Raw genomic sequence first — 288,358 nt, forward strand, 5'->3', positions numbered from 1 at the left:
TCCCAAAGTGCTGGGATTATAGGTGTGAGGCACTGTGCCCAGCCTACTACAGTTAATTGTATGCAGTTGTGATTTAATACTGCATCCTTACATTTGTTTGCATTTATTTCCACTGTGAATGATGCAAGTGTTTTTAAGTGTATTTATGTGTAAGTTTTTATTAAAAAAAATTTTTTTTTGAGATAGTCTTGCTCTGTCGCCCAGGCTGGAGTGCAATGGCATGATCTCGACTCACTGCAATCTCTACCTTCTGGGTTCAAGCAATTCTCCTGCCTCAGCCTCCCAAGTAGCTGGGATTACAGGCGTGTGCCACCACGCCCGGCTAATTTTTTGTATTTTTAGGGTTTCACCATGTTGTCCAGGCTGGTCCCAAACTCCTGACCTCAGGTGATCCACCTGCCTTGGCCTCCCAAAGTGCCAAGATTATAGGTGTGAGACACCGTGCCTGGCCTCTGATAAATTTTAACTTTTTGTAACGAATTTATGTATCTTTTATGGCAGTAAATAATAAAGTACACTAGTATCTACATATATTTTATGCATTTATGACACACTCAACTTTTTCTTCTTTTTTTTTTTTTTGAGATGGAGTCTTGCTCTGTCGCCCAGGCTGGAGTGCAGTGGCATGATCTCGGCTTACTGCAAGCTCCACCTCCCGGGTTCACGCCATTCTCCTGCCTCAGCCTCCCAAGTAGCTGGGACTACAGGTGCCCGCCACCATGCCCGGCTAATTTTTTGTATTTTTCTTTTTTAGTAGAGAAGGGGTTTCACCGTGTTAGCCAGGATGGTCTCAATCTGCTGACCTCATGATCCACCTGCCTTGGTCTCCCAAAGTGCTGGGATTACAGGCGTGAGCCACTGTGCCCAGCCCAACTTTTTCTTAATTTAAAAAATATTTCTAGGCCGGGCGTCATGGCTCACGCCTGTAATCCTAGCACTTTGGGAAGTCAAGAAGGGCGGATCACCTGAGGTCAGGAGTTCAAGACCAGCCTGGCCAACATGGCAAAACCCCACCTCTACTGAAAATACAAAATTAGCTGGGCATCGTGGCGCATGCCTGTAATCCCAGCACTTTGGGAGGCCGAGGTGGGTGGATCACCTGAGGTCAGGAGTTCAAGAGCAGCCTGACCAACATGGAGAAGCCCTGTCTCTACTAAAAATACAAAATTTGCTGGGCATGGTGGCGCATGCCTGTAATCCCAGCTACTCAGGAGGCTGAGGCAGGAGAATCGCTTGAACCCAAGAGGCGGAGGTTGCGGTGAGCCAAGATCATGCCACTGCACTCCAGCCTGGGTGACAGAATGAGACTCTATCTCAAAAAAAAGAAAAAATCTGAGCATAAGTGGACCTGTGCAGTTCAAACCCATGTTGTTCAAGGGTCAACTGCACATTTCTCTTGCAAGAGTAACTTTCCAAAGCTACTGCTATGTCTGCAATTTCTCAAAATAACCAGCTGGAAATAATCAATATGCCAAAAAGGCATGTTTTGGGGTGGCATATTTTGGTATCCTACAGTCATACTTAAAGGTGGTGTCTCCTGAGTCCCAGCACCCTTGGGAGTCCATAGTCTGACTGGATACAAAGACTAACAAGCAAATATATAGTAAGAGCAAATAAACCAAAATGTAGTAAAAGCATGGAGATAGCAGAAAACTCTCAAGGGCATTAGAGGAATGGGAACATCCTGAAAGAAGGGAGTGAACTGAGATTTGAAGGGTGAATGTGAGTTCATCAAGGAGACCAAAGAGCAAATGCTTGAGAGGGAATCTTTTGAGTCGTGGGGTATGAAAAAATAGTGGGTAATGCTGAAATATAAAGTGCAGTCCTGGATGAGAGGCCCCTCTCTGTTCTTTTATAGCACCTGGCACTTCAGACCACTTTGAGCATTTATCACTACTTCTCAACCAAAAGGGTGACCAAATGGGATTATTTGTTTCACAAACCCCTGTAAGAACTGTCAGCAGGGAGTGCTTTCCCTTCTAAATCCCCTCATGGCAGGGAAGAATACTGGATAGGAGTAGGGGTAGATTTCCCTCTGGAAGGTCACCACCACACCAGAAAAGCCCCAGGAGTCCAGAGTTTGGTTTTCTCATATGGAACAGTCTGTTTGGCTCTGGCAGCTAAGAGGCTAGCCGTTCTACTGTGCCAGGCTATCGAAGATGAATGAAATGAGCAGAAACCACAAAAAGGCCAAGAAGACCAATTAGTGAGCATATGAAATCCACCCTAGAGACTCCAGAAGGACTCAGAAGATCACTGAGAGGGTTATAGGTTGTGTAAATCTGGTGGGGTAAGGAACAAAGAGCACTACTTGGTTACTGCTACCATGACCCAGTTTCTCCCTCTGGGCAGGTGTGGCTGGGAGAAACACAGTTAACATGGAGATCATCAGGGCTGTCAGTAGTGGTTAGGGTAGGTCTGTAAATACTTTCCAAGGGGTACAGGGCAGTGGTTAGTTTCAAATAAATCAATTTCTAGATCCTCAATTTGATGCACCCCAGAGGACATCTGCAGCCCTGATTTTCTTTTCCCATCTCATTTTCTCAATTGCCCTCTTCTCACTTTATCAAAAAATGTTTATCTCTTACTCTTCCCTAATCCTGACAAATGATGCATTACTCTGGGGTGAAAAAAACGTGTAAGGTATCAAAGGGAGAATTCCAAATTTTTTTTTTTTTATGAGACTGAGTCTCGCTCTATTGCTTAGGCTGCAGTGCAGTGGCATGATCTCAGCTCACTGCAACCTCCGCCTCCTGGGTTCAAGTGATTCTCATGCCTCAGCCTTCTGAGCTGGGACTATAGGCGCCTGCCACCAAGCCCACCTAATTGTTGTATTTTTCGTAGAGATGTGGTTTCACCATGTTGGCCAGGATGGTCTCAAACTCTTGACCTCAAGTGATCTGCCTGCCTCGGCCTCTCAAAGTGCTGGGATTACAGGCGTGAGCCACTGCGCCTGGCACACAATTTTTTTTTTTTTTTAGACAGAGTCTCACACTGTCACCCAGGCTGCAGTGCAATGACACTATCTTGGCTCATTACAACCTCTGCCTCCCAGGCTCAAGCAATTCTCCTGCTGGGATTACAGGCGTGAGCCACTGCGCCTGGCACACAATTTTTTTTTTTTTTTTAGACAGAGTCTCACACTGTCACCCAGGCTGCAGTGCAATGACACTATCTTGGCTCATTACAACCTCTGCCTCCCAGGCTCAAGCAATTCTCCTGCCTCAGCCTCTCGAGTAGCTGGGATTACAGGCACGTGCCACCACACCCGGCTAATTTTTGTATTTTTAGTAGAGATGGGGTTTCACCATGTTGGCCAGGCTGGTCTCGAACTCTTGACCTCGTGATCCACCCACCTCGGCCTCTCAATGTTCTGGGGCTACAGGCATGAGCCACCGTGCCCAACCAATTTTTTTTTTTTTTTTTTAGAGACAGGGTCTTACTCTGTTGCCCATGCTGATGCACAGTGGCACAAACGTGGCTCACTGTAGTCTTGACCTTCCAGACTCAAGTGATCCTCTCACCTTAGCTTCCTGAGTAGCTGGGACCACAGGTGCATGCCACCATGCCCAGCTAATTTCTTTTTGTTGTTGTTGCTGTTGTTGTTTTTGTAGAAACAGGGTCTCACTATGTTGCGCAGGCTGGTCTCAAACCTCTGGGTTCAGGGGATCCTCTTGCCTTGGTCTTCCAAAGTGCTGGGATTACAGGCATTAGCCACCGTGCTTGGCCATGGACAATTATTTTAATCAAGGAATCAATGCTGGGCGCGGTGGCTCAAGCCTGTAATCCCAGCACTTTGGGAGGCCGAGATGGGCGGATCACGAGGTCAGGGGTTCGAGACCATCCTGGCTAACACGGTGAAACCCCGTCTCTACTAAAAAATACAAAAAACTAGCCGGGCGAGGTGGTGGGCGCCTGTAGTCCCGGCTACTCGGGAGGCTGAGGCAGGAGAATGGCGTAAAAACCCGGGAGGCAGAGCTTGCAGTGAGCTGAGATCCGGCCACTGCACTCCAGCCTGGGCGACACAGCGAGACTCCGTCTCAAAAAAAAAAAAAAAAAAAAAAAAAAAAAAGGAATCATTAAGAACCTCCCCACTTTTATCTCCTTAAGAGACAAATTTCCAATAAAATTTTACCTCTTAAGAAAACACTGGGCTGGGCACAGTGGCTCACGCCTGTAATCCCAGCCCTTTGGGAGGCTGAGGTGGGCGGATCACGAAGTCAAGAGGTCCAAACCATCCTGCACAACACGCTGAAACCCCGTCTCCACTAAAAACACAAAAATTAGCCTGGTGTGGTAATGCATGCCTGTAGTCCCAGCTACTCGTGAGGCTGAGGCAGGAGAATCACTTGAACCCAGGAGGCAGAGGTTGCAGTGAGCCGGGATTATGCCACTGCACTCCAGCCTGGGCAACAGAGCAAGACTCTGTCTCAAAAAAACAAAAAAGAAAGAAAAAACATTATTTACTAATATAAAAACTGGTAATATCTGTTGTTTTGATAAATACTACTAGTTACAGTAATTTTTCTTTTTTTGAAAAGATTGCAATGGTGCAATCTCGGCTCACTGCAACCTCCACCTCCCAGGTTCAAGCCTCCCGAGTAGCTGGGACTACAGATGTGTGCCACCACATCTGGCTAATTTTTGTATTTTTTAGTAAAGATGGGGTTTCACCATGTTGGTCATGCTGGTCTCAAACCCCTGACCTCCTGATTCGCCTGCCTCGGCCTCCCAAAGTGCTAGGATTATAGGTGTGAGCTACTGCACCTGTCCAATTTTTTAAAACAATTTGAGCTTTATGGCCACTGGAGATTTAAAAAAATCAATTTCAATTTATATATTTTTGTTGCAGAAAAATATATTTAAGAGGGAATCAATAAAAAAATTTTTTTTTTTAGACGGAGTTTCACTGTTGTTGCCCAGGCTGGAGTGCAGAGCTGTGATCTTCGCTTACCACAACCTCCATCTCCCAGGTTCAAGCCATTCTCCTGTCTCAGCCTCCTGAGTAGCTGGGATTACAGGCATGCGCCACCAAGCCCGGCTAATTTTGTATTTTTAGTAGAGATGGGGTTTCTCCATGTTGGTCAGGTTGGTCTCAAACTCCTGACCTCAGGTGGTTTGCCTGCCTCAGCCTCTCAAAGTGTTGGGATTACAGGCATGAGTCACTGTGCCTGGCCATAAAATGTTTTTAATCACTGAATTATATTAGTACAAGATTACATAGAAATGGATTCAAAATATGATTTCCAAAAAAAAAAAGAAATAATGTAAAGTTAAAGATTGTAGTCATGAGAGGCGGGAGGATGCCCAGAAGTTCGAGACTGCAGTGAGCTGTGATGCGCCACTCTCTAGCCTGGACAACAGAGCAAGACCTTGTCTCAAAAAATATAAATAAAGATAAAAATTGGCCGGGCGTGGTGGTTCACGCCTGTAATCCCAGCACTTTGGGAGGCCGAGGCGGGTGGATCACCTGAGATCAGAAGTTCGAGACCAGCCTGATCAACGTGGAGAAACCTCGTCTCTACTAAAAATACAAAATTAGCCGGGCGTGGTGGCGCATGCCTGTAATCCTAGCTACTCAGGAAGCTGAGACAGGAGAATCGCTTGAACCTGGGAGGCGGAGGTTGCGGTGAGCCGAGATTGTGCCATTGCACTCCAGCCTGGGCAACAGAGCAAGACTTCGTCTCAAAAAAAAAAAAAAGATAAAAATTAAAAAAAAAAAAACAAAAAAGAGGCCGGGCGCGGTGGCTCAAGCCTGTAATCCCAGCACTTTGGGAGGCCGAGACGGGGGGATCACGAGGTCAGGAGATCGAGACCATCCTGGCTAACACGGTGAAACCGTGAAACCCCGTCTCTACTAAAAAATACAAAAAACTAGCCGGGCGAGGTGGCGGGCGTCTGTAGTCCCAGCTACTCGGGAGGCTGAGGCAGGAGAATGGCGTAAACCCGGGAGGCGGAGCTTGCAGTGAGCTGAGATCCGGTCACTGCACTCCAGCCTGGGCGACAGAGCGAGACTCCGTCTCAAAAAAAAAAAAAAAAAAAAAAAAGAGTGTGGTCATGAATTTTCAAAATTGATGGTAATATCGAAATACTATATTTATATTCCTGTAAATTCCTTTAAAAGGGTGCTTTCGGCTGGGCTCAGTGACTCACGCCTGTAATCCCAGCTCTTTGGGAGGTCCAGGCGGGCAGATCGCCTGAGGTCAGGAATTCAAGACCAGCCTGGCCAGCCGGGTGAAACCCCGTCTCTACTAAAAATACAAAAATTAGCTGGGAAGCTGAGGCAGGAGAATCGCTTGAACCCGGGAGGTGGAGGTTGCAGTGAGCTGAGATCATGCCATTGCACTCCAGCCTGGGCAACAGAGTGAGACTCCTTCTCCAAAAAAACAAAACAAAACAGGGTGCTTTCATAGTTTTATTATATTAATCACAAAAAGCCAGTAATTCTCTTACAACTCTTTAAACTTACAATGAAAGATGTTAGTTGCTAGCTTTAAAACATACAAGGGGGTACGTGGTTTTTCAAATCTCTTATAAAATATAAGAGCAAAAACATTTGAAGACTATGGTTTTAGGCCAACGTCATTTCTGGAAGGGGAAACCTAGAACAGCCTAAATTTGCCTTTTCTATTCAGCACCATTCCATGATTCCCCCAGGGCAGGGTGAGAATGGTCTTCAGCTTCCTTTACAAACCCTTCCAGCCCATGCCCAGTAACTGGCATAGGTTACTCACCTTGGAGTCACACAGCCTGACTCAGTCTTGTACATGAATACGTGGGCATTCTTGGGCAAGGTATTGAATCTCTCTGTGCCTCAGTTTTCTTTTCTTTTTCTCCTTTTTCTTTTTCTTTTTCCGAATAGCTGGGACTACAGGTGCGCGTGATATCACACCCAGCTAGTTTTTGTATTTTTAGTAGAAACTAAAAATAGTTTAGTCAGGCTGGTCTTGAACTCCTGACCTTGTGATCCACCCACCTCAGCCTCCCAAGGTGTTGGGATTACAAGCATAAGCCACCGCACCTGGCCTCAGTTTCTAATTTATAAAATGATTTATAAAATAATTTTTTTTTTTTTTATTGAGACGGAGTCTGGCTCTGCTGCCCAGGCTGGAGTGCAGTGGCCGGATCTCAGCTCACTGCAAGCTCCGCCTCCTGGGTTTACGCCATTCTCCTGCCTCAGCCTCCCAAGTAGCTGGGACTACAGGCACCCACCACCTCGCCCGGCTAGTTTTTGTATTTTTTTAGTAGAGACGGGGTTTCACCGGGTTAGCCAGGATGGTCTCGATCTCCTGACCTCGTGATCCGCCCGTCTCGGCCTCCCAAAGTGCTGGGATTACAGGCTTGAGCCACCACCGTGCCCGGCCGAGAATAATGTTTTATAAATTAAAATATTCTTTTTTTACTAATACTACTTTTTAAATTTATGTAAATTTTCTTAAAAAGTGCCTGGCTATGGAAGCTATTATTGTTTCATTTTGTCTTTTTTTTTTTTTTGAGACAGGGTCTTGCTCTATCACCCAGGCTGGAGTGCAGAGGCGCAATCTTGGCTCACTGCAGCCTCTGCCTTCTAGGTTCAAGCGATTCTCCTGACTTAGCCTCCCGAGTACCTGGAATTACAGGCATGTGCCACCATGCCCAGCTAATTTTTGTATTTTTAGTAAAGATGAGGTTTCACCATGTTGGCCAGGCTGATCTCGAACTCCTGACCTCAGGTGATCTGCCCGCCTCGGCCTCCCAGAGTGCTGGGATTACAGGCATGAGCCACCACGCCTGGCCCTATTATTGTTGATTTGAGTACTCATTTAACAAAAAAGGAAGAAGAAGAAACAGAGAGGTCAGGCCAGATGTCAAAGGTGGTTTTAGCCAGGCACAGTGGCTCACACCTGTAATCCCAGCACTTTGGGAGGCTGAGGTGGGTGGATCACGAGGTCATGAGATCCTGGCCAACATGGTGAAACCCCGTCTCTACTAAAAATATAAAAATTATCTGGGCGTCATGGTGTGCCTGTAGTCCCAGTTACTCAGGAGGCTGGGGCAAGAGAATCGCTTGAACCAGGGAGGCAGAGGTTGCAGTGATCCAAGATTGTACCACTGCACTCCAACCTGGTGACAGAGCTGGACTCCATTTAAAAAAAAGAAAAGAACCCCGTTTCTACTAAAAATACAAAAATTAACCGGGCGTGATGGCAGACGCCTGTTAATCCCAGCTACTCCAGAGGCTGAGGCACAAGATTGCTTGAACCTGGGAGGCAGAGGTTGCAGTGAGCCGAGATTGCGCCAAGATCGCGCCACTGCACTCCAGCCTGGGTGACAGAGTGAGACTCCGTCTCAAAAAAAAAAAAAAAAGGTAATTTTGTTGGTCAGTGGTAAAGACTGAAAACCTGGAATCCTTGCATTTGGCCCACTTACACTTACTTACCTTTTGGTTTCTGGGCAGGGACTCAGAGCTTGTCCAGGAAACTGGAGGGATGGCTTGTAACATCTTTTCTTCCACAGGCCTTGAGTACAGTCTGTCCTTTCATGGGCTTCCACTTAGCACTGTTCAGAAGCATCCACAGCCAGAGTCAGGGTCCTAGGCTTATAGAGTAGTGTCTCATGTCCTAAGGCTGGGCTCCACCATAGCAGAACAGAATTATCTGCTAAAATCTCCTATCACTTCTCATTTGTTTATTAAATCCTTTTTTTTTTTTTTTTTTTGAGAGGGAGTCTCCTTCAGTCACCGAGGCTGGAGTGCAGTGGCATGATCACCAGTCACTGCAACCTCTGCCTCCTGGGTTCAAGTGATTCTCCTGCATCAGCCTCCCAAGTAGCTGAGATTACAGGTGCACGCCACCATGCCCAGCTAATTTTTTTTTTTTTTTTTTTTTTTTTTTGAGAGGGAGTCTGGCTCTGTCACCCAGGCTGGAGTGCTGTGGCCGGATCTCAGCTCACTGCAAGCTCCGCCTCCCAGGTTCACGCCATTCTCCTGCCTCAGCCTCCCAAGTAGCTGGGACTACAGGCGCCCGCCACCTCGCCCGGCTAGTTTTTTTTTTTTTGTATTTTTTAGTAGAGACGGGGTTTCACCGTGTTAGCCAGGATGGTCTCGATCTCCTGACCTCGTGATCCGCCCGTCTCGGCCTCCCAAAGTGCTGGGATTACAGGCTTGAGCCACCGCGCCCGGCTGCCCAGCTAATTTTTGTATTTTTAGTAGAAATGGGATTTCATTATGTTGGCCAGGCTGGTCTCCAACTCCCGAACTCAGGTGATCCACCTGCCTCAGCCTCCCAAAAGCATGAGCTACCATGCCCAGCCTGTGTTTGCTTTTCTTTTCTTTCCTTTTCTTTCTTTTTTTTTTCTTTTTCTTTTCTTTTTTTTTTTTTTTTGTTGAGACAGAGTCTCGCTTTGTCGCCCAGGCTGGAGTCCAATGGTGCGATCTCAGCTCACTGCAGCCACCATCTCCCAGGTTCAAGTGATTCTCTCATCTCAGCCTCCCAAGTAGCTGGGAGTACAGGCACCCAATGTCATGCCCAGTTAATTTTTGTATTTTAGTAGAAACGGGGTTCATGGATGGCCATGCTTGTCTGGAACTCCTGATCTCATGATCCGCCCACTTCGGCCTCCCAAAGTTCTGGGATTACAGGCATGAGCTACCAGCCGAAGTGTTTTTTTAAACATATTCTAGTTCATAGCTATTAATATTTCTTGGATTGTTACATATGAGATAGAATATGTTAAAAAAAAAAAAAGAGGACGGGCGTGGTTGTTCACACCTGTAATCCCAGCACCTTGAGAGGCTGAGGTGGGTGGATCACCTGAGGTCAGGGGTTTCAGACCAGCCTGGCCAACATGGTGAAACTCCATCTCTACTAAAAATACAAAAAATTGGCTGGGCATGGCGGCAGGTGCCTGTAATGCCAGTTACTTGGGAGGTTGAGGCAGGAGAATCGCTTGAACCCACGAGGCAGAGGTTGCAGTGAGCCAAGATCACACCATTGCACTCCAGCCTGGGTGACAAGAACAAAACTCTGTCTCAAAAAAAGAAAAAAAAAAATCCTAGTTATTAATAGGAAAATACCAGGCAGTCAAGCATTCTAACAGAAAAGGTCAGAACAGGGATTTCTTTTTTTCTTTTTTTTGAGACGGAGTCTCGCTCTGTTGCCCAGGCTTGGAGTGCAGTGGCCAGATCTCAGCTCACTGCAAGCTCCGCCTCCCGAGTTCACGCCATTCTCCTGCCTCAGCCTCCCAAGTAGCTGGGACTACAGGCGCCCGCCACCTCGCCCGGCTAGTTTTTTGTATTTTTTTAGTAGAGACGGGGTTTCACCGTGTTAGCCAGGATAGTCTCGATCTCCTGACCTCATGATCCGCCTGTCTCGGCCTCCCAAAGTGCTGGGATTACAGGCTTGAGCCACCGCGCCCGTCCCCAGAACAGGGATTTCTAATGTGAGTCCTGACCTAGTACCACTATCCTGGAGGCTCCATGGAGGTGTTAATGAAGGTGTCAGAGTTGTTTTCTCCTTTTGAAAGAAGCCTAATAGAAATGATTAATTATATTTATGCTACCCAAATTCCTTTGTTTTTTTTTTTTTTTTTGTCCAGAAACCCATCAAGGTAGTGTGGAAGACCTGGCTGTCTTAAGGGAAAAAGGATTAATTAATTAATGATATTTGTCTGGCAGGCTAAAATCTTTCAAAGCTTTGAGATCCACTCCTAGAAGCTACTTAGTATTGAGAAGGTTAGGGATCTGCAATTTAATCTTTGGGAACAAAGTCTTTTTTTTTTTTTTTTTTTTTGAGACGGGGTCTCGCTCTGTCACCCAGGCTGGAGTGCAGTGGCCGGATCTCAGCTCACTGCAAGCTCCACCTCCTGGGTTTACGCCATTCTCCTGCCTCAGCCTCCCAAGTAGCTGGGACTACAGGCGCCTGCCACCTCGCCCGGCTAGTTTTTTGTATTTTTTAGTAGAGATGGGGTTTCACCGGGTTCGCCAGGATGGTCTCGATCTCCTGACCTTGTGATCCGCCCGTCTCGGCCTCCCAAAGTGCTGGGATTACAGGCGTGAGCCACCGCGCCCGGCCCAAAGTCTTAAACCAAAAAAATAAACTCCTTCAACAACCACTCAGGCAACAGTACTGTTGCATCTCACAAGGGTATGGATTAAAGAATTGAAGATACACTGGTCTTGATATCTAGGTCCCTAATGTAGAATCAGTAGTCTACAGTGGTTAAAATAATGGACTTTTTTTTTTTTTTTTTTTGAGACGGAGTCTTACTGTGTCATCCAGGCTGGAGTGCAGTGGCTCGATCTTGGCTCACTGCAACATCTGCCTCCCAAGTTCAAGCGATTCTCCTGCTTCATCCTCCCGAGTAGCTGGGACTACAGGCACATGCCACCATGCCCAGCTAGTTTTTGTATTTTTAGCAGAGATGGGGTTTCACCATGTTGGCCAGGCTGGTCTCGAACTCCCGACCTCATGTAATCTTCCCACCTCCGCCTCCCAAAGTGCTGAGATTATAGGCATGAGTCACCGCACCTGGCCAAAATAATGAACTTTTGACAGCAAAGAGACATAATTCAAATCTTGACTCTGTCACTTGCTATGAATAATTAACAAATTATTTAACTTCTCTTTGCATCACTTTTCTCATTTGTAAAATAATAGAAACTATCTCATAGGCTTGTCAACTAGATGAATGAGATAATACATTTGAATTACAAGATGCTTGACATACAATAACTTCTCAACGAATGTCATACATTTTTTTTAAAGGACCATCACTCAAATCTATCTTTCATTATGACACAGACACACCTCTTCATCCCCACCTTCCTGCCAATTAATCCCTTTTTTTTTTTTTTTTTTTGAGACGGAGTCTCGCTCTGTCGCCCAGGCTGGAGTGCAGTGGCGCGATCTCGGCTCACTGCAAGCTCCGCCTCCTGGGTTCACGCCATTCTCCTGCCTCAGCCTCCCGAGTAGCTGGGACTACAGGCGCCCACAACCGCGCCCGGCTAATTTTTTGTATTTTTAGTAGAGACGGGGTTTCACCGTGGTCTCGATCTCCTGACCTTGTGATCCGCCCGCCTCGGCCTCCCAAAGTGCTGGGATTACAGGCGTGAGCCACCGCGCCCGGCCTAATCCCTTTTTTTAACCCTCTGAATTAATTGGATGTTTTAGATGTTGTCAAAAATGCCTGAAACCAAAGCAGAAGGAAAGTGTAGGCTGGACCCACCCAGAAGTTGTGTGTCAGTTTGTTCCTCCTGAGTGAGGTTCACCACTAGGCTGGACACAGTGTGGAGGGAATTTGGGCCTCTGTTACAAAGGGAGGAAGAGGAAAAGAACAATTAAGGGCCCATTCTCAGGCAGCTCACTCTCTAATATTACAGGAGTCACGAGTCAGGCTTGGAAAAGAAAGAAGACCAACGAAAAACGTAATTGGTTAAGTATAAATATTGAATATGTAAGTGCTAGGTGGGAAGTTCTCCCTTGAGCAGCATTTGATGCAGAGGTAGGAAGACTTTGTTATGCTCTATCACCCTCATTGAAGCACCTAGAGCTTTTAGCCCTCCAATCCGTCCCCACCACCAGGGCAGCTGCCGTATTAATTGCCCTAAAGCACTACTTAATCATGTCATTTCTCAATGAAAATATCAGACACTCCATTATCTATGGAATTAAGTACAGACTTTTTAGCCTCTCCAAATGTGAGCCCAACTTATCACCCATTGTTCCTTGACATGTGTCAGATTGGTGTAGTCATTGTTCCCTAAGCACATCTTGAACATTTGTTCTTCTTTACCTTTCTTTATTCTATCCGGAGTGTCTTCTTGTCCCCTCCTGTCTCAAATACCACTCTCTCCTTTAAAGCTTCCCCTAACACTCTCCTAATTCTCTATCTAACATTTGGGACTCTTATGTGCTGACTGGGGTTACAGTTTTGTTTGTTTTGTTTTAATTTATTATTATTATTTTTTGAGACGGAGTCTCGCTCCGTCACCCAGGCTGGGGTGCAGTGGCTCGATCTCAGCTCACTGTAAGCTCTGCCTCCCGGGTTCACACCATTCTCCTGCCTCAGCCTCCCAAGTAGCTGGGACTACAGGTGCCCGCCACCATGCCCAGCTAATTTTTTTGTATTTTTAGTAGAGATGGGGTTTCACCAGGTTAGCCAGGATGGTCTCGATCTCCTGACCTCGTGATCCGCCCGCCTCGGCCTCCCAAAGTGCCCGGCCTTTGTTTTTTTTTTTTTTTTGAGACAGAGTCTTGCTCTGTTGCCCAGGCTGGAGTGCAGTGGCACGATCTTGGCTCACTGCAACCTCTGCCTCCCGGGTTCAAGTGATTCTCCCACCTCAGCCACCTGAGTAGCTGGGATTACAGGCACCCGCCATCATGCCTGGCTAATTTTTGTATTTTTGTAGAGATGCGGTTTCACCATGTTGGCCAGGCTGGTCTTGAACTCCTGACCTCAGGTGATCCCCACCCCCCTGCCGCCCGCCTTGGCCTCCCAAAATGCTGGGATTACAGGCATGAGCCACTGCACCCAGCTGATACATCTCTTTAACTCTCTCCTCAGATAATTTTAAAAAGTAAAAACAAAGAGAAAAAGGATCTTTAGCCCCCAGAAAAATTTATTGCAAAGTAAAATACACAGCTTTAAAATTCAATGTTTTTCTTCTCTGAAGATACCCAGGACAGTTTGCCTCTGCTGTTTTTTGTTTTGTTTTGTTTTGAATTATATAAATTGCTTTGCTTGAAAGGCAAGTGGGGGTAAATATAGCAGCAGTATTTCTGATATAACATTCTCTGACCTGTCCTGGACATGTCCTTGACATTGTCCTTTAGAAAGGAAAGAGAAGGAGAGAAAGCATGTCCCTGGTACTGTGTGTAAGAGAAACTCCTATTTCTAGCCATTATCAGGGCACAAGGGGACTGATGAATATATGGAATAAAAATAAAGGTAGAGTGCAGTGGCTTACACCTGTAACCCCAGCACTTAGGTAGTCAGAGGCAGGAGAACAGCTTCAGCCCAGGAGTTCAAGATCAAGCTGGGTGATAGAGCAAGACCCTGTTCTCCACAAAAAAAAAAAAAAAAACAAAGAAGCAAAAGATGCTAGTAATTTGTCATGTCTCCTGTGTTTGGCTGTCTCTGGCAGGCCAGCCAGAGCCAGAGAGAGTGGATCAGCAGTATTGACTGAGGTGAAGGTAGCCAGATGCCCTGTACTGGAAACCACACTCAGTTCAACTTCCAGTTCTGCCAACTGCATTTTGAAAAGTGTCCTGCCTAAAATGCTTTGTAGGTTACTGAATCCCACTTTTTCCTTACCCTTTTCAGAGTTTTTCTTTTCTTTTTTTTTTTTTTGAGACGTTGTCTCGCTGTGTTGCCAGGCTGGAATGCAGTGTCAAGATCTCCTGACTTCCCTCCTGGGTTCAAGCAATTCTCCTGCGTCAGCCTCCTGAGTAACTGGGACTACAGCATGCACCACCATGCCCAGCTAATTTTTGTATTTTTAGTAGAGACGGGGCTTCACTATGTTGGCCAGGATGGTCTTGATCTCTTGACCTTGTGATCTGGCCGCCTCGGCCTCCCAAAGTGTTGGGATTATAGGCATGAGCCACTGGACCCAGCCCAGAGTTTATTTTTCCTTAAAGGAAAACGTAAGGATAGCAATAATGAAATTTAACTTGAAAATGACTTGGAATATACATCATTGTGGTTCTTTGTTAAGGGGATTGGGTGGTGGGAGAATGAGGTAAGGGGCTGGGGGCTGAAAGGAAAGCTGAGTAGAGAATGCCCCCTAAATCTTTGCTCTATGTTGTTGACTCTTTTATAATGAGAATGATTTATGAATTATGTGTATAACGTTTTTAAGTAGAGAAGGAAGGAAACAAATAATGTGTTGAGAAATAGCAGACCTGTGATTTATACAGGATACTTGATTTAGACATATTATGTACTCTCTATTGCTATCAAGTAATATATCTGTTTAGTAGGTTAACTGTGATTACCTTATTTCCAGTGTCTAGTACAGTATCACACCAATGCAAATTTTTTAAAATTATGTACCAATTCTGCCTCCCATTTCTGTCTTTTGATTACTTGTTTCCTTGATAAGATTTAAATTAGAGAACCTTGTGATAGTACCCTTGGCACAAGTGCCCACCCTTTTTGAAGATCATTTGTCAAATTAACAAAGCAATACTGTGATAGAAGTCAGTGTATAGGTTAGTGTGCATAAAGTCCCTCATATAATGCCTGATACATGCTGGTTGCGGTATAAAAACTAAGACCCTTCTTCTCTCCCACTTTGTCCAAGCAATAAGACAGGGTTGACATAAAAAAATTTCAATTTGTAAGCATCTGGCTTAGCAAAGTTAGTTGGAGCTAAGAAGTGTGTTAGGTATTATTTCACTAATTTTCCTCATCTTAAGATAGAGAAACTCAGGCCCAGAGGGGGTTAATGTTTAATACAGGTTACAAATCCACCAAGTGGCAGAGTCTTAATGAACTCTTCTAAACTTCTACCTAGTCGGGCACTGTGGTTCGTGCCTGTAATCCTAGCACTCTGGAAGACCAGGTGCATCACCTGAGGTCAGGAGTTCGAGACCAGCCTGGCCAACAAGGTGAAACCCCATCTCTATGAAAAACACAAAAAATTAGCCAGGCATGGTGGCGTGTGCTTGTAGTCCCAGCTACTCTGGAGGCTGAGGTGGGAGAATCGCTTGAACCTGGGAGGTGGAGGTTGCAGTGAGCCGAAATCATGCCATTGCACTCCAGCCTGGGTGACAGAGCTTTTTTGAAACTTCATCTCAAAAAAGAAAAAAGAAAAAAAAAATCAAAGTACTGGCCTAAAGGCATTCTGACCTCTCTCAGAGCACAGTAGGTGAAGAACAGGCATAGTTCATTATTATTATATTGGCTTATCATCCTTGTCAGTTTTGGCTTCTGTGTGTGAGTTTTCAATACAATATTTCAAAGGCCAGAGCAGCTTTCCCTCCCGCTCAGGGAGTGAGGCAGCATCCAGGTGTCTCTGAAGAACAATACCTACCCATGACTCTCCAGGTGGCTTTGTGATGCTAAGCCTCACAAAGACAGGGAAGTCTTGCAGAAGGGAAGCCCTCAGCCCTCAGCCCTCAGGGTGCTGACTGGGGTGAGCTCCAGGAAAAGCTTGCCTAATTCCCACCTAGAAAAACAGAGCTCTTCTCTGGAATTCAAACACAATTTAGAGAGGTCAGAGAAATTCAAAGCCTGGGGCCCTTTGTCCTCCTGGTGCCCAAACAACCACACATTCTGCTTTCTGCTTCACAGTTTAGAAAGCACTATGAAAGGCAGGAGATCTGCATAATAGGTAGTTCACTGTTCTTATTTTATAAAGTAAAAGCAAACAAACAAAAACAACCCGGAAAGAAACAGGTGAAGAGGAAGGAGGAGACACTAACATGGCTTAAGCACTCATGTGTCCTAGGCATCTTAGATCCCTCATCCCACTTTCAAAACCTCCCTGGAAGGAAGTGTTATCCCTATTTTACAGAAACGGAAGCTTACAGGCCAAGCAGCATGTCCAAGGTCGCACAACAACAAAGTGGCAGAGCCAGAAGTTGAAGTACATCCTTTGACCTCTATCTAGTAAATTGAGTGCACCTTCTGCAGTCCCACATGAGGAAACCCAATCCCAGAGCGGTAGCATGCCCTGCAGAACGTCACGTAGCTTGTAAATAGCAGGGCTGGAATCTGACTGTAATTCTTATCTGAAGCTTGAAGTGGACAGTCTCTGTTTTAACAAGATGTTTTGTTTGCTGGTGGGAAACAGAGCTTATGGAAGAAAATGAAATGTCAGGCATAAATTGATCTGTTTACCTTAGATTTGATAACTTCTGTTTGGGGATGTCACTTGCAGGGAGAGGTCCCTAAACTAAAACTCCACAGTACAAAATCACAAAGCGGATGAACAAGTTGGATAAGAAAAGAAATAAATACTGGAGGCTATGCTGACCAAACAACTAAATCTTAAATTTTGCTACTCAGCCTTAATTGAGTCTTTAAAGTAACAACTTACTGTTTCAATAAATGACACATGTTCATAATACAAAATTTAAAAGATACAACAGATATGATGTGAAAAGTCCCTTTCCTTCCCTCCCTAACCGTTTACCCAGCCTGACCACTATAGAGTATCCAGAAACCTTGATTTGGCCTAAATAAAGAGTGTTCTATGTATTAGAAGGTACTCTTTACATAGTGTTATCTGAGAAGTGTGGGAAGATCCAGTGCTTTGTAAAAATACATCTCCACTGGCTTGGTTCTACCTTTCCTTTCTACCTAGCAAGAAATTCTGCCAGTAAGAGGCAATCCTTTCTGCTAAACTAAGAGGAGGACATTACTTCCAGAACTACATAGGAAAAGCATAATTTTGCCTAAGGGCCTTTCTGTTCATCAACCTAATCATTATTTTCCCTTGCTTTTTTTTTGAGACAGAGTCTTGCTCTGTTGCCCAGGCTGGAGTGCAATGATGCAATCTCGGGTCACTGCAACCTCCACCTCCATGGTTCAAGCAATCCTCATACCTCAGCCTCCCAAGTAGCTGGGATTACAGGTGCGTGCCACCATGCCCAGCTAAATTCTATATTTTTAGTAGAGATGGGGTTTCACCACGTTGGCCAGGATGGTCTTGAACTCCTGACCTCAGGTGATCCACCCGTCTCGGCCTCCCAAAATGCTAGGATTACAGGCATGAGCCCCCGTGCCCGGCCCCCTTGTCATTTTTGTTCTCTCTACTTTCTTCCTTCCTCAAAACATACACCCATCTGGGGAGGCCCTAAGACACCCTCACTAAGGCTTAACTGATTTCAGGATTTTATTTATTTATTTTATTAATTTTTTTAGACGGAGTTTTGCTCTTGCTGCCCAGGCTGGAGTGCAATGGTGTGATCTCGGCTCACCACAACCTCCACCTCCCGGGTTCAAGTGATTCTCCTGCCTCAGCCTCCCTAGTAGCTGGGATTATAGGCATGCACCACCACGCCTGGCTAATTTTGTATTTTTAGTAGAGACGGGGTTTCTCCATATTGGTCAGGCTGGTCTCGAACTTCCGACCTCAGGTGATGTGCCCGCCTTGGCCTCCCAAAGTGCTGGGATTACAGGCATGAGCCACCGCGCCCGCCCTTATTTTATTTATTTAATTTAATTTAATTTAATTTAATTTTGAGACGAAGTCTCATTCTTGTTGCCCAGGCTGGAGTGCAAAGGCGTGATCTCAGCTCACTGCAACCTCTGCCTTCTGGGTTCAAGAGATTCTCCTACCTCAGCCTCCCAAATAGCTGGGATTACAGGCATGTGCCACTACATCAGCCTTTTTATTTTGATAATGGAGTTTCCCTCTTGTTGCCCAGGCTAGAGTGCAATGGCGTGATCGCAGCTCACCACAACCTGCGCCTCTCAGGTTCAAGCGATTCTCCTGCCTCAGCTTTCCAAGTAGCTAGGATGACAGGCATGTGCCACCATGCCCGGCTGATTTTTGTATTTTTAGTACAGATGAGGTTTCTTCATGTTGGTCAGGCTGGTCTCGAACTCCCAAACTCAGGTGATCCACCTGCCTTGGCTTCCCAAAGCGCTGGATTACAGGCGTGAGCCACCACGTCCGGTCTAATATTGTATTTTTAATAGAGACAGCGTTTCACCATGTTAGTCAGGCTGGTCTCAAACTCCTAACCTCAGATGATCCACCTACCTGGGTGTGAGCCACCACGCTCAGACTGATTTCAGGATTTTAAATATAATACATCTCCCCACCAGCCTCACATTTCCAGAAGAGCTAGCTTAACACAAACTAGATTTTGCTCATGGGTGAAATGTGAATAATTTTTTTTTTTTTTTTTGAGATGGAGTCTCACTCTGTTACCCAGGCTGGAGTGCAGTGGTGCGATCATGGTTCACTGCCACCTCTGCTTCCCGGGTTCAAGCAATTCTCCTGCCTCAGTCTTCTGGGTAGCTGGGATTACAGGTACACGCCACCATGCCTAAGTTTTTGTATTTTAAGTAGAGACAGGGTTTTACCATGCTGGCCGGGCTGAGCCATTGCACCCAGCTGCTAGTGTCCTAAAAACATAACTTTGGCCAGGCACAGTGGCTCATGCCTGTAATCCCAGCACTTTGGGAGGCCGAGGAGGGCGGATCACCTGAGGTCAGGAGTTTGAGACCAGCCAGACCAAGATGGAGAAACCCCGTCTCTACTAAAAATACAAAATTAGCCAGGCGTGCTGGCGCATGCCTGTAGTCCCAGGTATTCAGGAGGCTGAGGCAGGAGAATCGCTTGAACCCGGGAGACGCAGGTTGTGGTGAGCAGAGATTGCGCCACTGCACTCCAGCCTGGGCAACAAGAATGAAACTCCGTTTCAAAAACAACAACAACAACAACGAAAACTTTTTAAAAAATGTTTACTTTTGGATGGGTAGTGACATTGTGGGTGACTTTTTCTGTCTTTTATCTAGAGCTGTATTAATGTTGCTATACTGTTCATGTAATTTTCTTTAATTATAAAGAGAAGAAAAACCATTCCTTAATAGAGTGGTTTGCAGTAACAAACTCAATAGGGAACTCTCAGTAAAGACTGAGAAGAGGCATTTTAATGTGACTATTCAGGAGTAGATAATGGCCCTTAATTATATTTCAATAGAGACTAAAACCAAATTATTTGTTATTTGACATTAAGAGGTGACAATAACTGTGCAGATAATTTGCTAGAGGAGTTTGCCAAAAAAAAAAAAAAAAAAAAAAAACCGTAGAAATAGGAATCATTAGAAAGCAGCAAAGTTGAGTAAAGGTTTTGTTCAGTATCAGAAAGACAGACAAAGTAGGTGTGAGCTCTGCCTCCTTAGCTATTTCTGTTGTAAACCTAGAGAAGACCTGCTTAACAGTGGAGAGTTGCTAACATACTCAGAAAACCTCTTCACTTTCTGTTATTTCACTTTTTAAAAAACGAGTTGGGGCAAAGGGTCTTCCTAAGTAATGTTCATGAGGGATCAGTGGCAGGGCATCAGGGAGGGGAGGAAGCCGCTTGATTATAAATTCTTTACATTTCATCCATGAGCAAAATTTAGTTTGTGTCAAGCTAGCTCTTCTGGAAAACGTGGGGCTTGTGGGGAAACGTATCACATTTAAAATCTGGAAATCAGGCCGAGCATGGTGGCTCACACTTGTAATCCCAGCACTTTGGGAGGCCGAGGCCGGTGGATTACTTGAATTCAGGAATTCGAGACCAGCCTGGCCAACATGGTGAAACCCTGTCTCACCATGGAAGCACTTACCTGTAGTCTCAAGAGGCTGATGCAGAGTATCCCTTGAGCCTAGGAGGCCGAGGCTATGAATGTCCCACTACACTCCAGCCTGGGCAACAGGGGAAGACCCTGTTTCAAAAAAGAAAAGAAAACAAAAGAGAAGAGAAGAGAACACCATTGAAGTAAGATAATAAGAGAAATTCTCCTACTTTTTAAAAAATTAAAATTTCAACTGGGTGTGGTGGCTCATGCCTATAATCCCAGTATTTTGGGAGACCAGGAGTTTCAGACCAGCCTGGGTAACATGGAGAGACACCATCTCTACCAAAAAAAAAAAAAGAAAGAAAAAGAAAAATGAAGAAATAAATTTTTAAAAAGTAAAATTTCTAGTCCCCGATACTAAGAGATACTGAAAGAAATTGCCAATGTGATTGCAAACCACAAATGGAAATACTATTGAAATTATTGACAGTGGGGAAAGGGTCAGAGGATGAAATGTCTTTGATTTTTTAAATATGAAAAAGGACTTCTTTTAAAGATAGAGATTGACCAAACCTGCTTAGCTTAAGTAGTTGCATATCTAGAGAGTAAGACTGGAATAGAGCAGGGTTTTGTTGTTTTTATAAATATTTGGTATTACCTTAAAATTACATCCATATAGGCTGTGTGCGTGGCTCACGCCTGTAATCCTAACATTTTGGGAGGCCGAGCCCGGTGGATCGCCTGAGGTCAGGAATTTGAGACCAGCCTGACCAACATGGCGAAACCCCATCTCTACTAAAAATTAGAAAATTAGCTCGGCGTGGTGGCGGGCACTTGTAATCACAGCTACTCCGGAGGCTGAGGGAGGAGAATCCCTTGAACCAAGGGATCGTGCCACTGTACTCTAGCCTGGGCGGCGGCAAAAGCAAAACTCTATCTCAAAAAAAAAAAAAAAAAAAAAATATATATATATATATATATACACACACACACACACACACACATATATATCCATACAACACAATAATCAAACTTTATTTATAAAAAAGTTCTCAGGCCGGGCGCGGTGCCTCACACCTGTAATCCCAGCACTTTGGGAGGTCAAGGCAGGCGGATCACGAGGTCAGGAGTTCGAGACCAGCCTGGCCAAAATGGTGAAACCCTGTCTCTACTAAAATTACAAAAAATTTGCCAGGCCTGGTGGTGGGCGCCTGTAGTCCCAGCTACTTGGGAGGCTGAGGCAGGAGAATCACTTGAACCTGGGAGGCAGAGGTTGCAGTGAGCCGAGATCATGACACTGCACTCCAGCCTGGGCGACAGAGCAAGACTGAGAGATTTGTTGTATTTTTAGTAGACATGCAGTGGAGGCTCTGTCTTTTAAAAAAAAAAAAAAAAGTGCTCTATATGGAAAAAAATTACATTCTGAAAACTAGTAGGAAAATTTTCAATAATCTCTAGAACATTTTGGCATGGATTATCAAAAGATGTTTTATGAGCATGTAAAGAAATTGACTCCAGGCACTAACATGGGTCCACTACGGGCAAGTTCTTTCATTCAGCAAATATTTGTTGTGCAACTTCTGGGTTATAGTTACTGTGCAAGGCACAAGGGATGAAGCATAAAACAAAACAGGCACATTCCTGCCCCTTGTAGAACTCTGGTGAGGAAGACAAATAATAAAACGTATGGTATAATTACAGCTTGTGATAAGTGCCAAAAAAGAAAACCCAGGGATTTAGGTGAGCCCATAATCACAGGAACTAGCTTCACTGGGAGAGAGGAGGCAGTGTTAGAGAAATCCTCTGTGAGGACACAGTATTTAAACTGCTACCTGAGGGATGAATAGAATTTAGGTGGACAATGCGTGCGGAGTGCTACAGAGAAAATCTGAAAACACATGTGAAAGAGTCATGAGGCAGGAATAAGCTTGCCATGCTAGAGGAACAGAGAAAAAGCTGAGGTGGCTGGAACAGTAAACAGGAGGGAGAGTGCAGATAAGCAGGGGCCACATCACATAGGCAGTAACTAATGCTATTTTCTTTTTTAAAATGATTACTGGACAAGTAGATGAAAGAAATAAAAACACACTGTTGGAGAGAAAACATCATTTCTTTTTTTACCCTTTTTAGGTTCTTAGTTGAGACACTTGAAAACAAGAGTCAGATTAACAAAAGAAAAACAAGTTTGTTAACATGCTGTACCCATCAAGTGGGAGAGGCCTCAGTTCAAAAGTATTTCTCTCTCCAGGCAGTGGCTTAGGGACCTTGTTTAAATAGTATTTTAACAAAGAGCCATGAATTTTTTTTTTTCTTTTTTTTTTTTTTTGAGACAGAGTCTTGCTCTGTCGCCCAGGCTGGAGTACAGTGGCATGATCTCGGCTTACTGCAACCTCGCCTCCTGGGTTCAAGCGCTTCTTGTGCCTCAGCCTCCCGAGTAGCTGGGGTTACAGGCGTGTGCCACCATGCCCAGCTGATTTTTGTATTTTTAGTAGAGACAGGGTAACGCCATGTTAGCCAGGCTGATTTCAAGCTCCTGGCCTCAAGCAATCCACCTGCCTAGGCCTCCCAAAGTGCTGGGATTACAGGTGTGAGCCACCGCACTTGGCCAGAGCCATGAATCTTACATAGTGATGAAATAAAGAAGAGTATCTTTAGGCTTCCAAAAGGCGGGAAAATGTGGGAAGGTAAATTAATGGGAAGAGTAAAGTCTGCTCCTGGATCCTCTAGCACTGCTGTCTCTGAGCCGTTTCTGAGCTGATGAAGGCAGAGTTAGGAAGGGCAGTGTGCCCACGTGTTTTAAGTTTTTAGCTTTAACTAAAATCCCCAGTATTTTAGAGAGAAATATTTTGGTTTCCTTTAACACACTAAATTTGTTTTCTGCAAGGTAACTGATCAAATGGTTGGGATGAACCAGTTATCACTTCTACAACTCAATTATATCCCAAATCCACTTCCTGCTTTCTCCTCCCTAGATCAAATCACCACCATCTCCCCTGGGCCACTGCTACTGGTCTTGTTTTCACTTTTACTTCCCACAGTCCATCCTCTATACAGCAGCTAGTGATCTAAAATGTAAATCAGGCCATTTGAATTACTTGCTTAAAAATCCTTCAATGGCAGCTAGGCGCGGTGTCTCACGCCTGTAATCCCAGCACTTTGGGAAGCCAAGGCGGGCAGATCATCTGAGGTCGGGAGTTCGAGACCAGCCTGACCAACATGGAGAAACCCTGTCTCTACTAAAAATACAAAATTAGCCGGGCATGGTGGCACATGCCTATAATCCCAGCTACTAAGGAGGCTGAGGCAGGAGAATCGCTTGAACCTGGGAGGCGGAGGTTGCAGTGAGCCAAGATCGTGCCATTGCACTCCAGCCTGGGCAACAAAAATGAAACTGTCTCAAAAAAAAAAAAAAAAAAAATTCTTCAATGGCTTCCCATTTGTCACAGGTTGAGTTTGTCACAGATGCAGAGGTGGAGTTTGGGATTCAACATGTTATTAAGGTTTAACATCTATGACAAGGAAGAAAGAGAAATCTGAGTTGGACTGAGGAATAAATCAGTGATGCAGACCAAAAATAGCCTTGGCCAACCTATCAAGGAGCTCTGAAAAGAGTATTATCCGTCAGAATTTTTCGGTTAAAATAGCTGGGGCTTAATATAACCCTGCTCACTTAGTCTCTAGAAGTGGTCTGCTCCAAGAAGGGTATATCCTTAAGCAGTGAGGCTCTCTGTGTCTGGGGCAGATCCTGAAAGAGTTGTTTGGTGACTACAGTCTTCACATCTGGACATCAAGTCCTTCCTTAGAGGAGGATATGGATGGTACATCTCTTGTCCATCTCACCACTGCATTTAGAATAAAAGGGCTTGCCAGGCACGTTGTGTGAGTCTATAGTCTCAGCTGTTGGGAAGCTGAGGGGTGAGGATTGTTTGAGCTTCAGAGTTCCGGGCCACAGTGTGCTATGATTGCTCCTGTGAATAGCCACTGTACCCTAGCCCAGGTGACAGAGGGAGACCCCATCTCTAAAAAAATAAGAGAGTAAATAAAATAATTTCAAGACCTTACATAATCTAGTTTCTGTCTACCTTTCCTCTACTTGCCTTTGTTCACATTTTGCTCTAGGTACACTGCCCTCCTTTTTTCTTTAAGTCCATCCCTTCCTCAAGGACTTTGCGCTTGGCTGTTCCCCTTGCCTGGAATGGTATACTCCCAGTCTTCACATGGCTAGTGCCTTCTGAAGTTGTGTGCTTTCCTCCTCATTATTCTATTTAGTGTTGTTCCATTTCACTTTCCTCATAAAATGATCTGAATTTTTATTTCCATCTATCTCATCAATTAGAATGTAAATTTCATGAGAGTCTGGGTGTGGTCTGTTTTTTCCACAGCTGTAACCCCACTCAGTACCTAGAACACAGTAGACCTCCACAAATATTTATGGTTTTTTAAGTTTGTTTGTTGGTTGAGACGGAGTCTCGCTCTGTCACCCAGGCTGGGGTGCAGTGGCACGATCTTGGCTCACTGCAACCTCCGCCTCCCGAGTTCAATCAATTCTTCTGCCTCACCCTCCCGAGTAGCTGGGATTACAGCCATGCACCACCAAGACCGGCTAATTTTTTTTTTGTATTTTTAGTAGAGACAGGGTTTCACCACATTGGCCAGGCTGGTCTCAAACTCCTGAACTTGTGATCCGCCCGCCTTGGCCTCCCAAAGTGCTGGGATTACAGGCATGAGTCACTGTGTCCGGCCTGTGTTTTTTTTTTTTTAAAGATGCAATCTTGCTCTGTTGCCCAGGCTGGAATGTAGAGATATGATCATAGCTCACTGTAGCCTCAAACTCCTGGGCTCAAGTGATTCTCCTGCCACAGCCTCCCAAGTAGCTAAGACTACAGTCATGTATCACAACACCTGTTTTGTGGAGATGAGGTTTCACTATGTTGTCCAGGCTGGTCTCAAACTCCTGGCTTCAAGTGATTCTCCTATCTCGGCCTCTGAAATACAGAAAGGTACATTGAATGATACTACAGATAGCTAGTTTTAGCTAACTGAATTTTGTCCAAATAATATTTACTAGTATTAAGGTTAACCAGAAGGGAGATCTCTAGTTGGCTGATAAAAGTCTGTCTGGTCCTGTCAAACAGTTAAAAGTCAATGATTTGTATCACAAATGTTGTGACCATCCAAATTTCTGATGACACAAAGCTGGGAGTATTGATGGCTAAAATATTGGATGATGGGTTTCAGCTTCAGAAAGACCTGAAAGTTCATCAACAACAGAATGGACAATGAATTGTGGTATATTATTCAAGCGATGAACTATTGTTCAGCAATGAAAGTGAGTGAACTACTGCTATCAGAAACGTGAAGAAACTTCACGAAGATAATGTTGAAATAAATAAACCAAACACACACAAAAAGAGTATAGATTACATGATGCCACATGTATGTATGTTTCCAATCCAGGCAAACCTATTCAGTGGTATTAAAAGTCAGGACTGGTTCTCTATAGGAAGGAGGAAGGGGGCATGAGGTAGGCTTCTGAAGTGCTAGTAATAACTTTCTTGACCTGTGTGGTAGTTATATAAATATGTTTACTGTGCAAAAATTCATTGATCACTGATGTGTGCACTTAGGATTTGTGCACATTTTATATGTGTAGTATATGTTAATTTTTTTTTTTAGATGGAGTTTTGCTCTTATTGCCCAGGCTGGAGTGCCATGGTGTGATCTCAGCTCACTGCAACCTCCACCTCCCAGGTTCAAGTGATCGTCTTGCTTCAGCCTCCCAAGTAGCTGTGATTACAGGCATGTGCCACCATGCCCGGCTAATTTTGTATTTTTAGTAGAGACAAGGTTTCACCATATTGGCTAGGCTGGTCTCGAACTCCTGACCTCAGGTGATCTGCCCACCTGGGCCTCCTAAAGTGCTGGGATTACAGGCGTGAGCCACGGGTGCCTGGCCTATTATAATTTTTTTTTTTTTTTGAGACAGAGTCTCGCTCTGTGGCCCAGGCTGGAGTGCAGTGGCCGCTCTCAGCTCACTGCAAGCTCCGCCTCCTGGGTTCACGCCGTTCTCCTGCCTCAGCCTCCCGAGTAGCTGGGACTACAGGCGCCCGCCACATCGCCCGGCTAGTTTTTTGTATTTTTCAGTAGAGACAGGGTTTCACGGTTTCACCGTGTTAGCCAGGATGGTCTCGATCTCCTGACCTCGTGATCCACCCGTTTCGGCCTCCCAAAGTGCTGGGATTACAGGCTTGTGCCACCGCGCCTGGCCCCTTATATGTTAATTTTAAAGTTAAGCGTGAAATAGACTTGGGAGATTTATTTAACTAAAAACTCATGTGTAGTTCCTGATTTTGAATAAAAGAATTTTAACATTTTGCCAGTTAGTATCAGAGTTGCTTTTCATTTGGGGTAAATAGTCTTTATTATGTTGAAGTAGTTTCTTTTGATTTTATTTCACAGTTTTTATTAGAATGGCTACTGAATACACTATAACACCTATTGCTATAGGGAAGGGGGGGCAAGGGGTATTTTCATGTGCTGCTACTGAAATATGAAGTGTTACAACCTTTTTGGAAAGCAGTCTGGCAACAACTATTATTTTAAAAATACATACACCCTTTGGCCAGGCACAGTGGCTCACGCCTGTAATCTCAGCACTTTGGGAGGCCAAGGAGGGAGGATCACCCGAGGTCAGGAGTTTGAGACCAGCCTGACCAACATGGTGAAACTCTGTCTCTACTAAAAATACAAAAATTAGCCAGGTGTGATAGCACATGCCTGTAATCCCAGCTACTCAGGCAGGAGAATCACTTAAACCCAGGAGGCAGAGGTTGCAGTGAGCCAAGATTGTGGAACTGCACTCCAGCCTGGGCGATAGAGTGAGTAAGACTTGGTCTCAAAAAGTAAAATAAAATAAATAAAAATACATGTACCCTTTGACCCAGCAATTACAGTTCTGGGAATCTATCCTCTGAAAAAAACCATTAGTTTCAATAAAACTATTGGAGTAAAAACACTATAGGACATATGTACAAGGACATCTGTTGCAACATTTTAAGTGGCAACACACACACACAAATTGTAAATACTATGGATGTCCATCTATAGAGTGATGGTTGTAAAAATTACAGTACATTCACATTTTGGAACATCCATGAAAAGGAATGCATTTGTACTCTACCAGTTGACTTAGAGGGATTTTACACACAAAAATGTTTTGAGTAAAAGAGGCAAAAAGTAGTCACTTTTTAAATGACAAAAAAAAATCTGCATTGAATATGTGTGCATTTGTATTTGTCTATGTGTGATTATATGAGCATAGAGAAAAATGTTAACAACTAGATTGATAAATTGGTTATGGGAGTGGAGGGAAGAGCTCATGGGGTAGCAGATGAGGAAGGGGGATGGTAGAGTCAAGGGAGAAAGAAAAAAAATAAAGAACCAGAGGATTTTTTTGTAATCTCTATATGAGCCGGTAATCTTGTATTACAGGTGAAAAATCAAATGCAGTCTTAGGAACATTGATATATTATACTGTCACCAAATCAAAGGATGTAATAATCCCAGTGTGCTTTATGCTGTTCACATAAAATCTAGCATATTATATTAATTTCTGGACACCACATTAAAAACAAATAACGCCCTGCTTGTTGCTGCCAAAATAAATTGTTTTTCTTATAAGAGGAATGGTCAGCCAGGCACGGTGGCTCACACCTTAGGAAGCTGGCTCCAACACTTTGGGAGGCTGGCCAGGAACGGTGGCTCCAACACTTTGGAAGGCTGAAGTGGGAGGATCCTTTGAGCCCAGGAGTTTGATAGCAGCCTGGGCAACATAGGGAGACCCCATCTCTAAAACAGAAAAAAAAAATTATCTGGGTATGGTAGCTCGTGCCTGTGGTCCCATCTGCTTGGGAAGCTGAAGTGGGAGGACTACTTGAGATCTAGGCTGCAGTGTGCAGTGATCACACCACTGCACTCCGGCCTGGGTGGACGAAGTGAGACCTTGTCTCAAAGAGAAAAAAAAAAAGAGGAATACTTAAAGATCAGGAAAACCTGGGTTCCAATATTATATCAGCCACTTAGCTGTGTGGCCTTGGGAAAATTACTTAATCCCTCTATGCCGCAGTTTCCTCATCTGTACAATGGGGATAATTACAGTGCCTATACCTCAGGGTTATTATAGAGTAATTAAAACAAACCATCTATTTGTTTCCTTTTTTAAAAGGAACTGGCATCTAGAATAAACTCAATAAAAATGTTCTTCATCTTCTTCTTATTATTATTTTGAGATAGAGTCTTGCTTTGTTGCCCAGGCTGGAGTGCAGTGGCATGAGCTCGGCCCACTGCAACCTCTGCCTCCTGGATTTAAGCGATTCTCCCGCCTCAGCCTCCCAAGTAGCTGGGACTACAGGCACCCACCACCACGCTTGGCTAATTTTCATATTTTTAGTAGAAACGGAGTTTTGCCTTGTTGGCCAGGCTGGTCTCGAACCCCTGACCTGGTGATCCGCCCACCTTGGCTTCCCAAAGTGCTGGGATTACAGGCGTGAACCACTGTGCCCCGCCAAATGTTTTCACTATTAAAGTAAATATTTATTGTGAAACTTAGAATTTACATATAAACAAGAAAGTAAAAACATAACCATAATCTTACCTTCCAGAGTTAAACATTAACTTTTGGATGTTCATGCGTTACCCAATTTGATCTGAAAAATCATTATGAGACCTGGTGATAGCTTAATTGGCACAAATTAGCAGCTACCAGTGTGTGAAGAGTTGTCATATGGAAGAGAGGTAGATATATTCTGTGAGGCTCCAAAGAACCACAGGAAGAAGCAAGAGTTATGATGAGAGCTGTCCAGCAATACATTGAGTTGCCCAACACCATATGGAACTCCTTGTTATAACAACCGAGTTTTTGGCTTGCAACCATTTGACAAAAAAAGTTATGGAAAAGACGTCAAGTTGAATGACCTCTAAAATGCTTCCTAACTCTAACTTTTTTTTTTTTGAGACAGAATCTCGCTCTATCACCCAGGCTGTAGTTCAGTGGCACAATCTCGGCTCACCACAACCTCCGTCTCCTGGGTTCTAGCCATTCTCCTGCTTCAGCCTCCTGAGTAGCTGTGACTACAGGCATGTACTACCACACCTGGCTAATTTTTGTATTTTTAGTAGAGACGGAGTTTCACCATATTGGCCAGGCTGGTCTTGAACTCCTGACCTCAAGTGATTCACCTGCCTGGGTCTTCCAAAGTGCTGGAATTACAGGCATGAGCCACTGTGCCCGGCCACAACTCTAACATTTTATCATCAAGAAATGCTTGCTATATGTATACACACATTAGATTCACAGCCTGCATAAGACAGTTTGTGTGATTTCTTACTTAGTAAATACTGAGTGGTAAGGACAATTCCAAATTCATCCCATGAAAGTTAATAGGGAATTCCTAGCACGTCATAGGTCAGATAGAAAATCTGTCCTTCATGAGCCAGGCGCAGTGGTGCACACCTATAATCCCAGCACTTTGGGAGGCTGAGGTGGGTGGATCACCTGAGGTCAGGGGTTCAAGACCAGCCTGGCCAACATGTTGAAACTCCAACTGTACTAAAAATACAAAAATTAGCCAGGCATGGTGGCAGGCTCCTGTAGTCCCAGCTACCCTGGAGGCTGAGGCAGGACAATCGCTTGAACTTGGGAGGCAGCAGTGCAGTGAGCCGAGATCTCGCCACTGCACTCTAGCCTGGGTGACAGAGCAAGACTCCGTCTCAAAAAAAAAAAAAAAGAAAAAGAAAAAAAAGAAAATCTGTCCTTCACGAAACGCTGAGGACGTGCAATTCCAATTAAACCCACTCAATCTAGAGAAATAAATCAAAGGGAGGGGGTGGGCCTGGAAAGAGTACATCTTATCTTCAGGTACTGTTTGTTTGATTTTTTTAATACTTGGGGTTTGTTCCTGAGAATAATTCTTGACCTGGCAAAAATTCATAGTAATGACTCAGGGGAAAGGAAAAAGAAGAAACAAACAAACAAAAAATACATTAATGTGGTTGGAAAAAAAAATCTAAGAACATGGTGTTGGTGGGAGAGAAGACTAAAGGTTCGTGGAAGACCCACCCAAGTGCTTTTGATGCTTGACCAATTATTATCTTATTGTTCTTCCTGCTATAGATACAGCTGCAATTTATGTAACAGGATGTTTAAAAAGATTAAAGAGAATCTGTAGTAGGGTTCTGAGATGATAAGAGTCCCTAGAATATGCATTTATGGACGTTTAGAATATAAGTTCCTGTACATTCTTAGAATAAACCATCTATTTGTTTCCTTTTTCAAAAAAGAAACAAACAAAATTTGTATTTCAATATGGCTGCTTCCTTCCAGCAAGTGATATGGAATAACAGACAAAGACAGCAAACAAATAACAGAGCAAAGACAAGTTGGTGGTGGTTCAAACTGTGGCCCATGCCGTTTCTTAATTAGCTTTGAGCTTTGAGTCTAAAATGTTTTAACTCTACATTATACACGTTTGGACTTTATTTGGATTCAAACTATTCATCAGAAAATGGATTATTCTATGATACAAGCAGGATAATTGTGTGAAATTTATGACCGCAATCACCCAATGTGAAGATGAAAGTTTAAAAATTTTTGTGCGGCTGGGCGCGGTGGCTCACGCCTCTAATCCCAGCACTTTGGGAGGCTGAGGTGGGCGGAGGTCAGGAAATCAAGACCATCCTGGTTAACACGGTGAAACCCCATCTCTACTAAAAATACAAAGTAGCCTGGCGTGGTGGCGAGCGCCTGTAGTCCCAGCTATCTGGGAGGCTGAGGCAGGAGAATGGCATGAATCCGGGAGGCGGAGCTTGCAGCGAGACGAGATTGCGCCACTGCACTCCAGCCTGGGCAACAGAGCGAGGCTCCCTCTCAAAAAAATAGAAAGTAAAAAATTAAATTTTTTTTGCTAGAGGAGTTTTCAAAAAAAAAAAAAAAAAAAAGTGTTCTACAGATGTCCCAGACATACAGAGTGACTTACTGGCATTTAAGTCTTTCTGCCATGTGGACTGCTACCTTATCTTAAATGATAAATTGGCACCGGGCACTTGATAAAAGGGCATTGGGGCATATTCTCCAAGTTTCTGATGTTAGTCATGAATTAATTGCTTGTTAACTTTAATTATCCTAGCAACCTAGGCTAATATCTACTGCATACTTGCTCTCTCTCACTGTATTTCTGTGCATGTGTATGTGTGTAATTTTTTTCTGAACTTGTTTCTGTTTGATAATAAGTTACAGACATGATGCCCCTTTCCCTTAAGCACTTCAGTGTATATTTTCTTTTCTTTGTTTTTTTATTTTTTGAGACAGAGTTTTGCTCTGTCGCCCAGGCTGGAGTGCAGTGGCACGATCTTGGCTCACTGCAACCTCTGCCTCCCGGATTTCAGCTATTCTCCTGCCTCAGCCTCCCAAGTAGCTAGGACTACAGGCACATGCCACTGTGCCCTCCTAATTTTGTATTTTTAGTAGAGACAGGATTTCACCATGTTGGCCAGGCTGGTCTCAAACTCCTGACCTCGTGATCTGCCCGCCTCGGCCTCCCAAAGTGCTGGGATTACAGAAGTGATCCACCACGTCCCGCCAGTGTGTATTTTCTAAAAATAAGGATATTCTCTTTCATAACCACAATTATAAAAATTGAGAAATCAATATTGATTCAATAATATTTTCTAACCTACAGGCCTCATTTGAATTTGCTCAAATGGTCCAATAATGTCCGTTGTGGTAAAATAAATTATGTCATACATTGTGTTCAGTTGTCAAGTGTTTTTAGTCTCCTTTAATCTGGAATAGAATTTTCCACACTTTGTCTTTCACAACCTTGACATACTTGAGGAGTTATAGGCCAGTTGTTTTGTGGAGTGTCCCCTAACTTGGGTTTTCTGATGTTTCTTCATGATTACATTCAGGTTATGCATTCTTAGCAGGAATAGCACAGAAGTGATGTTGTGATCCGTACATAATATTAGTTGACTTGTTCCATTACTGTTGAAGTTAACTCTGGTTATTTGGTTAAGGGGATGTCTACCAGGTTTCTTCACTTTAAAAGGACTATTTTTCCTTTTTTTTTTTTTTCTTTTTTTCGCGACAGAGTCTTGCTCTGTCACCTACGCAGGAGTGCAGTGGCGCGATCTCAGCTCACTGCAACCTATGCCTCCTGAGTTCAAGCAATTCTTCTGCCTCAGCCTCCCAAGTAGCTGGGATTACAGGCGCCCACCATCACGCTAGCTAATTTTTTTTTGTATTTTTAGTAGAGATGGGGTTTCACCATGTTGGCCAGGCTGGTCTCGAACTCCTGACCTTATGATCTGCCCACCTCAGCCTCCCAAAGTGCTCAGATTACAGGCATGAGCCACTGCACCCAGTCCTTTATTTTTCCTTTAATAGTTAACAAATATCTTGTGAGGAGATACTCTGAGACTATGTAAATATCCTCTTCCTTTGGCCGGGCGCCGTGGCTCATGCCTGTAATCCCAGCACTTTGGAAGGCTGAGGAGGGTGGATCACCTGAGGTCAGGAGTTCGAGACCAGCCTGGCCAACGTGGTGAAACACCATCTCTACTAAAAATACAAGAAAAATTAGCTGGGCATAGTGGCGGGCACCTGTAATCCCAGAATCCCAGCTACCTGGGAGCCTGAGGCAGGAGAATCACTTGAACCAGGCAGGTGGAGGTTGCAGTGAGCCAAGATCACACCATTGCACTCCAGTCTGGGTGACAAGGGAGAAACTTGGTCTCAAAAATAAAAATTAAAATGAAAATGAAAAAATCCTCTTCCTCGCAAAACTTTTACCACTAATTTTAGCATCATTTGATGATTCTTAAAAGAATCAATTATTACTATGATGGTTGTCAAATGGTGATTTTATTATTCTGTCATTTCTTCTATATTTTTTAGCTGGCATTGTACTGTAAGAAAAAACTTTCTCTTCTCCCTGATTTGCTTGACTATTTATTTATACCAGAATGGATGCACAGATTTCTATTTTATTGAATGGGTTGTTGACAGTATTTATTGTGATCCTCAAATTGCCCCGATGTGGACAGTGGGAGTCTCTTCAAACTGCCCTTTTGACATGTTCCCAAAATTTTTTGAGATTCCTAACTTGATGGCACAATAAGACATTCCAGTTATAAGATAGTCCAGTCTTATCTTGTATCTTCCTAGCACCAGCCCTGAAATCAGCAATTCCTTTAAGAAGCCCTGCTGGTTGCAGTGGCTCACGCCTGTTATCCCAGCATTTTGGGAGGCTGGAGGGGGTGGATCACCTGAGGTCGGGAGTTCAAGACCAGCCTGACCAACATGGAGAAACCCCGTCTCTACTAAAAATACAAAATTAGCTGGGTGTGATGGTGCATGCCTGTAATCCCAGCTACTCGGTAGGCTGAGGTAGGAGAATTGCTTGAACCCAGGAGGCGGAAGTTGCGGGGCACCAAGAGCTTGGGCAATAAGAGTGAAACTCTGTCTCAAAAAAAAAAAAAAAAAAAAAAAAAAAGGGCCAGGTGCGGTGGCTTACACCTGTAATCCCAGCACTTTGGGAGGCCGAGGCAGGTAGGTCATGAGGTCAAGAGATCGATACCATTCTGGCCAACATGGTGAAACTCCGTCTCTACTAAAAATACAAAAATTAGCTGGGCATGGTGGCAGGTGCCTGTAGTCCCAGCTACTTGGGAGGCTGAGGCAGGAGAATCACTTGAAACTGGGAAGTGGAGGCTGCAATGAGCCAAGATTATGCCACTGCACTCCAGTTTGGCGACAGAGCAAGACTCTGTCTCAAAAAAAAAAAAAAAAGAAGCCCTGGTTCCTGGCCGGGCACAATGGTGGCTCACGCCTGTAATACCAGCACTTTGGGAGGCTGAGGTAGGTGGATCACCTGAGGTCAGGAGTTTGAAACCAGCCTGGCCAACATGGTGAAACCAGACTCTACTAAAAATACAAAAATTAGCCTGGCGTGGTTGCAGGTGCCTGTAATCCCAGCTACTTGGGAGGCCGAGGCAGGAGAATTGCTTGAACTCCGGAAGCAGAGGTTGCAACGAGCCAAGATTGAAGCATCGCACTCCAGCCTGAGTGACAAGAGCGAGACTCTGTCTCAAAAAAAAAAAAAAAAAAAAGAAAACCCTGGTTCCTTTAGGGAGAATTGTATTTAGAACAATCTGGGTTCTAGGTGTACTAATTTGTACTGGAGTATCATAGCTTGTAGGCCCTTTCAGAGGACAGACTATCACACTAATACAAACAAACAAATGCACACATATGCACACACACACACACAATTTATAAAACTATGTGCTCACATTCATATTTCCAATTCTGATCCAGCACTGCAGAGTTCGTTCTAGCCATCCCCCTTTCCATATTTATTTATTTATTTGAGATGGAGTTTTACTCTTTTCGCCCTGGCTGGAGTGCTATAGCGCAATCTCGGCTCACTACAACCTCCCCCTGCTGGGTTGAAGCGATTCTCCTGCCTCAGCCTCTCGAGTGTTTGGGATTACAGGTGCCCACCACCACGCCCAGCAAAGTTTTTGTATTTGTAGTAGAAACGGGGTTTCACCATGTTGTCCAGGCTGGTCTCGAACTCCCAGCCTCAGGCAATCCACCTACCTTGGCCCCCCAAAGTGTTGGGATTACAGGCATGAGCCACTGTGCCTGGCCTCTGTGGAACCATTCTTAACTACTACACCCAACCACCCATAAATGTTCCTTCTTGCCAGGCACAGTGGCTCACACCTGTAATCCCAACACTTTGGGAGGCTGAGATGGGTGGATCACCTGAGGTTGGGAGTTCGAGACCAGCCTGGCAAATATGGTGAAACTCCACCTCTACTAAAAATACAAAATTAGCTGGGTGTGGTGACAGGTGCCTCTAGTCCCAGCTACTTGGGAAGCTGAGGCAGAAGAATCACTTGAAGTTGGGAGGTGGAGGTTGCAGTGAGCCAAAATTGCGCCACTGCACTCCAGCCTGGGCAACAGAATGAGACTCCATCTCAAAAAAATAAAAGCAGAAGGAGAAAAAGGAAACATGTTTATGTATTATAGGGCATTAGGAAAATATCTATTTTCCTGCTTACAGGTTTAGATTCAGGGATCTGAAACTCCAATTATTTCAGAGGACAGGCTAGTACTACAAATGGGTGAAGCAATCAGATATAATACGGAGGAGTAGAGACGGCGGTGGCTGGGGAATGGAAATTGCATGGCTCTTCTTTTTTTTTTTTTTTTTTTAAATGGAGTCTTGCTCTTGTCACCCAGGCTTCAGTGCAATGGTGCGATCTAGGCTCAGTGCAATGGTGCGATCTAGGCTCACTGCAACCTCCACCTCCTGGGTTTAAGCAATTCTCCTGCCTCAGCCTCCCGAGTAGCTGGGATTACAGGTGCCCACTGCCATGGCCAGCTAATTTTTGTATTTTTAGTAGAGATGGGGTTTCACCATGTTGGCCCAGGCTGGTCTCCAACTCCTGACCTCAGGTGATCCACCCGCCTCGGCCTCCCAAAGTGCTGGGATTACAGTCATGAGCCACTGCACCCGTCCAAAATTGCATGCCTCTTCTAAAGACATTAAAAATAATTTTAAGGGCCGGGCATGGTGGCTCACATCTGTAATCCCAGCACCTTGGGAGGCCGAGGTGGGTGGATCACCTGAGGTCAGGAGTTCGAGACCAGCCTGACCAACATGGAAAAACCCTGTCTGTACTAAAAATACAAAATTAGCCAGGGATGGTGCCACATGCCTGTAATCCCAGCTACTCAGGAGGTTGAGGCAGGAGAATTGCTTGAACCCAGGAGGCGGAGGTTGTGGTGAGCCAAGGTCATACCATTGCACTCCAGCCTGGGCAACAAGAGTGAAACTCTGTCTAAACAAACAAATAAAAATTTAAAACAGCAACAACACATGGTGCTAATCAAAGATGTCGGTGGGCTGAATTCACTTCAAAGGCAGCTCTCATTTGTGAACTTTAGTTTACGCTTTACAATTGTCTTTGTGAATTAACATTTGCCCTTGAAAGGTGTGTTTGCATGTGTGGATTTAGGTCAGTGTGTTCCAACAGTTACTGGCTGGACAATTTTAAGGATAAAGAGGCATATTTGTCACTCACAGTGGTGAGGAAACAAACACTTGGAGGGTCCATGTACCAACCTGGGCTCTTCTGTGGCCTGGAACATCAAAAGCTATGACAAGCTTGCGAGAGTTTTCTGAAGCATTTGGGGTTTTTTTGACCAAATAATTCAGACTTGGAGAATGAACCACGGGGAGAGGCAAGAGAGAGTTCCCAGGATGAGAGCAACTCTGTGGGTATTGATTGGAGGTTCCCAAAGGTAGGTGGATGGCCACACAGCAGAAGTTAGGAAATGGCAGGGCTGTCAGACCTGTGGGTAGGGTAAAAAGATTATAAATTAGATTTTCTACAAGGCAACCCCTTGGGAAGGAAGTAATATCTTGTTAGGTTTCCTGGGACAATCAGAAAGGTCATTTAGCAAGACCACCATTGATAAACTAAAACTTGGATGTACAAAGAAATCCATAACTTGATCAATTAGTATAACTAATCTCATTTTGTTTCCCAACACCTGACTTCCTCTTATGGTGGTAGTTGCAGGACAAGGGACTCATTTTGCTCACCTCCCTTGTAGAGTCTTTTGTGGTAAAAGTTCATTAAGCTAAAACCATAGTGACATCAGAAATTTGAGAGTGGAATATAGACTTTATTCTTAAAGCAGTGAGTCTGTGTGGCCATGAGTCTAAGTTCCTAATGAATGAGATTAAGTGAAAGTATTGATGGGATTTCTAGGAAGACAGTTTAAATAGAGCTCCTACCTATCAAATGCACTATAATTGTGCAACCAGAGCAGATTGTGTTATGTTTAATTTTTCCCTCTTCCTAAAGTATTATTTCCTTCAGTTACTTCAACCATTCACTAAGTCTAATAGACTTATACTACTACCTTATGTGGTGAAGGTGTAGAGAATAAGGGGATGAAGAACTAAAGAAAACTGTGCCTTGCCTCACATTTACTCTTACGCTACACCCATCACGGGGAATAATATCCTACAAAAGAAGTGCGTCCAGGAGTTTGGGGCCGTGATCTGCAATTAAGTGAGTGGGGGACCCATGATGGAGCAGATGGTTGGCGGGGAGCATATGATGTACTAGGTACCCGGGAACAGCATGCAATTTCCAAGTACTAGGGTGATAACTCAGAAGGGACATAAAATGATAACCCTCCACCTACACTAGAGTAAGGCGAGAGACTAAGAGAGACTAATTCTAGCAGTAGTCATGCTAAGTGGTATTCTTTTTTTTTTTTTTTTTTTTTTTTTTGAGACAAAGTCTCGCTCTCTCGACCAGGCTGAAGTGCAATGGCACGATCTTGGCTGACTGCAACCTCCGCCTCCCAGGTTCAAGTGATTCTCTTGCCTCAGCCTCAGCTACTCCGAGTAGCTGCGATTACAGGCGTGCACCACCACACCCGGCTAATTTTTGTATTTTTAGTAGAAATGGGGTTTCACCATGTTGTCCAGGCTGGTCTGGAATTCCCGACCTCGTGATTTGCCCACCTCGGCCTTCCAAAGTGCTGAGATTACAGGCGTGAGCCACCATGCCCGGCCCCTATTCTTTTTTTTTTTTTTTTTTTTTTTTTTTGAGACGGAGTCTCGCTCTGTCGCCCGGGCTGGAGTGCAGTGGCCGGATCTCAGCTCACTGCAAGCTCCGCCTCCCGGGTTTACGCCATTCTCCTGCCTCAGCCTCCCGAATAGCTGGGACTACAGGCGCCCGCCACCTCGCCCGGCTAGTTTTTTGTATTTTTTTTAGTAGAGACGGGGTTTCACCGTGTTAGCCAGGATGGTCTCGATCTCCTGACCTCGTGATCCGCCCGCCTCGGCCTCCCAGAGTGCTGGGATTACAGGCTTGAGCCACCACGCCCGGCCCCCTATTCTTTTAGTATGCATTAAAACCACATAGGGGATATGACTGTTACTATGTTGGTAAAATGTTATAATGGGCTGGAAGATGACTATTTGCTCTTCAACAGCCTTTCCTTAGCCTAAAACAGCTTTGTTTATCATTATTTATTTATTTATTTACTTGAGACGGAGTCTCGCACTGTCATCCAGACTGGAGTGCAGTGGCAGGATCTCAGCTCACTACAACCTCTGCCTCCCAGGTTCAAGCCATTCTCCTGCCTCAGCCTCCCAAGCAGCTGGGATTACAGGCGCATGCCACCACATCCGGCTGATTTCTGTATTTTTAGTAGAGATGGGGTTTCACCATGTTGGCCAGGCTGGTCTCAAACTCCTGACCTCAGGTGATCCACCCTCCTTGGCCTCCCAAAGTGCTGAGATTACAGGCATGAGCCTTCACACCCAGTCATGTTTATCATTATTGTTAATAGAGCTTATGAGACTATAACTCAAATAATCATAGTTTCCAATTGAAAATTTTCTGAACTTCATGATCTGAGGAATAAAGGACTTATGAAATAAAATACGAAATCTGGACCTTTGCAGATAATTTAGGACCTATCATTGCCCCAACCAAAACACACAGGCAAACTCATGGGCATGTATTAATAATTAGCTTTATACTCCTGAAATTGTAATTTTGACCTCCCTTAGAGTCTCAGTAATGAAGGATTAAGTTCTTATTGCTATCTCTTGAATAAAGGTTCAAAAGTAAGGTTTAAATCAGAGGATGGGTCAGAATAGCTGTATTCTCTTTTTCAGTTCTGGGTGGTTTCTCTTTTATTTTTTTTTTGAGACGGAGTCTTGCTCTGTCGCCCAGGTTGGAGTGCAGTGGCGTCATCTCAGCTCACTGCAACCTCTGCCTCCCGGTTCAAGGGATTCTCCTGCCTCAGTCTCTCAAGTAGCTGGGATTACAGGCACGTGCCACCACGCCCAGTTAAGTTTTTGTATTTTTAGTACAGATGGGGTTTCACTGTGTTAGCCAGGATATTCTCAATCTCTTGACCTCGTGATCTGCCTGCCTTGGCCTCCCAAAATGCTGGGGTTACAGGCGTGAACCACTGCGCCCGGCTTCTGGGTGGTTTTTATAGCAATCTGTAGCAAGATAGATACAGAACCATGGGAGTGGAAAAATTCCTCTTACTTTTTGCTTTTTATTTTTACTTATTTTTTTATTTTATTTTAATTTTTTGAGACAGAGAGTCACTCTTGTTACCCAGGCTGGAGTGCAATGGCGCGATCTCGACTCACTGCAACCTCCGCCTCCCGGGTTCAAGCGATTCTCCTGCCTCAGCTTCCCGAGTAGCTGGGATTACAGGTGTGTGCCACCACGCCTGGCTAATTTTTTGTATTTTTAATAGAGATGGGTTTCACCATGTTGGTCACACTGGTCTCAAATTCCTGAACATAGGTGATCCACCTGACTCTCCCTCCAAAAGTACTGGGAATACAGGTGTGAGCCACTGCACCCCGCCTTCTTTTGCTTTTTTTTTTTTTTTTTTTGAGACCGAGTCTCACTCTGTCACCCAGGCTGGAGTGCAATGGCGTGGTCTCAGCTTGCTGTAACCTCCACCTTTCGGGTTTCAAGTGATTCTCCTGCCTCAGCCTCCCGAATAGCTGGGACTACAAGCACATGCCACCACACCCGGCTAATTTTTGTATTTTTAGTAGAGATGGGGTTTCACTGTGTTGGCCAGGCTGGTCTCAAACTCCTGACCTTGTGATCTGCCTGCCTCGGTCTCCCAAAGTGCTGGGATTACAGGCATGAGCCACCGCACCCAGCCTCCTTTTGCTTTTTAATCATTACAGATGATTTGGGAGGTTATTTGTCAAGTGAAGACCAGCCCTTCTGAAATTTGTTCCCTTTTCCTAGACCTAGATAGATGCCCAACTGCTTAACATATTATCTTCAGTTGGTTCTCCTCATATCAAATATCAACTTGCAAAATAATCTTTTTTTTTTTTTTTGAGATGGAGTCTTGCTCTGCCACCCAGGCTGAAGTGCTACGGCGCGATCTCGACTCACTGCAACCTCCTCCTCCCGAGTTCAAGTGATTCTCCTGCCCCAGCCTCCCGAGTAGCTGGGACTACAGGCACATGCTGCCACGCCCGGCTAATTTTTTTGTATTTTTAGTAGAGATGAGGTTTCACAGTGTTAGCAAGGATGGTCTTGATATCCTGACCTCGTGATCCGCCCGCCTCGGCCTCCCAAAGTGCTGGGATTACAGGCGTGAGTCACCATGCCCGGCCGATCAACTTGCAAAATATTCTGAGAAGCGAGACAAGCAGTGTCCACGTTCTCCCATGAAGGAGGCTAGCAAAAATAAACTAAGGCCCCCTGCTTTAAGGGTAAAGGTCATATTCCACTCTCCAATGTTTCTATTATTTCAGCCTAGTGAACTTTTACCCACAAAAAACCTTCTTTGAACAGTGTGATCAAAAACAAAAACAAGGTCTTCAGTTTTTTTTTTTTTTAGATTGTTTACTTACAGCTAAACCTTTAGACAGGAGGCCAACTCTCAGTGGTCACTTTCAAATAGGTTTACTTTGGACTGGCAAGATTTAAAAAAAATCCACAACTTTCAAATAGACATGTGAATAATGCCAGTATTCTTGACTTTATCTGTTTTTCTGAAGTATTTACTCTACTCTCTCTAAGGGAACACCTTAGGGGAGTACTATGGATTTAAGAGAATGACTTTAATGGGGACTCTGTGTCCAGTCCTAAAGTAAGGAGTGTAGTTGATTGGATGGTGACCAACAGATTTGAGGTGGCATCGTCAGTTCTGCAGGTAAGTGGAGGAGAGAGACGGGTAGAGAAAGTCAGCAAGCCGTGTCAAATGTGCCTTCACGTTCCTTTATTCACATAGCACCTTCTCTTTTAGGATCATGCATGCCCCTTTATCTACTGCTTTTTCAGTATAAGATTAAGGGTAAAGTTAAAGGGGAAAAGCAATTACTGTCTTAAAAGTCTCATTCTTGTGCTTTAGGAATGTTCTTCTTCTGGGCTTCCCTGAGAAAGCAAAGTTCAGTGTCCAAGTGGTCCTTCCGTATTTGAGGAACATTAAGAGAAGAATAAGAAATTTTTGGACAAAATGGGTTGTAGAACAAAGAGAAGAGCCTTTGTAAAATTATATTTGAAAAGGAACATTTTAACTTGAAACTGCTGGTAAAAATGTCAGATTAATCAATTTTTATAATACCGCACTTAGAGGTAGTGTGGTATTCCAGAACTCCCAAGTATTTGGAATACAGTTTAGGGCCTAGATATAAATGAGCCATCAAAAAGCACACATGGCAGGGCACGATGGCTCACATCTACAATCCCAGCAGTTTGGAGGGCCAAGGCAGGAGGCTCATTTGAGTCCAGGTGTTTGAGACCAGTCTGGGTAACATAGTAAGACCCCATCTCTCAAAAACTAAAAAAAAATTTAAAAAATAAAAAAAATAGCTGGGCATAGTGGCATTTGGCTAAAGTTCCAGCTATGCAGGAGGCTGAGGTGGGAGGATTGATTGCCACTTGAGCCTGGGAGGTCAAGACTGCAGCTATTTAGCCCAGACAACAATTCTGGAAGTTATTAACAACAATTATAAAATTCCTACCATTTATTATTTACTGGGTGCTTATTATGGCCTACTGGGCACTAGTCTATGTAATAGTGTAGTTATTATTCCCAGTTTACAGCTGAGAAAACCAAAACCCAGATAAAGTAACTTGGCAAAGGCTACATGTATAGTAATTGACAGAAGCAAGCTCAAAACAACCTCTGTCATACTTTAAACCTTAACTATTTTGCTTTATTGCCCTATATTCCAATTGTCATTACTTACTGATATATTATCAAAAAAGGCAAATCACCGGGCGTGGTGGCTCAGGCCTGTAATCCCAGCACTTCAGGAAGCTGAAGTGGGCAGATCACCTGAGGTCAGAAGTTCGAGACCAGCTTGGCCAATATGGCGAAACCCCATCTCTACTAAAAATACAAAAATTAGCTGGGCATGGTGGTGAGCACCTGTAATCCCAGCTACTCCAGTAGTTGAGGCTGGAGAATTGCTTGAACCCAGGAGGTGGAGGTTGCAGTGAGCCGAGATTGCGCCACTGCACTCGAGCCTGGGTAACAAGAGCAAAACTCTGTCTCAAAAAAAAGGCCGGGCACGGTGGCTCATGCCTAGGGACGCTGAGGCAGGCAGATCACCTGAGGTCAGAAGTTTGAGACCAGCCTGACCAACATGGAGAAATGCCATCTCTACTTAAAATACAAAATTAGCCAGGTGTGGTGGCGCATGCCTGTAATCCCAGCTACTTAGGAGACTGAGGAAGGAGAATCGCTTAAACCCAGGAGGCAGAGGTTGCGATGAGCTGGGATCGTGCCATTGCACTCCAGCCTGGGCAATAAGAGCGAAACTCCATCTCAAAAAACAAACAAAAAAGGCAAATCTATCTTTTATATTCTTTGATAAACATCATAGGGAACTATACTTAATGTGTCTCAGGACATTTAAAATCTAGTAAGTATACATTTGTTGGCATTTGAAGAGTAAGCTTCAAATATCTACAAATTTCACTCACATGGGAGAGAAAAGTTAATGCCTTCATTTATTCATATGTTGGTTCAAAGAAGGTTTGACAGGCTGGGTGCGGTGGCTCACACCTGTAATCCCAGCACTTTGGGAGGCTGAGGCAGGAGGATCACCTGAGGTCAGGAGTTCGAAACCAGCCTGGCAAACATGGTGAAACCCCATCTCTACTAAAACTACAAAAATTAGTCGGGCATGATAGCATGCCTGTAATCCCAGCTACTCTGGAGGCTGAGGCAGGAGAATCGCTTGAACTTGGGAGGCAGAGACTGCAGTGAGCCAAGAGTATACCACTGCACTCCCGCCTGGGCAACAGAGCAAGACTCTGTCTCAAAAACAAACAAACAAACAAAAAAGGTTTGACTCTCTGCATATCTTTTATGTTTGTCTCAATCATGTCTTAACGGACCCATTTTATTTAAAACTCCCTCAGCTCAGAGGTAATCAACTCTTTTCAGTTTGCTAGGACATTCCCAATGCTAAAACTGGAGTAAGTCCCACACACCAGGAAATTTCTCTGTCCTGGGCAAATTGGAAAATTAGTCACCCTAGCTTCACAGCACTTATGAGTGCTTCAAGGTTGCTTTCAGATGATGGTAATGATGATAAATATGATCTGATAAGGCTCCACCAGCCATCAGCTCCATCATGGCTTAAGCTGTCTCTTGGGAAGAAAGAATAAGTTGGGGAAAAATAAGTTATTTTGTCCTTCTGTTTGTTTCTGCAGGAATGCCTCAAGTGACGGGGAATCTCTTTTTGCTGAAACCTCATATGACTTTTAGTTTTTGGTCACTATTACACAGTTCTTTTTTATTCTGATCTAAAATCTATATCAACACCTACTTTTCTTATCCTATCCCTTGCTACAATACAGAACAAACTGAATTCTCTCCCCTTGTGATTACATATTAAAAATTTAAAGAAATCTATCAGGCTGGGTGCGGTGGCTCATGCCTGTAATCACAACACTTTGGCAGGCCAAGGCAAGTGGATTACGAGGTCAGGAGTTCAAGACCAGCCTGGCCAAGATGATGAAACCCTGCTTTCACTAAAAATACAAAAATTAGCTGGGCGTGGTGGCGAGCGCCTATACTCCCAGCTACTTGGGAGACTGAGGCAGAGAACTGCTTGAACCCAGGAGGCAGAGGTTGCAGTGAGCCAAGCTTTATCCATCAATTAATTTTTAGTTACAACAATTTAATGCATTTCTAGAACCTAATTTACTAATATAAACTCATATTTCTTTCTTTCTTTTTTTTTTTTTTTTTGGAGACGGAGTCTTGCTTTGTTGCCCAGGCTGGAGTGCAGTGGCGCGATCTCCGCTCACTGCAAGCTCCGCTTCCCGGGCCCACGCCATTCTCTTGCTTCAGCCTCCCGAGTAGCTGGGACCACAGGCGCCCGGCACCGCGCCCAGCTAATTTTTTTGTATTTTTAGTAGAGACGGGGTTTCACCGTGTTAGCCAGGATGGTCTCGATCTCCTGTCCTTGTGATCCGCCCGCCTCAGCCTCCCAAAGTGCTGGGATTACAGGCGTGAGCCACCGCGCCCGGCAACTCATATTTCTTTACTTCATCTAATACAAGGCTAATGTGATAGGAAAGTAAAGTCAGCAACAATAGATACTGATTTGTGATGTAGTATTTTGCTACTTCCATCAAAACCATAGAATTGCGTTCTAGTAGGGCGCGGTGGCTCACGCCTGTAATCCCAGCACTTTGGGAGGCCAAGGCGGGTGGATCACGAGGTCAGGATATCAAGACCATCCTGGCTAACACGGTGAAACCCCGTCTCTACTAAAAACACAAAAAATCAGCCGGGCGTTGTGGCGGGCGCCTGTAGTCCCAGCTACTCGGCAGGCTGAGGCAGGAGAATGGCGTGAACCCGGGAGGCGGAGCTTGCAGTGAGCCGAGATCGCGCCACTGCACTCCAGCCTGGCCGACAGAGCGAGATTCTGTCTCAAAAAAAAGAATTGCGTTCTAAGCCACATGTTTTTCCACCAAAGACGGTATTTCGTATTGCTATGATATGAATGTGTCTCCCAAATTTTATGTATTGCAAACTTTAATCCCTAACACATATGTTGATTAGAAGTGGGGCCTTTGGGATGTAATCAGGATTAGATAATAGGTAAAGTCAACAGGGTGGGGCCTCCAAGATGTGACTGGCTTTAAAAGAAGACAAAGAGGGCCAGGTGTGGCGGCTCACACCTGTAATCTCAGCACTTTCGGAGGAGAGGCAGGCTGATTATAAAGTCAGGAGTTCCGGACCAGCCTGGCCAATACGGTGAAACTCCGTCTCTACTAAAAATACCAAATAATGGCCAGGCACCGTGGCTCACGGCCATAATCCCAGCACTTTGGGAGGCGAAGGCGGGCGGATCACCTGAGGTCGGGAGTTTTGGACCAGCCTGACCAACATGGAGAAACCCTGTCTCTACTAAAAATACAAAATTAGCCAGGCATTGTGGCATGTGCCTGTAATCCCAGCTACTCAGGAGATACTACTCCATCTCAAAATAAAATAAAATAAAATAAAAATTAACTAGGCATGGTGGCACATGCGTGTAATCCCAGCTACTCAGGAGGCTGAGGCAGGAGAATTGCTTGAACCTGGGAGGTGGAGGTTGCAGTGAGCTAAGATCACGCTATTGCACTCCAGCCTGGGTGACAGAATGAGACACTGTCTCAAAAAGACAGAAAAAAAAAAAAGTAGAGGAAGACAGGCCTGAGGTGACATGTATGCTCTTGCCCTCTCACCATGTGATTGATGCCCTCTGCCTTGCTATGATGCCAAGATGCCTCACCAAATGTTGGCATCATGCTCTTGAATCTCTCAGCCTCCAGACTGTAAAAAATAAACCTCTGTCCTTCAAGAATTCTCAAGTCTCAGATTCAGTTATAGCAACAAAAAGTGGACTAAAACACCTATTATGACTTTCCACCTTATTTACTGTGCTTGTCACTAAGCAAGTTGTGGTTATTAAGATCAAATCTTAAAGAACAAAAATTTGTCCTTGTTAAGGATGTTCAAAAAATATATCACGGATTTCTCAGGTAATTCCAAAAGAAGAGCTTCAAGTAAACTTAGGAATAAATATATATTCTTCCAAATCTATTCCTTTAAAAGGCACAGAACACTTTGGAACTGCAAGTTTTGCTATATTTGTTAAACTGTCAGAGACAGTTTAACCCACTAGTCAAATACATAAGCTTTGGCCTGGTTCAACTCCTGGTTCTACCACTTGCCAAGTGTTTGACTTTGGACAAGTTTATCAGTGCTCAGCACAATACCGGGCATCTAGTGAGAGCTATAAAAAAGGAGTGTGATACTCTAATACATATATTTGGTTTTCAACCCCATTTCTTGACCTACAACTTCTAAAAAAGGCTTACAGTTTCCAAAGTGATGAGTTTTGTATGCTAATAAGATTACTGGTGGCTCGGGGCTGGTCACCAGAAAGACCAAGGCATAATTAGAGGGGTGGGACTTTCAGCCCCAGCCCCCAGCTTCCAGGGAGGGAAGAGGGGCTGAAAATTAAGTTGCTCGCCAATGGCCAAAGATGTAATCAATCATGCTTGCATAATGGAGTTTCCATAAAACCCCCAAAGAACTGAGTTTGGAGAACTTCCAGATAGTTGAACACATGAAGGTTCCTAGAGGGTGGCAAGCCTGTGGAGGGCATGCAAGTTCCGTGTCCTTTCCTGTACCTCGTCCTATGCATCTCTTCATCTGTATCCTTTATGATATCCTTTTTTTTTTTTTTTTTTTTTTAAGACAAGAGTCTCACTCTGTCACCCAGGCTGAAGTACAGTGGCACAATCTTGGCTCACAGCAACCTCTGCCTCCTGGGTCAAGTGATTCTCCTGCCTCAGCCTCCCAAGTAGCTGGGACTACAGGCATGTGCCACCATGCCTGGTTAATTTTTTTATTTTTAGTAGAGATGGGGTTTCACCATGTTGGCCAGGCTGGTCTTGAACTGCTGACCTCCAGTGATCCACCTGCCCCGGCCTCCTGAAGTGCTGGGATTATAGGCTTCAGCCATGGCACCCAGACTATAATATCCTTTATAATAAACCAGTAAGCATAAGTAAATGTTTCCTTGAGTTCTGTGAGCTGTTCTAGTAAATTAATCAAACTCAAGGAAGGGGTCATGGAGTCTCTGAAGCAGAGGTAAAACAACCTGTAACTTGCAATTGGCCTCAGAAGTTGGGGGCAATCTTACGAACTGAGGTTTAAATCTGAAAGGCAGTCCTCAACCTGTGGTTTCTGAGGCTATCTCCAGGTAGTGTCAGAATTGAATTAAATTACAGGACATCCACATTCAGCTGGTGTCTGTTGCAGAATCACTTGCCTGCTGGGTCTGTGGGGAAAATCCCCCACAAAGTGGTCACAGAACTCTTCTGTGTTGGTTGTTGTGTGAGAGAAGAGGAAAAAATAGTTTGAGTTTTTCTACTCATGGAGAAATTAGTGGTTATTGAACATCTATTTATGTCAGGCACTACATGAAGTACTTAACATGCTGTTTCATTTTTTCTCTAATGATTCTAAGAAGTAGACATCCTCATTATCCTCAATTCACAGATGAGAAGATTAAGGCACAGAAATATTGGACAATTTGTTTAAGGTAAAAATGGAAGGATGTACACTAAGTCTCTCTGACTCCAAACCAAAATCCCAAACACAATTTTATCCTGCTATTCCTCGAATATAGATATAATCTTCACTAGGCCTGATAACTTTAGAAGTCTCAGTAGGAAGGATACAGACAACCAGCCAGTCAGGGAGTTTTTATGGACCCCAAACGTTCCTCTGCCGTATGGTCTTACCTTGGTGATTCACCAGGGTGAGGTTCTGGTCCACAGCCATATAGGCTTAGAAATCCAATCGGCTAACGCATAGATTATGGATGTATCTCCCAAAGCAGACTCAAGTGGCTGGTATTCAAAAGCAGAATACCAGTTTATTCATAAAATTTTGAATAGAAGTAGAAAACTATAATGGCCAAGGGTCAAAACATTCATGTTCTGTTAGCAGCACTAGGGAAGTCAGATGGTAAGAGTAGGTTGCTTACAGAGTAAACAAGGAAGTCTGTTTTATTTAATACAATTTTTTTTTTTTTGAGACAGGGTCTCACTGTGTCACCTAGGCTAGAGTGCAGTGGTGCAATCTCGGCTCACTGAAGCCTCCACCTCCAGGGTTCAAGCAATTCTCCTGCCTCAGCCTCCCAAACAGATGGGACTACAGGTGTGCACCACCACACCCAGTTAATTTTTGTGTTTTTTTTTGGGTAGAGATGGGGTTTCATTATGTTGGCCAGGCTGGTCTTGAACTCCTGACCTCAAGTGATCCGCCCACCTTGGCCTCCAAAATGCTGGGATTACAGGCATGAGCCACCGTGCCCAGCCTATTTAATAAATATTTACAGGCCATGATAGATTGAAACCCATTCAACTCCAAAGCAGCCACTTCCAGAATGGAACGGGCTAGTGCAACCTCTTACCTACAAACACTTGGATAAACACCAACAGCATTTGCCTCTGAGACACTCTGTCTTCCTAAACATTTTTTTTTTTTTTTTTGAGACGGAGTTTTGCTCTTGTTGCCCAGGCTGGAGTGCAATGGCGCGATCTTGGCTCACTGCAACTTCTGCCTCCTGGGTTCAAGTGATTCTTCTGCCTCAGCCTCCTGAATAGCTGGGATTACGTGCATGTGCCACCACGCCCAGCTAATTTTGAATTTTTAGTAGAGACGGGGTTTCACCGTGTCACCCAGGCTAGTCTCGAACTCCCGACCTCAGGTGATCTGCCTGCCTCAGCCTCCCGAAGTCCTGGGATTATAGGTGTGAGCCTATTTTAAGATTATAGCATAATCTTGCCTACCAGGGAGCCATTTTACCTTTTTACTAAGACTTTGAATAACTATACTTTGACCCACTGTGCATTGATCTCAAGGTTAAAATCTGAAAGGACAACTTTAATTCCATGGTTTCATAGGGAGTCCTCTCACTGAGGCTCCAAAGTATTGAAAGCAGCAATAAGAGACAAGATCCCTCTGGCAGAAGCTGCCTTCTCCTTTCTGAAGGTTTTGCTGATTGGCTCTCCAACTTCAGAAACAGAGACTGTCGCCATCAGATTTTTGCCTGTCTACCAAAAACTAAAGGATAACAAACACTGTTTCTGTAGCTACCAAAGAGACAGACTGCTTGGAGAAAGATTTACATAGCTCTGCAGACACCCTGGCGGTGCCAGTTGCAGGGGAGTCAGTGCACATGGTGTGAAGCAATTTTTTTTTCTTGGCTTTTTGCCATAGATTCAGGCAGCTACAGCAACAGCAACAGCAGTGGTTCTCACTCGCATGCAGAGCTTCCAGAATGCTTGGGAGTTTCCTGATGATAAAAACTTGTGAAAGATAACGGTAGAATAGGTAGAGCAGCCAAGACTTAAAGGAGGACAGTTACCCCCAGAACCTTTGAACCCCGGGTCACTGCTGAGCTTAAAATCAAGGAAAGAATGTTCACTGCCTGCATGTGCTACATGACACCTTGCACAGCAGATCACAGAGAAAGAACAGTATGGACAAACTCCTCTCCTGCGTCTTTACAGTACAAAGAAGAGGAAGAGGGTCCTGGGGGAACAGAGTTTTTCCAGCATTATGGAGCTGCCACATTGGGAAAGCATAATGAGAACTGGAGCCCCTGCCTATCAAGGCGCACTCTTTCCAGCTCTTTTCAGCCACATGGAAAGAGTCTCAGGTAGACCCAGAGCTCCTGGTACCTGGACACAGAACACTGGATACACTCAATTACACCCACAGCCTCTTCCTAGCGTGTTCTCTAGATGATGCTAGGAAAGAGGGGTAGGGCAGATCAGGGTAGTCAAACTACAGTTACTAATTTTCTTCATTGAAGGCCAACTAGGGTTCTAGTCAGCCAAGCTCACTCATGAGGCCCCAAAGTACTGACAGCAGCAATAAAAGACAAGATCCCTCTGGTAGAAGCTGGTGATCAAGGTATTACGATTTCTTTCCATATCCCACCTGTTTCCAACATTCACCTATTAAAGTGAAGTCCCCACCAACTCAGTATTAAGACCTGGCCCTGTTATACCTCCAGATTCTTGTGAGAGGTTTGTTTTCTGAACATTTCCCTCTGTGCACACCCCTCTTGTCTTAATTGGCCCTACCCACTGAGGTGGATTCCAGATCCTTCTCCTGTATCTTTGACTTGGCTCAAGCCTCTGGCCCCTCCACTGCAAAGTCTAAAAGCAGGGAGATGGCCAAAATAGGCAGTGAGGGAAGAACAGAGGCATTCCTATTGCATCTGCTCAGTCTCTCAGCAATCCTCTGTCAGGGAACCTCTCAGGGTTACTGCCTGGCCTAGAGAGTCTCCCTTCCCTCACTGCATAAGAGGAGGGTGAGACACAGAACAAAATCTCTCAGAGGCTGTCTGCTGGGTACTGAAAGTCAGCCACTGTTGTTGAATATGGGTGTTCTCCATAGGCTCCATTCTGGATGTGATTCCACAGAGCCATTTTCTGGGTCTGTTTCAGCAAGGGTCTGGATGAATATTCTTCCAACATGACTCCTTGCCATATCTCTATGTTCATGGTTTTCACAGGTTAGCTGCTATTGTGTTATTATTCTTAGCTGGCATGAAGAGTGGCAGACTTCAACAAACCTAGGCAATAGTGACAAGCTACCACTTTGGCAAAGTTTGATTGATTGATTAAAAAAATGTTTTTGAACATTAACATGTACATGAAACACTTGATGATGTAGATGGAAGTAAAGATGAACAAGAAAATGAATTATCTTCTCCAGGAGGTTACATTCTAATGGAGACATAGGTGCAGACATAAATCATTATAATATAAAGTCCAGATAGAAGGACAGGTCAGTTATAGTGCTCACACCTGGTAAGTTGAAGGAGAGCATTTTCACCTAGGAGGCCACCGGGTAGATGTCTGTTGACTTCCTGGGGTATCCTGATTCTGTTTTTGCTTAAGAAACCAACATCTGGCCCAGCACGGTGGTTCGTACCTGTAATCCCGCCACTTTGGAAGGCCAAGGCGGGCAGCTTACTTGAGGCCAGTAGTTCAAGACCAGCCTGGGCAACATGGTGAAACCCTGTCTCTACTAAAAATACAAAAAAAATTAGCCAGGTGTGGTGGTGGGCCCCTGTAATTCCAGCTACTCTGGAGGGCTGAGGCAGGAGAATCACTTGAACCCGGGAGGCAGACGTTGCAGTGAGCCAAGATTGCGTCACTGCACTCCAGCCTGGGCAACAGAGTAAGATTCCATCTCAAAAAAAAAAAAAAAGCTAACATCAAGGTTAAAAAAGGCAATTGTGGCTGGGCACAATGGCTCACGCCTGTAATCTCAATGCTTTGGGAGGCTGAGATGGGCGGATCACTTGAGGTCAGGAGTTCAAGGCCAGCCTGGGCAACATGGCAAAACCCCATCTCTACTAAAAATACAACAAAAATTAGCCAGGCATTGTGGCGGTCACCTGTAGTCCCAGCTACTCGAGAGGCTGAGGTACAAGAATCGCTTGAACCTGGGAGGCGGTGGCTGCAGTGAGCCAAGATCAAGCCACTGTACTCCAGCCAGGGCAATACAGTAAGACTGTCTCAAAAAAAAAGGAGAAAAAAAGGTAATTGTAACATGTCAAGCACCATAAAATAAATACTTAGTAATGCCTTATGTGCATACAAGAGAAGTTTGGTATGTTATCATTTTCTTTTAAATTGATCTCTTAAATTAGTCAAATAGGTTTGACCTGTTAATCACTTCCCTTTTGCTTCTCTTCCCTGTTCCTTAGGGCAACTAACATGAGAACAAACAAAGTTCAGTACCAGGAATAAAGTTGACTCATACTCTTAGGCTTTCTCTCCTTTTAGAACACATTGATTGAAGACTTGGAGTGGGGTGACATTCATTCTCATAGGGAAAAAGATAAAGTCGCCAAAGTAGAAAGGTTAAGAAGGGAGCAGGGAATATGAGGTGAAGAAATAGGAGACAGTGGCTATTGGACTGTCTTTTTGTTTTGAGACAATCTCACTCTGTTGCCCAGGCTGGAGTGCAGTGGCGTGATCTCAGCTCTCTGCAAACTCTGCCTCCCAGGTTCAGATGATCCTGCTTCAGCCTCCCCAGTAGCTGGGATTACAGGTGCATGCTACCACGCTCAGCTAATTTTTATATATATATATATATACACACACACACACACATTTTAGTAGAGACAGGGTTTCACCATGTTGGCCAGACTGAATTAGACTGCTTTTGACAAAGTTTCTTCATCTCAGAAGAAAAGTATGTTTGGTGAAGACCAATTCCCGGAAGAAAGATGAAGATGAGTAGAAATCCCACATATTCTGTCCCAACATCCTAGAGGAAGAGAATAAGTTGTGACAACACAAATAGTATCTTTGTGACCTGGTACCAGTTCATGCTTTCCAGGTCTAGAAAACTTAAAAACAAAATGGACAGAGTACAGGCTCCAATACATAAAATTAGCAGTAAAGAGAGGTGGACCGGGCCGGGCGCGGTGACTCACGCCTGTAATCCCAGCACTTTGGGAGCCCGAGGTGGGCGGATCACCTGAGGTTGGGAGTTCGAGACCAGCCTGACCAACATGGAGAAACCCCATCTCTACTAAAAATACAAAATTAGCTAGGCGTGGTGGCACATGCCTGTAATCCCAGCTACTCAGGAGGCTGAGGCAGGAGAATCATTTGAACCCAGGAGGCAGAGGTTGCAGTGAGTTGAGATTGCATCATTGCACTCCAGCCTGAGCAACAAGAGCGAAACTCTGTCGCAAAAAAAAAAAAAAAAAAAAAAGACGTGGACCATTTTCAAGGCAGAAATCTCAATGGTGCCATTGAGTAATTTCAGGTCAAGAGATAAATGGCCAGATGCAGTGGCTCACCCCTGTTATCCCAGCACTTTGGGAGGATGAGGTGGCTGGATCACTTGAGGTCAGGAGTTCAAGACCAGCCTGACCAACATGGTGAAACCCCATCTCTACTAAAAATACAAAAATTAGCCGGGCATGATGGCGGGTGTCTGTAATCCCAGGTAGTTGGGAGGCTGAGGCAGGAGAATCGATTGAACCCGGGAGGTAGAGGTTGCAGTGAGCTGAGATCACGCCACTGCACTCCACCCTGGGCAACAGACTGGCTCAAAACAACAACAACAAAACAACAGGGTAGAATTGATGTGTCTCCCTCTGGTGAGTCCTTATAGGCTTTTTTTTTTTTTCCCTGTGTCACGCCTTTGTTTCTCTTCTATCTAAATTATCACTTAAGTCTGAATATGCTATTGAAATATACATGTTTGTCTTCATATAAACTCTTAACTACTTAAGGGCAGCAATCATGTCTTGAGACCCTCAGTGGCAACTAGCTCAGTGCCGACTCTTATTAGGTCATTAAGAAATGTCACTGGTTTTGATATTATAGGAGAATTGGACTTCAAGGGTAAACAGCTGCAAGGTCTGGCAATCCATAGGTCTGGCCAAGAATTTCCATGAGGCAAGACAACATTTGGCAATTACAAGGGCATTCCAGTGAAGTGGAGTGTCAGATTTTGCAATAGTTCTGCAAATAAAATAGATTTTCTGGAGCGGCTGGGTTCTTGGAAAAACATGTGTTGATGGCAAAAAGTAATCTGGGTCCTTACCTTTAAAGAGATCACACAAGATACAATCTCTGCCAGAGTTAAATAGGAAGAGGTGACATTAATAAATTTTCTGGGTCAGGCATGGTAGCTCACGCCTGTAATCCCAGCACTTTGGGAGGCCTAGGCGGGCAGATCATGAGGTCAGGAGTTCGAGACTGGCCTAGCCAACACGGTGAAACCCCATCTCTACTAAAAATACAAAAATTAGCCAGGTGTGGTGCTGCGTGCCTGTAATCCCAGTTACTTAGAAGGCTAAGGCAGGAGAATCACTTGAAGCCAGGAGACAGAGTTTGCAGTGAGCCAAGATCGTGCCACTGCACTCCAGCTTGGGCAACAGAGCAAGACTCCGTCTCAAAAAATAAAAAATAAAAAGAATAAATTTTCTGGGTTTTACAAGGAATTATGCTAGGTATTATACATGCATTTTTTTTTTTTTTTTTTTTTGAGACAGAGTCTTACTCTGTTGCTCAGGTTGGCATGCAGTGGCATAATCTCGCTCACTGCAACCTCTGCTTCCTGGGTTCAAGCAATCCTTCTGCCTCAGCCTCCCAAGTAGCTGGGACAACAGGTGCGTGCCACCAAATCTGGCTAATTTTTGTAGTTTTAGTAGAGATGAGGGTTTCACCATGTTAGTCAGGCTGGTCTCAAACCCCTGACCTTAAGTGATCCACCTGCCTTGGCCTCCCAAAGTGCTGGGATTCCAGGTGTGAGCCACCGTGCCCAGCCTGCAGAATTTTTTTTTTTTTTTTTTTTTTTTTGAGACGGAGTCTCCTTCTGTCACCCAGGCTGGAGTGCAGTGGCGTGATCTGGGCTCACTGCAAGCTCCACCTCCCGGGTTCACGCCATTCTCCTGCCTCAGACTCTTGAGGAGCTGGGACTGCAGGAGCCCGCCATCACGCCCAGCTAATTTTTTGTATTTTCAGTAGAGACAGGGTTTCACCGTGTTAGCCAGGATGGTTTCGATCTCCTGACCTCGTGATCTGCCTGCCTCGGCCTCCCAAAGTGCTGGGATTACAGGCATGAGCCACTGTGCCTGGCCCAGAATATTTTTTAAAGTAAGATGTGATTACTGTCCTCAAGCTTAAAATCTTAGTGAGAAATTAATGTAGATGTACATAAAATAATCAGAGAATGATATGAATGTTACATTGAGTTAGAAATTAAACATTACATTACGGTCCTAAGATGGTAGCCATGAGATGGGTCTTGGGACTCCTCAAATTTGTGTAGGTATTTGCCCCCCATCCTGAGGTCATCTGAAACATAATAAAGTTTATTGCTTTAATACCGCCCCCACCACTCCACCTTACCCCCACCTATTAATAGGCCAAGATAGCATTTCACTTGCCTGGTGCAATAATGTGCCTCATATACCCTCTAGCCTCTGAGCTAGGATCTACAACCCCAGCTTTTAGATTAAGATTCACTTCATTTCAATGACTCAATTCTTCCAGCTAGAAGATAATGAGGAGACTAGGTCTTTAGTTCAAAGAGTCAGTCTCAGCTCTGCTTGGTGGCTCATGCCTGTAATCCCAGCACTTTGGGAGGTGAGGTGGGAGGACTGCTTGAGGCCAGGAGTTGGAGACCAAACTGGGTAACAAGGTGAGACCGTGGTTCTACCAATCAATCAGGATTGTCAATCAATCAATCAATAATAAACAAAAAAACTGAGTGAGACCCTGTCTCAAAAGAAAAGTCTCAAAGGTAATCAAGACTTTGGGGATGGGAAAAGAGTTCCTGACTTATACTTCCCTAGGACTAAATTTCTTGCCAGTAACTTTTCTGCCGCTGAATAGAGTTACAGCCCCCAAATTATCTCGTTACTGGGATCTCTGGTTTCTATGGCCAGAGTTTTTGGACGTCAACTTTTTGTGCACCTGAATCCTGAATCTGTATAAATTGTCTAATGCATCTTGGATTGTTTTTGGAATTTTATTTATTTATTTTTTTTGAGATGGAGTCTTGCTCTGTCACCAAGGCTGGAGTGCAATAGCGTGATCTTGGGTCACTGCAGTCTCTGCCTCTCAGATTCAAGTGATTCTCCTGCCTCAGCCTCCCGAGTAGCTGGGATTACAAGCGCCTGCCACCACACCCAGCTAATTTTTGTATTTTTAGTAGAGACAGGGTTTCACCATGTTGCCCAGGCTGGTCTTGAACACCTAATCTCAAGTGGATCTGCCTGCCTCAGCCTCCTAAAGTGCTGGGATTACAGGTGTGAGCCACGGCGCCAGGCCTATTTTTGGAATTTTTATCCAGTATAAGTAAAAAATTTCTGCCGTGGTCCCAGGGGCTAGTTCTGATAGAACAATCACAGGGAAGACAGCACACTGGTAGCCTAAGGGTCTCTTATTTCAAATGTGTCTTGCTACAAGGCAACAATGAGTGAGAGGCTGCAGCTTTGTCATGAGCTCATAGTCATCAACTTGTTTGTGATACGAACAATCACTAAAGAAGATTTCTGTTTTAAGGTTTAAGGGAATGAAAGGGTTATTTCAGGAAGAAGAAGAAAAATAAAACCCCACCACAGAATAGATTAGCTAGCAAAGTGACTATCCAGACATAATATGCCTTAGCATTTACATCAGATCAAATAAGATAATGCCCAAATACCCAGCCCAGTTCCTGGCACTCAACAAATATTAGTTCTCTTCCCGTCTTTTTTTTTTTTTTTTTTTTGAGGCGGAACTCTTACTCTATCGCCCAGGCTGGAGTGCAGCCAGTTCTCTTCCTCCTGCATAGAGATTTTACAGTTTACAAAGTGCTTTTGCATACATTAAATACCCCCCCAAAAACCTTCTGAATCAGATATTTCCCCCAGAGCAGTGACTTCACCTCCTAAAAGTACTGAAGGCTGAGAGTCAGATCCAGGTCTTTAGACACCAAAATGAGTTCTCTTTTCTCCATACCCCAAATCCTTCTGTTGCTTTGTCCTAGATTTAAGATTACAAAGGCTTGGATTAGAGTGCTAAGAATGAGATGGAAAAGAAAGAATGATCTGGGCCGGGCGCGGTGGCTCAAGCCTGTAATCCCAGCACTTTGGGAGGCCGAGACGGGCGGATCACGAGGTCAGGAGATCGAGACCATCCTGGCTAACACAATGAAACCCCGTCTCCACTAAAAATACAAAAAAATTAGCCGGGCGTGGTGGCGGCGCCTGTAGTCCCAGCTACTCGGGAGGCTGAGGCAGGAGAATGGCGGGAACCCGGGAGGCGGAGCTTGCAGTGAGCCGAGATCGCGCCACTGCACTCCAGCCTGGGCGACAGAGCGAGACTCCGCCTCAAAAAAAAAAAAAAAAAGAAAGAATGATCTGTCAGTTCCTGTGTAGCTGAGGTTCTCAGGGCCTTATTATTATATACCTTTATTTGTGTTAATAAAATAACTACTGCATTTTATCTGTCCCAAGAAATATATAGTGATATCTCTGAAATCAAGATGTGTCTTTTTTTTTTTTTGAGACAGTCTTGCTCTGTTGCCCAGGCTGGAGAGCAGTGGCGCAATCTAGGGTCACTGCAACCTCTGTCTCCTGGGTTCAAGCGATTCTCCTACCTCAGCCTCCTAAGTAGCTGGGATTACAAGTGCCCACCACCATGCCTGGCTAATTTTTGTATTTTTAGTAGAGACGAGGTTTCACCATGTTGGCCAGGTTGGTCTTGAACTCCTGACCTCGTGATCCACCTGCCTTGACCTCCCAAAGTGCTGGGATTAGACATGAGCCACCACGCCTGGCCAAGATGTGTCTTAAAACTGATGTGTTTTAAAACTGATGTCTTACAGTTGCTTCTTCTGCTCAGCCGTTGTGCTGTAGTTGTCATTGTCTACTCATGCCCAAACTTGATTGACTGTTAATCCCGGTGGCATGACTGGAAAACTGAAATTCATAGCCCTTTCAGTTTGTTCATTTAAGTACCATTTAAGCAAGTTATATTAATCCCACTTGTTGCCTGAAAACCTTCCATTGACACCTTCCTGTAAGATCAAGAAAGTATTAGCATCAAAACTTGCAGACTGGATGTCAGAGGCTTGAAAGAAAAACTCAGATAAAAATAGTCTGGCCAGGAGCGGTGGTTCATGCCTGTAATCCCAGCACTTTGGGAGGCCGAGGCAGGTGGATCACCTGAGGTCAGGGGTTCAAGACCAGCCTGCCAACATGGTGAAACCTCGTCTCTACTAAAAATACAAATATATATATATCTGGGCATGGTGGCAGGCACCTGTAAGCCCAGCTGCTTGGGAGGCTGAGGCAGGAGAATTGCTTGAACCTAGGAGGTGGAGGTTGCAGTGAGCCGAGATCACGCCATTGCACTGCAGCCTTGGTGATGGAGGGATGAGACTGTCTCAAAAAAAAAAAAAAAAAAAAAAAGTGAAGACCTGAAGACCTGCCTAAGGAATGCTATATCACCAGTGCTCTTGAGGCCACACTTGTAATATTGCGTTGAAAATTACAGACATCGGCTGCAGAAGCGAGATGACGAAGGGAACGTCATCGTTTGGAAAGCGTCGCAATAAGACGCACACATTGTGCCGCCGCTGTGGCTCTAAGGCCTACCACCTTCAGAAGTCGACCTGTGGCAAATGTGGCTACCCTGCCAAGCGCAAGAGAAAGTATAACTGGAGTGCCAAGGCTAAAAGACGAAATACCACCGGAACTGGTCGAATGAGGCACCTAAAAATTGTATACCGCAGATTCAGGCATGGATTCCGTGAAGGAACAACACCTAAACCCAAGAGGGCAGCTGTTGCAGCATCTAGTTCATCTTAAGAATGTCAACGATTAGTCATGCAATAAATGTTCTGGTTTTAAAAAATAAAAAAATAAAAAAAAAGAAAGAAAATTACAGACATCGGCCGGGCGCGGTGGCTCAAGCCTGTAATCCCAGCACTTTGGGAGGCCGAGACGGGTGGATCACGAGGTCAGGAGATCGAGACCATCCTGGCGAACACGGTGAAACCCCGTCTCTACTAAAAAATACAAAAACTAGCCGGGCGAGATGGCGGGCGCCTGTAGTCCCAGTTACTTGGGAGGCTGAGGCAGGAGAATGGCGTAAACCCGGGAGGCGGAGCTTGCAGTGAGCTGAGATCCGGCCACTGCACTCCAGCCCGGGCGACAGAGCGAGACTCCGTCTCAAAAAAAAAAAAAAAAGAAAATTACAGACATCGGCCGGGCTTGGTGGCTAATGTCTGTAATCCCAGCACTTTGGGAGGCCAAGGCGGGTGGATCACCTGAGGTCCGGAATTCGAGACCAGCCTGGCCAACATGGTGAAATCCTGTCTCTACTAAAAACACAAAAAATTAGCCGGGCGTGGTGGCACATGCCTGTAATCCCAGCTACTCGGGGGGCTGAGGCAGGAGAATCACTTGAACCCAGGAGACAGAGGTTGCAGTGAGCTGAGATCACACCATTGCACTCCAGCCTGGGCAACAAGAGCAAAACTCAGTCTCAAAAAAAAAAAAGAAAAGAAAATGCAGACATTGATTCAGAGTCAAAAGTGATTCAGAGACAGACTCTGAATGTGAAGACATTTTGGACTGCCTTACCTGGTTTTCATTATGTTTTCCTTTTATTAAAGCACAAGTGTGATACGATAAAAATCAATGTTCAGGTTCAATGAGAATAGTCACATTTGTATATATATGTCTCACAATTTATATAGTCAACTCATTTTGATCATTACAATAACGTGACATTAGTAGCAAAGTGTTATCTCTAATTTTACCTCTGGGGAAAATCAGGCAGATTAAATACTCAACCATAGACTCAGGACTCATCCTAATTGTCTCACCTAATTAAATCTTCTAGAATAAGCCTGAAATCTTTCTTTTCCCTCTAAAATTTCAAGATTTGTATCAAATTTAGAGCTACTGTTTCTTTCTTTCTTTCTGAGAGCCACTGTTTTTATTTTATTTACTTATTTAGTTTTGAGACTGAGTTTTGCTTTTGTTGCCCAAGTTGGAGTACAATGGTGCGATCTCGGCTCACTGCAACCTCCACCTCCTGGGTTCAAGCAATTTTCCTGCTTCAGCTTCCTGAGTAGCTGGGATTACAGGCGGCCGCCACCACACCCAGTTAATTTTTGTATTTTTAGTAGAGACGGGGTTTTACTATGTTGGCAGGCTGGTCTCGAACTCCTGACCTCAGGTGATCCACCCGCCTTGTCCTCCCAAAGTGCTAGGATTACAGGCGTGAACCACCACGCCCAGCCGAGAACCACTGTTTTTAAAACATTGAGCATATTTGGTGAGATTGATGATAACATAATTCAGAATGAATACTGAACATGACTCGTTTTTGGCAAGGGAAGTCAACTGTCAGAATTGTAACAAATCGCTATTACACACAGCCTACTACTTTGCATAGCAAAGTACATAAAAGGTACTAAATAAATAATAAGAATTGTATTACTCAGGGCAATTAACACTGAGTATCGCAGCAGTCAGACCCTAAATCCTTAGTGGTTTAAACAACAAACATTTATATCTCACACATGTCATATATCTAGCACAGGTTGGCAAGCAGTGAAAGTTCAGTGTTGCTCAACTCCTCACCTTCACTCAGTGCTATGGTTTGAATGTTTGTGTCCCCTCCAAAATTCATGTAGGAACTTAATGCCCAAAGTTATATTAACTATTAAAAGGTGGGGCCTTTATGAGGTGAGTAAGTCATGAGTGCTCCACCCTCATTAATGGAATTAATGCTTTACAAGGGAGGCTTTACACAGCATTTCTTTTTACCTTTCCATCCCTTCCACCATGTGAGGACAAGGAGCCATTGGAAGCACAGACATCAGACTAGAACAGAGTAGACTAGATATCAGACCTATTGTTGCCTTCATTTTGGAAATCTCAGCCTCCAGAACTGTAAGAAATAGATTTCTATTATTTATACCTTACCCATTCTCAGGTTTTGTTTTGTTTTTTTTTTTTTTGAGATACTCTTGCTTTGTTGCTTAGCCTGGAGTGCAGTGGTGCTCACTGCAACCTCCGCCTCCCAAGTTCAAGCAGTTGTCCTGCCTTAGCCTTCCAAGTAGCTGGGATTACAGGTGTGTGCCACCACGCCCTGCTAATTTTTTGAATTTTTAGTAGAGACGGGGTTTTGTCATGTTGGCCAAGCTGGTCTTGAACTTCTGACCTCAGGTGATCCACCTGCCTTGGCCTCCCGAAGTGCTAGGATTACAGGCGTGAACCACCGTGCCCTTTGGGAGGCAGAGATGGGTGGATAACCTACAGTCAGGAGTTCGAGACCAGCCTGGCTAATATGGCGAAGCCCTATCTCTACTAAAATACAATACTTCCTTAGATAGAAATGAGGAAAATGGTATTAGAAACTGGAGGAAAAGCTATTCTTGTGGCAAAGAACTTAACTGAATTGTTTCTGTGCCCTAACATTTTATGAAAGGCAGAACTTGTGAGTGATGGACTAGGATATTTGGCAGAATTATCTAAGCAAAGTGTTGAAGGTTCTGCGTGGCTTCTTTTGACTGCTTATAGTAAAATGTAAGAAGAGAGAAATGAATTAAAGATAGAACTAAAAGGGAAGCAGAAGATTTGGAAACTTCTCGGCCTGGTGTTAAAGAAAAATCTGAGGCACAAGAGTTTATTTGAGTAAGATACAATTCATGAGTTGGGGAACACCAGACTAAAAAAAGTTTAGTGTTCCAATGATGAAACGTCAGGTATTTATTGGGAAAATGGAGAAGCAAAAGAAATTATTTGGTTGGCTTCCAATTACAAAATTCCTTTTTTTAGGTACTTGTTGGCAGGACCCTAATCACATAATCGTACTTATCATGGCTGGGGTTAAGTTTTAGTTTTGTCTAGCATGAACCATCAGAAATTACCCTACTTAAGTTTTTGCAGTTTAAGCCAGATTTAGGTTATTATTTATTTATTTATATTTTTGAGACGGAGTCTCGCTCTGTCGCCCAGGCTGGAGTGCAGTGCGTGATCTTGGCTCACTGCAAGCTCCGCCTCCCAGGTTCAAGCCATTCTCCTGCCTCAGCCTCTCAAGTAGCTGGGACTACAGGCACCCACCACGATGCCCGGATAATTTTTTCTTATTTTTAGTGGAGACAGGGTTTCAACGTGTTAGCCAGGATGGAGATTTAGGTTATTTTTAAGGCCTTTGGTTTTGTCTGCTCAAGAAGTTTTCTGGTCAAGTCTCCATTTTAATTTAAACACTGGCAGGGTTGTAAAAGCATACTTCAGAAAGCATACCAAGGATGTGGCCAAGTGGCTATTTGATAAGATTAATAGGGATAGAAGGAAGCCAGATGCTATTCTCAGGACAATGGAAGAATGATCCTGAAGGCATTTCAGAGATCTCTGAGGCTGCTACTCCCATCACAGGCCCAGAGTACTAGTGCCTTGAGGGAAGAAAGGCTTCAAAGGAGGGACCTTGGGGCTCTCAATATTGCCTCAAGTCTGTTCCCTGCATTCAGGTGCAGAACTCCTTGGCTGCCCCAGCTGTGGTTCAAGTGGGCCCAGGTGAGGCTTGGGCTGTTGCTCCAGGAGGCACAAGCGGTAAACTTCAGTGGGATCCTTGTGGCGCCAGCTCTGCAGGCATGCAGAGTGCAACACTTGTGGAGGCATTGCTACCTCCACCTAGATTTCAAAGGCCCTCTCTGAAAGCCTCAGGGCCCGGGCAGAGAGCTGCCAGGGATACTGCAGAGAACCTCCACTAGGCAATGTCCAATGGAGTTGTGGGTTAAGTCACTGTGGAGAGCACTGACAAGGAGAGTATCTAGTGGGGCCATGGGGAAGGGTCAACTCCACTCCCCCAACCCCTAGCAAGACCCAAAACCTAGAGAGCCATCAGTGTGCAGCATCAGTCAGGGACAGCTGCAGCGTGGGCTATGCCCAGTGATGCCATAGGAATGCAGTTATCCAGGGCTTTGGGGGCCCAACCCTCACCCCAGGGTGTCCAGAAGGTGGCACATAGAGTCAAAGATTGTTTTTCTGAAGCTTCAAGATTTAAAGTTTGCCTTGTTGGATTTTGGACTTACTTGAGACCTGTTACCTATTTCTTCTTGCCTATTGCTCCCTTTTAGAATGGGAATGTCTGTCCTATGCCTGTACACCATTGTATTTTGGAAGCACACAACTTGATTTCACAGGCTCACAACTGGAGAAGAATTTGCCTCAGGATGAATTGTACCTTGGGTCACATCCAAATCTTATGAAGATGGTATTTAGATGAGACTTCAGAGTCAGACTCTAAAGTTGATGCTGGAACAAGTTAAGACTTTTGATGTTATTGGGATGGAATGATTATATTTTGTATGTAAGAAGGACATACATTTTGGGGGTTCAGGGGTGGAATCCTATGGTTTGTGTCTCCTCCAAAACTATGTTGAAATTTAATCTACAATGCAACACTCTTTAAGAGGTAGGGCCTTCAGAGGGTAGGCCCTGAGGGCTCCACTCTCAGTGCTTTAGAAGAGGACTTGAGGGGGTGGGTTTGCCCCTTCTGTCTCTTCCTCCATGTAAGGACAGAGATTTCAGCCCCTCTGAAAATGCAGCAACAAAGCATTATCTACTAGTGCCTTGATACTGGACTCTGCAGACTCCAGAACTGTGAGAAACGAATTCCTATTATTTGTAAATTATCTCGTCTTAGGTATGTTGTTATAGCAGCACAAATGGACTATGAGACTCAGTAACCAAAATGACTCAAATTATATCTTGTGGCTGAACTGTGTGGAATATTTAACCTCTGGGGTTGTGTGACAGGTAATAACAGGGTTGGGGAGCACATTAGCTTATACCTTCCTCAGCCTAAAAATGATACATGTTATTTCCTTCATAGGCCATTAGCTTGCTGTAAGCACATGATCCAAACCTAACTGTAAGGGATGCTGGGAAAAGCAGGGGAGCAGAGGAATATTTGATGAGTACTGTTTATACCACAGCAGTACTATAAATATTTCCTTGAAGGCAAGAATCTGTTTTATTTACTGATATTCCCAAACATCTAGAAAAGTGCCTGACATTTAGTGTTCACTAATAATTACTGAATCAATTAATTGATGAATTAATAAATGGCATCTGAAGCTGGTATGAATCTAATCTGAAAAGTTGTTAGATAGAATGATATGCAAGTTCAGGTTAATATTTCAGCAACAATTAGTGTTGACAAGAAAAAGATATTTGATGAGAATTTATTTGAAGTTGACTAACATTCTCAAATGTAGTTACAGATTACATAACATCTCTTTTACAGGAGCTTAACAGTTCTTCAAATTGACTAAAATGTGAGGAAAGACAACAGTTAACTCTAAAAGTCAGTTTGGATTTTTTGTTTCATTTAAAAACGAACAGCCTATGGCTGGGCGTGGTGGCTCACACCTGTAATCGCAGCACTTTGGGAGGCTGAGGCGGGCGGATTACAAGGTCAGGAGTTCGAGACCAACCTGGCAACATGGTGACACCCCATCTCTACTAAAAATACAAAAATTAGCTGGGCGTGGTGGCGCGCACCTATAGTCCCAGTTCCTCGGGAGGCTGAGGCAGAAGAATCACTTGAACCCAGGAGGCGGAGGCTGCATTGAGCCAAGATCGTGCCACTGCACTCCAGCCTGGGTTACACAGTGTGACCCTGTCTCAAAAAAGAAAAAAGAAAAAAAAACGAACAGTTTGCAGTCTTCCTAGAAATGACTGTTTAGGGAGTTGGGAACAGCTTGCCATGGAGAGAAGAATTTAAGATTGTCCTAATAGGAAAGGGTAAGGAGTAGTGAGGCAGGGGGAACCATTCAATAAACAGCAGTCCTTTTCACTCTAATTCAAAAACCTGTTCTCAGTTTTACCAGCATATTTAGAAAGGCACAAAGAGTTCAATATTGGAGTTTTCAGAAAGGAACCTCAAAGTGATTATGAGATGTAACCATTCATCTTTCATTCATCATCCAAATAGGTACAAAGCACAATGCTCAAGATTGTGCTAAGATTTGAGGTGCAAAAGATAGGATTTCTGCTAATGGAACTTCTAGTCTAATCGGGAAGATGGACATTGAACAACTATTACAATAAGCGTGACATTGGTGGCAAAAAGGGAAGTGCCAGGTACTATAAAGTGACAGACTGGGGAACTACTGGTTTTGAGCATTAGAAAAGTAGGATCTGAAACAATCTCAAGAAATTGATGTTTCAACTTAACTCCAAAGGATAAGGAGGATTTATTTGGCAATGAGAAAGTGAGGGGAAGAGAACTCTAGATGGTGGGAATAGCCTATCCTCACAACCCTACTATGAAGGATTACATGCTTAATTATATAGCTGGAGAAGTTGGAGAAGAAGAAAGTGACTTGTTCAAGGGACACTGTTTAACAGGGCACTTAATTAGGACCATAGGCCGCATTCCTAACCTTTTCAGGGCAAGGCGTACAATTCTCTTTCTAAGGAAGACTCTTTCCTCACCAAAAGAGTAGCTGAGTCAATCACTCCTATAGCCCATCAGGCACATCAACCAAGCACAAACTACACTGATATAATAGATATCAATTTATAATCTGTCTCACAGCTTTCAGGATGAGAACTAAAGAGCCCTAAAGGTCTCTCACGTAGGAAGAGGGTGGTGTGTAGTGGCAGAGAGGGAAGCTTCATCAGTGAGAGCCAAGTGCTAAAAGCAGCTGCATGTGACATTTCCGTCAGCAGTCCTTCCTCCCTCATTGTGTATGAGACACACATCAGATGCTCTGGTTTATGATTTCAGCTTCAGAGTACATACCCTTTTGAGATCCAAGCTCACATATCTCTTCCAGTGGCATGGTGCCTTTTTATTAACTGGCCTTAAAACCCATCTCAGAGTAGTAACTACCCAAATGCTGAGAATATTGGGACCCCTTTCTCCTACCCTCATGGTTTGGAAACTTGTGGACTGGTTGACTCTTAGGTCCTAGGTGCCTGCCTAGTCTCCCTGCTTGCTAGAAAGTGACAAAGCACATGCTACCAAAAAGATTCTGTACAGATGCCAGAATCATGTCAGAACGCAAGGTCACATACAGTACTCTCTTCCCCATTTATATCAGCCCAGAGGACAATCTACTCTCTTATCTTTGGAAGACACAACAGAGGCTAACTTTTGGAGGTCCTAGGTAAGCACCACTTTTTTTTTTTTCTTTATTTTTTTGAGACAGAGTCTCACTCTGTCACCCAGGCTGGAGTACAGTGGCACCATCTCAGCTGACTGTAACCTCTGCCTCCTGAGTTCAAGTGATTCTCCTGCCTCAGTCTCCCAAGAGTAGCTGGGATTACAGACGTGGGCCACATGCCTGGTTAATTTTTGTATTTTTTTTTTTTAACCTTCAGGAACAATTTATTCCATTTTCCAGGAGTTACTCTCTGACTTCTGTCTTTCATTTGGCCCTGCAGTAAATGCTGTAATGTTCTGTTCAGGTGGGAACAATCCAAAGAGACAAAAAGGAGTCAAATTTCAAATCAGGTTTGCCCTCCAATGGGAAATTTAAGGACAAGTATTGCTGACTCAGAAAAAAATGTCTTTTTGTACCTTAATTACTCATCTCCTCCGTGGTTAATATAAGAACTTTTTATAAATATGACTTCAAAAATCCATTAAAGGAAATCTTAGTATCTGTAAATAATGTAACATATTCTGATATGTGAGATTTCTTTTTTATTATTATTATACTTTAAGTTCTAGGGTACATGTGCGCAACGTGCAGGTTACACATGTATACATGTGCCATGTTGGCGTGCTGCACCCATTAACCCATCATTTACATTAGGTATTTCTCTTAATGCTATCCCTCTCAATTTTTGTATTTTTAGCAGAGACAGGGTTTCGCCATGTTGGCCAGGCTGGTCTCGAACTCCTGGCCTGGCCTCAAGTGATCCGCCTGCCTTGGCCTCTCAAAGTGCCAGGATTACAGGCACGAGGCACTGCAGCTGGCCAGCATTTTATTAGGTAGATCAGATTTAGGGAGGGTCAAGTTTTTGTCGTTTCATATTGTGTTTACTCCCCCAGGTAAATTAAAGTAGGAAAAATCAATTATTTATGACTGGGCATGGTGGCTCACGCCTGTAATCCCACCACTTTGGAAGAATTGCTTGAACCCGGGAGGCGGAGGTTGTAGTGAGCTGAGATCGTGCCATTGCACTCCAGCTTGGGCAACAAGAACAAAACTCTGTCTCAAAAAAAAAAAAAAATCTATTATTTACAGGGGAGATAGAGGAAAGTCCTTATAGGTTTTTGCTTCTTTGATTTAATAGCACAGATTCTGATTTCACTGAGATGTCAGCAAATGAAAAGATACGGTTGCATACTGACTAGTCTCTAAAACTTTAAAAGTTCCTGATGCAGTTCCTCATTTCAAAATGTGTTACTTTAGAGATTTCTGTTATGTATTTGTGTAGAAATCTGTTACTTGCTTCCAAAAGTGCTGGGTCATATAATCTCTCAGATTACTTCCCCAAATTATCCCAATACTTATCAAATTATCTCAATGGTAATGAAAACCATTGGAAAATAAATGTCAGAGTTTTCTTTTTTTTTTTTTTTGAGAGAGAGAGTCTTGCTCTGTCACCCAGGTTGGAGTGCAGTGGTGCGATCTCACTGCAACTGCCTCACCAGTTCAGGCGATTTTCTTGCCTCAGCCTCCTGAGTAGATGGGATTAAAGGCATGTACATCGATGCCCAGCTAATTTTTGTATTTTTAGTAGAGATGAAGTTTTGCCATGTTGGCCAGGCTGGTCTCTAACTCCTTACTTCAAGTGATTCATCCGCCTTGGCCTCCCAAAGTGTTAGGATTACAGGCATGAGCCACTGTGCTCAGCTAAAGAGCTTTCTTTTCTTTTTTTTCTTCGTTTTTTGTTTTTTGTTTTTTTTTTTTTGAGACGGAGTCTCGCTCTGTCGCTGAGGCTGGAGTGCAGCGAAGCGATCTCGGCTCACTGCAAGCTCCGCCTCCCGGGTTCATGCCATTCTCCTGCCTCAGCCTCCTGCCTAGTTGGGATTACAGGCGCCCACCACCACACCCGGCTACTTTTTTGTATTTTTAGTATAGACGGGGTTTCTCTGTGTTAGCCAGGATGGTCTCAAACTCCTGATCTGGTGATCCGCCTGCTGCAGCCTCCCAAAGTGCTGGGATTACAGGCATGAGCCACCGCGCCCAGGCACCAAGAGTTTTCTTTTTAAATAACAAAATTATAATAATGACAATAATCTGTTCTAAACTAAACGGCAGCAGTGTCTGAGCACCAAGGCTGTTTGCTTTATCAATGGGTGGCCACATTTTGTTTTGTGTCAGGAATCTGTTCATATTCAAATAATCCAAAATATTAGACAGAATTTTGGATTACTTGAATGATGGGTTGGCTTTGGAAGGAGCATGCTAAAGTTCAGTGAGGCTATATAAGGGCTTCTTAGTCCACATTATTTCTCAAACTTCCATAAGTACATATATGTCTGGAGTAAAAATAACTATTTCTTAGTTTATGGCAAGGTAACTCCTGGTAAAATTCATTTATTTATTTATTTATTTTATTATTTTTTTGAGACAGAGTCTCGCACTGTTGCCCAGGCTGGAGGGCAGCGGCCAGATCTCAGCCCACTGCAAGCTCCGCCTCCCTGGTTTACGCCATTCTCCCGCCTCAGCCTCCGGAGTAGCTAGGACCACAGGCACCCCCCACCACGCCCGGCTAATTTTTTTGTATTTTTAGTAGAGACGGGGTTTCACCGTGTTAGCCAGGATGGTCTCGATCTCCTGACCTCGTGATCCGCCCGTCTCGGCCTCCCAAAGTGCTGGGATTACAGGCTTGAGCCACCGCGCCCGGCAAAATTCATTCATTTAGTCTACAAATATTCAAAGAAAACCTACTATATTCATTATACTGATGAATAAGACATGATTCCTGCCTTATACGTATAATTTAGTAGAGACTATTATATACTAGACTGAACTCCAAGGTCAGGGTTTAGGTCTGTTTCAATTTCCATTTTATATCCAGGGATAGCACAGAATCAGTCTCATGGTAGGAGCTCAATAAATACTGGTTGAACAGGCCAGGCATGGTGGCTCACACCTGTGATCCCAGCATTTTGGGAGGCTGAGGCAGGTGGATCACTTAAGGTCAGGAGTTGGAGAACCAGCCTGACCAACATGGTGAAACCCCGTCTCTACTAAATAAATCCAAAAATTAGCCAGGTGTGGTGATGTGTGCCTGTAATCCCAGGACTCAGGAGGCTGAGGAAGGAGAATCTCTTGAACCTGGGAGGCAGAGGTTGCAGTGAGCCAACATCGCGCCTTTGCACTCCAGCCTTGGCAACCAGAGGGAAGCTCCATCTAAAAAAAAAAAAATAGTTGGATGTCTAAATATATGAACACAAATGTACATGATGTTAGCTTTCTAACACAAAGTGTATACCATTTTTTGACAATGACATTTAGGGATGGGGTTTCACCATGTTGGTTAGGTGGGACTCAACTCCTGACCTCATGATCCACCAACCTCGGCCTCCCAAATTGTTGGGATTTACAGGCATGAGCCGCTGCGCCCGGCCCAATTTTTACTTCTTGTCATCAGTCTGTGGTCTTCAGGGAAATTAACACTGGGAAAAAAGGCTGGTGGGAAAAAATGGATGATGTTTGAAAGAAAAGGATATTTAAATCAGCACTATGAAGTTTTATTTAGAGGTTTTATTTAAAATGTGCTATTCTGAAGACAACTATGAAGTGTGTGCATGGTGGGTTTTTTTTTTTTTTTTTTGGCAAATGCCAATTCAAAAATAGGAAAAGGCTGTGGGGCAGAGTGGCTCCCACCTGTAATGCCAGTGCTTCAGGAGGCTGAGGCAAGAAGATTGATTGAGGTTACACGTTCAAGACCAGCCTGGGAAACAGTGAGTCCCCTTATCTACAAAAAATTTTTTTTAATTAGCTGGGCATAGTGGTGTCTTCCTGTAGTCCTAGCTCCTCAGGAAGCTGAAGTGGGAGAATTGCTTGAGCCTAGGAGTTTGAGGTTACAGTAGGGTATGATCATGCCACTGCACTCCAGTGTGAGTGACAGAGCAAGACCCTGTCTCCAAAAAGAAAGGAAAAGTCATGTCACCATGCTATTTAACATGCTATTTAAGATACAGTTTTTCTCTTTATCCTAACAATTTTCTATCTCTTTTTTCAGAGTTAAAAGAGCTCTACTGCCAGCTCCTGCATTATACATAAGTAGAAAGGAAGAAAGATGAGCTAAAGATCTTGGAAAGTAGAAAATCTAATTGTTGTTCTGGATTCTAAACATTACCTGTGTGGCCTTAGATAAACTTGAATCTTTTCATATGTAAAATAAAGGAAGTTAAATTGAAAGATTTCTAACCCACCCTCCAGTTGAATATTCTATGATTTCATCTGACAAACCCTCCCTCTTTTATCCTTGTTGTGTGTGAAATGCTCCATCACTCATCACAGATGCTTAAAATAGCTCTCTCTCTCTATAGAATGTCTGTCTTTTTTTCTCCACATAGTCATGGCACCATGATGACGTTTTAAAAATCCAAATGAAGACACAAAGAAGCAAATAAATAACATGTTATAATCCCATCACCAAAGGATAAACATCCTTAAGATTTTGTTATAATCTAATATTGCCTTTGTGTTCATTTTATGCATATTTCCTTAAAAAATAAAATTGTGATCACTTTCTATTTAGTGTTTTGAAATCTGTTTTTCTTTTTGTTTTGAGACAAGGTCTTACTCTGTTGCCTATGCTGGAGTGCAGTGGTGCAATAACAGCGTACCGCAGCCTTGACCTCCCCAAGCTCAGGTGACTCCCCATATCCCGAGTAGCTGGGAATACAGGCATGCACTAGCATGCCTGGCTAATTTTTGCATTTTTGTAGAGACAAGGTTTCACCATGTTGCCCAGACTGGTCATGAATTCCTGGGATCAAGCAATCTGCCTGCCCCAGCCTCCCAAAGTGCTGGGATTATAAGCGTGAGCCACTGAACCCAGGTGAAATCTTTATTTAACAATACATTGTAAACATTTCCCCATATTCACTTAAGGTATGACTGTTTTTCACAACTAAACTTGTAATCTATTATTTGAAAATATTACTTATTAACTTATACATTGTTTGCCATCTGAGTTATTTATACTCATTATAAACAACACTGCAGTAAACAAACTTATACAAAAATATATGATTATTTCCTAAGGATAAATTCTCATAGCTAAAATTAGTCCGACTAACCATGTATGAGTGCTGGTTTCTAGAAAACATTGAGATAATGTTTTTTTTTTTTTTTTGGAGATGCAGTCTGGCTCTGTCGCCCAGGCTGGAGTGCAGTGAAACGATTTAGGCTCACTGCAAGCTCCGCCTCCCAGGTTCACACCATTCTCCTGCCTCAGCCTTCCGAGCAGCTGGGACTACAGGCACCCGCCACCACACCCGGCTAATTTTTTTGTATTTCTTTAGTAGAGACAGGGTTTCACCATTTTAGCCAGGATGGTCTCGATCTCCTGACCTTGTGATCCACCCGCCTCGGCCTCCCAAAGTGCTGGGATTACAGGCGTGAGCCACTGCGCCCGGCCAAGTTTTATAATTTAAAGAAATTGCTTTGGGAGGCTGAGGTGGGCAGCTCACCTGAGGTTGGGAGTTTGAGACCAGCCTGACCAATATGGAAAAACCCCACCTCTACTAAAAATACAAAATTAGCCATGGTGACGCATGCCTGTAAATCCCAACTACTCAGGAGGCTGAGTCAGGAGAATCACTTGAACCTAGGAGGCGGAGGTTGCAGTAAGCTGAGATGGCATCATTGCATTCCACTCTGGGAAATGAGCGAAACTCCGTCTCAAAAAAAAAAAAAAAAAAAGAAATTGTTGCCAGAATATCATGTGAAAAACCCATGAGGTACTGGGTTTTATAATTTAGAGAAACCCTTGTCAATATGCATGTTCAGGCCAGACACAGTGGCTCACGCCTATAATCCGAGCACTTTGGGAGGCCAAGGTGGGTAGATCACCTAAGGTCGTGAGTTCAAGATCAGCATGGCCAACATGGTGAAACCCTGTCTCTACTAAAAATACAAAAAATTAGCCTGTAGTCCCAGCTACTCGGGAGGCTGAGGCAGGAGAATAGCGTAAACCCGGGAGGCGGAGCTTGCAGTGAGCTGAGATCCGGCCACTGGACTCCAGCCCGGGCAACAGAGCGAGACTCTGTCTCAAAAAAAAAAAAAAAATTAGCCAGGCATGGTGGCAGTTGCCTGTAATCCCAGCTACTTGGGAGGCTGAGGCAGGAGAATAGCTTGAAACCAGCAGGTGGAGGTTGCAGTGAGCCAAGATCTTGCCACTGCATTCCAGCCTGGGCGACAGAGCAAAATTCAATCTCAAAAAACAAATATGCATGTTTCATATTATTGAACATTTCTTTGTATTTTGTTTTGATCATGTGGATTTTCTTTTTGTTGTCATTAAATGTCTATTCTGTTCCTTTGCCCACTTTTCCATTTCTTCCCCACTTTTCTTTGAGACATCCCAAATGCCTCATTTTTGACGAAATGCATTTTACAAGGTGCTCTGCAGACTGAGGGAGATTCAAAGTTCTTTTTGAAAAGCAAAATCAGGCCAGGCGCAGTGGCTCACGCCTGTAATCCCAGCACTTTGGGAGGCTGAGGTGGGTGGATCACCTGAGGTTGGGAGTTCGAGACCAGCCTGACCAACATGGAGAAACCCCGTCTCTACTAAAAATACAAAATTACCCAGGCATGGTGATGATTGCCTGTAATCCCAGCTACTCGGTAGGCTGAGGCAAGAGAATCGCTTGAACCCAGTAGGCGGAGGTTGTGGTGAGCCGCGTTTGCTCCATTGCACTCCAGCCTGGGCAACAAGAGCAAAATTCCTAAAAGAAAGAAAAGCAAAATCACCGGGGGCGGTGGCTCACGCCTGTAATCCCAGCACTTTGTGAGGCTGAGGTGGGCGGATCACTTGAGGTCAGGAGTTCGAGACCAGCCTGGCCAACATGGTGAAATCCCGCCTCTACTAAAAATACAAAAAAATTAGCCAGGCGTGATGACGCATGCCTGTAGTACCAGCTACTTGGGAGGCTAAGGAAGGAGAATTGCTGGAACCTGGGAGGCAGAGGTTGCAGCAGTGAGCTGAGATCGCGCCACTACACTACACCCTGGGCGACAGAGTGAGACTCCATCTCAAAAAAAAAAAACCAAAAGAAAAGAAAAATCACCATAATTGTGGTCCCAAACCAAAATTTTAATGTCCTTCCATTGACAATTTTATTCTGGCCTATACATGAATAGTTTTATGATTTTGTTTTGCTTTTCAAATCTAAAACCTACCAGTAAATCATTTTAGGGCTCTCTTCTCGAGCACCTTGCCTTTGTCTGTTTGTGTTGCTAAAAAGAAATACCTGAAGTTGTATAATTTATAAAGAAAATAGGTTTATTGGTCGGGTGTGGTGGCTCATGCCAGTAATCCCAGCACTTTGGGAGGCTGAGGTGGGCTAATCACAAGGTCCAGAGATCAAGACCATCCTGGCCAACATGGTGAAACCCTGTCTCTACTGAAAATACAAAAAATTAGCCAGGCATGGTGGCAGGTGCCTGTAATCCCAGCTACTCGGGAGGCTGAGGCAGGAGAATTGCTTGAACCTGGGAGGTGGAGGTTGCAGTGAGCTGAGACGGCGCCACTGCACCCCAGCCTGGCGACAGAGTGAGACTCTGTCTCAAAATAAATAAATAAATAAAATAAAATAGGTTTATTTGGCTCACAATTCTGTAGGTTGTACAAGAAGCATGTTACCAACATCTGCCTCTGGTGAAGGCCTCAGTCTGCTTCATAGTGAAAGGTGCAGAGCAGCCTGTGTGTGCAGAGATCACATGGAGAGAGAGCAGGGAGGAGCTGCCAGGCTCTTTTTAACAAGCCAGCTCTGAAGGAACTAACAGAGTAAGAATCTACTCAGTATTACAAGGACAGCACCAAGCCATTCATGAGAGATCCACCCCTATGACCTAAACACCTCTCATTAGGCCCTGCCTTTACACAGAGGGTCAAATTTCAACATGGTGTTTGGGAGGATAAACAACCAAACTACAGCATGTCTTTTCTGTCAATAATTTGACAATTTTTTTTTTTTTTTTTTGAGATGCAGTCTCACTCTGTTGCCCAGGCTGGAAGTCAGTGGTGCGATCTCGGCTCACTGCAACCTCCGCCACCCAGGTTCAAGTGATTCTCCTGCCTCAGTCTCCTGAATAGCTGGGATTACAGGCGCATGCCACCACGCCCAGCTAATTTTTGCATTTTTAGTAAAGACAGGTTTTCACTATGTTGGTCAGGCTGGTCTCAAACTCCTGACCTCAGGTGATCCGCCCACCTTGGCGTCCCAAAGTGCTGGGATTACAGGCGTGAGCCACCACGCCTGACCCAATTTTTGTATTTTTCGTAGAGACAAGGTTTCACCATGTTGGCCAGAATGGTCTTTATCTCTCCACCTTGTGATCCGCCCACCTAGGCCTCCCAAAGTGCTTGGATTAGAGGTGTGAGCCATCAGGCCCAGCTTTTCTTTTTTTTTTTTTGAGATGGAGTCTCGCTCTTGTTGTCCAGGCTGGAGTGCAATGGTGTGATCTCGGCTCACCACAACCTCTGCCTCCTGGGTTCAAGCGATTCCCCTGCCTCAGCCTCCTGAGTAGCTGGGATTACAGGCATGTGCCACCACACCCGGCTAGTTTTGTATTTTTAGTAGAGACGGGGTTTCTCCATGTTGGTCAGGCTGGTCTTGAACTGCCCACCTTAGGTGATCTGCCTGCCTCGGCCTCTCAAAGTGCTGGAATTATAGGCATAAGCCACCACACCCGGCCAATAAAGTATTTTTAATAAAAGATTAATACCTAGTTAATTTTATGCATTGAAACATTAACAAACCTTAAACATCGGTAGATTAATATTGGACAAATTGGAAGAACGTTAGCACATTGACAGTATTACTTTTTTTTTTTTTGAGGCGAAGTCTCACTCTGTTGCCCAGGCTGGAGTTCAGTGGCGCAATCTCTGCTCAAGGCAACCTCCGCCTCCGGGGTTTAAATGATTCTTCTGCCTCAGCCTCCCAAATAGCTGAGATTACAGGCACTTGCCACCACACCTGGCTAATTTTTTTGTATGTATTTTTAGTAGAGACAGAGTCTCATCATGTTGGCCAGGCTGGTCTTGAACTCCTGACCTCAAGTGATTCGCCTGCCTTGGTCTCATAAAGTGCTGGGCTTACAGGCATGAGCAACTGCGCCTGGCCAATATTATATTTTTAAATGTAAAACTACTAGGATTTGAATATCAAAACTGTGGTGGCAGAAAAAGTATTTACATTCATTTGCATATCCCTAGAATTTGACTCATCAGATAACATTGGCTTACTAGCTAGGTAAGTAAAAGGTAAATACTTTGGAAGTGGCTACCTTCATTAGAACCTTTTAGCCCTTAGAAGAAAAACCAATCCAGAAAAACTGGAAACCTACAGAACCCCTTTGCTGGGCTCTGATTTACTGGCTAAGCATGTTATTATTGATAGCTGGCCATTCAAAAGAACAACTTGTAACATGTTAGCCATGTGTGAAATAACAATGCACATCTTCACACAAGTTATTGCCCCTTTACCTTGCTTTGAGACTTTACTCTTTTCTAAGCCTGTATTTATTATGACTCTTTTAATTTTTTTTTTTTTTTTTTTTGAGACAGTCTTACTCTGTTGCCCGGGCTGGAGTGCAGTGATCCAATCTCGGCTCACTGCAACCTCTGCCTCCTAGATTCAAGCGATTCTCCTGCCTCAGCCTCCTAGGTAGCTGGGATTACAGGCGCACACCACCATGCCCAGCTAATTTTTGTATTTTTAGTAGAGACGGGGTTTTACCATGTTGGTCAGGCTGGTCTCGAACTCCTGACCTTGTGATCTGCCCACTTGACCTCCCAAAGTGCTGGGATTACAGGTGTGAGCCACCAAGCCTGGCCTAATTGTTCTTTTTCTTGTTTTGTTTGAGGAGGTGAGGTGAATAACTGGGGAACTGGGGTGTAAGATTTCCTTTTTTTTTTTTTTTTTTTCTAGACGGAGTTTTGCTCTTGTTGCCCAGGCTGGAGTGTAATGGCATGATCTCAGCTCACCACAACCTCCGCCTCCCCGGTTCAAGTGATTCTCCTGCCTCAGCCTCCCTAGTAGCTGGGATTACAGGCATGTGCCACCACACCTGGCTAATTTTATATTTTTTTTTAGTAGAGACAGGGTTTCTTCATGTTGGTCAGGCTGGTCTCGAACTCCTGACCTCAGGTGCTCTGCCTGCCTTGGCCTCCCAAAGTGCTCGGATTACAGGCATGAGCCACCGTGCCCAGCGCGAGATTTCCTTTTCATTGTATATTATACCTTTTGAATTTTGTCCCATGTAAAGGAATAATTTAAAAATAGAATTACAAAAATCTTACTAGTTAGTAGTCCAATGTTGGATAAGATTGGAGTAACTGTACTGCACACAGTAGGTAATTCAATAAAGATGGAATGAATGAATAAATGAATAGATGGCTGAATTAAGTGAAATGACTGAATAAGTGTCTTAAATCTGTATTTTGATTACTAAAGCCTTCTGGAATCGTGAAATTTCATAATTGTATGAGACTTAATGTCTTTTTTTTTTTTTCTTTGAGACAGAGTCTCACTCTGTCACCCAGGTTGGAGTACAGTGTGCAATCTCGGCTCACTACAACCTCCGCCTCCTGGCTTCAAGTGATTCTCCTGCCTCAGCCTTCCGAGTAGCTGGGATTACAAGTACCTGCTATGACGCCCAGCTAATTTTTTGTGTTTTTTAGTAGAGATAGGGTTTCAGCTGGCCACGGTGGCTCACACCTGTAATCCCAGCACTTTGGGAGGCTGAGGTGGGCTAATCACAAGGTCAGGAGATCGAGACCATCCTGGCTAACATGGTGAAACCCCGTCTCTACTAAAAATACAAAAATTAGCTGGGCACGGTGGCAGGCGCCTGTAGTCCCAGCTACTTGGGAGGCTGAGGCAGGAGAATGGTGTGAACCCGGGAGGCGGAGCTTGCAGTGAGTGGAGATCGCGCCACTGCACTCCAGCCTGGGCGATAGAGCCAGACTCCGTCTCAAAAAAAAAAAAAAAAAAAAAAGAGATGGGGTTTCACCATGTTGCCCTAGGCTAGTCTCAAACTCCTGACCTTGTGATTCGCCCACCTTGGCCTCCCAAAGTGCGGGGATTACAGGCGTGAGCCACTGTGCCTGGCTTAAATGTCTTTTCAAGAACAGAAATAGGTCTGAATTGGGAGAAAAAAACTTGTCACTTTGTTAGATTTCTAAGTTTAAGCCATCAGTCTTTATTACATCATAAAGGATGAAGAAGTACATTTTTATATATGCCTACATTTGCTGAGGAGGCTAGTCCTGATCAATATTTTTCTGAAAGATGGTGAAAGGTAGAGCAGACTTCACGTCAACATTTTTACTGCCTCTCCTACTTCAGTGAAGCTAACATCAATGGCTTATACTAAGTGCAAAGTTACCTTTGGTTTTGTTTACTGGTCTATGTCCTAAGATAGGCAATGCAGCTACCTATTGTATATTCAGATCAAGTCTTGGGGACTAGCATGGTTCTAAAATGTTGACAGCTTCCTGGAGATAAACTGATAAAGAGAAGACACTGGAATTCTAGTTATTTTTGTTGGGAAGGTGAAGGCCCAGTTGCGGGCATATTGCAGCATAGATTCTTAAAGAGTTTTGCTAGATAAATAAAGACAACCAGGTAAAAGTGGTTTTAGATTGAGCAACTCTATGTAAAATGCTTACAACAGTGCCTGGCACAGAGTATGTGCTATAAATGTTAGCTGCTATTTGTTATCATCATTATTATACTGACACTCACCATTTTATACCAACAAATATTTAATAGCCATACATATACATCTACACAAATCAATCTGTATGATACCAAGAGAAGAAACAGCTCTTTTTGTAGGAAATTTATAGTGATACATTTTGAAGAATGAAAGACAGAAATTTAAATTGTTACAGAAAAAAAGATACTCTTTCTTTGAGGAAATGTCCTTTGCTAATTTGGTTGGAGCTCTGCATCGAAGGTTGAGAAAAGTTTATAGTCTATGGTTTTCCAAACGAGTTAAAAACAGAAATAACAATACCTAAGATAACAAACAGGCACCAATCATACAGTAATAATTTATTGCTTTTCAACAATTCTGGTGTGATAAAATTTAACTGAACCAAACTCCCCATATATTGTGAATGTGAGAATCAAATTTCCAGGGAAGTCAGATACTTGAGGCAGGGCCTGTAAAGTATCCTCCTTTTTAATTTTTTTCCAGATGAAGGTAGAATGCCAAGAGAGGCCAAGAGAAAAACAAATAACCAGCTGCCTTCATAGGAATGTCCTTTGCCTTCATCTATGTGTGCCTCCATTTCTGAATGCCTTTATTTCTGGATACCTTCCAGTCTATAAAAACAAAGGAAGGACAGATAAAAAAAGAATCGTACTACACTTCTACTGGACAATCAAGAGGTGAAAAATGTTCTTTAGTGAGTTAAAATTGTTTTGCAATCTCTTTGAAAGGAGTAGGCAAAAATCTTGAAAAAGTCCGAATTATTAGTAGAGATTGTCTTAGAAAGGTTAACTTTTCACATTGGCAGGAAGTAATACCCAAACAACACAAAATTTAAACTTATCTCCAATATGTAGATAGAAAAATCTATCCATGGGGCACTAGGCCTTTCTTATTTACCTTAAAATATACTGTTTCCCTCCTTCCTCCTAGCATTCTCTCCTAGGAAAAGGTTCTATGACTTTTGCATTTTTTTTTTTTTTTTTTTTTTTTTTGGGACAAGGTCTTGCTACATTGCCCAGACTGGTCTTGAACTCCTGGCCTCAAGGGATTCTCCGACCTGAACTTTTTTTTTCAGACACAGTCTTCCTCTGTTGTCCAGGCTGCAGTGTCACGATACTGGCTTACTGCAACCTCCACCTCCTGGGCTCAAGTGATTCTCCTTTCTCAGCCACCAAAGTAGCTGGGATTAAAGGTGCCTGCCACCACACCCAGCTAATTTTTGTAATTTTAGTAGAGACAGGGTTTCACTATGTTGGCCAGGCTGGTCTTAAACTCCTAACCTCAAGCGATCTGCCTGCCTTGGCCTCCCAAGGTGCTGGGATTACAGGTGTGAGCCACACTACCCAGCCCTGAATTCTTTGTTTGTTTGTTTTCTTGAAATAAGGTCTTACTCTGTTGCCCAGGCTGGAGTGCAGTGGTATGATCAAAGCTCAGTGTAACCTCAAACTCATGAGCCCAAATGACTCTCCTGCCTCAGCCTCCCAAGTAGCTAGGACTACAGAAGTGTGCCACCATGCCCTGCTAATTTTTAATTTTTTTTGTAGAGACAGGGTCTTGCCACTTTGCCCAGGTTGGTCTCAAACTCCTTGGCTCAAGACATCTCCTGCCTTGCGAATCACTGAGCAGACCCCAGCATGCATTCTTTTTTTTTTTTTTTAATTTACTTTTTCTTATTTTTTAAGTTTAAAGGAATGTTAAATTCCACAGATGATGATGATGATGATGATGATTATTATTATTATTGGAGACGGAGTCTTACTCTGTCTTCCAGGCTGGAGTGCAATGGCGAGATCTCGGCTCACTGCAATCTCCGCCTCCTGGGTTCAAGACATTCTCCTGCCTCAGCTTCCTGGGATTACAGGCACTCACCACCACGCCCAGCTAATTTTTGTATTTTAGTAGATATGGGGTTTCACCATGTTGGCCAGGCTGGTCTTGAACTCCTGCCTCAGCCAGCATGCATTCTTAATAGTAGACAACACAGTAGGAATTTGGAATGCCTGAATGTTTATCTATGAAATAGATTGTTTTTTGAGACAGGGTCTTGTTCTGTCACCCAGGCTGGAGTGCAGTGGTATGATCATAGCTCGTTGCAGCCCCAACCTCCTGAGCTCAAGCAATCTTCCCATCTGGGCCTCCCAAAGCAGATACTACAGGTGTGTGCCACCACATCCAGCTAATTTTTTTTTTTTTTAGAAACGGGGTCTGGCTATGTTGGCCAGACTAGTCTGAAACTCCAGGGCTCAAGCAATCATCCTGCCTTGGCCTCCCAAAGTTCTGGGACTACAAGCATGAGCCACTGCTCCTGGTTGAAATACTTTAATTTTTTTTTTTTTTTTGAGATGGAGTCTAGCTCTGTTTCTCAGGCTGGAGCGCAGTTGCGCCATCCTGGCTCACTGCAAGCTCAGCCTCCTGGGTTCACGCCATTCTCCTGCCTCAGCCTCTCGAGTAGCTGGGACTACAGGTGCCCGCCACCACGCCTGGCTAATTTTTTGTATTTTTAGTAGAGACGGGGTTTCACCGTGTTAGCCAGGATGGTCTTGATCTCCTGCCCTTGTGATCTGCCTGCCTCGGCCTCCCAAAGTGCTGGGATTACAGGTGTGAGCCACCGCGCCCGGCCAATACTTTATTTTAAAGTACAAAGACTGCATACATTTTGCTTGAGGTTCTTAGTGCTTCAAGAGGTCCACCAATATCCTAGAGGAATCCTTTCCATGAATTGGTAAAGTTTGTGAATATGTAATGTTAAAAAAAATAAGAATGACCAGGCACTGTGGCTCACGCCTGTAATCCCAGCACTTTGGGAGGCCGAGGCGGATGGATCACGAGGTCGGGAGATCAAGGCCATCCTGGCTAACAGGGTGAAACCCTGTCTCTACTAAAACTACAAAACATTAGCTGGGGGTGGTGGTGGGTGCCTGTAGTCCCAGCTACTTGGGAGGCTGAGGCAGGAGAATGGTGTGAACCCGGAAGGCGGAGCTTGCAGTGAACCGAGATCGTGCCACTGTGCTCTAGCCTGGGCGACAGACCAAGACTCCCTCTCAAAAAAAAAAAAAAAGAAAAAAAAGAGATGTAGGTATTCTAGAGAAGGTAGAGCAAGATAAAGATTTTAACTTACAAGCCAATGAATTTTTTTTTTTTTTTTTCTGAGAGACAGTCTGGCTGTGTCTCCCAGGCTGGAGTACAGTGGCACCATCTCAGCTCACCGCAATCTCTGCCTCCTGGGTTCAAATGATTCTCCTGCCTCAGTCTTCTGAGTAGCTGGGACTATAGGTGTGCACCACAAAGCCCAGCTAATTTTTGTGTTTTTAGTAAGGATGGGGCTTTACCATGTTGGCCAGGCTGGTTTTGAACTCCTGACCTCAGGTGGATCTGCCTGCCTCGGCCTCCCAGAGTGCTGCGATTACAGGCATGAGCCACCATGCCTAGCTGCCAATGATTTTTCCAGAATAATTATGCATCCCTGGGAAGGAAATAGGAAATGAAACATTTTGCATATAATTTGGATTTGTAGGTGGCCTTTCTAAGTAATTTATTAGAAAGTAAACAATAATTATGTAGAAAGAACCTGGTTGGTAAATATAATAATTATGAAACCTTATTAATTTTTTTTTGAGACAAGGTCTTGCTCTGTTGCTCAGGCTGGAGTGCAGTGGCCCGATCTTGGCTCACTGTAAGCTCCGCCTCCTGGGTTCACGCCATTCTCCTGCCTCAGCCTCCCAAGTAGCTGGGACTACAGGCACCCCCCACCACGCCCGGCTAATTTTTTTTGTATTTTTAGTAGAGATGGGTTTTCACTGTGTTAGCCAGGATGGTCTCAGTCTCCTGACCTCGTGATCCACCCGCCTCGGCCTCCCAAAATGCTGGGATTACAGACGTGAGTCACCGCGCCCAGCAGAAACCTTATTAATTTACATTAATTAGCAGGAAAGCTGAATTAAGAAGAGGTCTGAATCACAGAATATAATTACTAAAACTGCTCCCCGTTAATCTACCTGCCTCTCTTCCATCTCCATGTTATTCTGTACACAGTTTACCAAGTGGAAGGAAGAAGTGCTTTTTATTTTTTTAATTTATTTATTGTTTTTGAGGTGGAGTCTCGCTCTGTCACCCAGTCACCCAGGCTAGAGTGAAGTGGCATGATCTTGGCTCACTGCAACCTCTGCCTCCCCAGTTCAAACGATTCTCCTCCCTAAGCCTCCCAAGTAGCTGGGACTACAGGCACGCTACCACACCTGGCTAATTTTTTTGTATTTTTAGTAGAGATTGGGTTCCACCATGTTGGCCATGCTAGTCTCGAACTCCTGACCTCAAGCGACCTGCCCACCAAGAGCTGGTACTATAGGTGTAAGCCACCACACCTGGCCAAGAAGTGCTTTATAAGAAGAAGAAACAGCATGTAGAAAGGTTCAGCGTTGGGACTATGAAGCAGTTCTGCATTTTCCTGCCTCATCATCCTCCTCATTTCCATCCTTTCCTATAATGTCAAGATTTTGAACAAAACAAACGAACAGAAGCTAAAAATTAAGTAGACCTAGATTTAAATATGTTTTACAGTATTTATAAACTACAAATTACCCAATTTTGACTAAGCATAATTTAGTGATACCCCTACAAGTTCTGGCAGATGGAATGAGATTGCCCTAGGTTCTTGGTGAAGGCCTTTGTTTAGAAGCATGGTTGCAGTGACTGAGAATTCCCCCACTAACTCCTGTAGTCCACACTTCCCTCATTCCACTGGATTCTGTTAAATGGTCTTGGTAGCCGGAATTATGCAATCCCATATTACGGTTAAAGCATACTTGGGCTGTGTTTCATTCATGTTATGGTCTTCCCTGGGTTGATCAAATGAGTAACTAGTGAAACAAATGAAATACATATGATAGAATTAGAAAGCTCCCAGGTTGACTAATCTTTGAATAGGAAACAGGAGCAAAACCCCATTATCTAGCTCATCTGAGCCTAATGGGAACATGAGATGAAGGCCATACCTAATCCTCTGCTTGGATGGCCACACTGATATGTTACCCATTTGCAATGTATGGTTTTGTGCTTCTCATTGACCTCTTGTGTGACATGTAACATCTCCAGATTCTAGTTCCTGCTGTGACTATAGCAAGTGTACATGCGACAAGGTAATGAGCTATGTGTGCAGGGGGAAATGGAGTAGTGGTGAAAACAATGGCTGCAAGCAGAATGGTGTATTCTGAGCTTGTTGAGTTACTATCCTTTTGGTTTTGGTGATAACTAAGTAGACTAGCTGTCCTAGTAGGTAGCATAGAACAAAGAGTATTCCTTGGCCAGGTGCAGTGGCTCACACTTGTAATCCCAGCACTTTGGGAGACTGAGGCGGGCAGATAACCTGAGATCAGGTGTTCGAGACCAGCCTGGCCAACATGGTGAAACCTCGTCTCTACTAAAAATACAAAAATTAGCCACGCGTGTTGGCAGGCACCTATAATCCCAGCTACTGGGGAGGCTGAGGCAGGGGAATCACTTGAACCCGGGAGGCGGAGGTTGCGGTGAACCAAGATCCCAAGATCGTGCCATTACACTCCAGCCTGTGGACAAGAGTGAGACTTCATCTGAAAAAAAAAAAAAAAAAGAACAGAGAATATTCCTACAAGATTTCCAGTTTCTTTCTTGCTATTAAATTAGAGGTGGTAAACAGTAAGAGGTATATGTATATCTCTAAGACTTTAAAGAGGACTCTCTCAAAGTAGTATAAAACTAAAGGCCTCAGACTGAGGCCATGAATTTAAGACACTAGAGAAAAAAGAACTTGTCCATTTAGTGGTGCAGTGTGGGGATAAAGGCTGTTTAGTGAGCCATTTCAGCTGCTGTGGCCATGGTGACAAAAATGGAAGCATGAGTCTTAGATGGGGGGAAATTATGAAGTTGTATGGAAATCCATCAGGTCTGTTAAACTCAAATCCTCATCTGCCAAAGGTAATAACGAAAGGAGTGTCTCCATATAGGGATGGGACTGTGAAAATGACCCTCATTCTGATATTCAACTTTTCCTTGGGGATCTTTCATAAATCACCCTGGGCACTGGAAGAAGCATTCTGCTTTCTACCTTTTTTTTTTTTGAGACAGTCTTACTCTGTTGCTGGACTGTCGGGATGCAATCTCAGCTCACTGCAACCTCTGCCTCTGGGGTTCAAGCGATTCTCTTGCCTCACCCTCCCAAGTAGCTGGGATTACAGGTGCCTGCCACCATGCTCGACTAATTTTTGTATTTTTTTTTTTTTTTTTTTTTTAGCAGAGACGGGGTTTCACCATGTTGGCCAGGCTAGTTTCAAACTCTTGACCTCAAGTGATCTGCCCACCTCAGCCTCCTAAAGTGCTGGGATTACAGGCGTGAGCCACCATGCCCAGTTCTACCTATTTCTTTGTTTGTTTGTTTTTGAGATGGGGAATTTCACTCTTCTTGCCCAGGCTAGAGGGCAATGGCGCAATCTCGGCTCACCGCAACCTCTGCCTCCTGGGTTCAAGCGATTCTCCTGCCTCAGCCTCCCAAGTAGGTGGGATTATAGGTATGTGCCACCACGCCTGGCTAATTTTGTATTTTTAGTAAAGACAGGGTTTCTCCAAGTTGGTCAGGCTGGTCTCAAACTCCCGACCTCAGATGATCCACCCGCCTCGGCCTCCCAAAGTGCTGGGATTACAGGCGTGAACCACCATGCCTAGCCGGCTCTACCTATTTCTTAAATGCTGCAGCAGAGACCATGGTGAAATATACTGGTCTGCTGGCTGCCACGTTTTGTTGGCCCCACCCCACATCTGCCTACTTAGTCCTTCTTTTCTTTTTTTCTCTTTTTTTGAGACAGAGTCTCGCTCTGTCGCCCAGGCTGGAGTGCAGTGGAAAGATCTCGGCTCACCGTAAGCTCTGCCTCCCGGTTTCACGCCATTCTCCTGCCTCTGCCTCCAGAGTAGCTGGGACTACAGGTGCCCACCACCATGCCCAGCTAATTTTTTCTATTTTTTAGTAGAGACGGGGTTTCACTGTGTTAGCGAGGATGGTCTCGATCTCCTGACCTCGTGATCCGCCTGTCTTGGGCTCCCAAAGTGCTGGGATTACAGGCGTGAGCCACCGCACCCAGCCGCCTAGTCCTTATTTTCTAACTCCCACACAATTTTTTGCTGTTGTTGGTTCCTCCTTTATATTAATAAAAAATGAAATTAGGAGTTTTAAGAATTCTATTTTTCTTCTGAATTAATGAATAATGTATTATGTAGAAATGTCAAGCAAGTTTGTGCTGTTATTAGTGCTGTATAGGGTAGTGCTTCATGCAGTACATTGTAAATGCTTGAATTTGGATGCCTAGAAGGGTATGGCACTCCTTTCCCCCATACTGCTTACCATTTCTTATTGACTTATACTGGGCTAATTAACTTTTTCTTGGTCCTTAAATGCTTCTCAGTTTGAATCCTTGATTTAGATTAAACTTGATTGACAGAAGTTCAGGGAACAGACTTACAAAATATGAGTGTTTGCTTTCATTTTTGGTTCTCCTGGAGTAGGCAGCTCTGTGACAGAAGCTATTTCCCCTGATCAGTGAGAAGGGCCTTCAACAATTCTTAACTCTTCCAAGTTCAGATGTAAAAAGGCATATCCAGAAGTGCCACCTTCCATCTGTTCCATGTTCCAAGTTTTTCTGTGTGAGGATTCTCTTTTTCTATGACTGATAATATCTACCATATAGAGGGAAACCTTTATACCCTACCCACAGGGTATGGCCTTATTCCATGACTGCAAAAAAAATAAATAAATAAAATAATCGTATCAGAGTGCAATAACAGGCATAACATCTGAGCCCATGATTTGTGCAAAAGGTAAGACAGAGGGAGGGTAGGCAGGAAGGCGTCACTCTAATATGCAGCTCAGAAGTAGGTGTGGTAGCTACTGGACCTCACCTTGGCACAGGTGTCACAGGTGTTGTGTGGTGCAGAGATCCATGGCAGATTTGGGGTTCTCAGAGGTAACCACAAATTGAATTGTATGCTTTATTTAAGCCTCATCTTGCTCACCAGTGCAGCAGTATGAAGGTACAGGTAGAACACCCAGGTCTGGATCCCCAGGCAGATAGATACATAAAGACAGTCACTGTGATGTTAGAGGCCTCCTTCGCTGCATGCACCCCTTGGCTGAGTCACAGTAGGCTTGATGTGCAGCCATCCAGTAATTCCAACTATCTGCTGCTGCTTTGGGTGAGGGCTTTAAAGTCCAGGTTCTCACACTGAATGATCTTATAGCATGGAATATGGGGACCAGGACACCCAGAACTTCCTAGAAATAGGCGACCAATTAAGCTGTTAGTTGGCTGGGCGTGGTGGCTCACACCTGTAATTCCAGCACTTTGGGAGGCTGAGGCGGGTGGATCACCTGAGGTCAGAAGTTCGAGGCTAGCCTGGCCAACACGGTGAAACCCCATCTCTACTAAACATACAAAAATTAGCCTGGTGTGGTGGCACATGCCTGTAATCCCAGCTACTTTGGAGGCTGATGCAGGAGAATTGCTTGAACCCAGGGGGTGGAGGTTGCAGTGAGCCAAGATCGCGCCACTTCACTCCAGCTTGGATGAAACAGTGAAACTCCATCTCAAAAAAAAAAAAAAAATTTAAGCTGCTAACAAAACCATGTCCCATCATCTTTGTCCCCAACTTAGCTGACTAGAGACTGATAACTACCCCAAATTCAGATAAGCAGGGGGTAGTTCTCTGTGGTGAATCTCTGGTTTCAATGGCAGCTTTCATGGCACATGCTTTCATAATGGTTGTTTCACTCTATTAACATAAAAGGAACCCAAAACAGGGTTTTTCTAAGTCAAATGGCCTTAAATTCTATTGATTAGTCTCCTATGGTATTAATAGTTACAAATGACAATTTCTACTTGTGTATTTTTGGTGAAAACTAAATGATGACTACTTTTTTTCTTTTTCAGGCAGAGTCTTGCTCTGTTGCCAAGGCTGGAGTGCGATGGCACGGTCTCAGCTCACTGTAAACCTTCACCTCCCAGGTTGAAGTCATTCTCCTGCCTCAGCCTCCCAAGTATCTGGGACTACAGGCGCCTGCCACCACATCTGGCTAATTTTTGTATTTTTAGTAGAGACAGTGTTTCACTATGTTGGCCAGGCCGTTCTCAAACTCCCGACCTCATGATCCATCCGCCTTGACCTCCCAAAGTGCTGGGATTACAGGTGTGAGCCACCGTGCCCGGCCGTGATGACTACTTTCTGATGACTCGAGACAATACTGATTATGTGACCTTGGGGACATTACTTAACCTCTCTGTATCTGTATATGTCTATAAAATGGGGATTGTAACAGTTCCTAGTTTATAGCATTTTTGTGAGGAATTAATGAGTGTTACTACATCTAAAGTGCTTAGAGCAATGCTTAGCGTATGGTAAGTATTCCAGAAATCTTGGCTGTCATCAATTTACTATTGTTATTATTGAACTCCCCATCCCATTTGCCTAAAATACTTTACTAGAGATGGAAAGAAGAAAGGAGGGAAGGGAGGGAGGAAAGGAGGGAGGTAGGGAAGGTACTCATGGTTAGGACTTTTAGTAGCTAGGGGTCAAGGAAGAAAACAGGTCTGGCAAATACATAGGACCATCTCTAGAAAGAATGCTTCCTAGAAAAGATCCTAAACAGCGATGATGTAGGTTACAAAGAGCACAGGTCAAAACTATCCTCCTGGGCTAGCAAAGACAAGGAGCAGGAGTCAAGCCATATCAGACCAGAGTGGGAATTAGAATGACATAGATTGAGCCTCAGGTAATCTGGTTGAAAACAAATTGAATTAGAAGATAAACAGGTCAAAAAGGAATATTCTCAGCTGCTTGTTTTCCATACGGATTGTTTTGCCACCTTTAAAGTTTTAAAGCAGTACTGTCAGATTTTCATAAAATTTTAGGTATGTTTCAAACTTTTGTGCTTTTTAATCTAAATTAATTCTTAGATGATTAAGAAGCAATGTAAATGTCTCATTATCAAGCCATTGCAAATATATATATATATATATATATATTTTTTTTTTTTTTTTTTTTTTTTTTTTTTGAGACAAAGGCTTGCTGTTGCCCAGGCTGGAATGCAGTGTGGTGCGATCTCGGCTCACTGCAACCTCCACCTCCCCGGTTCAAGCAATTCTCTGCCTCAGCCTCCCGAGTACTGAGATTACAGGCGCCTGCCACCATGCCTGGCTAATTTTTATGTTTTTACTAGAGACGGGGTTTCACCATGTTGGCCAAGCTGGTCTCGAACTCCTGACCTCATGATCCACCCACCTCAGCCTACCAAAGTGCTGGGATTATAGGCGTGATCCACCACACCCAGCCTGCAAATATTTAAAAAGTAGTAAACAGTGGCTAGGCGTGGTGGCTCACACCTATAATCCCAGCAATCTGGAAGGCCGAGGCGGGTGTATCTGAGGTCAGGAGTTTGAGACCAGCCTGGCCAACATGGTGAAACCTCGTCTCTACTAAAAATACAGAAATCAGTCAGGCATGGTGGCACACCCCTGTAAGCCTAGCTACTCAGGAGGCTGAGGCAGGAGAATCGTTTGAACCCAGAAGGTGGAGGTTTCAGCGAGCCGAGGTCGCTCGCACCACTGCTCTCCAGCCTGGGCGATAGAGTGAGATTCCGTCTCAGTGGAAAAAAAACAGTTGCACAATATGATTCCTTAAGAAACATATATATGTGTATGTGTGTGTATGTGTGTGTCTGTGTGTGCACAAAAAAATTCTCAAAGACCTAGAGAAGCAGTAAAGTAAATCCCTGGCCACCAGAATAACTAAACATACAAAAAACCAGCAGTTGGAAACAATAATTTTTGACTCATTTGTCATGTTGAAGAAATTTTTATTGCAAACATTTTGTTTTCTAGCAAACTATTTTGACCATGTCATGTCATGTCAGTAGAGTGCCAGAGAAGTAACTGATTAGGATACTAAACTGGTGCAGGCTGGTAAGATAAGTGATAGGTCAAAACAGAGCAAGGAGAGCTGAAGAGAAATGGGGGAGGTCAAGGGAGGAGCTTAGAGTGCATCTCACGAATACTGAGTTAGTCTTTCTTTAAAGAATGGCAAAATTCACCCTACATCCAGACACAGGCCTTTGAAAGCAGGAGGACTACACCTGACATATAACCTGAAATTAGATGATGGTATTCTGAATGAGAGGGCTCTCAACTTTAAAAAAAAAGTTTTTAGGATTGACATTATCTTCTTTACTCCAGGTATGTGCTTAGCAAACCCTTTCTTCAAACATGGTTCAAAAGCAAATCACATTTTCCATATTCCCTATTAAATTATTATATATTATGAGGGAGGGCAGTATTCTTAATGACAAAATATTGTGTTTAAAAAGAATCCTTTCCTAAAAGAAATCAGGAAGATAATTCCATTTACAATAGCTACACAAAAATAAGATACTTAAGAATAAACTTAACTAAGGAGGTTAAAGATCTCTAAACTGAAAACTATAAAACCTTGATGAAAGAAACTGAAGAAGACACAAAGGAACGGAAAGACATTTCATGTTCACGGGAGAATTAATATTGTTGAAACACCCATACTACCCAAAGTGATCTACAAACTACCGTCTCTATATAATACCTATGATATATTTCACAGAAATAAAAAAGACAGTCGGGCGCGGTGGCTCACTCTGTAATCCCAGCACTTTGGGAGGTCAAGGAGGTGGGATCACCTGAGGTCGGGAGTTCGAGACCAGCCTGACCAACATGGAGAAACCCCGTCTCTAATAAAAATACAAAATTAGCCAGGCGTGGTGGCACATGCCTGTAATTCCAGCTACTCGGGAGGGTGAGGCAGGAGAATCGCTTAAACCTGGGAGGTGAAGGTTGCAGAGAGGCGAGATTGTGCCATTGCACTCCAGTCTAGGCAACAAGAGTGAAACTCCGTCTCAAAACAACAACAACAACAACAACAACAACAAAAAACAAATCATATGGAGCCACAAAAGACTCAAATAGGCAAATAAATCCTGAGCAAAAATAACAAAGCCGAGGCATCACAGTACTTGACTGCAAAATATACTACAATGCTATAGTAACCAAAACAGCATGGTATTGGCATAAACACAAACACAGAGACCAGTGGAACAGAATAAAGAACCCAGAAATAAATTCATGCATCTATGGCCAACTGTTTTGCAACAAAGGTGCCAAGAAAACACACTGGGAAAAAGACAGTTTCTTCAATAAATAGTACTAGGAAAACTGGAAAGTTACATGCAGAAGCCGAAGACTAGACCCTGTCTCCACCATATACACAAATCAACTCAAAATGGATTAAAGACTTAAATACAAAACTTGAAACTATGAAATTACTAAAAGAAAACATAAGGGAAATGCTTTACAACATCGGGTCGGGCAAGGGTTTTAAAATAAGATCTCAAAGCATAGACAACAAAAGCAAAAAATAGACCAATGGGATTATATCAAACTGAAAAGCTTTTGTACATAAAAAGGAAGCAAGTAACAAAATGAAGAGACAATCTCCAGAATGGAAGAAAATATAAGCAAACTATACATCTCACAAGGAGTTAATATCTAAAGAATATATAAATAACTTAATTCAACAATGAAAAACAAATTTTCTTGATTTAAAAGTGGGCAAAAGACCTTAATAGGCATTTCTCAAAAGAAGACATACAAATGGCCAACAGGTACATGAAAAAATGCTCAACATCACTAATCATCAGGCAAATGCAAATCAAAATCACAATGAGATATCACCTCACTCTAGTTAGAATGGCTATTAACAAACAGGCTGGGGCACGGTGGCTCATGCCTGTAATCCCAGCACTTTGGGAGGCTGAGGCAGGTGGATCACTTGATGTCAGGAATTCAAGGACAGCCTGGCCAACATAGTGAAACCCTATCTCTACTAAAAATACAAAAATTAGCCAGGTATGGTGGCACTTGCCTATAGTTTCAGCTACTCGAGAGGCTGAGACAGGAGAATTGCTTGAACCCAGGAAGCAGAGGTTGCAATGAGCCAAGATTGCACCACTGCACTCCAGCCTGAGTGACACGGTGAGACTCCGCCTTTAAAAAAAAAAAAAGACAAAAGAAAACAAACGTTGGCTAGGATATGGAGAAAAGACAACACTCACACTTTTTGGTGGAATTACAAATTAGTACAGCAGCTATGGAAGACAGTCTTTAATCCATTTTGAGTTGATTTGTGTATATGGTGGAGACAGGGTCTAGTCTTATTCTTCTGCATGTGACTTTCCAATTTTCCCAGCACCGTTTATTTAAGAGACTTTTTCCCAATGTGTGTTCTTTGCACCTTTGTTGAAAATTTTTACCTCAAAACATTAAAAATAGAACTACTGTATGAGCCAGGAGTCCCACTAGTGGCTATGTATTCAAAGGAAATGAAGTCAGTTACATTGAAGTGGTATCTGCCCTCCTATGTTTATTACAGCACTATTTACAATAACCAAGTTATGGAATCAATCCAAACATCTAACAGTGAATGAATGAAGAAAGAAAATGTGAGGCTGGGAACAGTGGCTCATGCCTGTAATCCCAGCACTTCGGGAGACTGAGGTGGGTGGGTCATTTGAGGTCAGGAGTTTGAGACCAGCCTGAGTAATATGGTGAAACCCTGTCTCTACTAAAAATACAAAAATTAGCCAGGCATGGTGGCAGGTGCCTGTAATCCCAGCTACTTGGGAGGCAGAGGCAGAAGAATCGCTTGAACCTGGGAGGCAGAGGTTGCAGTGAGCTGACATTGCATCACCGCACTCCAGCCTGGGGGACAGAGCGAGACTCAGTCTCACAAAAAAAAAAAAGAAAAAGAAAAAGAAAAAAAAGAGAAAATGTGGTACATATGGATAACAGAATATTATACAGCTGTAAAAAAGCATGAAATCTTGCCATTTGTGAAAATACGGTTAAACCTGGAGGACGTTATGTTAAGTGAAATAAGCCAGACACAGAAAGATAAATACTGTATGATCTGTGGAATCTAATTTTTTTAAAGTAAGAGTTTATATCCTACAAGCAAAGAGAACAGTGGTTATCTGAGACTAGAAAGGGGATAGGGGAAAGAAGGAGAGGGAAAGGCTGTCAACAGGTACAAAGTGACAATTAGATTGGAAGAATAAGTTCTGGTGTTTTATTGCACAGTAGGGTTGCTGTTAACAATAAGGTATTGTATATTACAAAACAGCATGAGGTGAGAGATATGCTAAGTACCCTGATTTGATCAGTATACAACATTTGTTTGTATGGAAACACCAAACTGTAACCCAGAATATGTATAATTACATATTATATATATGTGTACGTGTGTGTCTGTGCGTGCACAAAAAAATTCTCAAAGGCCCAAAGAAGCAGTAAAGCAAATCCCTCACCACCAGAATAACTAAACGTACAAAAAGCCAGCAATTACAATGAAAATTACAAAAAAAAAAAACCCAAAAAACATTTACAACGTGTCAATTAAAAAAAGAATCCTTTCCTGTATTATTGTTACTAAAATGGGCAAAATAGCACCTTCCTATTTATTACATCAGAGAAATGGTGAAGTAACTGAAAGAATGTAAGTTAAGTAGGTGAATTCTGGAGAACACACTGTAATTTTATCTTTCTTTTTTCAGATAAAGCAACAGAGCAACTTACTCAGCTTAAAGAGTACCTATATCATAATTTTTTGAAGTTTGCATTTGCATTTCTTATTGCATCACTAACTTACGAAGTTATAACTCTTACCTTGAAATCTTCCCAAGTTTTGCTCACTTAACAAGCTTGCAAACAACAGTCCGGCATTTTCCTGAGGCAAATTACCATAGCAGCATCCAGTCTATCAACCTTTAAAACAGAAAGGTGAATCCTAAGAATTTTGTGATAGTGATAAAGCTAAAAGCCAGTAGAAAGCACCAGGTCTTCTCTGGTTCTGATGTAATTATTCTTTTCTTTGTTTTGTTTTGTTTTGTTTGAGACAGTCTCGCTCTGTCACCCAGGATGGAGTGCAGTGGCACAATCTCCAATCACTGCAAGCTCCACCTCCTGGGTTCACGCCATTCTCCTGCCTCAGCCTCCTGAGTAGCTGGGACTACAGGTGCCCGCCACCATGCCCAGCTAATTTTTTGTATTTTTAGCAGAGACGGGGTTTCACTGTGTTAGCCAGGATGGTCTCGATCTCCTGACCTCGTGATCCGCCTGCCTCCGCCTCCCTCCGCCTCCCAAAGTGCTCGGATTACAGGCCTGAGCCACTGCGCCTGGCCTCATGTAATGATTCTAAAAGACCCCCATGACAAAATATTTTATCTTAAAGATTGTACTTGTTCTTTACACTTAAAGAAACTGAGTTTCTGATCATGCCAATCATTAGATGGGAGGCCTCAGACAAGTCTTTTAGCGTCCCTGGGCCTTAATTTCCATTTCCGTAAAAAGTCAGGAGTGCCTTAGATGATCTCCAATTTCCTCTCCACTCTGATTTCTCATCCTATGCTTCCTAGTTCATTTCTTCAATGTTGTGTGCCTCAAATCAGGAAGAAAATCTGGCAGAAGAGCAAGAATTTCACCTGTATTATTTTATTATTTTCACCAGCTCACCCACCCACCCTGTTTCTATTTTTCCACATAAGAGCCTTGGAGTTGCTTTTGATTTTTCCCTTTTATGTACTTTAGACAAATTATGACATTAATTCATAAATACTTATAGAACACTTTCAAAGTTTTACTAATTACTTCTTCTGCAGATACTGTCTCATTTGATTAACACAACAGTTTGGGCTAGTAGGTATTATTTTTAACTTATCTGGCGAGGAAACCAAAGCCCAAGAAAGTTTAGTGAGTTAACCGCCCAGAATAACACAGATAGCAGTTATAGGACCAGATCTTCTTTTTTTTTTTTTTTTTTCTTTGCACTCTGTCACCCAGGCTGGAGTGCAGTGGCACAATCTCGGCTTACTGCAACCTCTGCCTCCTAGGTTCCCAGTGATTCTCCTACCTCGGCCTCCTGAGTAGCTGGGATTATAGGTGCGTGCCACCACGCCAGGCTAATTTTTGTATTTTTAGTAGAGACGGGATTTCTTTTTTTTTTTTTTCTTTTTTTTTTTTTTTTTTGAGACGGAGTCTCGCTCTGTCGCCCAGGCTGGAGTGCAGTGGCCGGATCTCAGCTCACTGCAAGCTCTGCCTCCCGGGTTTACGCCATTCTCCTGCCTCAGCCTCCTGAGTAGCTGGGACTACAGGCGCCCACCACCTTGCCCAGCTAGTTTTTTGTACTTTTTAGTAGAGACGGGGTTTCACCGTGTTAGCCAGGATGGTCTCGATCTCCTGACCTTGTGATCCGCCCCAGAGACGGGATTTCACCATGTTGGTCAGGCTGGTCTTGAACTCCTGATCCCGTGATCTGCCTGCCACAGCCTCCCAAACTGTCGGGATTACAGGCATGAGCCTATTTATTTATTTATTTATTTGAGATGGAGTTTCGCTCTTGTTGACCAGGCAGCGTGATTTCAGCTCACTGCAACCTCCACCTCCCAGGATTACAGGCATGCGCCACTACACCCGGCTAATTTTGTATTTTTAGTAGAGACAGGGTTTCACCATGTTGCTCAGGCTGGTCTTGAACTCCCGACCTCAGGTTATCTGCCTGCCTCGGCCTCCCAAATTCTGGGATTATAGGTATGAGCCACTGTGCCTGGCCTAGGCCTGTTTTTTTGGTTTTTTTTTTTTTTTTTTTTTGCATTTTTTCGTAGAGACAGGAATTTGCCATGTTGGCAAGGCTGGTCTTGAACTCCTGACCTCAGGTGATCCACCCACCTCCGCCTCCCAGAGTGCTGAGATTACAGGTGTGAACCACCGTGCCTGGCCAGGACCAGGTCTTCTGATTCCGAAGTCTTCTTTTCACAACACTAAAATCTCTTAAGGCAGATCCAGGTTTTGTAGGGCCTGAGGTATCTATATTTTGATGACTATCTATCTTCAAGGATAGGAGTACAAAACTGCAATACAACACAAAGTATGATCCTGTTGAACACACTGTTAGGGCCCCTCTCAGAGCCTCCTTGGGGTCTATTCAAGGGAAGGGCCTCTAGGGTTAATCTTTAGGGTTAGGTTTCATGTAGTGTTTTCTATATGGTAAGACACTGCAAAATAAATACTAATTTTTTTTTTTTTTTTTTTTTTTGAGACAGAGTCTCACTCTGTTGCCCAGGCTGGACAGGCTGGAGTGCAGTGGCACCATCTCGGCTCACTGCAACCTCCACCTCCTGGGTTCAAGCGATTCTTCTGCCTTAGCCTCCCAAGTAGCTGGGACTACAGGCACGTGCCACCACACCCGGCTACTTTTTGTATTTTAAGCAGAGACAGGGTTTCACCATATTAGCCAGGCTGGTCTCGAACTCCTGACCTCATGACCTGCCTACCTCATTTTTTTTTTTTGAGATGGAATCTCACTCTGTTGCCCAGGCTGGAGTACAATGGTGAGATCTTGGCTCACTGCAATCTCTGCCTCACAGGTTCAAACAATTCTCCTGTCTCAACTTCCTGAGTAGCTGGTACTACAGGCGTGTGCCACTACGCATGGCTAATTTTTGTATTTTTAGTATTGGCAGGGTTTCACCATGTTGGCCAGGCTGGTCTCAAAATCCTGGCCTCAATTGATCCGCCCACCTCAGCCTCCCAAAGTGCTGGGATTACAGGCTTGAGCCACCACGCCGGCCTGCAATAAATACTAGTTTTATTATCATAATAACCCTGAGGTAGGTATTATCCTTGTTTTACAGAGTTGGGAGTCAGGCTTGGAAAGGTAAAATGACTTGCCTGAGGACATAGAGCTGGTAAGTGCAAGAATCAAATCTGGAACCCAACAGATCTGGCTCTCAGGTCTGTATTGTCAATCTACCACCTTATGGGGCTCTATAAGCCTACTTTTGAGGTTTCCTGGGATTCATCTTATTTAACCACTTCTCACTACATTCCATAGAACAGGGCCTTATAAATGTACATCTAAATCAGACTCAGGATCCTCTCTCTCTAACTTAATTCTGCTTACCATCTACCTGAATGCTGCTGCCACCCTAGCACTGCTCTTGTAAGTCCTGGCTGCCCCGATGACCCGAAATGCCTTTCCTTTCTCCGTGTTTATGTAAATGTAAAAAGCAATTACTGTATTACTAGTAGTACTCGGCCGTGGATGCCATACTGTTTTCTAACACACTGAACTGTTATCGGAAAGCACATAGGACCTCTCAGGACCTGATCTTCCAATCTGTACTCTTCTTCAATCTCAAGCTCTTCATTTGCAAAACAGAAACCATAAGGCCTACCTCCCCGGGTTGCTATGAGAATTGAGGGGGAGGGTAAGTGAGGGGGTGAGTCCTGGAAGGGAGGAAGACACGAGGGAAGGGCAGGGTTCTGGCAAGCAGTAAGTGCTCAACAGATGTTGGTTAATTTGTGCCTGACACAGTCTCCCCCAAAAACTTGCAAGCTCTTTGAAGGCAGGGGCCTTGCCTCATACTTTTTCAGTATTTCTCAAAAGTCCTGGACATCAGAGACACTCCATGGTCATCTAATCACTTCAACACACACACGTTGGTTATCCGGTCAAAGCGGCTATTACGATAAAAACAGACTCTGGGGTGTGACTTCAAATGCTGGCCGCTGACAAGCTGGGCCGTCTGGAAAGTTACTTCACCTCTCTGAGCCTCGGGTCCCTTTTTACAAAATGTTCACGGCAGCGCCCGCTTCACAGGGCTGTGAGGATTACAGAGGCTAATCCGGGTGAGGCGCATCAGCCCCAGCGCCGCCTGCCACGATTCTATCCGGCCCCACACACGCATCGTCCATAGGCGTCCGGCCCCTGCATTCTCGCTTCTCCACGTGGCCGAGGTGCACAACCCAACCCACCGGCCAGTCTCCCCGCCCTCTTACCTGCTCTTCTTTCCCGACTCGTCTTTAATACCCACCAGGCGCCAACCGCCGCGGGCCTGGCTCTGCGGTGGCAAGTTGCATGGGTTCCCCCTTCAGGGCCTCCCGATGAGCCTACGGGGTCAGTTCTATTACTGTCGCCACTTCAGAGGGAGGAAACAGGCCCGGAGGGTTGGGGAACTTTCCGAGGTCACTCAACTGGTGTCAGGCCCGGATTGGAATCCAAACACATCCCAGCCCGTGCCCGGCTCCACAGCGCCGGCCCCCGGCGTCTTCCCGGGTGCCAGCGGCACCCGCATCCATTCAAACGCTGCCCAGTCCCCGCTCCTCAGACGCTTCCCGCTACTCCGCGCGCTCGTCTCCCCCCACCCGTCAGGGTCAGGCCTCTAGGTGACTTTTCCTATTTCTCTGGCAGAAACTGAGGGGTGAGACCGACATTTGTGTTCCGAAGGAGGGCAGGTTGCTTAGAGCTCGTCAGACAAGGACCAACGGGCGAGTCTGGAAGGGTGCGGTAGCTCCGCGTCGCTCTGCAGGGGCGCAGCGCGCGGGTCGGACTGGGACGCCGGTCACGTGGCGGGGAGGGGGGCGCCGGCGCGCGCGGGCGAGCTAGAGGGCGCGCGCGGCTGAGAGCGTGTGGAGATGCGGGCTGCAGTTCGGCTGTCTGTGTGGCGGGGAGGGGGCGGCGGCCGGGAGAAACGACTCCGCCCCCTGTGCGCATGCTCGGGCCCCGGCGGGTTATAAGGCAGCCTCGCCGGCCGGACCAGACAAAGTGGTGAGCTGCTACGTGACTGGATGGCTGCGTAGGTGCTGGAACTAGTAAACGAGGCAGCGAGCGAAGGACGGGAGTCGGACCCTGGGCCCGGTGGAACTCCAGCCCGCGCCACCACGTCACGCACACGCTCGGCGCTGCGATCCGCGCTTATAACGGTTAGTGGGGTAACAGCCGGCGGCACGCGGCGCGGACCCCACGGTGCCCTCGCTTCCCTGGTGGGGTCGGAGGGGACCTCCGGGGTTGGGAGACTTTGTCTCCGGGGGAGGGAGGCGGCCCAGCAGAGGGCATCGTGGTCACAGGCAGTCGCGTGGCCTCGGACTGCAGTGCTGGTGAAGGAGACCTTGAGGCGCTGGGGACAGCGCCTCTCTCAGCCGAGCCGCGGGCCTCGTGGTCATATGCCGGCCCCTGGCCTGGCCGAGGAGTTGGGTCGTAGTGCCCGGTGACGTTGGGGAAGTCCCCTTCCCCTCTAAGTCTTCAATAGGCTCCTCCAGAGACGCTTTGATCTGGAAAAGGGATAACATGAGGCTGCTTCATGTGGTACCTCCAGACTCTCCTGGCCGCTTCTGTTCCAAGGGAAGGGACTCGGGGCAGGAATTATTTATGACTCGTGACATTGTCCGCCCCAACCTTCTTGGCCGACCGATCCTTGCCCCACGTGGTGACTTGCGAGAGTGATGCGGAGAGCCGCATTCCCCACAGCCAAGGCGTGACTGCAGGGTTCGAGTAGACTTTGCGGAGGGGACGGGGCAGCCCGCAGACTTCTGGGAGTGGTGCTGACGGGGGCTCTTTGTCATTCAACCTGTGGCTGCCAGGGTCCGCCGCAGCACCCTTCTACTCATGGACTTAAGGCGGCCCTGTTGAGAGAAATCTGGAGGATAGCGTTTACACTTGGTCCGATGCAAGCTTTTTGTTCCAAGTACGTCTTTTTTTTTTTTTTCCAGCATGCGTTTTAACATTTTATTACTTTGTCGTGACATATTTGATGGAACAAGCAGTTGCCAAAAACTAGTTTGTAATTAATCTAAACCAGGAGACAAACTTGTTACTACTTTAGTCTTTCCTTGGGTTTCCAGTGGCTGATTAGAAACTGGGCTGCTACTGATAACAGTGAAATGTTTACTCGCTACTTTATTTACTGTAACTTACTATAACTTGTTTTGATTTTTTTTTTTCCAAAAATTACTCTGGTTTCAACAATTTTTTTATCTCAACCACCAGCCCAGTGAGGTGATGCCAAGACTATGTATCTTCGGTTTTTTAGTTAGGTGTTAAATAGTACTCATAAACGCAAGTCTTACACCCTGGGGCACAACTTTGCCTTCAGATTGCCATAGAAATGACCAACAATTCAAGATATTTAGCACTTAAAACACGTGGTGAGTAAGATTTATTATTTACACAGAAGTTGAATATATTTCAGTAATTCATTTTGGGTTTAGGTAGATGCTGTTGTTTCATCAGATTGCAGTTACCTTTGTGAAATATGCAAGTTGATCTGAGGAGCATTTTGTAAGATTTTTATAGCTGAATAGATTTGAAGGTTTAGTTGTGCTTAACGGGGTAAACTGTAATGTCCTTAAACAGATTAAAAAGGAAAAAAATCATCACTATAGGATGAAAACAAATGATTAGTGTTTCACTAATTTACATCTTTTAGCCTTTAAATATTAGGGCATATATTAGCCCTGGAAAGGACCCTAATGACCCTGATCAGGATCCCTTGTTTTACCCATAAGGAAACTGAGGCTGGAGGGATTAAGTGATCTAACATCTTAGGTCTGAAAACTTGTTATGGTTTGGTGGGAACTATGTGTGTCATTGAACTCATTTTTGTTAGATTGACACTCCTGAGTTTTCTTTAGATTGTAAATTAGGATACAAATTATCTCGGCCTGAAAATAGATTTCTCAACTCCTTATGTTCTGCATTCCCATCGTGTTTTCAATTCACTTTACAATGCTCAGTCCTATGCAAGATTAAGATCTCTGTGTAAATGCCTTCATAGCTGTCTTGTTTTTGTTGCAGTTGAGAGGACTAGGAAGATGGAACTTGGGTATGAGGAAAACAGTCCAGATTGTTGTGAATTTTGTATGTTCAGTTTGTTATTGGCTACCAGGCACCGTGAGAGACTTAGGATTCAGCAGTGAACAAATTTCACCATTTGCCCTCCTAGAGTTATAGTCTAGCTGGAAAACAGATAAATATATAATTGCCACAGCAAATACTCTTTACAAATAAGTAGGGACTGTTATACTATGGTAAGTACAGGTTCCTGTAGGAACAAATACTGTATTGTGTAGGTGTGAGAAGACACCCAACTTAGTATAGAAGCAATTTGGGTAGACCTCTCTGAGGAAATACTGTTTAACCTGAGACTTCAAGGATGAAAGAGCTAGCCAGGCAAGGCAGTGATGATGGGTGGAAAGAACATTCCAGACATGAACACTGAAGCTACACTCAAGAGAACAGGGTGTAATGCAAGAGCTGAAATAATTTTACCAAAGCTAAAGCATAAAGTCAGAGAATAGAAAGAGATAGAAGTTGAAGAGATAGTATGAGAAAATGGAGGGCCTTGTAAGCCATTTTAAGGAATCAAGGAGGGTAAAAAAATTAAAGGGATTTTTAAGGAATCAAGGAGGGTAAAAAAATTTAAAGGAGGCTCTTATTTTGAAGCTGATTGAAAGCAGTTTAAGGATTTTCAAGCTGGGCACTGGTGGCTCACACCTGTAATCCCAACACTTTGGGAGGCGGAGGCGGGTGGATCACTTGAGGTCAGGAGTTCAGGACCAGCCTGGCCAACGTGGTGAAACCCTGTCTCTATTAAAAATACAAAAAATTAGCCGGGCGTGGTGGTGTTCTTCTGTAATCCCAGCTACTTGGGAGGCTGATACAGGAGAACTGCTTGAACCCAGGAGGTGGAGGCTGCAATGAAAACTGAGATCACACCACTGCACTTCAGCTCAGCTCAGGCGACAGAGCAAGACTGTCTCAAAAAAAAAAAAAAGGATTTTCAGTGGGGCTGGAGATAACCTGATTGGATGTTGCGTTTTAGGAACATCACTTTGTATGCGATGTGGAAAACAGCCTGAAAGGAGGCGTTGGAGTGGTGTGAGACCACAGTGATGGACAAGACAGGATTTGGTAGAGAAACAGACAGGATTTGGTGGAAACCAGATGTGGGAGACTGGGAAAGTCAAAGACGTTAAGGATATAATGTTCAACATGTTATATCCTTATATCCTTTCTGGCTTGAACGAATATGAGTTTATTAAGTGGTATTTGTTTGTCTCTGTTTAACCAACAGGGACACTAAGAAGTTGCGTGACTAGACCAGGGCTGCTCAGCTTGTAAGGCTTGGAGACAAAATTCAAACTGTTGTTTTCAGTTTTTGTTGGCAACCCCTGAGAATGGTGTTTTTCTTTTTTCCCTTTTGAACAGTTAAGTATGGAAAATTTCAAAACACAAAGAATTGAGCGACACGATTTATCTCTTTCCCTATCTGCTTTCCCCAGACCCTACTGGATTACTGTGAAGCAAATTCTACCAATGATTTCATTTGTTTTATTTCAATATAGATATCTGAAAGATAACTCTTGAGAAAATCATAACCACAGTGCCATTACCCTACCTTTAAAAATTAACATCACCAAATATCCAGTCAGTATTCAAATATTCCTCAGTTGTTTTTAAATAATTGGTTGGTTTGATTTGGGATCCAAACACGTTAACATATTACATTTGTTTGGGATGTCTCTTAAACTTTTTAATCTATAGGTTCCCTCATCTTAATTATTTTCCTCGTAATGTATTTTCCTTATAAGGTTGGTGCAAACGTCATTGTGGTTTTTGCCATTACTTTTAATGGTAATTTAAAAACCACAATGACGTTTGCACCAACCTAATATTTGTTGAAGGAACCAGGCCATTTTTCCTCTAGTTTCTCTCATCCTGGATGTTGATGAATATGTCCCTCAGGTATAGATTTAACATGTCCTAGTTTAATATATCCCTCTATCCTTTGCTGTAAATTGGTAGCTAGATTGAAGACTGAACAAATTTAGTTCAGGTTTGATTTCCGAGTGGGAGTGTTGGGGGAGAGGACAAGCATAATTCCTAGATATTGCTGTGTACTTCCTTCAAGAGGCATATATTTGGTTATCCCTCTTTCTACTACATCAATAGCCTATTTTCATTATTTCACTAGTGGTTTGCAAGTGGAATTAATTATGGCTTTAATTCTACCATTTATTTTTAATTTAACTAGAATACCTCTATAAAGAAAGGTACAATTTGAATAGGAAGGACAAGTTAAATTAAAGTTTATGTTTTAATACAATATGGTATGTTATTGACACTGTCTTTTTCTGGAAAGGTATTTAAATGTATCGAGGTATATCCTCTTAAAAGGCCACTATTTTAAGTTGTAAAAGTGTTTTTAGCATTTGATGTTAACATTTCAAATGGCTTTTAGTATTTAGAATATTTAAAATTTTTGTCCTTAAATTGATGGCGTTTCTTTTGGTCTTTCATGCTCTTTCTTGGAGGACTTTGCTGTTCCCACAGCTTTTAGGAAATACCTAGTAGAATCACTACTAAATCCAAACCTCTAGCTATAAAAGGATTCCAGATTGTAAGTTCCTCAAGGACGGGGATTGAACACTCTTATTGATGATCTGCTTTTCCAGTTGCTTCCTGGGCATTTCAAACTTAATATGTCACTTAAAGCTCATTATCTCTGCCTGTTCTCAAGTTTCCTTCATCTCCAAACCTAGTTTTTTTTCTTCTGATTCTACCATTCTTGAAGGTAGCCCGGCTTAAAACCTCTGAATCATCTTAATGTTTCTCCTAGTAGGCCCCCCTGCCCTACCACATGCAGTTTCTGCCAATCCCTTGTCCCTTTTGTTATTTCTTGTCCAACCCCCCACTTTTCATTTGTAATACTGCTACCTAGTTTATATGTTTTTCTCTTTGCAGGGAGGGAGTGTTACAGGAGATTTTTACAATGAATGGAAGGACTAGTTTAGGTGGCATGTTTGGTTCCTAGTGTCATCCTGAGAAGAGTATATAAGTTATAAATCTATAAATTATACTTTATAAATTTATAAAATCACTCTCTTGCCCAGGCTGGAGTACAGTGAAACCATCATGGTTCACTGCAGCCTCTAACTCCTGGGCTCAAGCAGAGCCACCTCAGCCTTTTGAGTAGCTAGGACTACAGGCATGGGCCATAATGCTCAGCTAATATATTTAAACTTTCTTTTAGTGATAGGGTCTCACTATGTTGCCCTGGCTGGTCTCAAACTCCTGGCCCCAAGCCATCCTCCTGCCTTGGCGTCCTAAAGTGCTGGGATTACAGGTGTGAGCTACCCCACCTGTCCAGCAATAACAATCTTCTGGGATCACAGTATGCACAATGATAGGAAGGGTTCACATCCACCACACCAGTGAGACGGCTGCATGGGCTGAACCATTGAAGGGTGTCACTGACCATTTCTCTTGCAGAGTAAGATCCAATTCTGTTGGTTATCTACATTATCATGTTGCTAATCACAACTTATGATATTGTTGAATCTGACTTAATTACAATGACTTAGCCTTTGTATAGGAGAATTTCCTCAAAATGTACTGATATTATAAGCTGTATATTTGATCATTGGTTGAAAAATATGTCCTCCCTCTGATTTTGCTCTTCCTATACAAACCTTTTGAAGATTATTGAATGAATGAAAATCTATACACTGCTCTGGTGTGTTAGACTATTTTGGAGAGTAACAGGGCCTTTATAATTTGTCTTTTTGAGTTTTGGGAACCAAAACTTATGTTTTTACTTTATTGACCTGCTCTTCTGTTCCCGTATGAGAGGTTTTTATCCTAGGGTCTGCATATTGATTCCCCAAGGTCTATTGAATTCGGGGGGTCTGTAAACTTGTTTGGGGGAAAAATATTACATCTTTTAATTAACCTCTAATTAAACTTGGAATTTCATTCAAATATGAATATAGGCAACAAACGCATGGTTGTATTAGCAGTACCTGTGACTTTGTCACCAACAGAAATCATGTACTTCATACCATAATGCAGCCGTTATAGCTATCTTGAAATTGTTTAAGCTTATCACTACCTCAAAATTACTGTGGTTATTAGACCCACTGCTGGATCTTATTTTATTTTTTAAAAGCACGTTGTTAATTCCAGTTAAAGTGTTTTGACAGTTCTATCTTTGCATTTTATTTTGTGCATTTAAAAACATTATTCTGGCTGAGCACGGTGGCTCACGCCTGTAATCCCAGCACTTTGGGAGGCTGAGGTCAGTGGATCACTTGAGCCCAGGAGTACAAAAGCAGACTGGGCAGCATGGCAAAACCCCTGTCTCTATTTGTTTAAGAAAAAAATAAAATTATATTAAAAAAAGAAAACATTCTGACAAGGGTTCCGTAGGAATCCCTCGCGCCAAAGAGTCTAAGGACCCCCTGCTCCTAACTTCTTTACTTCTGTTCCAAAGTTAGAATGAAGTTAGCCAGAACCTATGAAGCAACACAGCACACAGATGCTGATGTCACAGGATTTTACAGAATCATGATGCCATTCCTTGGTTATTGACTTTGTTTTATTTACTAATCATCATAAATTCTGACCTCACAATGAGAGGGAACAAAATATTTGTGTATATGCTAAGAGAGAATAAAATGATTTTCACAAATTAAGGCATAATAATTTTCCTTTGAGGCTGGGCGTGGTGGCTCACATCTGTAATCCCAGCACTTTTCGAGGCCAAGGCGGGTGGATCACCTGAGGTCGGGAGTTCGAGACCAGCTTGACCAACATGGAGAAACCCTGTCTCCACTAAAGATACAAAATTAGCCAGGCATGGTGATGCATGCCTGTAATCCCAGCTAGTCGGGAGGCTGAGGCAGGAGAATCTCTTGAACCTGAGAGGCGGAGGTTGCAGTGAGCCGAGATTGCGCCATTGCTCTCCAGCCTGGGCAGCAAGAACGAAACTCTGTCTCAAAATAATAATAATAATAATAATAATAATTTTCCTTTGTATTCGAGAAGTATTTGTTTATGTTTCCAAAGGAGTTCATCTTAAGTGCCATAAGTTAAATGGAACATTGGGTGCCTTCACAGACTTGGGGGATTTTCTTTTCCTGTTTTGGGTGTGTTCACAACCTCAAATGTACTTAAAATTGCTTCATACCTTGTCTTCAACAGGTCACTATTAGTGCAGGCCTTTATTTTGCTCAGTTGGAAAAAAGAGGTTGATGAACCTAAAGTTTGAAATACCTGCTCTGGAAATTAGAAATGCACATCCTTACTTCAGTCTATTGTGTTGTATGATGCTGTTGTTAGTGTTTACTCTTTTACCTAGAAAACTTGATGGAATAGAAGGAAGGATAGTGGTTTAAAAATTACCGTAGTTTCCAGGAAAATAAAACACTCATGGGCTGGGATTAGTGGCTCACGCCTGTAGTCCCAGCACTTTGGGAGTCTGAGGTAGACGGATCACAAGGTCAGGAAATCGAGACCATCCCGGCTAACACAGTGAAATCACGTCTCTATTACTAAAAATACAAAAATTTTACTACTAAAAATAGAAAAAATTAACCGGACATGGTGGTGGGCGCCTGTAGTCCCAGCTACTCGGGAGGCTGAGGCAGGAGAATGGCGTGAACCCAGAAGGCGGAGATCGCACCACTGCACTCCAGCCTGGGCAACAGGGCGAGACTCCGTCTCAAAAAAATAATAATAAAATAAAATAAAACACTCATTTGAAAATTGTATATTGGCCAGCGCAGTGGGGCACGCCCATAATCCCAGCACTTTGGGAGGCCCACGCAGACATATCACCCGAGGTAAGGAGTTTGAGACCAGCCTGGCCAACATGATGAAACCCTGTCTCTACAAAAATACAAAAATTAGCCAGGCATGATGGCGGGTGCCTGTAATACCAGCTACTTTGGAGGCTGAGGCAGGAGAACTACTTGAACCCAGGAGACGGTGGTTGCAGTGAGCCTAGATAGCGCCATTGCACTCCAGCCTGGGCGACTGAGCAAGACTCTGTCTCAAAAAAAAAAAAAAGAAAGAAAGAAAAAGAAAATTGTATATTGTAGTCTAGACTCCGTCTCAAAAAAAGAAATATATTGTATATTTCTAATAAAAGAACTGACAATTATCTTAATGGCAGCGTAGTTTAAGATGTATATTGTTAGCAATTAAAAAGACTATTTAATGGTGCTGTTTTGAGGTAATAATGCTGACTTTGATACATCTTTAATGTCTGCAAATATCTTTCCAAAAACCTTTGCAAGTAAACATTTGCGAATGGTACACTCTGGTTTCTCTTCAGATCACGTGAAGTTTTCTCTCTTTTTTTTCTTCTGAGATGGAGTTTCACTCTCATTGCCCAAGCTGGAGTACAATGGTGTGATGTTGGCTCACTTGCAACCTCCGCCTCCTGGGTTCAAGCAATTCTCTTGCCTTAGCCTCCCAAGTACCTGGGATTACAGGCACATGCCACCACGCCTGGCTAATTTTTTGTGTTTTTAGTAGAGATGGGGTTTCACCATGTTGGCCAGGCTGGTCTCGAACTCCTGACCTCAGGTAATCCGCCCACCTCAGCCTCCCAAAGTGCCGGGATTACAGGCGTGAGCCACCGCGCCCAGCAAATTTTTCTCCTTTTACTAAAGATTTCCGTGGAGAGAATGGTGAATAATGTTTCAGTGGCAAACAGTACTCAATTTTAATACTCTTTTGTGAGATTTTTCTGTTACTGATAAAGCAAACAAGAAAACAAAACAACTTAAATCTTTATTGGAGATAATGGGGGAAGTCAAAGATAGCATCATAACGAAGTTCAGACTTAAGGAATTTTTAAATAGTTATTGTTATAAATACATATTTAAAAGGTGGTTTAAAAATGTTTAGAATGAGAATAAAACTTTAAAATGAAATGTTATATTATTCTGTTGTCTCTAGTCCTCAAAGTTTTTTTTTTTTTTTTTGAGACAGAGTTTCACTCTTGTTGCCAGGCTGTAGTACAGTCACGTGATCTGGGCTCACTGCAACCTTCACCTCCCGGGTCCCGGTACAAGCGGTTCTCCTACCTCAGCCTCCTGATTAGCTGGGATTATAGGCACGCACCACCACACCCAGCTAATTTTTTTATTTTTAGTAGAGACAAGGTTTCACCATGTTGGCCAGGCTGGTCTCGAACTCCTGACCTGGTGATCTGCCCACCTTTGGCCTCCCAAAGTGCTAGGATTACAGGCGTGAGCCTATTTCTTAATGAATTATAATCCACTTATTCTCCCTATTTGGCATCTGATACTGGAAGTGAAGTAGATTGTAATAGAAATACCATCTATTATTAATATATTCAAATACTCATTTACATTCAAAGTAACGTAAATTATATAATCCTGACAACTCACTTATTTGTAACTTTAATCCAGCCAGTACATTTCTTCAAATTCTGGAACAGGATAGGTTATGTGTTAATAAATTTAAATGGCCCACTTAGATACCGATTTGTTGAATATATTTTGGGTTGCTGTAGAAAATAGAACACAAGGCCGGGCGCGGTGGCTCAAGCCTGTAATCCCAGCACTTTGGGAGGCCGAGGCGGGCGGATCACGAGGTCAGGAGATCGAGACCATCCTGGCTGACACGGTGAAACCCCGTCTCTACTAAAAAATACAAAAAACTAGCCGGGCGAGGTGGCGGGCGCCTGTAGTCCCAGCTACTGGGGAGGCAGGAGAATTGCGTGAACCCGGGAGGCGGAGCCTGCAGTGAGCTGAGATCCGGCCACCGCACTCCAGCCTGGGCAGCAGAGCGAGACTCCGTCTCAAAAAAAAAAAAAAAAAAAAATAGAACACATATCATTGTTTATTCCAGAATATAATTTAGAATTCTACAAAGCAAAACCTACTGTTGATGGAAATAGCCCCCAACTTTCTTTTCTCCATGACATCTCGTGTCATTTTATAAAATGTGAAATGGATCTGTATTTGGAAACTCCTGACCAACCAAGAAATAAATTAATATGTGAAAGGGACATAGGACTCTTAACTTAGGTAGTAGCCAGTTTTTCAGTCTGTGAGAAGGCGGCAAAAATGAAGCATAAAAAAGGCAAAATTGCTGGTATAATAATAGCTCAGAAAAGATTGGTAAGTTCTTTGTGCCAGAAGTTGTAGTCTATGATTCTTTAAAAAACAGAACAGCCAGGTGCGGTGGCTCACACCTGTAATCCCTGCACTTTGGGAGGCTGAGGTGGGTGGATCACCTGAGGTCAGGAGTTCAAGATCAGTCTGACAAACATGGAGAAACCCCTTTCTACTAAAAATACAAAAAATAGCTGGGTGTGGTGGTGCATGCTTGTAATCCCAGCTACTTGGGAGACTGAGGCAGGAGAATTGCTTGAGCCCAGGAGGCGCAGGTTGCAGTGAGCCGAGATCCTGCCACTGCACTACAGCCTGGGTGACAGAGGGAGACTCCCTCTCAAGAAAAACAAACAAAACAAAAAAAAACTTTTCTGCTTCTTTGACTGTAGAGGGCACTAGATCCAGAAAGCGTTACGTCACTGAAAGGTTTTTTTTTCTGGTTTCATATTTTTCTCTACTTCTCAAAAACTGGGAAAAGTAGATTACCTGAAGATCATCTAATGCTAATATTTGGTTGAGATACAAGGATTTTTTTTTTTTTTAGATGGAGTCTCTCTCTGTCCCCCAGGCTGGAGTGCAGTGGTGCGATATCGGCTCAAGTGCAACCTCCGCCTCCCGGGTTCACGCCATTCTTCTGTCTCACCCTCCCGTGTAGCTGGGACTACAGGTGCCCACCACCACGCCCTGCTAATTTTTTGTATTTTTTTTTTTTTAGTAGAGATGGGTATTCACCATGTTAGCCTGGATGGTTTTGATCTCCTGACCTCGAGATCCGCCCACCTCTACCTCCCAAAGTGCTGCGATTACAGGCATGAGCCACCGCACCCGGCCTGTGATAAGATAAAGGGATTTTTTTTTAAAGTAGAAAAATAACCTCTCCCCTTAATTCATGATCTAAAAGCACACAGCTAAAATTAGTAGGGAAATATTGTTTACAAAGAAAGAAATACACATACAACTTATGTAGAATTTTCAAGGTGCTACCTAAGGAGCATTGAATAACGTCATGGAATGAATTATCTCCATGTGGCAAGTTGTATTCAGAAAAATAGTAAGGATATTACCATACCCTCCTCTATGTCTAACTCTTACAGTGAGCCTTATCAGAATATCTCTTTGTTCCTTTCCATCTTATGAGACAAAATATAGCCTCAATCTCTACTAATAAATATGAGAAGCATTAATGATACAACAGGATCAAGGAGGCCGGGCACAGTGGCTCAGGCCTGTAATCCCAGCACTTTGGGAGGCTGAGGCAGGCAGATCACGAGGTCAGGGGATGGAGACCATCCTGGCCAACATGGTGAAACCCCATCTCTACTAAAAATACAAAAATTAGCTGGTGACAGAGGGAGACTCTGTCTCAAAAAAAATTTTTTAAGTATCAAGGAAAAGAAAAATTGTAAGAATACATTTAACAGTGACTGATGTAATAAAGAATTGGTTCTGCTAACTTCTCTTAAAGCTTTGCCATATCCACAGAAGATATTTTCTAATCTCTGAATATCCTCATCTGCCTCCTTACCCTGTGAGTACACTTATCCTTTAGCCCCAATATTAAAGAGAACTAAAGTAACTGGATTTCATGATTTTTGTTTTAATTATGCTATTTTTTTTGCACTGTATTAAAGACTTACAGTATTTTAGCTTCTCTGTTGGGTAACTTTGAGAATTATTAGCCCAGGTGCCAAATTGGTTGGGAAAATACTCTTGAAGTCAGGGATTTGCTGTGAAAAGTAAAAATGAATTTGCTACTACTTTTGAGCAGCTGTCCAACTTTTACCCAATAATCTTATGGTTCAGACCTAAATAACCCACAGGGCTGTTGATACTGGAGAGTTAGTCACTTTTTTTCATCTGATATCAATTCGTTTGTGAACTTTTAATACAGGAAAAACATAGATATTGTTTATTGTGTATCTTAAAATAAACCTTACTATCATTGACTTGTAATGAGAATATTGGCAAACTTCGTTTTTCTTTGTTTTTTGGTTTTTGTTTTTTGGTTTTTTTGTTTTTGAAACTGACTCTCACTCTATTGCCCAGGCTGGAGTGCAGTGGCATGATCTCAGCCTACTGCAACCTCTGCCTCCTGAGTTCAAGTGATTCTCTGGCCTTAGCCTCCCAAGTAGCTAAGATTATAGTCACCTGCCACCACGCCCAGCTAAATTTTTTGTAGTTTTAATAGAGACAGGGTTTCACCATGTTGGCCAGGCTGGTCTCGAACTCCAGACCTCAAGTGATCTGCCTGCCTTGGCCTCCCAAAGTGCTGGAATTATAGGCATGAGCCACCGTGCCCAGCTAACAGTAGGTAATGTTTTAAAGTATAATACATCCATAGACTAGAATACCATTCTTCAAAAACAGCATTGTGGAGCTAGACGCATCAAAAAATGTTTCCAGCCAGGCACAGTGGCTCATGCCTATAATCCCAGCACTTTGTGATGCTGAAGCAGGTGGCCTGAAGTCAGGAGTTTGAGACCACCGTGACCAACAGGGCGAAACCCTGTCCTTACTAAAAATACAAAAATTAGGCGGGCATGGTGGCAAGCACCTGTGATCCCAGCTATTTAGGAGGCTAAGGCAGGAGATTTGCTTGAACTCAGGAGGCAGAGGTTTCAGTGAGCCGAGATGGCGCTACTGCACTCCAGCCTGGGTGACAGAGTGAGACTCCCTGTCTCAAAAGGCCAGGTGCAGTGGCTCAGGCCTGTAATCCCAGCACTTTGGGAGGCCGAGATGGGCAGATCATTTGAGGTCAGGAGTTTGAGACCAGTGTAGCCGACACTGTGAAACCCATGTCTACTAAAAATACAAAAATTAGCCAGGTGTGGTAGTGCACAACTGTAATCCCAGCTACTCAGGGGTCTTAGGTAGGAGAATGACTTGAACCTGGGATGCAGGGATTGCAGTGAATCAAGACTGCACCACTTCACTCCAACCTCAGCGATAGAGCAAGACTTCATCAAAAAAAAAAAAAAAGTTTCTGATATTAATGGAAAATGTCTCTTAAGCAGCATATACATACATACATACATATTCCAAATTTATGTTTATTCATATGCATGACTATCATAAAAGGAAGTCAGAATTTACATCAAAATGTAAATAACTTTAAATGAGGATGGTAGAATGACAGGTAAATTTTATTTTCTATTCACACATTTTTTTTTTGTATAACACACACGTATAACTTGTCATCTTTTAAAACAACTACTTTGTGGGGCTTTGTTTTTCGTTTTTTGAGACAGAGTTTCACTCTGTTGCCTAGGCTGGGGTCCAGTGGCCATGATCTTGGCTCATGCAGTTTTCGCCTCCGGGGCTCAAGTGATCCTTTCACCTTAGCCTCCCATGTAGCTGGGACCACAAGTGTGTGCCACCACTGCTGTCTAATGTTTTGTATTTTTTGTAGAGACAGGGTTTCGCCATGTTGCCAAGGCTGGTCTTGAACTCCTGGACTCAAGTGATCCTCCCTCCTCTGCCTCCCAAAGTGCTGGGATTACAGTTGTGAGCCACCATACCTGGCCATATTTTCTTCTACTATCAAGTAATACATGTTCATCGGAACAAGTCAGTCAACATAGTTGTATGGAAAGAGCATATTATCTCCCCTTCTCAACCTTCAGCAATGTGACATTTTAAGTATGCTCATTAGAACATATTTACTTAATTAATTTGTTTACCTATTTACTTTCTTCCCCAGAATCTAAGCTCCATGAGGGCAGGGCTTATGTCTGTCTCTTTTTCTCTTTCACTGCCTTTACTCCAGGCACTCAGATTTGTTGAATGAATGGCCAAAATGTTTGGTGTATATGTGTATATCCTGATACACTTTTTAAAATGATGATACAGTTGTACGATGTGTAATTTTTTTTTTTTTTTTTTTTGAGATGGAGTCTCGCTCTGTCGCCCAGACTGGAGTGCAGTGGCGTGATCTCAGCTCACTGCAAGCTCTGCCTTCCGGGTTTACGCCATTCTCCTGCCTCAGCCTCCTGAGTAGCTGGGACTACAGGCGCCCGCCACCTCGCCCGGCTAGTTTTTTGTATTTTTTTAGTAGAGATGGGGTTTCACTATGTTAGCCAGGATGGTCTCGATCTCCTGACCTCGTGATCCGCCCGTCTCGGCCTCCCAAAGTGCTGGGATTACAGGCGTGACCCACTGCGCCCGGCCAATATGATGTGTAATTTTTTAAATCTTAGTTTGCAATCTTTTTTTCTTTTTTTTTGAGATGGAGTCTCACACCGTCGTCCAGGCTAGAGTGCAGTGGTGCGATCTTGGCTGACTGCAACCTCCAACTCCTGGGTTCAAGTGATTCTCCTGCCTCAGCCTCCTGAGAAGCTGCGACTACAAGCGCCCACCACCATGCCCAGCTAATTTTTATATTTTTAGTAGAGACAAGGTTTCACCATATTGGCCAGGCTGGTCTCGAACTCCTGACTTCAGGTGATCCACCTGCCTGGTCTCGAACTCCTGACCTCAGGTGATCCACCCGCCTCAACCTCCCAAAGTGCTGGGATTACAGGCATGAGCCACTGCGCCCAGTCAGTTTGCAATTTTAATTGCAAAAACAATACGATGAAGTTTGATAATTTAGGACATTGGTATTTGATCTTCTTTAGCTGTTATCACCCTAAAATGTTGCCTTTCTACAAATCTTTCTTTGTTAGCCAACAAAGTATACCCCATTCTTCTTCACCGCTCACTGCAGCCTTCGCCTTCCGGGTTCAAGAGGTTCTCCTGAGTAGCTGGGACTCCAGGCACGCGCCACCATGCCCGGCTAATCTGTAGTGTTTTTAGTAGACACTGGAAAATTCCTGTTTTCAGTTTAAAACGAATGGGTCACTATCTTTTGAAAAAAGTTGTACTGATGTGAGTACTTATCCCAAAAGTAAGTGATCCATTTTATACCCCCCACCTTTATTATAGAATAGCCTCATTCTCCCTAAATAAAATCATGCTTATTTGGTTGAACAAATGATGTAAGTCATTTTCTTACAAGGAGAATTAAGAGTGTTTGCTACCAGATTCAGATTATTTAAACATAACGTTGGCTGAGATTGACAAAAGAAGATTAAAATAAGTAAATATACACACACAATTGTGTGCATATTGCATATATCACGCCTGTGTATATATATGTTCATTACCTTTAAGTTTGCATGTTAGTTTGCCCATTTACAAATATGTTCAGCTTCATCAGTTCTCTATACTACTTTAATCCTCCTCATATCTAAAACAAGTACTGTACGAGAGGATTAGGATTGGGGTCACAATAGTAGCATCTTAGGGTATTGTAGAGTATTAAAGTCAAGTCAAATTAATTGGAATTATATATCAACATATGCCCAGTAAAATGGAAATACAAGTGAAGATTGATTCTTATTCAGGCATATTGTATCTTAATGAAATTTAGTTGAAGTTGCAAATAGAAAGCCAACATTTTCCATTTATTTATTTTTCATTGAAATAGGTTGACTGGCTTTGTTCATGATATAGCAAAAGTAGCTCTTAATGCTGGTTAGCTGAAACATTGATTGCCAGGAAGCTGTCTAGGAAAACTTAAACCCATTTCACCTAACAAGCCAGAGATATTTATAATACATATTATTTGGTAGTTAAATCCCATTCTCTGGAAATTTCTTGAGGCTGGTTCTTTATGTCCACATGCCTTCATGTTACTTCAACTTTGTTTATGCCTTTTCAAAAAATTTCAGCATTGAAGCTTTGCTCAGCTGACTCTAGTTGGACTAATATTTAGCAAAGATTCTTCACCAAAAGTCATTTACAAGGTAGAAAAGTATCATACTGGCCTGACAAGGTGGCTAACACCTGTAATTACCAGCATTTTGTAATCCCAGCCTGTAATCCCAGCTACTTGGGGGACTGAGGCAGGAGAATTGCTGGAACCCAGAAGGTGGAGGTTGCAGTGAGGCAAGATCACGCCATTGCAATCTAGCCTGGGCAACCTGAGCGAAACTCCATCTCAAAAAAAAAAAGGGGGTCATACTTGAACTGCAGTGAACGGAGAGAGGTGTCAGAAAGTCTGGAAATTAAGGGATATTATTTATGCTGGAGAAACCCTCCTCTCAACCTCCTTCTGTCTTACTTTAGGTGGTGAAAGGGCCCTGAGATCTTACAAACACTCTCCATTTCATCACATCACAAATTTAGCACATGCTATATTTACTTGAAACAAAACAGGGCTTTTGTAGATCACAGTAGAGATGAGGACACTTACAAATGTTAGCTTTCATATGTTTTATGGTCCTGTAGGCTCCTGACAAGTGTGCATTGTAAGCTTTCTTGTTAGGAAAAACTTTGGACAAATTTCTTGTTTGGAGAATGCTCTCCAAGAATACGTGTGGTATTTAGGACTACAAGAAAATGTGGGCCGGTCTCAGTGGCTCACGCCTGTAATCCCAGCACTTTGGGAGGCCAAGAGAGGTGGATCACCTGAGGTCAAGAGTTTGAGACCGGCCTGACCAACGTGGAGAAACCCCGTCTCTAATAAAAATACAAAATAAGCCGGGTGTGGTGGCGCATGCCTGTAATCCCAGCGACTCGGGAGGCTGAGGCAGGAGAATTGCTTGAACCCGGGAGGCAGAGGTTGTGGTGAGCTGAGATCGGACCATTGCACTCCAGCCTGGGTAATAAGAGCAAAACTCTGTCTCAAAAAAAAAAAAGAAAAGAAAAGAAAATGGGAAGAGGTCTATAGGAGATAAACTTGATAAGCCAAAGAACTCTTTTTTTATACTACATCATTATTTATTCAACTTTTATTTTAGATTCTGGGGTATAAGTGCAGATTTTTTACAAAGGTATGCCATAATGGTAAGGTTTGGAGTACAACTGAACCCATCACCCAGGAAGTAAGCATAGAACCCAATAGGTTGTTTTTCAACCCTTTGCCCCTCTTCTCTTCTCCCCCATCTTGTATTTCCCAGTAACTGTTGTTCCCATCTTTATGTCCATGTGTACCCAATGTTTAGCTCACACTTATAAGTGAGAAAAGTATTTGGTTTATTGTGTTAGTTTGCTTAGGATAATGGCCACCATCTTCATCCATGTTGTTGCAAAGGACATGATTTTGTCCAAAGAACTCGTAAAAGAAAGTGAATTATTATTTCGTTCTATAATAGAATTATTGCATGTTCTTTTTTAACTGACTAAAAATAGTAAATTTGACATCCTTGATCAAAATTATTTTAATAAATGAGATGTATGTACGTAATTTTTATCAAAGTATAAAATATATATTATTTAAATAGAGCCTAAATGATGTACAGTGAAAAATAGTGTATTCTGCACCATCTCTGACCATCCTTTCCAGTATACACATAGATCAGCTTTTTTCTGTAATTAATACATCCCTGTTATACATCAGAATTTACTGAAAAAAACATGGTGCTGAAGAAAGCATTGTCTAACCTGATTCTGATTCAGTTGAATGCACCAAGATGATATGCAGTCTGAATAAACCATTAGGTATCAATTTAGTCACTTTTGCGATCAAATTGAATTAATGATTTTAAAAAACAGCCATTCTCAAAGTGTGGTTTTTTTTGGACCCTTCAAGGACCTCAAGACTCTCTCAAGATTGCAGTCTTTAGATTTCACTTATAACTAATCATCATGAAACTATCAGCCAGGCAGTGACCCACGCCTGTAGTCCTAGCACTTTGGGAGGCTGAGACCAGCGGATCACTTGAACCCAGCCCAGGAGTTCAAGACCAGCCTGAGAAACATGGCAAAACTTCATCTCTACTAAAAAAATACAAAAATTAGCCAGGCCTGGTGTTTCGTGCCTGTAATATCAGCTACTCATGAGGCTGAGGTGGGAGGATCACTTGAGCCCAGGAGCTACAGTGAGCCACTGCAGCACTGCACTCCAGCCTGGGTGACAGAACGAGACACTGTCTTTAAAAAAAAAAAAATAAATAAATCACTCATCAAATTTTGGTGTAGTATCAAAGAGGAATATCCTCAATTATCTGAAAATGCTATTAAAATACTCCCTTTTCCAAATACATTTCTGCTTAAGGTTGCCTTGGAACAAAAACTTTCCAGATTTGTTGTCTTTTTGGGCCGGGGGATGGGCAGGGGTGGGGAGTGGAGGGAGTATGAAGCTGAGTTTTTATTTAGAATGATGAAAGAAATAATACATAACTTATTTTAAAAAGCTGACAAATGCAGGGCACGGTGGCTAACGCCTGTAATCCCAACACTTTGGGAGGCTGAGGCGGGTGGATCACCTGAGGTCAGGAGTTCAAGACCAGCCTGGCCAACATGGTGAAACCCCTTCTCTACTAATAATACAAAAATTAGCCCAGCATGGTAGCACACCCTTGTAATCCCAGCTACTCAGGAGGCTGAAGCAGGAGAATCACTTGAACCCAGGAGGCAGAGGTTGCAGTGAGCCGAGATCACGCCATTGCACTCCAGCCTGGGCGACAAGAGCAGAACTCTGTCTCAAAAAACAAAAAAAGAAACAAAAAAGAACTGACAGATAACAATGAACAACAGAAAGCGAACTCAGAAAAAAATAAGATAAATTTATGAATCTCTGTACATATGTCTAATATTTTTCTCCCGTGATCTTGGGCTGCATACTGTCATTGTCTTTTTTGAACTGCCTCCTGGAAATATGTTTGACATACAAAAAGCTATAGATATTTAATATATACAACTTGATGTATTTGGACATAAGTGTACAACTGTGAAACCATCACCATCAGTACCATAAATTTAATCACTTCCCAAAATTTCCTTCTGCTGCATTTGTTCTTGTTGGTGGTTTGTTTTGCTTTTTCCTGTTGTGTAAAGAGGACTTAACATAGGTCTACACTTTTAGCAAATTTTTAAGAATTCAATACAGTATTGTTAATTAATCATAGGCCCTATGTTATACAGTGTATCTCCAGAACAAACTTTTGTTGTATTAGGGAAATTCTGTACCTTCTAATCAATACCTTCCCATTTCCCCTTCCTCCCAGGCCCTGGCAATCACCATTTTACTCTCTGCTTCTATGACTATTTTAGACTCCACATATAAGTGAGATCATTCAAAGTTTGTCTTTCTGGGTCTGGCTTATTACACTTAACAAATGTCCTCCAGGTCCATCTATGCTGTCGCAAGTAGCAGGATTTTTTTTTTTTTTTTTTTTTTTTTTTTGGAGACAAGAGTTTCCCTCTTGTCCCCCAGGCTGGAGTGCAATGACACGATCTCCACTCACTACAACCTCTGCCTCCCAGGTTCAAGCAATTCTCCTGCCTCAGCCTCCTAAGTAGCTGGGATTACAGGTGTGTGCCACCATAACTGGCTAATTTTTGTTATTTTTAGTAGAAACAGGGTTTCAGCATGTTGGGCAGACTGACCTCAGGTGATCCACCTGCCTTGGCCTCCCAAAGTGCTGGGATTACAGGCGTGAACCACCATGGCCGGCCAGATTTCTTTCTCTCTTAAGGCCAATAATACTCCATCATATGTATTTTCCACATTTTCTTAATCTGTTCCTCCTTAGATGGACATTTATGTTGCTTCCGTGTCTTGGCTATTGTGAAAAATGCTGCAAAGAACATGGGAGTGTGCAGGTAATCTCTTTGAGATCCAGATTTCAGTTCCTTTGGATACATACCCAAAGTATGACTGCTAGATCAAATGGTAATTGTATTTTTAATTTTTTGAAGAATCTTCATATTGTTTTCCATAACAACTACACCAGTTTATATTCCCTCCAACAGTGTACACGGGTTTCCTTTTCCCCACATCCTTACCTACTCTTGTTCTTTGGAGATCTGCTGTCTTAAAAAAGAAGTATGTTGGCCGGGCACGGTGGCTCACACCTGTAATCCCAGCACTTTGGGAGGCCGAGGCGGGTGGATCACGAGGTCAGGAGTTCGAGACCAGCCTGGCAACATGGTAAAAACCTGTCTCTACTAAAAGTTTTTTTAAAAAAAACTGGGCATGGTGGCGTGTGCCTGTAATCCCAGCTACTGAGGACACTGAGGCAGTTTGAACCTGGGAGGCGGAGGTTGCAGTGAACCAAGATCACGCCATTGCACTCCAGCCTGGGCAACAGGGTGAGACTCCATCTCAAAAAAAAAAAAAAAAAGAGAGAAATGCTTTCTATTTATTGGTAGAGTGGTCTACGTAAATAATTTAAAACTGGAAATTATTAACTAAAATATTGTTTTTTTAAGGGATTATAAATATGAATTAAAAGCAAGATCTAAAATCAATTATCATAAACAGAATTCTGAAAGATAGGCCTAAAATCCTTCTTTAAGCATTCTAGTTGGCAAGTTGTTAATTTCTCTTATAAGAATAATATATTTAACTTCTTGTAATGTGGATAGGATTTTCCCAGAATGATAGGGTAGGTAAAGAGAGTTGGAAGTTTGCAGAGCCAGGTTTACATTTTTAAAGATTCTTTATATGCAGTTTGATCAAAATTATGCATTTCATAATTGCTGAGTGTTTGGCTAGCCAGATCCAGTAGTTATATTCCTTCTTTGACTAGCACTTTCTGCTTGATTTTTTTCATCGTTTTGGTTTCCTCAATGTATTCGGTTTCCAAGTGGAAAAGAAATGAAAGTGAGGTTTCCTAGGCTTTGAATCTTGGAAGTTAACTTGGGACAGGTGGTTCTGTAAACCATGAAGCTGGATTAGGGCTACAGAGAGCAACAGGTTATCTACTTTAGCAGCAATAGCTTCAGGAAATCAGCCTTTCTGGATTTGAATGTTTCCATGTGAATTTGAAACCTAAAACTAGTTTATACTTAGTAACACATTATTTTAAGGTTATTGGTTTTGGATACTTTCTGCTTGTTTTAAATTCACAAACTGGTCATTGTCATTTTAGGAAAAGACAGTGGCTTTAAGTGTTGATGAGGAAAGTGTACATAACATCATAAATACTATTTTCAAGGCTTTTGAAGCTCTTCTCTTTGGGAGTGGGGCAAGGACATGGCAGGTATGGAGCACAACTTCGGCTTTCCAGATTAATTTACTAGCACAATTTATAAGAGTTTTGAGAAAAAAAAATCAGAAAATCTAGAAGGTGATTCTTATCACCGTCATTGCCAAGAAAAGTTAGGGTTATTGTTTTCTATCATCCTTTACAAGATGAATTGATGAATTTTTCTCATTACCCTATCACTTTGTTTTTTAGTCTCCCCATCACTCTTGGGCAATAATAGCTAAGCTGATAGGAAAGCTACTGTGCACATTGTAAGGATTAAAATCTTAAACTTTAGTCCCTTTTAGCCTCTGGGCTTTAGCATACAAAGAATGCATGTGCTCTGTTTTCTCAAGGGAACTCTGAGTACTCTGCAAGGGGGCCTGCTCTCATAATTTACTTTTTGAATGAGCCCTTCTGTTTATAGCTGAGATTTGCCAGTTTAAAAGGAAATAATATGCTTAGATAATATTAACTGACTTTTTGTTTTTTCAGTTATGTACCATCAGAATTTTTAAGTTAACAGGGATAGCCATTTGTCAGGTGGTGGCAGAATTGTGTTGAATCTGCGTCTGGTTTTTTGAAGTGTTCTGTTTTTCATAATGATTTTGCATACTCTTATTTCTTATACTTTCTTATTTCCTTTTAAATTTTTTTAAAGCTTCTTGAAGCTTTCAATCTAATTTTGGCACTATGGAATAAGGTATTAACTTGATGAGGCAAGCTTTAGTGACTAAAAATTGTAACTGCCTTAATTGGGACAAATCATAGCTGGCAGCTAAACTCAAGGTTTAATCACGTCCAGCACGTATTCGCTGTTCCAGTCAGAGCTTGATGTGTTAAACAGCCCTGCTGTCTGTGTGTGGGTGTTCTATGTGTGTAAATATTCTGAGATGAATTAATCTTTTTAGTAGTTCTTTGAAAATTTTCAAGTGTTCTCTTTTTTCATACTTAGAAGAAGAAAAAACTCATAAAATCAACGCCTGCAGCTGTTTTATTTAACATCATTTTAGAATTTAGGCTGTTTCTGTTAGCAGAGCTGACCTGTTAAATAGCTTTTATTCATATTCATTCCAGTAGAAATTTTAGGAAACCTTAACTTGTAAATATTTTTATCTCACCCAAATCCTAGGTAGATGAAATGCCCTAGGACAAAGACCTTCAGTTTTTAAACTGGGTTATATTTTTGAGGGAATTATTCTGCACATCATCAGGTTGAGAGATAATCTTAGCTAAAAATTACCTCTTGAGAATGGATGCCTGATCTCTACTTTTTCTTTTCCAACTTGAATTATCCAAAAGCCTTTTACCCCCACTACAAAAGAGAAGTATCTCTTACTCATCCCATTTCTTATGGTGGTTCACTGTCCCAGGCAATAAAAATCTCAAAGGAAGGGAAAATTCCAGAATGCATAGTCCTAGAGAGAGTCCCATGATAGAAATCCAGAAAGGGGTTAGGTCAGAAATACTGGAGAATATTGAAAAATTATTTCATCTGCACAACAAACTCCTGCCTTCTCTCTTTTTTTTTTTTTTTTTTTTTTTTTTTTTTGAGACAGAGGCTTGCTCTGTTGCCCAGACTGAGCAACCTCTGTCTCCCAGGTCAAGCAATTCTCCTGCCTCAGCCTCCCAAGTAGCTGGGATTATACAGGTACCCACCACCATGCCCTGCTAGTTTTTGTATTTTATTAGAGATGGGGTTTCACTGTTTTGACCAGGCTGGTCTCGAACTCCTGACCTCAAGTGATCCACCTGCCTCGGCCTCCCGAAGTGTTGGGATTATAGGCATGAGCAACTGCCCCTGGCCGCCTTCTCTGTTTTCTAAGTTAGGATTATTATTAGAAAAATGAGATAGTTATCACAGAGATGTGTATCAACACATTTATTTCGATTAAAATGAAGTTTGCTTTTGTTTAATAGAAATCTCTTACTTGATTGGTTTGAAAATGAGGACTGGCCAGCTATTTCCCATAAGTTACATCACCTTAATCTTTAGTGCCAAACACAGCTAAAGTACAGAAGAAACCATCCAGAATGAAGTTCAGAAAAACAAAGGAATGAATGATAATATGACAACATAGAAGGGAGAGTAAGAGAGTAGATAGCATGGGAAGGTCCAACCCATATCCAATTGGAGTCTCAGAAAAGTGAAAAGAGAATGGGGGAGAAGCAATATTTGAAGACATAGTAGGTGAGAATTTTTCAAAATTGTCAAGAAGACTGTTTTGTCAGTATGAATATTTGTTAGCTGTGTCATCTGTATTTTCTAAATAGTTGTCTTCTAAGATCTTTCTCTTTATCTTGCTTCCTCAAACTGAGGATTTATGTTGTTCCTCAAGTCTATAATATCCTTAGTCATTAATCCTTACTCATTTACCGAGACAGTTGCCTCTTCTCCACTCTTTATTCTCTTTTTCCAAAGTCCCATTAGATAAATGTCAGCTCCTCCTATTCTAAAACCTTTCTTTCATAGCTTCAGAATGAAACTCTCGCCTGAATTCTGACTAATCTCTTCAAACCTATTCTTAAGGTTTACTGACTCTGTATATAGCTATGTCCAGTCTTCTAGTTAACTTGTTATTAATTTCATTGACTTGACTTTCTTTTTTTTTTTTTTTTTTGAGACGGAGTCTTGCTCTGTCACGGCTGGAGTGCAGTGGTACAATCTCAGCTCACTGCAACCTCTGCCTCCCAGGTTCAAGCGACTCTCCTGCCTCAGCCTCCCAAGTAGCTGGAATTATAGGCACGTGCCACCAAGCCTGGCAAATTTTTGTATTTTTAGTAGAGATGGGGTTTCACCATTTTGGCCAGGCTGGTCTCAAACTCCTGACCTCAGGTGATCCACCCTCCTCGGCCTCCCAAAGTGCTGGGATTACAGGCAAGAGCCACCATGCCCAGCCAACTTTACTTTCCATTTCTTGTTCTATTTCAAATCAATTAATCTTCTTCAATGGATCTTTTTTAGAGAAAGACACAATTTTCTCTAATGTTTTAAATGCCTTGTTTTATGTCTTTAGTCATTTAAATATTCATATTTCTATGACTGTAGTTCCTGAGTGTCTAATCCGACTGTGTTGAATTGACATTGCATTTACTCACAGTTAATTGGTTCTTGATGTGCTCACAATTGTGAGCTTATATTTAGCAGGCCTTTGTTTGTGGGAAATCTTTGCTAGCAAAATCAAATATAATGTATCTCTGGAAGAAAAACAAAGATTTTCTACAGATAATCTCCTGCCAAGCATGAGCTCACACTGGCCTGAGTTGTGAATTCTCAGAAGAGTCTTCTGCACTCCTCTTGTCTCCTTTTGTTTATTCTCGTCTTTGTCTTCTTCCTCTTTCTTTTAACCATCCAGATAACCAAGACAAAGAAGTTCGCCTGCCCTCTCCTTTTGCTTCTGTATTGTCTCCCTGTGCCACAGAACAAATTTTATTCCCCTTGTCACTGTCCTTGAACTTTTTTATTTTTCGGTTTTGATGAGCTTTATTGAGGTATAATTGACATAATAAAATTTACTAACTTGAATGTATACTTTGATGAGTAACTGTCACCATCATGATAATAAAGTATTTCCATTACCCTAAAAGTTATCCCCAAACCGCTTTGCAGTCTCCTCCCCCCAACCCCTGGTGGCCACTGATCTGTTTTCTATCCCTTATCTAAAATGCTTGGGATGAGATGTTTTGGATTTCAGATTTTTTCAGATTTTGGAATATTTGCAGTTACTTAAGCAGTTGAACATCCCTAATCCAAAAATCCAAAATTCAAAATTTTCCAATGAGCATTTTCTTTGAGCATCATGCTGGTGTTCAGAAAGTTTCAGATTTTGGTTTCATATTTTCAGATTACAGATGCCCAACCTGTGCTAGAATTTTGCCTTTTCTAGAATTTAATATAAATGTGACCATATAGAATACAATCTTCTGTCTAGCTTTTTTTGCTACTTAACAGAATGCTTTTACAATTCATCCATGTTATTGCATGCATCAGTAGTTCCTTTTTATTGCTGAGTAGTATTCTATTATATAGCTATGCCATTTTTTATCCATTCATGTGTTGATGGACACTGGGTTGTTTTCAGTTTTTGGCTATTATGCATCAAGCTGCTAGAGAATTTTCATATAAATCCTGGGTAATACCTGTAGCTGTAATGGCTGGCTCATATGTTAAATGTATCTATAACTTTATAAGGAACTGCCAAAATGTGTTCCAAGGGACTGTAACATCAGCAATGAGAGTTCCATTGGCTTCATATCCCCACAAAGTCGTGGAATTATCTATCTTATTTTTGTGATTTTAATTTGCATTTTTAAATAACCAACGATGTTCAGCAGCTTTACATGTGCTTGTTTATCATTCATGTATCTTTGGTGAAGCATCTGTTCAGATCTTTTGCTTTTTTTTAAGTTGGATGATTTGCCTTTTTGCTATCGTTGTGCAAGTTTTTTATGTTTTGGGTATGTCTTTTGTTGGGTATATTGTTTTGTATATATTTTGAATTCTAATTTTTAGACTTTTTTTTTTGAGACACAGTCTTGTTCTGTCGGCCATGCTGGAGTGCAGTGGCATCATCTCGGCTCACTGCAACCTCCACCTCCCAGGTTCAAGTGAGCAATTCTGTTGCCTCAGCCTCCCTAGTAGCTGAGACTACAGGCACGCACCACCACACCAAGCTAATTTTTGTATTTTTAATAGAAACGGAGTTTCACCATGTTGGCAAGGTTGATCTCAAACTCCTGACCTCGTGATCCGCCCGCCTCAGCCTCTCAAAGTGTTGGGATTACAGGCATGAGCCGCTGCACCTGGCCAACTTTTTTTTATAGTTGTTTCTTTATGTTCCTTCAGAAATCTTTGCCCGATTTAAATATTGATTATTTCAGTCCAAGAGGATAGGTTATCTATTTTAATTTCTCAGTATTATAATTTTTGGTGTACATATCTTATACATCTTTTGTGAGAATTATTTCTATATAGTTTACCATTTACAATAGCATTTAAAAATTTTTTCAAATTTGGATTGTTCATTGCTGGTATATAGAAATACAACTGGTTTCTGTTTATTGATGTTGTATTCTGAGACCTAGTCAAATTCACTTATTTGATGTTCTAAGGAACATCTCTTTAGAAAACTCTAAAGAAAAGGGTTTTCTTTATACACATCTGTCATCTGAATAAAAACAACTTTATTATTATTTATTTTTTAGAGACAAAGCTGTTTTTGTTTTGTTTTGTTTGAGACAGAGTCTCCCCCTGTCGCCCAGGCTGGAGTGCAATGGCGTGATCTCAGCTCACTGCAACCTCTGTCTGCTGAGTTCAAGTGATTCTCCTGCCTTAGCCTGCCGAGTAGCTGGCACATACCACCATGCCCGGCTAATTTTTTGTATCTTCAGTAGAGACGGGGTTTCACCATGTTGGCCGGGCTGGTTTTGGACTCCTTACCTCGTGATCCGCCCGCCTCAGCCTCCCAAAGTGCTGGGATTACAGGTGTGAGCCACCACGCTGGGCGAAAACAAGGTCTTGCTCTGGAGTGCAACAGCATGATCATAGATCACTGTAACCTCAAACTCCTGGGCTCAAGTGATCCTCCCACCTCAGCTTCCCAAGTAGCTAGGACTACGTATGTGCACCACCACACCCAATTTTTAAACAATTTATGTAGAGGTAGGGTCTCGGTATGTTGTCCAAGCTGTTCTTGAATTTTTGGCAAACAATTCTTCCACATTGGTCTTCCCAAAGTGTTGAGATAAGTGTGAGCCACTGCACCTGGCCTATTTTATTTCTTTTCCTTTCTTTATGCCTTTTGTTTCTTTTTCTTGCCTGCATGCACTGGCTAGAACCTATAGTAGAAATGGGGTTTCACCATATTGGTAAGGTTGGTCTCGCACTCCTGATCTCAGGTGATCCACCCACCTCTGCCTCCCAAAGTGCTGGGATTACAGGCGTAAGCCACTGCGCCTGGCCTAAAGCTACCATCTTTTGACATCATATATATATTTCTGATTTTAACTGTATTGGCTAGCTGTTGTTTAGGAATTTCTTGTCATATAATGGAGAAAAATACCTTGAATCAAAGCTATTAGATAAAAGGAAACTTGTCTGAGATAGTTCTCCAGCCTGTTAAGTGAAAATTTTGGGTGTTTAGAATTATCTTATTTTTTTGTAAATTGCTACATATCCAGTGAGTCAGGCACCCACTCCTAGTACGTTAAGTCAGCCATAAATAAGAGAATGTGAAAAGAAAGTATGGAAAAATATGTTTTGGAAAAGGTAAAAAGCTTACAAAGGCTATATTAAAACCTATAGTGTCGGGGCTGGGCATGGTGGCTCACGGCTGTAATCCCAGCATTTTGGGAGGCCGAGGTGGGTGGATCACCTGGGGTCAGGAGTTCGAGACCAGCCTGGCCAACATGGCCAAACCCCGTCTCTACTAAAAATACAAAAATTAGCCAGAGGTGATGGCGTGTGCCTGTATTCCCAGCTACTTGGGAGGTTGAGGCAGGAGAACTGCCTGGGAGGCGGAGAGGTTGTAGTGAGCCAAGATCTCGCCATTGTACTCCAGCCTGGGCGACAGAGTGAGACTCTGTCTCAAAAAAACAAAACAAAACACACCTAAAGTGTTTGTAGGTTATATGTTATGTGAATTTTGCAAGCAGGCAAGTCAAATTGGGCATTTGGTTATCTATAATAATTTAAGGAATTATGATGTTAACTGATTTATTGAAAAGGGTTTATTTCAATTATGATTTCTTAAGTGGTGAGAAGCTATTTTCCTTTAAGCTACAAAAAATTATGGGTAATGCTATGACTCTAAAACTTTTTCTGATAATGTCTTTAAAAGAAGATAATGTCTATTGGATAAGTAACTTTAAAAAAATTCATTTACTCGAGAGCTAAGTATAAAGTTCTGAAGGAGAAAAACACCTTTTTTTTTTCTTTTACACAGTCAACAGTCAGCACATCACAAAACACTACTGTAACCAGATGTGTGGGGGTTTTTTCCCCCACATATACCAAGCAATTGTAGGAGACACCAACTGGGTGTCCTGTAATTCAATTCAATTTTGACTTCAACTACCTGGAGTTAGATCCCAGGTTAAGGGCTCAGTCGCACAAGACTGGGACCCTTACTTCACATGCCAATCATACATAAGTAGGTTGTAAACTGTACTTGTGACTGACCAGCTGTAAATCGGGCTACCACTACCCTCTCCTTGGGTTTGATTAATTGCTAGGAAGGCTCACAGAACTCAGGGAAACACTTTCGTTTGCCAGTTTATTATAAAGGATACTATAAAAGATACATATGAAAGCCAGATGAAGAAGTACATAGGGTGAAGTCTGGAAGGGTCCCCAAGTACAGGAGCCTCTTCCCCCGTGGAATTGGGGTATGCTATCCTCCCTGCACATGGATGCAATGACCAACCCAGAATCTCATCAGGTCTCTTGTTTCCCAATTTATTTATTTATTTGTTTATTGAGACAGGATCTTGCTCTGTCACCCAGGCTGCAGTGCAGTGGTACAATCACAGCTCACTGCAGCCACTACCTCCCAGGTTCAGGTGATCCTCCCACCTCAGCCTCCCAAGTAACTGGGACCACAGACACGCACCACCATGTCTGGCTAATTTTTTAATTTTTTTGTAAAGTTGGGGTCTACTTATGTTGCCCAGGTTGGTCTCAAACTCCTGGGTACAAGTGATCCTCCTGCCTCAGCCTCCTGAGTAGCTGGGACTATAGGCATGCTCCACCATACCCAGCTAATTTTTTTAAAATTTTCTTAGACAGACACAGGATCTGTGTTGCCCAGGCTGTCTTGAACTCCTGGCCTCAAATGATCCTCCTGCCTCAACCTCCCAAGTAGCTGGGATTACTAGTAGGCATGATCCACCACGTCTGGCTATATTTCTTATTTCACAAAAGAGTTTTATAGGTGTGCCTTATATTGACATACTATTTTAATTTTATATCTTTCAGATATTTGTATTTGACTTGCGTTTTGGAATTTATCTACACTTAAAATGCCACCAGCAGTTGGAGGTCCAGTTGGATACACCCCCCCAGATGGAGGCTGGGGCTGGGCAGTGGTAATTGGAGCTTTCATTTCCATCGGCTTCTCTTATGCATTTCCCAAATCTATTACTGTCTTCTTCAAAGAGATTGAAAGTATATTCCATGCCACCACCAGCGAAGTGTCATGGATATCCTCCATAATGTTGGCTGTCATGTATGGTGGAGGTAAGTACCTATTAAGGCCTGCTCTTTTAATTTTCATGAAGCAGCCAGAGTGTCTGTATTAGGTAACTTTAAAAAAAAAAGAAAAAGTCTTATTCAGTGAGATGTTTTGAAATGTTATTTCCTAAAGTTTGGTGTTTAGAGTCACATTTTTCATTCCTGATAACAATAGCAACTCTCGCTATAGTATTTGAAATACTATAGCATTTCAAAACGGAAATGAGAAAATCGTGAGGGACCTTGATTTGCTCCAACTGATGTATCATTGAGCTTAAAAGACTGTTATAAAAATGATGTATGCGCAACTGGTTTTTTTTTGTTGTTGATCCCTGCTAGACTCTTGAAATGTAAACATAAATATAGATTTTTAAAAATTGATGTTGGGAGAATTAAAATTAATCAGACTGGCCTAATGGCATGGTTCAAAGTCTCAGGTAAAATCTTTGTATGATGTTAGAATCAACTGAATAAAACCTCCTCCGTATTACTTGCGATGTTATGAGTCCTAAAAGCATGTCAGCTGTACCCTAAACTTAAATTTTACCACTTACTTCTCTTTTGTTTTCTTTGGCATATTGTAAAGGAAATGTAGGGAGTAAGTTGCTCACTTAACATCATCTAAAATACTGTTTCTAGCCAATGTAGTGATTCTAGGTTTCAACTATAAATAACTTAGCCTTAGGCTGCTGAAGTGGTGCCATATTCAACCAATATCTATCAAGTTCTATGAGTACATTCATCACGGGGCTAGGTGTTGTGAGTGACAGAAAACACTGATCCCTTCCTTTGAGAAGTTTATAATCCTTTTGAGACAATAATATATGATCATGAAACAGGAATAAGCAGTTGAAATCATAATTTCATTAAGCCTATAATTAAATTGTACAGAAGAAACAGGTAACTGGCTGCCATGGAGAGAGAGAAACTGGGTGACTGGGAACAGGAGTAGGAAGACATGTTTCCACTGCTTATCTTTTTGTGCCTTTTACATTTTGAACATGGGCCTATTTTGTCTATCAAATTAAAGAACCTAAGTGCTAAATTGTAGTGTTTGCTTTTTTTGTAAGTTCAGAGAAATCGAAAGGGACTTTGGGCATTAGCTTCTGAGAGCCAATAATTTTGCAGGCTTTGAACTCCATTCGGCCAGGATTTTAATCAGGTTTTGACTATGTTGGCTTGAAGAAATTGGTATAAACATTACCCAGAGGTACTCCAGGTGTTCAGTGTGTTCTTAAGTTGACTACAAACCAGAAGTTTACATGTTGCAATTCTGTGCCACCAAAGAGCTAGAGAGCCACTTGTGTTTTGCATCAAAAGTAAGTGATGTCAGTTTTATTAATTGCACGTGACTCTCCTTTGGGAAAACAGTTCCTCCTTTGTCCTTACGCAATTAGTGGGATAACTAGCACATTTTTTTGAGTTTGTATTTAATAGGCCCATAAACCGTACGCCTTTCTATTTTTAATCATAGCTAATTAGGCCCATCCTTCCTGAAATAACACTAAAAGACAAAATGCCTATCATGAACCTTTGGTTTCTAAATAGTATATCCCCTAATAAATAGTTTTCATCACTTTTACAACTGTGATAATCCTTTAACTTGTTCACTTGGACCACAATGTGAACACTAATACGTTTTGAGATATGGTTGGTTTTGTTTTCTTTTTTAGTGCTTTGGGTCAGAGATATACAGTGATGGTTATTAAAGTATATTTTGTGGGGAGGAGATGTTACCTGCCTGCTTTTGGTTTGTTTTTCCTTTTTTTAAAACATGAAAGTATAAATTTACATATTTTAAGTTCCACAAGGGTCACCTTAACACTTGTGGTTTGGAATTTTAAATATTTCAAAAACTTTAACTTCTGCAGTATTAACTTCTACCTCACAAAGTCAGCAGTGTGGTGATACTGATCTTTGTTTTGTGGGATCTTTTTTCTTTTTTTTTTTGACACAGGGTCTCAATGTATTGACCAGGCTGGAGTACAGTGGCATGATCATGTCTGCCTCAGCCTCCCCAGTAGCAGTTGGCCCTACTACTATGCTCAGCTAATTTTTTATTTTTGTTAAGTAGAGATGGGGTCTCACTCTATGGCCCAAGCTGGTCTTTTTTATTATTTATTTATTTATTTATTTTGAGACAGCGTTTCTCACTCTGTCACTCAGGCTGGAGTACAGTGGCACAATCACCACTAACTGTAGCCTCAGCCTCCCTGGGCTCAGGCGATCGATCCTCCCCCTTCACCCTGCCAAGTAGCTAAGACTACAGGCTTGCACCACCACGCTCGGCTAATTTTTGTATTTTTTGTAAAGATGGGTTGTCGCAGTGTTGCCCAGGCTGGTCTTGAACTCCTAGGCTCAAACAATCTGCCCACCTTGGCCTCCCAAAGTGCTGGGATTACAGGCATGAGCCACCGTGCCTGGCCTGGTATTTATCTTTGTTATTCTGGCTGTACAAAGTCTTATGACTCTATATATATTTTGTTGTTGTTGTTGTTTCGTTTTGTTTTGTTTTTGTTTTTGTTTTTTGGAGACAGAGTCTCACTCTGTTGACCAGGCTAGACTATAGTGGCGTGATCTCTGCTCACTGCAACTTCTGCCTCCTGGGTTCAAGCAATTCTCCTGCCTCAGCCTCCTGAGTAGCTGGGACTGCAGGCGTGTACCACTACGCCTGGCTAGTTTTTGTATTTTTAGTAGTGATGATGTTGACCAGGCTTGTCTCAGAATCTCCTGACCTCAGGTTATCCACCCACCTCAGCCTCCCAAAGTGCTGGGATTGCAGGTGTGAGCCACTGTGCCCGGTCTAAAAATATTTTATAAGTATTCTTTCAGTATGTAATTTTTTCATCTTACACAAGCTTTAAATTCAAATTATTTTATTTCTTTCTTTTCTTTTTGAGACAGAGTATTGCTCTTTTGCCCAGGCTGAGTACAATGGCACAATCTCTGCTCATTGCAACCTCTGCCGTCCGGGCTCAAGCAATCCACCCACCTCAGCTTCTGGAGTAGCTGGGACTACAGGTGTGTACCACCACACCTGGCAAACTTTTTTATTTTTGGTAGAGACAGGATTTCGCCTTGTTGCCCAGGCTGGTTTTGAACTCCTGGACTCAAGTGATCTGCCTGCCTTGGTCTCCCAAAGTTCTGGGTTTATAGATGTGAGCGCCCATTCTTGGCTCAAATTATTTTCAAATTAGCTGTGATCTAATTCATGAACTGATTATCTTAGTTTGCCCAGGCTGCTGTAACAAAGTATTGATCACAGTGGAGGCTGGGAAGTCCAAGATCAAAGTTCCAGCAGACTAAATAAGTAGTGATGGTGCCTTATGTCTGTGTCCTCATGTGACAGAAGGGAAGACAAACTCCCTCAGTCCCCTTTTTTTTTTTTTTTTTTTTTTTTTTTTTGAGATGGAGTTTTGCTCCTGTTGCTCAGGCTAGAGTTGCAATGGCGCAATCTCACCACAACCTCCGCTTCCCAGATTCAAGTGATTCTCCTGTCTCAGCCTCTGGGATTGTAGGCATGCACCTCCACGCCCAACTAATTTTGTGGTTTTAGTAGTGACAAGGTTTCTCCATGTTGGTCAGGCTGGTCTCAAATTCCTGACCTCAGGTGATCCACCCACCTTGGCCTCCCAAAGTGCTGGGATTACAGGCATGAGCCACCACTCCCACCCTGTCTTTCAAGAGGCTGAGGCAAGAGAATGGCATGAACGTGGGAGGCAGAGCTTGCAGTAAGCCGAGATCGTGCCACTGCATTCCAGCCTGGGCAACAGAACGAGACTCCATCTCAAAAAAAAAAACACAAACCACATTTATGATAATATACAAGTACTCTAAAATGTATTTAGATGCATTTATATGTCTCCTATCAGTGTGTGTGTCTGAAATTTAGAACATACTTTCTACATACATGTTTTTGTTTTGTTTATTTGTTTGTTTGTTGAGACAGAGTCTCACTCTGTTGCCCAGGCTGACTGAAGTGCAATGGCAGGATCTTGGCTCACTGCAACCTCCACCTCCCAGGTTCAAGCCGTTCTCCTGCCTCAGCCTCCCGAATAGCTGGGATTACAGGCACACGGCACCATGCCTGGCTAATTTTTGTATTTTTAGTCGAGACGGGGTTTCACCATGTTGGCCAGGCTGGTGTTCAACTCCTGACCTTGGGTGATCCACCTGCCTCAGCCTCCCAAAGTGTTGGGATTACAAGCGTGAGCTATTGCGCCCAGCCACTTTCTGCATATATGTTAATCATATCCTAGATAAATCAAGAACCTTGTGAACATCCATTGCCAAGGTGTTTTCAGCCTGCCCTGCCTTAAAAGAGAAAGATTAAGGATAACTTCAGATCTTTTGTATTTTAGTAAAATTCCATCCAGTATTTTTAGATTTAGAACCTGCACAATTATGTTTTCTAACATCTTTATTTTAGTACACATATGACTCAGAAATAATTACAGAAAACAGTATTCTTATCATTGCTGCTTGTTTATTTTGGAGGATTTGTCATTCGTTGTCATTCATACTTGTATAGATGTGAGGGAGCAGTTTCCTTTATATTACTACATTTTTGGTTATCTTTTAGGTCCTATCAGCAGTATCCTGGTGAATAAATATGGAAGTCGTATAGTCATGATTATTGGTGGCTGCTTGTCAGGCTGTGGCTTGATTGCAGCTTCTTTCTGTAACACTGTACAGGAACTGTACTTCTGTATTGGATTCGTTGGAGGTGAGTTACTACTGATTCATTTGGAAGCATTAGTTTTTTGCTGGCTATTTTGTATTTACCTGCATTCATCTTTCAGATCTCTGAAGTGAAATTATTTTCTTATAGAAATGACTTGATTATCATTTTGAAGAACTACAGATAAAAGTACTAGAAAAGCAAACTTTTAAAGAAATTGCCATTATATGATGGATATTTATTGTTTGTTGAATGAGTAAATGAATTGAAAGAATGATTGCACTCCTTGTCCTAAGAATAGACAGTAGTGGTAGATACAATGTGTGTGGCAACTCGGTGCGAGAGTGGCTATTTGATAGAATGTCCACATAACGTTTCTGAGGGGTAGAGAATATGCTTGATAATTCCTCCCCCATTTTAAAAATCACTAAATGAAGATAATGAACTGTTGATGAACATAATTAATAAAAGTTACCCATAACCTCACAATCCAAAGAATATCATTAACATTTCTATATATATCCTTCCATGTGTTTTCCTATGCACAGATACACCTTTTTTAAGAGCAAAAAAGGATCAAATTATGTATAATATTTTGTAACCAGTTTTTTTCCCACTTAACAATATATCATGAACATTTTTCCATGTTGTTAAATGTTTTGATACATAACAATTTTAATCTCATACATAACATAATTTTATTTGATCTCTTAATTGTTGACAAATTGTTTTTGTCAGTATTAGGTTGAAATTCTTTTGTGAACATGAATATATTCTTAGTATAAATTTGTAGAAAAGGAACTGCTGTGTGTTTGTTTTAATATATGTATGCTAAATTGTCCTCTAAAAAAGTTATACTCACTTATTGTCCCACTACAGTATATCAGAGATTCCAAGATTATCCCTTTTGTCAACAATGGGATATTGTCTTTTAAAAAAAAAAAAAATTGCCAATTTAACAGGTGAGAACAATATCTCTTGGTATTAATCCTTATTTTCTTTCTTTTTTTTTTTTTTTTTTTTTTTTTTTTGAGACAGTCTCACTCTGTCGCCCAGGCTGGAGTGCAGTGGAGCGATCTCGGCTCACTGCAAGCTCCGCCTCCCAGGTTCACGCCATTCTCCTGCCTCAGCCTCCCAAGTAGCTGGGACTACAGGTACCTGCCACCATGCCCGGCTAATTTTTTGTATTTTTTTTTTTTTTTAATAGAGACGGGGTTTCATTATGTTAGCCAGGATGGTCTCGATTTCCTGACCTCATGATCCACCTGCCTTGGCCTCCCAAAGCGCTGGGATTACAGGCTTGAGTCACTGCACCCAGCCTCCTGATTAATTTTTGGATGTTGAATTTTGTTAAAAAGTATTTTTAAATTCAATCTTTTCCAATGTTTTCCCGTTATTAAACATCTAAAATTTTTATGTATTCAAAAAGTATTTTATGGTTTCCATCTCGTATAGCATCCTAAGAAAGTTGTTTTCTACTCCAAGATTATGAAAATATTTGTCCACTTTTGTTTAGTGCACTTTAGTTTTTATATTTAAAAATCTGTTTTTTTGTTGTTTTTTGTTGTCGTTGTTTTTGAGACACTCTCACTGCCAGGCTAAAGTGCAATGGCGTGATCTCGGCTCACTGCAGTCTCCGCCTCCTGGGTTCAACCGATTCTCCTGCCTCAGCCTCCCAAATAGCCGGGATTACAGGCGCTCGCTACCACACCCAGCTAATTTTTGTATTTTTAGTAGAGACGGGGTTTCACTTTGTTGGCCAGGCTGGTCTCAAACTCCTGACCTCAGGTGATCCACCCACCTCGGCCTCCCAACATGCTGGAATTACAGACATGAGCCACTGCGCCCAGCTACATTTAAAAATTCTGAATGAATGAAAATATCTGACGTAAGATGCGAAAAAAGAAATACAACTGTATTTGTTCCCACATGGTTAATCAGTTGGTTCATTTGCTCATTTATTAATTTATTTATGAAATACTTATTGAGCAACAACTGTATGTGTGTTAGGATCCATTTTAGGTGCTATAGAGATAGAGCAACAAGTCAGGCAGTTAAGCTCTTTAATAGGAGGAGACAGACAGTACAACTCATAAATATATGAATAAATGAGAAAAATATCAGGCAGTGATAAATGCTGTATAAAACCTTTAACTGAGTGTTGTGACAGGGAAGAACTGGGCAAGCAATGAAGGTAAGGGCTCACTGAACAATCAACTTTAAGTAGAGACCTGCATAACAACAGGGAACCAGATTTGTGAAAATGTAAGGGATCATAGACCCTAGAGCTTATTAACAAATGTAAGAATGGTTTGCTATGAGATCAGGAAGTTCTTTGAATATTTCTTCTGCTAGCACTATTTATTGAATAATTTCACTGTTTGTTGAATTAATTTAAAATGCTACTTTATCTTACATCAAATGTTTCTGTATATTTCAACTCTGTTCCTGGACTTTCTGTAGTGTTTCTGCACTTGCACTGATCAATTTTTACTGATACGTGAAACAGAGCCACACTGCTCTAATGATTGTAGCTTTTGTAAAGCCATTTAAATAATATGTTCTGGTTGGTCCCACTTTTTCCTCTGTACCACCAAAAATTTCCTAGTAGCTCTGTATTTGTTCTCTAAGTATCCTTTAGAATCATTTTACCTTAATCTGAAAGTAAAATTCACTGACATTTGCATTGGATTGCATTAAGTTAGTACATTCATTTCAGGAGCTTTGACATCTTAACAATGTTATGTTTTATTTTCCCAAAACTTTGTGTGTATTTTAAATTCTCTAATCTCTCAGGAAAGTTTCACAATTGGAGCCTTAGGAAATGCCTGTTTTTAAGTTTTGGTGCTATATTGGAAGGGATCATTTTGTACTATATGTTATTTCTTTCTTTTTTGTTTTTGAGACAGGTTCTTGCTCTGTAGCCCAGGCTGGAGTGCAGTTATGTGATCATAGCTCACTGTAGCCTCAAACTTCTAGGCTCAAGTGATACTCCAGCTTTAGCCGCCCAAGTAGCTAGGACTACAGGCACACACTGCCATACCAGGCTAATTTTCGAATTACTTTTTGTAGCGACAGGTCTTGCTATGTTGCCCAGGTTGGTCTTGAACTCATGGCCTTAATCAATCCTGCCACCTTGGCTTCCCAAAGCACTGGGATTATAGACATGAGCCACTGCACCTGGCCTTATGTATTTTCTAGTGTAAATTTGTTTTATCTCTACTGTCAACTTAATGATCTTATATGGTCATAATAGTCCTTAAGGTGATTTTGTTAGATTGGACAAAATAGACAATTATTCACCTTCAAATAATAACAACATAATAAAAATAACATGTATTGAGTGCTTACTACATGCTGGGCAGTGGGTACTAAGTGCTTAACAAATTTTTCTTCCTCACAACAATACCCTCTGCCCGTTTTACATATTAGGAAGCAGTCATAGGAGGGTATACATGTCTGAGATTATGCAGCCAGTAAGCACTGATACTGAGATTTGAACCCTTGTCTGATTTAGAACTCATACTTTAAACCACTACATAACATGTTCTCTAACAATGAGGATTTATATCCTATTCTTTCCATTATTTATACCTCTTATTATTTATTTATTTATTTATTTTTCCCTTTTCACAGGTCTTGGGCTTGCCTTCAACTTGAATCCAGCTCTAACCATGATTGGCAAGTATTTCTACAAAAGGCGACCATTGGCCAACGGACTGGCCATGGCAGGCAGCCCTGTGTTCCTCTGTACTCTGGCCCCCCTCAATCAGGTTTTCTTTGGCATCTTTGGATGGAGAGGAAGCTTTCTAATTCTTGGAGGCTTGCTACTAAACTGCTGTGTCGCTGGAGCCCTCATGCGACCAATCGGGCCCAAACCAACCAAGGCAGGGAAAGATAAGTCTAAAGCATCCCTTCAGAAAGCTGGAAAATCTGGTGTAAAAAAAGGTCGGCATGATGCAAATACGGATCTTATTGGAAGACACCCTAAACGGGAGAAACGATCAGTCTTCCAAACAATTAATCAGTTCCTGGACTTAACCTTATTCACCCACAGAGGCTTTTTGCTGTACCTCTCTGGAAATGTGATCATGTTTTTTGGACTCTTTGCACCTTTAGTGTTTCTTAGTAGTTATGGGAAGAGTCAGCATTATTCTAGTGAGAAGTCTGCCTTCCTTCTTTCCATTCTGGCTTTTGTTGACATGGTAGCCAGACCATCTATGGGACTTGTAGCCAACACAAAGCCAATAAGACCTCGAATTCAGTATTTCTTTGCGGCTTCTATTGTTGCAAATGGAGTGTGTCATATGCTAGCACCTTTATCCACTACCTATGTTGGATTCTGTGTCTATGCGGGATTCTTTGGATTTGCCTTTGGGTGGCTCAGCTCCGTATTGTTTGAAACACTGATGGACCTTGTTGGACCCCAGAGGTTCTCCAGCGCTGTGGGATTGGTGACCATTGTGGAATGCTGTCCTGTCCTCCTGGGGCCACCACTTTTAGGTACAGTATGTCTCCCTACTAATGTGGCTCTGTTACAAAACAAGCATATAAGATGGGAAAGCTGACAGAAAGCAAACATTAGTGAGCTATTTGGGTAAGAATAAATCTTTCTCGTTTCTGTACCCTTGGTGCTGGGACAATGCTTGGCACAGGATAATTGCTCAAATATAGAATCTAATTAAATGGAACCATCAAGCCAAAAGGAGGATCAAATATCGTTACAAATGTCAGTGTTTTTTCTTTTTTTTGAGACAGAGTCTTGCTGTGTTACCCAGGCTGGAATGCAGTGGCACCATCTCAGCTCACTGCAACCTCCACCTCCCGGGTTCAAGCAGTTCCCCTGCTTCAGCCTCCCGGTAGCTGGGATTACAGGTGCATGCCACCATGCTGGCCAATTTTTATATTTTTAATAGAGATGGGTTTTCGCCATGTTGGCCAGGCTGGTCTCTAACTCCTGACCTCAAATGATCCACTTGCCTCGGCCTCCCAAAGTGCTGGGTAACGGGTGTGAGCCACTACGCCTGGCCTAAAATACATTTTTTTCTGATCACAAAACTGATGTGCTTAGTGTAGAAAAGCATGTAGAAAAACAACTCAATCTTTAAAGCACTAGCGATTATTTCATTTTAAAAATGGAGTATATTTCACATAATTTTTTTTTTTTTTTTTTTAAGACAGAGTCTTGGTCTTGTGGCCCAGGCTAGAGAGCAATGGCACGATCTCGGCTCACTGCAACCTCTGCCTCCTGGGTTCAAGCGATTCTCCTGCCTCATCCTCCTGAGTAGCTGGGATTACAGGCACCTACCACCATGCCCAATTAATTTTTGTATTTTTAGTAGAGGCAGGGTTTCACCATGTTGGCCAGGCTGGTCTCGAATTCCTAACCTCAGGTGATCCACCCGCCTCAGCCTCCCAAAGTGCTGGGATTATAGGCGTGAGCCACCGCGCCTGGCCCATAAGTTTTTTAAAAACACACAAAAAGCAAAAAAAAAACAAAAAACAAAAAAACAAAAGTTTATTTCAGTAGCAATAGTATAATAATAGCTACCATGTAAGCTCCCAGTGTACCAGAGACAGTCCTTATCATTTTGTATCTCCTGTTGTATCTCACAAGTCCATGTGAGGTAGGACCGTTTTAGTCCCCATTTTGTAAGTGAACAGGGGCTTCAAAAGGTGAAGTAACTTGGCTAAGATCATACAGCTAGTAAACTAATTATAACTTGGGAACTATTCCTGAAGCTTATTGAATACTTTATCTTTCAAATTAATATAGCTCAATAGATAACACGTAGTGAAAAAATAATTTGACCCTCCTTCTGGATGTGACTCATACTTTAGGAATTTTGATTTGGGGAGTGAGTTATAACAGAAGATCCATAGCTGCCTTTTGAGATCAGTCTTCTTCCATCTCATACCCAGTGAGTTACTAAGTTCTATCAGTTTTTATGCTCTAAGTCTTTTTCTCATCTGCCCATTTTTCTCCATCACAACTACTACCCTTATCCAAAGCCCTTGTCTCCTGTTTGGGCTGCTCCTAACTGTAACCTCCTAACTGGTCTACCTGTATCAGTTCCAGCTATTCTTCAGTCTCCTTGAAGTCTCCAGTTCAGAACTCTTCAAGATTTCTTAAAACTCTCCAGTTGCTTCCCCTTACTTTCAGGGTGAAAAGCAAATTCCCTAATGTGGCTTGCAAGGCACTGCATGGACTGGCCCCACCTGTCCCTCCAGCCTCATTTCTACCACTGGCCTCCTGCTTTCTGTGCCCCAGCAACCTGGCCCTTCTTTCACCTCACACACCATGCTCTGTCCTACCATTGTGCCTTTGCACTGCAGTTCTCTGCTTAGATCTAATTCCCATCCCCTTTCTCCTAGATAATTCCTATCCTGCAAATCCCAGCTTAGTTGGCACTTTAAGGAAAGCTTTCTTGACCCCACTTCTTTCAAACTCCCCTGGTAGTACTTGTCACAATTTGTGTAGTTACTTGATTAACATCTCTCTTGTCCACTGAACTGTGGATGTTAACTCCTCTGTTCACCCTTATCCTCAGGGCCTAGCTGAGCCAGTGCCTGGTATATGATAAAGGCTAAAAAAATATTGTTAATGAATGATGCAGTGAGTTAGAAAGCCATATGGAATCATATTTAAATTGGTTGTATTAAGTCCTGTTTAAGTGTAGGGTAGAATTTTCCCAGAGATACCAGTTCAATGAGATGCTAATAAATTTTACAGTAATGGAAGTTACGTAACCAAAATAAAATTTGGAAACATCAAGTTAAATAGGATTCTTTACTACCAGACTTCACAAATCCTTTATGAGAAAATAATATGCCATTTACCCATTCATTTGACTTTTGAAACATTAAAGCAGTATCCTTGTAGCACATGCTTAAGGGTGCAGACTTCAGAGTCAGACTTTCTATGTTTAAAGCCAAGTCATTTCACTTATTAGTTTTGTGACCATGGACAAATTAGCTAACATCTCTGTAATTTAGTTTTTAAATCTGTCCAGTGAGGATGATAATAGAATCTGCCTGTTGTAAGGATTAAGCACTTAGAATGGGTGTAAGATATTGCTTTTAAATTTTTAGCACTGGACAAGCGTTCACAGGAATACTCTTTGGGAAATGCTGAGAAAGGATTGGCCTGGGTAAATGGGACAGCACTACGGCCTTGGACAAGACTTCCAGGCCTCTTTCGGCAACGCTTATTTCTATAGTGTGTTAAGAGAATTGACTCTAGGTGATCACTGCGTCTCTTCCATTTCCAGTTTGCCGAGAGTTAACTATTTTCAAGTTACTAAAAATAACAGAAGATGCAAAGGCCACTTAAAATCCATGAGGCATTATAAACAGAGGATCAGCTAATTTTCAGCAGTTCCTTATACTAATTCATCATTTTGGGACTCTTTAAAGATTGGGTTGACATGTTTCTGAATGGATCCTTAAGCTTTGCTTGGGGGAGAAAAAAACCTGTTTACTCTTAGAAACATAACTGTTTTGTCGTTTTACATATTTAGGTCGGCTCAGTGACATGTATGGAGACTACAAATACACATACTGGGCATGTGGCGTCGTCCTAATTATTTCCGGTATCTATCTCTTCATTGGCATGGGCATCAATTATCGGCTTTTGGCAAAAGAACAGAAAGCAAACGAGCAGAAAAAGGAAAGTAAAGAGGAAGAGACCAGTATAGATGTTGCTGGAAAGCCAAAGGAAGTTACCAAAGCAGCAGAATCTCCGGACCAGAAAGACACAGAAGAAGGGCCCAAGGAGGAGGACAGTCCAGTCTGAATCCATGGGGCTGAAGGGTAAAATTGAGCAGTTGATGACCCAGGATATCTGAAAATATTCTACTGGCCTGTAATCTACCAGTGGTGCTCAATGCAAATAGTAGACATTTGTGTGGAAATCATACCAGTTGTTCATTGGTGGGATTTTTGTTTGACTCCTTACCAATAGCCTGAATTTAAAATGACATATGCTTTGAGGAGGGAGTGATTGGTAGCAAAAGATGCGGGAAAGAAGTAGGTTTTGTTTTGTTTTGTTTTAATCTTCGCTTTTAATAGTGTCAAAGATTATAATATGTGCCTTAAGTTTTAGTCATTAGAACTCTAGAGAGCCTTAACTTCTTAAACCATTTTTGCTGAATTCATCTATTTCGAGTGTTGTGTTAAAAGGAAAAATAACAACTAGCTTGTTTGAGGCAAATCCAAAATTTAAAATTAATCTTGCTTCATTGTTACATGTAATATATTTCAGACATTTTCACTGGAAGATTTATGAACAGAAATATTGGTTGAAAATTAGAGATTTTATAAAATGCTGACCAATATTTTCCTAGCATCAGTAGATTTCTGGCATGTTTCTGCTAGCTACATATTTAGGAAATTCAAAGCATAAAACTTTGGCAACATCTTGGCTGTTCTAGACACAGTGTACTTGTCAACCCCTCTCAGGTACCTTTTCTTGGGATGCTTATTAGAAGCCAAGTGCAGTGCTTAAGGTTTGTTTTCATTAAATTAGCTATTTTTGCTCCCCTGTTCAAAGATGCATTTTGAGTGTTTATAGATCACTGCCCTTTTTGAAATCACCTGGTATTATTTTTCTCACTGGAAAAGTTAGTATTAAAATCTACAAAACTACATATTTGTGCCTCCTTGGTAAATACAACACACCTAATTAAATGTAGACAGATATTTCAGACATCAGCTGAATTCACTTAAGTTTTTCCAGAACCTCAGTTAAACTGTGAAGCTATTGGAATTTTTTTTTCCTGGAATTTTTCCCCTTTGATTCACAGTGGTCCCATTTATATCTGCTTCCAGCTTAGTGCTATGCATAAGATATGTGTGTGTTTGGTGTTGTGTTGTGTTGTTTTTTTTGTTTTTTTTGTTTTTTTGTTTTTTAATTTTATTTTTTAATGTTTGCAAATTAAAAAGGGCCAGAAAAATTTGGCACCAGACAAACGAATAAAGATAGGATTGGGAAAGAAGTTGCTAAGTGTGCTTAGTTTTAATAAGTAATTCTTTCTCTTTTTTCAGAGAAGGCCTTACAGAAAATCGTTGTTGAATTGTTGGATGCATTCTTACTCTCCACACAAACCTAGAAATTTCGTGACCCCTTTCACTTACCTGAAAATTAGAGAAATTGATTCAGTATAAGGATAAGGAGGGAAGGTGGACCAGAATGAAAACTGTAAATATTTTTTTAACCTAATATCACTTAAATTGAGGCAGAAAGATATAGATATTCAATGAATTATATTCAATGCATTTAAAATACCACTGTAATTGACAGAGTTAAAAGCATAGATACAAAACCTTGTGTAAGAGGCTGACTTTTCCAAATAAACATTTTTTAAGAAAATATTTCTTCTTCCAAATGTCTATTTTCTTCAGGAAAATATTGCTGTGTCTTCATTTTCATTACCAGGTTTCATTTCGGGCCTTGCTAAATTGATTGAATTAAATCATCCAGCTTGTGAGCCTTGATATTTGGGTATATGATTTATTTTCATTTGAATTTCTCCTTTTCTCTTCTTTGCTGTAAGGCAAGGAGGAGGGGAATTTTAAAACCATCTTATTTGAACTGAGAGCATCCAGGGCATTTAACCTTAAGGAAACAATGAAAAACTCCCTTTGTATGCCTGGGCATCATGGCAGATAGAGGAAGACTGTTCGAGGAGAAAACTGCTGCTGAGAGTGTTGGCAGGCTTGGCCTCAGGTTCGATTCTAATTTTCTTCGGACCCAAGTCGATAGTCTCTGTGTACCTCTCCTCTCTTCCCCTCTATAAAAATGAGGATTAGGCCAGGTGCAGTGGCTCATGCCTGTAATCCCGGCACTTTGGGGGGCCGAGGCGGGTGGATCACAAGGTCAGGAGATCGAGACCATCCTGGCCAACATGATGAAACCCCGTCTCTACTAAAAATACAAAAAAATTAGCCGGGCGTGGTGGCGGATGCCTGTAGTCCCAGCTACTCAGGGAGGCTGAGGCAGGAGAATGGCATGAACCCGCAAGGCGGAGCTTGCAGTGAGTGGAGATCGCACCACTGCACTCCAGCCTGGGCGACACAGCGAGACTCGTCTCAAAAAAAAAAAAGTTCATGCTTAGGGGTAAAAAGGCTATGATAATTCCTGAGGTGGACTCTTACTTGCCAGAGGATAGTTTCAGGGTGACTCTTAAGAATATTAGCTAAACAATTAAATCCTCCTATTTGATCAGCTTCTCCTTTTAGTCTTCCCAATATATTGGTCTTTCTTTGGTAAATGAAGGGATGAAACTAACACTGCACCAAATGGTGCATATAAACCAGCTTTTCACGTAAGATGGATTTGAATATCAAAGTCCTTAGTCTTTCTACTCTAATACCACACTCCCTCCATAGGGAAAAGATGCCATACTAGTAGCAGATAAACTTTTCCCCTCAATAACTAACGATTCTATAAAAGAAGAAATAAAACTAGTAAATAATCTTGGCTAAGGTTTTTTATACCTAGCAGTGTCTTCAAATGCAAATGGAAAGGTTGATGAAATATCTATTTTCCCTACTACATCACAACAGTTTAAATGACAAATTATTACCGGTTGGTGGCTGAGTAAATTTGTATGTGTATCAAGCACAATTGGTAATATATATCAAGCACAAGGAACTTGTTTTTCCTAAAAGTTTTAGATTTTGAAATTTGTCTAAGAAAGTTTTTGCCTGTCTTTGAAATTATCAATTTCTTTGAAAAATTATTAGGTTGGGTATCAGTGTTTTTTTCGTGTTTGTTGTAGTTTGTTTTTGAGACAGGGTCTCACTCTGTTGCCTAGGCTGGAGTGAGGTGGCACTATCAGTCACTGCTCACTGCAGCCTCAACCTTTCAGGGTCAAGCAATCCACCTACTTCAGCCTCCCAAGTAGCTGGGACTAACTATAACTTTTTTGTGTATGTGAGACGGTGTCTTGCTCTGTCTGTCACTCAGGCTGAAGTGCAGTGGCGCAATCTTGGCTCACTGAAACCTCTGCCCCCCAGGTTCAAGCAATTGTCTTTCCTCAGCCTCCTGAGTACCTGGGATTACAGGCACATGCCACCACACCTGACTAAGTTTTGTATTTTTTTAGTAGAGAAAGGATTTCACCATATTGGCCAGGCTGATCTCGAACTCCTGACCTCATAACTGTAACTTTTATAGAGACTGGATCTTTCTATGTTGCTTAGGCTGGTCTCCGACTCTTGAGTTCAAGCAATCCTCCTGCCTGGGCCTCACAAAGTGTTGGGATTACAGACATGAGCCACTGCGCCTGGCCTCAATAAATAGTTAGATGGATATGGTTATGAAGTCCCTGTGATACAAACATGGCATAATATTAAGTGAAAATACACAAACTAGACCTGAGGCAGTGGCTCACACCTATATTTCCATCTCTTTGGGAGGCCAAGGCAGGCAGATCACCTGAGGTCAGAAGTTAGAGACCAGCCTGACCAACATGGAGAAACCCCGTCTCTATAAAAATACAAAATTAGCCAGGCATGGTGGCGTGTGCCTGTAGTCCCAGCTATTCAGAGGGCTGAGGCAGGAGAATCTCTTGAACTCGGGAGGTGGAGGTTGTGGTAAGCCAAGATTGTGCCACTGCACTCCAGCCTGGGCAACAAGAGTGAAACTCCATCGCAAAAGAAAAAGAAAAAGAAAAAATAGTGATATCACAAAAAGAGGTGGAATTTGCTTGTCCATATGGCTATTATTTGTTCATTCACCAACAGATATTTATTGGACACTTAGTATATCCCAGGCATTCTTTCAGGCTTTGAGAATCCAGCAGTGAATAAAACACAATAATATGTTTTCACAGGCATCTTACATTCTAGTAGGGAAAAATAGGTGACGAACAGTAAGTTAATAAGAAAACAGTAGTTTTCAGAATAGAGCAATGGATATAAAATCAGCCTTCATTCATTCATTCACCCAAACTATTTTTTGTAGCATCTTCTATGTTTTGTGTCTGGCTCCATTAGCTGGATAGAGGGCATATAGCAGTGAACAAAATTCAGTTCCTAGCACCCAGAGGTTCTAGTGTAGTGGGGAAGATATGTAGTAACTGCTGTGGTGTGGTAACACATGGAGAAACCTAATCCAATCTTGGGAGAGCATAAAAAGATCAAAAATTATGTTTTTGAGCAAGTTAAATCTATCTGATCTTTGATAAACATTATAAAACTATTTTGAGGATTATGTGTGAAAGTACACAGCACACCGTGAGTACATAGTAACAGTATATTAAGTGCATAGTCATTGTAGAAATCCGAATCTCCTTGAACATTCTGCAATGCAGTGTAGCAAGTATCAGTTAGGTCATCAACCAGAACAACAATGAATAAAGAACAGCTGATGGTTGTATAGCTCATCCAATTTTACAAAGGCCTTTCAAATATATTCTATCATCTGATCCTGCAAAATCCTAGGGAAGTGAGTATAATTAAAAATACTGACTCTTTATCTGGGCCTTCATCATAGTGGGTCATCCTCCCGGGTTGTCAGGGAGCACAAAGCAGGATTGCAGACAGCTTAGCTGCTAGAGCTGAAGGTTGTGCTGGATGGAAGCTTTGGAATCATACAAGAATGCAAGAGACCAAATCCTGGGTGAACCTGAGGGTGAATAATGGCTAAACCAATCCCTGAGTTCTGCACCAAAATGTGTAAAATGGTTCCTGTCCCCACAAATATACAATCTGATTCTGTCCCTTGGCTTTGAAATGCATAATATGATGTTTTTTTCATTTGTGGATTTCCTTTCCTAATATGCTTTACTGATTCCAGAATTAAAACTTTGCATTTCCTGAGCTTACTCTGGCCAGATCCCAAGAGGAAGTGGCCAGAAGCCATTAAGAGGGCCAGGAGGGGAACTGGACCAGGATTAAAAGTCACCTGGTGTGCTGACAATCTGTATGTGTGTAATTATCAACAGAAGGTTTATAATGGTTGTAGTCTTTGTGATTTATCTTTCTTTTCCTTTCTCCACACTCTTTCCCCCCCGCCGCCGCTTCTAACCACTTTGAGGCCCAAAAAAAAAGGGCCCGGGTACTTTGGTCAGGCTCTATTTGTATATGCTTTTTAGAATGGGAGTTGTACAAACTTGATATCAACGCTTTTCGCTTTAAGTTTCAAGTACTATCTCAGTTCTTACATGCTAAGAATGAGAACCAGGCCTGCAGTAGCAGGTTTTCTGAGCTAGACACCTTGAGGGGGCTCTCCCTGTGCATCAGCCCCTCCCTCACTCCCACCCTTTCCTGTCCCCCCATGCCACAGTTGCCAAATCCTGTAGATTCAGCCAGTTTACTGTTTCTCCTTTCCATCCCCTCCTCTTCGTTTTCCTTGCTATTGGCTTAGTTTTCAACAGCTTCCGTCTTTTCTCATTCACCACTTCGGATCCAGCCTCAACAGTGCTGCCAGAATCATTTTTCCAAAAGGGCCAAATCTCTCAGTGGTTTTTTTTTTGTTTGTTTGTTTTTTGGTAACAATTTTTTTTAAAGCCTATACCTCTTTTATAACTACAAACAAGAGCAATAAAGATAATAAAGCTCAATCCAATAATGTCTTTTTTTTCTGCTTAAAATCCTGTAGTTTGAGGATAAAGTCCAAACTCCTTGGCTTCAGGCCTCACAGGGCCCTTCTGTGATTTCCTTCCTCCGTGAAGGAAACTCCTGAAGTTTCCTTCAGCCTTATCTCTTACCACTCTTCAGCCCACACCCTGCTCTCCAGGCCAACTACATTTCTTAGGGCTGACCTGTACCTGGAAGCCCCACCCTTCTTTCCCCTCTGCAGCAACGCCTTATCCTTTGAAATTTGGGAACCTTACCTGATCCCACGATTTCATTTCAATTGCCCTCTTAACTGAAGTGCAGTTACAATGCAAGTCTTTCAAATCTCAGGTCTCAAATCTCAGATAGGCCACTTACTAGCTCTGGGTCCTTAGGCAAGTTACTTAACCTCTAGGCCTTGGCTTCCGTATCTGTAAAATGGAACTAATAATAGAACTTAACTTACAGGGTCGCCATGAGGATTAAATCTATAAAACCCTTAGCATAGTGCCTGACATGGAATAAATGCTCACTGTGTATTAATTATTGCTTTCTCTTTCACAGATACCACTATTAAAGGATAGTTTTCAAAATGGTAAAAGCATAACTCAGAGAATAAACATACATTTATTTAAAACATGAATTAAGGAGGAAACTAGTAGGATTTTATAACTGTAAAATGGAACTTTACTTATAAAACTGCCTTTGCAAAATTATGACTGAGACAGCAAAAGAGATCTAACTTAACAGACTCCACGTTGCTTCTAACCTGCAAGCCGTCCTTGTTCATTCCTGGGTATAGGCCAAACTAACTTTGAGAGAAGCTTAGTTTATAGTTTAAACAAAGACAGCTCTTTCCCAAAGCAGATGTCCTTTTTGCCTGGGACTAACATTAGCCACAAGATTAGAAATTGTGATTTATGAGTCGTGCAGCTGGAGGCTACAAGATTCTGATCCTCCCTAAACTGCTCCTAAGATCAGTGCTTGAGATATTTTGCAGACTCGGCACTTGATGGATCATCTGGCACCCCCCAATTGAAAAACTGGCTCAAATGATCTTGTCGCCCCCACCCAGGAAGTGATTCAGTGCAAGAAGACAGCTCCGACTCCCTATGATTTCATCTCCGACAAATCAGCACTCCTGGCTCACTGGCTTTCCCCCGCCCACCAAGTTATCCTTAAAAATTCTGCTCCCTGAATGCCTGGGGAGACTGATTTGAGTAATAATAAAACTCTGGTCTCCAGGACAGCCGGCTCTGTGTAAATTACTCTTTCTCTATTGCAATTCCCCTGTCTTGATGAATGCTCTGTCTAGGCAGCAGGCAAGGTGAACCCCTCAGGCGGTTACACTTGGAAAGATTTGTTCTGTACTGGACAAAACGTATTTATTTGCATTGCCATGAACAGAAGTTGTTTGCATCCTGCATCCAGTTCTAGACAGAAAACATTTGCACCATCATCAGGCCTCCCCATTAACTTTCATTTCTACAGAGTTATAAAACAGTCCAGCACTTTTGTAGCATAGAATCGGATAACCTGGAACTCTAAATAACACACATTCCATTGAAAGACAGCCAGTAATTCTTTACCCATTTAAAAGTCTTTCACAATTTTTCCTAGCGCTGCAGTGCATTGTACACGTTAGTTTGCTCTTCTAAATCCCTACCAAACTGTAAACTTCTTGAGATGAGAGGGAACTGCACACAAAGTGAGATATACTGTTTGATTTTAGGGCCTGGGGAAGCTTCTGCAGGAGGTGACATTTCAACCAGGTAGAGAAAGATAATGCTGCATTTCTCCTGGAGAAAAGCATCCAGAGAGAGCTATGTAGGAACCATGGTAGAAGTGACAGTCAAGCATTGTTAAACACAGACTGTGTGCCAGGCCCTGGGCTAGGTTAAGAGGATAAAAAGCTGAATAAAGCCTGGTCTCTATTTTTAAGAAGCTTTAAGTCTGATGGTGGCATGAAAAGGAAATCAGTGCTTATAATATAGCGTGATGAGGACCCTAAAAGTCCGCAGGTCAAATTTCGGAGACTCACATGAACCAACGCAGAGTGTTCCCCAAGCCCAAGTCTGATTAAGGGCAGAAAACAGAGGAGACCCCAGTGGGCCTGTGGGCTACTGGATAGGAAAAGCAAATTATTTTTCTCTGTACTCAACACTCGACATAGAATACGCCTGTGATCAAATGTATAGGGATTTTTCTCCACATCAAGCAATTTTCCAATTTTCTACAGACACCAACTGAGAGTCTTACAACTAAACTCAATTTTGATACTATCTAACCTAGGTATAGTGTCAGATCACACAGACCCAGTTCCAGGCTGGGCATGGTGGCTTACGCCTGTAATCCCAGCACTTTGGGAGACTGAGGTGGGTGGATCATCCGAGCTCAGGAGTTCCAGACCAGCCTGGGCAACATGGTGAAACCCCATCTCTACTAAAAATACAAAAAATTAGGCAGGCATAGTGGCACACGCCTGTAATCTCAACTACTTGGGAGGCTAAGGCAGGAGAGTTGCTTGAACCCAGGAGGTGGAGGTTGCAGTGAGCCGAGATTGCGCCACTCCACTCAAGCCTGGGTGAAAAAGCAAGACCCTGTCTCAAAAAAAAAAAAAAAGGACTCAGTTCCACACGTTCACACTCCAACTGCAAATAGTAGACCTTCATGTTACTCACAACTTCTGTCCAACTTAGCTACAAATTAGAGGTTTTACAAATTAGACCCTTTCTTGGGTTCAATCACTTGCTACAGTGGGTCACAGAATTAAGGGAAACGCTTTACTTTCATTTACCGATTTATTATAAAGGTGTAAAATAAAATGTATGGGAAGCCATTGTTTTGGACTGAGCTCCTGCACTAGACCCCAAAAGAAAAAATCAAAATGGAGTCACTTATGCTAAGTGTCATGCAATCAAGCTGAAACTTTAAGGAAGCAGGAAAATTCCCCATTAGACCAATTTTTCCTAAAAACAAAAGATTCATACCAACCAGTCAGAAGACGCCCAGTCAACCTGAACTGGCATGTTAAGGCAGTCTCCTCTTAACTCTTACAAGGAAAGTAACCTGAAGTAACCTGATGTTAACAATCTGCTTCTGGGCCGGGCGCGGTGGCTCACGCCTGTAATCCCAGCACTTTGGAAGGCCGAGGCGGGCGGATCACAAGGTCAGCAGATCGAGACCATGGTGAAACCCCGTCTCTACTAAAAATAGAAAAAATTAGCCGGGCGCAGTGGCGGGCGCCTGTAGTCCCAGCTACTCGGGAGGCTGAGGCCGGAGAATGGCGTGAACCCGGGAGGCGGAGCTTGCAGTGAGCCGAGATTGCGCCACTGCACTCCATCCTGGGCGACAGAGCGAGACTCCGTCTCAAAAAAAAAAAAAAAAAAATCTGCTTCTGGTATTATTGTTTCCTCACTCCTGCTCTAGCTATCTTATAAAAACCAACTGTTACGCCGGGCACAGTGGCTCACACCTCTAATCCCAGCACTTTGGGAGGCCAAGGTGAGCAGATCATGTGGTCAAGAGATTGAGAGACCAACTTGGCCAACATGGTGAAACCCCATCTCTACTAAAAATACAAAAATTAGCTGGGCATGGTGGCGGGCGCCTGTAGTCCCAGCTACTCAGGAGGCTGAGGCAGGAGAATCGCTTGAACCCAGGAGGCGGAGGTTGTAGCGAGCCACCATCATACCACTGCACTCCAGCCTGGCGACAGAGCAAGACTCCGTCTCCAAAAAAAGAAAAAAACTGGTTTGCCATCCTAGCAGAGCACTTACCTATTTTTTAGATGAGATGCTGTCTGATTTATGAATTGCTAATAAAAACCAACTTGATCTTTAGACTAAATTTATTGAAATTTTGTAACAGTTCTGGTGACCATGAAGGGACTTGAAGAAGACTGTTGATGACCCTGAGGCCCTTGAAGGATGCAGATAAGGTGCTCCTTAATCCTTTAGAGTCCCCTGTCTTCCTCACAGTGCTCCCAATGTCATGAGTAAGTTCCTACCAGGGCCAGCTCTTTGTATTTGAGCTCCTGGTAATTTTGGCTTTAGGGTGCCAAGGGTTGTGTTGTGGCAGAGTAAATGACCTTTGGGACTTTTGGTGATTGTTGCATCGCTACCAAAGAATCACAGTTTTAAAGATAACTGACAGTGACTGCAGCAAGTGGCAGTTACTGCAGGGAGTGTTAGACACTATTTTTCAGAAATTCACAGGGATTTGGGTTTTCTCCTCTTTGTTTCTCTTTCTTGCACACTAAGATAGGGAAAGATCATCGACTATGTTGGCTAAGGAATCTTGGAACCAAACCACAACTTAATTGACAGGTATGGGAAGGTCACCTAAAAGCTGTTAGACCACCTATCACCTAAATATATAACTACTGAAAGGATAAGATGGCTGGGCATGGTAGCTCACATCTGTAATCCCAGCACTTCAGGAGGGCGAGGCGGGCGGATCACCTGAGGTCTGGAGTTGGATAGCAGCCTGACCAACATGGAGAAACCCCGTCTCTACTAAAAATACAAAATTACCTGTGCATGATGGCACATGCCTGTAATCCCAGCTACTCGGGAGGCTGAGGCAGGAGAATCGCTTGAACCCAGGAGGCAGAGGTTGTAGTGAGCCGAGATTGCACCACTGCACTCCAGCCTGGGCAACAAGAGCAAAACTCAGTCTCAAAAAAAAAAAAAAAAAAAAAAGAAAGAAAGAAAGAAAAGAAAGAAAAAGAAAGGATAAGGGTTAGTTTGATACTAGGTTACCCACGAGCCCAGAAAATTTCCTCGCAACAAGAAACACTGAAAACATCACATCACCCAACCTCATGATATTTCCCTCTCAGGCTTTTATCTCAGCTCTCATATTGAGAAAATAGGCATCTCATCGGAGAAACCCAATATGCTAAACAACTGAGGACTCCACCTTCCAGTATGCCTGCCTTTTATTTTTTATTTTTATTTTATTTATTTTTTTGAGAGGAGTCTCGCTCTGTCGCCCAGCTGGAGGGCAATGGCACGATCTCGGCTTAAGGCAACCTCCACTCCCGGGTTCAAGTGATTCTCCTGCCTCAGCCTCCCGAGTAGCTGGGATTACAGAGTGTGCACCATCATGCCCAGCTAATTTTTTTTATTTTTAGTAAAGACAGGTTTTCACCATGTTGGCCAGGCTGGCCTGGATCTCCTGACCTCAGGTGATCCTCCTGCCTCAGCCTCCCAAAGTGCTGGGATTACAGGCGTGAACAACCGCGCCTGGGCCTAAGTTAAAATTGAGTAATATATATTCTTTAAATGTCTAGATCATTTCCAAAAAAGATAAAATGCTGAAACATTAATTACTGAACCTAAGTATAAGCTTAGCTATTTTTGGCTTATTATTATAGAAGAACTAAAGATATTTGAGTTGCCGGGCGCGGTGGCTCACGCCTGTAATCCCAGCACTTTGGGAGGCCGAGGCGGGCGGATCACAAGGTCAGGAGATCGAGACCACGGTGAAACCCCGTCTCTACTAAAAATACAAAAAATTAGCCGGGCGCGGTTGTGGGCACCTGTAGTCCCAGCTACTCAGGAGGCTGAGGCAGGAGAATGGCGTGAACCCGGGAGGCGGAGCTTGCAGTGAGCCGAGATCGCGCCACTGCACTCCAGCCTGGGCGACAGAGCGAGACTCCGTCTCAAAAAAAAAAAAAAAAAAAAAAAAAGATATTTGAGTTTGCTAGTAAATATGTTCTGTGTAACACTGAAAAGCTGCACTATGAAGAAACACTTTTTTTTTTTTTTTTTTTTTTTTGAGACGGAGTCTCGCTCTATCACCCAGGCTGGAATGCGTGCAGTGGCGCAATCTCAGCTCACTGCAACCTCCGCCTCCCGAGTTCAAGCGATTCTTCTGCCTCAGCCTCCTGAGTAGCTGGGATTATAGGTGTGTACCACCACACCTGGCTGATTTTTATATTTTTAGTAGAGACAGTGTTTCACCATCTTGGCCAGGATGGTCTTGAACTCCTCACCTCGTAATCCACCCACTTTGGCCTCCAAAAGTGCTGGGATTACAGGTGTGAGCCACCATACCCGGCAGAAACACATACATCTAAAGATTACAAAATTGTGTCAATCTATAATATAATGGTATGTGACAGTCAATTTACATTAAAAATTAAGGGAGGCCAGGCATGGCGGCTCACCTCTGTAATCCCAGCACTTTAGGAGGCCAAGGCAGGAGGATCACTTGAGTTCAGGAGCTCAAGACCAACCTGTCTCTACCAAAAATACAAAAATTAGCCAGGTGTCATGGTACAAGCCTATAATTTCAGCACTTTGGGAGGCTGAGCCAGGTGAATCGCCTGAAGTCAAGAGTTCAAGACCAGCCTGGCCAACATGGTGAAACCCCATCTCTACTAAAAATACAAAAATTAGCCAGGAGCAGTGTCGAGTGCCTGTAGTCCCAGCTACTCAGGAGGCTGAGGCAAAAGAATCACTTGAACCCAGGAGGCGGAGGTCGCAGTGAGCCAAGATGGTGCCACTGCACTTCAGTCTGGGTGACAGAGTGAGACTCCATCTTAGAGGAAAAAAAAAAAAGTTATAAAAATTAAGGAAGTTGCGGGGCTCGGTGGCTCACGCCTGTAATCCCAGCACTTTGGGAGGCCAAGGCAGGCGGATCACAAGGTCAGGAGATCGAGACCACGGTGAAACCCCGTCTCTACTAAAAATACAAAAAATTAGCTGGGCTCGGTGGCGGGCGCCTGTAGTCCCAGCTACTCAGGAGGCTGAGGCAGGAGAATGGCGTGAACCCGGGAGGCGGAGCTTGCAGTGAGCCGAGATCGCGCCACTGCACTCTAGCCTGGGACAGCGCCGGACTCTGTCTCAAAAAAAAAAAAACAAAAAAAAAATTAAGGGAGTTGGCCGGGCACCATGGCTCAAGCCTGTAATCCCAGCTCTGGGGTCTGAGGTGGGAGGATCGCTTGGGTCCAGGAGCTAGAAACCAACCTGGCCAACATGATGAAACCCCTGTCTCTACTAATAATACAAAAAGTAGCTGGGCATGGTAGCAGGTGCCTGTAATCCCAGCTACTTGGGAGACTAAGTTAGGAGAATCACTTGGACCCAGGACTTGGAGGCTGCAGTGAGCCAAGATCATACCACTGCATTCCAGCCTGGGTGACAGAGTGAGACTCCATCTCAGAAAGAAAAAAAAAAGAGGTTATAAAAATTAAGGTTGTTGGCCAGTCGCAGTGGCTCATGCCTACAATCCTAGCACTTTGGGAGGCCAAGGTGGGTGAATCACCTGAGGTCAGGAGTTTGAACACAGCCTGGCCAACATGGTCAAATCTTGCTTATACTAAAAATACAAAAGTTAGCTGGGTGTGGAGGTGTGTGCCTATAATCCCAGCTACCCAGGAGGCTGGGGCAGGAGAATCGCTGGAACCCAGGAGGTGGAGGATACAGTGAGCCGAGATCACACCACTCCACTCCAGCCTGCGCAACAGAGCAAGACTCCATTTCCAAAAAAAAAAAATAAAGGAGTTAAGAATTCTAATTCATACATTGTAATTAAAACTACTAGAAATGATAAGGGAAACAACTTTGTATGTAAAATATATGATAAAAATAAGGTGTAGTTTTGGGGGAGTGGGAAAAATTATAACATATAAAGATATGGCTTTTTGTTAATTGTTGAGGGAAGGCCGGGTGCAGTGACTCAAGCCTGTAATCCCAGCACTTTGGGAGGCTGAGCCGGGTGAATCGCCTGAAGTCAAGAGTTCAAGACCAGCCTGGCCAACATGGTGAAACCCCATCTCTACTAAAAATACAAAAATTAGCCAGGGGCAGTGGCAAGTGCCTGTAATCCCAGCTACTTAGGAGGCTGAGGCAGGAGAATCGCTTGAACCCAGGAGGTGGAGGTTGCCGTGAGCCAAGATCGCACCACTGCACTCTAGCCTGGGTGACAGAGTAATACCTTATCTCAAAAAAAAAAAAAAAAAAAAAAATTGTTAAGGGATAAAGAAAGTGATTTTTGTCCTAACATACACACAGGTTGGTTGTTTTATTTATTTATTTATTTATTTTGGGATGGAGTCCCACTCCATTGCCCAGGCTGGAGTGCAGTGGCATGATTTCAGCTCACTGTAGCCTCCGCCTCTCGGGTTCAAATGATTCTCCTGCCTCAGCCACCTGAGTAGCTGGGATTAAAGGCACCCGCCACCACGCCCTGCTAATTTTTATATATTTAGTAGAGACAGAGTTTCACCGTGTAGGCCAGGCTGGTCTTGAACTGCTGACCTCAGGTGATTCACCCACCTTGGCCTCCCAAAGTGCTGGGATTACAGGTGTGAGCCACTGCGCCCAGCCTATTTTATTTTATTTTAAGATGAGTGTCACTCTGTCGCCTAGGCTGGGGTGCAGCTGCATGATCTCAGCTCACTGCAACCTCGGCCTCCTGGGTTCAAGTGTTTCTTCTGCCTCAGCCTCCTGAAGAGCTGGGACCACAGGTGTGCACCACCATGCCCAGCTAATTTTTTATTTTGGTGTTTTTAGTAGAGACGGGGTTTCGCCACGATGGCCAGGCTGGTCTCAAACTCCTGACCTCAGGTGATCCACCTGAGAGATAGGACTAGCTGGATTTCCTAGGCCGTCTAAGAATTCCTAAGTCTAGCTGGAATTTAAAGGTGACCGCACCCACCTTTAAACAGGAGGCTTGTAACTCAGCTCACACCCGAGGAATCAGGTAGTAAAGAGGGTTCACTAAAATGCAGATTAGGCTAAAAGCAGGAGGTAAAGAAATAGTCAAATCATCTATTATCTGAAAGCACAGGGGGAGGGACAATGATTGGGAAATAAACCCCAGGCATTCAAACCAGGAGTGGGCAAACCCCCTTGTCCCCTCCCTTTGTATGGGAGTTCTGTTTTCACTCTATTAAATCTTGCAACTGCACACTCTTCTGGTCCATGTTTGTTCTGGCTCGAGCTGAGCTTTCACTCGCCATCCACCACTGCTGACCGCCATCATCGCAGACCCGCAGCTGACTTCCACCCCTCTGCATCTGGCAGGGCGTCCACTGCGCTTCTGATCCAGCAAGGCATCCATTGCCACTCCCAATGGGGCTGGAGACTCGCCATTGTTCCAGCGAAGCTAAGTGCTGGGTTCGTCCTAACCAAGCTGAACACTAGTTGCTGGGTTCCGCAGTTCTCTTCCGTGACCCACGGCTTCTAATAGAGCTGTAACACTCACCACATGGCCCAAGATTCCATTCCTTGGAATCTGTGAGGCAAGAACTCCAGGTCAGAGAACAGAAGGCTTGCCGCCATCTTGGGAGCAGCCTGCCACCATCTTGGGAGCTCGAAGAACAAAGACCCACCAGTAACACGCCCACCTTGGCCTCCCAAAGTGCTGCGATTACAGGCATGAGCCACCACGCTTAGCCCACAGGTTGTTTTAGAATGAAGAAATTGAATAAAGGCAAAAACTGAATAGATAGAAAGTTGAGAAGAGCAAGAGAGCAAAAATAAGAATCTGGTGTGTCCAATCAGTTGAAATTGAATAGATTTATTCTAGGAGTTTTTAAAAATAAATCTTAATGTCAAAGTTACACTGATGCAAAGCTAGAATTTTATCTTTTTTTTTTTTTTTTTGAGACAATCTCACTGTGTCACCCAGGTTCTAGTGCAGTGGTGTGAACAGGGCTCACTGCAGTCTCAACTTCCTGGGCTCACGTGATCCTCCCACCTCAGCCCCCAAAGTAGCTGAGACTACAGGCACGTGCCACCATGCTGACACTGCGCTTTGCAAAATTACGACTGAGACAGTGAGAGATCTAACTAACTGACTCCATCTTTCTTCCAGTCTTTAAGCTGTTGTTCCTTCCTGGGCATAGGCTAAACTAACTTTGGGAGGAACTTATAGTTTACAGTTTAAAACAAAACAGCCCTTTCTCAAAACCTCTTTCTTGCCGGGACTAGACTGCTTTTGTAGGATTAACAAGTTAGCCACAAGATTAGAAATTAGAAATTATGGTTTAGGAGTCGTGCGGCTGGAGGCTACAAAATTCTGACCCTCCCTAAACTGCTCCTAAAATCAGTGCTTGAGATGTTTTGCAGACTTGGCACTTAACTGATAAACTGGCACCACCGAGTAGATAAACTGGCTCAACTGATCTTGTAGCCTCCCACCCAGGAAATGACTCTTGGCACAAGAGGATGGCTTCAGCTTCCCAAGATTTCAGCTGCGACTCAACCAATCAACACTCTCAACTCACTGGCCTTCCCCCACCCACCAAATTATCCTTAAAAACTCTGATTCCCAAATACTCTGGGAGACTGATTTAAGTAATAATAAAACTCCAGTCTCCAGCACAGCTGGCTGTGCATGAATTACTCTTTCTCTGTTGCAATTCCCCTGTTTTGATAAATCAGCTATATCTAAGCAACTGGCAAGGTGAACCCATTGGGTTGTTAAAATGCCTGTCTAATTTTTGTATTTTGTGTAGAGACGAGGTTTCGCCAAGTTTGCCTGGCTGGTCTCAAACCCCTGACCTCTGGCAACCCACTTTGGATCTTCCAAAGTGCTAAGATTACAGCACCACCACACCCAGACAAATTTGGCCTTTTAAAACAATAGGATTTCCTTGGAGTAGATAAGAGACTGTGAAAGGGATTCTTTATCTTTTAAGTGATCTGTGTGGGGTGGGGGGGAAGAGCTTCTGTGTTTTATCAAGAAAATTTCATGTGCTTCATGTTATCTGGTATTGGGTTTTGTTTTTGTTTTTGTTTTTGTTTGGAGATGGAGTTTCACTCTTGTTGCCCAGGCTGGAGTGCAATGGTGCAGTCTCGGCTTACTGCAACCTCCACCTCCCGGGTTTAAGTGATTCTCCTGCCTCAGCCTCCTGAGTAACTGGGATTACAGACATGTGCCAACACGCCCTGCTAATTTTCTATTTTTAGTAGAGATGGGGTTTCTCCATGTTGGTCAGGCTGGTCTTGAACTCTGGACCTCAGGTGACCTGCCCGCCTCGGCCTCCCAAGGTGCTGGAATTACAGTCGTGAGCCATCGCGCCTGGCCTGTATTAGGTCTTTTGATTATTTAAGAACTTAGTCTTCTCAATATTAAAACTGCTAATGTGGCCGGGCTTAGTGGCTCACGCCTGTAATCCCAGCACCCTGGGAGGCCGAGGCAGGTGGATCACGAGGTCAGGAGATCAGACCATCCTGGCTAACATGGTGAAACCCCGTCTCTACTAAAAACACATAAAAATTAGCCAGTTGTGGTGGCGGGCGCCTGTAGTTCCAGCTGCTGGGGTAGCTGAGGCAGGAGAATGGCATGAACCCGGGAGGCGGAGCTTGCAGTGAGCCAAGATCTTGCCACTGCACTCCAGTCTAGGTGATAGAGTGACACTCCATCTCAAAAAAAAAAAAAAAGTGCTAATGTTTTTTAAAACTGTAATTTTCTGTATTTGCCTTTGAAATGTTTAGTCACTTTGACATTTCTTTGTAATTATCTGTGATCCTATTAAATCAAGTGTTGTTTTGGCCAGGCACGGTGGCTCATGCCTGTAATCCCAGCACTCTGGGAGGCTGAGGCGGGCGGATCACCTGACTTTGGGAGTTTGAGACCAGCCTGACCAACATGGAGAAACCCTATCTCTACTAAAAATACAAAATTAGTTAGGTGTGGTGGCACATGCCTATAATCCCAGCTATTAGGGAGGCTGAGGCAGGAGAATCCCTTGAACCTGGGAGGTGGAGGTTGCGGTGAGCCAAGATTGTGCCATTGCACTCCAGCCTGGGCAACAAGAGTGAAACTCTGTCTCAAAAAAAAAAAAAAAAATCTAGTGTTGTTTTGTTTTGTTTTGTTTTGAGACAGAATCTCGCTGTTGCCCAGGCTGGAGTGCAATGGTGTGATCTCGGCTTACTACAACCTCCACCTCCCAGGTTCAAGTGATTCTCTTGCCTCAGCCTCCTGAGTAGCTGGGATTACAGGCGCCCACCACCACACCCGGCTAATTTTATATTTTTAGTAGAGATAGGGTTTCTCCATGTTAATCAGGATGGTCTTAAACTCCCAACCTCAGGTGATCCTCCCACCTTGACCTCCCAAAGTGCTAGGATTACAGGCATGAACCACCGTGCCCAGCCAATAATGAATTTTCTATGTCAATTGTATTATAATAAACTCACATCAGATTTTTTTTTTTTTTTTTTTTTTTGGGACAGAGTCTCGCTGTGTCACCCAGGCTGGAGTGCAGTGGCGCGATCTCGGCTCACTGCAAGCTCCGCCTCCCGGGTTCACGCCATTCTCCCGCCTCAGCCTCCGAGTAGCTGGGACTACAGGCGCCCGCCACAACGCCCAGCTAGTTTTTTTTGTATTTTTAGTAGAGACGGGGTTTCATCATGTTAGCCAGGATGGTCTCGATCTCCTGACATCGTGATCCACCCGCCTCGGCCTCCCAAAGTGCTGGGATTACAGGCTTGAGCCACCGCGCCCGGCCTCACATCAGATTTTTAACCATGACCATTTTAAGTCTTGTTATCCTCAGACAGTTAACTATTTTACTCTGATACTTTCCTGAAAGCTTTTGCAAACAACTATAATCCTAAAATGTTTCATCTTCAAGGAAATTCATGGAAAGGACTCTGACAAGTATAGGTGTCTGATATCTATTAGATTATACCATTGGAGTGGGTAAGAATTTCCAGAACTTGGCCAGGCGCGGTGGCTCAAGCCTGTAATCCCAGCACTTTGGGAGGCCGAGACGGGCGGATCACGAGGTCAGGAGATCGAGACCATCTTGGCTAACACGGTGAAACCCCGTCTCTACTAAAAAAATACAAAAAACTAGCCAGGCGAGGTGGCGGGCTCCTGTAGTCCCAGCCACTCGGGAGGCTGAGGCAGGAGAATGGCGTAAACCCGGGAGGCGGAGCTTGCAGTGAGCTGAGGTCCGGCCACTGCACTCCAGCCTGGGCGACAGAGCGAGACTCCGTCTCAAAAAAAAAAAAAAAAAAGAATTTCCAGAACTCTAAGGAAACTGATGGGTTCATGAAACTGCTAACCCAACACTAGGCAGGACAAGAATTAATCACATGAGACTGAATAAACTGACAAGGATAATGTTTGTGCCTTTTTGTTTAAAATATTTCTGGTTCTTTAATATTTGTTTCCTAGGCCGGGTGTGGTGGCTCATGCCTGTAATCCCAGTACTTTGAGAGGCCAAGGGGGGTGGATGACCTGAGGTCAGGACTTCCAAGACCAGCCTGATGAACATGGTGAAACCCCGTCTCTACTAAAAATACAACAATTAGCTGGGTGTGGTGGTGGGCGCCTGTAATCCCAGCTACTTGGGAGGCTGAGGTAGGAGAATCGCTTGAACCCGGGAGGTGGAGGTTGCAATGAGCCAAGATAGTACCATTGCACCCTAGCCTGGGTGACAGAGCAAGACTCTGTCTCAAAAAAAAAAAAAAAGATTAATAAAATATAATACTCTCTTTGTTTCTCTGCCATCGTGGTGTGTGCTTGACTCTGCTTCTCGCCATGTCTTCTCACAAGACCTTCAGGATTAAGCCATTCCTGGCTAAGAAACAAAAGCAAAATCGTTCCATTCCGCAGTGGATTCAGATGAAAACTGGTAATAAAATAAGGTACAACTCCAAAAGGAGACATTGGAGAAGAACCAAGCTGGGTCTATAAAGAATTGCACTTAAGATGGCACACATATTTATGCTGTCTGAAGGTCACAGTCACGTTACCATCTGAAGCTGAAAATGTCACCACTATCTGGAGAGTTCAACATGTTTTCCTCTCTGAATCTGTTATGAACATGTTGGTTGGCTGGGTTCAGTAATAAATATGAGGCCTTTCATTTCAAATAAATAAATAATTTGTTTTCTTGATTTAAGAATTTTTTTTCTTTTTTCTTAAGCTATCTGTAGCTTACAGAAATTTGGTAAAGTATACTTTTGTGAACAAAAATGATAACATTTACTTTTTTCTCGCTACCCGATCCCTCCAGAATTATGAAACTATTAGTAAGTATTCTTATTTTTATGGCAATATAATTGTTTGCATAAGTTCAATAAGAACCTGTTTTCCTGTAGCAAACATAATGGAAACACTGGTTAAATTAACCAAGGCTTTAACTGGAATGTCATATTTTGAGATATGACTAGGCAGCTTTAAGGAACTAAGGTTGGCATTACGGAGCCAATAAAGCACCCCTTGGAACAAAACTGACCTGGCTTAAAAAGGTTTCTAGTCAGCCGGGTGCAGTGGCTCATGCCTGTAATCCCAGCACTTTGGGAGGCCAAGGCGGGTGGATCACCTGAGGCGAAACCCCGCCTCTACTAAAAATACAAAAATTAGCCGGGTGTGATGGCACACACCTGTAATCCCAGGTACTCAGGAGGCTGAGGCAGGAGAATCACTTGAACCCAGGAGGCAGAGGTTGCAGTGAGCCGAGATCGCGCCACTGTACTCCAGCCTGGGTAAGAATGAGAATCTGTCTCAAAAAAAAAAAAAAAAAAAAAAAAAAAAAAGCCGGGCTCAGTGGCTCACGCCTGTAATCCCAGCACTTTGGGAGGCTGAGGCAGGCGGATCACGAGGTCAGGAGATCGAGACCATCCTGACTAACACAGTGAAACCCTGTCTCTACTAAAAATACAAAAAAAATTAGTCGGGCGCAGTGGTGGGCGCCTGTAGTCCCAGCTACTCCAGAGGCTAAGGCAGGAGAATGATATGAACCTGGGAGGTGGAGCTTGCAGTGAGACGAGATCGCGCCACTGCACTCCAGCCTGGGCGACAGAGCAAGACTCTGTCTCGAAAAAAAAAAAAAAAAAAGATTTCTAGTCTTAGAGCCCTGCAAGTTGAAACTGGAAGACTTGCTACAGACTTCAGAGAAATTATCATAACAGCTTCTATATGAACAACCTTCATGCCTGTGGCTAAACTACTCAGAAAGTTCACTGGAACACCTGGTGCAAACTGTGAACTAGGAAAATCTGTCAGACTGCCACTGCCTGACCCCTTTCCAAATAAAAATGCTTTGAGAACATGTGGAGGTTAAAGCAACTCCATCCTGGATGCTAATTTGCCACTGTGACTTCTGATTAACCCCAGTTATGGGAATGTCACTGAGATTTCTACTTTGTCTACTGTTAGCATGCATTTAACATAAATCCTGCCCTTAGGCAATTTGTAGGCTATGACGCACGTAGTGTGCTTGCCTTTCCCTAAGGAGTCAATTTCAACTGTCCCACACATTCCTCCTGAAGCACAGATGCCCTTTCCCTGTTGTGTATAAGCCCTGGGTCTGGAGAGCAACATCGACAGTGCAAGGACCCACCATCTTGTGGCTGCCCAAGTCATGACTTCTGTTTGTGAGTTCCTATTAAATGTTTATTTCTGAGAAACTGGATTTGTCACCCTCTTTTTTCAGCCTCTCAGCTCTCTTTCTTTTTAAAAATAGGGATGGGGTCTTGCTATGTTGCCCAGGCTGGTCTCAAACTCCTGGGTTCAAGTGATCCTTCTGCCTCAGCCTCTCAAAGGGCTGGAATTACAGGTGTGAGCCAGTGCAACTGGCCAGCCTGTCAGCTCTCTTGGTATTTGTGGGTAGGACTGCATAGACCTGCTTATCATGGAACAGACCAACATCTAGAAATCTTCTTTACTGCCCTGTAGACTCAGAGACTGAGTTAATAGTTCTAGCCATTAACTTTTGGTTTTCTTTTGTTTAATTTTTTTTTTTTTTTTGAGACGGAGTCTTGCTCTGTCACCCAGGCTGGAGTGCAGTGGCCGGATCTCAGCTCACTGCAAGCTCCTCCTCTCTGGTTCATGCCATTCTCCTGCCTCAGCCTCCCGAGTAGCTGGGACTACAGGCACCCGCCACTTCGCCTGGCTAGTTTTTTGTATTTTTTAGTAGAGATGAGGTTTCACCATGTTAGCCAGGACGGTCTCGATCTCCTGACCTCACGATCTGCCCGTCTCGGCCTCCCAAAATGCTGGGATTACAGGCTTGAGCCACCGTGCCTGGCCTGTTTATTTTCATTGGTTTGATTCATGGGGACCTTGACTAAGGAATACTCCAGACTTTTGGTAAATTGTCCTGACAGTCATTACGGTGGCCTCCCTGTTGTGCTGTATTCTCTTAAGGTCTTAAATGCACGTTTGCAGCGATCAACCATGTACCGGATGGTCTCACAGTGATTAGAGCAAAAAGGATATGAACAACAAAAGAAATATTTCTTCCACAAGCTTGACATTGTGACTAGACACCCTGGCTCTCCTAGGCAGCCTCCCTCCCCCTCATCCCATCTGGTGCAGCTTAGCTTCTGGAACCTTCCCCAGGAAGCTGAGCAATTTATACTGCACAGGAAGGGGCAGACACCTTGGGACCCTGCCTCAGGACCTGCTTGCATGAAAGTCAGCCCAGCTCCCTGCCAGAAGGCTCTCTGTGCCTCCTCCCACATCGGGCACTCAGAAACGCACATTCCCAGAGGTAGCAAGTATGGTAGGTGCTGGGGTCAGAAATCCCTGGGTTCAAAGCCTGGTTCTACCACTGACTGGCTGTGTGGCTCTGGGAAGATTACTTAACTCCTCTGGGCCTTAGTTTCCTCCTTTGTAAAAATGAGGATAATAATTGTATGAGTCTGGCCAGGTGCGGTGGCTCATGCCTGTAATCCCAGCACTTTGGGAGGCCGAGGTGGGCGGATCACGAGGTCAGGAGATCGAGACCATCCTGGTCAACATGGTGAAACCCCGTCTCTACTGAAAATACAAAAATTAGCCGGACGTGGTGGTGCATGCCTGTAGTCCCAGCTACTAAGTAGGCTGAGGCAGGAGAATCACTTGAACCCAGGAGGTGGAGGCTGCAGTGAGCTGAGATCACGCCACTGCACTCTAGCCTGGATGATACAGTAAGACTCAGTATCAAAAAAAAAAAAAAATTGTATGAGTCAGCAGAGTTCAGTGCAGGACACAGGAACTAGTGGAGGTACTTTGGGCAGAAAGTGATTTGAGACAAAGGTTAGGTGCTTACGGGGTGGTTGGAGTGTCTGGATGGGGAGAGGAGAGGAAGTAAGACTGAGTCCAGAGGGTCTGCCACCTCTACCTGAGCAGGAAGCAAGGTAGGGCACCTGGAGATTGCCATTGGCACTGCAGAGTTCTGGGTTATACTGGCATGGCTGTGATCCAGGGAGCAGACGGGGCCTCCACTGCTGTTGCCACCAACTGTCCCCATATTCCCCACAGGTGGTAACTGGACACTGGATGCTGCCGCAGGAAAGTGTGCATCTGCGTGGCCCTGCTTGCCAGAAAGAAGCAGCCAAAGCAGAAGGAAGGCGGACTCTGCCTCTTCCACCTTCCAAATTTCATGAGGGCCTAAATGTTGGACCCCTGTATGTACCTATTGCTTTTGAAGGAGTCAGGCTGGGAAATGTGTTTTTCACCTATCTGCCTCCAAAGGACAGGAGATCGGTAGGGATGGATCCTGGGTGCTACCCAGCCACATGAGGACTAAGCACACTATGACTGACAGCACCCTGAGTGGTTCCCACCACATGATAGTGCCTGCTGAATAAATGTGGGCTATGGTTGATATTACAGCCATTATTGCTACATGCCTGCCATGTGGCTGCACTGTGCTAGGCCCTAGGAGAGATCACGGCAAACAACATGGGTTCCTATCCTATAGAAATGTATAGACTCAAGACGGAGCATAAAGTAAATTGGTGCATGGGGAAAAAAAAAGGCTGGAAGTCTTCATAAAAGCCAAGAGAGCATAGGGAGATGTGGGAGCCTGGGGCAGGTGGGCATCCAGGCCCAATCTTGGATGGCAAAGGTGGAGAGATCAATGGAGGCTTTCCAGTAGAAGGGAAGTACAGTATGATGCTTGAAGGACAAATAGAAATTGACCAAATTAAGCAGAGGGAAACAAGGGGTATGTGTACCAATGCTCATTCCACCTTGAGGGGGCATACACATATATAAAGCCCTGAATGATGGAGGGAGCATGGCATTTGCCAGGCCAGAAGTAGACAGTTCGGTCTGACCAGTGCATAGAGGGAAGGTGAGGGTGGTGGGTAAGAGAAGCAGCTGGAGGGGAAAGCAGGGACAGGGAGGTCAGAAGTCTCAGGGCGCATTGTGTGTCATTTTAAAGAATTTGATTTAGGCTGAGCTTGGTGGCTCATGCCTATAATCCCAACACTTTGGGAGGCTGAGGTGGCTGGATCATGAGGTCAGGATTTCGAGACCAGCCTGGCCAACATGGTGAAACCCCGTCTCTACTAAAAATACAAAAATTGGCTGGACATGGTGGCAGGCGCCTGTAGTGCCAGCTACTCAGGAGGCTGAGGCAGGAGAATCACTTGAACCCAGGAGTGGAGGTTGCAATGAGCTGAGATCACGCCACTGCATTCCAGCCTGGGTGACAGAGTGAGAATCCTTCTCAAAAAAAAAAAAAAAAGGTTTTTGGCTCACTGCAACCTCCCAAAGTGTTGGGATTACAGATGTGAGCCACCATGCCCAGCCCATAGTGGTCTTTTTTAACAAAAGAAAAAAATCTGAGCTTTAGTGTGTAGGAAATAGGGAGCTACAGAAGGTTTTTTGTTTGTTTGTTTTTTTGAGACAGAGTCTCTCTCTGTCTCCCAGGCTGGAATGCAGTCATGCCATCTTGGCTCACTGCAACCTCTGCCTCCCGGGTTCAAGCTATTCTCCTGCCTCGGCCTCCCACGTAGCTGGGACTACAGGCATGTGCCACCACACCTGGCTAATTTTTGTATTTTCAGTAGAGATGGAGTTCCACAGTGTTGGCCAGGCTGGTCTAGAACTCCTGACCTTAAGTGATCTGCTCGCCTCGGCCTCCCAAAATGCTGACATTACAGGCGTGAGCCTTGGCCCATAGAAGGTATTTAAGCAGGGAGAAGGATCATCACCATTTTGGTTTCAGAAATATAACTTTGATGGGATTTGTGCAACAGTCTGTAAGAGGGCAGGACTACAGGCAAGAATTTCATTTATAATTCAGCCTTCTGGGCTGGAAATAATAATGCCCAAGAGAAGGACTGGAAATAGGCAGAGCCAATTCCAGGTAGTTTAGGAGGAGGCTGATTGAGCAGGTCGGGTGTGGGGGTGGGGGCAGGGAGGAACCCGAGTGGCTGCCAGGTTTCGGCAGTAGGCTCACCCAACAGGGCAGGGCCTTCATTGGCTCCTGGCACTTGATACTGGGGCGCTGCCACCCACAATCTCCCTGTTCCTGGACTAAGTTCACTGAAAGCCTCTTCCCTCCCATCACCATTATGGCCTGCATTCAACTCAATTCCACCTGTTATGTGGAATGAGGCACACCTATTGTGTGCCATGAATCAGGCTTCTCCCAGCCTTACCTAAGGGAGTTACCTGGATGATTGAGAGGCTCTGAAGCAGAGATGGGAGACTGAGGGTGAACTGGGAAGAAGGAAAAATCTTACAGACCCTTAGCCCGTGTTCATGCCTTCTCTCATCCACCAGTGCTGGAGGAGCTCACTGCAACCTCCACCTCCCGGTTCAAGCAATTCTCCTGCCTTAGCCTCCTGAGTAGCTGGGATTACAAGCACACGCCACCATGCCCAGCTAATTTTTGTATTTTTAGTAGAGATGGGATTTCACCATGTTGATCAGGCTGGTCTCGAACTCCTGACCTCATGATCCGCCCACCTCGGCCTCCCAAAGTGCTGGGATTACAGGCGTGAACCACTGCACCTGGCCCTTTTTTCTTTTTTTTTTTTTTTTTTGAGATAGAGTGTCTCTCTCTGTTACCCAGGCTGGCCTGCAGTGGCACAATCTTGGCTCACTGCAACCTTTGCCTCCCCAGTTCAAGTGATTCTCTTGCCTCAGCCTCCCAAGTAGCTGGGATTACAGGCAACCACCACCACGCCTGGCTAATTTTTGTATTTTTTTTTTTGTTTTTTTTGAGACAGAGTTTCGCTCTGTCGCCCAGGCTCAATTCCAGTGGCACAATCTTGGCTCACCACAACCTCTGCCTCCTGGGTTCAAGTGATTCTTCTGCTTCAGCCTACTGAGTAGCTGGGACTACAGGTGCAAGCCACCACGCCCAGCTAATTTTTGTATTTTTAGTAGAGATGGGGTTTCACCATATTGGCCAGGCTGGTCTCAAACTCCTGACCTCAGGTGATCCACCAACCCACCTCAGCCTCACAAAGTGCTGGGATTACAGGTGTAAGCCACCGTGCCCGGTCCATGATAGGCAAGGGACATCACCAGGGCCTTAGACAAAGCCTCTGGGCTCCTACTGAAACAAGCAGCCAACTCAGACTCTTTCTGCTCAGAAAGTTGAGAAGTTCTGTGTTTCTACTGCTGTAAAATAGATCCAGGAGTAAAGGAGAGACACACCTGGCCCTTCATCCACAGGACTCACTGCCTCCCATCCAATAAATTTGCTCTTTGAAATCAAGGTATCTTCCCAGAGGTCTCTTGTTAACGGGGAGAAATTGATCCATTACTGCCTGGGTGACATTAACTTTTTACCAATTCATTATCACGCTAGTGTAGGCAAATTATAGGACTGCTTTTCTTTTTTCTTTCTTTTTTTTGAGACAGAGACTTGCTCTGTCACCAGGCTGGAGTACAGTGGCACGATCTTGGCTCACTGCAACCTCCGCCTCCTCGGTTTAAGCGATTCCACTGCCTCAGCCTCCCAAGTAGCTGGGACTACAGGTGTGCACCACCACGCCCAGCTAGTTTTTTGTATTTTAGTAGAGACAGAGTTTCACCATGTTGACCAGGATGGTCTTGATCTCCTGACCTCGTGATCCGCCCACCTCAGCCTCCCAAAGTACTGGGATTACAGACGTGAGCCACTGTGCCCAGCCAGGACTGCTTTTCTTTCTTTCTTTCTTTCTTTTTTTTGAGATGGAGTCTCACTCTGTTGCCCAGGCTGCAGTGCAGTGGCACAATCTCGGCTTACTGCAGCCTCTGCCTCCCGGATGCAAGTGATTCTCCTGCCTCAGCCTCCTGAGTAGCTGGGATTACATGTGCGTGCCACCACGCCTGGATAATTTTTTTTTTTTTTTAGTAGAGATGGGGTTTCACCATGTTGGTCAGGCTGGTCTTGAACTCCTGACCTCATGATCTGCCTGCCTTGGCCTCCCAAAGTGCTGGGATTACAGGCATGAGTGACTGCACCCGGCCTGCTTTTCTTTTCTTTTTCTTTTTTTTTTTTTTTTTTTGAGACAGAGTCTCGCTCTGTCACTCACACTGGAGTGCAGTGGCGTGATCTTGGCTCACTGCAAGCTCTGCCTCCCGGGTTCACGCCATTCTCCTGCCTCAGCCTCCCAATTAGCTGGGACTACAGGTGCCCGCCACCATGCCTGGCTAATTTTTTTTATTTTTTAGTAGAGACAGAGTTTCACCGTGTTAGCTGGGATGGTTTTGATCTCTTGACCTTGTGATCTGCCCGCCTCGGCCTCCCAGAGTGCTGGGATTACAGGTGTAGGCCACGGTGCCCAGACTCTTGTTTTTTTTTTCGTTTGAGATGGAGTCTTGCTCTGTTGCCCAGGCTGGAGTGTAATGGTGCGATCTCAGCTCACTGCAACCTCCACCTCCTGAATTCAACCGATTCTCCTGCTTCAGCATCCTAAGTAGCTGGGATTACATGTGCGTGCCACCATGCCTGGTTAATTTTTGTATTTTTAGTAGAGACAGGGTTTCACTATGTTGGCCAGGCTGGAGGACTGCTTTTCTTGGAGCCCAGAAAAGATGCCTGCTTTTTAGAAAGGTGAGAAGCCCGGAGCCATCCTGGGTGTGGAGGGGTCTGTGTATTACTAAAGAATATAATAACAGTGTTTACTGTTGATCAGGGGCTTTACTTTCCTAATTTCCAAATCTTCATACTTCTGCCAGGTAATTATTGTTCCCATTCTGTGAATGATGAAACTGAAGTTAAGTAATTTTTGCTCATTAAGGTTACATGGCTACCAGGCAGCTGTACCAAAATTTTGACCAACCCAGGCCTGACAGCAATGCTTTCTTCTTTTTTTTTTTGAGACAGAGTCTCGCTCTGTTGCCCAGGCTGGAGTGCAGTGGTGCGATCTTGCTCACTGCAAGCTCCGCCTCCCAGGTTCATGCCATTTTCCTGCCTCAGCCTCCCAAATAGCTGGGACTACAGGCACCCGCCACCATGCACGGCTACTTTTTTGTATTTTTTTAGTAGAGGTGGGGTTTCACCGTGTTAGCCAAGATGGTCTCGATGGTTCAGGTCTAATCCATCTCCTGACCTTGTGATCCTCCCACCTCAGCCTCCCAAAGTGCTGGGATTACAGGCGTGAGCCACCGTGCCTGGCCAATGCTTCCTTCTTTTTTTTTTTTTTTTTTTTTTTTTTTTTTTTTTGAGACGGAGTCTCGCTCTGTCGCCCAGCCCAGGCTGGAGTGCAGTGGCGCGATCTCGGCTCACTGCAAGCTCCGCCTCCCGGGTTCACGCCATTCTCCTGCCTCAGCCTCCTGAGTAGCTGGGACTACAGGCGCCCACAACCGCGCCCGGCTAATTTTTTGTATTTTTAGTAGAGACGGGGTTTCACCGTGGTCTCGATCTCCTGACCTTGTGATCCGCCCGCCTCGGCCTCCCGAAGTGCTGGGATTACAGGCGTGAGCCACCGCGCCAGGCCCAATGCTTCCTTCTTAATGGTTACATGGTCATTAAGCCTTGTTCCCCAAATCTCCGGCTCCCTGCAGGCCCCACTCCTCCCTGAAACAGGTCCCAGAAGGATGTTTTTCTGTCATGCTTATCTCATGGTTGTTTGACTGGGCCCAGGAATTGAAGCTCCTGGGAAGAATAGGGAGTTCAGAGCTAAGGCCAGGCTGCTGGGGGGAAGGTCCTGCAGGGGAAGTCTGGTTAGGGACAGATAAACCAACCAAGACCTTGTGAGAGACCGTGGCTCCAATGAATCTTTTTTTGTCTTCCCCCTCCCCAGCTAGGGGTCTCCCGTGCACTGCAGCGTCCTGCTCTTGTCCCTGGCATGTTTCATAATCCCGAGACTCCTGGGGCTTGCTATCCCCCATCCCAGTTTGGCTCTGAGAAGCCTCAGGACTTCCTCCTGCTCTGGTACACTGTTCAGGGCGTCAGCCTACTGGCATGAGGCTCCCACTCTAGGTTTAATTTCCACCAACCCTAATGCCTCCAAATCCCCGGCTGAGACACCAGGCCAGGGTACAGCCTGCAGAGCTTATCCGTGTGAAGCAGCTGTCTGATGACTGTGGTGAGAGCAGCAAGAAGCCTCCAGGCTCATGGCAACTGCCCCTCCCACACCTAAACCTGGGCTCCCTGCCACTGCCCCCACGAAGCTTTCAGGGGGAAAAAAAGTTCTGGTCTAAACTGAGACCAGTGGTATTTCTTGGGTCACAAGACTGCGGCTGTGCCCGCAGGCAAATCTTGGTGACACCAGGTCCTCCGGGCAAGACTGAACAGGCTCCAGGGCTTGGCCACTGCTGTAGGTCCTAACCTTTGCTAGGCAAGGAGGCATCACTGGAAGGCTTGGAGCTTGGCAGGCCCCTGGAGAAGCCCCCAATATGCAGTCCTGCTGGACCAGGGTAGGGGGAGGTGCCCACCACCACCAGCAGCAAGGCAAAGGTCCAGCCCTCCTCTTTCAGGCCTAGGACTGCCTCCGATGGGGAAACAAGACAGGTTGCAGCCCCAGACCTGAAAGAGCACTGAGCTGGATCTTGCTTCAGGTTCCCTCCTTTTAGCAGCAGCCACAGCCCTCTGGAACCAGGAACAGGCCCTTCCCCGCCATCCCCTCCCACAGTCCCCTAGGATCCTGGAGAAACTCACACACTTACACCCACACACTTATAAACAGTCACTCCCAACGCAGCACGCACAAACTGCACACGCCCTAATCAACAACAAATATCCTCCCTCCTCTGACACAGCCAGCCCTGAGTTACAGAGGCATGACTTCCGCAGGGCCTGAAACCCAGCTGTGTTTCCAGTTGCCAGAGGGACCTCATGCTGACCTTCTTCAAGAAACCTGGAGAGGCCGGGGTGCGATAGTTCACGTCTGTAATCCCAGCACTTTGGGAGACCAAGGCGGGTGAATCACCTGAGGTCGGGAGTTCGAGACCAGCCTGACCAACATGGAGAAACGCCATCTCTACTAAAAACACAAAATTAACCAGGCGTGGTGGTGCATGCCTGTAATCCCAGCTACTCGAGAGGCTAAGGCAGGAGAATCACTTGAACCTGGGAGGTGGAGGTTTTGGTGAGCCGAGATCGCACCATTGCACTCCAACCTGGGCAACGAGAGCGAAATTCTGTCTCAAAAAAAAAGGAAAGAAAGAAAAAACCTGGAGAGAGGAACCAGTATGTGAGCACACAGGACGGTCCCTCTTTGTGGTCTTCATTCCACCACCCCCAGCCCAGATATGGCAATGTGGGGCGCCCTCTTGTGACCAGAGCGGCCCTGCAGCCTCTTGGCAGGATCCCGGCTCCCCTTGGGCACCCAGACATCCCTCCTCCAGGCTGCCCACCCCTGCATGTCAGGGCTCCACTCCCATTACTTCCAACTGGCCTCCCTCAGTAAAGATGAGAGTAACAAGACTTGTTCACATTGTTGTAAGGATTTCCTGAGAGCCCTGACAAAGAAGCCTGCTGCACTTAGCAGATGTTCACTAAACATGGGCTTCCTTTTTTCTTGTCTCCCTCCCTACTCTGAAACTGCTTCTTTCAGAAAGTGGAAGAAAACGGAAAAAAAGAAAACCCAAGCTCCCAAGCAAAGTACAGTTCTAATCTCCATCAGATCCAATAATTAACAGAGCATTAATTGTTTACCCACAGGTAGGGAACGTGAACTACCTTCAAAGTATTAAATAAAATTGATAGGAGGCCATTGGTTTGGCCTGAGCTCCTGCAGTAGGCCCAATGGACCAAACCAAAATGGAATTACTCATGTTGAAGTTCCACACCACCAAGCCAACACTAAATTACCTATCTGACCTTGCAAGAAATCGGGAGAGATAATAGCCAAATCCCCAAACACGTCAGTTTCAGCTGGCATCATGAAGAAGTTCCCTCTGCTTTAACCTTCATAAGGAAAGTAAGTCAGGAACAACCGATCTGCTTTTTGTTCTTTGTTTCTGCTTTCCTCAGCCCTTTTCATGCTATGAAGCCAATCTCCTCTGCTCAGCTCATCAGAACATTCATTCTATTTCGTAGAATGAGGTGTTCCCTGATTCATGAATTGCTAATAAAAGCCAATTCAATCTATAACTAAAGTTTTTTTTTTTTTTTTTTTTTTTTGAGACGGAGTCTCACTCTGTTGCCCAGGCTGGAGTGCAGTGGCCGGATCTCAGCTCACTGCAAGCTCCGCCTCCCGGGTTCCCGCCATTCTCCTGCCTCAGCCTCCCGAGTAGCTGGGACCACAGGCGCCGCCACCTCGCCCGGCTAATTTTTTGTGTTTTTAGTAGAGACGGGGTTTAGCCGTGTTAGCCAGGATGGTCTCGATCTCCTGACCTTGTGATCCGCCCGTCTCGGCCTCCCAAAGTGCTGGGATTACAGGCTTGAGCCACCGCGCCCGGCCAACTAAAGTTTTTGTAATTTTGTCTGACACATGGAAATTAGAAAAAAGAAAAATTTAATTAGAGCCCCTGCATAGTGGGAATGGGAATGAGTTGATATCTCTTGGAACTTCTTGTTATAATAAAAGCGAGAGCCTCCGACCCAGGATTCCACTCTCCGACTCACCCCCACTGTATGCCACCCCCAGCCTAGGCTCTTGATCAGAAGAGGGCAGAGAAGAGGGGGTGGAGGAGCAGACAACTTCCACCAAGACTCTGGCTACAACCCGTCAGGGCATGGTCAGCTGAGATGACCTCAGCTAGAAGAATAGGGAGCTGCTCATGAGCATCACTGCTCATTAGCCTGGATCCGCTGCCCCGAAACCACCCTCCTCACCTATCATCTAAGATTCCACTAGGGAGATTTGATTTACCCAGCTATTGAAATGCTGTGGGAAATGATTCAAGCTAAGCAATGAACAACTAACAGAAGGCAGTTCCCTCCCAATACAGCACTCCCACCTTAGCACCTGACCCAGCTAATGTCTGACCCAGCTAATGTCAGCCTGAGCACTGACAGTGATAGGGACTCATCCTCTCAAGCAGCCCTTTTGGTGCCCAGGCAGCTCCAACTGCTAGAAGGCTCTTCTGACACTGGGTCAGCTTCTGCCAGGCAGAGCTACAGAGCAAGGGCCCATGGGTGCCAGGCCTGTGCCAGGCTGTGAGGAAGACAGGACAGTGCAGACCCTGTCCCTGCCTTTTGAACAGACCAGGTCTAGATTGAGGAATTGAGCAACCTCAACAGTCCTAGGGACATGCGTTTGTCCCACATTCGAAGTTCTGCAGCGCTCGGTGAATGATGGAGCCATTGGGACATAGTAGGACGGTCACCCAGTGGCCTTTTCTGATTGCAACCTGGTCATACCAGACATTTCTAGATACTTTCTGAGGTATCTCCAGCCTAATCTTGACCCTGTGGCCTCCCTTCCAGTAGCCCAAGCCCCCAAGCTGGGTTGTGCTAAATTGGAGCTGTGATGCCTCCTGGCTGGAAGGAGAGGCCGCTGATTTGCTTGGGAATTAGTCCAAGGGTTCTGAAGCTTCAGGGTATGAAAATCAGGACTTGTTGAAACACAGATACAGCCCTGCCTAGAGGTTATAGTTTCCTGCCCTGTCTGGAAGTAACAGACTAACAGGGGAGACAGAATTGATAGTAAATTCACATGTCTGGGGAATGCCCCAAAGGACCAGGAGAGGATGCAAGGGTGAGGGAGAGGGGATACTGGATAGGCCATCCTGCCCTGCTCTGAGAGGCCAGGTGGGCAGGAGTTAGGGGTGGCTCTGCACTGAAGGAAGGAAAGTCTGAGTTCACCAGGCAGAGAAGGTGCCCAGGAAAGGGCTCCTGAGAAGGCTGAGAAGCAGGAAGGAGCCCTCCCTTAGCTCTCAGGCTAAAGGTCTCACTTCCCTCTATGCCTGGCATAAAGTCTGGGGAGCTGAGTGAGGGGCAGCCCAGTTGTAGGATTGAACCCTGGGTGAGAAATCAAGTCCTGGGGTCCAGTCAGAGGTGTATTATAACCTGTGCGACTCAGCTTTCTAAGGGCCAAATGGGGTTTCAGACTCGAAAACTCCAACTTCTGTGGCCCTGAGAGATGGTGCCACCCTCTCAACTTGCAGGTGAGCACATGGAGGCCAGCAGGGAGCCACTGCATGACAGCAGAGCTCAGGACCTCTCTCCTGATCTGTTGGCTGTGTAGGGCTCCTGCATCCCCAGAGGTTTCAGGGACTTCACGGGGCGGCAGGAGAACTGAGAGATAAGTAAAGGACGCAGCGGTCACGGGAAGCAGAGCACGTCTCACAGCAGCGTGAGCTTTGTCTCCTTCTGGCATGGTGGTGGCTGGGAGGTGGTGAGAGGGTCTGGGTCTCAGATCACCAGCTGTGACACAAGCCCTGTGAGCTCGGGCAAGTAAAAGTCTGCATTTGTAGAAAAGAAACTCTTTTGATTCCATTGTGAAAATGGTCTCCCTTTCCTTGGTTAGAACCCAGCCAGATTTAATTACCAGGAGCCAGAGCCAGAGAAAATCATTCAGGGCAGAGATAACTCTTCTCTAAGACATCTAGCCTTGGGCAGAGACAGGAGAGAAATACAAACTTCCAAGCCAGGGACAGGCCTATTTAAAAGATTAATAATTTAAAAGGTCTGGATTTAGGATGGAAGCAAAGAAGGGCTAAATAATTCAGAAAGCAAATTGAGGAGCAGCTGTTGCTGACGCTGACTGAGGTTCTTGCCTGGCTGGTCTCAGAGCCGCATCCTCAGCCTCCTGGGAGAAAGAGCACAAATTGTCATGGTGGGGGAAGACAAAGGCTGGAGGGAACACAAAGCCAGCCTTAAGTGCAGCCCCCCTGGCTTTGTTTCTCAAGACACTCGTATTACTAGCAGCTTAAAACAACAAACATTATTTCACACCGTGGCTGACTGTCAGATATCTGGGTTCTAAGTTGCTGGGTTTTCCGGCTCAGGGCCTCTCATGAGGTTTCAATCAAGATGTCTTTCGGGGCCACAGCCATTGAATGTTTGAGCCTAAAGAATCAAAGACAGACATGCTGTTACATAATAAGGCAAAGTTATATTAGCTCTATATTGGCCCTATACTGTTTTTTGCTTCACAGGAGACTGGGATCATTGCCTCAAAAGTTTACCAGTGCCAAGCTCAAATTTTTTATATACCCAATTGCTTTAAATATAGTCCAAATAAACAGATCGTTAGTCATTGACAGCCTTCCACTTTTGCATACCCCACAAAACAACCTCCCACATTTACTAGCCACAGATACAATAAACTCTGGTGCTATAAAAGGCCCCAGTTGCCGGGCGCGGTGGCTCACGCCTGTAATCGCAGTACTTTGGGAGGCGGAGGCGGGAGGATCACAAGGTTAGGAGATCGAGACCATCCTGGCTAACATGGTGAAACCCCGTCTCTACTAAAAATACAAAAAATTAGCCAGGCACGGTGGCGGGCGCCTGTAGTCCCAGCCACTCGGAAGGCTGAGGCGGGAGAATGGCGTGAACCCGGGAGGCGGAGCTTGCAATGGGCCAAGATCCCCCCACTGCACTCTAGCCTGGGCCACAGAGCGAAATTCTGTCTCAAAAAAAAAAAAACAACAAAAGCCCCAGCCATAGCTGCCCTTTGGATCTCTCGGACTCTAAGACTCCACACTCTACTACTGAGGGCATCATCTAGACCTCTAAGGATCCTCTCCAATCTCCGTGTCCCCCAGAAGCTCCCCCGCCCTCCTTCTCTTCTAGCTGGTGGCCTCAGTCATTACCTGCGGAAGGTCTCATGCTGTGGAAATCTTCCTCAGTAGGCAACCCTGTCAAAGCACGGCCCAAATAAAGCTTGTTGTGTGTTATTGCCACCTCATGGCCATATCTTTTTCTTTTTTTTAATTTTTATTTTAGGTTTGGGGGTACATGTGAAGGTTTGTTACATAGATAAACGAGTGTCACAGGGGTTTGTTGTACATATTATTATATCTCATCCAGGTATTAACCCCTAGTACTCAATAGTTATCTTTTCTACTGTTCTTCTCCTTCCCAATCTCTCTTCTCAATAGACACCAGTGACTGTTGTTTCCTTGTGTTCGTAAGTTCTCATCATTTAGCTCCCACTTATAAGTGAGAACATGCAGTATTTCGTTTTCTGTTCCTGCGTAATTTTGCTAAGAATGATAGCCTCCAGCTTTATTCATATTCCCCCCAAAAAATCTTGTTCCTGGCTGGGAGCAGTGGCTTACGCCTATAATCCCAGCACTTTGGGAGGCCGAGGCGGGTGGATCACCTGAGGTCAGGAGTTGGAGACCAGCCTGGCCAACATGGCGAAACCCCGTCTCTACTAAAAATACACACACAGAAAAATTAGCCGGGTGTGGTGGTGGGCGCCTGTAGTCCCAGCTACTGGGGAGGCTGAGGCAGGAGAATCGCCTGAACCTGGGAGGCGGAGGTTGCAGTGAATCGAGATCGTGCCACTGCACTCCAGCCTGGGCGACAGAGCAAGACTCTGTCTCAAAAAAACAAAACAAAACAAAACAAAATCTTATTCCTTTGTATGGCTGCATGGTATTCCATGGTGCATATGTACCACATTTTCTTTATCCAGTCTGTCACTGGTGAGCATTTAGGTTGATTCCATGTCTTTGCTATTGTAAGTAGTGCTGCAATGAACATTTGCAGCATGTGTCTTTATTGTAGAAAGCTTTATCTTCTTCTGGGTATATACCCAGTAATGGGATTGCTGGGTCGAATGATAGTTCTGCTTTTAGCTCTTTGATGAATTGCCACACTGCTTTCCACAATGGTTGAACTAATTTACACTCCTACCAACATCGTAACATCATATAAGTCTTCCCTATTCTCCACAACCTCGCCAGCATGTGTTATTTTTTGACTTTCTTCTTTTCTTTTCTTTTTTTGAGACAGAGTCTCCCTCTGTCACCCAGACTGGAGTGCAATGGCACGATCTCGGCTCACTGCAACCTTCGCCTCCTGGGTTTAAGCAATTCTCCTGCCTCAGCCTCCTGAGTAGCTGAGATTACAGGTGTGTGCCACCACACCTGGCTAATTTTTGTATTTTTAGTAGAGTTGGTGCTTCACCATGTTGGTCAGGCTGGTCTCGAACTCCTGACCTCGTGATCCACCCGCTCAGCCTCCCAAAGTGCTGGGATTACAGGCGTGTGATCCACCCGCTCAGCCTCCCAAAGTGCTGGGATTACAGGCGTGAGCCACCGTGCCTGGCCATTTTTTGACTTTTTAGTAATAGCCATTCTGACTGGTGTGAGGTGGTATCTCATTGTGGTTTTGATTTGCGTTTCTCTAGTGATCAGTGATATTGAGCTTTGCTTTGCTTTTTTTTTTTTTTTTTTTTTCCTGAGACAATCTCGTTCTGTAGCCCAGGTTGGAGTGCAATGGTACGATCTCGGCTCACTGCAACCTCTACTTCCCGGGTTCAAGCTATTCTGCCTCAGCCTCCCAAGCAGCTGGGACTACAGGCGCCTGCCACCATGTCCAGCTAATTTTTTTGTGTTTTTAGTAGAGATGGGGCTTCACCATGTTGGCCAGGCTGGTCTCGAACTCCTGACCTCGTGATATGCCCACCTCGGCCTCCCAAAGTGTTGGGATTACAGGCGTGAGCCACCGCACCCCTGGAATTCACTACACATGGCTACTTGCTGGAGTCCTCAATTCCTCACACAAAGGGCCTCTCCACAGGGCTGCCTGAGTATTCTCAGAGCAGTTGGTTTCTCCCAGAGTAAAAAATCCAAGAGAGTATCACCAAGATGGAAGCCACAGTGCTGTTTTATGACCGTCTCTCTCTCTTACACACACACACACACACACACACACACACACACACACACACACACACACAGAGCATCACTTCCATTTTATTCTATTTGTAAGAAGTGAGTCACTAAATCCAATCCACCCTTGAGGGGAACTAGGCTCTAGGCTCTACTTTTTTCTTGGAGACAGGGTCTCGCTCTGTTGCCCAGGCTGGAGTGCAGTGGTGTGATCTCAGCTTACTGCAACCTCCGCCTCCTGGGTTCAAGCTATTCTCTTGGCTCAGCCTCCTGCGTAGCTGAGACTATGGGTGCATGCCACCATGCCCAGCTAATTTTTATATTTTCAGTGGAGAAGGGGTTTCACCATGTTGCCCAGGCTGGTTTCAAACTCCTGACCTCAGGTGATCCACCCACCTCAGCCTCCCAAAAGTGCTGGGATTACAGGTGTGAGCCACTGCACCCAGCCTAGGCTCTACCTTTTTAAGCCTCCACCTCTTTTTTTCTTTGTTTTTTTGAGATGGAGTTTCACTCTTGTTGCCCAGACTGGAGTGCAATGGTGCAATCTCGGTTTACTGCAACCTCCACCTTGTGGGTTTAAGTGATTCTCCTGCCTCCGCCTCCTGAGTAGCTGGGATTACAGACATGTGCCAACACGCCTGGATAATTTTGTATTTTTAGTAGAGACAGTTTCTCCATGTTGGTCAGGCTGGTCTTGAACTCCCGACCTCAGGTGATCTGCCCGCCTTGGCCTCCCAAAGTGCTGGGATTACAGGCTTGAGCCACTGCACCCGGCCAAGGCTCCACCTCTTGAAGGGAGGAATATCAAAGAATTTGTGGGCATATTTTAAAAACCACCACAGCACTTTTACAGGCCTCCTCTCTCACCTCACCCCTCATCCCAGGGCCCTGTAAGGGAAGCGGGACAGCTAAGGAGACTCAAGAGGCTGACACCCCTAGCCGTGCTCACATCACTGCCGTATGAGGCCTGGAGCCCAGGACCTCACAAGCCAACACAGCCCAGAGAAGAAGCCCTCCCCTCTGTTTGGCATCATTCATTTTCACACCACTTTCTCTCTCTTTTCCACCTTCTGGTTCTGAAGACAATCCTGTGAGGTACCTCAGTGATTACTGAACTTAAAGAAGCCAAAGGAGGCCTAGCTTCTGGTCATGCTTTGGCACAGATGAGCTGTGTGATCTCAGGTAAGTCCCACCTCCTCTTGGGGCCTACTTTTCTTCTTCTGTAGAATGTTAAATGAGTAATTTTTTTTTTTTTTTTTTTTTTTTTTTTTTGAGACGGGGTCTTGCTCTGTCACCCAGGCTAGAGTGCAATGGCATGATCTTGGCTCACTGCAACCTCCACGTCCTGGGCTCAGGTGATCCTCTCGCCTTAGCCTCCTGAGTAGCTGGGACTAGAGGCTTGTGACACCACGTCTGGCTAATTTTTTTTTTTTTTGGACTTTTTGGTAGAGACAGGGTTTCACTATGTTGCCCAGGCTGGTCTCGAACTTCTGAGTTCAAGCGATCTGCCTGCCTTGGCCTGCCAAAGTGTTGGGATTACAGGCATGAACACCACACCCGGCCACAGGATTAATATTCTAAAAGGATATACTATTACACAGATATAAAATGCAAAGCATTTAATTCATTAATTAATAAGGAAACCCTCATTAATATAATTTGAATATTATAGTCAATTTTAAAGAAAACTGTGAAGTTTAGAGTCAGATAAAGAATGTTGAGATGCATTTACAAGTGGATGCAAAACTCGAAGAACTGAAAAAACTGGTCAATATTTATGTGTGACAAAGTATTATCTTTTCCCTAAGCTTTGCAAGGTTCATGGCAGTGATCCCTATAACAAAAGACGGATCAGCAAGATAAAAACATACATCTTTATTTAACCAAAGTTTTATGTGACACAGGAGCCTTCAGAAACAAAGACCCAAAAGAACTGAAAAATCTGTGTATTTTTATGGGCAGTCATGCAGAAGTATGATCAAAAGACAAAAGAGTATTGCAGGAAAGTTTACACTTTTCCTCTGAAAGTCTGATAATTGCATCTGCTGAAATAAATGGACAATAGGCAGATTAACAGGAGAAAAGGCTTATGAATTCATTAATATGCAAGTCCAAGAGAGTCACACAAATGAGAGTCACACAAAGTAAGTTCAAAGGGCCAGATAGCTGAAGCTTAAATGCCCTCTTCATAGGAGTAAGGGAGGTGGGGGCTCTAGGCAATTTTAGAGAAAGAGTAAATGATTGTTAGGGGGAATGAATGGGCCCAAAGAACAGGCAATAGCTTGTCACAAAGTTTGTCTGGGCTCTGGGTTTGGTGTCAACTCCAGTCTCCTTTCCTGTGAGTTAATCTTCTCTGTTTAATGAGAGGGCCCAAGACAATTGCATTCCTTCTGAAGAAACTTCCCTTGGTCAGATAAGGGAACTTCAGAGAAGGCCTCTCCCTGTGTTCTGGGAAAGGCAGAAGAGCCAGAGACAGGAGCAGGAGGGAACTGGGGGGAACTTAGCAAAGCCTGTTTGTTCAGATTCTTCTTGGTATCTCTGTGTCTTTATTCCTCTCTTTTTTTTTTTTTTTTTTTTTTTGAGACGGAGTCTCGCTCTGTCACCCAGGCTGGAGTGCAGTGGCCAGATCTCAGCTCACTGCAAGCTCCGCCTCCCGGGTTCACGCCATTCTCCTGCCTCAGCCTCCCGAGTAGCTGGGACTACAGGCGCCTGCCACCTCACCCGGCTAAGTTTTTGTATTTTTAGTAGAGACGGGGTTTCACTGTGTTACCCAGGATGGTCTCGATCTCCTGACCTCGTGATCCGCCCGTCTCGGCCTCCCAAAGTGCTGGGATTACAGGCTTGAGCCACCGCGCCCAGCTTTTTTTTTTTAAAGATATAGAGAGAACCCCTCTGAAATGAGGGCCTTATGACCTACTTCAGGAGTAGTTCAACTCAGTTTTATGGCCTGCTCCTCAGGGGAGAACAGTGGGAGAAGGTCAGAGAGCCCTTCCTGCTTTTCTTGTTTTCTCGAATGCCAAGGCATATATATAAATCCTATCATACCCAAAGGAATAGAATCAACCGCATTTCACTGTGCAATGGATGCAATTTGCATTTCTTTAGAAGGAAACTGTCTTACTATCAGATTTTTACGAGTCAACTTTTATCTCTACAGAGTGGTAAAATATCCTAATCAAAGACAAACTAGGGGCCGGGTGGCTCACGCATGTAATCCTAGCATTTTGGGAGGCCGAGGTGAGCGGATCACTTGAAGTCGGGAGTTCGATATCAGCTTGGCCAAATGGTGAAACCCCGTCTCTACTAAAAATACAAAAATTTGCTGAGTGTGGTGGCAGGTGCCTGTAATCCCAGCTACTTGGGAGCCTGAGGCAGGAGAATTGCTTGAACTTGGGAGGCGGAGGTTGCGGTGAGCCAAGATCATGCCATTGCACTCTAGCCTGGGTGACAAGAGCGAGACTCTGTCTCAAAAAAAAAAAAAAAAAAAAAAAGACAATCTAGGAAGAGATAAAGAGATTATCTGGAAGGATGAACTATTTAGGCCAGGACTCCTACTTAATTTCAAAGTCCTACAATTTTTTCTTACAAGGACAAAAGTGGGCATTCATCTCTAATCCTTTCTCATGCCAGTACTCTGGTTCTAAGCCCCACATCACAGATGGGAAAGTGGAGGCTCAGCTTGTGGTGGTGGTGTTCTGTGAGCTGTCTCCTTCCAGCAGCCCCCACCGGGGTTTACCTCCTGCTTCTCTCCTTCCCTCAGCTCATCCCAGCAGCATAAAGACGAAGCATCCTCTGTCCTTTCTGGACACCAGAGACACCTTTTGAGGAGAAGTGGGTTTTCTGGCTTTTTCTCTGTCTCCAGCCCAGAAGCAGGACACTTAACCAAATTGACTTGAGTATCTAATAAGTAGCACATAAGTCAGAACCAACCTAATGAACAAGGGCACTTATGTTAATAAACACCTTTCAATCCATGCAGGGAGCTAACACTCAGAATACAAAGGGAAGAAAAGACATTATCTTGAAACACCTGGGCTCCCACCTAGGCTGAGCCTCATGAAGTCATTATGGGTAATTATGGGCTATTACACGCTATCACCTTGGCAAGACAACTAGCCTCAATTGCCAAGAGTCACAGGTCCCTCGAGTCAGGGAAGGTAAGGGCAACTTTCTATTTTCAGTTCTTTTCCATCCTACTCCTTGTGAGCACCACCACCAGCACCTCCATGCCATCATTCAGGTTTCACCCTGTTTTGTTACCCTGTTTCCTTTTGCTACTGGGAACTCCAGAAGTCTCAAAGAGCTTTCCCAATTCTCCACTCAACTCACTTTGAGCCGGTTTCTCCTTCCCAGGGGGAGCTGAGGAGGCCTATGGGGCCCAAAGTGGGGAGAAGAATGGGTCCCTGAGTTGGGAGGGCCAGACAGGAAAAGCTACAGCTTGGCCGTAGCTGAATTACAGAGGATAGGACAGCAGGGGAAGGCGGGTGGGGCTGAGAGAGAGAAGGGAAAAGGAAAAACAAGAGAAACTGAGAGCTCAGGGCAAATATTTAAAGCTTTTGCAGATCTCCTTCTAAAGGGGGTAGACAGCGTGATGGTCTCTTCAAAACTCCTGTTCAGTAAGACAAAGGACAAAAGTGTGGGCATCCATCTCTGATCCTGGCCAAATTCTTTGTGGTAGATTAAACATGGCCACAAATTATTTGCTGCTCCTCAGAGGTGGGGGTCTATTTCCTCAACCTTTGGATCTGGCCTGCCTTTGTAACTTGCTTTGACCAGAGGCATGTAGAGATGGGATGCGGCCTGCGTTCCAGATGGAGTGCAGGATGCACTACCCTAAAATATGGTGCCTTGACATATTAAATAATTTGGCCAGGCACAGTGGCTCATGCCTGTAATCCCAGCACTTTGGGAGGCCAAGGCGGTCGGATCACCTGAGGTTGGGAGTTCAAGACCAGCCTGACCAACATGGAGAAACACCGTCTCTACTAAAAATACAAAATTAGTTGGGCATGGTGGCACATGCCTGTAATCCCAGCTACACAGGAGGCTGAGGCAGGAGAATTGCTTGAACTCGGTAGGCAGAGGTTGCAGTGAGCCAAGATCGCACCATTGCACTCCAGCCTGGACAACAAGAGTGAAACTCCGTCTCAAAAAAAGAAGAAAAAACAAAAAAAGAATTCAAACGGAGGAAATGAATGACGAAACAGCATGTGCAGGGGTGATTGTGCTGGGTGTGTTGCCTGATGTGCAGAAAGTCAATGCACCGAGACGCCAAGTTGCAGCAGAGAAAGAGGTTTATTGCAGGGCCACCAAATGAGATGAGATGAAACCTCAAAACCACCTCTTCAAAGAGTTTGGGTCTAGGGACCTTAAGGGGTTTGGACGAGTAGTGGGCCAAGGTGTTGATTGCTCAAAGAGTGAAGGGTGACTTCATAGGATGGAGGTGAAAAAACTGCATTTTTTTTTTTTTTTTTTTTGAGACACAGTTTTGCTTGTCACCCAGGCTGGAGTGCAGTGACACGATCTCAGCCCACTGCAACCTCTGCCTCCTGGGTTCAAGCCATTCTCCTGCCTTAGTCTCCCCAGTAGCGGGGATTACAAGTGCACACCACCACGCCCAGCTAATTTTTGTATTTTTAGTGGAGACGGGGGTTTCACCATGTTGGCCAGGCTGGTATCGAACTCCTAACCTCATGATCTGCCCGTCTTGGCCTCCCAAAGTGTTGGGATTACAGGCGTGAGCTACCGCACCCAACCGAAGAAACTGCATTCTCAGACTGACTTGGTTCCTTGGTGTGGTCTTTGGACTCACTGGCGTTAGTTCTGAAAAACATGTCAAATGAAAAGACATAGGCTCCTAACGTCGAAGTTGCTATCTACAAGAACAATAAGGAAATTCATGGTTTATGTCCTGGCCTACATAGTCCATAAGGGGCTATAGGGAAATGGGTCATAGGACAACCTGACTAATGCTTACTCTGTACTTTTATCTAAAGCCTAGCATGTAATTATTGTTAACACTGTGGGGAAGGTTTCACGGGGAAGGTCTCTCTGACCCCCTGACTTTCTCCCATGAAGCGGGCCCTAAAAGAATTCTCTGACCTTCTTACAAAATAAGGTCATAAGACCCTATTTCCAGGGCCTCCTTCCAAAAGAAAAGAATGAAGACGCAGAGATGCCAAGAAGCTGTGAATAAACAGGCCTTGTTAAGTTCTCTCCAGTTTGTTACCATTAGATCATACCCGCTTTTGTCCAATCATACTGTATGATAGTCCACTCTTCACGAACCTTAGCATAAAAATATAGTTTTTTCCTGTTTCTTTGGGTCTTCATTTCCTTATTAAGTCTCTCATATGATGTAAAACTTATTAAATAAATTTGTATGCTTTTCTCTTGTATTTAATTTTTTTTTTTTTTTTTTTTTTTTTTTTGAGACGGAGTCTAGCTCTGTCGCCCAGGCTGGAGTGCAGTGGCCAGATCTCAGCTCACTGCAAGCTCCGCCTCCCGGGTTTACGCCATTCTCCTGGCTCAGCCTCCCGAGTAGCTGGGACTACAGGCACCTGCCACCTCGCCCGGCTAGTTTTTTGTATTTTTTAGTAGAGACAGGGTTTCACCGTGTTAACCAGGATGGTCTCGATCTGCTGACCTTGTGATCCGCCCGTCTCGGCCTCCCAAAGTGCTAGGATTACAGGCTTGAGCCACCGTGCCCGGCCTTAATATTTTGTTATTGGGATCTCTGCCACAATCCTAGGGTGATACTAGATAAAGATGCTAATTTTCTTCCCTACAGTGACTTTAGAGATGAGGGCGTAAAGGCTTGGTGGCTTCCTTCTCATTGTCTCCTGGATCTCTCATTCTGGGGGAAGTTAGACGCCATGTCATGAGGACATTCAAGGAGCCCTCTGGAGAGTTCCCACTGTGAGGAGCTGAGGCTTCCTGACAATAACCAACACCAACTTGCCAGGAGAGGAGATGAGCAGAAGACAAGGGAAGCAGGTAAAAAGAAAAGGGGTGATGAGTGGAGAACATTGAGGAAGGCTTTGTGTAAAATTGTAGCTGTCAGAATTGGAATCCCCCAGAATCTCCTTTAGAAGCCTCTTTAACTCAAGGTACCCAAGGCCTCAAACTCTTTTTTCAAAAAAATAATTATTATTTTTTATTTCAGGGCCAGGCGTGGTGGCTCATGCCTGTAATCCCTGCACTTTGGGAGGCCGAGGTGGGCAGATCACGAGGTCAAGAGTTCAAGACCAGCATGGCCAACATAGTGAAACCCTGTGTCTACTAAAAATACAAAAAAAAATTAGCTGGGCGTGGTGGCATGCGCTGTACTCCCAGCTACTTGGGAGGCTGAGGCAGGAGAATTGCTTGAACCTGGGAGGTGGAGGTTGCGGTGAGCCAAGATCACGCCACTGCACTCCAGCTTGGACAACAGAGTAAGACTTTGTCTCAAAAAACAAAACAAAACAAAACAAAAACAAAAAACAAAACACACACACACACACAGATTAGGGAAGAAGACCCCCGCTGAGAGAGTGGCCATATTGAAGAAAGTGGATTCACCTATTAGTTCTGAGATCAAAATGGAGCTGCCTAGTGATGACAATAAAGGGAACTTGTAGTGAAAGCACTTGAGTGCTCTAAGCTGATGGAAGGATAGGAAGAGTGGTAAGACGCAGGGGATGCCAGCAATCTCTAAGGATAAGAATGAGAAGCCACAGCCGGGCGCAGTGGCTCACACCTGTAATCCCAGCACTTTGGGAGGCCAAGGCAGGTGGATCACAAGGTCAGGAGTTCAAGACCATCTTGGCCAACATGGTGAAACCCCATCCCTACTAAAAGTATAAAAATTAGCCGGGTGGGGTGCCACATGCCTGTTATCCCAGCTACTCAGGAGGCTGAGGCAGGAGAATTGCTTGAACCTGGGAGGCGGAGGTTGCAGTGAGCCGAGATCACGCCACTGCACTCCAGCCTGGGTGACAGGGCGAGACTCTGTCTCAGAAAAAAAAAAAAAGAATGAGAAGCCACTTAGGTATTCAACTGGGCTTGGACTCAGGGAGTAAAGATAACAGAGCTATGTCTATCTTGGAAATCACTCTCTCCATATCTACCTCCAGTCTAGGCCAGGAGGATACAGGTAGGCCTTAATAGAACTAAGTGAGACTGCCTTTCCTTTGAAATCCAATCTAAGATTTGCATCTCATGGTACTGTATTTAGGGTGGGCAGTGAGGGAAATTTCAAGGTGTAGGAAATGGAAGAGAGTGTGCAGCTGGGCGTGGTAGCTCACGCCTGTAATCCTAGCACTTTGGGAGGCTAAGATGGGAGGACTACTTGAGGTCAGGAGTTCGAGGCCAACCTGGCCATCATGGTGAAACCCTGTCTCTACTAAAAATACATAAATTAGTCGGGCCTGGTGGCATGCACCTGAAGTCCCAGCTACTCGAGAGGCTGAGGCAGGAGAATTGTAGGAGGCAGAGGTTCCAGTGAGCCCAGATCACGCCACTATACTCCAGCCTGGGCAACAGAAGGAGACTCTGTTTCAAAAGAAAAAAAAAAGAAAAAGAAAAGAGAGTGTGGGTACATGGGTGATGAGAAGCCTAAGCTATTCATTTATCTGTCTAGAGAGCTCTCCACCAGGGCACAGGAGAGAAAAAAGTATTGTCTTCCTCACACATTGCTAGGTTCACAAGTGACACCCCATAACAAAACGCAGATTAATAAGAGGAAAGCATAACAAATTTAACAAAGTTTTATAAGACATAAGAGTCTTCAGAAATGAAGACCCAAAGACCCAGGGAAAATTGTGTTTTTTTAAAATGCTAAGTCTGCCGAAAGAAGTAGATGATTGTGGAGAACATGACTGAACAAAGGGTATGATCTAATGGTAATAAACTGGGGTAGGGGAATTGGGGGAAATATGACAAGGTCTGTTTGTTCAGATTGTTCTTGGCCACTCTGAGTAGCATTCCTTTTTGCTGAATAGCATTCCTTTTCTCTGAGTATGGGGCCGGTCCAGCCTGGAATGAGGGTCTTATGTCCTGCTTTCAGGTGAGGTAGGTTAAATAATTCCTTTATGGTGGCCGGGCGCGATGGCTCAAGCCTGTAATCCCAGCACTTTGGGAGGCCGAGACGGGCGGATCACAAGGTCAGGAGATCGAGACCATCCTGGCTGACACAGTGAAACCCCCGTCTCTACTAAAAAATACAAAAACTTAGCCGGGCGAGGTGGCAGGCGCCTGTAGTCCCAGCTACTCGGGAGGCTGAGGCGGGAGAATGGCGTAAACCCGGGAGGCGGAGCTTGCAGTGAGCTGAGATCTGGCCACTACACTCCAGCCTGGGCAACAGCGCGAGACTCCGTCTCAAAAAAAAAAAAAAAAAAAAATTCCTTTATGACCGCACTGTGCATGAGAAAGTGGGGGAAGGTCAATGCGACCTTGCTTCTTTAGTTTTCTTACTTGCCAAGGTGCTATATTTTGGGGTATCATGTTCTGAGTCCCATAACGGCCAGGATTACCTTCAGGTGAGGAAACATAAAATTTAAGGAGGCACACACTCTCAAGATCATGTAAGCACAAGATGGGTCCTTGATGGGTCCTTGAGAATGAAAGCCTCACTTGCCTCACCCTCGTCTAAACCTTGATCTCTACACCAACTCTTCTTTGGCTCTAATCAAGTCTTAAAAATTAACAACAACAACAAAAAAATGGCCTCAAACTCTTTTTTAAAAAAAAAAATAATTGTTTTTTATTTCAAGGCCAGGTGTGGTGGCTCATGCCTGTAATCCCAGCACTTCGGGAAGCCGAGGCGGGCGGATCACCTGAGGTCAGCAGTTCGAGACCAGCCTGGCCAACATGGTAAAACCCCGTCTCTACTAAAAAATACAAAAATTAGCTGGGCGTGGTGGCAGGTGACTTAATCCCAGCTACTTGGGGGGCAGAGGCAGGAGAATCGTTTGAACCCAGGAGGTGGAGGTTGCATTGAAGGTTGCATTGAGACGAGATCAAGTCATTGCACTCAAACCTGGGAGATAAGAGCCAGACTTCTCTCAAAAAAAAAAAAAAATTAACAAAAAAAGTTTAACAAGGCCGGGTGTGGTGGCTCACGCCTGTAATCCCAGCACTTTGGGAGGACAAGGCAGGTGGATCACCTGAGGTCGGGAGTTTGAGACCAACCTGACAAAAATGGAGAAATCCCGTACCTACTAAAAATACAAAATTAGTTGGGCATGGTGGCATATGCCTGTAATCCCAGCTACTCAGGAGGCTGAGGCAGGAGAATCGCTTGAGCCCGGGAGGTGGAGGTTGTGGTGAGCGAGATTGCGCCATCGCACTCTAGCCTGGGCAACAAGAACAAAACTCTGTCTCAAAAAAAAAAAAGAAAGAAAAAGAAAAAAAAAGGCTGAGCACGGTGGCTCACCCCTGTAATCCCAGCACTTTGGGAGGCCGAGGCAGGTGGATCACCTGAGGTCAGGAGTTTGAGACCAGCCTGGCCAACATGGCAAAACCCTTTCTCTACTAAAAATACAAACATTAGCTGGGTGTGGTGGTGCATGTCTATAATCCCAGCTACTAGGGGGACTGAGGCAGGAGGATTGCTTGAACCTGGGAGGCAGAGATTGGAGTGAGCCAAGATCGTGCCTCCAACCGGGGCAACTCCAACCTGGGCACTCCAACCTGGGCAACAGAGCGGGACTGCGTCTCAGAAAAAAAAAAAAAAAATTAAACAAAAACCAAGCTCTAGTCTCTCTTGCTGGACAGCTGTTTTCATCATGTTGAGCCTCTGGTACTGCTTCCCTTGGCCTGTGCCCTCAAACCTACTGCCAGTCAGGATCTGGGCAGAAAACCAACCACTTCTCCAATTTTTTTTTTTGAGACAGAGTATCACTCTGTCTCACCCAGGCTGGAGTGCGGTGGTGTTATGTCGGCTCATTGCAGCCTCTGCTCCCGAGTTCAAGCAATTCTCCCGCCTCAGCCTCCCAAGTGGCTAGGATTACAGGCGCCTACCACCAAGCCTGGCTACTTTTTTTTTTTTTTGTATTTTTAGTAGAGATGGAGTTTCACTATGTTGGATGGGTTAGTCTTGAACTCCTGACCTCAAGTGATCTGCCTGTCTTAGTCTCCCACAGTTCTGGGATTACAGGCATTAGCCACCACTCACAGACTCCAACTTTGTTCATACTTCTCAGGTTGTTTTGTCTACTCTAAGTTTTGGGGTTTTTAAAATTTTTCCCTTTCATATGAACTTTAGAAGCAGCCTGTCAATTTTTTCTGTAAAATATTTTTTAAAAAAGATTTTAATTGGGATTGCACTGATTCTTGGGATAGTTGAAAAACTCTAACGATGTTTTTCCACTGTTCTCACACCACAACAATCAACCCAGAAGTCTTCTGGGACCAAATATGAGTTGGTTTCTCCTCAGACACCAAGCAATCAATTCTGCAGCAGATATCAGCTGGGTGTCCTCCAATTCAATTGAATTCTGACATTATCTACCTGGAAATAGCCTCAGAAACCACAAGTTGGCCGGGCGCGGTGTCTCAAGCCTGTAATCCCAGCACTTTGGGAGGCCGAGGCGGGCGGATCACAAGGTCAGGAGATCGAGACCACAGTGAAACCCCGTCTCTACTAAAAATATAAAAAATTAGCCGGGCGCGGTGGCGGGCGCCTGTAGTCCCAGCTACTCAGGAGGCTGAGGCAGGAGAATGGCGGGAACCCGGGAGGCGGAGCTTGCAGTGAGCCGAGATCGCGCCACTGCACTCCAGCCTGGGCAACAGCGTGAGACTCCGTCTCAAAAAAAAAAAAAAAAAAAAAAAAAAAAAAAAAGAAACCACAAGTTAAGGGCTCAGTCCCACAAGAACACCTCCTGCTTCCCACTAGTCACAAGACCAGGCCTCTGGATGTTTGATCAGCTGACTTTAAGATGGAGTTCCCATGATCCTCTTTGCTAGAGTGGCTTACAGAAATCAGGGAGACACTTACTTACATTTACTGGTTTATTACAAAGGATATATATATGTGTGTGTGTGTGCTTTTTTTTTTTTGAGATGGAATCTTGCTCTGTTGCCCAGGCTAGAGTGCAGTGGTATGATCTGGGCTCACTGCAACCTCTGTCTCCCAGGTTCAAGTCATTCTTCTGCCTCAGCCTCCCACGTAGCTGGGATTACAGGCACCCGCTATCAGGCCCAGCTAATTTTTGTATTTTTTAGTAGAGACGGGTTCACCATGTTGGTCAGGCTGGTCTCAAACTCCTGACCTCAGGTGATCCACGCACCTCGGCCTCCCAAAGTGCTGGGATTACAGGCATGAGCCACTGTGCCCAGCCATACAAGGGATTATTATTATTATTATTTTTTGAGATGGAGCCTCACACTTTTTGCCCAGGCTGGAGTGCCACTGGCATGATCTCAGCTCACTGCAACCTCTGCCTCCCAGGTTCAAGCGATTCTCTTGCCTCAGCCTCCCAAGTAGCTGGGATGACAGGCACCCGTCACCATGCCTGGCTAATTTTTTTGTATTTTTACTAGAGACGGGGTTTCACCATGTTTGGCCAGGCTGGTCTCGAACTCCTGACCTCAGTTGATCCACCCGCCTTGGCCTCCCAAAGTGCTGGGATTATAGGCATGAATCACTGTGCCTGGCCCAGGATTTATTAATTTATTTTATTTAATTTTTTTTTTTTTTTTTTTGAGGCGGAGTCTCGCTCTGTCGCCCAGGCTGGAGTGCAGTGGCCAGATCTCGGCTCACTGCAAGCTCCGCCTCCCAGATTTACGCCATTCTCCTGCCTCAGCCTCCTGAGTAGCTGGGACTACAGGCGCCCGCCACCTCGCCCGGCTAGTTTTTTGTATTTTTTAGTAGAGACGGGGTTTCACTGTGTTAGCCAGGATGGTCTCGATCTCCTGACCTCGTGATCCGCCCGTCTCGACCTCCCAAAGTGCTGGGATTACAGGCTTGAGCCACCGCGCCCGGCCCTTTATTTAATTTTTTGAGATGGAGTCTCACTCTATCGCCCAGACTGGAGTACAGTGGCACAGTCTTGGCCCACTGCAACCTCTGCCTCCCAATTTCAAACAATTCTCCTGTCTCAGCCTCCTGTGTAGCTGGGACTACAGGCATGGGCCACCACACCCACCTGGCTAATTTTTGTATTTTTAGTAGAAATGAGGTTTCACCATATTGGTCAGGCTGGTCTCCAACTCCTGACCTCAAGTGACCTACCAGCCTTGGCCTCCCAAAGTGCAGGGATTACAGGCGTGAACCACTGCGTTCAGCCAGGATACTTTAAAGGGTATAAATAGATAGCCAGATGAAGAGATACACAGGGCAAGGTCCGGAAGGGTCTGATCACAGGAGTTTCTGTCCCTGTGGAGTTGGGGTACACTGCCCTCCTGGCATGTGGATGAGTTCTTGCTCGCTTGTTACTCCCCTTGTTCAGCTATCTGGAAGCTCTCTATAATGTTGTCTTCTTGGGCCTTTTATGAAGACTTCATTGGATAGGCATGATTGACAATCATGTAGAAATGTGATTAGATAAAAAGGGCAGGATCTAAAATAGACTGAATGGGGATACCTAGCAAGGCCTATTTGTCCAGATTCTTCTTGGCCTGTGTGTGCAGCATTCCTTCCTTCAGGGTATGGAGCAGGACCCTTTCTAAAATAGGGGTTTTATGACCTACAGTCAGACAAGGTAGGTCAGGGAATTTCTTTATGGAAAGACAGGGGAAGATGACAGTCCCACCTTGGAAGAGAAAAGGGAGCCCATGAAAGGACAGCAGTAGAAGATCAGAGAGAGATTCTGTTTCCTGAGGTCTGCTTCTGAGGCCCAAAGTACCCCAACATTATAGCAAGAGCTACTGGAGTTACAAGCTAGTAACTATGGATGAAAATCAATATATAGGTATCATAGTATCACAACTCCATAGATAATTTGGAGATAATTGAGTTCTTCACAATATTGAATCTTCCAATTCATGAACATGATATTATCTCTCCATTAATTTCGGTCTCTTATTTCTCTCAGAAATGTTCTATAGCTTTCAGTGTACAGGCCTTACAAATCTTTTGTCGTAATTATTCCTAATTTTAAGCATGTTTTGCTCCTATTGAAAATAGTACTGATTTTATTATCTACTTAAAAATGTCTGCTAATTCTATATAAAAATACAATTGATTTTTGTTTATTGTTTCTTACAAACTTGCTAAGTTTTATTAGCCTTTTTGTAGATTCCAAATGATTTTTTGTAAAGATGACCATGTTGTTTGTGAATATAATTTTACTTCTTCCTTTCCAATCTTTTTTCTTTTTTGAGACGGAATTTCTACCCATCTTGGCCTCCCAAAGTGCTGGGATTACAGGTGTGAGCTACCGTGCCCAGACTCCAATCTTGATGTCTTTAATTTTTTTTTTTTTTTTTGAGACGGAGTTTTGCTCTTATTGCCCAGGCTGGAGTTCAGTGGCACGATCTCGGCTCACTGTAACCTCCGCCTCCTGGGTTCAAGCAGTTCTCCTGCCTCAGCCTCCCAAGTAGCTGGGATTACAGGCATGCACCACCACACCCGGCTAATTTTGTATTTTTAGTAGAGATGGGGGTTTCTCCATATTGAGGCTGGTCTCGAACTCCTGACCTCAGGTGATGCGCCCGCTTTGGCCTCCCAAAGTGCTAGGATTACAGGCGTGAGCCACCATACCTGGCTAAATTATTATTATTATTTTTTTTGCCTTATTGAACTCATGAGAACCTCCATTAAAATTCTGGGTCAAAGTGCTGAGAGTGTACGTGCTTGCTTGTTTTCATTCTTTTTTTTTTGAGACGGAGTCTGGCTCTGTCGCCCAGGCTGGAGTGCAGTGGCTCAATCTTGGCTCACTGCAACCTCCGCCTCCAGGGTTCAAGCCATTCTCCTGCCTCAGCCTCCCAAGTAGCTGGGACTACAGGTGCGCACCACCACACCCAGCTAATTTTTGTATTTTTAGTAGAGACGGGTTTTCACCATGTTGGCCAGGATGGTTTTGATCTCTTGACCTTGTGATAAGCCCTCCTCAGCCTCCCAAAGTGCTGGGATTACAGGCGTGAGCCACCACTCCTGGCCACATCTTTCTATTTCTCTTTTTTTTTTTTTTTTTTTTTGAGACGGAGTCTCGCTGTGTCGCCCAGGCTGGAGTACAGTGGCCAGATGTCGGCTCACTGCAAGCTCTGCCTCCTGGGTTCACGCCATTCTCCTGCCTCAGCCTCCCGAGTAGCTGGGACTACAGGCGCCGCCACCTCGCCCGGCTAGTTTTTTTGTATTTTTTAGTAGAGACGGGGTTTCACCGTGTTAGCCAGGATGGTCTCGATATCCTGACCTCGTGATCCACCCGTCTCGGCCTCCCAAAGTGCTGGGATTACAGGCTTGAGCCACCGCACCCGGCCACATCTTTCTATTTCTAAACTCAGTTCAATGTTGGGAGAACAATTAAATGAAGGTAGGGAGGTAAGACAGCTAAATTTGAGACAGTTAAAATCCAGTCGAAACTTATTTTCCTGATAAAATATTTGGGCAATGTATTCACCATAAGTAATAACTTTCTGATTTTGCATTTATAAAATAAATTCTCCCTCTCCCTTTACCTTTAATGGTTCTCATCCTTGTCTCTAAGTCTTTGTTAAAACTCTAACTTACAGTTGGGCACGGTGGATCATACCTGTAATCCCAGCACTTTGGGAGGCCAAGGCGGGCAGATCACGAGGTCAGGAGTTCAAGACCAACCTGACCAACATGGTGAAACCCCGTCTCTACTAAAAATACAAAAATTAGCCAGGTGTGGTGGCACACACCTGTAATACCGGCTACTCAGGAGGCTAAAGCAGGAGAATCTTTTGAACTTCGGAGACAGAGGTTGCAGTGAGCCACGACTGCGCCATTGCACTCCAGCCTGGGTAACAGAGCGAGACTCCTTCTCAAAACAAACAAACAAACAAACAAAACGCTCAACTTACTTGAAACTTTCATAAATGTTCCTCTCTAGGGTACTTTTTATCTTAAAGATTGTGCTTCATCCAGTGAAGCCCTGAAAGCTGTTTATTCAACTGGTCAAATCATTCATTAGCTAAGTGGCCTTAACAAAGTCAGTCTCTCTGGGTTTCAGTTTCCACATCTACAAAATGTATAGGGGAAGGAGGGGCATTTGGCTACGTGATGTTCAAGCTCCTTTCAGTTCTAAAATTCCTATCTTGCACTGGCTTAAAATCAGGAAGACAGGCCGGCATGGTGGCTCACGCCTGTAATCCCAGCACTTTGGGAGCCCAAGGTGGATCACCTGAGGTGGAGAGTTCGAGACCAGCCTAGCCTGACCAATATGGAGAAAACCCATCTTTTTTTTTTTTTTTTTTAATTGAGACGGAGTCTTGCTCTGTCGCCCAGGCTGGAGTGCAGTGGAGCGATCTCGGTTCACTGCAAGCTCCGCCTCCCGGGTTCATGCCATTCTCCTGCCTCAGCCTCCTCAGTAGCTGGGACTACAGGCGCCCGCCACCACGCCCGGCTAATTTTTGTATTTTTAGTAGAGACGGGGTTTCACCGTGGTCTCGATCTCCTGACCTTGTGATCCGCCCGCCTCGGCCTTCCAAAGTGCTGGGATTACAGGCGTGAGCCACCGCGCCCGGCCTCCCATCTTTACTAAAAATACAAAATTAGCCAGGCGTGGTGGCACACGCCTGTAGTCTCAGCTACTCACCAGGCTGAGGCAGGAGAATTGCTCGAACCTGGGAGAATCGCTTGAACCTGGGAGGCAGAGGTTGCAGTGAACTGGATCGCGCCATTGCACTTCAGCCTGGGCAACAAGGGCGAAACTCCGTCTCCAAAAAAAAAAAAAAATCTGGAAGATATCTGGAAAAACAGTAAGAATTATATCTGCTTTATTTTAATCAACTTGGCTAGCTCATCAAAACTAGTTTCCTTTTCTTACCCTCCAACTGTCTTTTCTTTTTTCATGTTTTAGTGGCAGGTCTCCCTATGTTACCCAGGCTGGACTCTCAAGCAATTCTGCCCGCCTCAGCCTCCCAAGTAACTGGGACTACAGGCACGTCCCAGAGAATCGCCTCTCCTACTTCTATTTTTCCAGCTAATAAGCTTGGAGTCACTTAGTCACTCTAACACTCTTTATTAACAACTTAAAATGACGCATGAACATTTTTAGAGCACTTTCCAAGTTTTATTAATCACTTTCTCTTTTAATCCGCACAATAGATCAGGTTTGTAGGTATTATCTCCAATGTACCTGTGAAGAAACTAAGGCCTGGAAGAGTTCAGTGATTTACCCACAGTAACACAGCAAGTAAGTTACAAGACCAGGTCTTCCAACTTCAAAGCCTATACTCTTATATTGCTTGTCAGCGGAAGATAAAAGTTTTGCAGGGCCTGAGGTATGCACATCTAAGGTGGCTGTATTAGTTTTCTATCACTGCTATAACAAATTACCACAAACTTTGTAGCTTTAGACAACACAAATTTCTCTCATAGTTCTGTAGTTAAAAGGTCCAGACAGGACTCACTGGGCTAAAACTCAGTGTCAAGAGGGCTGTGTTCCTTTCTGGAGGCTCTGGGAAAAAATCAGTTTCCTTGTCTTTTCCAGCTTTAGAGACCATCTGCATTCCTTGAGTTGTGGCTTCTTCCTCCATCTTCAAAACCAGCAACAACAGATAAGCCTTTCTTAGATTGCTTCACTCTGACCTCCTCTCTGTCACCTTCTTCCATGTTAAGGACTCTTGATTATACTGGGTTCACCTAGACAATCCAGGATAATCTCCCTATTTTAAGGCCAGCTGATTAGCAACCTTAATTCTATCTGTAACCTTAATTACCCTTTGTCATATTATATAACATATTCACAGGTTTCGAGGATTAAAACATGGACATCTTTGGGAGGGGGTGCTTATAGTGTCTACTACAGTGGCCCTCTTTAAGAAAATAATGAAAAGTTAAAATTATAAACTTAGATACGATCCAGCCGGGCGTGGTGGCTCATGCCTGTAATCCCAGAACTTTGGGAGGCCAAGGTGGGCAGATCACTTGAGGCCAGGAGTTCAAGAACAGCTGGCCAACATGGCAAAACCCCATCCCTACTAAAAAAAAAAAAAAAAAAAAAATTAGCTGGGCATGGTGGCGCACACCTGTAATCCCAGCTACTCAGGAGGCCGAGGCACAGGAGAATCGCTTGAACCTGGGAGGTGAAGGTTGTAGTGAGGTGAGATCATGCCACTGAACTCAAGTCCGGGCGACAGGGCAAGATTCCATCTTAAAAAAAAAAAAATTAGATATGATCCTATGAATATACTGTTAGAGCCCCTCCCAAAAACTTCATAAGATTCATGGAAAATCTGTTTCTTTGTATTTATTTGAAGTCAGGTGAATTCATGTAACATAAAATCAACCATCTTAAAGTGCATATTTCTTTTCTTTTCTTTTTTTCTTTCTGAGATGGAGTTTCGCACTTGTTGCCCAGGCTGGAGTGCAATGGCACCATCTTGGCTCACTGCAACCTTTGCTTCTTGGGTTCAAGTGATTCTCCTGCCTCAGCCTCCTGAGTTGCTGGAATTACAGGCATGTGCCACTACACGTGGCTAATTTTTGTATTTTTAATAGAGATGGGGTTTCTCCATGTTGGTAAGGCTGCTCTCAAACTCCTGAGCTCAGGTGATCTGCCCACCTCGGCCTCCCAAAGTGCTGGGATTACAGGCATGAGCCACTGTGCCTGGCTAAAGTGTACATTTCAGTGGTATTTAGTATATTCACCATTCTGTGACTCTTGGTAACCAAAATGTGTGTGGGAATTTCTCCCCAACAGTAACCAATCCATTCTTCGGTGGACACTAGCGTGTCCTCAGATTCAACTCAACTGTCACACTATCCACCTGGAGAGAGTGTCAGATGCCAAAAGTGAGGGCTCAGTCCCACAAGCTTGCCCCTATTTCCAATGCCAATCATAAGCCCAAGGTGGTTTTACTTGTGCTTCTAATTGACTGACTATAAATCAAGATTCCTACTGCCTGCTCTTGGAGTTCAACTAATTTGCTAAAGTGGCTCACAGAACTCAGGAAAACACTTTACTTACATTTACTGGTTTATTATAAAGGATATTACAAATGAGACTGATGAACACCAGATGAAAGAAATGCTTATGTGGGAAAGAGCATGAAGCTTCCATGCCCTCTCAGGGCATGACACCTCCAGGTGCCTCCATGTATTCCACTAATTTGAAGCTCTCTGGACCCAGTCCTTTTGCATTTTTATGAAAGCATCATGTAGCTATGAGTAATTAAATCATTGGTCATTGGTAATCAACATAACTTTCAGCCCTCCTCCGCTCCATGGAGGTTGAGGGGTGTGCCTGCAAGTCCCAACTCTCTAATCAAGGTTTGCTCTTTCCTGTGACCAGCCCTCAATCCTGAAGCTATCCAGGAGCCCCCAACCATCAGTCAACTCATTAACATATAAAAAGACACATCACTTCGGAGGTTTCAAGAATTTTAGAAGTTGTATGCCACCAGGAAATGGGGAAGAAGACCAAATACATATTTCACAATAGCACACGCAACTGTCAGAGCCGTTTGAACCAGAAATAACCATGAAAATGGGCAACCAGCACCCTTGGGGCTGCTCTGTCTATGGAGCAGTTACTCTCTTATTCCTTTACTTTCCTAAAAACTGGCTTTCAGTTTACTCTATGGACTTTGCCTCAAATTCTTTCTTGCGCAAGATCCAAGAACCCTCTTTTGGGGTCTGGATCCGGACCCCTCTTTGGTTAACACAGTCACCACTTATATTATAAAGTTCCAAATCATTTTCATCACCCCAAAAGAAAACTCCAACCCATTAATCAGTCATTCCCTTTCTCTCTATCCCCAGCACCCCCCGCAACCACTAATCTGCTTTCTGTCTCTATGGATTTACCTATCTTGGGTATTTCTTTTTTTTTTTTTTTTTTTTTTGAGACGGAGTCTCATGCTGTTGCCCAGGCTGGAGTGCAGTGGCGCGATCTTGGCTCACTGCAAGCTCCGCCTCCTGGGTTCACGCCATTCTCCTGCCTCAGCCTCCTGAGTAGCTAGGACTACAGGCGCCCGCCACCGCGCCCGGCTAATTTTTTGTATTTTTAGTAGAGACGGGGTTTCACTGTGGTCTCGATCTCCTGACCTTGTGATCCGCCCGCCTCGGCCTCCCAAAGTGCTGGGATTACAGGCTTGAGCCACCGCGCCCGGCCTCTTGGGTATTTCATAAAATGAAATTGTTACTGGAAAGGGGCCCCTATCCAAAGCCCAAGAGAGGGTTCTTGGATCTCGTGCAAGAAATAATTCAGGGTAGGCTGGGCGTGGTGGCTCACACCTGTAATCCCAGCACTCTGGGAGGCCAAGGCGGGCAGATCACGAGGTCAGGAGATCGAGACCATCCTGGCTAACACAGTGAAACCCCATCTGTACTAAAAAATACAAAAAATTAGCCAGGCATAGTGGCGGGCACCTGTAGTCCCAGCTACTCGAGAGGCTGAGGCAGGAGAGTGGTGTGAACCCGGGAGGCGCAGCTTGCAGTGAGCCGAGATCGTGGCACTGCACTCCAGCACTCCAGCCTGGGCGACAGAGCAAGACTGTCTCAAAAAAAAAAAAAAAAAGAAAGAAAGAATTCAGGGCAAGTCCACAGAGTAGAGTGAAAGCAAGTTTATTTAAAAAGTAAAGGAATAAAAGAATGGCTACTGCCTAGACAGAGCCTGAGGGCTGCTGGTTGCCCTTTTTTTTTTTTTTTTTTTTTTGAGACGGAGTCTCACTCTGCTGCCCAGGCTAGAGTGCAGTGGCCGGATCTCAGCTCACTGCAAGCTCCGCCTCCCGGGTTTACGCCATTCTCCTGCCTCAGCCTCCCGAGTAGCTGGGACTACAGGCGCCCGCCACGTCGCCCGGCTAGTTTTTTGTATTTTTTTTTTTTAGTAGAGACGGGGTTTCACCGTGTTAGCCAGGATGGTCTCGATCTCCCGACCTCGTGATCCGCCCGTCTCGGCCTCCCAAAGTGCTGGGATTACAGGCTTGAGCCACCGAGCCCGGCCCTGGTTGCCCATTTTTATGGTTATTTCTGATTATATGCTAAACAAGAGGTGGATTATTCATGCCTCCCTTTTTTGGACCATATAGGGTAACTTCCTGAGGTTGCCATAGCATTTGTAAACTGTCCTGGCGCTGGTGGGAGTGTAGTAGTGAGGATGACCAGAGGTCACTCTCGTGGCCATCTTGGTTTTAGTGGGTTTTGGCTGGCTTCTTTACTCCAAGCTTTTTTATCAGGAAGGTCTTTATGACCTGTATCTTATGCTGACCTCCTACCTCATCCTGTGACTTAGAATGCCTAACCGTCTGGGAATGCAGCTTAGTAGGTTTCAGTCTTATTTTACCCAGTCCCTATACAAGATGGAGTTGTCCAGTTCAAATGCCTCCAACAAAATCACACATACAATTTTGAACCTTTAGTGTCTGGCTACTTTCACTTACCATTTTCTTAAGGTTTATCCACGTTGTGGGATTTATTAGTACTTCATTCCCTTTTATAGCTGCATAACATATTTGTTTATCCATGCATCCATTGATGGACATGTGAATTGTTTCCAACTTTTGGCTACTGTGAATAGTGCTGCTGTACAAGTATTTGTTTGAATGCCTGTTTTATTTTGGTAATATACCTACTATTGATATAGGCGTTAAGAAGAAATTATTTAGGCAGATAAGCTACAGGAGTCCTTGGGAAGGTTTTCCTTTTAATGAAAAACAGCCCCCAAATAATTTTCTTTTGTAACAAAGAACAGCCTGTAAAATCAAGCTGCAAACATAGACAAGCAAGCTGGGTGCTTGCACGGGTTAATGCTGGCAGTTGTGCCAATAGGAAAAGGCTACCTGGGACTAGGCATGTTCAAAATGGCAGCTTCATTGTCCCTTCTCTTTGCTAGCCACCTGTGCAGTAAGGAGCAGGCAACATGGTGCCAGCCAAGCAAAGACCATTTGCATAATAAGATTAGGGTGGGGAAGCCAGCTTACCCAGCGCATGATGTAAACATCACACCTGGTCCAGCCAATCTTTGGACCCTATGTAAATCAGGCACTGCCTCCTTAAGCCTGTCTATAAAATCTGGTGCACTCTGCCGTGGGCCAGAATTCTCACTGGAGAGCCCCTCTCTCTCATGAGAGAGATTTTCTCCTTTCTCTTTCTTTTGCCTATTAAATCTCCTCTCCTAAACTCGCTCCTTGTGTGTATCCGTGTCCTTAATCTTCTTGGCACTAGATGAGGAACCTCAGGTATTTACCCCAGGAAATGACGCTGCTTCAGTAGCAGAATTGCTGCATCGTATAGTAATTCTTTAACTTTTTGAGGAACCACCAAACTTTTCCACAGTAGCTGCCCTATTTTACATCCCCATCAGCAAAGTATGAAGTTTGAATTTTTCCATGTTCTCACCAATACTTAATTCCTTAAAAAAAATTTTTTGTAGCCATACTAGTGTAACTGAAATGTGGGTAAGTTGCTCCCACATGCTGAATCCAACTGACAAGAGTAAGACCTGATACAAAGAAAGTAATTTATTCCAAAGTCTGCTTAGGGGAAGAGGCGTAGGCCTCCTGCCTTTACATGTGCCGCTTCCCTTTTGGAGCAGAAAGCAGGCACTTTTAAAAGGCAGGAGAGGAAACAAGGAAGATGGGGGTCCGCATGTTAGCTTGGTGCCTTACCTATGCAGTGGTTGAGCTGGTGACTGCTGGCAGCTTTGTGGGCAGGCTGTTGTCTTGAGGTCACCTCCTAAAAGGTGAGAGTTCTGTAGCGGGCATGCTTTGGTTTGTAAATTGACTGTTAACTCTTGAGGAGTTAGATGAACTTGCCCTGTAGGGAGTGTCTGGTGAAAAAGGCTATACCTGCATTTCTAAGGGGCTAAGTAGGACCTGGGGAACCAGGAGAATGAGAAGAGAGGGGAAAAAAATAAACTATCTCTTAGGAAAATGAGGGTACTTAGTTACACTAGTGGATATGAAGCGGCATCTCCATGTGGCTTTCTCTAATGACTAATGATTCTGAGCATTTTTTCATGTGCTTGTTAGCTATTTGTATATGTTCTTTGGGGAAATGTCTATTAACATAATTTGCCCATTTAAAAAATTGAGTTGTCTTTTTGTTGTTGAGATGCAAGAGTTCTTTATATATTCTGCTTTTTTTTTTTTTTTTTTGAGACAGAGTCTCCCTCTGTTGTGCAGACTGGAGTGCAGTGGCGCCATCTCAGCGCACAGCAGCCTCCTCCACCCCACCCGCCTAATTTTTGTATTTTTAGTAGAGATAGGGTTTCACCATGTTGGCCAGGCTGGTCTCAAACTCCTGACCTTAGGTGATCCACCAGCCTGGGCATCCCAAAATGCTAGGATTACAGGTGTGAGCCACTGCACTTGGCCTATTCTGCATATTACACCCTTATCAGATACATGGTTTACAAATCTTTGTCCCATCCTGTACTTTGTCTTTTCACAGTGTTGATCATACCCTCTATACATAAAAGCTTTTAATCTTGATAAAGTCCAATTTATTCACTTTTTCTTTTGGTGTGCCCTGATATTGTATCTAAGAATCTATTATCAATTTTAGGTAACAAAGATTATCTAGCTGGGCGTGATGGTTCACGCCTGTAATCCCAGCACTTTGGGAGGCTGAGGCGGGCAGATTACGAGGTCAAGAGATCGAGACCATCCTGGCTAACATGGTGAAACCCCGTCTCTACTAAAAAAAAAAAAAAAAAAAATTAGCCTGGCATGGTGGTGGGTGCCTGTAGTCTCAGCTACTCGGGAGGCTGAGACAGGAGAATGGCGTGTACCAGGGGGCTGAGCTTGCAGTGAGCAGAGATTGTGCCACTACACTCCAGCCCCGGCGATGGAGCGAGACTCCGTCTCAAAAAAAAACAAAAAAAGATTATCTGTATATTTTCTTCTAAGAGTTTTACAGTTTAGCTCTGTTATTGATGAATTTTGAGTCAATTTCATGCAACTTCATTCTTCTGCATCTGGATACCCAGTTGCCCCACCACCATTTGTTTTATTTTTTATTTATCTATTTATTTAATTAATTTATTTATTTTGAGATAGAGTCGCCCAGGCTGGAGAGCAATGGCATGATCTTCGCTCACTGCAACGTCTGCCTCCCAAGTTCAAGCGATTCTCCCTGCCTCAGCCTCCTGAGTAGCTGAGATGACAGGTGTCTGCCACCATGCCAGGCTAGTTTTTGTATTTTTAGTAGAGACGGGATTTCACCATGTTGGCCAGGCTAGTCTCGGACTCCTGACCTCGTGATCCGCCCACCTCGGACTCCTAAAGTACTGGGATTACAGGCGTGAGCCACTGCGCTTGGCCTATTTTTTTATTTTTTGAGACAGAGTCTCGCTGTGTCACCCAGGCTAGAGTGCAGTGGCATGATCTCAGCTCACTGCAACATCCGCCTCCCAGGTCCAACTAATTCTCCCGCCTCAGGCTCTTGAGTAGCTGGGACTACAGGTGCATGCCATCATGACCGGCTAATTTTTGTATTTTTAGTAGAAACGGGGTTTCACTATGTTGGCCAGAATTGAAGGGGAAGTGCACCCTTTGATAGCTCAGCTGGTAGAGCGGAGGACTGTAGCCTGCAGAGAACTGAGGGGGAGCGTAAGTGAGGGGGTGAGTCCTGGAAGGGAGGAAGACACGAAAGGAAGGGCAGGGTTCTGTCAAGCAAGTGTTCTGTCAAGTGCTCAACAGATGTTGGTTAATTTGTGCCTGACTCAGTTAACCAACCAAGGAAGGGCAGGGTTCTGTCAAGTGCTCAACAGATGTTGGTTAATTTGTGCCTGACACAGTCTCCCCCAAAAACTTGCAAGCTCTTTGAAGGCAGGGGCCTTGCCTCATACTTTTTCAGTATTTCTCAAAGTCCTGGACATCAGAGACACTCCATGGTCATCTGATCACTTCAACACACACACGTTGGTTATCCGGTCAAAGCGGCTATTACGATAAAAACAGACTCTGGGGTGTGACTTCAAATGCTGGCCGCTGACAAGCTGGGCCGTCTGGAAAGTTACTTCACCTCTCTGAGCCTCGGGTCCCTTATTTACAAAATGTTCACGGCAGCGCCCGCTTCACAGGGCTGTGAGGATTACAGAGGCTAATCCGGGTGAGGCGCATCAGCCCCAGCGCCGCCTGCCACGATTCTATCCCGCCCCACACACGCATCGTCCATAGGCGTCCGGCCCCTGCATTCTCGCTTCTCCACGTGGCCGAGGTGCACAACCCAACCCACCGGCCAGTCTTCCTGCCCTCTTACCTGCTCTTCTTTCCCGACTCGTCTTTAATAGCCACCAGGCGCCAACCGCCGCGGGCCTGGCTCTGCGGTGGCAAGTTGCATGGGTTCCCCCTTCAGGGCCTCCCGATGAGCCTACGGGGTCAGTTCTATTACTGTCGCCACTTCAGAGGGAGGAAACAGGCCCGTAGGGTTGGGGAACTTTCCGAGGTCACTCAACTGGTGTCAGGCCCGGATTGGAATCCAAACACATCCCAGCCCGTGCCCGGCTCCACAGCGCCGGCCCCCGGCGTCTTCCCGGGTGCCAGCGGCACCCGCATCCATTCAAACGCTGCCCAGTCCCCGCTCCTCAGACGCTTCCCGCTACTCCGCGCGCTCGTCTCCCCCCACCCGTCAGGGTCAGGCCTCTAGGTGACTTTTCCTATTTCTCTGGCAGAAACTGAGGGGTGAGACCGACGTTTGTGTGCCGGACGCGTGCAGGTGGCCGCGACGCTCCCGGGAGACTCGCGGGGGGAGAACAAGTCTGTGCGCGCGGCTGTGAGAAGCCCGGACCAAGCTTTCCACGCGCTTGTTTTGGGGAGCAGAGGGCGCGAGGGCCGACTGCGCCCCCATTGCGCAGGCTCGGCCGGGGGCGCGTTATCAGGCTGCCCAGTGGTCCCTTCAATCGCAGTCAGGTGAGCTCTAGGCGTGGGGACCGCATGGTGCCTAGAGCGCAGCCCAGCCCCGCCGCGCCCCTCCGCGCCACGCCACGCCACGCACGCGCTCGGCGCCGCACTTGATGGTTAGTTGGGTAACAGCCTGCGGTGCCCTAGTTGCCCGGGTGGGGTCAGAGGGACCCTCGCGGGAGGGGAGACCACGTCTCCAGGGCGTGGGAGGCGGCCTCACTGAGGACTTCGTGGTCGCAGGCAGCTGGGTGACCTCGGAGTGCGGCGTTGGTGGAGGGGCGGCCGGCACCGGCTCCAGGAGAGGAATGTGGCCAGGTGACCTGGGGTAATCACTTCATCCTCACAGGAAGTGCTTTTTTTTGGCTGGAATAATAGTGACTGAGCTGTAAAAACAAATGCCCCTGCCTTCCAGGCTCTCTGGGCAAGATATACCCCCTTGGGAGATGACTGGGGCTGGGACGAGGTGGGGTTTGTTTTGGGGATTGTGGCGTGCCACCTGTAACCTTCTAATCTTTAAACTCTATTTGTTCCTTTTCCTTTAATTAAACCTGACAAATAATTCTCCCCAGTTCGTGATTCCCGTGACCCAAGACTTTGCTCTGCCCATAGAAATTCTCTTCTAATTCCTTCCCGTCTGCGTTGTAGTATGTGAACCTTGTATTATTTTTGTTTGCTGTCTCCTCTAACAGATTGTAAGTTTCTTTTCTTTCTTTTTTTTTTTTTAGACGGAGTTTCGGTCTTGTTGCCCAGGCTGCAGTGCAGTGGAGCCATCTTGGCTCACTGCAACCTCCGCCTCCCGGTTCAGGTGATTCTCCTGCCTCAGGCTCCCAAGTAGCTGGGATTACAGGTGTCTGCCACCATGTGCAGCTAATTTTTTGTAGTTTTAGTAGAGATGGGGTTTCACCATGTTGGCCAGGCTGGTCTCGAACTCCTGACCTCAGGTGATTCATCTTCTTTGGCCTCCCAAAGTGCTCGATTACAGTTGTGAGCCACCGCACCCAGCCCAAGATTGTTTCTTTAAGGTAGTGACCATCATTGTAGTTTCCATAACTACATGGTTAACACATGGTTAAATACGAGTAACAGTGGGCATCTTCAGTTAATTTTGGGGTAATTATTGTGACCTGTGGAGTACCCTTCCTATGTGGTCGCAGTCAGACGCATCAGTCACGTTACTTAAATTATCGCCAAACTTTGTCTTCAGTAACTCACTTTAAGATGCAGGCCTTTGGCTGGGTGCAGTGGCTCACACCTGTAATCCCAGCACTTTGGGAGGCCGAGGCGGGCAGATCATGAGGTCAAGAGTCGAGAACATCCTGGCTAACACGGTGAAACCCCATCTCTACTAAAAATACAAAAAATTAGCCTGGCGAGGTGTCAGGCGCCTGTAGTCCCAGCTACTCGGGAGGCAGAGGCAGGTGAATGGCGTGAACCTGGGAGGCAGAGGTTGCAGTGAGCCGAGATCACGCCACTGCACTCCAGCCTGGGCAACAGAGCGAGACTCCATCTCAGAAAAAAAAAAAAAAGATTCAGGCCTTTGTCGCGCCAATTTCAGCAACCCATGTAGAGGTCAATGAATGTCAGATTTGGAATACCTGCTCTGCAAATTAGAAATGCAAAAACTTACCTTCCTCTTTTGTGATTGGACTGTGTTGCTATTTGTGGTTTGTCCTGTAGAAAACTAAACAGGCCTGGCGTGGTGGCTCATGCCTGTAATCCCAGCACTTTGGGAGGCCGAGGCAGGTGGATTACTTCAGGTCAGGAGTTCGAGACCAGCTTGGACAACATGGTGAAACTCCGTCTCTACTAAAAATACAAAAATTAGCCGAGCATGGTGGCTTACACCTTTAATCCCAGCTATCCCAGCTACTCGGGAGGCTGAGGCAGGATAATCACTTGAAACCTGGAGGGTGGAGGTTGCAGTGAGCCAAGATGGCGCCACGCACTCTAGCCTGGGTGACTCCATCTCAAAAAATACATAAATAATAAGAAAGAAAACAGGGAACAGGGCCAGGCATGGTAGCTCATGCCTATAATCCCAGCATTTTGGGAGGCCGAGGCGGGTGGATCACTTGAGGTCAGGAGAGACCAGCCTGGCCAACATGGTGAAACTCCGTCTCTACTAAAAATACAAAAATTAGCCGGTCATGGTGGCATGGGCCTGTAGTCCCAGCTACCCAGGAGGCTGAGGCAGCAGAATCGCTGGAACCAGCGAGGCAGAAGCTGCTGTGAGCTGAGATCAGGCCACTGCACTTCCAGCCTGGGTGACAGAGCAAGACTGTCTCAAAAAAACAAAAACAAAAACAGAGAACAGAGATGTGAAGTAGATTAACAACTTACTGACAATTTTTGGAAAGATAAATTCGATTGTTGCAGTTATTGTAAATGTACTGTAAAGGATGTGATTTTTATTTTAATGACTATGTTCTAGGGTTTATATTGTCAGCATTTAAGCATTTGTGTAAATGTTCTTTTTTTTTTTTTTTTTTTTTTGAGACGGAGTCTCACGCTGTTGCCCAGGCTGGAGTGCAGTGGTGCGATCTCGGCTCACTGCAAGCTCCGCCTCCCGGGTTCCCGCCATTCTCCTGCCTCAGCCTCCTGAGTAGCTGGGACTACAGGCGCCCGCCACCGCGCCCGGCTAATTTTTTGTATTTTTAGTTGAGACGGGGTTTCACTGTGGTCTCGATCTCCTGACCTTGTGATCCGCCCGCCTTGGCCTCCCAAAGTGCTGGGATTACAGGCTTGAGCCACCGCGCCCGGCCTGTGTAAATGTTCTAAGATGAATAAACCGGCCAGGCGCGGTGGCTCACGCCTGTAATCCCAGCACTTTGGGAGGCCGAGGCGGGCGGATCACAAGGTCAGGAGATCGAGACCACGGTGAAACCCCGTCTCTACTAAAAATACAAAAAATTAGCCGGGCGCGGTTGTGGGCGCCTGTAGTCCCTCGGGAGGCTGAGGCAGGAGAATGGCGTGAACCCGGGAGGCGGAGCTTGCAGTGAGCCGAGATCGTGCCACTGCACTCCAGCCTGGGCGACAGAGCGAGACTCCGTCTCAAAAAAAAAAAAAAAAAAAAAAAGATGAATAAACCTTAATTTTTTTTTTTTTTTTTTACTGTTTATTTAGAGAAAAATGTAACATGCATGCCCTGGGGATTTCTATTTAATTCTAGAACCCAGATTGTTTCCTTTAAACTGATAGTATGCTTCTATAATTCAAATGGAACATTTAGAAATGCTAGCATAAGTAACCTTTAGTTTCAAACGTTGGTATCGTTTTCAAAAGTTACTTTACAAATCCTCAGTTTCATATGTACCCTGAATTTAAAATGATCTCTCCTGAAATAAGAATGGGTACCTCGGCCAGGCGCGGTGGCTCAAGCCTGTAATCCCAGCACTTTGGGAGGCCAAGGCGGGTGGATCACGAGGTCAGGAGATCGAGACCATCCTGGCTAACCCGGTGAAACCCCGTCTCTACTAAATAATACAAAAAACTAGCCGGGCGAGGTGACGGGCGCCTGTAGTCCCAGCTATTCGGGAGGCTGAGGCAGAAGAATGGCGTAAACCCGGGAGGCAGAGCTTGCAGTGAGCTGAGATCCGGCCACTGCACTCCAGCCTGGGCGACAGAGCGAGACTCCGTCTCAAAAAAAAAAAGAATGGGTACCTCTGGCCAGGCACGGTGGCTCACGCCTGTAATCCCAGCACTATGGGAGGCCGAGGCAGGCAGATCACAAAGTGAAGAGATAGAGACCATCCTGGCCAACATGGTGAAACCTCGTCTCTACTAAAAATACAAAATTAGTTGGGCGTGGTGGCTCACGTCTGTAGTCTCAGCTACTCAGGAGGCTGAGGCAGGAGAATTGCTTGAACCCGGGAGGTGGAGGTTGCAGTGAGCTGAGATTGCAGCACTGTACTCCAACCTGGCGACAGAGTGAGACTTGTCTCCAAAAAAAAAAAAGGAATGGGTGCCTCAGGACTTCTTTCACAACTCTATTACACAAATCTTCTCTCTCGGTACAAAAGAAAGGCTAACTCACTCATTCCAGTTCAAAACCTTTGGGGAGGGCCGGGCGCGGTGGCTCACGCCTGTAATCCCAGCACTTTGGGAGGCCTAGGCCAGCAGATCACGAGGTCAGGAGATAGAGACCATCCTGGCTAACACGGTGAAACCCCATCTCTACTAAAAAAATACAAAAAAACATTTAACTGGGCGTGGTGGCGGGTGCCTGTAGTCTTAGCTACTCAGGAGGTTGAGGCAGGAGAATGGTGTGAACCCGGGAGGTGCAGCTTGCAGTGAGCCGAGATCGCGCCACTGCACTCCAGCCTGGGCGACACAGAGAGACTCCGTCTCAAAAAAAACAAAACAACAACAACAAATACCAAACAAAACCTTTGGGTAGAAAATGTTTAGCTCTGGAGAGAAAAATATTGAAGGAGACAAACTTATTTCACCTAAGCATCAAACTTCTACCTTTTATGTATGTAATTACCTTCTATCATGCTTAGAATTTGAAAGTGACGGTTATAACAGAAATGTTTATCAACTCACTGCTTTGAATGCAAATGAGTTCAGACCTTTTGAAGACTGGCCAGTAAGTGGCCCTTTTCCATAAACCAAGTGAGCAAAGCACTGAGGTCTTGACAAAGATATATTTAAAGCACTTATAACACAATATACAATATGCCAGAAATCATATCTTTGCAACTATTAAACAGCACATTTTAGTAAGCAATGTGTAAGGGGATATATATATATTCCAAAGTTCTTTTGGGACAAATCAGTTTAAGACCACAGACTTGTGAGTCACTTTAACACACATTTAGTTCTCTTGAATGTAAATCTGAGATGTTAGATTAAAAGACAATAGAATAGTATGGCCAGGTGTGGTGACTCACCCCTGTAATCTCAGCACTTTGGGAGGCCAAGGCGGGTGGACAGCCTGAGGTAAGGAGTTCGAGACCAGCCTGGCCGTGGTGAAACCCATCTTTACTAAAAATACAAAAAGTTGGGCATAGTGGTGAGCGCCTGTAACCCCAGCTACTCCGGAGCCCGAGGCAGGAGAATCACTTGAACCCAGGAAGCAGAGGTTGCAGTGAGCCGAGATCGCACCACTGCACTCCAGCTGGGCGACAGAGTTAGATTCCATCTCAAAAAAAAAAAAAAAAAGAGTAGTATAAATGAGGACTTTATGTAATCCACTGAAAAATAAGTTGATTTTTAATCTTTAGGTATGAATGTCTCTAAATATTCAGGATACATTATAAATTTGGTTTTAAAATAGATTTAAATCTATAACAGGTTTTTAAATTATTTCAATAAATCAGGCACTCTAGAACATAGTGAGGAGGTGCAACAATTATGTAATAATTTTTTTTTTTTTTTTGGGATGGAGTTTCACTCTTGTTGCCCAGGCTGGAGTGCAATGGCACGATCTCAGCTCACTGCAACCTCCGCCTCCTGGGTTCAAGAGATTCTCCTGCCTCAGCCTCCCGAGTAGCTGGGATTATAGGCGCCCACCACAATGCCTGGCTAATTTTTTGTATTTTTAGTAGAAACAGGGTTTCACCGTGTTTGCCAGGCTGGTCTCAAACTCCTGACCTCAGGTGATCCACCTGCCTGGGCCTCCCAAAGTGCTGAGATTTCAAGGGTGAGCCACTGTTCCCAGCCATAATGATTTCTTAATATTCCAAGGAGACAAAGAGTTTTTCAGATATAGAAATTAGTTTTTCTAGTGTTAATCCCTAAGAGTTTATTCTTCCGTATAGACAATACTATTCTCAGTTTCCAGTGTCTTTTCTTTTTCTTTTCTTTTTTTTTTTTTTTTTGTTTTGAGACAAGGTCTCACTCTGTTGCCCGGGCTGGAGTGCAGTGGCCTGATCTTAGCTCACTGCAACCTCTGCCTCCCGAGTTCAAGCAATTCTCCTGCCTCAGCCTCCCGAGTAGCTGGGATTACAGGTGCCCACCACCATACCTGGCTAATTTTTGTAATTTTAGTAGAAACAGGGTTTTACCATGTTGGCCAGGCTGGTCTCCAATTCCTAACCGCAGGTAATCTGCCTGTCTCGGTCTCTCAAAGTGCTGGGGTTACAGGTGTGAGCCACCGCACCTGGCTACTGTCAGTTTCATATACTTGTTATTTTTTTTGTTTGTTTCTTTTTGAGACGGTGTCTCACTCTGTTGCTCAGGTTGAAGTATAACAGCGTGATCTCGGCTCACTAAAACCTCTGCCTCCTGGGTTCAAGCAATTCTCCTGCTTCAGCCTCCCAAGTAGCCAGGATTACAGGTGCATGCCACCACGCCTGGCTCCTTTTTTGTATTTTTAATAGAGATGGGGTTTCCCTATGTTGGCCAGACTGGTCTCGACTCCTGGCCTGAAGTATCCGCCTGCCTCAGCTTCCCAAAGTGCTGGGATTACAGGCGTCAGTCACCATGCTCCACCAATTTTATAAATAACTTCTAAAGGAAAAAATTTCTGGATGTTTCCCCAGATATATCCAACTACATTCTTCTTTCATGCTTATAACATCTGCAAAATATGGTACAGCCAGGTCCAGATTCTTAAGATCAAGGGGCTTCATAATCACCTCCTCCTTATACTTTCTGAGGTTGATCATATTCACAACCATTCCTGTAACTGGATCAATCCCTCCATATACTATAACTACAACTTTATAATCATGTTCATGGACATTTGCATTGTTGCAGTTTGAATGCAGACGCATTGTTACTGTCTGACGGTTCCTTTGCTACTCAGAGATTTGCTGTGCCTGCCGGTGGCTTAGTGCTGAAGGAGTGGAGGCTGCACACTGGCACTTGGTGTCTTCTAACACCATCCTCTAGCACCTCTCTCTACCCATAGCAGGGCTGGGCTGGGGTCTGTCAGGCCTCTGAGCCCGAGCTAAGCCATCGTATTCCCAGTGACCTGCACGTATACATCCAGATGGCCTGAAGCAACTGAAGATCCACAGAAGTGAAAATAGCTTAACCGATGACGTTCCACCATTGTGATTTGTTTCTATCCCACTCTAACTGATCAGTGTTCTCTATAATCTCCCCCACCCTTGAGAATGTACTTTGTGAGATCCACCCTCTGTCCCCAAAACATCGCTCTTAACTCCACCACCTATCCCAAAACCTGCAAGAACTCATGATAATCCCACCACCCTTGCTGACTCCTTTTTCACACTCAGCCCACCTGCATCCAGGTGAAATAAACAGCCTTGTTGCTCACACAAAGCCTGTTTGGTGATCTCTTCACACGGACGAGTGAAACACGGTCATCTAGTATTTTACTTGACTTTTTTTCCTGCCCCCCACCCCCAGCTCCTTCACGCCCAAAGTGAATCTTATAAAAGCCTGTAGTTGTGAAAGAAAATAAGATTTGGTAGCCCTACCTAAAAAGACCCTAGGGAAAGGATATTATAGTATATGACACAACTTTCCAGTAAATAAAAGAAACCAAGCTAGGTCCCAGGTTCCTTCATCAGAACCAACTAGTGTCAGCAGAGTCCTTTACCAAAGATGACTTATACTTTGGGAGATTGGGGCCCAGATTGGAGAATCTTTTTTTTTTTTTTTTTGAGACAGAATCTTGCTCTGTTGCCAGGCTGGAGTGCAGTAGCGCGATCTCGGCTCACTGCAACCTCTGCCTCCCGGGTTCAACCAATTCTCCTGTCTCAGCCTCCGGAGTAGCTGGGACTACAGGTGCACACCACCAAGCCCAGCTAATTTTTGTATTTTTAGTAGAGACGAGGTTTCACCATGTTGGCCAGGATGGTCTCAGATCTCTTGACCTTGTGATCCACCCACCTCGGCCTCCCAAAGTGCTGGGATTACAGGTGTGAGCCACTGCGCCCAGCCCCAGACTGGGGAAACTTTGAAATGGCTTCTACATTGATCATAACTATTGCAGGGGAAATGGAAGATACTTATTCTCTCAAGGACTTTTGATTATCTCTGTTTGTCTGCTCCATCAATGAGTGAGTGGCAATGGGTGGAAAATTGTATTTCTAAGTACTTCATGGCATAATCTTACTCATTCTGATGAATAATCAAAATAATCAGGGGAAGACAGAAAGGTAGAAGACAGGGAAACGAACTAGGAAGCTGTTGCATTAAACTGTAGGAAATGGTGACCCGATCTCGTGTAGTGGTTGTGAGAGTGGAGAGGAGGATAGGTTCAGGAGCTATTCATATTGGTCAGATATGGGGCATGAAGGCAAATGACAGAAGGATGGCTCTCAGCTTCTGGTTTGACCAGTGATTTGAGTTGGTGATCGAATCATCACATAAATGGTAATGATGCCACTGAAACAGATGTGATTTGGGTGTAGAGAGTATTGATTTAGAAGGGTATGTGTGAGATGCATGTTTTTGTTTTTTTTTTTGTTTTGAGACGGAGTCTCACTCTGTTGCCAGGCTGAAGTGCAGTGGCACGATCTCAGCTCACTGCAACCTCCACCTCCTGGGTTCAAGCAATTCTCCTGCCTCAGCCTCCCAAGTAGCTGGGACTACAGATGCGCGCCACCACGCCTGGCTAATTTTTGTATTTTTAGTAGAGACAGGGTTTTGCCATGTTGGCCAGGCTGGTCTCAAACGCCTGACCTCAGGTGATTTACCCACCTTGGCCTCCCTAAGTACTGGGATTACAGGCTTTACCAGTTCTGTAGGTATTCCTTAACCCAGTCAAGTGAACTCCTGTAATTAATCTTCATGCTTGCTAACGGTCTAGAGATACAGTATTATAAAAAGTTCCTGGCCGGGCACGGTGGCTCATACCTGTAATCCCAGCACTTTGGGAGGCTGAGGTGGGCGGATCACCTGAGGTCAGGAGTTCAAGACCAGCCTTACCAACATGGAGAAACCGCATCTATACTAAAAATACAAAAATTAGCTGGGCGTGGTGGTGCATGCCTGTAATCCCAGCTAGTTGGGAGGCTGAGGCAGGAGAACTGCTTGAACCCAGGAGGCAGAGGTTGCAATGAGCTGAGATCGCGCCATTGCACTCCAGCCTGGGCAACAAGAGTGAAACTCTGTCTCAAAAAAAAAAAAAAAAGTTTCTGCTTTAGGCCAGGCACAGTGGTTCACACCTGTAATCCCAACACTTTGGGAGGCCAAGGCAGGCGGATCAACTGAGGTCAGGAATTCGAGACCAGCCTGGCTAACATGGTGAAAACTCATTTCTACTAAAAATACAAAAAATTAGCCTGGCGTGGTGGCACGCACCTGTAATCCCAGCTACTCGGAAGGCTGAGGCAGAGGTTGCAGTGAGCCGAGTTCACACCATTGTACTTCAGCTTGGGCAACAAGAGTGAAACTCCATCTCAAAAAAAAAAAAAAAGGTCCTGCTTTAATGCACCATATTTTTTTCGTGAGAGAGACTGAGAACAATAAGAGGAAACATAGCCTAGTGCTAAAGAGCACAGACTTGGGAGACATTCTGATGAGGTTTGAATTTCTACTCCACCACATCCTGAGCAAGCTACTTAACCTTTCTGTTCCTCAATTTCCCCTAATCTTTTTTTTTTTTTTTTTTTTTTGAGAAGAAGTCTCGTCCTCTCCCCTAGACTAGAGTGCAGTAGTGTGATCTTGGCTCATTGCAACCTCTGCCTCCCAGAAATGATTCTCCTGCCTTAGCCTCCCGAGTAGCTGGGATTACAGATACCTGTCACCACACACAGCTAATTTTTGTAGTTTTAGTAGAGACAGGGTTTCACCATGTTGGCCAGGCTGGTCTCAAACTCCTGACCTTGTGATCTGCCTGCCTCAGCCTCCTAAAGTTCTGGGATTACAGGCATGAGCCACCGTGCCCAGCCTCCCCTACTCTTAATTTGGGAAGAGTAATAGTACTTTTTTATACGGTTGTTGAAATTATTAAATTAGTTAATCAAGTAAATTGCTTAATCTAATTCGTGCCTCATAGAAAGCACTATATGAATGTTTACGCTTATTTAGATAATCTTTTAGATAGGTGCTATGGAGAAAGATAAATTAAGGTATGGAGTGGGAAGTCAGAGGTTGACATTTGATCCAGGATGACCCTGAAAAGCCTCCCTGATAATGTAAACATTTGATTTGAAGTGATACCTGGGAAACAAACACTCCAGGCAGACCTGACCCCTTTAGGGTTGAAAACCCTAAAGAACACACTTGACATCCTCAAACAATAGTAAGAAGGCCATTGTAGTTGGAATAATATGATCCAGGAGGGATAAATGCAGGAGATGAAGTCAGGGCAAATTATGTAGACCCTTTGTAGCACTTTAAAACTTCGGCTTTACATTCTATCCACTAGACCCCAGGCTTCAGGAGTAAGCATGCAAATTAGATCCTGCCAATCAAAGCTTACACAGTGATTAGCCTTGAGTGAACCAAGTACTTACTCAAAGCTAGTTATATTCCCAGTATGTTCATTCTGGTAATTCTGTTGCCGGGAAAGAAGCTGGAATTGTTATAGGAGAGTGTATAAAGTTGGAGTTACTAGCAATTCTTGCACCAGTGAATTGAGGGCATGTCTGAAAGTGGAACCAACACAGAAGAAAGTAGAACCAATATTATTTGGTCCTTACATTCAACTGTGCCTAAAACCAGAACCCCACTTTAGATTTCTCAGTTACATGAGCCAAACGCATTTTCTTTTTCGTTTTGAGACAAGGTCTCACTCTATTGCCCAGGCTGGAGTGCAGTGGCATGATCACAGCTTACTGCAGCCACAATTTCCTGAGCTCAAGCCATCTTCCCACCTCAACTTCCTGAACTCAAGCCACCCTCCCACCTCAGCCTCCTGAGCAGCTGGCACTACAGGCTTGCCACCATACCCGGCTAATTTTTTGATTTTTTTTTTTTTTTGTAGAAGCAGTATCTGACTGTGTTGCCCAGGCTGGTCTTGAACTCCTGGTCTCAAATGATTCTCCTGCCTTGGCCTCCTAAAGTGCTGGGATTACAGGTGTAAGCCACTGTACCTGGCCTGCATTTTCTTTTTATTCAAGTCAGGTCAAGTTATGTTTTGGGTCACTTGCCAACATTTGTTAAGACAAAGTAGGCAGAAGAAATGGAGTCACTGAATCAAAATAGAAAGGAGTAAATGGCCTGCATGAGAGGAAGAAAATCCAGAAAAAAGTAAAGGGAAGAATGCATTCAGGAATGCATTTTCAATAATTTGAACACTGGATGATGAAACGAAGGAATGCTAAAGTAAGGACACAAGAAGCTTATGAAAGTATTCGGTACAAAATAGATCAAAAATTGTATCTAGTGGTATGTATACACAGTGGAATACTATTTTGCCTTAAAAAATGGAAATCCTGCACTTTGGGAGGCCAAGGTGGGTGGATCACGAGGTCAGGAGATCTAGACAATCCTGGCTAACATGGTGAAACCCCGTCTCTACTAAAAATACAAAAATTAGACAGGTACGGTGGCGGGCACCTGTAGTCGCAGCTACTCAGGAAGCTGAGGTAGGAAAATGGTGTGAACCCAGGAGGCGGAACTTGCAGTGAGCTGAGATCATGCCATTGCACTCCGTCCTGGGTGACAGAGTGAGACTGTGTCTCACCAAAAAAAAAAAAGGAAATCCTGTTATTTGTGACAACATGGATGAACCTGGAGGACATTGTGTGAAGTAAAATAAACCAGGCAAAGAAACACAAATACTACATGATCTCACTTATATGTAGAATCTAAAAAAGTACAACTCATAGAAACAGAGGATAGTGATGGTCAAGGGCTGAGGGTGAAGAAGGGGAGAATGGGGAGATGTTGGTCAAAGGATACATATCTTTTTTTCATTTTTGAGATGGAATCTCACTCTGTTGCTCTGGAGTGCAGTGGCATGATCTCAGCTCACTGCAACCTCTGCCGCCTGGGTTCAAGCGATTCTCCTGCCTCAGCCTTCTGAGTAGCTGGGATTACAGGCACCTGCCACCACACCTGGCTAATTTTTATAGTTTTAGTAGAGATGGGGTTTCGCCATCTTGGCCAGGCTGGTCTTGAACTCCAGACTTCGTGATCCACCTGCCTAGGCCTCACAAAGTTCTGGGATTACAGGCATGAGCCCCGGCGCCCGGCCAGGATACAACATTTCAGTTAGGAGGAATAAGTTTAAGAGATCTGTTGTATAACTGGCGACTATAGTCAATAAAAACATATACCTGAGGCCGGGCGCGGTGGCTCAAGCCTGTAATCCCAGCACTTTGGGAGGCCGAGACGGGCGGATCACGAGGTCAGGAGTTCGAGACCATCCTGGCTAACACGGTGAAACCCCGTCTCTACTAAAAAAATACAAAAAATTAGCCGGGCGAGGTGGTGGGCGCCTGTAGTCCCGGCTACTCGGGAGGCTGAGGCAGGAGAATGGCGTAAAAACCTGGGAGGCGGAGCTTGCAGTGAGCTGAGATCCGGCCACTGCACTCCACCCTGGGCGACATAGCGAGACTCCGTCTCAAAAAAAAAAAAAAAAAAAAAAAAAAATACCTGATAATTGCCAAGAGAATAGATTATAAATGTTCTCACCCCAAAGTAATAAAAGTATGTGAGGTAATGCATATGTTTATTAGCTTGATTTAGCCATTCCACCATGTATATGTTGTACCTGAGCGAGTCAGAGAGAAATGCCACACTTTGAGATGAATTCAGGAGTCCTTTATTAGCCGGCGACTGAGAGACAGCTAACGCACGAAATTCTCTCGGCCCAAAGAAGCGGCTAGATTTTCTTTTATACTTTGGTTTAGAGAGGGGAAGGGGATTCTAGCTGTAGCAATCTTACAGAAGAGAAACAGACAAAAAGGTTAAAAAGACAAATGGTTACAGGAAAACAAACAGTTCCAGGTGCAGGGGCTTTAAATTCATCACAAAGTGATAGGTAAGGGGGCTCTGGGCGTTATCTACCAGACAAACGTGGGGGCTTTATGGTACCATCTCCAAGTAAATTGCTGGGAACTGCAATTATAAGTGTGAGCCACTGCACCTGGCCAATATATACAATTTTTATTTGTCAATTAAAAAAACCAAAAAATTGGCTGGGCGCAGTGGCTCACACTTGTAATCCCAGCACTTTGGGAGGCTGAAGTGCGTGGATCACCTGAGGTCAAGGAGTTCAAGACCAGCCTGGCCAACACTATGAAACCTCATCTCTACTAAAAATACAAGAGTTAGCCGGGCATGGTGGCGGATGCCTGTAATCCCAGCTACTCAAGAGGCTGAGGCAGGAGAATTGCTTGAACCCAGGAAGTGGAGGGTGCAGTGAGCTGAGATTGCACCACTGCACTCCAGCGTGGGAGACAAGAGCGAAACTCCGTCTCAAAAAAAAAAAAAAAAAAAAAAAAGGCCAGGCGCGGTGGCTCACCCCTGTAATCCCAGCACTTTGGGAGGCTGAGGCAGGTGGATCACCTGAGGTCAGGAATTTGAGACATCCTGGCCAACATGGCGAAACCCCATCTCTACTAAAAATCAAAAATTAGCCAGGCGTGGTGTTGGGTGCCTGTAATCCCAGCTACTCGAGAGGTGAGGCAGAAGAATCTCTTGAACCCAGGAGGCAGAGGGGGCTGGTTTCCAGGAAGACCTAGGAGTGGAATGGGAATGTTCAGCTTCACCTCCTGAACCCTGGGGAGGGAAATGGGGCTGGATGTTGAGGTCAATCACCAAGGCCAAAGTTTCAATCAATTTTGCCCATGTAATAAAACCTCCATTAAAACCCCTGAACAGGGGCCAGGTACAATGCCTGTAATCCCAGCACTTTGGGAGGCCGAGGCGGGTGGATCACTTGAGCCCAGGAGTTCAAGACCAGCCTGGCTAACATGGTGAAACCCCATCTCTACTAAAAATAAAAAGAAATAGCCCAGCATCATGGTGTGTGCCTGCAATCTCAGCTACTTGGGAGACTGAGGCAGGAGAACCACTTGAACCCGGGAGGCGAAGGTTGCAGTGACCTGAAATCATGCCACTGCACTCCAGCCTGGGCAACAAAGTGAGACTCTGCCTCAAAAAGCAAACAACCCCTGAAAAGGCCAGGTGCAGTAGCTCACACCTGAAATCCCAGCACTTTGGGAGGCCGAGTAGGGCAGGTCACTTGAGGCCAGGAGTTCGAAACCAGCCTGGCCAACATGGTGAAACCCCATCTGTACTAAAAATACAAAAATTAGCTAGGCATGTTGACCCACGCCTATAATCCCAGCTACCAGGGGACTGAGGCAGGAGAATCGCTTAAACCCAGGAGGTGGAGGTTGCAGTGAGTCAAGATGGCGCCACTGCATTCTAGCCTGGGCAATAGAGCAAGACTCCATCTCAAAAATAAACCAACCAACCCCTGAACAATAAGAATTGGAGGGCTTCTGGGTTGGTGAACACATCAAGGTACCAGGAGGGTAGTATGCCCAGAGAGTGCATGGACGCTCCATGCCCCTTCCCCATATCTTGCCTTGTGCAGCTCTTCGTCTGGCTGTTCCTGAGTTGTATGCTATATAATAAACGAGTGCATGTCCCTTCTCTACAAAATAAGTTTTTTAATAAATTAGCCAGACTACTGAGGAGGCTGAGGCAAGATCACTTCAGCCCAGGAGTTCAAGGTTACAGTGAGCTGTGATCATGCCACTGCACTCCGGCTTGGGTGACAGCAGGGTGAGACTCTGTCTCAAAAAAAAAAAAAACACCAGTAAATGTAACGTGTTTCTCTGAGTTTTGTGAGCTGTTTTAGCAAATTATTGAACTTGACAAGTAGCACAATCATTGGATCAGGGTCACAGGAACCCCCAACTTATAGCCAGTTGATCTTAGAAGCCCAAGTGGCAGCCTGGTACTTGAAAATAGCATCTGCAGTGAAAGCAGTCTTGTGGGACTGAGCCTTTAAGCCTGTGCAGTCTGACACAAACTCTGGGTAGTTAGTGGCAGAACTGAACTGAATTGTAGTGACACCCACTTGGTGTCTGGAGAGTTGGAGAACCGGTTGTCAGAAGTGTTGTGAGCAAAAACAGTTCAGAGTAGCCTTCTGTGTCTGGCTGCTTTCACACAGCATCATGTTTTAGCATTCATCTGTGTTGTTGCTTTTTATTACTGAATTGTATTCCTTTGTATGGACAAATTATAATTTGTATATCCAATCACCAGTTGCTGAACAGTTGAGTTTTCCCATCTTTTGTTTATTATGAATAAAGCTGCCATAAACATTCACATAGAGATCTTTTGATAGACATGTGGTTTCACTTCTCTTGCGTAAATGGCTAGGATCGGGATTGCTGGTCATATGGCAAATGCATGTTAAACTCTATTTTATTTTATTTTATTGAGTATTTAGCAAAACTATAGTCTCTTTTTATTGTGTAAACAGATAACAAGATAAAATAACTATATAACTCAGAACTTTAAAGTTTCTCATGTTTATGCTAGACATATTGTATTTTCAGAAAATGCATGCTTTCTAAACTGTGTTAAGAAAAATCCTTAAAACTATTCAATCAAATCAGGCCAATTATACATCATCTTGACAATTTTCTTCCAATAATACTGTGTATCTAAAAGACACTAAATGTCTTATCTTGGAAAGAATTCCCCTCTTATTTCATCTGGCTTACTCTTACTATCTTTTAGGTCTCGAATGTTAACTTCTTCCAGAGGCCTTCCCCAAATCCACATTATATGCCCTAGTTATATACTCCTGATACCACTTTCTACTTCCACTAACAAAGCATTTAAATACACTGTATTGCAATTGTCTAGAGGTCAAAAATAAAATTAGAATAGCCTCAAACTGGTAGAGAAATCAACCCTTCAGATTAGGCTGCAGTTGTAAACAAGGAGGGTGGGCAGAGGCAGGAGGGCCATAAGTGAGAAACTTCCTTGTGAAGTAAAAGGCTCTGCAAAGGCTTCTCAAAGAAGTGTGACAGCCAAACAGGAGAGTAAGACTGACTGTATGCTGTGACTTACACTGATCCGTTCACTTTTATAGTAATATATATGATGGTTTAAAAATTAGATGAGTCAATTTAAGAAAAAGGGTAGTACACACTTTATTTTAAAGATTCACGAACTGGATAAACCTCACCTGTCATAGGATCAAATTGCTGATTAGCTTCTAAGTCTGTGAAAGTACTACTCAGACAAGACATTTGAAGGAAGCCTGGTTGGTCGAATCTCTCTCATCAGTCTCAATACTCCTTCTCATGGGGTCCAATTTATATTTTACTACATTAACAAGAGTACAATAATTGATGAAGTAGTAATTATGGCGAGTGGTTTTGCTGTCTGCAGCAGTCTCTACCCTCATTCTGCATTTGATAAACTTGTCTCCCTTTAAATTATTCAAAACTGATCGAAGTTGCTTCCGATCAAACTTGAGCAGCTCCAGCATATCCTCCTCTTTCACAAAGGGGTTCCTGATCAAGATCTCCAAGACCAAGGCATGCTCAATGCCATAAAATCCCCGGATCACATACTTGGCTAACCGCTTCAATGCTGCTGGAACTTCAGTGAGGACATCTGGGTCTGCCATCTTTAGCAACAAACTCCAACTTTAAATATACAAAGCGAATCCTCGAACACTCCTGCATGTTTATAAGAAACTACCAAACTATTCTTTAAGTGGCTGTAATTTTGTAATTCCACTAGCAACGTGTGAGAATTCTAGGTATTCTGCATCCTTGTCAGCAGTTGATATTGTCAGTCTTTTTTTTTTTTTTTTTTTTTGAGATGGAGTTTCACTGTTTGTTGCCCAGGCTGGAGTGCAATGGTGTGATCTCGGCTCACTGCAATCTCCACCTCCTGGGTTCACGTGATTCTCCTGCCTCAGCCTCCCAAGTAGCTGGGATTACAGGCGTGCACCACCATGCCCTGGTAATTTTTGTGTTTTTTAGTAGAGACGGGGTTTTGCCATGTTGGCCAGGCTGGTCTCAAACACCTGACCTCAGGTGATCCACCAGCCTCGGCCTCCCAAAGTGCTGGGATTACAGGTGTGATCCACCATGCCCAGCTGGAAAGATACTTACAAGCATACTACAACGTTACATGAAAAAAGCAGAACACTTGCCAGGCGCGGTGGCTCACGCCTGTAATCTCAGCACTTTGGGAGGCCGAGGCAGGTGGATCATGATGTTAGGGGATTGAGACCATCCTGGCTAACACGGTGAAACCCCGTCTCTACTAAAAATACAAAAAATTAGCGGGGCGTGGTGGCACGTGCCTGTAATCCCAGCTACTCGAGAGGCTGAGGCAGGAGAATCACTTGAACCCAGGAGGCGGAGGTTGCAGTGAGCGGAGATTGTGCCACTGCACTCCAGCCTGGGTGACAGAGCGAGACTCCATCTGAAAAAAAAAAAGAAAAAGAAAAGAAAAATGCAGAACACAAACTAGGTGAATTCAGTATATATAATATAATTTCAGAAAAAAAGGGGGATGGAAATGCACACAAAATTCCAAACATACTTGAGATGACTTTTTTCTATACTCTAGTTTTCCTTGATGTGACTATGATTGTTACCTTGTCACTAATAATAAAAGAGGAAAAGCAAATAGATGTGAAATAGAGGGGTTCTAGCAAGAGACACTTGACTCCTATAAAGACATGAATGGTTATTACAAGCACGTTACTTTTTCTGCTTCTCCAAGAGTTGCATTCTGGTGAAAGAGAGGTGAGTGTGACATGGAACTCAAGAGCACAGTGGTCTTGCATCACTATTTTGCTGGTGCTGGACCAAAGCTGTGAAGTGTAGAGTCCACAGGCCACCTGTGCCGGCCACCAGTGCCTCCTTCTTGCAGGCAGTGCTCTTGGAGACAGCATTCCTGTCATTCCCTTCTGATCATCATTCAGCTGCAAGTGAGTATTACCTCAGGAAACCAGAGCGTTCAGCTCTGTCACTCACACTATTGTGGTTATTCTCAACCATTATCTTACTGAGATCAGCATCCGAAATACATTGATGTCACAAAAAAGATGGTGATGTTGGCCAAAAGAGGAAGCCTAACTTTCCACATAGTCATTCAATGGATATTACTGACAGCATGTGCCAGTGCTAAGCACTGTTCCAGACATTGAGGATTCAGCAAGGAGCAAAACCCAGCTGTCTGTATTTCATAGATTTTACCTTCTAGTAAAGGAAGACAGAACAGTAAATCATAAGGAAATAAGTTTTCTGAATGAAGCAATAGATATAGGATTAAGCTTTTCATTAATTCATTCATCTAAACTATTTTTTGGAGCAACTTCTGTATGCCTGACTGCTGGATAGGAGGGAGGTAACAGTGAACAAACAAATTCCTAACACCTGCAGCTTCCAGTTTATAGGCAGGACTGGGTATTTTGCACTATGATAGGACAGCACATAAAAAGACAACGGCCAGTTAGGGCGCAGCGGCTCACGCCTGTAATCCCAGCTCTTTGAGAGGCCGAGGCAGGTGGATCATGAGGTCAGGAGTTCGAGACCAGCCTGGCCAACATAGCGAAATCTCGTCTCTACTAAAAATAGAAAAATTAGCCGGGCATGGTGGTGGGCGCCTGTAATCCCAGCTACTCGGGAGGTTGAGGCAGGAAAATCGCTTGAACCCGGGAGGCAGAAGTTGCAGTGAGCTGAGATCATGCCATTGCACTCCAGCCTGGGTGGCAAGAGCAAGACTCCATCTCAAAAAAAAAAGAAAGAAAAAGAAAAGAAATGCCATATTAGGCCAGGCACGGTGGCTCATGCCTGTAATCCAAATACTTTGGGAGGCTGAGGCTGGTGCATCACCTGAGGTCAGGAGTTTGAGACCAGCCTGGCCAACATGGTGAAACCCTGTCTCCACTAAAAGTACAAAAATTAGCCTGGTGTGGTGGTAGGCACCTGTAATCCCAGCTACCTGGGAGGCTGAGGCAGGAGACTCACTTGAACCTGGGAGGTGAAGATTGCAGTGAACCAAGATCATGCCACTGCACTCTCCAGTTTGGGCAACAGAGGGAGAATCCATCTCAAAAATAAATAAAGATAATAATATAGGTTATTGTGGAAGACAGTAGTTATTCAAAGTAGTTACACAATCCTTTGTCAAAAGCCCCCTTAGTAGAGCACATCTCTCCCGTGATTATTTGCTTTATTATTTCATATATAAACAAGCATTGGACCTAAGATGGGCACCTTCCTCCTCTTGCTTCTGGGAACTCCCTGCTCTGTCCACGGAGTAGCTATTCTTTCATTCCTTTGCTTTCTTAATAAACTTGCTTTTTCTATACTCTGTGGACTACCCCCAGATTCTTTTGTAGCAGGACAAGCCACAGACAAAACTCTTCAGACACTGGGTTAAAGAAAGAAGGAGCTTTATTTGGCCAGGAACTTTAGCAGACTTGCGTCTCAAAAGCTGAGCTCCCCAAGTGAGCAATTCCTGTCCCTTTCAAGGACTTACAACTCTAAGGGGGAAGGTCCGCGTGAGAGGGTGGTGATTGACTGAGCAAGCAGGGGGTACGTGACTGGGGGCTGCATGCACCAGTAATCAGAATGGAAGAGAACAGGACAGGGATTTTCACAATGCTTTTCCATACAATGTCTGGAATCTATAGATAACATAACCAGTTAGGTCAGGGGTCGATCTTTAACCAGGCCCAGGGCGCAGCACCGGGCTATCTGCCTGTGGATTTCATTTCTGCCTTTTAGTTTTTACTTCTTCTTTCTTTGGAGGCAGAAATCGGGCATAAGACAATGCGAGGGGTGGTCTCCTCCCTTATTCCCCCACTTAGAGAACCTCACTCCTTAGTGGGAGTTTTCACTTTCATTCTCACTACCCATGTCTTCTTGCAAGACAAATCGACAGTGATTCATATAGTACACTTGTGCTGAAGTATTTTGATGAACTAAGGTAGTAACAAAACTTTTCATTACTTAAAGGAGCAAAAGCAGCACACAGGGAAGCAACAAGCAGGTTGCTATTACTATTATAATTCCTATGATAGGAGTTTTAAAACCTCCTAGTGCTGGAAACCATTTTCCAAACGTGGACCTAGGATTGCACCCATGCCCCACCTGCACAGTCACATGTGCCAGCTTTGTTATATCTTTAACTATATCTTCAACTACTTGCCCTTGGTCGTCTATGTGCAGACAGCAATTGGTCAGGTTAAACTTTCCATAGACCCCCTCCTTCAGCTGCTAGCAAGTAGTCTAGGGCTAGTCTATTTTTATAGATAACATTTCTCATCTGGGTTTCTTTTTTTTTTTTTTTTTTGAGACGGAGTCTCGCTCTGTCGCCCAGGCTGGAGTGCAGTGGCCGGATCTCAGCTCACTGCAAGCTCCGCCTCCCGGGTTCACGCCATTCTCCTGCCTCAGCCTACCGAGCAGCTGGGATTACAGGTGCCCGCCACCTCGCCCGGCTAGTTTTTTTTTTGTATTTTTTAGTAGAGACGGGTTTCACCGTGTTAGCCAGGATGGTCTCGATCTCCTGACGTCGTGGTCCGCCCGTCTCGGCCACCCAAAGTGCTGGGATTACAGGCTTGAGCCACCGCGCCCAGCCTCATCTGGGTTTCTTGCCGGGCTAAAACAGTTAAAGCTCTGCCAGTTTTGTTAGTGATTATTTCTAAGATAGTTTGTAACCGTATGATTCGGTTGAGCATATAAATGGGGGTCTGGTACCCCCACAAGCCGTCCTGTGCCCAAGTGGCAGGCCCATGGTACTGTACGATTCTTTCAGGGGGCCACTTGTCATCTTTCCAGTTGCCTATAGCTATGCTTTTTTTTTTCCTCAGGAAGCATAGACAGGGAAGCCTAGGAGCTCCCCTGTTTCTATGGGCAGTAGGAAAAAGGGTGGCTTAATGGCGTCAATAACACAACTACCTGCCCATTGGTCAGGTAACTTGGCATAGGCTCTATGCCCACATATCTGGTATAATCCAGTGGGGGCTGTCCAGTCCTGGTGGGACGCCAGGTGGGTCCACACGGTTTGCAACTTTGGAAATTTACTAAACAGATTTTTTTTCAGTGTGGTTTGAACTCCACCAGGTGGCTGTTTTTGTAGTACTGTTATACAGTTTTTGCCCAAGGCAGCTGAGTCTTCCCACAGGAAGGGAATGTCTTCCCACATTCCTCACCCTTGCTATACAGTATTGTCTAATAATTGAGGTTTTTCAGAACCCAGAAGTTGCCGGTTTTTAATCTTATTTTAAAAACGGTAGTCATAGGCGACTCAGATGGGTTATAGCACACATTAGGCTGGTCACTTCCTGGGCTACATACCTTGTATAGCATTATACAAATCAGTTCCTTTTAGAGTCCCTGTACACTTCTAATGACCATAAAATAAGAGGACTGTAGCAACCTTTTGTCCTACCTCAGTGACTTGATGTATATACTGGGAACAGTGCTCAGTCTGAGGAAGGTCAGTTGAAGTCCTTACTGTGCAAGTCCAAATTTTAAGGAAAATGAGTCCCGCGATGAGTTTCCTCATGCTTCAGCCATGCGTGGACCAGTCAGCTTCCGGGTGTGACTGGAGCAGGGCTTGTCGTCGTCTTCAGAGTCACTTTGCAAGGGTTGGCGAAGCTGCTCCCATCCACATACAGCTCCCAGTCTACTGATGTTCAAGGATGGTCTCGGAAATTGGGCCTGCTAGAATAAACTGAGTCCAACACCTCTACACAGCTATGTTCAACTGGGCTCTCTGATACCGGGAGCAAGGTGGTGGGGTTCAGGGTGTTGCAAACTTCAATGGTTATGCGGGAATTTTCACAGAGTAAGCTTTGGTGTCTAGTTAGTCTAGCATTCATTAGCCAATGATGTCCTTTGGTATTTATTAAAGTCAGCACAGCATGGGGGGGCTTTATGTTTAGATTTTGCCTAAGAGTTAGCTTATCCGCTTCTTGTGCTAGCAGGGCTGTTGCTGCCAAGGCCCTCAAACATGGGGGCCAACCCTTCTTGTTGTTTAGAGATGTAGGCCACTGGCCTCAGCCAGGGCCCCATGGTCTGGGTCAAAACTCTTTTTTTTTTTTTTTTTTTTGAGACGGAGTCTCGCTCTGTCGCCCAGCCCAGGCTGGAGTGCAGTGGCGCGATCTCGGCTCACTGCAAGCTCCGCCTCCCGGGTTCACGCCATTCTCCTGCCTCAGCCTCCCGAGTAGCTGGGACTACAGGCGCCCACAACCGCGCCCGGCTAATTTTTTTTATATTTTTAGTAGAGACGGGGTTTCACCGTGGTCTCGATCTCCTGACCTTGTGATCCGCCCGCCTCGGCCTCCCAAAGTGCTGGGATTACAGGCGTGAGCCACCGCGCCCGGCCAAGGTCTGGGTCAAAACTCTAACCTGCATTTTTTTTTTTCTCTCTCTCTCTGACACATATAATGTAAAAGGTTTTGTCAGGTCAGGTAGCCCCAGGGCTGGGGCCAACATGAGTTTTTCTTTTAACTCATGAAAAGCTTGTTGCTGTTGGTTATAATAGATGTAGTTTACCTAATCTACATTTTTATTAACTGTCACTCACCAAAATATTGACTGAAATCCTGCAGCTATTTGATTCAGGCTTTAAATTGATCTGGTTTCCCCGTGGGACTCCAATTGTGTCTAAATAGACGTAAGAGTCGAAAGACCCATAAGGGGCTTCTCTCGTTTTACGATGTCATATTTTTCCTCTCTCTGGTCGATGAAATGCCAGGGTGAAAGGGATAGCCAAATGGACTAAAGCACAAGTGCCACTCCAGTTATTCGGCAGAGTGCTCAGTAAAGGTCCACCACAATACCACCACACACCCGCTCGGGGATGAACAAGGGCTGACTGATTGATAAGCTGTTGAAAATTCTTAAGCTCACTGCATCCCTTCAGGTCTCCAAGGAATGCTAAGTTTCCTCCTGGTCGTGAGAGACATGAAGAAAACTTAGTGTTGGGAGAGGGAAGCTGGATGGCCCTTGGGGGCTGACCCACAGGGTGCCGGACGTTGGCAGAAAGAGCTTGGCATGACTTATTACTCCAGGCTGTAGAATCCTGGAAAAGAGCTACCATGAAGCCCATGCCTGGTCGACTGGAGGACCACTTTAGTGGAAAGCGGACAATCTGGGCCTCTGGGCCTCCATGTGCACAAGCATAACAATTGCTTTTGTTTAACGTGCAGATGGAATATTTGATCCATTCCAAACAGGCATTTGCATCTTGGTATCCTGTCTTAATTGCTGAAGTTTGTTTTAAGTCTTTAACTTCTATGATCCTCTAGTAAAATGAATGTATGATTTTAGGAAATTACAAAAACCGGTTGGGGCAGTCTATCCTTGCTCTTTAGTGGTCCACAGATTGTTGAACCAACTACGGCATAAAAGCTCTACATCAGGGGGCAAGACTCCTGGTTGTCAATGGGGTCTTCATCGAAATCTCCCTGGATTAAATGGTCCCAATTTACTAATGCCCAGTCTGAGGAGAGTCAGGAGGGACAGAGGTACTTTTCTGAAGTAGAGAGCTGTCTTTGACTTGGCAAGTCCCCACAGGGTATAACAACGTAAGCGTTAAATGCAATAGTTGGAGATGAAATTGGCTTTATGTTAATAACTAGATGGTCAGCAGTAGAGCAAGGAAAGAAGAAAGAGTAATAGAATAGATGAAAGAGTTAAATTTTTCTTAGCTTTAGTTTGGTAGGGTTTTCCCCTGGGACTATATAGCCCACGACTCTGGAGGGGGTCAAGCTTTCTTGACTTGGGTGTCATGAGTCCATCCCCTTTCCTCTGTATGAACAGCAGTCTTGTTGGTTAGCAGCACAAGGTAGGGTCCTTCCCAGGCTGGCTTGAGTTTTCCTTCTTTCCACCCTTTGATGAGAACATGATTTTCAGGCTGGTGCTGGTTTACCGGAAATTCTAGGGGTGGTACATGTGCTAAATCAAGTATATAATTTTTAAGAAATTGACCTTTTGTTTTAAACGTGGGGATATCAGCAGTGGACTTTATAGTCCTTGGGCCTTTTTACTGGGAAATTTCCTTCAGCACCTATTTTTATTAGTTTTTAGACCAAAGAAAGCCAAACACCATTTTATATTTGACAATGCTTCCTGTATGATTTTTATACCAGATAAGCTAAATTTCACCTTTATATTAGTGTGTTACTAATGTTAAACTTTGTTTTAATAAAACTTTGTAGACATATTTTTTCAATTTTTAATGTCAGACCATAAGATAAGATTTTTATAGACTCTTTTTAACCGTTTATAATTTTTGTTAAAGAGCAGGTTAGTGCTTTAAGAAAAACCTGTTGTGTGTGTGTGTGTTTTTTTTTAATGTTCAGTTCACAGAAAAACTGTATGATACCCCTTTAACTTTAGCCAATATGTTTACACACAGGATTTCCTTTACAATTAACGTTTTAAAACTTGCTTAAACCTTCAAAACAAAAATGTTTAAACCTTTTAATGTAGGTAAAAATCCACATTCTTATGCCTCCTTATAATCCTTTTACCAGAGGTATATTTTACTTTTCTTATACACCTTGCACATAAACTGTTTCTTCAATAGTTTTGCATTCAGGAGGACTAATTACTTTTAAATTATACAACATTTCTTGCATAAATTCTTTTTTTATAACTTTTTTTTTCACTACTTTTGCAGACAATTGTTCGACATGCCTCAACTTTCTGACTTATTGAAAACATTTATTTCTTTAAACAGCCAGTTAATTTATTTCAGGACAAGAATTTACCATATAACATTCTTTTTAGATAAATTCTGCCCCCCTTTTTTCTCCTTTTTTTCCGAAAATGATAACCATCTTTTCCGAAGCAAACTTCCTTCATGTCTGTGGACTAGACTGTCTAAGGCCACAAGATTAGAAGTTACTATAATATATGTTACACCGTTAACTTTTAACAAATTTTACTTTTGTTGAAAACCTTGTAAGTCTGGGATTTCAATTATCCTTTGCTATTAATAAGACCTTGTTTAGTCCAAATTAACTTAGAATTGGTATAGACGGCTTTTTTCTTTTTTTTTTTTTTTTCCTTCAATTACCCAGGAGGAACCATCTATCCTCCTGTCCTAACGGAAGTTCCTCCTAGGTCTGGTCGGACCTTTGTATGGTAATTAAGATTTAGATACCCTGGTAAGAAACCTGCTGGGTTAAGGGAATTTTCAGTGGTTAATGTTAAATCATCTTTTTTTTTCTTTTTTCTTTTTTCTTTTTTTTTTTTTTTTTAACAGAATAGCCCTATACTAAGATTTTGAACTTAGTAAGCTACCTTTTTGCCTTTTTTTTTTTTTTTTTTTTTTTTTTTTTTTACTTAGGATACTTCTGAACTGGTGAGGTGTGCTCACAATGAGGTTTTCTCTAAAAGTTATTTTTCTACTTTCTTCTGTTAGCAAAGCAGTTGCTGCTACAGATTGAATGCATTTGGGCCATCCACAAGTTACTGGGTCAAGGATTTTTGATAGGAAGGCTACTGGTTATCAGTGGCCTCAGTGCTTTCAGGATACGCCCTTGTCTACACTGACAACAAAGTGGTATTGGAGTGTTATAGGGTTACGGAGAATACCTTTAATTATCAATTATAGGTTTTAAATATACCTTGGCTTTTAAAGGAATAGGGTCCACTGTTTTTTTTCTTAACTACTTGTATATCTCTTTTTTTCTTTCTTTTTGTCTTTGACTTTCTGTCTCTTTCCTTTTGCCTTTCCTTTTGCCTCTGGTTCTTTCTCTCTCTCTCTCTCTTTTTCTCTCTCTCTCCTTGACTCCCTCTTTGTCTCTCTGTCTCTTCCTCTCCCTCTTTGCCTCTTTTCCTCTCTGTCTCTTTCCTCTCTCTCTCTCTGCTGGTCTTTCCTTGCCTCTGCCAGCCGCTTATGCTGCTATTCTCTCAACCACTGTCGGGGGGCGTCTAAAACCAGCTGTAACCAAGGTCTATGTATGGGAGCTGGGCTAGGTGCCCTGGCTCACAGCTTACCTTGAGCCATACCTTTGAAACAAGGGACCTGTCCAGGCTTCCTTCTGATGGCCAACCCACCTCTAATGCTGGCCAGTCTATTTCACACAAAGTTCCAAGTTTTCCTGGTGTCATAGTAACACTGTAATCTCCCTTAAATCCTGTCTTGAAATTTTTTCAGCATAGTTCCTTGTGGGGTGGGCTTACTTTGTGCCTGACCCATGCTTCCTTGAGACAAAACACCACACTCACACCACAAGCACACCACAAAAAGAACAGGTAACAAGGGCACACACACACTTTTACAGTTTACACCTAACCAGAATCAAAACCAAAATCAGAGTATCAAGAAATCCAAACCAGGTCAAAACCGAAACCAAAGTATCAAGTAATCCAATTCAAGTCAAAAACAAAAACCAAAGTGCTGGTAGAGGCACACCGAGGGTGATCAGGCCACGCTTCCACTCGAATGGAGTGGGCAAGTTCCAAAGACCAGTCTTGCCAAGTTTCAGGTGTCCGGACTCCAAGTGCCAGTTCCTTCCCGGTGTTCAGCCACTGCATTGATCTTCTGTGGGGGCCTGTCACACGCTGCTCTGGCGAGGCGTCCCACCGGGGCAACTGCCTACCTGGGAGCGCTCTTTGGATCTGCGTCACTCAGGCTGGTCGGAGTCCCTGTAGGGATGCTCCACAGGGCAGGCCTAAGTTACCTAAGGGGCTGCCTTGACCATCCACCAATCACCTCACTTCCCCGTCAGGGAACCAGGAAATGTAGCAGGACGAGCCACAGACAAAACTCCTCAGACACCGGGTTAAAGAAGGAAGGAGCTTTCTTCGGCCGGGAACTTTGGCAGACTTGCACCTCAAAAGCTGAGCTCCCCAAGTGAGCAATTCTTGTCCCTTTTAAGAGCTTACCACTCTAAGGGGGTCCACGTGAGAGGGTTGTGATCAATTGAGCAAGCAGTGGGTACGTGACTGGGGGTTGCATGCACCAGTAATCAGAATGGAACAGAACAGGACAGGGATTTTCACAGTGTTTTTCCATACAATGTCTGGAATCTACAGATAACATAACTGGTTAGGTCGGGAGTCGATTTTTAACTACCAGGCCCAGGGCATGGCACTGGGCTGTCTGCCTATGGATTTCATTTCTGCCTTTTAGTTTTTACTTCTTCTTTCTTTGGAGGCAGAAATCGGGCATAAGACAATATGAGGGGTGGTCTCCTCCCTTACTTTCTTTCAGGAGATCCAAGAACTCTCTCTTGGGGTCTGGATTGGGCCCTCTTTTGGTAACAGTATTCTAGGATTGATTCTGGAACTTAAAAAGGACGTTAGGGGAAAAGCTGATCCACGGTTTAGTATTGTACCAATGTTAGGTTGACAAACGTACCACGGTTATATAAGATTAACAGCAGAGGAAGCTGGGTGAAAAGTATACAGGACCTGTCTATACTATCAAACTGTTTTTGTAAATCTGAAATTCCAAGATAAAAAGAAAGAAAACACCCATCACCCTGGCTCTTTAGCTGAGCCTTTGTCCTGCCAGGGCATCTTCCCCACTATCAGAAAAGACAGTGCCAAACAGTGTCTCGTAAAGCAAAAGCATTACAGCTCAGTGGCTACAGCTGAAGGCTGTGCTGGATGGAAGTTCAGGAAACAGAAGAGGCTGAGTCCTGGGTGATCCTGAGGGTGAATAATGGTCAAACCTATCACTGGCTCCTGCAATTCTGCAGTTTTGTCCCTTGGCTTTGAAATTCACAGTGTGATTTTTCTCACTTGTGGATTTCCTTCCCTAATATGCTTTGCTGTCTCAAGAATTAAAAGAGCCTGCATTTTACTTACTTGCTTACTCCAGGTGGGTTCCAGGAGGAAGTGGCCATCAGTCAGGAAGTTAGGATTACGTCGCTAATGATAAGCACAAGATTAGCACAACAGGGGAAGACTTGGATGTGCAGGCGGTGGTTTTCCAAGCCAGAAGCTTTGTCCAGCTCCTACACTCCTTCCACCCACACAAAAGAGTCATTGGTTTTATTTATATCAGCCTCCCCGAGGTTTGTGTGGATTAGATGATAAATTGTATGTAAAAGGGCTTTATACACTGTAAATATGACCAGCATTCATTCATGTGCTGGTGCGCTGACTATATGTATATACAGAATGTTTTGATTTTTTTGAGACGGAGTCTCGCTCTGTCACCCAGGCTGGAATGCAGTGGCATGATCTCGGCTCACTGCAACCTCCGCCTTCCGAGTTCAAGCAATTCTGCCTCAGCCTCCCGAGTAGTTGGGATTATAGGCATGTGCCACCATACCTGGCTAATTTTTTTGTATTTTCAGTAGAGATGGGGTTTCACCATATTGGCCAGGCTGGTCTCGAACTCCTGACCTTGTGATCCACCCACCTCGACCTCCCAAAGTACTGGGATTATAGGCATGAGCCACCGCGCCCGGCCCGACTATATGTATATACATAATTAAGAGAAAGTTCAGCCGGGCACGGTGGCTTATGCTTGTAATCCTAGCACTTTGGGAGGCTGGGTGGGTGGATAGCCTGAGCTCAGGATTGCCTGAGCCTGGGCAACATGGTGAAACCCCATCTTTACTAAAATACAAAAAAAAAAAAAAAATTAGCCAGGCATGGCGGCATGTGCCTATAATCCCAGCTACTCGGGAGGCTGAGGCAGGGGAATCGCTTGAACCTGGGAGGCAGAGGTTGCCGTGGGTCGAGATTGTGCCACTGCACTCCAGCCTGAGCGTCAGAGCCAAGACTCCATCTCAAAAAAAAAAAAAAAAAAAAAAAAGAAGAGAAGGTTCACCCTAGGGCGTTTTTCTCTTGCTGTTTTTTATTCTCTGTGCCCTCCCATCCCTCACGTTTTTTGTTTTAAATGAAAAGGGCCCGAGTGCCTTTCTATCTGATTGTAATTCTGAATGCGATTCACATTGGAAGTTATGGAGACATTTGGTAACAACTGTGGCCCCAGCCCTAGAACTGGGTGAATTCTAAGCATTCTAAGCATTGTCCTGCTTCTCAAATGCTAACGAGGAGCACAACAGGGAAGACCTGGACTTGCAGTGGGTAGCTTTCTGAGCCAGAAGCTTCAGCAGGTTCCTGCACTCCCTCCACCCACACACCGGCCCCACCCCATTCCTCCTGCATAGTTCTCATCAAGTACCAATCCCTGCAGGTCGCCCTGCTTCGGTGTCTCCCTACCAACCCCCGCCCCCCTTGCCTTTTTCCCTGCTATAGCTGTGGGTCAGGCTATCACAGGACCTCATCAGAATTCCTGAAATCACCTTTGAAAAGCCTCCCAGCTTCACTTCTCACTTGCCACTTCCAAACCATCAATGCTACTATCACAGTATAATCTCGAAAGGTTAAAAATGAGCCTCAATTGGCCGGGCGAGGTGGCTTATGCCTGTAATCCCAGCACTTTGGGAGGCCAAGTAGGGTGGATCACCTGAGATCAGGAGTTTAAGACCAGCCTGGCCAACATGGTTAAACCTTGTCTCTACTGAAAACACAAAAAATTAGGCCAGGCACAGTGGCCCACACCTGTAATCCCAGCACTTTGGGAGGCTGAGGCAGGCGGATCACCTGAGGTCGGGAGTTCGAGACCAGCCTGACCAACATGGAGAAACCCCCATCTCTACTAAAAATACGAAATTAGCTGGGGGTGGTGGCACATGCCTTTAATCCCAGCTACTCGCGAGGCTGAGGCAGGAGAATCACTGCCGTGAGCCGAGATTGTGCCATTGCACTCCAGCCTGGGCAACAAGAGCAAAACTCCGTCTAAAAAAAAAAAAAAGAAAAGAAAAAGGAAAAGAAAAAAAAAGTTGCCAGGCGTAGTGGCACATGCCTGTAGTCTCAGCTACTAGGGAGGCTGAGGCAGGAGAATCGCTTGAACCCGGGAGGTGGAGGTTGCAGCGAGCTGAGATCATGCCATTGATTGCACTCCAACCTGGGCAACAAAGAGTGAGACTCCGTCTCAAACAACAGTTTATATTACGGTATTTTGACTGTACTTTTCCTATGTTTAGGTATGTTTGGATACACACATACTTATCACTGTGTTAGAGTTACCTACAGTATTCAATACAGTAACATACTGTACATGTTTGTAGCCTAGATACCATATAGCCTAGGTGTATGGTAGGCTGTGCTGTCTAGGTTTGTGTAAGTATACTCTGTGATGTTTGCACGATGACAAAATTGCCTAATGAAGCATTTCTCAGAACTCTCCGCATGCCACATCGCCATACTTTGGTGCATTATGTTCTGAGCCTTGACACGTCCCATCAGCCTTAAGGCCTGACTGCAATTTAATTCCTCAATAATTATTAAGCTCTGCAGCTGCAAAAGTGAGGGTGGGGAGAAGGGAAGGGAAAGTCTACTGACAATTTCTCTGTACCCTGGACTTTTCTCCTTTCCTGAGAAGGAAGCCAGGGGGAAGCCCCATCATGCATGCTGGAGAGAGACTCCCCAAGCACCAGGTTACCCACTCACATCCTCACTGCCACCGCTCACAACCATAACACAAGCTACCCCGCAGAGGAGACAGCCCTGACAATGCAGAGGCATGCATTCCTCAGGGCCTGAAAACCGACTTTGTTTCCACTTGTCAGAGGGACCTCACGCTGACCTTCTTCAAGAAACCTGGAGAGTGGGGCCAGTGTGTGGGCACACAGGACATTCCCTCCCGAGAAGGCCTCTTCGTGGTCTTCATTCCCCATCCCCTAGCCCAGATATGGCAATGTGGGGCGCCCTCGTGTGGCCAGAGGGGCCCTGCAGCCTCTTGGCAGGATCCCGGCTCCCCTCCGGCACCCAGGCATCCCTCCTCCAGGCTGCCCACTCCCTGCCTGTCAGGGCACCACTCACATTACTTCCAACCGGCCTCCCTCAAACCTAGATTCCCTTTTTTCTTTTACCTCTGACTGTTTTCCTTATTGATTGATTGATTGAGACAGTCTCTCTGTCACCCAGGCTGGAATACAGTGGTATAATCATAGCTCTCTGTAACCTGGAACTCCTGGCCTCAAGCCATCCGCCACCTCAGTCTCCTGAGTAGCTAGGACTACAGGTGTGCACCAGCATGCCAGGCTAATATCTTAAAATTTTTAAATTTTTTTGTAGAGTTACAATCTCGCTATGTTGCCCAGGCTGGTCTCAAGCTCTTGGCCTCAAGCAGTCTTCTCACCTTGGCCTCCTAAAGTGCTGGGATTACAGGTGTTAAGCCACCACACCCTAGACCCCCACTCATATTTTAAAGTTCAATATTCTATGCATATCAAATAATTATGTATTAATTATTTAATCTTATGTAACAAATTATCCCCAAAATGTTGTGGCTTAAAATAGCAAACATCTATTACCTCACACAGTTTCCAAGGGTCAGGAGGCCAGGAGCAGCTTAGTTGAGAGGTTGTGGCTCAGTGTCTCGTGAGTTTCAGTCAAGATGTTGGTCAGGGCCGGGCGCGGTGGCTCACACCTGTAATCCCAGCACTTTGGAGGCCAAGGCGGGCGGATCACCTGAGGTTGGGAGTTCAAGACCAGCCTGACCAACATGGAGAAACCCCGTCTCTACTAAAAATACAAAATTAGTCAAGCATGGTGGTGCATGCCTGTAATCCCAGCTACTCGGGAGGCTGAGGCAGGAGAATCGCTTGAACTCAGAAGGTAGAGATTGCAGTGAGCCAAGATCGCGCCATTGCATTCCAGCCTGGGCAACAACAGTGAAACTCCATCTCAAAATAAACAAACAAACAAACAAACGAAAGATGTTGGTCAGGACCGCAGTCATCTGAAGGCTAGGAAGGATTCACTTCCAAGATCACTCACATAGCTGTCCTTGGCAGGAGACTTAGTTCCTTGCCACTGGGCCCTCCTGGTAGGCTGCTAGGAACATAGCAGCTGCTTGCCCCAGAGCGAATGTGCCAAGAGAGAGCAGGCAAGAGAAACCAAAATAGAAGCCATGGTGTCTTTTAGAACTTAATTTTGGAAGTGACATACTATCACCTCTGCCATATTCTATTGCTGACACAGGCCAACCCTGGTATAATGTGAGAGGGAATGTGAATTCTAGGAGGCAGGAAACATTGGGGTCCTTTCAGAAATGAGATACCACAAAACAGATTTCTAAATGTTAATTATTAAACAAAATACGCTCAACACCCATGAGCCCATCACTCACGAGAACTAAAAATCACTTAATAACTTGCATCTTCCTATATGTATGTGTCTTTTCGTCCACCCCTCTCCCTCCCTGTGGAAGAGGTAATTGCCATTTAAATTTGTGTTTATCGTTCTCTTGCTTTTTAAAAATTTTGCCACATAGGTACATATGTCTAAACAACATTTGCTGTTAGTTTTGCATTCGGATCTTTATAGAATTGATTGGCTCCATGAGTCAGGGGTCTGAGCCCCACTTGCTCAGGGCATCCTCATTTACTCTCCAAGCTTCCATAAAATGCTTGCCTCTTATTTCCCAACTCTGGTAGCTGCTTCCTGCCTTTCTTCTTTCTGGGTGACCTCAGCATTCTTTATTTATCCATTCTCTTGTCTCTCAATCCTATTCTCCCCGAGGCTAGTCATAGAAACTAGAATCCCTCTTCCCCAAGTCCCCACCTCCCCACCACAAGTCATTGAAACCAGCACCTTTTCCCCAAAGCCGAAAATCATTACTCTAACTTTCCCTCTGCCTTTCTGTGTAAAAACTGGTCATAAAGAAGTTACCTGACCTACCTTGTTTGACTATGGGTTATAAGCCCCCCATTCCAGAGAGGGTCCTGCCCCTCACTCAGAAGGAAGGAATGCAGGCATGCGTGCTCTGAGACGCCAAGAAGAATCTAGACAGACCGGCCCTGCTGGGATTCCCCACTCAGTCTGTTAGTGTTAGATCTTACTCTTTTTGTCCAATCATACTTTTTTTTTTTTTTTTTTTTTTTTTTTTTTAAGACAGAGTTTCACTTTTGCTGCCCAGGCTGGAGTGCAATGGTGCAATCTCGGCTCACTGCAACCTCCGCCTCCCGGGTTCAAGCGATTCTCCTGTCTCAGCTTCCCGAGTAGCTGAGATTACAGGCACGCACATCCACACCTGGCTAATGTTGTATTTTTAGTAGAGATGGGGTTTCTCCATGTTGGTCAGGCTGGTCTCGAACTTTTGACCTCAGGTGATCCACCTGCCTTGGCCTCCCAAAGTGCTGGGATTACAGGCATGAACCACCGAGCCCAGCCTTTTTATTATTATTTTTTTTTTCTGAGACAGAGTTTTGCTCTTGTTTCCCAGGCTGTTGTGCAATGGTGCAATCTCAGCTCACTGCCACCTCTGCCTCCTGGGTTCAAGGGATTCTCCTGCCTCAGCCTCCGGAGTAGCTGGGATTGCAGGCATGTGCCACCACACCCAACTAATTTTGTATTTTTAGTAGAGACGGGGTTTCCCCATGTTGGTCAGGCCCAGTCTTGAACTCCCGACCTCAGGTGATCCACCAACCTCGGCCTCCCAAAGTGCTGGGATTACAGGTGTGAGCAACCACGCCTGGCCTGTCCAGTCACATTTCTACATAGCTGTCCATACTTTGTTGAACCTCTGCATAAAAATGGACAATTTCCCCAGTGTCTTTTGGGTCTTTATTCTGAAGGCTGCCACGTACACATTAAATCTGTTTGTCTACCTTTTCTCCCACTAATCTGCCTCTTGTCAGTGATTTCCAGCAAAACTTCAAAGGACGAAGGGGAAATGTTCCCTTGTCCCTGCAATTTGTACAAATACTGTTAATCTGTATCCTCTCCCTGAGGTTTGTGTGGCCAGGAGGTGAACCCAGGGGCCTGGGAGAGGAAGGCACAGAGGCTGGCAGTGGGAGGCCCTCACACCCATGATGCCAGTGCAGTTCAGCCGCAGGCGCTTTTGTTCCCCGGGGAAGTATTCAGCTGGCCCCTCCTGAGGAAGGCTCACTCACACGGGAACACTTTTGCACCCGGCTGCTTCTGCTGGTCCAGGGAAGGCCACGTATGCCCTCCTCATGGTAAGGATTTCATGCTGTAAGGACTTCGTCAGCGCCCCGCTGCACACAACAAATGTCGGCAGAGCTTCTTTCCTTTCTCTGCCTCCACACGCACCAAGCCAGTTCTTTTGGAAAGTGGAAGTAAATGAAAGAAACAAACTCCCAGGCAAGTCACGGTGCTCTGATCGCCGTCCTCATGAACAGAGCATTAATTAATTGCTCACTCGCAGAAAGGAAAAGTTAATTACCAACCATGGAAACTTTAAAAAGAAAAAAGGAAACATGAGTTTAAAGTTTAATTAGGGCCCTTGCATGGTGGGAATAGAAAGGAGCTGGCTCTAATTGTGGGCATTTAAGGCAAGAGCCTCTTGTCCCTTTGTGCACCTCCTGCGCTCACCACCTCCTCACCAGACCTCCAGCCTGAACCTCCTCTCAGAATAGGTAGGGAAAATGAATGTGGAGGGGCCAGAGCACCCCCTCTAGGACTCTGGTCATTGCTCCTTAGGGAGCTGTTCAAGGGCAGGGATTCAGAAACACAGGACAGGTTCCACTGCCCCAAACAACTTTCCTTACTGCTCACTGCTGCCTAAAATGTCAGCACTGGAAGAGTGGCAGATGCTGCCATGTGCAGACCCCCTCCAGGAATGCAGGACACATTCCCTACCCTCAGTCAGCTCCTTCCAGGACTGCCCTAGATCACACCACCTGCCCAGGGCAGCCTGCACCCAATGACAGATCAATATATACCATGAACACTCAGCCTGCTCTCCCCAATTTGAGACAACTCTGAAGGTCATTCCAGCTCCCAAGCTCCCTGCAGGGTCAGCTGGGGCTGTTGTTCAGACTGCAGTGCAGCTCAACTTCTCCCTCTGTCCAATCTCACTGCCATTGCCCCTCTCTTCCACAAGGGATCATCCTGAGAGAACTCCCTAACAAATGTCCTGAACACTTATCTCCATCTCAGAGTTGGCTTCTTGAGGATCCCAGCTTGTGACACAGATTTTGTTTTGTTTTTTTTTTGTTTGTTTGTTTGTTTTTTTGGTTTTTTTTGAGACGGAGTCTCACTTTGTCGCGCAGGCTGGAGTGCAGTGGCGCCATCTCGGCTCACTGCAAGCTCCGCCTCCCGAGTTCATGCCATTCTCCTGCCTCAGCCTCCCGGTAGCTGGGACTACAGGTGCCCACCACCATGCCCGGCTAATTTTTTGTAATTTTAGTAGAGACAGGGTTTCACATTGTTAGCCAGGATGGTCTCGATCTCCTGATCCACCCACTTCAGCCTCCCAAAGTGCTGGGATGACAGGTGTGAGCCACCGCGCCCGGCAGTGACACAGATTTACAGTGAACAGTGTTAAAGTGCTATAGGTGGGATACGCATTGAGCAGTTTACATTTTATACAATTGTCAAGTTAAGGGACTGTCAGAAGTCATCCAGCCCAGTCCAATACAGCGCTCCCAGCTTAGCATTTGACCCAGCTAAGGCCGCCTCGACCTGAGCACTGACAGTGACAGGGACTCACCCTCTCACAGAACAGCCCTTCTGGTGCCCACACAGCTCCAACTGCTAGAAGGCTCTTCTCACCGGTCGGCTTCTGCCAGGCAGAGCCACAGAGCAAGGGTCTATGTGCTTGCCAGGCCGATGCCAGGCTGTGAGGAAGACAGGATGCTGTGGACCCTGTCCCTGACCCATGGACAGATCAGGTCTAGAGTGAGGATGTGAGCAGGGGCCTGGCTCCCAGCACCCTCAGCAGCCCTGGGGACACGCATTTGTTCCGCATTCAGAGTTCTGTACTGCCCCCTGTACGATGGGGTCATCAAGCGTAAAGTAGGACAACACCCAGTGACCTGGACACTGCCTCTGTAAGTAGCCTGGTCACATGTAGTCATTTCCAGGTGCTTTTGATAAGTTCAGTATCCATTTGGGGCTCCTTCAAGGGCATCTCCAGCCTGACCCTGGACTCCCCTTATAGCTGCCTAGGCCTCAAGTTGGAGACCAATTAAGCTGAGGCTGTGTCAACCCCTTAGCTGCTTGCTTGCTAAGTACCCAGGGACTTCCTGTATGACAGCGCTTTGACCAAACCAACTTGCGGGCCCTGTTGTTGCTCTGTCCCCAGCCGCAGCTAGATGGCACTGTCCCATCGCGCCAGGCACTTGCCCTGCCTGGCCTGGCAGGCTCACTGAGCACCCAACCTTGTGACTACAGGAATGCAGAAGGGACCCCACAAGGTTTCTGGACCCCAGCCCCAGATTTTTACTAAGGTAACTGTCACAGTCCATTGGAGACACTGCCCACCCTTCCTCCAGGGCTCAGAGAATTATTTGTTCATTCAACAAATATTTACTGAGCTCCTACTACTTGTTACAACTACTGGACTCCAGACCAGGTACAGGAGATAAGGCCATGAGCACTGAAGTCACTTTCCTGCCCTGCCTGGAGATAACAGACCAACTAGGGAGACAGAAACACATGTAAATTCACACACCTGGGAGTGTTTCAAAGGACCAGGATAGGATGCAGGGTGGGGGAGAGGGGGTGTTGGACAGGCCATCCTGTCCTGCTCTGAGAGGCTGGGGGATGTGGGGGGTTCTGAGAGAGTGGTCTCTGCGCTAAAGTTTGAAGGAGGGTCCAAGTTCACCAGACAGAGGAAATGTCCTGGGAAGGGCTTCTGCACCCAGAAGGGTGCAGATTTAAACTTTGTCAGCTAGACATGGTGGCTCATGCCTGTAATCCTAGCACTTTGGGAGGCTGAGGTGAGCAGATCACTTGAGGTCAGGAGTTTGAGACCCTCCTGGCCAACATGATGAAACCCCACCTCTACTAAAAATATAAAATTAGCTGGGCGTGGTGGCACGTGCCTGTAGTCCCAGCTACTCGGGAGGCTGAGGCAGGAGAATTGCTTGAATCCAGGAGGCAGAGGTTGCAGTGAGCTGAGATTGCGCCACTGCACTCCAGCCTGGGGGACAAGAGCGAAATTCTGTCTCAAAAAAAAAATATATCAGAAGAGATTCAAGTCAGGTTCATGGAAGAACATATAGGCTGAGAGTGGTGAGAGTGAAAGGGGATAGGGGTGTCTGCCAACTCTGTAGGGTCACTTCCAGCTCTGAAGATGGGAAAGGAAGGGCAAGCCAAGTGGGCACCAGCCACATTACACATGCTCTGTGATGCCAGCTGAGGTTGGCCATTGTCATTTAGAGAGAGAGAGAGCACTAACGGAACAGAATGGCAGGCAGGAAACCCAGACTGTGAGGGGCCAGAAGGGCTGGGAGATGCCCAGAAAAGCCAGATGAGTGGGCACCAGGACGAGGAAGGAGTGCTCCCTTCTGGGGGCTCCGTGGAGCCAGGTTGTAGCTTTCTCCAAGCGGGGCCCAGAGGACAGGCAGGGAGTGGAGCGGAGGGCAGGACTGTGGGCTGGTTCAGGCTACAGGACCCACAGATAGACAAATGAATGCAAATGAGACACAAAGAAGCAGGCAGGGGCCGGGCGTGGCGGCTCACACCTGCAATCCCAGCACTTTGGGAGGCCGAGGCGGGCGGATCACAAGAGGTCAGGAGTTAGAGACGAGCCTGGCCAACATGGTGAAACCCCATCCCTCCTAAAAATACAAAAAATTAGCCAGGCTCAGTGGCAAGCACCTGTAATCCCAGCTACTTGGGAGGCTGAGGCACGAGAATCGCTTGATCCCGGGAGGCAGAGGTTGCAGTGAGCTGACATGGTGCCACTACACTCCAGCCTGGGTGACAGAGCAAGACTCCATTTCCTTTTTTTTTTTTTTTTTTTGAGACAGAGTCTCGCTATGTCACCCAGGGTGGAGTGCAGTGGCCGGATCTCAGCTCACTGCAAGCTCCACCTCCCGGGTTTACGCCATTCTCCTGCCTCAGCCTCCCGAGTAGCTGGGACTACAGGCGCCCGCCACCTCGCCCGGCTAGTTTTTTTTTTTTTTGTATTTTTTAGTAGAGACGGGGTTTCACCGTGTTAGCCAGGATGGTCTCGAACTCCTGACCTCGTGATCCGCCCGTCTCGGCCTCCCAAAGTGCTGGGATTACAGGCTTGAGCCACCGCGCCCGGCCTCCGTTTCCAAAAAGAAAGAAAGAAAGAAAGAAAGAAAGAAAGAAAGAAAGAAAGAAAGAAAGAAAGAAAGAAAGCAAGCAAGCAAGCAAGCAAGCAAGCAAGCCGGCAGGACTTCCTTAGTCTCAGGTGGACTCTCCTGAGCCCCACACAGCAGAACGCTTCATCCTCTGGTCCTGGCACCCAAGGACTTTTCCTCCCCTGACACCTCCATCCCTACCCCATAGGAGGTCCCCCTGCTCTCCCTGGGCTGTTCCTCTGGGGCATCTACAACAACCGGAGGCTTCCAGGTAGTCCACACAAAGTCTCTCCAGGTCTTATGTGGGCCGGAGCTAGGGGCGAGGGCAGGAAAGCCTCAGCCCCAGGGAAGAGGCCGGTATCTATCAACCCTGGATGAGATGTCCACCTGTGTGAAAGCAGGGGAAGGTTCAAAATGACTTTGGGAGTCTTCCAGCCCCAGGGCTGCCATTGGCTTACTGGATGAAGGACGTTAAATATTTGGCAAGTGTTCAGCAAGAATAGATGGGAGAACCCATAGCCAGGACCTCAGAGCAGGGACTAGCAGAGGGCAGGGCCTCTGCCTCACCCTGGCTGGGCCTGTTCCCTCATTAGGACCCAGGCACTGTCAATTACCACCAGGCATGGTGAGAGGGAAAACCAGTCTATATGGAGATATGCCCTCTCCAAAACGTTATGGCAGGGACAGTAAGGAAATGTTTCCCAACCCAAAGCTCAGGCCTATTTGAAGCTTTAATGTGGTAAAAGGTCTGAGGGTGGGCTGGGAAGAGGAGGGCTAAATAATTCAGAAAGCACATGGAGAAGTGGTTGTTGATAATGCCGACCGAGGCTTGTGTAACTGGCTGGGTTCAGCAGCATCCTCAGGCTCCTGGGAGAAAGGACACAGGTGGGGCTTTGGGGAGAGAGAGGCAGGAGTGAGCACACAGCTGGCCAGTAGAATACTTTGACAGGTTTTGCCTCTCAAGGCACTTTCTTTTTTTTTTTTTTTTTTTTTTTTTTTTTTTTTTTTTTTTGAGACAGAGTCTCGCTCTGTAGCCCGGGCTGGAGTGCAGTGGCCGGATCTCAGCTCACTGCAAGCTCCGCCTCCCAGGTTTATGCCATTCTCCTGCCTCAGCCTCCCGAGTAGCTGGGACTACAGGCGCCCGCCACCTCGCCCGGCTAGTTTTTTGTATTTTTTAGTAGAGACGGGGTTTCACGGTGTTCGCCAGGCTGGTCTCGATCTCCTGACCTCGTGATCCACCCGTCTCGGCCTCCCAAAGTGCTGGGATTACAGGCTTGAGCCACCGCGCCCGGCCTCAAGGCACTTTCACAAGCCCCCTCCTCCCCAGGGCCCTACGAAGCAAGCAGGGCAGGTAAGGAAACTCAGGAGGCTGACCCCCAAGGCCTGGCGCCCAGGACCTCATGAGCAGCACAGCCCAGACAGGAAGGCCTCCTTCTGCCTGGAGTCCTTCACTTTCACACCACTTTCCTCTCTTCCACCTCCTGTGAGATACGTCAAGGATTGCTGGACCTGGAGTAGCCAAAAGACCTGGGTTTTGAGCATAGTTTTGGCATACCTAAGGTGTGTGATCTCGAGCAAGTTCTATCCCCTCCCTAGACCTGCATAGACTTCTCACCTCTTTTATTTTTCTTTTTCTTCCTTTTTTTTTTTTGAGACAGAGTTTCACTCTTGTTACCCAGGCTGGAGTGCAATGGCACAATTTCGGCTCACCACAACCCCCTCCTCTTGGGTTCAAGTGATTCTCCTGCCTCAGCCTCCTGAGTAGCTGGGATTACAGGTGCCCGCCACCACGCCTGGCTAATTTTGTATTTTTAGTAGAGATGGGGTTTCTCCATGTTGACCAGGCTGGTCTCGAACTCCTGACCTCAGGTGATCCACTCGCCTCGGCCTCCCAAAGTGCTGCGATTATAGGTGTGAGCCACCATGCCCGGCCCTCACCTATTTTTTAGGATAAAAATATGAACATTGATATCTGAGGTCTCTTCTAGCTTTCATAGTCTCTGGTTCTAAGCCCAATGAGCAGATAAGAACATCAAGGTTCAGCTCGTAGGTGGGATAAATAGGGAAAAGGCCTCTTCCAGTTGCTTTGCCTCCTGCCTCTTGCCTCCCTTTTCATTCAGCTCAACCCAGGAACATGAGAAGAAAGTGCCACCTTGCCCTATCTGCACCCCAGAGACCTATGTGGAGAATTCTGTCTTCCGGCTCCTTCTCTTGTCTGGACCCAAAAGCAGGAAGCCCATCCATATTTAATGAAGCCAGGACCAACCTAATTATCAGGGGCACTTGTGTTAATAAGCACCTTTCAATGCATGCAGGGAGTTAATACAGACAGAATAAAAAGGGAAGAAAAGTCATTAGCTTGAAATGTCTGGGCCCCTACCTGGGTTGAGCCCTGTGAAGTCATTATGGGTAATTACGGGTTATCACCAACACACACAGTCCCAGGCAGGTACAGGTAATGACAGGGGAGCATGTGGCCCCTCTGGGGTAGAGAAGTCATCAAAAAGGACAACTTTCTGTTTTTCGCTCTCTTCCATCCTGCTTCTTTGAGGGCCCCCATCAGCCCCTCCCCTGCACAGTCTGGTTTCATCCCTCATCAGATTTGTTACCCCAACTTTCCTTTTATTTAGAAACAGGAGTCATCACTCTCTGAGATTCTGTAACTGAGTATTCTGGAAGCATTACATAAAGAGCTTTCCTGATTCTCCCCTCGACTCACTCTGAGCCAGGGCTTGCTTGACTAGGGTGAAGCAGTGAAGATGGTGGAAAGTCAGTTAGACTTTGCTGATGAACTGGATGGGGGCAGGGGAATTGTGAGAGCCAAAGACAGATGCTAGGAAGACCCAGGGATTCTTGGCTTGAGCAACTTGTTATTGGTGGTAGTGTTATTAAAATGAAGAAGACTAAAGGAGATGCCTGTTTGGAGGAGGAGAAATAAAAAAAATTATATTTGGCTTTGTTAAGTTGAAGAGGCCTATAGACCCAAATGCCTACCACTTCAAATGTGGGGAATAGGGAAGAGTCAGAGATAGAGATACAGATTTGACAGTCATGGGAATATATGGCACATAAATCCATAAATGAGCTGAAATCATTCAGGGAGAAGGTCTATACAGAGAAGTGATAAGCATGCAGGCCTGGACGCTGGCCCTGGTGCATCCCACATTTCGAAATTGAGGCTGGGCTCACGCTTGTAATCCTAGCACTTTGGGAGGCTGAGGCGGGCGGATCACCTGAGGTTGGGAGTTCGAGAACAGCCTGACCAACATGGAGAAACTCCGTCTCTACTAAAAATACAAAATTAGCCAGGCGTGGTGGCACATGTCTGTAATCACAGCTACTCAGGAGACTGAGGCAGGAGAACCACTTAAACCCAGGAGGTGGAGGCTGCAGTGAGCTGAGATCATGCCATTGCACTCCAGTCTGGGCAACATGAGCAAAACTGTGTCTCAAAAAAAAAAAAAAAAAGAAGAAGAAGTTGAGGCCGGGCATGGTGGTTCACACCCGTAACCCCAGCACTTTCGGAGGCTGAGGCAGGAGGATCACTTGAGTCCCAGAGTTCAAGACCAGCCTGGGCAACATAGTGAGACACCATCTCTTCAAAAAATATAAATATTAGCTGTGTACGGTGGCATAAACCTGTGGTCCCTGCTACTCAAGAGGCTGAGGTGGGAGAATTACTTTAGTCAGGGTGGTTGAGGCTGCAGTGGCCATGACTGTACCACTGCACTCCAGCCTGGGAGATGGAGTGAGACCCTGTCTCAAAAAAAAAAAAAAAAAAAAAGTTGAACAGTGGAGAGGCAATTACAAATTGAAGCCAACTACTGCTACTAGAATGGATTGCCTCTGCCCCGTGTAGAAGCAAGGCCAGACACCATTGATAGGAACAGAAAGCAAAGAGAAAAAAGGCATCCTGTCTTCCTCCTCCAGCCTTCCAGTCTCCCTGGTTACCCTATACTGGCAGAAGCCAACAGGGTGCCAGTTAGCAAAGCAGAAATGTGGTTTTCAAAGTTCCTGCCCCAGCTTCACAAGGCCCAGTAGAGAAGAGTGGGTTTGAAGCTGAGAGATACTAGCTGAATAACTGATACTGCATATGGCCTAAAGCCCGTCTGAATGGTGGGCTTTTTCCCAAACTTACTTCCTGGCTTCTGATTGCTAAGAAGTGGCTGAGTATAGCAAACATCAGGGGAAACAGGCATCAGCTGGACAGAGCTGCCATATTGGGGAAAGTGGATCAATCTATGAGCTGTGAGATTAGAATGGAGCTGCTGGGAAGCAGCAGTGATGGAAACCCGTGGTGAAAGCACTTGAGTGACCCAGGCTGATGGAAGGATGGGAGAAGGGGCAAGAGTGAAGGGAGGCGCATTCCCTAAGAATACGAAGAGAAAATATTTAAGCTTTCAGCTGGGATTCTGAGAGTGGAGTTCAGAAAGCTAATTCCATCTCTGAAGCCTCCTGTCCCTATATTGGTCTCTGGTTGGGCAAAGGAAGAAGACAGGGAGGCCTGAGTGGAATGAAAGCACCCTGCCCTTCCTTCCTTTCAAATCCCCTTGGGTTTCCTTCTTAATGAACCCCGTCTGAGGCAGGGCAGGGTAGGACACTTTGGAGATCTGGGAGTGAGGGGTGTGGGGACTCAAGTGATGGGAGAGCCCAGGCAATTCTGACTGGAGAGCTCCCCACACCAACATTCTTTTTTTTTGAGACAGAGTTTCACTCTTGTTGCCCAGGCTCGAGTGATGCAATGGTATGATCTCAGCTCACTGCAACCTCCGCCTCCCGGGTTCAAGCGATTGTCCTGCCTCAGCCTCCCGAGTAGCTGGGATTACAGGCATGCGACACCACGCCTAGCTAATTTTGTATTTTTATTAGAGACGGGGTTTTTCTATGTTGGTCAGGCACCAACATTATTTTCTTCTGATTTACTGTTCTAAAAATTAACAAAAGAAGGGAAATGGAAGTGGGAAGCACCCCTGCCCCACTGGGCCCAGATTCATTCACTCCTGTCAGCTCACCTTTCAGATACTTCCAACGCTCACCACCTGCCAATCCGGATCCCAAATCCTCAGACATGATTTATAGCCATGTCAACCACCCCTCTGCTGACAGAAGGCCTGAGCTCAGCCTTCTTACATCTCCAGCTGCTCAAAGTCTCCCGTGGAGGCCCTGCTGCTTGGTAGTTTGAGTCCAACTCCCAATCTATAAGATCACTCTCCAATGGTTTCTTATACAGCCTCAAAAGACTGGAAGCATTTGAAATACTTACAATCAAGGACTGGGAAAGATATCCTATAATGCCCTGATGATCTGTCTTCCCAAGACCAGATGAGCCTCGAGTCTCTTGGCACTGGCTATACTTCAGTTTGGGACACGACCCAGGAAACTGAACCCCAAGCTTGGGGTCTGGCCACTCCCCATCACATATTCCTGCAGCACATAGCTCCCCACCTTCTCCACAGGGTCAGTGGCCCTAATGCTTCTTCCTGGAACTTTCAGCCTGCACTCCGCATCTGATATGTGCAAAAAAAGATAATACAACCTAAGCTCACCACTGATTTGGACAAAAGCCCTGGCGATTATTTAAACTGAAATGCATTAATAGCTCTGAATATTTCATGCCAGGTACATTAGAACAACCAGCATTATTTATTGAAGGCTGATCACCCATCATGGGTATTAATACACTTTGCTGCACAGTGTCAGCCAAAGAGAAATTAGCTGCAAGGGACAAGGTGAAAGGCTTTTGGTCTCCTAGGTACTTTTGTCCCAGGAAATATATTAAGTCTTGCGTGGATGGAAGTTGTGGCTCAGTGGTGTTATCCAACATCACTCTGTCTTCTGACAAAACTTGTGGAAAGCTTATTAGGATAGCCTTTCCATCACTGTCCAATCTGTGAGTAGGAGTCTCACCATCATATTCCAGACACCAATCAGTCCAGGCTGAGACGCATATTTCTCTAGCAGATATTAATTCCCCAACATCTTGCTTTTCTGGTTTTCTACAGAGGAGAGTCAAAGAGTAAATGGGTTTAGCTGATGAGGGAAGGATTTGGTTGATTTAAGAGAGAAACTCAGAGCAATGAGCAGCTCTAGTCTCTCTTGCTGGATGATATATTTATCGTGTTGAGTCTCTGACACTGTTCCCTTTGGCCTGCACTCTCCAACTCATTTGTCAGTCAGGGTCGGTGCAGGAAACCAACCACTCTAGCTATTTTGAGCTGCAAGAAATGTAATACAGATAATTAGGTTCTTATAAAATTGTCAAAAGGTTGGAGGAATGAACTTTAGGCTAACATTCTGTGGCTAACTTTCTGAACTTCACAGAATGGACCCACAAGAACTATCAGTCTAATCTTATCTTTTCTTTCTCTCTCTCTCTCTTTTTTTTTTTTTTTTTGAGACGGAGTCTCACTCTGTCACCCAGGCTGGAGTGCAGTGAAGCGATCTTGGCTCACTGCAACCACCGCCTCCTGGGTTCAAGTGATTTTCCTGCCTCAGCCTCCCAAGTAGCTGGGATTATAGGCGCCCGCCACCATGCCCAGCTACTTTTTGTATTTTTAGTAGAGACGGGGTTTCACCATGTTGGCCAGGCTGGTCTTGGACTCCTGACCTCAGGTGATCCACCTGCCTCAGCCTCCCAAAGTACTGGGATTACAGGTGCGAGCCACCACACCCAGTCTACTTTCTTTATGTATATTTTCCCAATTCAGGGATCTACACTGTCAACGATGTAGGTATTATACAATTATAATAATATTAGCAACTACTATTTTTCACTTCATAATCTGAGCCAGGCTCTTTACATTCATTATAGTAACTAATTTAATCTTCACATAACTCATTTTACAGAAGAGGAAACCATGTCTGAAAAGTTAAGCAAGAGATTATGCAGACACTCTATTTTGCATACAGGTGTTTCTGGTTCTAAAATTCATGTTTGATTCACTCATTCTAGGCTCTCTCTAATTAAATGCCCCTTTCTTTAATATTTGAGCCATGGATATTAAGGCTCCCCACTGCTTTGCACCTTCTCACCCTCTCCTTTTGCTCTTGCCGTGCTTCCTGCAGCCCACAGCCTCGAAAGGACAGGCTCTCTTCCTCCCCCAGGGCTGAGTGGATCCACCTAGGAATCTCCCTTCACTTGCAATTCATCTGAAGAAGAAAAGTTGTAACTAATTTTTTGTCCAGTAGAAGTGCAAATGATAGCACCTGTGCCCCATGGAAAAGATAGAACCAAAGATTACCATTTTATTGCCTCATAGGGCGTTAACAAAGTTTTATAGTTGACTTAGCAAATTTTCTTTCTCTGTCCATATATACAGTATTGTATATCCTACTTTGAAATGGCTTTACCATTCTGCCCATTCCTTCATTAAGGAGTTAAATAAATGCTCACTATATATTTACAAGAGAATCATCTTTTTTTTTTTTTTGAGATGGAGTCTCGCTGTGTGGCCCGGGCTGGAGTGCAGTGGCCGGATCTCAGCTCACTGCAAGCTCTGCCTCCCGGGTTCACACCATTCTCCTGCCTCAGCCTCCCGAGTAGCTGGGACTACAGGCGCCGCCACCACGCCCGGCTAGTTTTTTTGTGTTTTTAGTAGAGACGGGGTTTCACCGTGTTAGCCAGGATGGTCTCGATCTCCTGACCTCGTGATCCGCCCGTCTCGGCCTCCCAAAGTGCTGGGATTACAGGCTTGAGCCACCGTGCCCGGCCCCGAGAATCATCTTTTAAATTTTTGAAAATTATACTTGAACTTCCCCTCACTTGCAGTTTCTATTTTCTTTAAGACCCCCTCGTAGATAACCATATCATCTAAATATACCCACGAAAGAGACCAGAGGATTTTTGATCAATGGCAATCGTGGTGGGGTAGAGAGGATCTCCCAAGGAGGTGTCCTCTCGTTTTCCTGGAGGATAGGACATCTTCCCACATTCATCTCACCGCAACCACTCAATCTGGAGTGTTGGAATTCCACAGGACTGGGCCTGGGTGTGCAGAGATGAAGAAGGTGCCCCAGGAGCCTAAGCTTGAGCTCTTCAGCCTTCCTTAGGTGCTCCCTGCTTCACCAGTCAGATGGGATTATAATTAGGCTACCTTTTCTACTTTCTTTTTTGCCTTCCTTCCTCTAGGGGCAAGAGGGTGGAGCAGAAGTTGAGAGAGAAAAACATTTCAACGAATCAATTAGTTCACCCACCCGATTTCCATTCATAAGGGGCAGTTTCCTTTAGGCCAGATCCCCTCCATGAATCTCTCTGTACCCAATACACACTCTCTCTCTCTCTCTCACACACACACACACACACTCTCACACACACATATACACTCTCTCACACACACACTCTCACACACACACACTCACACACACTCACACTCACACACACAGTCTCACACACACACACTCACACACACACACACGGGTAGCTCTACAGGTCTCTGCTCCACTTTTTTTTTTTTTTTTTTTGAGATGGAGTTACACTCTTGTTGCCCAGGCTACACGATCTCGGCTCACTGCAACACCCGCCTCCTGGGTTCAAGCGATTCTCCTGCCTCAGCCTCCCGAGTAGCTGGATTACAGGCATGCGCCACCACGCAGAGCTGATTTTGTATTTTTAATAGAGATGGGGTTTTTCCATATTGGTCGGGCTGGTCTCGAACTCCCGACCTCTAGTGATCCGCCCGCCTGGGCCTCCCAAAGTGCTGGGATTACAGGTGTGAGCCGCCGCATCTGGTCCCTGCTCCACTTTTGTTTCTTCCTTACCTCCCTTCTTTTTTTCCTAAATGCATTAGGGGACTTGGAGTTAGAATGAAATAAATGGCAAGGACCCAAAGCCAATTTGTTTTAATATGCTAATGAAGTGTGTGCTGAAATGTGTTATTTTTGCCTACACTACTTTGAAATGCAAATTACAAGAACCAAGGACAAAGGACAAAGGGGAGAAAATTACTTGAAATGAAAACTTATTTGCCAACTCTTTTGTAGCGGAGAAACTTCTTCCATTCTCCAGGGCTGTCTTCTGCTCCCCCTAAACAGTGTGAAGTCCTAGAGTCCTCTTCACACTAAAGGGAACTTGTTACTTTCATAGCCAGTGGCCTTGCAGATAGCTGGGGGTGGTGGGGTGGGGGTGAAAGGGTGGCGGGTGGACAGGTCTTATCAGAAGGAAAACACAGTTGCCTTGTTTCAGTTTTTCTTTCCTCTCTATAACACCAACTGGGATCCCAAAAGAGAAGAGACCAGAGAGACTCATCGAAAACAAAGTCTTGCCGGGCGCGGTGGCTCAAGCCTGTAATCCCAGCACTTTGGGAGGCCAAGACGGGCGGATCACGAGGTTAGGAGATCCAGACCATCCTGGATAACATGGTGAAACCCCGTCTCTACTAAAAAATACAAAAAACTAGCCGGGCGAGGTGGCGGGCGCCTGTAGTCCCAGCTACTCCGGAGGCTGAGGCAGGAGAATGGCGTAAACCCGGGAGGCGGAGCTTGCAGTGAGCTGAGATCCGGCCACTGCACTCCAGCCCAGGCGACAGAGCGAGACTCCGTCTCAAAAAAAAAAAAAAAAAAAAAAAAGAAAGAAAACAAAGTCTTGAACTATTTCAGTGTCCTCGCCTGCAAAGTTGATTAGAACTCCTAAGTTCAAAGCACAGGCTAACTCATTCAAGTTTCCGTGCTTCCGTTCCTAACCTTATATTCACTGGCCTGGTCTCACCCTACAGAAAGCATTGCTGATCTGACATTCCTTTATTGTCTGCTTTCCGGGAGTCCGACTCCTGATTAAAACCTACATGTGATTTTTCAGGCTTGAGACAAGGCAACTGCACAACAGTTCTCCAAGTGGCCTTGAACTGCCCCAGTTCTCCTTTCTTGCTTGTAGTTCTCAAGAATAACTATAGAATGTGCTGGGAACGCAGCCGGGCGCGGTGGCTCACGCCTGTAATCCCAGCACTTTGGGATGCCGAGGCGGGCGGATCACGAGGTCAGGAGATCGAGACCATCCTGGCTAACACGGTGAAACCCCGTCTCTACTAAAAATGCAAAAAAATTAGCCGGGCGAGGCGGCGGGCGCCTGTAGTCCCAGCTACTCGGGAGGCTGAGGCAGGAGAATGGCGTGAACCCGGGAGGCAGAGCTTGCAGTGAGCCGAGATCGCGCCATTGCACTCCAGCCTGGGCGACTAAGCGAGACTCTGCCTCAAAAAAAAAAAAGAAAAAAAAAAAAAAAAAAAAAAAAAAAAGAATGTGCTGGGAATGCAAAATCCTGAGATAAAGGGAAAGTTGGCTGGAATAGCCCAGGCTCTGTTCCAGTCCCCACTTGCACAGGATGGCCTTCAACACGAGTCCAGTGTGTCATGTGACCCCAAGGTATATAACCCAGGTGAACTGCCTTACAGGGGCGCATGCAGTGGAGACTCCATCTGCCCGGGGCAGCTTTCTGAGCCATGGAGAATTGGGTCATAGTGAGTCCTCGGCGTCTGTTGTCCTTCGCTGCCTATCTGTAAGTGATAAACCTGCTTCATATAACTCACGTATCATTGTGTTCGGTCTCACTGGATTCAGACAAGTGGGTAATCAGTGCACAGTGAGCCTGCTTCACAGCAGTTAGGAAGGCTTCACCCGCCAGGTCTCCCAGGCAGGCTGCCCTCCAGCAGCAGTCTCAGCTCACCACTAGTGCATCTCAACCTCGGAGGGAGCCACAGTCGAGATCTCCACGCCTGCTGTGGGCCATGTTCTTATACATATCTACATTCCTAGCCCATTCAGTGCCCACATTCCTACATCTCTTTCTCTGAGGCCTCAGGCAGAGGTTCTCTTCAGGTGACCTCTTCAGAGGACTTCTGTCCAGGTCTCCTTAACTGGGGAAAGGCAGAAAACCTTGAAGATACCGTTCTCGACTCTAACTCAGTACTCAGGGCTCCACTTCCAGACCTTTCCCCTTGCCCTCCCTCAACTCCAAGGTCCACAAAGCTGCCAAAGCCTTTTATTGGGGGCTTTCTCTACAGTAAAGCCCTAGGTCTATGCTGATCCACCTGACCTTCAACTGCTGCGCTGCTGTCCCACGAAAGCTGGAACAGGCGATGCCAGTGCTTCCCCTAGTTTTAGCCCCTCGCTTATACTATCACAGTAAGTAAAGGCTTAACGTTTTTATTTACTGCTTGCTTTAATCAGCAGCTTCAACACCTGAAAACTCAGCTCTCTCTCTCTCTGCCTTGCCTCCTCTGCTGAGCTCCTGACACCTTCTCTTGCAATCCTTATATCCATTAGACTGGGAGATCTCTAAGGTCAAAAGGACTTTTTTCCTGATAATAATAGGTAACATTTTTCAGCATTTGCCGTATGCCAAACGCAATGCTACGTACTTTGTTTAAAATAATTAATTGGGGGGTGTAAACAAAAAATAAAATCTAAGCCCCCGACCATCTGAATGGAACCCTCCTCTCCACCAAGGACATTTCAAAGTTGATCTGAAAAACTAGTTCAGGCCATGAGGGGAGGGGGCGTTTAGACATGCCTCGTTATACCCTCCTCCCTTTTGGGGATAATGCTGACCAGCATTATCATCAACATAGACCTTAAGACTGATGGAACAGACTCTTTAAGTCTGATGAGAAACATTTACAATCTATTCTCTCTGAAGCCTGCTACCTGGAGGCTTCCTTTGCATGATACATTTTTGTTGTTTGTTTTGTTGAGATGGAGTCTCACTCTGTTGCCCAGGCTGGAAGGTGCGATCTCGGCTCACTGCAATTTCTGCCTCCCGGGTTCAAGTGATTCTCCTGCCTCAGCCTCCTGAGTAGCTGGGATTACAGGCACGCGCCCCCACGCCGGGCTAGTTTTTGCATTTTTAGTAGAGACAGGGTTTCACCATGTTGGTCAGGCTGGTCTTGAACTCCTGATCTCAGGTGATTCGCCCACCTTGGCCTCCCAAAGTGCTGGGATTACAGGTGTGAGTCACCCGCCTGGCCTCCTCTGCATGGTAAAATCTTCATCTCCACAACCCCTTATCTTAGCCCAGACATTCTTTTCTAGTGATTCTGTCTTTAGACAGTATCTTAACTCTTTCAACCAATTGTCAATCAGAGAATCTTTGAATTTACCTGTGAGCACTTCCAGTTGTCCCGCCTTTGCAGACTGAACCAATGTATATCTTACATGTATTGATTGGTGTTTTATGTCTCCTTAAAATGTATAAAGCCAAGTTGTAGCCCATCCACCTTGGCCACATGTTCTCAGGATCTCCTGAGGGCTGGGTCATGAGCCATTGATCACTCATATTTGGCTCAGAATAAATCTTGTCAAATATTTTACAGAATTTGACTCTTTTTGTCCACAGAGGCCATTAGGCTGAGATGGCTTCAGCACCTTCAGTTCCTACATAAACAAACTAAAATCCAAGTCAACATAAACCACAAAGTGAAAGTTAAGCTAAGCCAATCAGAAACTGCCAACTACGCTCTTATTAGAGATTTCACCAATACGAAACCGCCAGTTAATGACCAAGTAAGCACTTTACATTTCAACCAAGCAAATATTTTCTTTGTGTTTCCCAAACACTTTATGAAAGGTTTTCCCTTGCACCCATCGGTGGAACCCAAACTGCTTGTGATTTGGTCCTGCCTGATTCATGAGTTGCTGTCCACTCAAATAAACTCTTTAAAATTTCAGTGTGCCCAAGTTTATCTTTTAACAAGTTTATATGCATTATCTTGACTAATAATGACAAGAATTGCCTTTATTGTTGATTATTATATGCCAGACACACTCCTGATTGGATCAGCAATTATTGAACAATTAGATTTGGAAGGGTGGGAGTGACTACCCTGTCGTTTGTAAGATATCCCTATCTGCCCACCCAGGCCAGTCTCAGTCCCATCCATTAGCTTTGGAGCCGGGTCACCAGGAGAGGGTGGAGTGAAGGCCTAAGAGAGAGGGTTCAGAGAAGTCAGTGGCTCTGTGCATCTCTGGGTTCTGAAGCCACTCCTTCCCACCAGCCTGCAATGTCTCCTCTCCCATTCTAAGACCAGGGCACAGGCATTTCAAAGACGATATCCATCAAGATATATGAAGCCTTTGGAGACTATTGTGAAAGTTTACACAAATCTGATTATCCCCACAGTGAACTGAATTATAGTAAATTAGTCTAACAAGATTAGTGTCAAGTAGATTTGCTAAATGTACTGCCTTGACTGATAATGGGGAAATGGAATAATAAACAGAGACCTCTGTCTCTATCTTAGTTCTTTCCTTCATTCTTCATTCCCCTCCCTATTCAGAAACTTTTGGATTTTCAAGAGAGAGAGCTTATCAATCACACATGCCATCCATTCAATGAGCTGCACCCAATGGGGCAGATTCATCTGTTCCTGACCACATTATGGCTTGCCGTTCCCTCCTGCTGAGCAGTAAGCAGTCCTTCATAACCATAGCAGCTTTGTCCTTCTTCCCTGGCAGTTCCTGTCCACTGGGGAATACTAATTGAACCAAAGGTTGGAGCTGAGAAGAAAGCAATTTTTCCTCCTTGAGGTTTGGGCGTGGGTTGGGTGTGAATTGACCAGTAGTTGTGTGCAGCCTGGGGAGCTCCTGCTTCTATCATCAGCCAACTCAGAAATTTCATCAAGATCTAAATCTAAAGCCATTCCCCCTTGGAGTCATCCTGACTGGCATTCTCATTGGTGTTTGATTTCTTTTTTTTTTTTTTTTTTTGAGACGGAGTCTCGCTGTGTCGCCCAGGCTGGAGTGCAGTGGCCGGATCTCAGCTCACTGCAAGCTCTGCCTCCCGGGTTTTTACGCCATTCTCCTGCCTCAGCCTCCCGAGTAGCCGGGACTACAGGCGCCTGCCACCTCGCCCGGCTAGTTTTTTGTATTTTTTAAAGTAGAGACGGGGTTTCACCGTGTTAGCCAGGATGGTCTCGAACTCCTGACCTCGTGATCCGCCCGTCTCGGCCTCCCAAAGTGCTGGGATTACAGGCTTGAGCCACCGCGCCCGGCCGGTGTTTGATTTCTAAATCTCTCTTTAATGTGCCATGAGATGGGGAGTTGGCATTAGTTCTAATTGTCAATCATCCCCCTCCACTTACCAAGTGGTGTCACATACCTTCATCTCCACTAACGTCACCACCCACTAGCTGGAGCGATGAATCAGAAGATAAGGATGAAGCTCGGATGACACCGAGCCAGAGACGTCAGTGAGCTCTGCCTAGGTCCCGTCCACATGCCCTTGGCATTCACCTGTGAACATCCGAGGCTGCCCACTTGGACCATCTACATGCCTGGCAAACTAGAAGTGCCAGAGAGTGGAAGGCCCCAGAGGTAAAATGGCAAGTGGCAACAGGGTGGGGCGTAAGCACCTGGCTTCCTTGCCCTCAGTTGCCTCATGACAGCATGTCACATATCATCTCCTGACATTCCCCAGTAGGACAGGGCTCCAGTTACCCACAGTGGTAACTGGCTTGGTAACATCCCTTCATTAACTTCCTTTCCTTCCTTATCTGACTTCCCCACTCCCGATGGGTGTTTCCTGAGATTACCACCCAAAAAATTCTTTGCACTTACGTCCTTGTCTCAGGATCTGTTTCAGAGGAATTCAATCCAAGACAAGACACTTTCATGTTGTATGTGAAATACATAATTTCACATGTGAAATACATGTGAAACAAAAAAGTTTCACACTTTCATGTTGTATGTATTTTTTGGTGCCTTAACTTCTGGCTCTGCAGTAGCAGCACTAACAGTAGTAGTTGCTGGGCTTCCCTAGAGCTCCTAATGGGGCATAGCTGGGGGTTCAGGATGGAATGACCTGCCCTCACCAAGTTGTGCAAATCCAAGTACTGGGGAGTAATGCGTAAGACCTCAGGGCATTAGCACTCTTTGCTGTGCCCTGTTAAAGGGGTTTGAAAAGTTTAGGAACCGTATGTCTGAATGGTCATACTTGCCTTGCAAAGTGTGGGAATCAGAAATGCAAGAGGAAGTGACCCTGGGCCAGCAAAGGAGCTAAGGGACACCATTTACCTTCATGGGACAGGTTTTCAAGTTCTGGTGCTTCCTCAACAGGCTATAAATGACAGGTCCAGAGTTTTACTTCCTTGCACCTCCATTCTGTGATGGGCACTCATGAGAGGGCAATGGTGAGCATGTGGCACTAGAAGCCAGAACACCTGGTCTGAGATACTGGAAAATGCTTAGGAAAAAACCTGAGTTCATAGTGCATTTACTCAACGTTTTCCCCCCTAGGGACAGGGTCTTGCTCTCTTGTCCAGGCTGGAATGCAGTGGCACAATTATAGCTCACTGCAGCCTTGAACTCCCGGCATCAAGTGATCCTCCTGCCTCAGCCTCCTGAGTTGCTGGGATTACAGTCATGAGCCACTGTGCCCAGCTTCAACCTTCTTTAAACATTTGTTTTTCAGTTTATAATTCTAGCTGAGTGACCTTAGGCAAACCACACTACCACTCTATCTATGCATGGCTCATCCATCCATTCATTGATTAGACATTTTAAAAGCAATGTGCCAGGTACTATGCTGGGTACACAGATATAGAAATTAATAACAGTCCATACCCTCTGGAAGCTCCCAGTCTCATGTGGCAGACACAGACCAGATCCATGCTATGAGAGAGGTAAACTGAAGATACAGTGGGAAGGATGCTTGGAGAGGCCTCTAACCCAGACTTAGAGAAGTCAAGAAAGAGTTCCTGAAGAGCTGCCACCTGAGATGAGTCTTGAAGTAGCAGTTAATAAAAGGAACAGTATCTGTATCAGACAGAACAGTACATAAACAGATGAGGAGGGCAGAGAAGCCAGAGAAAGATGGGGGCCCTGAAGCTGTTTCCACATGGTGTGTTCCTGAGCAGATCACTTCACCGTGTTGGGTCTTGGCTTCCCCACTTGACCCGCTTTCTTCAACAATTGGAATAAGATGAAATACGATAATGGATATGAGAGCATTAAGAAATCCTACATTTAGAAATATGAAGGTTTGAAGAGGGGCATGATAGAACATACCCCACCCCTGTCATTGGGAAAGAAGATGGTGGTGGGAGAGGGGACACCCAAGGTGATATTTCCTTGTTCTGTGTCTTGTCTGAAGTATTCAGTGTGGCTGACAGGGCCATAAATTAGACTGAGCAGCAATAAACATAATCCTGTATAAAGTATTAGACAGCAGATGAGCACATTGTGTGTGTGTGTGTTTTGTTTTGTTTTTGAGAGAGTCTCACTCTGTTGCCTAGGCTTCAGTGTAGTGGTGCTGATGAGCACTTTTACAACAATTTATTCCTCATGTGATATGATTTGGATCTGCATCTCTGCCCAAATCTCATGTTGAATTATAATCCCCAGTATTGGGGGTGGGGCCTGGTGGGAGGTGATTGGATCATGGGGGTGATTTCTCATGGTTTAACAGCATCCCCCCTTGGTCCTGTATAGTGATAGAGTTCTCAGGAGATTTGGTCGTTTAAAAGTGTGTTGGCCGGGCGCGGTGGCTCACACTTGTAATCCCAGCACTTTGGGAGGCTGAGGCGGGCAGATCAATGAGGTCAAGAGTTTGAGACCAGCCTGGCTAACATGGTGAAACCCCATCACTACTAAAAATACAAAAATTAGCTGGACATGGTGGTGAGTGCCTGTAATCCCAGCTACTCGGGAGGCTGATGCAGGAGAATCACTAGAACTGGGAGGTGGAGACTGCAGTGAGCTGACATCGCACCACTGCCCTCCAGCTTGGGTGACAGAGTGAGACTCAGTCTCAAAAACATAAAATAAAATGAAAATAAAACTGTGCAGCATCTCCTGTCTCTCTGGTCTCTCTCTCTCGGTCCTACTCCAGCCGTGTAAGACGTGTCTGTTTACCCTTTGCCTTCTGCCATGATTGTAAGTTTCCTGAGGCCTCCCCAGAAGCTGAGCAGATACCAGCATCATGCTTCCTATACAGCTGGTGGAACTGCAAATTAATTAACCCCCCCTTTTTTTTTTTAATCTTTCGAGATGGAATTTCACTCTTGTTGCCAGGTTGGAGTGCAATGGCATGATCTCTTAGCTTTCTACAATCTCCACCTCCCCGGTTCAAGTGATTCTCCTGCCTCAGCCTCCTGAGTAGCTGGGATTATAGGCATGTGCCACCATGCCCAGCTAATTTTGTATTTTTAGTAGAGACGGGGTTTCTCCATGTTGGTCTGGCTGGTCTCGAACTCCTGACCTCAGGTCATCTGCCCGCCTCAGCCTCCCACAGTGCTGGGATTATAGGTGTGAGCCACCACTCCCGGCCTAAACCTTTTCTTTCTTTTCTTTTCTTTTCTTTTCTTTTTTTTTTTTTTTGAGACGGAGTCTCGCTGTGTCTCCCAGGCTGGAGTGCAGTGGCGCGATCTCGGCTCACTGCAAGCTCCGCCCCCTGGGTTCACGCCATTCTCCCGACTCAGCCTCCCAAGTAGCTGGGACTACAGGCGCCCGCTACCACGCCCGGCTAATTTTTTTTTGTATTTTTAGTAGAGACGGGGTTTCACCGTGTTAGCCAGGATAGTCTCGATCTCCTGACCTCGTGATCCACCCGCCTCGGCCTCCCAAAGTGCTGGGATTACAGGCTTGAGCCACCGCGCCCGGCCTTCTTTTCTTTTTTAAATGGAGTCTCACTCTTTTTGCCCAGGCTGGAGTGCAATGGCGCAATCTCGGCTGACTGAAACCTCCGCCTCCTGGGTTCAAGCAATTCTCCTGCCTCAGCCTCCTGAGAAGCTGAGATTACAGGTGTGCACCACCACGCCCAGCTAATTTTTTTGTATTATTAGTAGAGGCAGGGTTTCACCACGTTGGCCAGGCTAGTCTAAAACTCCTGACCTCAGGTGATCCACCTGCCTCAGCCTCCCAAAATGCTGGGATTATAGGCATGAGCCACTGTGCCCAGCTAACTTCTTTTCTTTAATAAATTACCCAGTCTTGGCAGGGTGCGGTGGCTAATGCCTGTAATTCCAGCACTTTGGGAGGCCAAGGCAGGGGGAACACCTGAGGTCAGGAGTTTGAGACGACTCTGACCAATATGGTGAAACCCCATCTCTACTAAAAATATAAAAATTAGCCAGGTGTGGTGGTGGGCACCTGTAAAACCAGTTACTCAGGAGGCTGAGGCCAGAGAATTGCTTGAACCCAGTAGGCAAAAGTTGCAGTGAGCCGAGATCACACCACTGCACTCCAGCCTGGGTGACAGAGCGAGACTCTGTTTCAAAAATAAATAAATAAGTAAATAAATGAATGAATAAATAAATAAATAACTCAGTCTTAGATGCTTCTTTTTTTTTCTTTTCTTTTTTCTTTTCTTTTTTTTTTTTTTTTTTTGAGACGGAGTCTCACGCTGTTGCCCAGGCTGGAGTGCAGTGGCGCGATCTCGGCTCACTGCAAGCTCCGCCTCCCGGGTTCCCGCCATTCTCCTGCCTCAGCCTCCTGAGTAGCTGGGACTACAGGCGCCCGCCACCGCGCCCGGCTAATTTTTTGTATTTTTAGTGGAGACGGGGTTTCACTGTGGTCTCGATCTCCTGACCTTGTGATCCGCCCGCCTCGGCCTCCCAAAGTGCTGGGATTACAGGCTTGAGCCACCGCGCCCGGCCTTCTTTTTTCTTTTCTTTTCATTTTTCTTAGACAGAGTTTTGCTCTTTTTGCCCAGGCTGAAGTGCAATGGTGCAGTCTCGGCACACTGCAACCTCTACCTCCTGAGTTCAAGCAATTCTCCTGCCTCAGCCTCCCGAGTAGCTGGGATTACAGGCATGCACACCGTGCCTGGCTGATTTTGTATTTTTAGTAGAGATGGGGTTTCTCCATGTTGGTGAGGCTGGCCTCGAACTCCCGACCTCAGGTGATCCGCCTGCCTCTGCCTCCCAAAGTGCTGGGATTACAGGTGTGAGCCATCACACCTGGCCTCTTTTTTTTTTTTTTTTTTTTTGAGACGGAGTCTTGCTCTGTTGCCCAGGTTAGAATGCAAAGGCATGATCTCTGCTCACTGCAACCTGTGCCTCCTGGGTTCAAGCAATTCTCCTGCCTCAGCCTCCCGAGTAGCTGGGAATATAGGCACGTGCCACCACGCCTATCTAATTTTTGTATTTTTAATCTAGACGGGATTTCACTATGTTGGCCAGGTTGGTCTCAAACTCCTGACCTTGTGATCCACCCACCTCAGCCTCCCAAATACTGGGATTACAGGCTTGAAAGTATTTCTTGCTGGGAGCAGTGGCTCATGCCTGTAATCCCAGCACTTTGGGAGGCCGAGGCAGGAGGATAATGAGGTCAAGAGATCAAGACCATCCTTGCCAACATGGTGAAACCCCATCTCTACTAAAAATTAAAAAATTAGCTGGACATGGTGGCGCACACCTGTAGTCCCAGCTACTTGGGAAGCTGAGGCAGGAGAATCGCTTAAACCCAGGAGGCAGAGGTTGAAGTGAATCAAGATTGCACCACTGCATTCTAGCCTGGCAACAGAGTGAGACTCCAGGTCAAAAAAAAAAAAAAAAAGAAAAGAAAAGAAAAGAAAGAAAGAAAGAAAGAAAGAAGAAAGAAGGAAGGAAGGAAGGAAGGAAGGAAGGAAGGAAGGAAGGAAGGAAGGAAAGAAAGAAGTATTATTTTATAGCAATGTAAGAACAAACTAGGGCTGGGCACGGTTGCTCACACCTGTAATCCCAGCACTTTGGGAAGCCGAGGTCAGTGGGGATCACCTGAGGTCAGGAGGTGGAGACCAACCTGGCCAATATGGTGAAACCTCGTCTCTACTAAAAATACAAAAAAAATTTAGCTGGGCATGGTGGCAAGCACCTGTAACCCCAGCTACTCAGGAGGCTGAGGCAGGAGAATCACTTGAACCTGGGAGGTGGAGGTTGCAGTGATGCAAGATTGCACCATTGCACTTCAACCTGGGCAAAAAGAGTGAAACTGCATCAAAAAAAAAAAAAAAAAAAAGAAGAACAAACTAATACAGAAAACTGGTACTAAGGAGTGGGGCATTACTATAAAGATACCTGAAAATGTGGAAGCACCTTTGGAGATGGGTATTGGAAAGAGGTTGGAACAGTGTGGAAGGTCAGAAGTTGACAGGAGGATGAGGGCAACTTTGGGACTTCCTAGAGATGTGTTAAATCAAGCTTGTCCGACCGGCAGCCCATGGGCCACACGCAACCCTGAATGGCTTTGAATGCAGCCCAACACAAATTCATAATCTTTCTTAAAATATTATGAAATGTTGGCCGGGTGTGGTGGCTCACGCCTGTAATCCCAGCACTTTGGGAGGCTGAGGTGGGTGGATCACGAGGTCAAGAGATCGAGGCCATCCTGGCCAACATGGTGAAACCCCATCTCTACTAAAAATACAAAAATTAGCAGGGTGTGGTGGCGTGTGCCTGTAGTCCCAGCTATTTGGGAGGCTGAGGCAAGAGAATCACTTCAACCCAGGAGGCAGAGGTTGCAGTGAACCGAGATCACACCACTGCACACCAGCCTGGCAATAGAGTGAGACTCCATCTCAAAAAAAAAAAAAATTATGAAATGTTTTTGTGATTTTTTTTTAGCTTATCAGCTATTGTTAGTATATTTTATGTGTGGCCCAAGACAATTCTTTTTTTTTTTTTTTTTTTGAGACGGAGTCTCGCTGTGTCTCCCAGGCTGGAGTGCAGTGGCGTGATCTTGGCTCACTGCAAGCTCCGCCTCCCAGGTTCACGCCATTCTCCCGCCTCAGCCTCCCAAGTAGCTGAGACTACAGGCGCCCACCACCACGCCCAGCTAGTTTTTTGTATTTTTAGTAGAGACGGGGTTTCACCATGTTAGCCAGGATAGTCTCGATCTCCTGACCTCGTGATCCACCCGCCTCGGCCTCCCAAAGTGCTGGGATTACAGGCTTGAGCCACTGCGCCCGGCCAAGCCCAAGACAATTCTTGAAGTGAAAAGATTGGACACTGCTGTGTTAAAGTCTTGTAGCCTAAATGCTGATAGTGATATGGACAGTGAAGTACAGGCTGAGGATGTCTCAGATGAAGATGAGGAACTTATTGGGAACTAAAATAAAGGTCACTTTTGCTATGCTTCAACAAAGAGCTTGGTTGGATTTTGCCCCTGCCCTAGGGATATATGGAACTTTAAACTTGAGAGAGATGATTTAGGGTATCTGGCAGAAGAAATGTCTAAGCCACCAAGTGTTCAAGATGTATCCTGGCTGCTTCTAATAACCTATGTTCACATACATGAGCCCAGAAATAACCTGAAATTGGAACTTATATTTAAAAGGGAAGCAGAGCATAAAAATTTGGAAAATTTGCAGTGTAGTCATGTAGTAGAAAAGAAAAGTCTATTTTTAGGGAGAAATTCAAGCAGGCTGCAGAAATATACATAAGTAAAGAGGAGCCAAGTGCTAATAGCCAAGACAATGGGGAAAAGGTCTTGAAGGCATTTCAGAGGCCTTCTGGGAAATCCCTCCCATCAGCAGTCTGGAGGTCTAGGAGGGAAGAATGGTTTCCTGGGCCAGACCCAATGTCCCACACCCTGTGGAAGCCTTGGGACACTGCTCCCTGTGTGCCAGCTGCTCCAGCTCCAAGGGGCCCATGTACAGCTTGGGGCACTGCTTTAGAGGGTGCAAACCATCAGCCTTGATGACTTCCACATGGTGTTAAGCTTGCAAGTGCTCAGAGTGCAAGAGTTGAGACTTAGGAGTCTGCCTAGATTTCAGAGGATGTATGAAAAAGCCTGGATGTCCAGGCAGAAACTTGCTGCAGGGGCGGAGCCCTCATGGAGAACCTCTGCTAGGGCAGTGCAGAGGAGAGCCTGGATGTCTACACAGAAGACTGCTGCAGGATTGGAGCCCCCACACAGAGTCTCCACTGGGGAACTGCCTAGTGCAACTGTAAGAAGGCGGCCACCATCCTCCAGACCCCAGAATGGCAGATCCACCAGCAGCTTGCACCCTGAACCTGGAAAAACCACAGGCACTCAATGCCAGTTCATGAGAGCAGCCATGGGAGCTGAACCCTGTAAAGCTTCAGGAGTGTAGCTGCCCAAAGCTTGGGAGCCCACCCCTCATACCAGTCTGTCCTGGATGTGAGACATGAAGGGAGATTATTTTGGAGGTTTAAGATTTAATGACTGCCCTTTAGGGTTTCAGATTTGTGTGGGGCTTATAACCCCTTTCTTTGGCTGACTTTTTCCCCTTTTGAATGGGAATGTTTACCCACTGCCTATACCCGCATTGTATCTTGGAAGTAACTAACTTGTTTTTTATTTTACAGGCTCATAGGTAGAGGGGACTAGCCTTGTCTCAGATGAGACTTTGGGCTTTGGGCTTTTAAGTTAATGCTAGGATGAGTTAAGACTTTGGGGGACTGTTGGGAAGATATGATTGAATTTTGCAGTGTGAGAAGGATATGAGATTTGGGAGGTACCAGTGGATGAATGATATGGTTTGGATCTGTGTCCCCACCAAAATCTCATGTCAAATTGTAATCCCCAGTGTTGGAGGTGGGACCTGGTGGGAAGTGATTGGATTATGGGGGCAGTTTCTCATGGTTTAACACCATCCCCCCTTGGTACTATATAGTGATAGAGTTCTCACAAGATCTCATTTAAAAGTGTGTAGCACATCCCCTCTCTCATTCTTGCTCTTGCTCTGGTCATGTAAGTCATGCCTATTTCCCCTTTGCCTTCTGCCATGATTGTAAATTTCCTAAGGCCTGTCCAGAAGCTGAGCAGATATCAGCATCACGCTTCCTGTACAGCCTGCAGAACTGTGAAACAATTAAACCTCTTTTCTTTAATAAATTACCCAGTCTGGGCCAGGCGTGGTGGCTCAAGCCTGTAATCCCAGCTCTTTGGGAGGCCGAGACAGGCAGATCACGAGGCCAGGAGATCGAGACCATCCTGGCTAACACGGTGAAAACCTATCTCTACTAAAAAAATACAAAAAATTAGCCGGGCGAGGTGGCGGGTGCCTGTAGTCCCAGCTACTCAGGAGGCTGAGGCAGGAGAATGGCGTAAACCCGGGAGGCGGAGCTTGCAGTAAGCTGAGATCCAGCCACTGCACTCCAGCCTGGGCGACAGAGCAAGACTCCGTCTCAAAAAAAAAAAAAAAAAACCAAACAATAAATTACCCAGTCTGGCCAGGCGTGGTGGCTCACTCCTGTAATCCCAGCACTTTGGGAGGCCGAGACAGGTGGATCATCTGTGGTCAAGAGTTGGAGAGCAGCCTCGCCAACCTGGAGAAACCCCACCTCTACTAAAATACAAAAATCAGCCAGGTGTTGTGGCAGACACCTGTAATCCCAGATACTCGGGAGGCTGAGGCAGGAGAATCACTTGAACCTGGGAGACAGAGGTTGCAGTTAGCTAAGATCATGCCATTGCATTCCAGCCTGAGCAACAGAGTGAGACCACCATCTCAAAAATAAATAAATAAATAAATAATACATCATCTAGTCTTAGATATTTCTTAATAGCAATGCAAGAATGGACGAATATAACATGTTTCATTGAGCTCCTACTACATGTCAGGGAATCTCTCAGGTTCTAGGAACAAGACAACTCTGAGATGGTCTGGTGAATAAGCAGGCAATGTATCACAATAACACTTTACCCTCACAACAGTCATGTGAAGTAAACTAGTCTGAGATTCTACTTCCTGATTTATCAATTAGGAAACTGAGGCCCAGAGAAGAGCAATAACTTGTCCAAAGGCATATCTAGATCCTGGTGGTGCCAGGGCCCACAGTAATGTCCCACCATCAACTTTCCGGCCATCAGCTTTCCATGGCGACAAAAGTTATGCCAATTCCAGAGCTGACAAGAGTTAGCAAAGGAAGCTGACTGGGAGCGGTGGCTCACACTTATTATCCCAGCACTTTGGGAGGCCGAGGCAGGAGGATTGCTTGAGCCTAAGAGCTCAAGACCAACCTGGGAAACATAGTGAGACCTTCTCTCTACAAAAAACTAAAAATTAGCCAGGCATGATGGCATGTGCCTGTAGTCCCAGCTACCCAAGAAACTGAGGCAGGAGAATTGCTTGATCCCAGGAGGTCAAGGTTGTGGTGAGCTATGATTGCAACACTGCACTCCGGCGTGGGCAAAACAGCAAGACCCAGCCACAAAAAGAAAAAAAAAGAATAAAGGAAGCCAACTGGGCCTCAGAATGTGTTAAGTAGAAGGAAGAGATGGTCCTTTGAGCACCCCGGCAATAGCCTCCAAGCAGCAGAGGTAGGAAGAATATGCAACTGAGTTTGGATGTCTTTAGGCCTAAATCCAAGAAGGCCTTCATTTTTCTTTTTCTTTCTTTTTTCTTTTTTTTTTTTTTTTTGAGATGGAGTCTCACTCTGTCACTCTGTCACTCAGGCTGGAGTGCAATGGCACGATCTCGGCTCACTGCAACCTCCGCCTGCTGGGTTCAAGCGATTCTCCTGCCTCAGCCTCCTGAGTAGCTGGGATTACAGGCATGTATCACCATGCGTGGCTAATTTTTGTGTTTTTAGTAGAGACGGGGTTTCTTCACATTGGTCAGGCTGGTCTCAAACTCTTGACCTCGTGATCTGCCCACCTTGGCCTCCCAAAGTGCTGGGATTACAGGCATGAGCCACGGCGCCCGGCCAGGCCTTCATTTTTCATGTCAAATCCCTTCTGCTGTCTCCAACCCCTCCAGTAAAGCTTGACTCAGATTTCCTCAGACACAAATTAATTTGTTCTGAGAGGAAATAATGGATTGTTGGGTTCCCTTTATCATCCTGGCTCCCTCCATGGCTTCCACCTGCTTCCTCCACACCTAGAAATAAAGGGACAGAGGAGGATAGAAACCAGCCTGCAGATAGGCGTCTACTGACCTGAACGTTCCTTATTGAAATCTCCCCTCCAAATGTGGCTTTGGGGCTGAAAGATTTGGGGATAGAAAGCTTGCCAAAGCCTCTGATGAAATTCAAACAGCTGTGGGAGGTGGCTTTAACTGAACATGCTGAATGGGAGCCATTAATAACTCAGCATTTCATTAGGCAGAGCCAGATGTTGGGGGTAGTGGGAGGGGCATGCTATGAAGCAGGAATGACAAGAGATTAGCCACTTCCTTTTCAGGACTGGGAAGCACAAGCTTCCAGGTACAGCGAGAAGAGTCCAGGCAGAGTCAGAAGCATGACTATGGGTACCCCTGTCCAGATAGTCAAAACCCTTAGCTAGAGAAGCTGAATAACCTACTGATTTGTACATCCACTGGCCAAATCTTTACTGTGCACAGACCAGCAACCAGGCACTGTACTCAGTGCCAGGAAACAAGGTCAGTGAAACACAATCTTTGTAATCAAGGGACTTATAGTCTAGGAGAGGAGACAGACAGGTTAGCTAATGAGTGAATAGAATATCATAAATCTATCCTGAAAGGCTGTGTAGTGCACAGTGAGGACACAGAAGCAATGGCCAGTTCTACTCTGGATGTCGGAGATGTTACGGTTTAAGAGGGTGAGTCTTGAAAGATGACTGGGGTCTGCTAGGCAAAGAGGGAGGAGAAACAGCCCAACATTAATAACAGTGATATCTGCAACATTTACTGCATGCACAGTTCCACTCTTTCACCCAGGTTGGAGTGCAATAGCGCAATCTCGGCTCACTGCAACCTCCGCTTCCCGGGTTCAAACAATTCTCCTGCCCCAGCCTCCCGAGTAGCTGGGACTACAGGTGCATGCTACCATGTCTGGCTAATTTTTGTATTTTTAATAGAGCTGGAGTTTCACCATGTTGGCCAGGCTGGTCTCAAACTTCTGACCTTGTGATCTGCCCGCCTTAGCCTCCCAAAGTGCTGGGATTAAAAGGCGTGAGCCACTACTCCCGGCTATATATTTTCTTTCATTTAGTGTTCACACTGACCTACGCAGTAGGTTTTATTATCTCTGTTTTGCAATTGAAGAAACTAGGGCCCAGAGTGGTTAAAAAACTTGTCCAAGGCCAGTTTGGGGAACTGAGGTGATATAGTGGGACTTGAGAGGCTAGAAAAGTGGGCAGGGTCTGGGCATGAAAGGCCTCAGCAGTTTTGCTGAGCAGTGTAGATTTTACCCTGCTGGGCAGGGAATGGCAAGACCTGATTTCTGCTTTCCAAGATCACTTTGGCAGCTATTTAGAGGTGGAATTGGAGGCAGGAAGGCAAGGAGGCCAGTTAGAAGGAAATGTTAATGGTCCGTGGGAGAGACCATAAGCTTAAAACTAAATCACAGACATTAGCAATTGAGAAGACTTCAACACCACAAGACAAAATGGGCAGGAATTTCTGGCCGCCCAAAGGACAAGAAGAAAATGCTTTGTAGAGTCACACAGAGCTGAATTTGAGTCCTAATCATGCCCCTTACCAGCCTTGGCAACTAGTGCTTTTATAGTCTCTCCATATGTAAAATGGAGAAAATAATATAAGAGGTGATCCCACTAGATTCTATAATTCTCCATCATAATTTTCCACTTGAGTGTGAGCTCCTTGAGGGCAGGCACGGTGCCTAAATATTCTTTGTGCTGCCAGCACCCAGCACTGTGCCTGAAGCCCACTACATGCCCAGTGCTGCTTCTGTGAATTGCCGTGAAATTGTTAGGGCTAAGCAAAGGGAGGACTCAGGATGACATCAGGTTTCTGCCTTGGCTAACGGGTGGGTGGTGCCATTTACTGAGACAGAGGTTGTGGAAGGAGTAAGGCACATTAGAAGGGGAGGATCATCAGCTTTGTTTTAAACAGAAATAGGTAGTGGTGTTCACTGTGACAACAGTTGAGGGAACAGTCATGGGAGTGAGCAGGTAGCTGAGAAGGAGTAGGGAGCTTTTAAGTGTTGGAGAAGTTATCCATATGGATGCTGAGCTTTCTTTTCTTTCTTTCTTTCTTTCTTTCTTTCTTTCTTTCTTTCTTTCTTTCTTTCTTTCTTTCTTTCTTTCTTTCTGTTTTTTTTTGTTTGAGACAGAGTCTTGCTCTTTGCTTTGTTGTGCAGGCTGGAGCACTATGGCTTGATCTTGGCTCACTGCAATCTCTGCTACCCGGGTTCAAGCGATGCTCCTGCCTCAGTCTCCCAAGTAACTGGGACTACAGGCACCGGCCACCATGCCCGGCTAATTTTTGTATTTTTAGTAGAGACAGGGTTTTACTGTGTTTGCCAGGGTAGTCTCAATCTCCTGACCTCATGATCCGCCCTCCTTGGCCTTCCAAAGTGCTGGGATTACAGGTGTGAGCCACTGTGCCCAGTGGACGTTGAACTTTCTTAAGACAGTCACTCATTATCTCTCACCTCACCATATGAAAATGTCTTCCTAAATAGTCTTCCTTGACTTGCTGCCTCCAATTCAGCCTCTATACTTCTGCCAAATTGATCTTAAAAAGCAGAAGCCAGGTCATGCCAGATCCATGTGGACTCTGCAAAGCACTGAAGACTATGAATAATACGCTGCTATTTTGTGTAAAAAGCTGGAGGAGGTATTGTGGATTGAATTGTGTCTCCCAAAAAGTTATGTTCAAGTCCGAGTCTCTAGAACTTGTGAATATGACCTTATTTGGAAATAGAATCTTTGCAGATATCATCAAGTGAAGATAAGGTCGTCCTTGATTAGGTTGGGCCCTAATCCAATGACTCATGTTCTTATGAGAAGAGGGAAATTTAGACACAGAGACACAGAGGAAGACCAGGTGATGAAGGAGGCTGCAAACCAAGGAATACCAAGGGTAACCATCAGAAATTAGGAAGAGGCAAGGAAGGATTCTTTCCCAGAGCCTTCACAGGGAGCACAGCCCTGCCAACACCTAGATTTCTGACTTCTAGCCTCCAGACTTATGAAAGAATAAATTACTATTGTTTTAAGCCACTCAGTGTGTGGTGCTTTGTTATGGCATCCCTAGGAAAATAATAGAGAAGAAGATAGGAATATGCATATATAATTGCTTATATGTTCCACACTCAGTAATAGAAGAACCAACTAGCTTTGGCTGATCTAGGTTAGCCATTATTAATTATTAATTCATAAGATTGCAGTAAAGATTAAGTGAATTAGTATCAGTAAAAGGTTCAGAACAGTGCTCAGTAAATATTAGCTGTTATAACTCCATCAACAGTGAATTTCAGTTTATAACACCCAGGGAATGCTGACTTCTGGTCCAGCCAAACCTGGCAAGGGGGTGTGGTTAGGTAAGAAAGGACAGCTCTCCCTGAAAACATGCGGTTGGGAGTGGTGCAGCATTCAAGGGAACAGTGGTCTCAGGAGGAGGAGACTGTAATACTGAAAAGATGGCATTTGGAGAGGAGATGGAACTTCCTAGGTGTGCTTCACTGCCAGGAAAAAGGTGGCTTTATACTGCAAAGAGCAATTCATACACACAATGCAATGAATGACACAAAGCACAACGCTTTACCGAGTGCCAGCCTGGGAGACCACTTGGGAGAGGAGCGGGGAGTGGTGGCTGATATTTCCTTCACTCCACCTTGCCACGGGGGACCCAAGCCTCTGAAACAGGAAGCATCGGGGCAGAGGATAGCCATTAATGAATACCCATTAGTGCCCCCCGACAGTGAGTGGACAGTGCAAATGTACATAAGTGAGGCTGGTCACACACCGAATAACTCTCACTCTAGAAGATGACTAGGGTGCAATTCAAAGAGCTCATAGGGCCAAAGTTGTATCTTCCTGCCTCAATTCAAGCCTCCAAAACCAAAGGAAGCATTAATGTTCCACCCTGGAAAAGAGCCAGTCACCTCAATACACTTAGCCAAAGTGAGAATAAGCAGGGTTTGCAGAATGGCTTTAGAGAGTGGTTTGGGTTCCTCTCCCTCCCTCCAAGGTCCTGGCAGGGTAGAAATCCCTATGAGTCCACCCCTCCTGACTCCTGGGTGGGGTATTGGAGCTTTAGATTTGAGGGAGAAAACTTGCTAACACTCTTCAAACAGCCTGCTGGGCCCTTGGGGAGAATTCTCAGGGCCCAGGAAGCTATTGCTGCTGCTGTTTTTGCTTCCTCCCACTCTCCACCCCAAAAGGGCTGTTTTCTGTCTGTCCTGGATTTGAGTGCCCTTTGGTTGGGACCAGCCTTGGTATACATATCCCCGGCAGCTTGGAAATGAATGGAGAGAGCAGCATGCTACAATGGAATGAAGTTTGAATTTGCAGTTGGAAGAACTGGTTTCAAGTCCCAGTTCTGCCATTTACCTGCTTATTTGTTTGTTTGCTTATTAACCTTGGGCAAGTCAGTTAACCTCTCTGAGCCTCTGTTTTTTCATTTGTAAAATGGGAATACTACTAATATCTTGATTACGCAGGGTTGTTGTGAGATCAAGCGAGATAATGGGAGAGCAAAGGAAAATTCACATTGTAATTTCATGCAGAACCCCAATACATATAGCAGAAAAAAAATGGTGTTACATACGACTAAATATATGTCCCCTGCTTATCTGCAGTTTCACTTTCCGAAAGTGAAAACCACCATCATGATTCCAGTTACAACCACAGTCAAAAAATATTAAATAAAAACATACAGAAACAGCTCCTAAGTTTTAAATTGTGCACCATTCTGAGTAGCCCGACGAAGTACCTCACCATCCCACTCCATCCTGCCCAGGATGTGAATGATGTGAATCATCCTTTGTCCAGTGTATCCACTACTGGCTCCCAGGTCACTTAGGAGCCCTCTAGGTTATGAGATCAACTGTCGAGGTATCACAATGCTTGTGTCAAGTAACCCTTATTTTACTTAACGATTGTCCTAAAGTGCAATAGCAGTGATAACGGCAATTTGAATATGCTGTATATTAATGTCGAATAAGCCAGAAAGTTCTTCCTTTAAGTGAAAAGTTAAAAGTTTTTGACTTAAGGATAGAAAAAAAAAAATCTGTATGCTGAGGTTGCTAAGATCTACAATAAGAATGAATCTTCCCTCCATGAAATTGTGACGAAGGAAAAAGAAATTTATGCTAGTTTTGTTTTTGTACCTCAAACTGCAAAAGTTATGGACTCAGTGCATGATAAGTGCTTGGTTGAGACAGATACATAGGGTGTGGTACTATCCGAGGTTTCAAGAATCCACTGAGGGTCTTGGAACATATCCCCCACAGGTAAGAGGAAACGACTGTATTAACATATTAAAGTAAATAACTTGAATTCAAGAGGTTGCTTTGATGAATAGATACATTTGAAATTGAGATGTTAGATGATAGTTACTGTGTCATGTGTCCTATTTATTTCTGAATTTTATTTTGCTTACTCAGAAAAAAAATCCTGATTCCACAAATAAGTAGTTGTAAATTGTAGCAGTGTTTTAAATCTTGAAATCTTACGATCCTCTTTAATTATCTTAATTCCAGAAGCTTCACAGAAGTGTGATGGGAATTCTCCCCTCAAATAAAAATCAATAGAAAAACTGGGCTGCAACCAGATGTGCTCTAAACCTTGTAAGGTTGTGGTGAGGATTTTACAAAACATCTATGTGGAGCACCTAATGCCAAACCTCTAAAATTATTACTTACACTTGAACATAGTATATATCAACTGAATACAAATACTTCAACATACACTGGCAGACTGACCAGGTGCAGTGGCTTAAACCTGTAATCCCAGCACTTTGGGAGGCTGAGGTGGGAGGATCACCTGAGGTTAGGAGGTCGAGACCAGCCTAGCCAACATGGTGAAACCTTGTCTCTACTAAAAATACAAAAATTAGACAGGACTGGTGGTGGGCGCCTGTAATCCCAGCTACTTAGGAAGCTGAGGCAGGAGAAACACTTGAACCGGAGAGGTGGCAGTTACAGTGAGCTGAGACCAAGCCACTGCACTCCAGCCTGGGCAGCAACAGCGAAACTCCATCTCAAAAAAAAAAAAAAAATTATTTAATTAAATAAATACATATACACACACACACACACACCAGCAGATATCAGGAAAGGGGAAGGAGGAAAGTGTGAGGAAGTATTTAAGTGGACTAACGTCACCACCTAATAAATAGTAGGCACCCAGTCAATAGTAGCTATTATTATTTGAACTCATGAAAGTGACCTAATAAGCCATCAAAGCAGGCTCAGAACAGAAGAATTGCTCAACTGAACCACAGAATTGTGAGGAATTATAAATGTTTGTTTTAAGCCACTAAGTTTGGGGTTGATTTGCTACAGGATAAAATGTCATACAAAATGTAATGGACATCTTTTATTCTCGCCTTCCCAACATCCATTTCCCTTTTATGCTTACAGCACCCAATTTTTCTCCACCATTTTCAGTCCATGTGATTGATTGTGGAAAAACAGGGTCCACCAAGGTTCCAGAGGTGGGCACGTGATGCAGGCCTGCCAATCAGAGCATTGCATCTGTAGCAGATACCTCTGACTGGCTAATGTAACTCCCCTTCCCAACCTCCTTCTCCCTAACTCCCTTCAGTGAGAAACTCTGGAGGAGCAAATGTTTCTCCCAGCCTCCCTTCAAGGTAGAACTGGCTTTGTGACCCAGAATAGCCAGTAGGTTGTAAACAAGTCTGCCAAGTACCTCTGGGAAATCTTTTCATTACTCATAGAGGAACAGTTGATGCTAATACCTTCCCTTCTCTTCTTACTGCCTTGAACATGGTTGTGATTTTTGGAGCTGCAGCAGCTATTCTGTAACCATGAGGCAAAGGCCAAGAGCATTTTCAAGTTGTGATTCATTCCTGAACCAGTAAGCCAGCAGTGGCAGCTGCCTACCTTTAGGCTTCCTGTTATACAAGCAAAATAAATCTCTATTTTTAAAACACCTCTTATCTTTGTGCTGATAGTCAAGTTGTCTTTTGTTTGTTTGTTTGTTTGTTTTGAGACAGAGTGGCTGAAGTGCAATGGCGCCATCTTGGCTCACTGTAACCTCTGCCTCCTGGGATCAAGCAATCCTCCAATCTCAGCCTCCCCAGTAGCTGGGACTACAGGTGTGCGCCAGCAGACCTGGCTAATTTTTGTTTTTTGTTTTTGTGGAGACAAGGGTTTCGCCATGTTGCCCAGGCTGGTCTTGAACTCCTAGGCTCAAGTGATCCACTCACCTCGGCCTCCCAAAGTGCTGGGATTACAGTGTCTGTTTCTTACAGTTGAAAACATTCCTTAGCCTGGTATGCTAGAGCATGCCTGTAGTCCCAGCTATTCAGGAGGCTGAGGTGGGAGGATCACTTGATCCCAAGAGGTAGAGGCTGCAGTGAGCTGTGGTCCAGCCTCTGCACTCCAGCCTGGCAACAGAGTAAGACCTTGTCTCAAACAAACAAACAAGGCATTCTTAACACAGCATCTCACTAACTATAATAATTAGTCATAAGGAAAATAGAAGAAAGTAGAAACCACTACTGACAGCAAATAATTTATTTTATTTTATTTTATTTTATTATTTTGAGACAGAGTCTTGCTCTGTCACCCAGGCTGGAGTGCAGTGGCGTGATATCGGCTCACTGCAACCTCCACTTCCCAGGTTCAAGCAATTCTTCTGCCTCAGTCTCCCAAGTAGCTGGGATTACAGGCACCCGCCACCATGCCCGGCTAATTTTTGTATTTTTTAAAATAAAGATGGCATTTTGCCATGTTGGCCAGACTGGTCTCGAACTCCTGACCTCATGATCTGCCAGCCTCAGCCTCCCAAAGTGCTGGGATTACAGGGGTGAGTCACCACTCCTGGCCACGCAAATTATTTTTACATTCTTCTTTGTAATTTTCACTATTTATAAATGCCTTTAGTAAGCATGCAATTACTTGGTAACCATGGGAAAAAATGAAGATTGAAATAATTTGATAGCAACAACTCAGACTTTCAAGACCCAAAGGATGGAAGCAGGCTGATCCATTGTCGAGAGACAGACCCAGGTGTGACCTTTTGATGTTCGAGTTTCCTTATCTATAAAGTGGAGATAATATTTCCTAAGTACTTCCTATGAAGAATGTCAAAATTAAATAACATAGTTTTCTTGGGAAGCTGAGGTGGGCGGATCTCTTGAAGTCAGGAGTTTGAGACTAGCTGACCAACATGGTAAAACCCCATTTCTACTAAAAATACAAAAATTAGCCAGACATGGTGGCATGTGCCTGTAATCCCAGCTACTTGGGAGGCTGAGGCAAGGGAATCGCTTGAACCCAGGAGATGGAGGTTGCAGTGAGCTGAGATTGTGCCGCTGCACTCCAGCCTGGATGACAGAGCAAAACTCTCTCTCAAAATAAATAAATAATATAGCTTTTTTGTTTCTTTCTTTCTTTCTTTTTCTTTTCTTTTCTTTCTTTCTTTTTTTTTTTTTTTTTTTTGAGACAGAGTCTGGCTCTGTCACCCAGGCTGGAGTGCAGTGGCATGATCTCACTCACTGCAACCTCTACCTCCTGTGTTCAAGTGATTCTCCTGCCTCAGCCTCCCGAGTAGCTGGCATTACAGGTGCCTGCCACCACAGCTGGCTAATTTTTGTATTTTTAGTCGAGAGGGAGTTTCACCATGTTGGTCAGGCTGGTCTCAAACTCTTGACCTCAAGTAATCTGCTCTCCTCGGCCTCTCAAAGTGCTGGGATTACAGGTGTGAGCCACTGTGCCTGGCCATAGGGTTGTATTTATAAATGTACATGGTGTTAAATAAAGATTCATTTTTTATGCTTCCTAATAAAATAAGACTTCAGATATAAGTGACAGGGGGTTAGTGGGTGCAGGAAAGAAAGATTGGGGTGAACCAATGAGTGGATAAAGAAAATGTGGTATAGGGCTGAGTGTGGTGGCTCATGCCTGTAATCCCAGCACTTTGAGAGGCTGAGGCAGGGGGATCACTTGAGTCCAGGAGTTCAAGACTAGCCTGGGCAGCATGGCAAAAGCCTGTCTCTACAAAAAATACAAAAATTAGCTGGGCGTGGTGGTGCACACCTGTGGTCCCAGCTACTCGGGAGGCTGAGGTGGGAGAATCACTTGGGCCCAGGAGGCAGAGGCTGTAGTAAGCCAAGATCATGCCACTGCACTCCAGCCTGGGCAGCAAAGCGAGAGCCTGTCTCAAACAAACAAAAAAAAAAAAAAAAAGGAAAGAAAGAAAAAGAAAACATAGTCGGGCGCGGTGACTCAAGCCTGTAATCCTAGCACTTTGGGAGGCCGAGGCGGGTGGATCACGAGGTCAGGAGATCGAGACCATCCTGGCTAACATGGCGAAACCCCGTCTCTACTAAAAATACAAAAAACTAGCTGGGCGAGGTGGCGGGCGCCTGTAGTCCCAGCTACTCGGAGGCTGAGGCAGGAGAATGGCATAAACCCGGGAGGCGGAGCTTGCAGTGAGCCGAGATTGCACCACTGCACTCCAGCCTGGGCAACAGAGCGAGACTCCGTCTCAAAAAAAAAAAAAAAAAAAGTACACATAGTATATATACACCATGGAATACTAGTCAGCCATAAAGAAGAACAAATAATCTCTTTTGCAGCAACTTGGATGAAGCTGGAGGCATTATTCTAAGTGAAGTAACTCAGGAATGGAAAAGCAAATACCGTATGTTCTCACTTACAAGTGGGAACTAAGCTATGGATACACAAAGGCATAAAGCGTGGTAAAATGGACTTTGGATACACAGAATGGGAGAATGGGAAGTGGGTGAGGGGTAAAAAAACTACATACTGGGAACACTGTACACGACTTGGGTGACTGATGCACTACAACCAGAAGTCTCCTTCACCAAAATACCATTAATCCATGTAACCAAAAACCACTGTACCCCAAAAGCTATTGAAATTGTAAACATGAAAGACTGGCATGAGAGCCTGGACGACTATTTCCAGGTCCCATCCCATATTCCCAGTGCCTACTGCATTCCACCTTATGAGGCCTCTGTCCTTGTGCAGTGGCAGCCCAGCACAGACCACTTCACTTGCCTCTTCAAAAAGGGAAACCCCAAGCCAGGGCCACCTCTCATCCTACTGACTCTCCTCTGGGATCAGGCCCTTTTGTTGTTGATCCTGAGTCGTTTTTACCTTCACGAGTCATGTGTGTCCTTGAAGTTATTCTTTTTTTTTTTTTTTTGAGACGGAGTCTCGCTCTGCCGCCCAGGCTGGAGTGCAGTGGCCGGATCTCAGCTCACTGCAAGCTCCGCCTCCCAGGTTCACGCCATTCTCCTGCCTCAGCCGCCCAAGTAGCTGGGACTACAGGCGCCCGCCACCTCGCCCGGCTAGTTTTTTGTATTTTTTAGTAGAGACGGGGTTTCACTGTGTTAGCTAGGATGGTCTCGATCTCCTGACCTCGTGATCCGCCCGTCTCGGCCTCCCAAAGTGCTGGGATTACAGGCTTGAGCCACCGCGCCCGGCCTGAAGTTATTCTTTACAAAATTCAGGGAGTAACTCCGTTTCCCGCTGTGTACCTGCAGCATTTGTTTTTTTTTTGAGGCGGAGTCTTCCTCTGTCGCCCAGGCAGGAGTGCAATGGCGTGGTCTCAGCTCACTGCAACCTCTGCCTCCTGGGTTCAAGCAATTCTCCTGTCTCTGCCTCCCGAGTATCTGGAATTACAGGTATGTGCCACCACACCTGGCTAATTATTGTAATTTTAGTAGAGACGGGGTTTCACGATGTTGGCCAGGCTGGTCTCGAACTCCTGACCTCAGGCGATCCACCCACCTTGGCCTCCCAAAGTGTTGGGATTACAGGCGTAAGCCACTGTGCCCGGCCACTGCAGCATTTTTCTGGCCCTTGACTCTGTGTCTGTGACTCTTCTATTCTCTCCTTTCTCCCTCTCTAGAGGCTAATTAACATTCACAGACATATTCTTCGGGGTTGTGTCCTCAATGTTAAAAAATGTGAATGGCAAGCGAGATTTCTAGTCTGAAGTTTATCCTTTGAAGTCTTTTAACAAGTCACCAGGGATTGAGAGGGGCGCAGAGATGGGGCCTGAGAGCTGTTGCTGCTTCCAGGAAAGGGATGCAACGCCCCCACAGTTCCCAGACAACCCCTGAGAAATTTCCTCAGAGATTTCCTCCGATGCTTTTCTAGAGACCTCTCCAAGAATGCTGGAGAATGCAGGCTTCTTAATCCACAGAGAGACCACAGCCCCACAGACTCTCAGAGCTCTACTTACACACAGCCATGCCACACATGCTCGGCTCCCACAAAGGGCATTTACCTCCAAGCACTCACACAGAGGTCTGTGCTCACACCCAGCTCCCAAGCCAGAAGCATGACAACTAGAGCTATCTATAGCCTGCCTACAACATATGCTGTTACATACCTTGTTCTCAAATCATGACACAAATTCTGTATAGTAGGAATTACTAATTTCGTTTTCATGGATGAAATTGCCTAAGGGATGTGAAGTTGCTTGCCTAAAGTCACAGAGCCGGCAAGTGGCAGAACCGGATTCCAGTCCCAAGTGAATCTGTTCCTTCTGCTGTGCCAAGCTGACTTCCGGTGCAGCCAGCAGCTGGCCCCTAGCAGGATCCGTTAGTGTGGAGAAGAACACCCAGCCTCATGGATCTCGAGGGAAGGAGCTGTTTTCCTGTCAGGCAATTGGATTTTCTGCAGAAGGGAAGCTTGGTGCTTAAATAAGTTTGATCAATGATTTACACCCTCTCTCTCCTCCCTCTTCCACTTGCAGGAATTGAATTTCGATTGAAAAATAAGCTTTAACCATTCACTTCATTTGTCACTGAAAATTGCTTCAGTCAAATGGCAGCGAAAACAGCCAAAGATAAACGTAGAGTTGAACCGCTTCCTTCAGCCCCTCACCCAGCACAGGAAGAGCTCTTATAGCATCCATGGAATGGCAGCCTTAAAACCACACAGAGTAGGTGGCCGGGCACGGTGGCTCACGCCTGTAATCCCAGCACTTTGGGAGGCCGAGGTGGGCAGATCAAAAGGTCAGGAGATCAAGACCATCCTGGTTAACACAGTGAAACCCTGTCTCTACTAAAAAAAAATACAAAAAAAAAAAAAAAAAAAATTAGGCAGTCGTGGTGGCAGGCGCCTGTAGTCCCAGCTACTCGGGAGGTTGAGGCAGGAGAATGGCGTAAACCCGGGAGGCGGAGCTTGCAATGAGCCCAGATTGCACCACTGCACTCCAGCCTGGGCCACAGAGCGAGACTCTGTCTCAAAAAACAAACAAACAGAAAAAACGACAGAGTAAGTATCACTTCTACCAGCTCATAGCAGTTACACTAAATTTGTCTAAGTAAAGGTAGTTTCATCCAACTCTAGACTTGGGGAAAGTCATGTTTCAAAGGTGGAAAAAAAAAAAAAACCAGACATGATTGTTTAATTCACATAGAGAAAGGAGAAGCACTTTAAACATGTTATCCACACCTGGCCTTCCCAAGCTGCCTCTCCATAAATCCCCGGATGGAAGAAACGAACTGCAGCTATCAACGTGGCTGGTATTAGAAAAAGGGTTCTTGTGGCTCTGACACATTCATCAGCCACAGACTGGTGTGCATCTGCACGCACTCACCACACACACACAAATACACAGCCTTCAAAAAGACACACAGAGCCCCGGGCATACTTTGTAAAAAACATGATGGTGATTCAACACGCATTAAGAGGAGAAGACTTTGTCTATAAAGGAAACAGAAAGTAGAGTGAAAGTAAGAATACATTTTATCTGTTGAATAAACAAATAAATAATCAAATAAATATGTGTTCCTGTAACAAATATGTATTGAGTAACTACTACATGCTAGCCTCTGTTCAGGGGTGGGGATATAACAGTGAGTAATAAGTGGCAAATAAAGCACAGCCCCTGGCCTCAATGTGTTTACAGCCTTTTGGGGAAGAAAACAATAAACAGACAATTTCAAAACCCTATGATAAATGCTATAGTATCAACTTTGTTTAGGTTTTGACTCTTACATTCCACCCAGTTTCCCCCAAATTAACCTACAGATCAAACACAGTACCAATCAAAACTCCAGCAGGAATTTTGTAGAATTAACAAGCAGAATTACAAAAGTCATATGGAAATGCAAAGGACATGGAATAGCTAAAAACAACTTTGAAAAAAAAAAAAGAATTTAGTTGAAGGACTAAGTCTACCTGAATTCGATACTTATTATGAAGCTAAAGCAATCATGACAGCTAGCAGCAGTTACGCTAAATTTGTCTAAGTAAAGGTAGTTTCAGCCATGCGCGGTGGCTCACCCCTGCAATCCCAGCACTTTGGGAGGCCAAGGTGGGCAGGTCTCCTGAAGTCAGGAGTTTGAGACCAGCCTGGCCAATATGGTGAAACCCCATCTCTACTAAAAATACAAAAAGCAGCCAGGTGTGGTGGCTCATACATGTAATCTCAGCTTCTTGGGAAGCTGAGGCAGGACAATCACTTGAACCCGGGAGGCGGAGGTTGCAGTGAGCCAAGATCGCGCCATTGCACTCCAGCCTGGGCAACAAGAGTGAAACTCTGTCTCAAAAAAAAAATTTAAAAAAAAAAGTTACTCCAAGTAGAGTGTAGAACAGTGCCTGGCACAAGGTAGGCACTCTGCAAGTGTTGCCATTATTGTTATTATTATTATTTTGTTGTTGTTTGAGATGGAGTTTCACTCTTGTTGTCTAGGCTGGAGTGCAGTGGTGCCATCTTGGCTCACCACAACCTCCACTTCCCGGGTTCAAGCGATTCTCCTGCCTCAGCCTTCCGAGTAGCTGGGATTACAGGTATGTGCCACCATGCCTGGCTAATTTTCTATTTTTAGTAGAGAAGGGGTTTCTACATGTTGGTCAGGCTGGTTTCCAACTCCCAACCTCAGCTGATCTGCCCACCTCGACCTCCCAAAGTGCTGGGATTATAGGCATTAGCCACCGCCCCCAGCCTTATTATTATTATTACCACTTTGTTTTTGTCCCTGGACTGGGCATAGTAGAGCCAACGTGACCATCGGGAGGGATCAAAATAAGAGCCAGGAGAGAGGTTTCCGGGCCACAGTGCTCACTAACCTCGCTCCCACCCCATCCAGCCCAAATCCTTCTTTCCTCCCCTCTCCCCTCCAGTGTGTCCTAGCTCCCACCACCCGGCTTATCTTTCTCCCTCCCACTGAGTTAAGGAATTAAGCCTGGGAGGTGGGGAAGGGGACGGGGAAGAGGAGATAGTTAAAGATGGAGAAAGAAAAGAGGAAGAATGGAGATCCCTTCCTTCCTTCCTTCCTTCCTTCCTTCCTTCCTTCCTTCCTTCCTTCCTTCCTTCCTTCCTTCCTTCCTCTCTCTCTCTCTTCTTTCTTTCTTTATTTTTTCTTTGAGATGGAGTTTTGCTCTTGTTGCCCAAGCTGGAGTGCAATAGAGCGATCTCGGCTCACTGCAACTTCTACCTCCCAGGTTCAAGTGATTCTCCTGCCTCAGCCTCCCAAGTAGCTGGGATTACAGGCACATGCCACCATGCCCAGCTAATTTTTTGTATTTTTAGTAGAAACAGGGTTTCACCATGTTAGCCAGGCTGGTCTTGAACTCCTGACCTCAGGTGATCTTCCTGCCTCAGCCTCCCAAAATGCTGGGATTACAGGTTTTAGCCACCGTGCCCAGACCTCTCTCTTTCTTTTCTTTCTTTCCTTCTTTTCTTTCTTTATTTTCTTTCTTTCTTTCTTTCTTTCTTTCTTTCTCTCTCTCTTTCTTTCTTCTTCTTTCCTCTTTCTTTCCTTCCTTCTTTCCTTCTTTCTTTCCTCTTTTCCTTCCTTCTTTCCTTCCTTCCTTCCTTCCTTCCTTCCTTCCTTCCTTCCTTCCTTCCTTCCTTCCTTCCTTCCTTCCTTCCTCTTTTTCTTTCTTCCTTTCTGTTTTTTTTTGAGACAGAATCTCCCTCTGTCACCCAGGCTAGAGTGCAATGGCACGATCTCGGCTCACTGCAACCTCTGCCTCCCAGATTCAAGCAATTCTCTGCCTCAGCCTCTTGAGTAGCTAAGATTACAGGCCCCTACCACCACACCGGGTAATTTTTTGTATTTTTAGTAGACACGGGGTTTCACCATCTTGGCCAGGCTGGTCTTGAACTCCTGACCTCGTGATCCACTCGCCTCAGCCTCCCAAAGTGCTGGGATTACAGGCATGAGCCACCATGCCCGGCCTTCTTCCTTTCTTTCTTTCTCTCCTCCCTCCCTCCCTCTTTCTTTCCTTTCTTTTCCTTTCCTTCCTTCCTTCCTTCCTTCTTTTCTTTCTTTTTTCTTTCTTTCTTTCTCTCTCTCTTTCTTTTCTTTTCCCTTTCCTTTCCTTTCCTTTTCTTTTCTTTTCTTTTCTTTTCTTTTCTTTTCTTTTCTTTTCTTTTCTTTTCTTTTCCTTTCTTTCTTTCTTTCTTTCGCCAGAGTTTCAGAAATGGGCCAGGATCCATTCTATCCCTGCACTTTGGTAGGAGGAAGCGTTATCATGTTGTAATCACTCTGTATTGTGCAGGGCCCTCGTCCCCAGGGCCACACAGCCAGATGCTAGCCCAGGTCCATCTCACTCTGAAGCCCAGGCTCTTTCTGTCTCCTGCAACTGGGAACAGACTGGGAGCGTCCACCCCACCCAGCTTCCTCAGGAAGATGTGTCCTGTCCCCATCCCTATCCCTCTCAGCGGGCGGGTCCTCCTCAATTTCCCCGTACACTCTGCCCCCAAACCCCAGCAGCCTGACAAACCCCTCCCCTCAGCTAACACAGACTGACTTGCTCCACTCTTCCCCACCCACCAGCCCCAATTTCTGCCAACTTCTCCATACCTGGTTTTCTGACCTTAAGATGGGGATTAAATTTTTAATCAGCAAATTACAATGTTCACTGAGTTCCTGTCTTTGTTAAATGTCACGGTGGAGTCCACACCCCTTCCAGTAGCTACCCCACATGAATGAGCCCATGTCCATGGGGAGAGGGAGAAGATGGGGTGGGGCTTTCCGTGAGCTGGAGGGGTTGTGTCCTTTGAGTGCCTTCCTCTGAGCAGCATAGGACTGGGCATGGCCAGGCCAGGGGAGACATGGCAGGGCATGTGGAGCTCTGTGAGTCCCCCCATTTCTGTTTCCTGTCATTTCAGGCGGCAGCATTCCAGAGGCTGAGCCTGCTTGCCTGCTGGCTTTGGTTTTAATGGTTCCTCCTACTGGGACTTGCTTTCTCCTCTCTTCTCTTCTGCCTGGGTCAGAATGCTGTGATGGCTTTCTCTCTCTCTCACTCTGTCTCTCTCTCTCTCTCTCTCTCTCTCTTTCTCTCTCTCTCTCTCTCTCTCTCTTTCTCTCTCTCTCTCTCTCTCACACACACACACACACACACACACCCCACTACCACCACTACCACCACCAGGCAGGACTAGCACATAGAAGCTCAGAGAGGGAGTGGAGTGGGAGAGCTGAGAATAATGGAGACGGTCCTATGCTTTCAGGAGCACCCCCTCCTGTACCATGTTAGTGACCTTAGGAAAGGAAGAAAGTAGGCCATTCTTCCTCCCAGGGTCCTCATGGTATGAGCAAGAGACAAACTCCCACTTCCCAACACATACCTGATGACCCGGAGGCCGCACAGGAACATATGCAATAGCTGTCAGGCCATGAATGTTGGAGCACAGCATCACCCAGGAGAGCAGCCTGAGGGAGGACAGGGTGGGTTAGGAGAGAGAGGTGGGACTTCTTTGGAGGAACCACTTGGGAATCCAGCGGGCCAGGGGAGACAAGAGGAGGCTTAGACAGAATCAGCCTTGCTGCATCTGCATCTCCCCTAATGAAATACTTGCCAGCGACTAATTTTTCCTCAAAGGAAACTCAATTCTCAGACCCTCCATCCATGTATTAATTTCAGAGCAATTTAGTTTTCCCTGCTCTGGGGACAGGAGGAAATACTGCAGAACAGCATCCCAAATGTGGTGTTTATTCTTTGATAGGAAAGCATTCTCCCTCCAGTTCACACCCCCAGCTCTACCCTCTCCATCACAGGAAATAAGATCAAATGCTTATTTCATGCTGAGTGCTCTAAACAGACTCATATATTTCTGGTAAATCACTGTAAACATACTGTAATTTACCAATAAGGCTGTAGCAGGACGAGCCGCAGACAAAACTCCTCAGACACCGGATTAAAGAAGGAAGAGGTTTTTTATTTGGCCAGGAGCGTCGGCAGACTCATGTCTTAAGGGCCGAGCTCCCCGAGAAAGAAATACTTGGCCTTTATAAAGGCTTACAACTTTAAGGGGTCCACGTGAAAGGGTCGTGATAAATCGAGCAAACGTGGGAAACATGACTGGGAGCTACATGCATCAGCTAACAGAACAGAAAGTTTTACAATGCTTTTTTTCTTACAGTGTCTGGAATTTACAGATAACACAAGTAGTGTAGGCCAGGGGTTGATGTTATTATTATTACTTTGTTTAACTCCTAGGGCCGGGTGGTGGTGCCAAGGTTGTCTGGCTATTTATCTTACTTTTGTTTCTTTCTCTTTACTCCTGTCTTGTGAACTAGGCAAGGTGGGAGGAGGAGGGCAGCAGGAGTAGTAGTGGTCTCCTTCCTTAAGGCAACTGAGACACAGTGAGGTTAAATAATTTGCCTAAAGACTCAGCAAATAAGTGGTGGAACCTGGTTCTCTTGGATGAAACTCATGTCTACTTTCTCTACATAGAGAAGACACATAAAGCTCTCTTTGGGAATCCAGGGCATTGACAGTTCCAGGAGCCGTTGACAATGGCTAGGGAAGGCCAGGACTCAGATGTGAGGCACAATGTGACAGATGCAAGAGTAGACGGGGACCTGGAACAAGTGGACCCAGAACCATCAACAGCAGTGAGGCACCAACCATGGGGCATCAGCCTAGACGGGCCACAGAAACTATTCCCTCCGTCCATTCACTTCTCAGACAAGGACTCCAAGTCCAGAGCAGAAGTGAACTGGCCAAGACTGCCCATCACAGGGACAAGCAACATGGCTCTCAAGAGAGGCTTCTATGGTCTTCTCTGACCCTTGATCTCTTTATCACTGTTCTTTGCTCCCTTCATGGCATTTCCTCTGCCTAGGGAGTAGCTCTGCCAACATGAGACAGCTATCCTTTCCCCCCTCAGTCTCCACCCTGGGCCACTCTGACTGCTGAGGGGGAGGAGGCCAGCTGGAATCTAGATACCAGGCAGGCATGGATGTTTAGAGGGAGACAAGCTATTGCCAAGATGGACCTACTGAGAGACTTGGTAGGAGCTCAGCCCAGAAGACCCTGGAAACTGGATCAGAGAGAGTCACATGTGAAGTGGGATACCTTGGGTTCCTTGGTCCATAGAGACTCAAAGTCCAGGTCTGTGGTTTTCACGGGGCTCAGATCTACAGCTATGCTCAAGGCCCTGCTGGCTGCACAGCAAGGTCTAGGTCCAGCCATTTAATAGCTATGTGGTTTGTGAACAGGTTCTGTATCTTCATCTGAAGAATAGGATTTTTTGTTGTTGTTGTTTGTTTTTTTTTTTTTTTTTTTTTTTTTTTGAGACGGAGTCTTGCTCTGTTGCCCAGGCTGAGTGCAATGGCACGATCTCGGCTCACTGCAATCTCTGCCTCCCAGGTTCAAGTGATTCTTCTGTCTCAGCCTCCCAAGTAGCTGGGATTACAGCGTGCACCACCACGCCCAGCTGTTTTGTATTTTTAGTAGAGACGGGGTTTCTCCATGTTGATCAGGCTGGTCTCGAACTCCTGATGTCAGGTGATCCACCCGCCTCGGCCTCCCAAAGTGCTTGGATTACAGGCGTGAGCCACCACGCCCAGTCCAAGAATGGGATTTTAACAACTCTTTCCTCAGAGTAATTATGCGCAGACACTCACACTTTGGCAAGTCACAAGTTTCACCAATCTTTTCCAATCCTCCTCCTATGTCAGGCCCCTCTCCCTTTTCTAATTTCTACTGGCCTTTCAACTAGGAGTCAGTCAGGCTGTGATCTTTTTATTTTTTTTGAGACAAATCTTGCTCTGTCATCCATGTTGGAGTACAGTGGTGTGACCAAGGTTCACGCAGCCTCGACTTCCTGAGATCAGGTAATCCTCCCACCTCAGTCTCCCAAGTAGCTGGGAGTACATGCACATGCCACCAAACCCGTTTAGTTTTTAATTTTTTATAGAGATAGAGTCTCACTATGTTGTCTAGGCTGGTCTCAAACTCCTGGGCTCAAGCATTCCTCCCATCTTGGCCTCCCAAAGTGCTGGGATGACAGGAATGAGCCACCGTGCCCGGCCCAAGTTGTGATCTTTAATTTACTCAACTACAAAGTACTTCTACCACCTTCTGCCCAGTTTCCCTCCCATTTGTTGTGGAGAATGAAGGAGACAAAGTACTATATAGAAATGCTTTGACAATGGCCAAATGTTTCGCAAATGTTAAACACATATCCAGACCTGTGCAAAGCCTTTCTACAAGGAGTGTCAGGAAATCAATGAGTTTTCAAGTTTTTGCCTTCCCCACCAGAGGTGGATTGAAGACCAGAGAGGGCCTACCTGACCTCGGCTGCTAGTCTGCCCAGCACTTTCTCCAGGCTCTGTAAGTCAACCATCCAAAATAAGGTATTCCCCAGTTTACCTGGCTTAGATGAACACATCACTGCAAACCTAGTTAAAGCAATATATTTTCTTGTAAAGACGGAATCTCATTATACTGCCCAGGATGGTCTTGAACCACAGGGCTCAAGCAACCCTACCTCCTCAGCCTCTCGAAGTGCTGAGATTATAGGTATGGAGCCACTGTGCCTGGCCTAAACCTAGTTTTTAAATGGAGCACAGAGACTTTTGCTTCCTCTATAAAAGATTAACTGTTACAGCAATTGCTCTCTTGCCAAAAATAACTAGCAAAACAGACAAAATATATGAAATAGTTATTTTCAGATAGTGGGTAACAGTCAGTACAGGACAGTTGCAAAAAGAATTTGACTCCATTTTTTGATGGTTGATTACTGATAACTTTCAAGTCCTATCTCTTCCCTTTCTCCTTTTTGACCCACCTTGACAAGCCCATAAGAAGGCCACATGCTTTCTCCCTTAGTGCCAGCAAGAAAAGTTCAAAGGCTGGCCTATGGGCAGGAGCTCTCCCCTGGCCCCAATCGCATTAGAAACTCAAGTCATCACTCCTCCCTTTGCTCAAGTCATTCCAGATGGTTTGAGGGCCTGCTCTGCTCTCCCTAGAAAGTCCCATTATGCGGGCAATAAATGTTTTCATACCCTCTTGGTGCATGTGTGGCATCATTAGTTTTGAAATCCAAATCAATTTTGGATGGGGAATTGATCCACCCCGATGGGGCAACCACAAACACCAGCTATGCCTGTAAGACGGGAAACAAATGAGGTAAGACCTATGAGCGCACCAACGTATAACCTGGAGAAAGTTTCCAGGTCACAATTCAGAAGGAGAAACCTAAACACCTCAGCAATCTCACAAAACTGAGGACTCAGAGGTCAGAGTTTGGAGATGCTGAGGCATCTAAAAATTGTGGGAAAAACACCAGAGAAAAGGACACTGCATAGAAACTGAGCTCCAGAAATCTACAGAGGATTTCCCTCGGGTCCTTGGCCAAATATCAGCCTGTGTATGCTTGGGGTCAAACCCCCTGAGGGTGAGACCGGGCAAGAACAACTTCCAGGGAAGGAGCAACTACCTGGGAGCTGGAAGACCAACACTATCCAGAGCTGACACAGGGCTGTGCATCATCTGACTTATCTCTACACCACTGGACAGACCATAGAAAGGCCACACATTGTAAGAAGTACAACACAATGCAGCAAGCCAGAAAAGTCTAACAACAGGCAGACACTCAATAACATAAAATTTACAATGTCCAGCATCCAATCAAAATTTACTAGGCATACCAAGAAGCAGGGTCCTGTGATTCATAGATGGAAGATAAAATCAGTTCACACAAACAGATCAAAAAAATGACAGAAATGATGAGCTTAGCAGATATGAATGTTAAAATAACTATTATAAACATGTTCTTTATGCCCAATTAGGCCAATAACATGAAAACAAAAGAAATGGGCCAGGCACAGTGATTCATACCTGTAATTCCAGCACTGTGGGAGGCTGAGATAGGAGGATCACTTGAGCCCAGGAGTTTGAGACCAGCTTGGGCAACATAGTAAGACCTCATCTCTACCAAAAAAATAAAAAATAAAAAACTAGCCAGACATGGTGGCATGCACCTGTAGTCCTAGCCACTCAGGAGGCTGAGGTAGGAAGATCACTTGAATTCAGTAGTTTGAAGCTACAGTGAGCTATGATTGTGCCATTACACCCCAGCCTGGGTGACAGAGGAATACTCTGTCTCTAAACAAACAAACAACAACAACAAACAAATGAAAACAAAAAACAAACAAAAATAAAATAAGAGAAATGGAAAATATAAAAATTATTAAAATAGAACTTCTGGAGATGAAAAATACAACAAGCTGAGTTGAAAAATACATTGGATGGGATTAAGAGCAGATAGGACCCTACAAATGAAAAAAATCAGAATAGAAAACATACTAGGCCAGGTGCAGTGGCTCTCACCTGTCATCCCAACACTTTGGGAGGCCAAGGTGGAAGGATCATGTGAACCCAGGAGTTCAAGACCAGCCTGGGCAACATAGGGAGACCTTCTCTCTACAAAACAATAAAAAAATTAGCCAGATGTGGTGGTGCACACCTGTGGTCCCAGCTACTCAGGAGGCTGAGGTGGGAGGATTGCTTAAGCCCAGGAAGTTGAAGTTACAGTGAGCCATGCTCATGCCACTGTACTCCAGCCTAGGCAACAGAGTAAGACCCTGTCTCAAAAAAAGAAAAAAAAAAAAAAGAACCATACTAAATGAACCAAAGAGAGAAAAAAGACTGAAAAAAAAAATGATACTGTTCCTCAGTGACTTAGTGGACAATGTCAAGTGGTCTTGTTTTACATATAATTAGACATGCACAACATGTACACAATGTACATATAATTGGAGTCCCAGAAGTAAAGGAAAGAAAGGAGGAAGAAGGAAAAAATAATGGTTGATAATGTTCCAAATTTGACTAAAACTGTAATCTTAATTATCCAAGTAGCTCAACAAACCCCACGCAGGATAAAAAACAAAAAGGCCAGGCGCTGTGGCTCATGCCTGTAATCCCAGCACTTTGGGAGGCCAAGGCGGGCAGATCACCTGAGGTCAGAAGTTTGAGACCAGCCTGACCAACATGGAGAAACCCCATCTCTACTAAAAATACAAAATTAACTGGGCGTGGTGGCGCGTGACTATAATCCTAGCTACTCAGGAAGCTGAGGCAGGAGAATCACCTGAACCCGGGATGTGGAGGTTGTGGTGAGCTGAGATTGTGCCATTGCACTCCAGCCTGGGCAACAAGAGTGAAACTCTGTCTCAAAAAAAAAAAAAAAAAAAAAAAAAAAAAACCAACCAAACAAACAAAAATCCCCCCACACCAAGGCAGCTAATAACCACATATTGAAAACTAGTAATAAAGAAAAAATTCTGAAAGGCAGCCAGAGATTTAAAAAAAAAAAAAACCACCTACAGAGAAACTAAGATAATAAAGAATAATCATAGATTTCTCATAAAAAACTATGCAAGCCAGAAGGCAACATTGCAATATCTTTAAAGTACTGAAAGAAATAAAAGAAAAAATCTGTCAAGAATTCTATATCCAATTAAAATACATTTAAAAAATGGGCTGAGCGAAGTGGCTCCTGCCTGTAATCCCAACACTTTGGGAGGCCGAGGTGGGTGGATCACCTGAGGTCAGGAGTTTGAGACCAGTCTGGCCAACATGACGAAACCCTGTCTCTACCAAAAATACAAAATTTTAGCCAGGCATGGTGGCGGGTGCCTGTAATCTCAGCTACTCAGGAGGCTGAGGCAGGAGAATCACTTGAACCCAAGAGGCAGAAGTTGCAGTGAGCCGAGATTATGTCACTGCACTCCAGTCTGGGCGACAGAACAAGAGCCTGTCTCAAAAATAAATAAATGAAGGCCGGGCGCGTTGGCTCAAGCCTGTAATCCCAGCACTTTGGGAGGCCGAGACGGGTGGATCACGAGGTCAGGAGATCGAGACCATCCTGGCTAACACGGTGAAACCCCGTCTCTACTAAAAAAATACAAAAAAATTAGCCGGGCGAGGTGGCGGGCGCCTGTAGTCCCAGCTACTCGGGAGGCTGAGGCAGGAGAATGGCGGGAACCCGGGAGGCGGAGCTTGCAGTGAGCCGAGATCGCGCCACTGCACTCCAGCCCGGGCGACAGAGCGAGACTCCATCTCAAAATAAATAAATAAATAAATAAATAAATATATAAATGAATAAAAATAACACAAAGAATGGGAGGGGAGAAATTGAACTATACTGTTACACTCTACATAACATAGTATACTATTATGTAAATGTGAACCATGGTAAGTTAAATATATGTTTGGTAAATTAAAAGGTATGGCTAATAAACTAATTGTGGAGACAAAATGTTATTCAAATATTTGATTCATCAAAAAGAAAGCAGAAAAACTGGGGAAGGAACAGTAAACAGATAAGGAACATAGGAAACAGAGAGTAGCCAGGTACAGTGGCTCACACCTGTAATCCCAGCACTTTGGGAGGCTGAGGTGGGCTGATCTTGAGGTCAGGAGGTCGACACTAGCCTGACCAACATGGTGAAACCTCGTCTGTACTAAAAATATACAAACATTAGCCAGGCATGGTGGCGCGCTCCTGTAATCCCATCTGCTCAGGAGGCTGAGGCAGGAGAATCACTTGAACCAGGGAGGCAGAGGTTGCAGTGAGCTGAGATCTCACCATTGCACTGCAGCCTGGGTGACAGAGCAAGACTCAGTCTCAAAAAAAAAGAAACAAGACAAGAGAAAGTAAGATGTTAGACTTAAACCAAACTATATCAATAATTATCTTAAATGTAAATACTCTAAACATTCCAATTAAAAGGTAGAAATTGTTGTATTATTTAAAGAAAAGCAAGATCCAACTATACGTTTGCTACAATAAATTTGCTTCAAATGTGAAGACACAGTTAAGTTAAAAGCAAAAGGACGGAAAAAGATATGCCATGCAAACGCTAACCAAAGAAAATAGGAATAGCTCTTTCACATCAAAGTAGACTTTACAACCTAAAAATTACAAGAGATAAAGAAGAACATTTTACAATGATAAAGGGGTTAATTCATCAAGAGGATATAATAGTTCTGAAAGTATAATAAACTAATAAAAGAACCTTTTTTTTT

The 288,358-nt window shown here is 44.7% G+C and overlaps 3 protein-coding genes, 1 long non-coding RNA gene and 1 pseudogene across 7 annotated transcripts; 4 read left to right on the forward strand and 1 right to left on the reverse strand.

Annotated features, from left to right (window-relative positions):
• Positions 1-23,856: 23,856 nt before the first annotated feature.
• LOC107000324 (uncharacterized) lies at positions 23,857-96,814 on the reverse strand. The gene is made up of 4 exons (XR_001447383.3): positions 96,262-96,814; positions 92,092-92,190; positions 36,417-36,646; positions 23,857-25,208 (listed from the first exon to the last, which is right to left on the reverse strand). It is a non-coding gene; the product is annotated as an uncharacterized LOC107000324 (long non-coding RNA).
• On the forward strand, positions 57,946-58,323 carry LOC114671097 (large ribosomal subunit protein eL37). Its single transcript, XM_028830318.2, has one exon. The coding sequence runs from the start codon at positions 57,957-57,959 to the stop codon at positions 58,248-58,250; it is 294 nt and encodes a 97-aa protein (XP_028686151.1). The 5' UTR covers positions 57,946-57,956; the 3' UTR covers positions 58,251-58,323.
• A 162-nt stretch (positions 96,815-96,976) lies between the features above and the next one.
• Positions 96,977-140,426, forward strand: SLC16A1 (solute carrier family 16 member 1). Of its 4 annotated transcripts, none has more exons than XM_077976787.1 (6): positions 97,025-97,185; positions 98,249-98,406; positions 126,121-126,381; positions 130,958-131,101; positions 134,693-135,559; positions 138,577-140,426. In XM_077976787.1, exons 3-6 carry the CDS (start codon positions 126,165-126,167, stop codon positions 138,849-138,851), a joined length of 1,503 nt encoding a protein of 500 aa, XP_077832913.1. In that variant the 5' UTR covers positions 97,025-97,185; positions 98,249-98,406; positions 126,121-126,164; the 3' UTR covers positions 138,852-140,426.
• Positions 140,427-158,131: 17,705 nt separating this feature from the next.
• Positions 158,132-158,287, forward strand: LOC107000321 (large ribosomal subunit protein eL39-like). The gene has a single exon (XM_077984940.1). The coding sequence runs from the start codon at positions 158,132-158,134 to the stop codon at positions 158,285-158,287; it is 156 nt and encodes a 51-aa protein (XP_077841066.1).
• A 42,405-nt stretch (positions 158,288-200,692) lies between these two features.
• On the forward strand, positions 200,693-201,894 carry LOC107000171 (putative uncharacterized protein encoded by LINC01356; annotated as a pseudogene).
• The last annotated feature ends 86,464 nt before the right edge of the window (positions 201,895-288,358 follow it).

The sequence above is a fragment of the Macaca mulatta genome, chromosome 1 (genome assembly GCF_049350105.2).
Source record: "Macaca mulatta isolate MMU2019108-1 chromosome 1, T2T-MMU8v2.0, whole genome shotgun sequence".
Lineage (NCBI taxonomy): Eukaryota > Metazoa > Chordata > Mammalia > Primates > Cercopithecidae > Macaca > Macaca mulatta.

Bases quoted from the DNA above. Each gene is read 5' to 3' on its own strand.
- LOC114671097 (XM_028830318.2), top strand. From the start codon at position 57,957: ATGACGAAGGGAACGTCATCGTTTGGAAAGCGTCGCAATAAGACGCAC.
- SLC16A1 (XM_015147153.3), top strand. From the start codon at position 126,165: ATGCCACCAGCAGTTGGAGGTCCAGTTGGATACACCCCCCCAGATGGA. The intron at 126,382-130,957 runs GTAAGTACCTAT...GTTATCTTTTAG, and splicing joins GGCTGTCATGTATGGTGGAG to GTCCTATCAGCAGTATCCTG. The intron at 135,560-138,576 runs GTACAGTATGTC...TTACATATTTAG, and splicing joins CCTGGGGCCACCACTTTTAG to GTCGGCTCAGTGACATGTAT.
- LOC107000321 (XM_077984940.1), top strand. From the start codon at position 158,132: ATGTCTTCTCACAAGACCTTCAGGATTAAGCCATTCCTGGCTAAGAAA.